Genomic DNA, 288,358 nt, shown 5'->3' on the forward strand with positions numbered 1-288,358 from the left:
GAAACCGAATAACCCAGAGGACACCCATGCAGAATAGAGGGAGAACATACAAACCCCACGCCGGAGGGCACCTGAGGCACTAGTGATGGCACTGTGCCACCCGGTCGCCAATATTATTTTGCTAATTCATTTTCTAGGTCTGCAAAATGGCAGCGTGTAATGCATTGAGTAATTCCATAAAGTTATATAATTTTAACAAAAAATTCGGAAACAAATGGGGAACTAAGCTAAATTATCTCTGTGGCGCACCGCCCATCTCCATTGGCAGCCTTGAGTTAGAATGTCCAAATATCCACGGTGCAGTACAGTCCATCATCATCATGAGAACACGCCGTACTCTATCCACTGCTGGATGAGGGCTACCCCAAGCCGCCACCACCACCAAATATTAATATCTTGCAATACAACAATCCACATGAGTTCCTACACACGAGCTGATTTCATTGCTTCATATCCACGGTGGAATTCCTCTTTGTCGATCATCAGCCCCTTCTCGTCACGTGCATTGCCAAAGCCTACGCACTACCATTTACAGTCGACATGATGACTCGAACCTGCGTACTTATTCTTCAAACGCTCTCTGATAAATATAACGTTTTGCATGACAAAGCAACGCATCTGTAAGTGATACGCGTTGGGACCATTCCGTGAAGAGTCTGTTGCGTAGCTACATTATTCTGCTTTAATTCACTTAACTGAGCATTTGTGTTGTTGTCTGTGACTCCGCAGAGAGGCAGATACGCACTTTAATGAGCGAATTGCCCTTTGAACCCGGCACCCTGAATTCTGATCCCGACGACGGCTCACATCAGTGGTGACTTGTTAGTGATAGCTGAAGCAGTCCTCGGCCCCGCGCACTTCACTAACGCGCACTGACAAATGCGATGAAAGATGGTAAACCAACCCCAATGGCCAAACAAGGCACGTGGAGATCTATAATGACAAAAGGCTGAAATATATTGACTTAGTTATGTCAGTCTAAAGTTCACAACCATACATATTGTGCCGTGGAGATGTCACGATGCACCGATTCATTCATGAATATCCATTCTTAAGCTTATAACATATGCACCAATTGACTTCAGAAATGATCAAGTTGCATTTCAGGTTTCTAAAGATCAGAATGTACACGTCCTGTTTGCTTCTCAGTTAGGGAGTTAGTGGGTGTTGTTTCACGTACAAGCCAAAGTCAAGTCCCCTTCCTCAAACGCGCTCGCTCAGCTTTATTATTGCACCCTTAGCTAATGGTTAACATTCCACATTCCTAAGGGCAGAGGCCAATACCCCTGAAAAAGTTGTGTTTATTTTATGAACTCAACTCCCAACTTGAATTTGAGCACTGCCAACAAGTACACTCTCTTCGCAGAGTATTTCGATGTATATATCGGCGTTGACCAATGCACCTCATCTCGTCACTTATTGGAAAACATTCAGGGTTGATCCGAGATAGTGTTTGGATGGGTGACCACCATGCAGTATTTGTGTGTTTGGGTGATTTGTTTACCTTTCTTGTACTTTTCACAACTATCGTGTGTTTGTACTGTTTGTTGTTGTAACGTTCCAGCCGGCCCTTACTCGGCATCTGTGAAAAAGAGCTTCATAGCTCATCGGATTCCTCCAGTATAAACACATATTCTGATAATCTGATTCTGTTATAAGCTGCGGGCTTTCATGGAGGGCAGCCGAGGGCAATTCAGTAACAACTGCTAAGGTCTCTCCGGTCTATGGTTCCCGCCTTCACCCAACACGCGCTGACAAGCACGGTGAAGGATAATCAAACAACCCCCATCCAGCAGTGGATTGGTTAAAGGATTGTATACAGTGCAGTACATGTACATATCTGCAGGTGTGGGCTCACTGAGAAGTCAAGGACAAACTTGAAATGAAATCTTTAGAGGATAAGAAAATCCCATGAAAGTAGTTTTTGTGTGCGTGTTGTTTGAAAACGTTCAATGCACTTGCCCATAATTCAGAGCACAGTGTGGATTATTAGCTACCTTGTGGGAGCGGCGTTCACGTGGTGAGGCAGACGTAAGTGTGGATGTGCACGCATCTCCCCCTGCTGGCGTGTCGCGAGAGAGAACTCGGTATTAACCGCCGTGCATTCGTTTCACGGCACATCTGACCTGACTGCCCCCAATGCCATCGTCTCTAACGAACCCGATTCTGGCGTGACCAATATATAAAACAATTCAAAACTAGACATTCCCCCCAAATTTTTTTTATAAATAATTTTGACTTTTATTGACTTAAAATGTCACTCGAGTTGCCCAACACAGGTTTCAAAGGGGGGATGATGTTTTATTTGAACACAACAAAGACTTTGATTTCGTTTTGTATTCTGTTAAAATCGAACTTGAAGCCCAAATATCAGACCAAGAATTACATCTTAAATCATCAGCGGCTTTCTTGATTTACAATATTCTTTTCAACCAAACTGAAGGGTTTTGTGGGAATGCCGATAGGTGGCGTGCCGGTCTAAATCATTGCTGACACCACTGATAATGTTTTTTTTTCTTCTCATCGCAGCAATGTTGACCTGCTGACAGGCATCGGTGAAACTGGAAGCGGCTTTAAAAGCCACCGACTTAAAATCCCGAGTCAGTGCCTTGTCCTTGCATTGCAATCGACATGTAATTCATAAACAACGCTGAGTCTAAACGTTATAATTTCACACCTATGCTTCATGGGACTGTGGAATAAATATGTAATATTGCCAATGCTGTACCCAGCCAATGCTGGACTTGCAATCCAGAGTTCGCTGGTTCGACTTCCCAACCACCCAGCAACATGAATGGGTACACGACGGTTGATCGGCAGGTCGCGTGTGCCGGGGTGAATTGTGGGTATTCTAACCTCTTCTAAGCCGTCTGGCCAGAGTGGAAGACTAGGCCAGATTCACACGAGGGCTTCTCCGAAGCTTCCTCACGTGGAGTCCCTTCCATCAGCAGTAGCGTGAACAAGACATTGCAGGCCGCCCTTTTACTATTAATACGCAGCCAGGCAGTTTTATACACAGCGAGCCAATGTGTATTTATATTATAAAGTGATCTGTTATGACAAACTGCCAACACTTTGCCATTTTTCACACTCTCGAGTTAAAAAGTTTTCAGCATCGATTACAGGTTTCTTCACTTGCCAATTAGCTCGGCCGCGAGTGCTAGAAATGTCTCATTCAGAATTATTCCTCTCCATCGACACACACACACACACGGCCCTTTCATCTTTTAGTTAAGCCTTTTGATTTTCGGATCCAATCTCTGTTGAAAGATCAACTTCAAACCATCTGGCTATCAGACACCTTTAAAAGTGAATCAAAGTGCGGCTCTTTGCCCTCCCCTTTGAGCATGGGTTGTGAATGGATATTTATATAAAACATTTCGATTTGTATAATTAGAAAGCACGGTAGACTATATTGGCTTGCTAATGATATGCATTTGCTTTTACATTTTACTTGGGATATCACATCCCTCTTCTACCTGCCTAAATATTTAAATGTTTATTTTGTAATCTATTTTCTTTTTGGTGTACACTCACAGGTCGACACAAATAGCTCCAATCAGTCTGCTATAATAATGTCTCCGACTGGGTAGCGCTGTGTTTAGAGTGCTTGGGCCACATTTTGACGGTAGGCACACGTCAAATCCGAGTCAAGGATCGACTTGGCACTTTGATCACTCCAAGGTAGATAAAACGAGTATCACCTTGCAGGAACTCAACGGAGAGTATTCAATGGAAAATATCCCTGCCATGGCAATGTGGAATTTACACTACCGGCTCAGGGATGAGCACTGCCATATCGCTGACCTGCGTCGGACTACTGAATGATTAAACTCGTGGTGAATAGAGCAACTGTGGAGGAAGAAATGTGCCCAGATGCTTCCCATGACCTCTGCTGTAAGTACAATAACGACAATAGGTAAAGGCGCAGCCCGGCAATTGCTTGCTCGCGCCACTGCTGGTGGAAGGGCCTCCACTTAAATGATCTCTTCTAGAGCCCTTCTACTCGTCATGTTGGCCTACTCGTCCACGTTGACCAAAGAGCTTGGGAGAGGAGTGGGGAGTGCCTGCACTGGACCCCAGCACACGCGAGCTGTGGTGCGCCCATTGACGCTGCTGGGTGGGTGGGCAGCCGTGGGGGGTTAAGAAACATGCAACAATGTTCCGACTGTTGTACCGGGGGAATCGAACCAGTGACCTCTAGATTATGCGGAACCGCATTACCATCTCAATCCCATTGGCTCGCCATTGAACAAAGACGGTCACCGCATCGTGCGCTTTCAGATGCGCTTCTGTGGCCGTCTGGAACGCTCTTCCTTCCGATATTAGGAAGCCACTGGAGCTATGCACGTTTAAATCTAGAACTGCTTTTTGTGTTTAGATTGTTGTCCTTCCCCCGCGCCTCCGACTAGCGCGGTTGGCTGCATACGGTGGAAAAGACGTTCAACATACATATATAAATGAGACCTTACAAACTTCGATTTTTTTCTTCCATTTATAATGTATGTGTTGTATAAAGCAATGCCTTCTCAACTCTGTTCACGTGCTGACATTGTGGTTATGAAGCTCTTTTCTTTGTTGTTCCAACATGCGCCGTTTTTATTCCCTGCGCGTAGAAAACATTACGCTTCCAGAGCAGAAAAAACCGTGGAATAATACCCCTGCTAGCAGCGTAAATTCCCCGAACAAGTCTTGATGGGGCTGTATAGAGTTGGCCTCATGCCCAGGTATTGAATTATCGCTGAATCAGGCTTTAAATTGTGAGCGTGTGGCACATTTAACTGCAGCAAGGTAGTAAAGAATGTTTTGAATGCACACTGAGCACGCGTTCTCTTATCCAGTGTGCGAATGCCGTTTAATTGTGCTGTTATGTTTACTGCCCATATGGAACTCAGATCAAATGTCCATCAAGATGCGTTCTGCGTCGTGGGAGACCTTTTGGCACGACTAGCAAATGCTCCCGTGCTCTCTCTGCGCTCAGCAGCAGCAGCTTTAAGCGGTCTGCTATTTTGACTTAGTGGCAGCGACCGCTTGCAGTTTTACTTTGGAAGATAATTTTTAGATATCCTTGGTCAAACAAATCTCTTAGCTTGTCTCCTCGACCGGTTTGTATTGTGAGTCTGTTTGTGACCTCAGTGTGAGCCGTTCCATCATTTTAAGCGGTTTTGATATCGCCTGTTTATTTTTCATTGAGGCCATGGTTTGCGCGAGCTTGGATGACTGAAGGTTACTTGCGACCAGGTGGAAAGCCCGTTGGGAAAACGAAAGCCTCCCGAGCAAGAAGGAGATCTGGGATCCAAGCAAAGAAAGTACGGTACGAAATCCTCAGCGCAGAAAAGCAAACAACACAATAAGGAAGAAACGTAATGGGTATACATGGTCTATGGAGTGCTCGTCAACATACATACTTCCTTGGAAGTATTTAATTCGTGATCTTAACAAGCTCACCTCTAATTAGGTCATCAAGAGCAGAGATCGACGGAAGAAAGCGACCTCACGTTTTCGAGTCCAGTGGGCTGGCCATTACATCATGGCAGGGGTTGTATCTGTAACAGCGATTTAATTTTAGCTCCTCACGTGTAAGAGCGATCCGATTTTAGTTCCTAAGGAATAGCGGCATGAATTGCGTGTGAGTGCGCGTGTGTGACTTAAATATGGGGAGCGGTGGTGTAGCGGTTACAAAGTGCACGGTTTGCGCGTGTACAGGTATGTGCCCAGGTGTGTGTGTTCATCAGTGGATGGTGAGGGCGAGAGCTCAGCCTCACGGTTAAGCGCTGTCTTCTTAGGTTTTTTTTCGGTAAAGTCACGTAGAAAGTAAAATTTTACTTTCTACGTGACTTTACCGAAAGAACCTAAGAAGATGATTCCTTGCAGTCACGAAAGCTTCAAATCTAGGGTTAAGCGCTGGTTGTTAATTTGTCTGCCACCAGAACGCACTCCGGGGCGATGTTGGTTTAATTGAAACCTTTACTCATGACCTCCTTCTGCCTTTCACTTGAAATTCAAAAAAACCGCACATGAGCCGCAGTACTTTTTTGCACGTGACGAACATAGCTGCACAAAGAATTTACTTTGGCACGCACAGAAATCGTACTCGGTCTTATGTTCTTTGAAGTCGAGTTTTATCCTTCGATTCTCTTGGCTTCGTTACAAGCGGATTGTCTCGCACGGCATGTCTGGGCTTCGTTCGCGGGCAGCTGAGGGCAGTGCAGAAACATCCATTCTTGTACACACGTGGTCCCACATCTATGCTCCCTACGTTCAGCAAGCCGCACTGCCCAGCGTGGTGAAGTATGGTCGAATAACAACCCGCGACCTGCGCGGAGAGGGGAGGCCCTCGTGTGACGGTGGCTTGACAAGCGAAGGCATCCAGGTGAGGGCCCACGAGGAAATAAAGTCAACACGTGACATCACTGTTCCGTGTAAACATTGCACTGCAGATGCTTCGTAGGTCAAATGAACCCATGACCTGCACAACATGAAATTTGTACAGCATTTAAGCGACTCTTTTGCTTGGCAATGCACAGTGATGTGCTTTATAATTGTGTTTTGTTGTATTATGTTTTTTGTGCAGATGAAAATAGCAAGATCCGACATGAAATTAAATATGAATTATGACTCATCTGGCATTTTCACATTATTATCGCTAAACTTAAATTTTTGCTACTTCAATTTGCTTCCAAATTCGTTTTTACATAACAAAAAAAAATAGCGTTCGAATACCGTACCAATGTTCTTTGAAATATTGTTCCCTTAGCTAATTAATGATTCTCATCAATATAAAATGTAACTTGACATTTAATTTTTTGAGTAAAAACACGTGAGCAATTCGATGCATTTAAGTGCTGGTATAAACACATGGATACATCATTTCTCTCTTGAGAGGACACTCATAATAATAGTATCCATTAAAACTGAATAGAGGAGACATTGGAATAATTTGATTCATTATTTTGGTGCACGCACCTAACATGGATTTGTGTAAGGAGCGTTCGTATCTCATAGATAATTAAAACAGTGTGAATAGGGCACAGTAGATCTGTGCACTAAATTATATATGTAAAAATACACACATTAAAGATAGAGAAATGTCATGTACAGTCGCTATAAAATAAACATAATTTATTTTAGCTTAACAGTTAAGGTCCACTAAGCTATATAACTCTTTTTCAAATGTGGCTTGTCATGTGGAAATTTGTAGCAGCCAAATACGCTAACCACATGATTCTTAATGTGGAGGGAATAACCAGAGGACCCGGAGAAAAATCCACACAACTTCAGTAAAACACGTAAACTCCAAATATACAGGCGTCAGGGTCGGGATCTAACCCACGACCTCCTGTATTCCAGGCGAGATAGTTAAGATCTCGCCACCGCGGCGCCGATGTCGTCAGCTATGTATATTGTCAGGGCTAGTTAAGTTAGAGAGCACCTATTAAGGTGGGCATGGGACCTCAGGGGGTGATGTGGAAAAACACCACGCGTGCCCAGTTCACCTTTGTCCCTCCAGTGCTGCTTTGAGATATTGTTAATCACAAGGGGTAATCATTTTAGTCCGAGTCAACCTTGGGGGGGGGGGGACGGAGGTAGGTCAACAAATCCAAAGCACTTCGCACCTCCAATTAGCGCGGGTGGCTACGTACGGTGCAAAAGAAGTTCAATATACATACGTACAATGAATGCTCATCTCCAAGAAACCAGTGCATTAATTGGCAATGCTGAGCTAGTGGTAGAAATTCTACATCCCTGTGTGACAGGAGTCAGTCTCTCCTTCGTAGTATGACGTGCATACAGTATTCGTTAATGGTCAAGCATCAGCAGCAGCATTAACCAGGGCCGCCACTGGATTCCAGCCGCGAACCGCCTCTGCAACAATCGACAAACGCACCACCGCTGGGGGCCGTGTCCCCGCTATGTGTACGTGCAGACAAAGACAAAGATACCCCCTATAGCCTTCATATACCGATGGGGCAAGTGCGTTTAGCGAGCACCTATGAAGGCCGGCACGGCACACGAGGGAGTGGGTGGCCCGGCCGCCTTTGTCTCCCAGTGGCGATATTTACACATCCGCACCAGGTACGTATTCGTTTGAGGCTGAGTCGACCTAGGGGAGGAGGCTTAGGATCGCTTCGGATGATCGTCACCGGTTGTTGGTGGCCGTGAGCGGGAATCGAACTCTTGTCCGCCAGGTTCGTAGAACGCAGCGCGTTGCGCAGAGAGCGGGGGGACATCTGCTCCGAATGGGAGGCGCGGTAGCGCGCGCGGTTCAATGCTGCCCTGGCTGGCAAGGGCTCCGAGCCCTTGGCAAGGCGAACCGAGACGGAGAGGGAGGGGGGAGGGGGGGCTCGCTTTCAAACTCTGACCTCATACGACCCCCAAGCCCCATTCTCCCCCCCCCCCATTCCTGCCCGGGTTCTATTCCACTTTCAAATGCGAGTCGCTTTGTGCAGCGGTGTCACTGCCCTTGAGATTGTCTCACTCACTCCTCACTCTCCCTGGCCAGGGAAGCTGGGGGAGGGGTGGGGGGGAGGTGCAAATGCGAATTTCTGGCATTTGACCACGAAAACGGGCGGAAAAGAAAAATGCAAAGGCAAAATTCGCCCGCACGCCCCGTGCGAGGGAATTTCATTCGCCCCGTGTTGCAGCAACCTAGCAACCCACAATGGATGCTCAGACAAGGCCATTACACTTTTGTCTCTTTACTTTTTTGTTTGTTGCAGTTGATTCCTTTTTTGTGTTGCGCCAGCGAGGTCCATTCATAGTTATTTTTTATTTTCGCTTAAACGCGCAGCTTCCAGCAACTTGAACTTTTTTGGGATCTCCCATTGGCGTGGCGAATACGAGAGCGTTTTTTTAATTATTTCTCCGGGAGGGGAGGGGGGGTGCGGGGGGGTTACACTCCGGCAGAAAAAGACCAAGATCGTTGTTGCGTCTTGCCTGCACGAGCAGATCGCACACGCGGTCTCAGCTGGTGCTTTCGGATGCGCTGCTTCTACGGCCGTCTGGAATGCTCTTCCTCCCGACGTTATGAAGCCACTGGGAACTAGGCACTTTTAAATCATATCGATGGAAAACGAATTTCTTTAGAACAGTTTTTTCGTGTGTGTTTAGTTTGTTGTCCTTCCCCCGCACCTCCAATTAGCACGGTTGGCTACGTACGGTGCGAGCGAAGTTCAACACACATACATCATCTTGTTTGCGTGTGTGTCGTTTGTGCATTCAGCTCAGGCTTTCGGGACGATTGCGAGCCACGTGCAAGCTCCTGCTGGCAAATGACGCGACTCTGCGCTCACAGAGAAAAACTTTCTACCACGATAGCTGTTACATCGTGAAGACATACACCGTATGAAGTTGCCCTTTTCCACTGCCATACATTCTGTGAACCCAAAACAACATCTTGCAGACTGCATCGCGGACAGTAGTGGCCAATTACCGAGTTCATAACTTCACATTACTGTAAGTACATGGATGGATGAGTAAATAATAACACAAACAGATGTTTTTTCCCCTCTCTCCATAATAGCATGACTGTTTGTTAATGTTCGTTGGCAAAATTCACACATTTCATTTTGCTTGCGTGAGTCTCGTCGTCGCCATCGTCATCATCCGCTGTTGCCTCTCTCCACTGCTGGATGAAGGCCTGCCCCCAAGCCGTCGCCATCTCTCACTGCCTCGGGCTGCCACTCTCTTAGCGAGGAGGTAGCAGGTAGGGAGGACTGAGTAGGAAGCGAGGATGTGTGCAGCCATCCGCATCGTTTTGCGGGTGGTCGTTGCGCGCTCGGCAGGATTCGCAAATTCAAATGGATCTGACAGCGGCTGCGACGTGTATGCTTCCCACGTCCCCACCTGCCCACGCCGTTCCCCCGAGAGAAAGGTGTCAGTGGTTGAGGTTTGAGCGCTCCCAGACGTCGAACGCCTTCGCTGACGCGCACATCTTCGAGCGGGGAGCAAGCGACGTCTGTATGCACGCACGTTGAACTTCTTCTGCACCGTACGTAGCCAACCGTGCTCATCGGAGGTGCGGTGGGATGGGATGGTGGAGCGTACTGATGAGTCCTAACGCGGTCGAGACCGGTCCACATTCGTGTCTTTGTCTCACCGCTGCTCGTTGGGATGGTGGATTGTACCGATGAGTCCTAATGAGGATGAAACTGGTACATTTGTTTGCTTTTCCTTTGGAGACGTGATTAACGATGCAATCAAACCAGAGCGCCGTCCAGAATTGCACAAAGGTGTGAACAAGCAACGCATTTCTTCAGGGGCAGGGAGAGGGAGGGGAAAAAACTCGTCTCACATTAAATTGAAATTATATTTATATACAGCAAAAAAAAACGGGAGCTCGCATGCGGCAGCCTGCGATTTCCTCCGTCGCCCCAGCAACGGCGTTGCAAGCGCCATGAACGTGTGCGGAATTTCAATCAGCCGCTGTCGCCTCTACCCAGAGATTAAAGCCCCGGCGCCGGGCGAATTGAAGAAGGGAGACGTCGTGGGCTCGTCTCCCAACCCACTCTCCCGTGGGTCTCCGGCCATTTGTGATCTCCTTGCCCGGTGTCCGTCACCATTTATTCGACCATCCTTGGGTCCTGTTGCTCAGGTGTCGGTGTGACTGTGTGCATGCGTGTGTGGTGTACCCAGTGTGTACCCAGTGCGTGTGCGCGTGTTGGAATGGGCGAACGGCAGTGGAGCGGTCAGCGCCACGCTGCGCTACGAACCTGGCGACCTATGAACGCTCCGACGCGGTGGCCGCAGCAAACGGGAGGGTTACCGACGCCAAATGCGACGGAAAACGATGCTGCTGTTGCCACTGAATTTTGACGCTGAACAAACAACACTGCAGTCGATAATGGCCGTTGGTCATGCTCTTTGCTTGACACACTGGCATGAGTGCACCTTGCACACACACACACACACTTTTGACTTATTGCAACACAATTCAGAGCAGAATTTTAGGAGTACCGTTTTTTTTTTTTGCACGAGCCGATTTAGGAATGCTCAGGCACACATTGAGGCTGTAATTACGGAGAGCTCCTTTTTAGTACATTCAGGATGCTAAGGACTTGTCGTGTATGGGATGAATGGGGCATTGGCACAAAGGCAGAACCGAGGCTGATTTTTATGAAAGGAGGTAATAAAAACGAGACGCATTCATTCAGCGTCCCTGATGGATGTAGCAGCAGCTGCACGTTTCGTATTATACCCCAAGTAGACTTGAAGTATCCCTGCCTCACTTTAAACAACAATGAATACCCAATCATACCATCGTATACTGCACTTCACCCCCTTGCTAGATGGTACTCCTCGGCGGTTGGATAATTGGGTCCTTGAGAGCAGGGATGTTACCCGAAGTTAAATATGAACTCACATGAGTGGGACATAATTTGTATTTACTGGCAGGGTTATATTTAATTATGTATTGTCTATGGAAGGCAGCGGAGTAAGTGGGTTCTTGACCCATCTGTATGGACTCATGAGGGGTTGCCCCCTTCTCATATGTGTGGGTGGGATTTCTGTACCCCCGCAAAATGAAGAGGGCTTGCGCAGGACCAGGGCGCATCGTGAGAAGGAATGATGGCCGGCGAGAGAGACGAAACAACGTACTTGTAGCCAAGGGAGGGAACTTGCCCAAGAGTACAACCACTGCCTAAGTGGAGTCATAGGATCAGCCTGACATGGTAGATGTTTTTTTTGTATAAATAGTTTTTAGCTCAAACGCAGGGGCTAGGTGCGTTGGGAGATGGCGACGTCTTGGGGAAGTATTCATCTAGCAGTGGATAGATCATGGCTAATGATCAAGTTCAAGTTCATTTAGTAGGTATAGCCCTGTGAGCCATTCGGCTCTTGAATCGGGTGCAACAAACAAAAAACAAAAACATGAACAAGAAAACATCTTAAAGTGACTATGTGCAAACAGAAAATCCAAGAAAAGACAGCAAAATACTGCAGAAAAAGCACCGTACATCAACGCTGTTATGATGGTGACTCACACACACACAAACAAAAAAACGAAGCCCGCAATGAAATTGATTGGCCAAACATGCTGAGCAGGACCATACTTAAACGTAAAATTGAGAATCAGATGTACACCTACCTTTATAGAGAAAATAAACACTAATTCTATTAAATTTCGATTTAAAGCTTTCGTGACTGCAGGGATTCATCTTCTTGGTTCTTTCGGTAAAGTCATGCAGAAGGGAAATAATAAAATAATACAAATAAAACATAATAAAATAATTCTCACGACGTTTCGGCCACAACGCAAGCAGCCGTCCTCAGGTGAAGAACAGGTCTGTCGGAAAGACAGACACAGAATTATTTTATTATGTTTTATTTTTATTATTTTATTATTTCCCTTCTACGTGACTTTACCGAATGAACCAAGAAGACTAAATGTATTGTCAAGATTAACGTATGCAATTATAGTATTTTTAAGCAATGAACATTCTTATTGGCCAGCGCAAAAATAAATGTTGGTAGGTGTGTGCGTCGCAGGCAGAGGAGGCATCTAAAAGTGGGGTCACGGGAACGGATGTTTCATGTGCACTGTAAATGAGCTCTCGGAGGCTTTTGACCTTTAACTTTACCGCTGAGAAAAATCCCCCGCAACCAAAAGGGGGTCAAGGCACACAACGCACTCGGTGGCGATTTATGAAATAATGCGATGGCAAAGGATAACGAGTTACGTGTTGCGTGCCTTGTTTACCTTCGAGCAGACGAGAGTTTGCTTTATTACAAGCTCTATAAATACTGCTTTGCTCTGTTTGAAGAAAACCATTCATGCCTCGTTAATTTCGAGTACACTACAGTGCCCGCGCACACACACATATACAACATCGCAATAAAACCGCATATCAGGACGATTTACGGAATAGAACGACGTGGGCCTCCTGGAGAGCGAAGGTTTCAACACGCAGTCGGCTTTCACGAACAATATTATCCATAATAAAGGATTATTTGTGCTAGGTCGCCTAAATATAATGTGTCGTTAAACCCCCCACCACCCCGCTCAGCCAATTGGTACGGGTTGTCACGTAAACAAAACGTGTCAATTAGTTACTCGTACAGCACACCGGTTGTGTGTCGGAGAGTAAACCCACAACAATTACCATCCGAGTAGCGTGACGTTTCGCCGGTGATTACAACCAGTTTCACCAGGCGATTATAGCAGACGATGTCTAATAAACTGTAGACCAGTGTTATTAGAGAGGCGGTTTAATGACTTAGTTGTTTTACACAGAGAAAGAGACGATAATGGGAAGAGGATAAAATGACATCACTAAGCCTGGACTTGAACGGAGGCTGGGATCTGACTTTACCGAAAGAACTAAGAGTATGAATCCTTGCAGTCACGTAAGCTTCAAATCTAGAATGGGTGAAAGGAGTTCTTGCTTATGAGACCAACAGAGAAGAATGAGCAGGGGATTTCACAGAAAGACTTTACTGATGGAGCGACAAGGTTTGTGGAAGGAAGTAGAGTGATATGAGAAGGGAGAGGTCGGAGAGAGCAGAGGAGGGAGGTGAGTGATATGAGAAGGGAGATGTAGGTGGAGGTGAGTGCATGAAGGATCTTGAAGACAGTGAATGTGATCTTGACAGCGGGCTGTGATTGGATTGGGAGCCATTTGGGGAGAAAGGAATATCGGGGCCATGTCATCCGTTTATATCTGAAGGGTGAGAAAACTGGCTGCGGGACACAAACTTAGTTCACCGTGCTCAAAATGCAATACGTTAACCTCTCCACCACTGCTGCTCACAACGTCTATATATATTAGGAGTTAGTGACATGCACTTTCACCTCGTATAAATTAGGGACAATGCTACTCAGCAACGATGCATTGACTTTGGCACTGACCCAGCAGGATTCTACGTAACGTTTTAAATTATTCAGAATTTGCATTCGCGTTGGCCAAATGTCCTTCTAGGCAGCATTTTACAATTCTAGACTGATGATTCAGCTATAAGAACGTAAATTTTAAATTGGGACACTGCTCCGCAAGATTTACCAATGAACTATTCGGAAACAAATTTACCAAATAAACTAGCAGTTAGTGCGCTGATCATCCTCGAATGTGTGTTCAGGTGACTTTCTGTGTCAAGGGGAAAACAACTCAAAAGCCGCTTTTTCAGGAAGCATGCGAAATGAAACTAGCAGGCAAAAGCACGATTAACACGGTTGCTTGGCTACATACGGTGCGAAAGAAGTTCAGCATACATACAAGTTCAAGTTCAAACGAAAAATTCATGCACGTGCGAGGAAACCCTAATCCACACGCATGCGTCAGCGGCCTATTTGCGCTACTGCCACCTACAAGGCACTTCATAGCGGGTGCTTGCGTGTCTCACTTGCATAATGATGTATGTCTCATCATCATTTATCATCATCGATGATTTAGTCAAGTTCAAGTTCATTTATTTGGCGTAGCCCTGTGAGCCATTCGGCTCTTGAATCGGGTGCAACCGCAACAAGCAAAAAACTAAAACATGAACAAAAAACATCTTAAAGTGAATATGTAACTGAGTGCAAACAGAAAATCCAAGAAAAGACAGCAAAACATTGCAGAGAAAGCACCGTACACCAACGCTGTGTGCAAAAATCCCAGTGGGATGCAAGTCAAACAACCAACAACAACCACAAGACAACTTAGATTAAGGCCATCAGTCTAACTCTGTACTACAACAAACAAACATGGCTAAACCAATACACTTTTCGAAATCACCAAAATAAAGCCATGAAAGCAATGAAACAGTGATCATAGGAACTGTGACGGAATGTTCACAATAAATGACATAAACAACGTGTACTACCAAAACCCTGCAGCCACAGCTGGCTGCATGAGTCACTCCACAGTGACTGCTGGATGAAGGCCTCTAGCAAGCCGTCAGCATTTGTCGTGCTCCTCCAATGTAACAGTCCCTCGAGTTCGTGCACACGCGCTCATCTCGTCACCGCATCTTCATGATGGGGGTCCTCTAGGGCGTTGTGACCTCGACACGATCCATCAAACCCAAGTTGGGAGTTGGCGTGCGCGAGAGAAACGCGCCGAACGCACAATGAGGGTGGACTTTGGTGAACAGCAAAAAGAAATACGGTAATGGTATTTACAAATACTCTTAGGTCTATTCTGTAAAGTGACGTAGGTAAAAAATAAATAATAAAAATAATATAAGATATAATAGAAATAAAATAATAAATCACGACGTTTCGGAAGCAACACAAGCTTCCGTCTTCAGGTGGAACAGTCACAGCACAATTGCTGTATCAAGTAAAGAGAAATCCCAAGAGACCCACCTTATATATACTGGTTGAGGGGGGGGAGGAGCTAAGAGTATGAATCCTTGCAGTCACGAAAGCTTCAAATCTAGAAGTATTTACAAATGTTTACTAAATTAAATGCATTAAAAACGAACGATGAAACCGCATGGTAGGGTTTGACATATTGTCGGACTCTTCCTGTCTTACACAAAGCCACGCTCATCGCCGATTGATTGCTGCGTGTGGGCAGCTACAATCTTAATTAACATCGCTTCCACGAGCAGTTACATTTGCGTGCGTTGCTCGCCAATGAGCAGCAAAACGTGCACTCGCTGCAGCTGAACTGGTCTTTGCGTGCACAAACGCCGGTGGGATGGCGCCGCATTAATCTGCACCGATACCAAACGGCGATGTCCCACGCGTTGTGGGTGGTGGGGAGGCAGGTGCGTGCTTGCAAGTGGCGAGAGACTCATACACAACTATGGTGAGCCTTGCACGATCACACTTCTCACTTTAATTTCAAAACACACGCGACCATATACTCTTTGGTGTTGCCATCGAAACGTCGTGATTTGTTTTATTATATTTCTAACTACGTGACTTTACCGGACGAACCAAAGAGAATGGATTCCTGCAGTCACGAAAGCTTCAAGTCAAGATTGAACACGCGACCATATTTCGCCAAAGGCAAGAAAGGGGGCTGTTGCTTGATGACCCCCACCCCCCCGGTATGTCACCCCTTGACGAGTGCAGGTTAAAACAGACGCCCCTGACATTGTGCTAGGCATACTGTAAACACTTTATACACGTGTGCGCACATGCGCATGCACAGGAGCAACTATGTGTGTGTGTATTTGGACGCCCGTATTTGTATTTTGTAAAATCAAGCTGTGTCGTGTGTTAATAGAGTATGGCTAAATGCAACTTAAAGAATGTACCATAATTCAAAGGCAAATTCCTTCACGGCAAAGAGTTTGTGTGTGTGTATATATGTCTTTTATATTAAACAAGGCCCCATGGTTGACATAAGGTGCCCTTTCCAATACGATTCGGTGATCCCGCAGTGTGTCTAGCGCGAGGTGATGCACTGCTCTGGGACAGTTTCAAATTGACACTTTGTCTTGTGACACGATGCCAATACCGCAATTGGAATAAACAGATCCACAGGTACAACACTTCAGTAGCATTGCAGCTAAAGTACGACCTTATTCCTAATGCCATGAAGCAAATATGTCCCTTGACGATGCATTTTTCAGAGTTTGCAACCTTGAAGCAAACGTGGAGCCCGTTTTATGACAACACAGAGCAAACCTGCCAATTCCCATTGTCTTCTTACATGACACCGTGAATGCAAAGGTCAAAGTGGTTTCCTGCTCATTTGAGAACTGAAGCGATCCTCGTCACTTCTTTACGGGCTTGGACCAGTGGTGGAAATTCCACATTTTGCTGACAGTAATGAGGAATAGCACTTGTCACTTCCCCATAAAGTGGTCATTCTTTCATGAACCCTGGAGTTGGTGATGGCCTGAGTCAACCCATCACCAGGATGTGAACTCACAGACTTACGATCGCGAGCCGCTCACTCCCTCTACCGCTGAGACACCCGGTCGGATATTGCACATTTTTGTTTTTATTTTGCTACACTACTATCGGCATTATTTGTTCCATTGGGCCGTTCGACAAAGATTATGTGACAAAAAAAACTGCTTCTTTGCCTTTGCATATTTGTTTGCTGATTCTTTTTTTGCCAGTTTGAATTGGATCCAAAGACTGTCTTCAACACCGTCAGGCACCTGCACCGACTTAGTGATCGTTCTGAAGAAACAAAGAAAGGGTTTTATTAGCACCACCCCACACATCTCGATGCAAACCATAGTGTCGTCCCATACACGACTGTAATCATCATTCAAATATGGCATTGGCTGTGCAGTGCAAATTGAAGATGGCTACAATAAATATTAGATTTAATATATTTCAGCGGTAACGGAGGATACATATAAAGAGATAAGAAAAATCACGTAATAAAAAGAGAAACACACTTTAAAATTAAAACTGTATCTCATTTAAGGCCACATTCACAAAAGATATTAACGTCCATGACTTTTAACCACTCACTTTAATGGGTAAGATCTTTTTATTTAAAAATTTAAAATGTATCCATTATACCCCACAACTTCCTTCTTGGCATTTAATAACAAAAACAAATATTAACACAACTTTGTATATTTCATGCATTTCACAATTTCATTTTTTATTCGTTTAAATAGTATATTTATTTATATTCGCAAAGAAGAAAATTGTATATTACTTTATTTACGGCACTTGTTGATTTAATATATGTAATGCGAAGCTGATGGATTTTTGCCACCCTCTTGGAAATGAAATGTGAATTTCAAGGTCATTCTCTCGTTAAATAAATAATGCACTAGTCTAGCCTTCACTAATATATCACTAGTGTAATTGCCCGTCATTTGACGGGTTCATAAAAATTACATTTAATGAAAAAGACTAAAATTTCAAGATTGTATTGAATTTATTTAATAGAAAATCTCTCAGTGTAAGTCACCTTTACCGTAGAGTTGTAAGAGCCGTTTGAGTTATACCGTTCCAGCAGGCAGAAAGTTACTGAAATGTTTCAATCAAAAATTGGTTTTCTAAACTTTATATTTTCCTTACCTGTGAGAGTGAATAAAACAATATAAACACTTGATTCTCGACTAATCTTTGTTGCAAATGTGCAATTGTAGTAACAACACTAATTTTGATTAATTTTCATTATGAACTATTTGATTATTTAAATTTACTAAGGTCACCTTTTATTTCTTCCATGAAGGAGCATTTTGCTTCTCCATGGGAGAATGGAGAAGCATACATTTATTAGTTTTTTAAAATTCTTGTTATTAAACATTTTTCTTTTAATGATTCTACCAGGGCTTTTCATTCTGTGGAATGAATATGTGATTGTTATAATTGTATTCTCCACTTTGCTTCGTTCTACTACAAAGTTTCAAGTATTTTTATAGTAATAATTACTTTTAATATTTTATAATTATAAGAGAATTTCAATATAATATTCTGAACATCTGCAGTTTTAGTTAGATGTTGAATATTTTCAAGTGAATTTTATGCTAAATTTCAGTTTTACAACGCCTCCTTTTTAATACGTGTTTTCTCCTACAACATCAGAGTGCAGCGCCACATTAAATACGCACTACAATGGCAATAGTTTAAAGTGATTTGAAGCATGTTTTATTTTCAAAATGGAAATATGGTTTTGGGGGGGGGGGGGGGGCAGAGCTTTGTGACGTCATATTTGAGGAGGGTCTGACTTTTTGTGACGCCGTGTGACGAGGGAGAGAGGGGGGGGTCAAAATCGGCCAAAATCGCGTGACGTCATTTATGGACGGCCCCTTATACACATATCACGGATATATTACAGGCAAGCATATGCGTGTATGTCGTGCGTACGCATTCACAATTTGCCTGTGCCGACACTTACCACCCCTTAATCCGACGCCGTTGCGTGCCCGGTGCACGTGGTGTCGCTGCAAGTGGCGGGGGGCATCGTCGTCGTCACAATGCTGCTGCTGCTGCTGCCCAGTGGATAATGCCGCGCGCGCGCGCGCGTCCATCACGCGTCCCTGGGCTGCACGAATGGGCTCGGGACGCCGGAGGGAGCTGCAGACAAAGTGTCCCCTTGGGGGTGCGGAGTGTAGGGGTGGGTGGGTGGTGGCGTGGGGGGTGCGGAGTGTAGGGGTGGGGGGTGCAGGGGTGGGTGGGTGGTGGCGTGGGGGGTGGGGGGTGCAGGGGTGGGTGGGTGGTGGCGTGGGGGGTGCGGAGTGTAGGGGTGGGTGGTGGCTGGGGGGGGTGTAGGGGTGGGTGGTGGCGTGGGGGGTGCGGAGTGTAGGGGTGGGTGGGTGGTGGCTGGCGTGGGGGGGGCGAGGGGGAGGCTAAGGGGACGGAAGGACAGCAGCGGGATAGGAAGACAGCGGAGGGAGGGATGAGGAGGGTAGGAGATGGGAGGAGAAGGAGGTGTGGCTGAAGGAGGTGTCTCTGGCTGCCTTTGTTGTGCTGTGAATGGGTGGGTGGTAGGCTGGCTGGCTGGGGTAAGAGAGAGAGAGCGAGGGAGGGGGTGGTGATGGTGTGGACAGGCGTGGGGCTGGCTGTTGGCTGCTGCTGTTGAGGTGGTGGTGGTGGGTAAATCGAGCAGGGAGGGCTGACCAAGTTTAAAAACGCCCCGCTCATCCACGCGGCCTCTCAGGCAGCCAGACAACCGCGGCTGGGCAGGCCCGTCACGCAGTAGGGACCCCGTAGGCGCTCGCTGCTGCTGCTGCGTGTGTCTCGTGCAGCGCACGCGTGCTGGTGTATCGGTGCGCGCGCGTGTCAGCCACCTCTGTAAGAGGGAGGAGGAGTGGGGGGGGGTACATGCAATAGGAAGCGCGTTATACACCACCGCAGCACGGCAATACTGAAGTCCTTGTCCACTGCGGTGTTGAGCGGGGCGCCTTGCGCGTCCGTTCTGCGCGCGTTTGCTGGAGGCGGAGGAGCGAGCAGGCGCGTGTAGGAGGTGTTCGCTCCGTGTCGCCGTTCAATTATTCACAAGGCTTCGCGTCTCTCTTCTTTTTTAATTTCCACACTGAAACATATCGACGAGAGGGCGCGTGGGTACGCCGATTGTAATAGCGGCGTGCAGGCTCGGTTGGAGGAGCAGGAATAACAGCAGCACAGCGTGTCTTTGGCTCAACAAATAGGGCAACATCCCTGACACTTCTTATCATTAGCAAATCACACGTAACAACATCAGGCGCAGAGCATTTAGACTCGTCTGCCGAAGAATGATTCGTTAAGAACCCGACAGAGGCTAAAGCCGGACAGCCCAGCCACGTTGCAGCAGCAGCAGCAGCAGCTCGGTCTTGTTTATTGTTTACGTCGGTTTAGACACAATTTTGTGTTGTTGCTAGCGTATTGTGTAGCTATCGCTTTGTGTAGCTGCATAAGGCAACAACGATTGTGTTCCGATGGCTGTGCGGCTCGCATTCATCGTCGTCGCCATCGCCAGCACGTCGCTGAAGATGCCAGGTAAATTGCACACACGCGCGCAGGCAGAGACAAACGAGCCCGCTGCGTTATCGATGTAATGCATGACACGGGGTGTGTAATGTTGAGTCAACAATCGAACGCCCGGACAATGTCACAGGTTGTGTGACTGTGACGAACGAGATACCTGCCCGTGCATGCTCAGGTGTCGCTCGGCACGATAGCGCGCCGTGCAGTGAACTACGTGCGCGTCTTGCGAGTTGAAGATGCGCGCTGTTGTCCAGAGCTCTTCGTGTCTCGGCTATACACGTGAGTGCTCTGTGGTGCGATCCGTTTGTACTTTACGCGCGGCCGCCAGGCCATGCGACGCGGTGACGTGAAGTCATCACGATGATTCTCATGCTCTACGGTCCACTCGCGCTACGTAGCGGTGTACACGCGTGTGTTGACATTGTGCCAACATCTTGTGAATGGGAACGGCATTGCAGTTGTCCGTACTGTCGTGTGACGCTCTCGCAATGAAAGCTAACGTGGGTTATGCTTCTTCATGCCGTATGTATTCCACGGCACGTTTTATATATGTGTACAATACATTGTGTGTGTGTATGGTCAGCAAGTGTGAGATGTTACGTTATTGTTAAAATGGTGTTACTCTCGGTGTGTGTATGTCATGTTCACCATATTCGATGCGTCTGAGTCTAACGTTCATGCTGTATATAGACAGCATAGAATACCGTGCTGTTGTGTAACTCGGTGTTGGCCCATAGGTAGTACACGCATTACCTTGTGTGAATTGAGCATCGTATTTGTATTAAAGTCGGGACTTCATTTCTCATGGAGTATTTTCCGGAGCTCAGCCCCCGACAGTTGTATGAAGCCATGCATGACGCGTGTACACGTGGAGCTCATTCAGAATGTAGCCATTGGGAGTTTTACATAGCACGGGCCAGAGGTGTGGACTCGAGTCATGAATTTGATGACTTGCGACTCGACTTGGACTTGCATAACAATGACTTTGTCCCACCTCTGGCACGGGCACAATATAATGTAGATTATAATGGCTTATAGAACACGTGTAAGTTTACTTACATGATCTGAGTTACAGACTATAACAGTATTTGTTATATTGCTTACACACATTACATAATCCATATAATTGCCTAAATGGGTATAGTAGACTGTGTATAGAATCATTGATTAAATTATGTATGTATTTTTGTGGGAATGTGCCGTGAAAATATAATCCCATGTGCGCGCATCTTGTGAATTGCGCGGCAGTCTATTTGATGTTTGTACCCACCAACTGCATGCAGCCCTCCAGGTAAGGGGTTTTGTGTCCGAGTGAATTCACCCTCAATTATTGTTGCCCACTTTGTGAGTAAAACGTAACTGCAGTACCAGAGGGTAGCGTTCGACATCGAGTCGTGCCTGAAGGAAAAGGCGCAGCCGTGCAATTGCTTGGCTCGTGACACCGCTGTTGGAAGAACCCTTCACGAGGAGGAGCTCCAGAGAGCCTCTCTAGAATGCACTTCACTTACTCGTTATCAGGCATTGCCTCTGCTGGGGTAATGTTAGGTCTACACTGCTTCTTTATCTAATACCGCGTCTCGCACTGCATTTTGTCGAACCGGACTTGATTGGGCTGCAACATATATCCAATACAGTGTATAAGTAATCATAATGACAATCCTTTGTCTATACTGAATCGTGTACTTAACAAGCTACCGTCAAGCACGTATTTGTATTTATTTACAGGGGTGGTCCAGAATATGACGGACGCATTGGCTGAGTCAGCTTAGTTTTAGAGAATGTGTTTGGTACTTGCTCTGCTGTCATGTCTGTGACTCATGACGAATTATCCTGACACAGGAAATGAGAAATCACAAATTGTAAGTTGCTTGAGCGAGCATTACGAGGCTCTTAGTCAAGTTCATCGAGTTGACATCACAACCGGGGGGATCCGTGGATTGCCGCCGCAGTACTTTAGGGGCCGCTTAAACGCCTCTCCATGTTATATTTGTCACGGTGGTGGAGGGTAGGGGGGGGTGGTGTTTGACCATACTTCACCCCACTGGTCAGTGTGGGATAGTGAATGGAGCGGCCCAAGATCGTTTCGGATATTACTCGCCACTGATATTATCCATGACCCAGATGCAACGCATGAATATTCGATATTATCCATGCCCGGGATGCAACACATTCATAATCAAATAACAAAGGGTTTCGTCTGACTGTTGTGCTTGATACAGTGAATGCACGCTGGACACTACGGCGTGGCGTGGCGTGGCAGGCGTGTTTCCAGAGGGCCCCATCAATTCCCACAGACAGCATCACAGTCAACCCCTGGGGATTCGCGGCAACATCCAATTATATCGCTGATTGACTCTCGCTCTGTGGCTAAACGGCCACGAGAGAAGCAACCTGGGATGCTCGTTTCACAAAACGCCCGGACCACTCATCACGATGCATGCTCGTGCAATGAACGCCTTCTGTCCATACACCGATGATCCATTCAGCATGTTGTCCACGCGAACTCATCGATTAAACTCTGATTATCTTGGTGCTGGCTGTGCGTGCGATCCGAGACTCTGCACGGATTAGAAGAGTGACCCAGGACGCGGTGGGAACAAGATCCTAGAATGATCTGAGGCGTTGTGCCGATATGAGGCACCCAGGAGTGTTATTGCATGAGTACCAAGTCCCTGTCTTCTGAGATGTTGTATGGATAAGGGGACGAGCCACAAGTGGTGGCAGTTTCTTATTATCCGCGTTAATGCCAGACATACTGCGTGTAGACAAATCAGTAAATCGTGCACAGGTGCATAGTAGGAGGAGGGGTCGCCCCTACTGCCAGCACATCAAAACGAGTAAAGATACGTTTGTACAGGGTGATCCAGGTGTTGTGTGAACCTCAGTTAATCCTCCAAAACGTCATATTTTTTTCAAGCAAGATTTATTTAAAACAGAAATGAATATATGCAATACATCTGGACCACTCTAGTACATTCAGCAAACTCGTCTCCCTATGCATCAACTGGTACATCTCTCTGCATCGCCTTGTAGGCAGCCAGATGGCCTTGTGACAGACTCACAACCGGCAGGTTGCGAGTTCACATCCCAATGTCTGGTCGACTCGGGCCATCATTCCTTTCTGGTGGATCAAACAAAAACAGTACTCCTTTGTGCGAAGTCAGCATTTGTTGCCATATGGAGACATTTGTCCGCACTACAAACAACGTGACATTTTCACGACTTAGCTCAGAGTCTTCCAAGGAAATGGGAATCATCCATTTGAGCACGAAGACAATTTGGTTCATAATTTCCAGTCATTCTCAATGCACTATTGGATGAGGGCCTCTCCACGCCATGAGCGTTGTTTTGACCATACCTCACCTTGCTGGTCAATGCGGCTTGGTGACAGTGGAGAGGGGTTGGTTTAGACATCGCTCGCCACTGATGCAGCCAGAAATCAATTTCAGGTCGCTGAGTTCACAGTGCAGCACACTAACCATTGCATCACCGCTCTACCTCCTTTGCCTAATGTGATGTGGTTTTTTGCAGTACCTTCATGTTCATGCATCTGCGCTCTCGTCTCTTAATATTTCGTTTTTCACGGAAGGACCCTTGCACGTATATTCCGTAACAAAGTTTATGGTTTATTGACACGAGCGTGATAAACTTACAGCGCCATTACGTGTGCCCACTGATGACTTGTGCACAGATGCACCGCCTTGAACATGAATTCCATTTTATGGCACGGTGACATGAGCATGAGAATCGAATGCCAATGGCTGCAGCAGCAGCAGCGGCGGTGGCGGCTGTCGTGGTGTTTGTTCGCGGAGGCTTTGAGAAGTGACGACAGAATTCATGTCCAGTCGGTCCATGGAGCTCCCACAGTCGCGCCGAGTTGAGCGAAGTCTCCCCACACTTTTTTAGAGACGTTAAAACTAAATCCCTGCCAGGTTTGTAACGGAGCGCCCGGGACAATTCGGCACACGATTGCCGCACCAACGCAACGATGCGTTCGCACAGCGTGCCATTTACACAGCACGCTCACTGTGAACGCGTGCACTTTTGTGTCCGCGTAAACAAACATTTACATTCGCATTATCCGTCGAAGGTTTCATAATCTGTGAAGAAAATATTTTGCACGCAAAAAAAACCATTCACATTCGCAAACGTCTTTTGACAAACCATCCATTACCATCACAGATCCACAAGGCTCCCTTCCACACGACTGAATCAATCTCTGCGGGCTCTCGCCTGGCTAATTAAAGAACATTAGCACCTGTGCGTGTGACATTAGCTTATCTCCCAAAAGGTGTTCGTATTATACAAGCTGCTAAATGAAAATACAAATTAGGAGCGCGGGGGGAGGGGGCAGATGTCTGAGAGCTGGACGAGGTGTCCTAAAGAGGTGGCTTTACAGAACACCTCTAAACTCATCTTCTTGGTTCTTTCGGTAAAGTCACGTAGAAGGGAAGTAATAAAATAATAAAATAAACATAATAAAATAATTCTCACGACGTTTCGGCCACAACGCAAGCAGCCGTCCTCAGGTGAAGAACAGGTCTGTCGAGAAGACGGAGTTTCAGACTTTGTCTTCTCGACAGTCCTGTTCTTCACCTGAGGACGGCTGCTTGCGTTGTGGCCGAAACGTCGTGAGAATTATTTTATTATGTTTTTTTTTGTATTACTTCCCTTCTACGTGACTTTACCGAAAGAACCAAGTAGATGAATCCCTGCAGTCACGAAAGCTTTAAATCGAAATTTAGCCTCAAAACTCCTCTAGTCGACGGCTGGCTGGTGATGAACACTGTCATCGGTAACATTGACAACACAGTGTCTCGTGGTGTGTCCCACGGTGTCCCGTATCGTGTTGCTGCGTGCCGTGTGGTGGCGTTTAAACTCACAGTGGGCAGTGTCTGGAGATTAAAACATTCATGGATGGGAGGGGACAGACACCTGCCCGGGCTAAAGTGTTTACGCTCTGTCAACTCTGCTCATGATCGCCGATCTACAACAATCTTAACCTCCCCCCTGTCCTGCACTTCACACGGTGCTTGCTCGAGTGTCAGCGCATTCACGTTGCTTGTACGTTTGACCAAGCGTCTGTTTACTTAGTCACACGTTGATTTCGCCGATGTGTTGAACGTTGGCATCTCCGAAGCTCACCGGCTAGAACGGGTGTCTCCTGGCATGGGTATTCACCCAACGAGTCACGCTGCTTTATCACATTATTTACATCACTCGCTCGCAATGTATGGTTAACGTCCACTTGGGGAAGTCTTCATCCAGCAGTGGATAGATCACGCCTGATTAGTATCATTTGGTAATATAAGCAACGTGCTTGTATTGGTGTTGTTTTAATGATATACTGAAAATGTATTGAGAGTACTGTACGTGTGCGTATTGTTGGTTAGTGTTTATACGTTTCTTGTTGAACTTACACATTACAGATGAAATGCATGAATACCTTTTTTTAAACGGTTGTGCTGGATGGTCAATATTTATCCAAATTGTGTTCTGGAGAACTTGTGAATTCATGCAACTTTGCCGCTTGAGTTGCTCTCAGAGCTAAACCATCTGCCCGGACCTCACAACAATTACCCCCGCGTGCTGTGACAAGCTTTGCAAGTGTACATCATAAATGTAGAAGCATTCAATTTTTCACGAAGAAAAATAAATAAATCACAATTTCTAATAGGGTAACTGGTGAATACGCTATTACGTGCGTTGATGAAAATAGGAATACAAATATAACATTTGCAAAAGTATCTAAAATAATTCTAGATTTAAAGCTTTCGTGACTGCAATGATTCATATTCTCAGGTTTTTTTTACCGAAAAAACCTGAGAATATGTATCTAAAATAAGTAGTTCCCAGCATTTACGCGAATTACAATAATACGTGGCACTGAAAAGCGAGGCTCAGTTGGCATGAAAGGCTTGCTTTAGAAACTAGTGTGGTAGAATTCTATAAGCTTCTGTTAGCCGTTGCTAGGCACACAGCATAACTGTGCCCTCTTAATAATTGGCAGTACAGCTTTCAATTCAGCTCCACCAACTACAGCAGCTGGACAGCGCCTCTCCTCCCATCCCATGAGACTCGAAATACTTCAAAGTCTGCGGAGTCTCATTTGCATCTCATTGCATTTTGGAGCATTCCTCGCCAAGCCCATTTCCCTTGCAGGAGTGTGTGGAGCCGCAGCAGCAGGAGAGCTCACGCACGCGCGAGCCGCTCAGACCACCACAGACGCACCAGGGACAAAGTTGGTTTCCACGCCATCCCATGAATGGGCCAGATGGCTCGAGGGTGCATTGTATTTTGTGCCGAAACGTCGTCACGCTTCGCTGGCGCTCCAGCAGCAGCAGCAGCAACAGAAAAAAAGAGACAACTTTAAAAGCTAAAAACGGAGTCGGGTTTACTCGGTCAAATTGAAAGCCTGACTGACAGGCCTCCCTTTTCGATTCCATGTCCAGGAGATAAAGGGGCCAATGCGGAGTTCTGCTGGCCACGAGAGGGCTTTAGGAGAGAGTTTGTTGCAGCTTTGCGATTTCTACGTTGAAGGAGCGTAGACTGCAGAGGTTTACTGCACTTTGAAATCTCGATTGAAAACTCAATACTTTAGAACTTATTTTTCTGTTTAGTTTGTTGTCCTTACCATATAGGGTCATAGTTTGGGATGCATGGCCACAATCGCACTGTGGCTTGTCTTTAATTTGCAGGCCTTCCATGAAGGTATTAGACTCTGCAACATGCTAGACATGAACACATTTTGCAAAATATTTAATTTGCGTTTGAATGCAAGTATGTATACACACGCTCGTGCGTGTTAATAGAGGTGGTCGTTGAAAGCTGAGTGCTGCTTCCCATTGTCAGAGGCGGTGTTGAGTTATGTTGCATTGCAGTATTCCACGTGCCCCCTTCTTAACAAATACGCACACTCGTTATTACTTTGAACATTGGCCTATTCTCATTAACAAAAACATGCAAGACTATATAGGTGAGTGGAAAATAAATAATTGTAAATAAATGATGTACACTCATAGTAAGTGCATCGAGTAAAGACTACCCACAAGCAAATGCTGTTGTCAGCTGTTCATTTGATTTGACAAAAATTCTGACCTACAGAATGTTAATCGACTTCAGTTGTGTACCTGTATACAGTGTCGTATATGTAAAAAAGAGCACACATCCAGTGCGCGTGCATTGGTGAACACACGCAGGTTAATTACATGGTCAGGCAGGACGCGATGCTCGAAGGGATGACGACAGTGGTGAAGAATGATAATCGAGTGGCAGCCAAGGAATGGAACAGGATGGCGAGATGTTAACTCCCTCGTCTGGTATTCAGGATGTTCCGTGGTTTCGATCCCGACCCTGAATCTCTGTGTAAAGACGACTCCCACGCACTTGTCTTGAGATGGTTTCTTTATTAAGGAGCCACGTGCTCACACTCGGACAGGCGGAGACCCCCACTGCAACAGCCCCGAGTCTCCCGCGCGTCTCCCTTATATACAGTCCGAGGCCACGCCCCCATTCCCGAACCTTCTCGCTGGTTCTAGACCGCTCGCTCCACCGGCAGACGCTACCGTCTTTTTACGTCACCTGGCTACGCTCCTATTCTCGATCATTACCGCAGCCACCAATCCACTCTTACTGCAGGCTGACTCCCCTATCATTACCTCCCATGGCCACTAGTCCATTCACACTGCAGGCTGACTCCCCTGTTATCACCTCCCGTGGCCACTAGTCCTTTCGCAATGCAGGCTGACTCCCCTGTCATTCCCTCCCGTGGTCACTAGTCCACTCACACTGCAGGCTGACTCCCCTGTCATTCCCTCCCGTGGCCACTAGTCCATTCACACCGTAGTTTGACTCTACTGTCATTAGATCTGTATATTTGGAGTTTGCGCGTCTCTCTTCCTGTGGTCGCGTGGATTTTTCTCCGGGTCCTCCGGTTTTTTTTCTCCATTTAGAAACATGCGTTTAGAAATATGGTTGCGATAATTTCCACACGATAAGCCGTTGTGCTATCATGTGTGGCCAGGTCGCTTCTGAAAAAGAGCTGTATAGCTCAGTGGGGCCTTACCTGGTAAAATCTAATAAAAAAATGTGTAATAGTTTACTTTAGAATGCATCGCAGAGAACGTCCAGCGAAGGAGATGGAGCAGTGAGATGAGTTGGTGTGCAGGTGCTGGGATGGATTTTTGCATCGCGGTATCATGAGAAATGGTGGCAGCTTAGCGAGTTGCATTCAAATCTGTGATAGATGTACAACCATTCATTTAATCTTAAAATCTGTGTAAGATGTACAACCATTCATTTAATCTTAAAATCTGTGTAAGATGTACAACCATTCATTTAATCTTAAAATCTGTGTAAGATGTACAACCATTCATTTAATCTAATTAATTATGAAATGCCCGACGCCTAATCTAAAGGCAGCGTGTTTCGATCCCAGCGTATCATCACTTAGGGGCTGGTAAAATAAGTACTACTTTGTTAGGAAGTCAAAAAGTGTTTGTGCTATCAAGAGATTTGTCCCTGTCAAGAGAATGTGGAATTAATGCCATTGGCTCAGGCCTGCCGGTGGTGGCGAGCACCACGGAATGCTCATTCGGGCACGAGCACGTGTTGATTGACTTTTTTTGTTAAAGACAAACAAATCAACTGGGATCCCACCTCGTGAAATATAAGTAATATTAAAAAATACTTTTTTTAAAGCAAGCTTTAATGAAATGTACCCTAATAGTAATGGAATAACTCCACGACTCCAGGAAGTGGCCCCGAAGCTTGCCATAACGTAAGGAGCCGTGGCCAATTACAGCCAACGTCAGTTGAGCGTGGACAATTAGACCCAAGCCGAAACATAACATGTAAAAAATAATGTTTAAAAATATAGATTTTTTTTATGATCGAATATAGTATTGTCATCAGTATGACATACGTATACCAAGTTTGCAGTCGATACCACATTGGGAAGTGGGTTAAAATTGAGTTACAAGATTTGACGATACGACAATAACAGACAGAGTGAGTTAATAGAAAGTGTGTAATAAAAAGACGCTCAATTGTCAAATGGCAAGATGGCGACTTACATGTGGAATTGCGTTGTGTATCAAATTGAATCGATCACCATTGTCTGACCTGTGAAGGTGTGGCCCAGAATGTTGCGTTCGGGGGGGAGGCGTCCCTTGCGGCTACTCTTTTACAAAACTAAGTCCCTAAAGTGCCACAATGTAGTTGTACTTTCAGCGCATTTGTGGTCAGAACTGTCCATGGAACGCGTTCTATTTCCCTGAGCCCGACTCACAGAACCCGCTCGCAGCTCGTCTTATTATAACCGCTTGAGCGACAGCTTTAATTCCTGCGCAATTTCTTAATTACCGTTGTTGTTGTTGTCTAACCCCTCATAAATGCGTAATGATACATTAAAGAATAAGCCCGAAAAAGGGCGGCTTTGAACCGACCAGCGGTGTGCGCGCGCACAGCGTGTGGCATTGACTCGTGCCGATAGCCCAGCAGCTTCTCTGAATTATAGATGCGCAAAGGGGGGGGGGGGGGGTGGGGGGCTGGAGCCGGGTGGGTGGTGGTGGGGGTGTAATGGGGACCTTTCACGCTAAAGCGTGCAAATTTCGGAAGCCAGGAGTTGAACGTTGAGAGGAGGTCGTCTCTGCTGTGTTTACGGTGGCCCACCGGCGTGCGGGCGAGCCTACGAATATTCGGAGGAGTTTGCGTTTAAGGTCGAAAGAGAATCGTGCGACAGGGGTCACACCTCGCCCCAGTGTCAACAGTGCGCCACCCAATTTGCTGCAACGTAAAAACTATAGTGTAAGCAGGTGGGCTGACGCTAATCCAGCCTTGGCAATGAATTAAAGGCACAATCTGTGAATTACCTTATGCAATACATGAGCCACTACAAGGACAAATATCCATCCCTCCCCCCCCTGTATAGCCTTGACAGACTTTGTGGGGTAAGTGTGTGTGTGTATGTGTGTGCGTATGTGTGTGTGTATGTGTGTGCGTATGTACGGAGCGGTAGTGTAGTGGTTAGCGTGCTGCGCTATGAACCTGGCGACCCGGGTTCGATTCCCGCTCACGGCCCACGGCCAACACCAGTGACGATTATCTGAACCGGTCCTGGGCCTCCCCTAGGTCGACTCAGCTTTAAACGAGTACCTGGTGCGGTGTGTAAACATCGCCACTGGGGAGACAAAGGCGGTTGGGCGTGGTGCTGGCCACCCACCCCCTCGTGTACCGTTCCGGCCTTCATAGGTGCTCGCTAACAGCACTTGCCCCTACAGTCTGTTAAGGCTATACGGGGGATCTTTGTCTTTTGTATGTACGTTGAACTTCTTTCGCACGGCACGTAGCCCACCGTGCTAATCCGAGGTGCGGCGGGGTCGGGGGTGGTGACACCACACTAAACACAAAATGCAGTTGCAAAGAAACGAGTTTTCAATCGAGAGAATGTGGACACGCTGTGCGACGCGCCAGCGGTCATGAGAAATGTCCTCACAGGCGCTCATCAAAAGCGGCTGTAAAGGTGATGTTCTGATGGCAATAGTCCGCCCCCTCCGCCAAACCGTTCATTATCGCCAAATGTCACGCCATCCGTTAATTTGTGTGTGTAATGTACATCACGCCGTCACGCTCAGCTGAAGAGCGATTTTGATTAATATTTGCTCTTTAAAGCTTTCCAATTAATACTCTCTGGTTCTTTCGGTAAAGTCACGTGGATAGAAAAATAATAAAATAAAACACGACGTTTCGGTCGCAACACAAGCGGCCGTCTTCAGGTGAAAAAAAAAATCTTGAAAATGTTTGTACTTGAGCCCTTTCCTTCTGTCTGGTTGTCCGTGTGACTGGTTGTCCATCTGTAACGGGTGGGGGGACCAGTTTGTTACTCTCACACAGCTGATCCAACACGAACCAGACTGTAGCGTAGAGTTGTGTTGCTATGCGGAAATTATCCCATTGAGAACCGGCCAAACGGATCAAAGGGTTTCTCCCAAATCCACGAGATAGCAAAAAGTACTAATTTCAGATACGCAAAAATAATTTTGCCCTGATGGTTACTGGTTCATACTGTTCGTGACATATTTCTAAAGAAAAGAAAAACATGTTGGAAAGTGTTAAACAATCCACGTGTGTGCATGATTTGACCAAAATTGTTGCAATGACTGTCGCTTTTTCTTTAACATGTATGTTTCCAATTACATCCCAGTTGGGCTATCAGCATTACATCGCGAGATGAAGAAATGTCCATTTGCACCAGCATGTGACAGGGAACGGACCCCGGAGATGGTCACGTGACAGAACACTCTAGACCTCTTCATACACACAATGGCCCACCCCTTTTAATTCCATGCAAAGATTATCAAATGTCAATAAAACTGATCTCAGAGTTAGAATAAGCCAAATTGACCGTATATCATAATTTAACGTGATGTTTTTTACAATGTTTGTATTTATTTTGCACAGTCATTGGTGGCCGTGCTGAGAACATCAACTCACTACTCTTTGCAACTCAGCTTAATCAAGAGGCGGGCTGCCTGGATTCAAACCCAGGCTTTTAGCGGTGCCAGCTCAGCGTTCTCTCCCCTGAGGCGCAACGGCAAGGCCACGTGACCGGGCAAAGGGTAAACTTGACATCAAAAACAGGACCCTGCGGGGTGGGCTGGTAGGAATAATACTAATACCGGTACAGGGATATCGACCGCACGCACACGCGCACACACGCGCATAAACGTACACACGCACACACACACGCACACACACCGCACGCACACACACATACATGCACGCACGCACACGCACACGTAATGAAGTTGTGTTGCTACGCTTCCAGTTCGCCGTGAATAACGATCCGAAGCCCAATAGCGCCCATTCATCACGCCGCTCGAGTGGGCCGGACACGCACACACGCACGCACACACACGCACACAGTCACACATATACACACACGCACGCACACACAGACACGCACACACACGCGCATACACACGCACACGCACGCACGCAAACACACACGCACACACACACGCACACACACGCACGCAAACACACACGCACACACACGCGCAGGGGGAGCGGGCGGCCATCTTGTCGGACGGACGGACGGACAAACGGACGCGGACGGACGGACGGACAAACGGTCGGACGATATAATCTATTGGTGGTCTGGTCCACTTCGTTCCTACCAGTATTAACCCTGTCCCTCCACATGGCTGTCTAGCAACATTTTGTACCTCCACAAACGCGGGTGTCAGCGCCTGCTTACGCATTTGTCGAAGTCAAGGAACTGGAAGGCTTTAGAACCTCTGCTATGGCCTGTGAAGCGAGCGCTTAGTCAGTCAGCATGCGTTGAAGGCGCAGAATCTTGGGTGATTAATGTTGACCATGAATATTTATGCTTTGTGAGCAAGAGATGGACGGGTGGATCAGGTGGCTTATGTGTGTGTGTGTCAGGGTGCCTATGTCAGTGTGGCAATGGTATACCTGAGTCAGCATCTTAGACAGTGCCGGATTATCGTATTAGCAAAAGTTGCATATGCTACGGGCCCCGCACTTTCAAGGGCCCCGCGCTAAATGCTTTAAAGCTATCAATTCCCGTTCAGTGATTCTGCACGTGCTCTATTACTCTAGTACTATACTGCCTTCAACTTTTATGAACGACTGGGTGTTTAAGGTTAGCGATTTGTCGTATTATCTGGCTGTATAGCAAGTGAAAAAATACAATTACTCTACTATCCAAGTTAAAACTTTGTGTTTTAATATTTATGTGTTTTTTTATATTTAGGGCCCCTTAATAACATATGCTACAGGCCCCAAACTAGCTTAATCCGGCACTGATCTTAGAGGGACAGAGATCACACCAAAGACTTATATTCATGGCCGTTGCACAATCAAATTAACACGTTCCTTCGGAGTGGGCAGGTAGGAACTTAGTTGGACAGCGCATTCGTGTACGACAGACAAATATGCACGACAGACAGACAAATAATCCCTGGTGGGCAGTGTGGAACCTGTTGTTCCTACTTGTATACAAGATAACTTGACTTGAGGTAGCCAGGCAGCCAGCCAGGTAGCCAGCCCCCTTAACTATCGGCCCCTCCCCCTTGCTTAGGCACCTCCCCTTTCCCCCCTCCCTCAGGCCCCTCCGCTGACCCCCCCTCCCTTAAGCCCCTCCCCTGACCACCCCCCCCCACATATCCTTAGGCTCCTCCCTTGACCCCCCTTCCCTTAGGCCCCTCCCCTCTCCGTACCCGGCAGTAGGTCTCCACCAATCAAAGAGCTGTTTATATTATTTATATATTTATGCACGACAGACAGACAAAAAATCCCTGGCGGGCAGTGTGGAACATTGTTCCTACCTGTAAAATGTTGTTAGTTGAGGTGGCCAAGTGGCCAGAGTACTGAATTGGCGCTGCTGAGATGCTGAGTTTGAGGTATGGGCAGGCGGCTGCCCGTGGTTAAACTGGGATCTCAGGTGTAACGCGTTAATAGTCTCAGTCGGGTCACCAACGACTGCACAAAATGCATCGCTTTAAATGTAACTTTACAATTAATATGAGCATTTAAATATTATTTGACTGTCATTGGATGAATGTAACTCGGTGGAAGGGCGGGTGGGGATGTGTTACCCCCCCCCCCCCCCGTGTGGATAAGAGGCCATTTGAGGAAATCTCAGGAGTAGTTCTTTTAGATCTACTCCTGCGAGCCACTCTGGAGCAGGCAGGTTGATGCAACTGCGGTGCGACAATTTGTAGTGGATGCTTCGTCTCGTGATGTGACGCTGAGAGCATAATTGGAACAATACTCGGAGAGCGACAGACTTTTAATAATAATAAATAAATCTTTGTTTGGGGTATCCAGCTTTGAGGGTCCAAAAATGATATTTTACAGTGAAGCATCCTGGGATAACCAGGGCAGCTGGCACCCCCCCCCCCTCACTCTAAGACTGGCAATAGAGCTCTTATGACGCGGACCTCAGAATACTTCCTCCGAATCCCAGGCCAATCGGTGTCAAGCAAAAGTAAAACGTTTGCGTGGTGAGAAACCCAGCAAGGGCGGTGACAATGAATCTGGTCAGGACACAAGCACGCATTTTGTTTACGCCAACCGGTGTGTCAGCTGCTTGCCCAATGGCTCGCTGTTGCCAGATCGACAGATAGCAGGACTTAATATTTATCACGGCGGCGAAGCCTCCGCTTTGAATCGTCCCACGTAAAGCGCCGCGTATTACGACGATGTGTCCTTGAACTGTAACGATCACCAGTGCCGACCTAAAGTCTGCGGCAACTGTTTTATGGTGACGTTGGCTTACAACGCAGGTCGATGTATACCGCCATCGAGCTAACGGTTGCATGAGGTGTTGCGAACGCCGCAAGCTTTGAGGTCAGCAGCGCCAATGAATATTGATGAAGTGGGACCAGTTGTGAAAATGCTAACTACATTCTAACATTGACACATCATGAGTACACAATTTTTTTAATGATCATATAATCGCACAAGTCTGTTGAGTTCGTTGAGCACGGAGATATCTCTGACGATCGGAGGCTTCTCCACTGGCAGCGAAGAGATTGGCTCACGGCCAGGTTCCTGGAGAGTTATTATCACACCGCAGGTTCGTCAGAGCTGCCAGTGGCTGGGTGAGGATTTCATCCAGCAGTGGATTGACCATGAGCGATGGTGAAGAGGTTTATTTCTCCCCGTTCAGTCTTCCCTGAGCTCTCACACTCGGTCACGAGGGTTGATGTTTTGGGGAATTAGAATTTTGGAACGTCGTGAGAATTTTAATTGTTTAATATTTATATTATTTTATTATTTCCCTTCTATGTGACTTTACCGAAAGAACCAAGAATATTAATTTGTCCATTGTTTTAAAAAAAAAATTCGTGTGAAATCTAAATGTCCAGAGAGAACACATGCAAGCGAGAGAACAACGTGAGAGATAAGTCAGTCAGTGTGGCAGTGTAGGAAGGTCACGATAGCCACGCATTATAAAGTTATCTAGGGTTCATCATTAGCATTATTTATCAAAAAACATCCCTCACCTTACAACAAACGTGTTTATTTCACTGCACGAAACAGACTCGCAAATGAGTTTCATAACGCGTGGACAAGAAACAAAGACGCAGGAAAGCAGGCGGGATTCCCTCATCGAAGCAGTTTAACATTTGTACATATCTGAACATCACACAAGTACTGCATATCGATATTCAGCAGCATGCCTGTTTTACAACAATGAAACGGTCCCTGAAAAGGAACACTCGGACGCGAAACAAGAGAGGGGTGCCAGGTGGGTGCCATGGTCCGTGTTGCATGAATCGCTACTTATCTGCTGTGGCCGCAGGCCATGCGTGGATATGAATGTTTTCTAGTAACAACAGCAACAACAACAACAACAGCAACAACAACAACAACATGCCTTTGCCAAGACAGCCTCCAGTCTAGATTTCACCTTTGCACACACATCTCAGTATACAATTATATGTATCTACAGTAACGTCATCAAAAATCGTTTCGTAATGAATCATCCAGTTCTAATACAACGTTTACCAACAAGGCCACGACCCATCCAGTTGCGCGGCTGTGTAGTGTGCAGGCGGTGCAACTGCACCGAGGCCTCATGGGGCAGAGTGTCCCAGGCGCTGGGATAAGAAGACGGGGGTGGGGGGAGGGGATTGGACAGAGCCCCCCCAACAGAATCCTTGCTGCAGGGCCCCATGCCAACCTCGCTGTGCCACTGCCCTTACCTGTGTACACCTGTAACCAGCATTACCCTCAACGTGCCCTATGTTGACAGCTATCGCAAACTAAGCGGAGTTGAGCCTGGTGACTGCTTGGACGGGAGACCGCCAGTGAATATACCCGGTATTGTTGAGGTGTGTAGGACAATGGCAGTACGACAATTCATTCTTAAATCTGTCTGTGCGGAGATTGGAGTGTTTATCCCTGGATGTGCGTCGGGTTTTTCCCACCCCAAGTAGCCAGGTCTCCACCCACATGCAGTCAAACACTCGGGCATGGCATTGACAAAACATCCCAAACAGAACCATCCTGATCTTGATTTGAAGCTTTCGTGACTGCAGGAATCCATACACTCTTTGGTTCTTTCGGTAAAGTCACGTAGGTAGAAAAAATAACAATAAATCACAACGTTTCGATCGCAACAACAAGCGGCCGTCCTCAGGCAGAAAAACAAATCCAGCAGTGGAACTTTTCTACCTACGTGACTTTACCCAAAGAACCAAAGAGTTAAGAACCATCCTGACTTTTGTGTTTTTTTAAAGGTGCATTAAGGCTTTCCCGAATAAATATCTGGCCTCATAATCATGACTGCAACCTATTTGCTGTGCTGCTCTCTACGGCCGTCGTGTGGCCCCTCGTCCCGTAAGACGGGAGCGTGGCGAGGTCAATCTGGATTGCGCTCTCACATGCTCTGGGCGGCTGTCGGGCGTAATGTTCGCTTTGGAATATATCTCGCGTTCGGCGATGAAACGATTACGCACTTTCCCCACCCTGCCAGAGGCTTTGTGGGCTGGCATTGGGTAATTGCTGTGAACGACACACATTCGGGGCTCTGGAATGTAAGTTAAGTTATTGCGTGCAGCGGTGCTGCAACGAGTCACACGCCGCACTATAAACACGCAGGTGTTGAATTTCGATTTAAAGCTTTCGTGACTGCAGGAATTAATCTTCTTGGTTCTTTCGGTAAAGTCACGTAGAATGGAAAAAATAAAATAACAAAAATACAAAAAATTTATTTTCTTATTTTTATTTTCTTATTTTTATTATTTTATTATTTCCATTCTACTTGACTTTACCGAAAGAACCAAGAAGACGCAGGCGTTGAGTTTGATTCCTGGCCGCGGCTGGCGCCCGTGGCGAGTGACATTCGAATGTTTCCTGGGCCCTCTCCCCGCTTCAACAGGCCGCGCTGAGAAGCGTGGTCAAGTTTGGTGAAAACCCTCCACGGCTCACAATGTATGGGGGACGCGTTCATTGCGAAGGGCTGTGAATGCGTTGTTGTTCCTGGATTGTGCAGTTGAAGACAACTCTCTAACAAGTACTTGCATTTTGCCAGTGTCGGAATTTGCGCCGTTGGCTACGTACGATGCGAAATAAGTGCAACATACATTAATACAGTTCAACATACATTGGTGGAACATTCTCGTTCAGCAGTCAGTGATTAATGGCTCGGCGGCTTGGCGCAATCATTACTTATGTAAGTGTGTGTGGAGTGTCGTGTGTGGAGTGTCGTGTGTGGGGCGCGGTAGTGTAGCGGTTAGCGCGCTGCGCTATGAACCTGGCGACCCAGGTTTGATTCCCGCTCACGCCCAACACCAGTGACGATTATCTGAACCGGTCCTGGGCATCCCCTAGGTCGACACAGCCTTAAATGAGTACCTGGTGCAATGTGTAAACATCGCCAATAGGGAGACAAAGGCGGTCGGGCGTGGTGTTGACCACCCACCCCCTCGTGTGCCGTGCCGGCCTTTATATAGGTGCTCGCTAACAGCACTTGCCCCTACAGTCTGTTGAGGCTATACAGGGGATCTTTATCTTTTTTGTGTAGTGGTTAGTACACTGCGCTATGAACTCTGCGAACCGAGTTCGATTCGCACCGACGGCCAACATCGGTGACGATTATCTGAACTGGTCCTGGGTCTCCCCTAGTTTGACTCAGCCTTAAACGAGTACCTGGTTCAATGTACAAACATCACCACCAAGGAGACCAAGGCGTCTTGGTGCGGTGCTGGCAACACCCCCCCAAGCGAACAGCACTTGCCCCAAAAGTCTGTCAAGGCGCTATGGGGGATCTTTGTCCTTGTACTGGCTCATGTATTGCATCGGGAATTCAGAGATCCTGCCTTGAATCCAAGGTGGTTCAGCGTATGTCCACCTCCATGCAACATGGTTTACATTGCAGCAACGTAGGTGGCATAACATTGATATTTGGATAAAGTGTGGCTACTGGCGTCATCAGGCTTTAACACGATTCATATGGCCACTGCAAAAAAAAAACAATTAGAAATATGTTTTTCTGTTGTTGATGGTGCAGGGGGCACTGGCATCTTGGTGTAACCCTTGAATACATCTCCTGCACAGTGAATGGAATGCTTTGCAGTTCATTGCTAACACGTGCTGCTGCATTGATGCCACTGCAGTTGGCAGCGCACGGGTGGAAACAATTATTGTAAATCGAGGTATAGCATCTTTGATGTCGGGTTTGGTGAACACGTGACGCCCTTAACGTGTAAATAACTCTCTGGCCAAATGAAGACGAGAGCTATCGCTTCAGTCCCGTGTCAATGGTGGGAATTCACCATTGCTGTTGTGGGGACTATTCTCTCCTTATGGGCAGTTTCATGAACTATTCCGTAAGTATTAGATCATTTAAACACGTGGGTAATCATTAGTATAATCACGAAGTAGCTTTCTAATTGATCATAGTATAAGTCAATCAATTAGAACTGTGATTCAGATAGAAATCGTTTGACCAATTTACTTGATCAGAGAGAAATGCTCAAAATGCCACGGTGGTGTCGGACATACTCGGACAAACTGATATTATGTTTTGCATCCACACCGCGATGGCGAGAGTGCATTCAGTGTTTGTGAATGTCTCAACCTGTTCACATCTTCTCAAAATAAGCCATAGTTTCTAAACCTATATATAATTGTGTTCAAAATAACTCGTCATATCTATTAATGTGATAATACGTTGAGGTTTCATCATTTGTGGATCTAACCCAGTGATAACCTCTGTGAACTTCCCACCACAAAGGGATGATGATTCTCAGCTGAGCCCTCTAACCATAGCTTCTGTATCATCCCGCACCTCCGATTAGCACGTTTGGCTACGCACGCTGCGAAAGAATGTCAACGTGCATACATAGCGGATGGTGATTTAAATAATGGAAGCCGTTCCATTCGGCATGTCATCGACATTATCCATGTTGTATGTAATGAAAGCCTCGCCATGGCCGACATTACCATTGTGTATAGCCAGCCTCGTGCTGCTGCGATTCATCCCGTGTTGTCATTCCACCAACACAGATCGTGCCGCTCCAGTGCGCGTCTTTGACGGCGGTCGACGCCAATGGTGCATGCTCCTTACATTCCCCCACCGCCTTCTGTGCGCCCAGCAGCATAAATGCAAACCTGTCAACCCCTTATCAGTGCCGACATTATTACAGACCAATGCAGACCATTATTGGTCACCCCGTGCCCCTTATACATCTCAACGTTTATCCTACAAAGTCCCATCACCACAAGGGAGAAACACAAACAAATAAGACACATTTTTTGTTGCCCGTATTGAAACGGCTGTATGTCGTACGGACCTGAAAACTGCATACGAATACGTGTAAACCGTGTGGGCTGACAGGTATGTAAATGGTTTAGTCCATTGGCAGGTCGCTAGCGGTGCGGTAGAACGCGGTGTTCTCTCAGCCCTTCCAAGACATACTGGCAAGCGTGGAAGAGTAGGCCAACATATCCTCTTAGACGGGGGCCTCTTTGAGAGTTCCCTCTTCTGCCAGCAGTGGCATGAGCAAGTCGTTCATGGCAGAGCTTCCTGCACCTTTAGACATGTTGTTGAGTGTTCATTTGAGCAGGGAGACAACTCTGACTTGCCCACGATATGCTGCGGGCTTGGTATTTGCTCATTCGGATTGCGATCTGCTGTTGAGCATTTCGCGTGTAAACGGGGGGGGGGGTAGGGATGGGGCGTGCTGCGCTTGCATGTTCGTCTCTGACGCCGTGCCCCACAAGGCACTCCTCTGGCAGTGCACGTGATGAATGTGAAATGTGGAGCTCAATTCCCTTGGCTGCAATTTTTTTCCTGTGCACCTGCTACGATGAATATTCATACTATGCAGAGGGTGGCCCTTGCAATGTATGCAACACATTTTTTTTGTAACACAATACGGATATCGTATCGCTTGCGCAACAATGAAGGCCGCACCAAGCGTCGTGGCGAGAAGATTAAACAATTACAACGAAATCGAAACAACAACAACAGTGATACTGGCAAAAAGGTCGCATTTTTAACAAAAATGCAATTCAATCATGAATGCCTACATTGATCGTTATCAATAAGATATACTTGACTGCATCTTACACAGAATGGTTATGCAAAGTGTCGTGCGGGCATACGGGGTGTTTAGTTTGTTTTACCTTCCCTCACACCTCCGATTAGCACGGCTTGGCTACGTACGGTGTGAATTAAGTTCAACACGCGTACGTACACGAACCCTTACAAACGGAGTTCAATTCCCGAATGCGGCGAACATCATTGGCGAGTGAGATCTGAACCAGTCCTGGGCTTCCTCTAGATCGACTTCAACATCTGCACTGGGGAGACACAGCTGGCTAGGCCTGGCGCTGGGTCGCACCAACGCCTCGTTCGCATTCCCAGCCTCAATAGGTGCTCGCTAACAGCACCTGCCCCAACAGAATCTTGAGAGGCGGCTCGGGCATCGGAACAGCGGCGCGATGTTTCTGCATTGATCCTCCGCGGACCAGGTTCCATTCTCGAGCCACGACGCAAAACACCGGTGTAGCAGAACGTGGTTCCTGAGCTCATCCTGGCGTTCCCCAGGTTGCGTCAGCTCAGCCCTTTGACAACTAAAACACGATGTTTTATGTCACCAGGTAAGGCACAATGAGATGTGCAGCTATTTTTCAGAAGCGGCCTGGCTCACAAATGATACGTCAACGAAGTGGCTTGCCTTTGCGGCAATTTATAGCAGCCAAATATACTCAAAACGCACGTTTCTAAATGTGGAGGGAAAAACCGGAGGACCCGGAGAAAAATCCACTCGACCACGGGGAGAAACATGCAAACTCCAAGTATACAGGAATCTTCAGGGTCGGGATCGAAACCACGATCTCCTGCATACCAGGCGAGGGAGATAAGATCTCGCCACCGTGGCGCCCCTAATTGATTACGTGGCGCATGGCATGAACCCCAGTGATGGAGAGGCACAGGTGACAACAGGTGTAGTGCTGGCTACACTAACCCACCCCACCCCTGTGTTTGTGTGATGAGCCAGGTGCTCGTTAACAACACCCGTTCCTGTATTGCTCTGTGTGCGTGTGCTGGGGCGGGCATTCTGGAGCCCACACGCTACGCGTGTGAGCTCGCGGTACAGATGATACCCAGACCTGTTTGCGGGGGCTCGCTACCATGTGAATAATTCAGTAAAATTCATCATCGGGCATACGAGCGCCATAGTCGAACAGTGTCTTGTGGCTTTTGCGTCATGTTCTTAATTCGTTGCGACGTGAATACACAGCGCATGGAACTAGTTGAGTGCTCATGAAGAAGGTGGGACATCATTACCCGGAAAAGTTTCACTGAGACCAAATGATTTCCCAGGAGGCTTCCTCTATATTTGACCAATGATGTGTTTTAGTGTCTATGCACGCGAGACAGAGTGCCTGGGACAAACCGATGCATGTGATGGGATAATGCCTACTGCACAGACAGGTCACAACCAGGGTGTTGGTGCCACCGCCCCAAATGGCGCACACGATGTTTGGGGATGTTGATACGATAATGATTAGGTACATACCATAAAACATTATTTGGTTATGCTGCGTTGGAACATAAGGAAGTACCGTAAAATCCTCAGTTTAACACGTAAGGCGTTTGCGACCAATATCCATAACAGTGGGGTTTTTTTTCGGTTAGATCGCGTATATATTCATCAGTAACTTACAAAAAATATATAAGCGGTGACATCTCAGGAAATGGCCCCTCTTCATAGAAAATAGATAAAAAGTTATTTCAAAAATATAAATTTTAAAAAAAATCTACAAGAAAAGTAATGATTCCTATTAATATTCGCTTGTTTTGTCAGCTTGTAAGCAGTTTAATAGTAGCACTAACTTAAGACATGTACACCTCAAATTTACCTCGTGACTCTTAAGACGTTGTTGGTAAACCTATGACCAAAGTGTCAGATGGGGAGACCAATATTTTTAAAAAATCACACCGTGCCCTTATCCAGTATGATCGTTTTTTGGACCCATAGCCTTTGGACAAGAGTCCTACATGGGCCCCAGAGTAAGATCGTGACGTGGTTTGTTTGGGCCCTCTTGCAAAGACTGAAATACCCTTCACCCCACCGCCGTCCAATTGTGGCATCATGGGTCCAGGAGGGACGGCGGCAGCGTGGGGAGGCTATCACCCTGCAGTGTTTCGAATATAGCCGATATATTTATGAATGAGGCAGAATTGATGAATGACTGGACTTTAAAGCCGCCCGCATGCTTTGGCCACTCGCTGCCGCCTCAATAATAGGTGTCGATTGCGCCAGTCCCCGAGGCGCATCCACACGAGACGGCTCTTCCCTGATAATGAGATGTCTAAGGAGGTGAGTTTTCATATCGGGGGGGGGGGGTGGAACCGGTGAGGCTTCGTCACAGAGGTGAGCACAGAAATCCGACACAGCGACCAGATGTCAGGGGAACTTTCCCCCACCCCTGCTGCTAACATGTCAGCTTCTGGCCGTTGCCAGGGCACTGTAAGATAATTGTCTTGAAGAGAACTCGTCTTGCCTGTTCCTCGGCACGCTCAATGTTTTGAATTTCATGTTTTTTCCTCTTTGTCTTCTTCCCCCGGATGGTTTCTCTCTCTTTCTCTAACCGACTGACAGCCACTTCAGGATTGAAAGAGCAAATTATTTTCCTGGCCCCGAGCTCGTGTTACACATCCTTCATGCCCTTGGGCCACACCGCTCTCCACACTCTCTGAACGCGGATGGGGTAAGAGATCGCTCTGGGAGAGCGACGAACTCGGCGGATAGAAACTTTTTCAAGGAGGTGACTGAATGTGGGAGCGCGCGCGCACCTTAAGTGATGTCTGTAGGAATGCAGAGCAATTGACATTTGCAGCGCTGCTGGAGAGAGAGAGAGGGATTCCAAAAAATGGCTATCGCTTACTAGACGCGCAGATCGTGTCTCGCGTGAAGACGTTCAGATTGCACGTAACTTATACCGTGGGGTCTATTTAAATGTAAAATCAAGTGCCTACATTACAGTGCTGGGTATTCAGCATTATACGGTTGAAGGTAACGCGTCCAGATTCCTCTGGTACACCCCTGCGGCAGTAAGACGCAAACACAATGCGGAAAGGATCTTCTTTCACCTTACAGGATACTAGGGGATTAGGAAGAGCATCCATTAGGACCATCTATTAAGGCCAACACGGACACTATAACGATTGCTTAAGTTGTTATAAAACACTGGACTCAAGTCAGTGGTATTTTATGACACTGTCAAATATATTTTCTTTTGCGGTGGATGAGTGGCGCAGTGAGTAGCGATCTGCATTAGAAACTCAGCTGCCCGAATTCGATTCTTAGCCACGGTTAACATCGGTGGAGCGATATCGGAAGCGGTGTTGGTGTTTCCACTTCACCAACATGCGCTGACTGGTGTTGATGAAGAATGGTAAAACAACTCCCATGACCAACGTGGTTTTGGGAGGCCTTCATCCAGCAATTGGTTGACAAAGAGCTGTCATTTTTTTCATATATATATCATGTAAAGTAATTTAGCTGGATGGCTCTGTGGTTACAAACGCATGACTCAAAATAAATCTCTGCCCATAAATCCCTCTGGCGGATGACCATTTCTAGGCAGGCGGCGACGGTTGAGCGACAGAGAGACTGGTTCCTCCACAGGGATGTTCATCTCGTGACTCTGCCTCTGGGCCACCAACTGGGATGAGCACCACCCGGGCGGTTTACTTTTATTCGTGATGTGATCGAGTGAAAACGAGATACATTTTACACTGGGCGTGTGATGCTGCCACCCGTCTCAAGGAGTGGGAAGTATCCTAGGCCCTTGTTGGCAATCGCAGGGAGCCATCGTGTTCTCGAAGAACTTGGAACCAGTCATAGCCAAGTGAGTGTGGCATGGGTGACACACCCAGAGTTTTTGACAAAATTCATAATAATAAAACGTGGATTTTGACATAATTTTTAAAATATATATTTAGTTCATCTGATATCATTATTGACTGTTATGAGACAGCTTATGTTTCAACAAACCTCCATCCACTAGCATTGTTATTCATGTATTTTTACCCATAATTCTCTCCGATAGTACACAATCAGGTGTTATTCAATATTGCTTTTATTGCACTGACTGGTCCCCACGGGTTGCTTGGAGTGCTCTTGCCAATAACAATGCCAACTCAGCAGATGGAGATTTGTTTTTTAACATGCCTGACTTCATTGATGAGAGCCAAAATGTTGAATCAATGTGGAGCTTGATTATAACATTTATAACATTTGTGCGAATGGCCCATAAGCCCATGGACTCGAAAAAAATATTTGTTTTATACTGAGAGGGGGAGAGTTTGTTTGATGATATATTTAGTTTCATTACAAATACATCTTCTATGACAGCACATAGTTAGATATTAAACATTTCCTACAGTTGCTTCCAAGCCCTGCAAGCCATTGCTACACATGTGCCGACCTTGCTTGCAAAGCCACACCTTGTCTGTCGCAGAGCGTTGTTCGTGCAGCTTTAACACACAACGTTGAATGAGACGCAGAGCAGCCCTGCCGATGCAAAGTCGTTTGTTTTTGTTGTTTGCAGAATGGACGATATGAAATCTGTGTGCGAGATATCGCGTTGCCCGTGTCTGCCGCGGGGTGCGCTTCACAGCCAGGCCGAGGGGTCCTCCGTTGATAGAATGGTAATCGTTACTAAAGGAGCGAAAGACTCTCCGCTTGAAAGTGTGCACGCCACATGCTGTACACGTGTCCCGTGTTACAACGAGCCTTCGCAATTCTCCCATATGATCCCATGAAACGTGGAGAATATGGAAGTGATTTATACTTTCTATTAATTTCTGTACTGTTATTCCCTTTTGACCGTAATTCATGCTTTTCTTGTTTTACTCATCGGTCTGCATTCACTGAGGTCAAGTTGTCCCGCGCGCTTAAGATTAACAATTACAGAGAAGGGCAGTTTTTGTGTTTGGAGGAGGAGAGCTTTTTGTATTCACATCGAGGTTTGTGATTTTGTTCATCACGCAGTGTCGGGGACCTTACTACTTGAACAACGCCCGACATGCCCGTGCCCTTGCGCTCAAACGGACGTTCGTTCGCTTCTTCATCTTACCTGGCGGTGTCACGCCCCCCCCCCCCCCCCCGGTGGCAACTGCACAACGCGGTCGCGGCTGCCGCTACTTGCGAGGGACCCAACTGCGGTTGTCCTCCCCGTGCCAATTTGGCCGAAACCTTCGCCACTCCAAGCGCGCCACGACGATTCTCCCCCTCCCTGAGCGATTCGATTCGTGCTGGCGATGCACGCTCAGCCATTGACTTCAACAATCATTTCTTCTATTTTGATTTGTATTGTTTTATATTTTTATTCTTTTATTATTTTCCTTCTACGTGACTTTACCGAAAGAACCAAGAAGATGAGTTTAGAGAATCCTTGCAGTCACGAAAGCTTCAAATCTAGAACACCGCAGCAAGTGGGTTGCTGACCGAGCGGGATGGACTCCGCGAGTGTGAACCACTCGTGTGCGTGTTTGCCGGGTTTTTTTTTGCACCTTCGATTCTTTATCACTGTCCAACAAACAAATCCGCAAAAGAACTTGGCCAACAATTCCAAGAACACCTTCATAGCATGGAGCCGTGGCACTCAGTGAGGCTTTTCCTAATTAATTCATCATCGTCGTCATCATCATCTGCCATTGTCTATCCACCGATGGATGAAGGCCTCCTCGCCATGCCAATCGCCACCTCTCACGCTCGTGTGAAGCCACACGACCAACTTCCACGCTGCACCTCGACTCGTCGTCGTCGCACCGACACTCTGTGGCTGTCCTCTTGACTGTACTCGTTCCTTCATCAGCCTCGGACATCAGTCACCATCACCACGACAATGTCTCTGATTTACATTTGTTCCCTGGTACGTGTGTTTTTTTTTAAATCACTGTCTCTCGGCGTAATGTATTCTCTTATAGCAGAAGACAGGCCATTACTCGCAACATAGCCGATTACATTTTTTTTACTTTCCAGGGCAGTTTTTTGATTGGAGCAATATGAGTGTGTGTGTGTTAAATGTGCTTCGTGCACCACCTCCAAGACGAAACCAAATAGCGTTCACGTTCTTTTGACGACGTCTCCAAGATGACAACTCACGAGGACACTCTTCACATCGCCTTCGTACCTTTCCAAAAGTGAAACACACAAGGCAGTAGTAGTACCATTGCGTGCGTGTGCACCATGTGTGTTTCAAAACAGACGAAATCTGACGACTCTGAGATCACGACCCCACCCGCATCAATAACGCCGCTTTCATTTTTCAGATTTTTTTTTCTCTCGTCCGAATGTTGCGTAACGACGCCTCCAATGCACCTTCGCCGGATGAAAGTAGAGGCGTGAGATGAATTGTGCCGTCTCCAGCGAATCGCGTGTCAGAGCTGTGGCACGTGCTGCTGCTGCTGCTGCTGCTAAACTTGTGACATTCGCATGACAAGGCTCGACATTTACCATCCGCATACTAACCCCCGCCCCCCACCACGGCACACCTCCGATTAGCACTACTGGACATCTGTGAAAATAGCTTCATAGCTCATCGGATTCCTCCAGTATGAATACATTTTCTGATTATGATATTCTGATTCTGAGCATCTCAGATTAGCACTTTTTGGCTACGTACGTTGCGAAAGAAGTTCAACATACATACAGGATGGGACCTCCTTGTGAAATGTATTGAAGGTACGGGGCATAACTGTTTTCAAAAGGTGTGCTGTTGAATGCATACGCGCACATAAATATACTACTGCAAAAGCGCAAATGTGTCCTGTTGTGTGTAGATGCATAAATTGCACCAGGCAATACGCAACAAACCATGTTGTTGCTATATAGTCTTGGTTCCTTCGGTAAAGTCACGTAGAAGGGAAATAATAAAATTATAAAAATACAATTCTCACGACGTTTCGATTGCAACACAAGCAATCATCATCAGGTGTGATGATTGTTTGTGTTGAGAATTTAAGAATTATATTATTATTTTATTATTTCCCTTCTACGTGAATTTACCGAAAGAACCAAGAATATGATCCCTGCAGTCACGAAAGCTTGAAATTTAATTTTTTTGTCGTTGCTGTAAAGGAAATAGACATCAACGCTGCCCGCATATGGTATTAAAGTCTTTCTTGTAAATTGTCTATTTTAAGAAATATGTAGAGGGGGCGGGCGGAGGAGGGAAGGATAGGAAGGAGGGAGGGTGGAGGAGACCGGGTGGCTTAGAGGAGTCGGAGTTCTGAAACCGGTTGCCCTTGAAAGTCTGGGTTCGCACCCGGGCAGCCGTCCACGGTTACAAAGGCCTTCGTCTGGCTACAAATTGCCTGCGCAAAGCAAAAAAGACACAGAGTGTTACATTCGTTTTTTTCTTCATTTAATTTGCTTAAATTGCAGATTTAGTTTGATTTGTATGCAGCAAACCCATCTATGCAGGGTATATAAATGGTGTGTCCCTAGTGTGGATAGAGAGTCCTATTCAAGTGACTTCAGTGTCTAAACTTCCAGTGTAAAGTCATCTTTCACTTTATGACACAAAGTGATGCACTGCTAGCTGCAGAATTCTGAACATGAATCTCTTCGTCGTGTTTGAGGCGATGTAATGGCAAAATGGAGTGTTTTTATTATTTAAAGTATGGATACTCTTAAAAGTGTATGCATGCCAACAAATTCACACATTCGCAGACGGCTATAATGCAGCCTATTATCTTTACTTGAAAGGCACTGACAGCAAATTAAGCTTCGCAGTTCTGTTTCACGGCAATTTGTGATTCCTCCGCTACCTTCAGCACGAATGCTCAAGACTTCATAACAAGCGCGGCAACGGAACTTTCGACAGAGCGAGATATCAAATCGTCGTTCGGTGGCAATTAGCGCTGGCGAACGTTGTAATGTTCTTACACGCAGTGATTGGGTTGCATGTATGTCGTGTTCAGTTTCATGGCGTTCGTATGGGTGGTTATCTTAAAGCAATTGCAAAAAGCGAGTCCAAGATGAAAACTGCTCCGCTGCCATTTGGGCGATTGTTGTGTGCGCTCACAATGTGGACTGTGAACGCGGTGTACATATTAGCTCGTGTTCGGCAATAGCATTCACGGCAGATTATATGACATGCCACTTGCGCTATTGTTAAAGGAACTCGTGAACTTGAGATCTAGCGCTCTTAAGAAAGGCGACGCGCCCGTATTTATGTGGCATCGTTGTACATTCCTCATCATCATCACCACCACCACCACCACGGTGAAGACCCCACAAAGCACGGTCTCTTCAGCCCTATCTCTTCAGCGCCATCTCTTCAACGCTCTCCTCTGCTGCCCCGTGGTCCATCGCTTCATCTGTTGTTGTTATTCCTTCCGATGGCGACTCCGATGGTGACCAAAGCCATTCGTGTTCCGTAGTTCAAATAAAGGGAACGTACGGCTCTGTATCGATCCGCAGGAGCTGCACGCTGCGCTGGGAACCTGGCGACCCGAGTTCGATTCCCAGCCACAGCCAACAACAGTGGCGAGTGATCACTGGGTCGATCCTGGGGTACCCACAGCCGCCTCCTTCACCAACCCAGTCAAAGGAACCCCCCACGACCGACATGGCATGGGGAGGACTTTATCCAGCAGCGGCTTGACAAAGCACTGAGCGTGATTATAACCGTGAAAATGTTTGAGTTAACTAAGTAATGACTTCAACAAGACCAGAAGCTCTGTTCATTAAGCCGTCGTCACTCGAGTGGGGCGACACCATGTGAAAGCTGGTCATAGTCCACACGACCAACGGTTTTTTAAAACGTACAAGATCAAAACACTGATAACTTCTTCATAGTCAATTGCAGATCAGGCCTTATCTATTTGTATAATTTGGATAGTCACTGCTGCGTGAAGCGGTGGAACGTCTGAATGATGAATTAATGGTAGCCTGTTAGCGGTTCTTCATATTGTATTCAGTGCTGAGACTTGCCGTGTTAAATGAGAATCTAAACTCGGGTTCAAAGTTCATCGGGCCAACATTAAGCAACCTGATTTATTTTTACTCGGCAACGTTTCATCGCGGCATTCGATTCACAACGCACATGGCCACGATGCCCTGCAGCCTACCCATGAAGAACGTAACATTCCTGCCAAGAATTCAACCAAAGGTGCATCTGCCGTGTTGCCGATCCAGTTCTGATTATCTCTCTGGCGCGTCTGCCTCACTGCGTCTGTCTCTTCCCATCGTTGCCACTCGCGAACGGCACTTGCTCCAACAGCCCGTTGAGCTTACACGGGGCATCTTTGTCTCTTGTCTCCACCCCATGGCCTCTTTCAGCGCTCTTCTTAGGCCTCGCATTACGAACGCGATGAGGATTTACATCGCGATTTAAAGCTTTCGTGACTGCAGGGATTCATCTTCTTGGTTCTTTCGGTAAAGTCACGTAGAAGGGAAATAATAAAGCAATACAAATAAAACATAATCAAATTATTTTATTATGTTTTATTTTTATTATTTTATTATTATTTCCCTTCTACGTGACTTTACCGAAAGAATCAAGAAGATTTACATCGCGTCTAAATCTCATTCCGTCGCCGTAGAGGCTGTCAAGAAAAAAATTAAATTTTTTCAAATAATCTCGATCGAAAACTCATTTCTTCACAACTGCTCCTTGTTGTGTCCAGTTCGCTGTCCTCTCCCCGCACCTCCGATCAGCGCGGTTCGCTACGTGCGGTGCGAAGGAAGTTCAACGTGCCGTCCATACAGACTAGAAAGTCGGAATAATGAGAAGGTCTTGATCCTGGACTTGAACAGGAGCAGAGAAGTCGACAGCACGGACGGGAATGAGTTCAACGCATCAGGCTGCCCTGCCACCCTGCGACTCCTTACCTGCCTTGCTGCTACTAAGCACTTTGGGGCCGTTCATAAATGACGTCACGCACCTGGGGGGGGGGTCAGACATTTGCGACGATGTGTGACGATCGGGGGGGGGGGTGAGAAACGTGACGCCACATAAAAATGCGCAACTTTAAATGAATATAGACAACACGTTCTACTTAATTAAGTAGACTTTTTAATAAATGTTTTCTCCTACAACAGTGTAGCGCTACATTAAATACGCACTACAATGACAATAGTTTAAAGCGATTTGAAGCAAGTTCTATGTTTTGGGGGGGGCAGAGCTTTGTGACGTCATATTTGAGGGGGGGTCTGACTTTTTGTGACGCAGTGTGACGAAGGGGGGGGGGTCAAAAATCATCCAAAATCCCGTGACGTCGCCCTCTGAACAGGCCGCAGCGCTAAGCGCCGTAACTCGTTAACCCACAGCGACTGTCAATCGCTCACCGCTCTGGAATCGGAGTTGCTGCATGGCTGTATCAGTACGTTACGTACGTTGAACTTCTTTCGCGCCGTACGTAGCCAACCGTGCTAATCGGAGGTGCGATTGGCACGGTGCAACAATATCCGCTCGACCTCTTCCTCGGGGGCGGGGGGGTGTGAGGAGCAAAAAACAAATGCGTCCGCATGGGTTGAGGTAATCCTCTCCAGCGCGTGTTTTACCCTTGGAGGTGTTTCAAGATCGATGGCGCGATGGGCGACTGGTCAGGGAGAATCGCATTTGCAAATATCTCGCTCTGGTTCATGTCTCCAAGCATGGGGCAAAAGAGCCATTTTGCTCAATTTGGCCGGTTTTCAGCGAGATAAATCCTGAACGACAATTCAACCTGAAATGCTGCAGGTTCGTTCATGTAATGATTATTCTACATCCTTTGTGGTTGTCTTTATTCGCATTTCCGAGGTGTGGTACATTCGGACGGTGAGCACGCGACCTCCACTGCAGGTCGTGCACTGCTCCTTACTTGCCGAGCTTGCTGGTGGGATTGTTTTGTGTGGGATGAGTTTTGTTTTTCAAAGAACCATGCGGTGGGGGGAGCGGGTGGGCGGGGGCGTTATTATTGCCGACTGTGACCTACTGTGATCACCCAGGAATGTCTGTCCTTAACGCTCGTGACGTCACGTCGACCAGCCCCCCTCAATAATATAGATGTGCTGGTGACGTCCTCCAAATGGACACCCCCCCCCACCCCTCATTAATAATCATGAGCGGGTGACGTCACTCCACATCGAACAGCCCCGTCATTAATAATCATAACCAGGTGACATCCTTCAAATGGACACGCCCCTCTCCGTTCAGAATAATTAGCGGGTGACGTCACTCCACATGGGGGGGCGAGGCGCCTTCTCCCCCCTCCTCAGCGTCAACTTACAACCCTCACTACAAAGGCAGAACCCTCATGTCACGCGATCTCCGTAACGCTGTTGAGACATCAAAGTAAAAAGGACGTCTTGATGAACCTTTACTAATTGCACACGAAGTGATGCAATGAATATCACGTCGCGGGCTGCTCTTCGCTTGCAAGTTTCACATTTACTGCAATACACCCGTCCTTGGACGGGCACAAGGCGAGTATTTAATATTCTTCTTTACGAGATTTATAGTGGCACCCCCTCTCCCCTCTCTCCCCTTGCCAGTCAAAGTCTTCCTCCTCCTTGGACCACCTCATTCACGTTGCTCTTTAAGGAGGGGGTGTGGGGCTTCATTGGGGGACGATTAGCGGTGCTTCATCGTGAAGTAGCAAGGGTTATAACTTGATGGTAGATTTACTCAAATTGGAAACTTATTTCTTCCAAATTGAAAACTCATTTCTTGAGAACTGCTTTTTGTGTTTAGTTTGTTGTCCTTCCCCCGCAACTCCGATTAGCACGGTTGGCTACGTACGGTGCGAAAGAAGTTCAACACACATACGTACACACGACACTGATGGACGGACAGAGAGAATGCATACATGCCTTTGACCATCTTTTTGGTTCTTTCGGTAAAGTCACGTAGAATGGAAATAATAAAATAATAATACAAATAAAACATAATAAAATAATTCTCACGACGTTTCGGCCACAACGCAAGCAGCCGTCCTCAGGTGAAGAACAGGTCTGTCGATAAGACAGCTTCTGAATGACACGTCCTGGGCTTAGAGCGTCTATTTAAGCTGGGAGGAAGGAGGAAGAGCGCCTTGACAGCTTAAATAGACGCTCCAAGCCCAGGACGTGTCATTCAGACGCTGTCTTATCGTCAGACCTGTTCTTCACCTGATGACGGCTGCTTGCGTTGTGGCCGAAACGTCGTGAGAATTATTTTATTATGTTTTATTTGTATTATTATTTTATTATTTCCATTCTACGTGATTTTACCGAAAGAACCAAGAAGATGAATCCCTGCAGTCACGAAAGCTTTAAATCGAAAAATATGTCTTTGACCATTTAAAAAAGCTTCACACAGCACGCAATGCATTACTAAGGTTTCAGCCCGTTAATTCGAGTGGATGTATTCTTTTGTAGAGCGGCGCAGATATGTAAACATAATACGACTGATGTCTTGGGGGGTGTTACGGAACACCGCACAAGGCCAATTTCCCTTCAGAGATCTGTTTGTCGTTTGGTCACGCACAGCCACTCCCTCGACGCGACACCGGGCTGACCTGCTCCCTGCTAGGCCTGGTCCTCCACTGTGGCTCCCAGCTATGGTGCAGGACTTTTGTCGGATTCTCAAAAGCTCGTACTAGTTAGTATCCGAGTACTGTACTTCCATTTTTAGAGTGTAACGAGATCGCGGTTAAATTTTTTAAAAGTTTTTTTTTTTTAAATACCCCGTAGCATTAATTTTTCTTAAAAGGTTGATAACGAAAGATTGGCTTGGGTGGCTCAGAGGTCATAGGTCGGATAAGGAGATGGCACCACTGAGGTCCAACTTTTAAATCCAGGCAGCCACCTGGTGTGTGGCTCAGCGGTCACTTGAAGGGATCTCAGAAGTAGTTCTGTCATATCCCCTTCAGCAGCCTGTTTTGGAACTCGCGGGATACAGTTCCCCATGACAGTTCCAAGTGGGGTCTTCGTTTCATGGCATGATACCAGTAGCACAATTGGGATGACATTCGAGAAAATAAAAATATTTTTTTAGGAAAAAAACATGTCGAAGGTGAAAAGTGGTAAATGATATTCTGATATGCTTGGTTCTTTCGGCATAGTCACGTAGATAGAAAAACAAAAAAAACAAAAATAAATTATTTTTTTAAATAAAAAATAATAAAATACAATTTTCAATGCTTTTTTTTTTTAATTAATTTTAGTTGTTTTTGTTCTGTTTTATATCTACGTGAATTTACCGAAAGAACCAAGAATATGAATTCCTGCAGTCACGAAAGTTTTTAGTCGAAATTATAATCTCATCACATTGGATTTAATACAAGGACAGCAGCTGCCAATGCATTTAACAATCATGGTAATAATACTGTCCTTGATCCAGTGAAGCCTCACTGAGTATCACGACTCTTTTACAGGAGGGTCCTGCATTGAGATGTTTGGGCAATTCCATTCATGAGGGGTTGCTATTCACTAAAGGTCACTTAAACAAGCCGCGAAGGTTTCAGCCATGTCATAATAACAACTGTCAATTGTGCCGTTTAATCAACATCGTGCATATTAACATCAGCAGAGTAGTCATGAAAAGATCAGGTCATCACTTTTTTAATTATCTAGCCACTAAGTAATTCGCAATCGGAGACTGATTCCCTTTAAGAGAAACCATCGCGAGAGTGGTGCTTTGCATGCAGCTCAGAATAATCTTAGCGCAGCGATTTCCGCTTTAAATAATAATAATGATAAAGGCAACTCCAGCGGCGATGTAAACCCCACTGAGCGTGGGCCTTTCGACACAAACAAATGATCGCTTGAATATTTCATGGCGAGCTTCGGTGAAACCCACTGGCAGCGGATTTTGAGCAGCGTGAATTAACGGCGCCTGTGCCCACCAACTTCACACCTTCCACTCCTGCCGCCCTCGCCTCTCCCGCCATGCCGTGGGTGGCACCATCTCTCCGTCGTTTGCACCTCCAATTTGCACGGTTGGCTACGTACGGTGCGAAATAAGTTGAACATACATACATGTTCTGAGCGGTAAAGTCTTTACCGAAAGAACCAAGAAGATTAATCCCTGCCGTCACGAAAGCTTTAAATCGAAATGTTCTGAGCGGTAAAGTCTTTTTTTATATATACATATAAATGCCCTCATGCTTGTGGGTAGTTTTTTTTTTAACCAAAACTTGTGTAGGGTTGACGATGGTGCCCCTTGAGTCGCGTCAAATTATCATAAAACATGGCTTTTTTTGCATCTGCGCGTGTGTCTTTTATTGTTGATCGCAAAGTGTATCGGCTTGGACTTTCTGCATCGTGAAGCGAATTTGTATCGTTTCGTATTTTTTCAGTCGTCGCTATGTCAGGGACACGAGGGGAGCTGTGGGCAGGTGTTTTGGAAGCTCGTAATTAACGTGCCGTTATTCAGCTCACGGCCGTGTCGTAGCGATTGATTGAGCGAAAGGTTTCTATTTTTGGGTTAGATCGCGTAAATACAAATGTGTCGTTCACCCGCCACCACTCGTCACAGCCAATTCGTAAGGCTAGTCGCGGGTTCACGACACATTTGTGTTTACGCGGTTTAACCCAAACAGAGAGGAAGACCTAAGAGATCATGGCTTTGCGACGACATCACAAGAGGTTGGTGCCAGAAAGATGTTGCGCTGCTTGAGCACATTGGCACGAGATGGAGGAAAGTGTAAACAAGGTGGACACCTGTGGGCCATCTGAGCGTGGATGGTGATGATGATGAACCCACATAAAACCTTTAGGATGGATAATATTGGTCGCGAAAGCCTACGTGTTCAACTGTTAAGTGATCTGCGTGTGCGAGCCAAACCTTTACAACTTTAAAGCCCTTTTTGCCTTTAAGCGCGACTGTGTGAGTCGTGATTTCTTGACAGGTAAGCCCCCTCGTGTGCTTGACGTGATGGATGATTTAATGCACACTCAGTATACCCAGAGAGCGTGCATAAAAGTACGTGTGCGCACAACACTTTTATGCACCCCCTTGTCTATAAACGCGCTGCTGTAGCTCAACCACCGCCTCCACCTACCCACCCCTCCCTGGTAGGGTGCCACTTAAACCATCATCCCTCTAACAATAATAAAAATAAGTACCAATTTATGGGGAGAGAACAGTCCACGCTCTGCTATGGAAATGTGGAATTTCTGTTCGCTGGTTTAGGGCCGTCAACTGAGATGAGTGCTTCTGCAATGCTCATTCCAACAAGGAGATGCACACAGCAGGGGGACACATTTCGACAAAGTGGCGCATGCCACCAACAACACGAGCCGTGGGTTCGAAAAATTACGCACGGTACCGCCGCTTGTGTACAAGGACGATCGTGCCACGAAGCGAGCACGGGGAACGGTTCGTGGCGTGCTGGAGACTTAACGGTGGTTGTGCGCCGCCCGTGCGTCTGTGTGTGTTTGCAGGGCAAGCGGGCGGCAGCTTCTCGCGCTGGGAGCACGCTCGCGAGCGCTACAAGGTGCGGCAGCATCGCGCCTCCGCCGACTGGACCTACGCAGGTAGAGTTCAAGTTCAAGTTAATTTATTAGGTGTAGCCCTGTGAGCCATTCGGCTCTCGAATCGGGTGCAACCGCAACAAACAAAAAACAAAAACATGAACAAAAAACATCTTAAAGAGCGCCAGGCCCGCAGCACGCCGACCCCGAGCTGTGATCGGAACGCCTTCACGTCAGCGTTTTGCTCGTCACCGGTGCAAACCTATTATTTTGTATCCGATGGCATTTACGAACGGCCGCTCACAACTTCTACATGTATGCGTTGGCATTCTAGCCTTGCTGAACTCGTTCTGCACAGGTGCGATGTCATTCAGTAGCGCGACCTCCGCCGCCGTTGGAGGTCTTCACGACATCCCAAACTGCGGACGTGGCACGACACAAACAGCGTCACGCATTGTTGACGACTGTCTGCTAAGTTCGGCGGAGGGCTTGGAGAAATGCACGTGGCCACCGAGGTTGCTTTCGCGTGGCTCGACAATTACGCACGCGCTGAATGAAAATAGCGCCCCTGTGGCAGGCCACGCATTGCTGATGATGCTTGTTCGATTCGAAGCCTCTCCTAGACTATTTTGCCCCGACGAGTATTCCTGGGAGATACGAGATCAGGCAGGCGTATGTGCCAGTGAATTAAAAGTGATTCCTTTTGCAGGGATTTCACAAATATCCCTGACCTACTTATATTACGGTAACAGACCGAAACAACGCATATTCTAATTCGGAGCAAAAAAAAAACTCCTTTTGTTGATTGTGTTGCAATATCAGCCGCGTTGGCTTCCGGCTGCGGCTTGCAGGAATGTGTTTGCTCGGCTGCGATCATCGTAGATGTTCCGTCCCCCGCGTCTCTTTTGCCTCGCGAGGCCGAGCAGCGCGACAGCGCGGCTCGACGCGTCAACGGAGACACAACAACAACCACAACAACAATCACAACAACAATCACAACAACGCCGAGCAGCGGCAATGCTCCAGAGGACCTGCACGCAAATTGACGAGCGCGCGCGCTGCAGGTTTACCCCCTCGTGATTGAATGCCTTGTGGCAATTCCGGGGGGGGGTGGGGGGCTCACGATTTTAACCTGGAATCGACTTTCTGTTTATTTTAGTAAACATCGCTGTAGATGGCAGTGGTTCGCGTGGCTGCAGAGGTGGATGTAAGCCCGTTTACACGTGTATGGGTTCATGTAAGGACACCGCAGGGTAATTCATTAATACATTGTGGCTCGGGGGAAGAGTTGCTGGAGTGGGGGTGAGGAGGTGGATTACGGTTAGGGGCGGTTTAGGAAGAGAGAAGGTGATTGGTGGAGGAGAAGAGGAGGAGGAGGGGCAGTGAGAGAGAGAGAGAGAACCTTCCAGAAGGTTAGAGTAGGAATGGGTTGGGGTAGGACGGGGGGGGGAGTATAAAAGGAGGGTGCGGTGAGACCATGGCTTCGTTGGGGCGGTGAATCCTCGTCCTGCGAGTGTGGCTGCTGTGGTGTGGCCAGAATGAAGTGACTTGCGCAAGAGACGATTCGTGCAGAATAATCCCCTTTCACATACGAGAAATAGAACACTGGAAAGGCTCGTATGTATTGCAGGTTTAAGATTAGATATTTATCCATTCACCAAGTGTTGAGACGATGGGGAAAGTTTGTCATCCACCCAGCCCTAGTAATTTATGACAATCGGGACGACTATTTCCCCCCCAAATGCACATGCCTATTGTGTTGTGAATTTCTGCATGGGTGTCTACGGGGCAGTGCAGTGTCTACAATAAGGTGACCTGCGTGCCCTCGCTGTGCAAGATTATGTGGGGCTATATTTAGGTCCACCTCCCGCTGGGGGAGAGTGAAAAATACAATCGCATCTCAAATAGACCCAGAATTGTATGTCTCCTTGAAATCACTCTCGGTGGAAAAAAAAAACAGCTTCAATTCATCAACGTGAAACTTGATCAATGCTTGGGGTTTGCAAGGGACGAACAATGCGATACAGCACCTCGGGAAAGTTTCATTGTGAAACATGGCAGTGTCAACCTGTCAAACTCGTGCTTATTTGCATTGCCAGCCCTGTGTTCGTGGTGGCAATTCCACATGACTATGACAAGAGCCAATCGTCGCATAGGTCAGCAGCTCGAAACACAGTTGGATTCTTCTTGTGGAACCTGAAAGGGTCATGTGCTGAGTCATGAATTGCACTTAAAATATTTTCAATTATGTTCAGGCATGCATTGTACCTGGTCAGTACTTCCTAGGTTTCTGTTGAAATTTATGAAAAAAATAATGCAGATTATTTTGTAATGAAAACCTCGCAGAGTCTAAAGCCCTTTATTGGGTAGGGTCTTGCATCGGAATGTTTGGCCAGTATCATGAACGAACATTTGGCATGTGAGATCAAACAGGAGTAGCCGGAAGAAAAAAAAACAACCTTACTCATATGACACAGAGCAACACACAGATTCGATGCACAGAGCCACGCTAGCGGGTGGACCAAATATCTCGGCAGACTGCACCCATTGCCATGGTGCCGTCACCTCGCACCTCACAGCCCTCGCAGCCACAAACGTAACCAGCCTCTCCATCCACACACCAAGCAGGCCTCGCCCGGCTTCACAACCCAGATCCCACGAGATGTCGCCGATTCCGGATGATTTGCTGATGCAGTTGATATGCAGCGTCTCGACGGGCCGCTGTATATTTGGGGGTGCCGAGATGTTAACTACCTCGTGCGGTATACAAGAAGTCGTGGGTTCGATCCCGAACCTGATGCCTGTTGTATTTTTGGAGTTTGCACGTTCTCCCCGTGGTTGCGTGGATTTATCTGAATCGTCCGGTGTTTTCCTCCACATATAGAAACGTTCGCTGAGAAAATTTGGCTGCTATAAATGTCCACGTGATGAGCCACTTCGTTGAGCTATCATTTGTGGCTAGGTGGCTTCTGAAAAAGAAGCAATACAGCTCGTGGGCCTTACCTGGTGAATGAAAACATAGTAAAATATGTTTATTAATATATATAAAAAATCAGAGGTTGTGATGATAATGATGATGGCAGCGACTATGATGGTGACAATGAGTAATGAGAATGAACAACAACAACACGCCTATGGCTGTGTCTGCAGCAAGCACGAGGTGTACGTTTGTGAATTCTATCAAGTGAAGGGAAGCAATTGCTCTTTAAACCCAGGTGGGGTTGTCCGGACAGTGAATGCCTTGGCGCCACCGCACTGGAGTCTTGGGCTATTTGCCGCAGGAAATGTCACCCGTCACAGTGTTGTGTGGTCAATTTGCATCGCGCAAAAATGTGTAAACCAAAGGACAAGGTTATTTTTGTTCAATGGTCAGAGGGCACGCTGTCTGTTTTGTCTTTTAGGTAAACAACATAGCCGTGAATATTGTAGATTTTGAAGAAAAAAGTGTACTGGCGTTAGTGATTTTAGTGGACCCTTGATACGACAGTAAACGTTTTCTGATGAATCCTGACTAGTCTAAACATTTTAGTCCATAAATTAAAAAGCAACCAAACAAACACAGAATAGTGTGTGTCTTGCCAAGTAAACATTAAATAGTTAATTCTAGTCTATAAGCCTGGATACTTTTGTTTTCTAGCAGCATTCGTCCCAAAATCTCCCGGCCGGCTTTGACCCATCAGCAGAATCAAGCCCCTGTGAAAGCAATGGGGCTGGGTTTGTAGAGGTTTTTGGTGACAGCGCTCTGTGAAAACCATGGGACACACGCTCTTTCATCTGTTCAGCAACTATCTCAAACGTTTGAGGTGCGATGCACAGAGAGACACTGACATAGTTTACACAGGAAATGGCAGCCTGCCCACCAGTTAAAAGTAACAAATGTTGCCTATCGTTCTACCGCGTCCGTCAAATCAATCCTTTCCCATTCCGACGACGTACGTGTACATACGTGTACGTCGTCGGTTTTTCTTTTAAAACGACGGCGCCGTGCCTCTCTGGATCAGGTGCATGGGGGAACCACCCTTTCAGCTTGCAGACGTCTCTGGATGGGAAGGGGTGAAGTGCCATTTCCCTTCAGTGCCGCATCTTTCCTCTTAACTACTTCGCGCTATCGATAAATCCTCCTCCCGAGTGCCTGCTTTCCCCTCGGCCCACCATTCTCTCTTATTGTCTTCCAGCAGGCCGCTGTCTCTCCCAATGACGCGCCCCATCCAATCCCATCACCACAATACCGCTGTCTTTCATCGTGCATTGCTCTTCGTCCACCCACTTTAGAACCCCGTCTCTCTCTCTCGTTGTCCAGCTCCACCGCGTCGCGGGTTGTGGTGCGTGCCAGCAATGTAGGGCTTTGCAGGTAGGGTTGGTGGCTCACAAAGAGATCCCATCCTGTATGTTGTGAACTTCTTTCGCGCCGTACGTAGCCAACCGTGCTAATCGGAGGTGCTAATCCTGTAGCACGACGAGGGAGTCAAACAAGTCGGTCACTGACCTATCTGTTAAGGATTTTTTGAAGGTATAAACTACAGTGTTTGTGGTTTGTATGGGTCATTCATTTACCTTCCATAAGCATAATAATCCATTGGCAATATAATAAACTGGCCTATGACCAAAATACCTGGACTGTGCACAATCTTATCAGACCTTGGAAGCTAAGCTGGGATGAGCCTGGATAGTAATTGGATGGATGACCAGGCATAAAATTGTCTCTCGTGGTGCTATGTTGGTAGCAGACAGTAGTGCAGCAAAATCAATTGTACTGCCCTGCGTTCCAAGATATACACTCCCCGTCTTTACCAGCCAGTACTGACCGGCGTGGTGAAGTATGGTCAAATAACGCCCACGACCCGCACAGCATGGGGAAGCCCTCATCCAGCAGTGGATTGACAACGTACAGTCGGCAAAACAACGCGAGCAGCGCCCTCCTGATGAAGATATTTAAAAAAAAAAGTTTTATCTTAAATCTTGTAACGTTCTTCACCGTCGCTGATATTCCACGGCAGGTCGTTGTGCAGCCATCCCTTCAGCAAAGAGCACGGCCAACGATCGTATTTTGTGGCAGCCCAGTGCCCGCGTTGAATTGTCATGAGATCTGCTCGTGCTGTCTCGGTCACTGCAGTTGTTTTTCATCGGCCAGAAGCTGCTCATGAGAGGTGAAATAGAATTAGGGTCGTGCCAAAGTAATAGCACATTACTTTATGATAAAAAAAATATGAAATTTATAACTTCACTGCTGTGAACATCCATGATGGGTTTTGTTGTTGTTGCAAACTGTCACTGCACATGGCTGGCTCTTAATTTTACCTTCAAACATTCATCTTGCACTTTCTAGGTAGGCATGTAGACTCATTATCTCTGAGCCAGTCTATGCTCGAGTTTTATCCGAAACAGATACTCAAATTCTACATGAGCCTGAGGCTCCTGTGGGCTCGAGCTAAACCTACAGCTAATATTGCTACAATAACGCACGTTACTCTTCCCTTGGCCTGCTGGAAAAACACAACCTCACGCTGCCTTCGTGCCATTGCCCTATGCAAGCCCTCTCGCTGACTAACCTGTCCTGTCCTGTCGTGTCAAGCGTCACCACACTACGGCCTCCCGCTACATTGCTTGCTTATCTACACAGTGGCCGTACTCTCCGACAATCGCTGACCGAGACGTTTACCTCAATATCTTACGGCATATTTCTTAGCAAAATGACAAAGTGTAATATTGTTTTAATGTCCTTCTGTTGCGCATGACATCGGAGCTATAGTAATATTCTTTCATTATCGTCATACGTTTTTTTCTTTAAGATACCTGCGTGGAAAGTCTTGAGGCGCTCCAAAGGTTTTGACTTTTGAAATCCCATGCGCACACACACGGGTTAAAGAAATCCAGAAACAAATTACGGTAAGCATCATCAACAAAGATTACATAGCGTAACGACGTTCTACTCAACATAGAGTGCTGCAGATTGAGCGCTCGATGGGAAGTCTAACATTACCGGCTTTCAGACGATGTATTAATTAAGAATAAGTTTTACTATTTCTGGCACTACAACAGGAGGTGTTAAGATTTCGATTTAAAGCTTTCGTGACTGCAGGGATTCATATGCTTGGTTCTTTCGGTAAAGTCACGTAGAAGGGAAATAATAAAATAATAAAAATATTAAACAATCAAATTCTCACGACGTTTCGACTGCAACACAAGCAATCATCATCAGAAAGAACTAAGAATATGTGTTAAGCTGTTCAAACACCAAATAGAAACCTTTTGCAAGGAATCGAGTCTGCATTAAGCACACGTACTTGTCATAAACATGCGAACAAACATGGCTCTATAATATCTGGCATTGCCTTGAAACTGATTGGCCTACACCAGAGACAGCAGGCTTCTTTAGGGCCTAGTCTCACCAGTGTCAGACCAGAGAAGGCCAAGAGACCATTCGCCTATTGGCGTTGTTTGCTTGGCTAGTTTATATTATAATCAGAGCATGTTTTTGTTTGCATGTTCACCACAAGTACGTGTGGTTAATGCAGACAGGATTCCTCCCAAAAGGTTTCTATTTGGTGTTTGAACATCTTAACTCCTGTTTTAGTGACAGAAAGGGTAACACTTATTCTTATTATTTCATCCTTTGATATTGGCAACAAAGGTTCCATTTTGATGTATTAATTGTGACACCGTCAAGGTAGACACCACATGCTCTGGGGCAACGAGTTTTATAATTGAGGAGCAAAAACCGTGAAAGTTTAATCTAAAGCTTGAACGTGACAGCTGCTAGGTGAGCCGTCTTGATGAGTTTAGTGACAATATTTACATCCAGCCCGGTGGGCACTGTGACACGGGACGTCCCCAATGCACCGTCTGAGTTAAAATCTCTGTCAGCGAATGACTCCCTGCAGGGTCAATGAAACGAAGCACCACTTTAAAGGAAGTCAACAGTGATTGTGCTGTGGAGAAACTGGCTCCAGCTTATCAGAAACTGCACCCTCAACGACTGTCTCATAGGCAGCCAACAACAGATGAACAACAAGCCCCAATGGTTGTTTAAACGTGGAGATGATATTGACTTTTTTTTATAAATTAATACGTCTTGCTTTTTTTTGTTCGAGCACATCTCTGGGCCCTTCGCAGAATCTTGTAAATCCGTTTGCTGGCCACACAAGGATTGGTGATGGCGGTGGTGGAAACCTTGACTGAGATTTGAACTCATGTTCTACCGATCTAACAAGCGAGCAATGTTTTCAGTTGTCTCCTCTGGCACGGCCATAGGGTGGGTTTTTGTCAGTGAGTGGGAAGATTTAAAACAAAACATGTTTTGCCTGTAGCAGTAACATCACTCATGCAGATTGAGGGTTGTGTTCATTCTCACGATTACTGTACTCTACATCTATCAAGCTCAGTGACAAATTGGAAATGGCACGTGCGGTGCAGGTGGGTGTTTGCACAGCTGCAGTACACAATTATAGACACACAGAGGTCTGCCACCTGAAAATATGAAGAAAAAAGTCTTCGCAGCTAACGGAGCTCACTATGTCTTGTTGTGGAAAATATTGGGCAATGGAATTAATGGGCAACGTTTGCTGGTCGCACAAGGATGATAATGATGATGGTGGTGGTGGAAACCTTGACTGAGATTTGAAGTCATGTTCTTATGGTTTAGGGCTCTTTTGCTGGATATCATCTGGGCGAATGCCTGACTGTAAAGCTATCATGCTCTCCTCTATTTATCCAACTGTCTCTAGCCAGTTGCAGAAACTACCTTCAGTGAATGTCTACTAAATTCTCCTAATTCGGATAGGAATCTAAGACAATGTATCACTTCGGTTGTTACAAGGAACTGACCACTCGCTGGAACTCAAATATCCTCGTTCCGACATTTCGCTCACCCCAAAGACCGTCCACGTTTGAAACGCAAAGCCTTGCCACGATCTTCGCCAAGCTTCATTTCAGTGTACACAGTTCATCGATGCTTGCCCCAAAGAATCGTCTAAAATTATCTCACGCGTATTTTTTAATGCGAATAACAAATTAAAACGTACAATTGCATTTATTTGAAAAATTCTAATCGGCCCATGTTTTCTAGCCCTGTTCCTGTTCACTCTTTGTGTCTTCGCCGCCCGGTTAATATTTGAGCAGAGGCCTCGAATTACAAAGAGTCAACACGCGGGGCACGCAAGCCCCGGCGAGCCGGTAATTGCGGGCGAAATTGCGGATCGGAGGGGCGCCCCTGTGATGTGGCCGCGATAAAACTCCCCTCGCGGAGCCACGGAAGGAAATGAGGTCTCTGGCGAGAGAAAATGAGGTTGCGGGAGGTCAGCCCTGAGCCTGACCGTGAAAAGAGATAATACACCGGGGCCCACTCCAGGCAAGAGGGCACGGGTTCACATCGTCCGGTCCGGGTTTACGAAATCTGAACCCTTACGGGACATGCAAACTTGCGGCAGTTGCACGCGCTCCTCGCGTGTCAATGCAGCAGACGGCGTGTGGCAGTCCCTTGACTCGTGGCCGGATTGGCTGCAGCCTCCGATGAGCACGGTTCGTTATGCACGGTGCGAAAAAAGTTCAACGTGCACACGTGCGTACGACCTGTCGCAGGGAGTTTAAGCACCGGTGCTGCTGCCTCCAGGAGAGAGTCCGAATCTCGGCGGGTGGCGCAGTGTGGTTGACACGGGCCCTGTCTAATGTCACCGCTTGTGCATCGCCTGGCGTCTGGGTTCCCTGTGGGCCGAGCTGCCTGGTGCAGCTGCACCGCCTGCACACTCCGTAGCTACGCGACTCATTCCCATTGCAGTGGCAAACCAGCATCTGCGAAGTCGAGAGCTTGCCTCGCGAGTGTCAACGACTGCAGGCTCTAGCAGAAGGAAGGAAGTGATGGCGATGTGTGGTGGTATCGTTGGCATGGGCCATGATGACCTTGACCTTGCTGGACAACTCCGTGTACGCCGACATTCGAAGATCCGTCAGCAATCGTATGAGTAGTTCACTCGGAATGCGCCCAACATGGTCAGCCTGCACAAGCTAAGCGGGGGCCTGGATGGGTGACCGCTTGCGGGCAACAGATGGCAGTGCAGCCAAATGTATATATAGTTGTACTGTACTATGCTCCCCGCCTTCACAAAAACCCACGTTGACCAGCGTGAAGTGCGGCCAAGTAACCTCCGTGACCCGCAATGCGTGGAGTGGCCCTCATCCAGCAGTGGATTGCACAAGATCGCTGCACAAAGTACACATTCCGACCGTTATTTCCTGCTTTCCATAACAAGGCGCGTTGGTATCTACGGACATAAAGGCGCCTTACAAATGTAAAGTGTCGTCGATACATCGAATTGCTGCGCCACCTTTCGTGCCATCAGAAACCACCCAAGCCTCGGCAAATGAACCTCGTGCATCGAGCAGAGCAAATGTTGGCCCGCGCCAAACAACGCGAGCACACGGCGGCAGCACAATAATTGAATTTGCTTGAGCAAAGCGTTGCTCTGACTGCGAGTGGCACTAAAACAGCTGGTGGGCGATGCTAAATCAGTTGGCTTGTGCGGAGTCCGTGGGACTGTTTGATCGCAAAGCGTCATCGCTCTGCGAGAGCGGCGAAGCTGCTCCTCTTGATGGGGAGCGGGGGGCCCAATGGTTTCCATTCTGCACCGAGTGAACGCTTCCAATTCTTTTCATCACCCCCCCCCCCCCCCCAAAGCCTCCGCCAGTGATTGCTGGCGGCGGATTGCGCAGCGCTGCGGGACGGCTGTGCGGGGTTTCGTGCACCGCACTGTGAACCCAACCACCGGAGGTTCGATTCATCCCCCCCCAACCCTCGCCAGGGCTAACGTCGTTGACAAGTGACATCCATGTGAACCTGTCATGGCCGCTTCCCCCCCCACACCCCTCCAGCCACCACGACCATCATGGTGAAGGGGAGTCAAAGAGAGACTCCGTCACCGACGCACAATTGGGGAGGCCTTCATCCAGCAGTGGATTACCGGGCATCTGTGACAAAGAGCTTCATGGCACTTCGGATTTCTCCAGGATAAAATAAAGATTCTGATTCTCAAAGGCCTGTGGAGTATGAGCAATTTCAGCACCACGTTGTTCAGTCGGGGTCTCGTGACTCGTTACACCGAGTCATTCGATTGCCGCGATCTGAGGATCACGATTTGATTCTAGCATCGATTCTGTTGTTCACTTTGCGGTGAATGTCGCGGCCCCTAGTGGCCGGAAGGGATCATGGGAACCGATGACACGCGGCATACGAATTGACGGAGTGACGAAATCGGTTCGTGCGCAGATAATAAGCGGATTTTGACAGCTCAGGATCGTGGAGTGGATTTCCCATGGCTGATGACGACGACGATTATATATGAATTGAGAAACATTGATTCTTGCACACACAATTCGATGCACGTATCGTGACCTGAAGAATCAATCATCGTGGGTGAGTCGATACATCCCTTTTGCTCCATCCGTGACGTTGTTTGCACGTGCCACCGAGCGATGGAGTGTCAGAGTGTTTCACTCGCAATTGGAAGGTTTAGATTTCAAATCCTGCTTGACATTAACACCGTACATCGTCGGTTTAACACGTAGCAGGCTTTCGCGACCAACATCATCCATAATAGAGGTTGTTTTGGGGGGTTAGATCGCATAAATATAAATGTGCCGTTAAACCCGCCACCACCTGAAACAGCCAACTAGTAAGGGTTGTCACGTAAACAGAACGTGCCAATTCGTGACTAGTACAGCACGCCGATGTGTTGGAGAGCAAATCCACAACATTTACTATTTGAATGCTGTGAAGTTTCGCTGGTAATTGCGTCCGGCATCATCGGGCGATTTTGCCCGAAAAAAAACCCTTTATCGTGAGTCATATTGGTTACGAAAGCCTATGTGTCAAGTTGACAGGCCTCTAAACATTACCTGCAGTAAAGTTATAAACAACCTGGGAGTTTCGTCCATTCAGGGAAATTGGCAGGTGAAACAATAGATATATTTTTTTCTAGGACGTAATGAATCGTCTGTCGGGTTCACTTAAAAATGATGACCTTCCTTTCATGACTAGTACCACCCACGTGCTTTTCATAAATCATGCAGTGAATGTCAACGGGTTCTCACTTGGTTGATTAAACGGCAGCAGTCAATCATTCAATCAATGCGGTCTCAGCTGGCTAAACAAACGCCGCTTTGAAACCGCACCATTATTGACATAATTATAATCATGCCACTTTTTGCCGACCCAATCTAACAGGAAACGTGATGGATGCAGGAAAACCACCGCACGCTATTCTTTGCCAATTGCCACTTGCAATTGTCTACGTGCATATAACTGCGCGTGCATTTCGTGTAGCGGAAAACCACATTTTGTTGGAAATTGAAATCTCCATAGAATAGAAATACACAATATTGTGGGATGTTGCCGCAGTGTATAATCGTAGCGGACTGGACTTGCGATCCAGAGGTCGCCGGTTCGATCTGCGGGCGCGACAGTTGAGACGGTGGTGCAGGTTTATTAACCCCCGCCACCGCCTCTGTTGTCCACCCAGCAGAATAAAAGGGTTCAACGTCACAGTGAGTCAATCGGCAGTTAACGCGTGGTCGGGTACAGTGTGTGTACTCACACCTCCTTCCACGACATCTGTCAATCCTGCAAGAGCACTCTACGGGACGTCTGGTAAATGCATTATTACCAAGCCGCAGCGTGTACGAAATTATTTGGCATGTGTCGGTACCGCAAGATTCGACCGTGTCCATCTGGTGCTCGGCGAGTTGCATTGGCTTCCAGTTGCCGAACGAATACATGATGAGGTCACGCTTGTTACATACGAAGTGCTTTCCACAAATGAACCACAATACCTTGCTGATCTCGCCAAGGAGAATAAACCATCACGCGAACTCCGGTGGTCATCCTCGCACTGGCTTGTGGCTGGCCATCGAACTAAGATGGTCACCGCATCGCGTTATTTCAGATGCGCTTCTGCGGCCGTCTGGAACGCTCTTCCTGCTGATATTAGGAAGCCACTGGAGTTATGCACATTAAAATCTAGATTTAAAAAATATTTTTTTTTAAACGGCTTTTTGTATTTCGTTTGTTGTCCTTCCCCCACACCTCCGATTAGCATGGTTGGCTACGTACGATGCGAAAGAAGTTCATCGTACATACATACGTGGAAGAGTAGGCCAAATGCACTCGAGTGGGGCGCTCTGGAGCTCCCTCTCGTGTCGGCCCTTCTGCCACTCGTGGTGTGAGAAATGAATTTCTGGGCTACGCCTTTCCCTGCCCATGATGTGCACAAAGCTATTACGCGTGAGCTTTGGCAGAATTATGAAACCGTGAATCATAATCGACTACTTATTTTTGTGTAGTTATTTAAGAGTAAAAAAAAACTTTCTTTACGTCAATTTTCAGTCCGGAATTTACCCTTTGCTTAAATGACTGCTCCTTCCATCATCAGCCACTCCCTGGCGATAGATTGCGATTTTCAATGTGTCTGCACATTTTTGTAGGTTTATCTACTCCGTATAAAATGGCACGGGCATTAAGGCAATGAGACAGATTCTAGCGCAGAATTAGCCTGGAGTCTAGGGGTGTGGTTAGTCGTGCCTGTGTTGGAGCATTGATCAGCACAGAACCACATTAATCTCGGTTCAAACGTGGGATTCGGCCACGTGCGATGCATCCAGATTCCCAAATGTGGCAACTTTAAATGTCCTCGTGCATTCGCGAACAATTGTGAAAATAATATGCAGAGTGCGTTTGAGAGGAGCCGTCTCTGGAGGACCCGTCTCTGGAGAGCTTTTAAGGGGCGCCGTGTAGGATCGGAAAAGGGGGATCCATTTAAGTGACTCCACAAGTAGATCAAGAGTGAAATCTCCCGGAGCTTTTCCCAAACGCAATGGAAGGCTTTTTGTGGCCGTCGTAGTTAAGTTCTGAAAGGGATTGTTTCATCTCGTGAAAACGTCACTCAAGTCCACAATAAAGTTTTTTTTGGGGGGGTTACATTGCGTACAGCCAACTAGTAAGGATTGTCACGTAAACAAAACGTGGCACGCGAAAGCAGAGCGACTCTACGCTGGCCATTCTCTGAACCAGCAGAAAATGCAACCATAAATCAAAATCGACTTCCTACTTTTAGGCAAGTAGTTATTTAAGAGTAATTCTTTTTTCTATGTCTGAACCCCGCGTGCAGGCACAGTCTTGCAACATTTCCTCCCAACCCCGACGTGTTTTTTGAAGGAATGAAAGTACCGCCTCTCAACGAAAACACCCGCGGGCTGAAACCAGCCATCCTCCCTCCCTCCATCACGAGTTTCTCGGTGGCATTTCAGTTTCTCTCGGACCAAAGAAACCTCGCCCAACCACTGCGTTCGCATCGGCGTTCGTACACCGTAGTCATCGTCAGCCACGATCGATCCACCGCTGGATGAAGGTGCTATTCGAGTCGTTGCCATATCTCGTGGCTGCTGCTGCTGCTGCTGCGATGTAATGCTCTTGGCCACCTGCACCCGGGCTGATTTCATTGCTCCGGCTTTCGCAGTTGACCTCCTCTTGGGCGAGTTCCCTCCCTTGGCTGCTACTTCGTCATTAATCTCGACCACAGGCCCGAGCCAGCGTGTACCCTTGTTTCTATAAGTCAATAAAGATGCATCTCACGTCCGTCCGTTCTGTATGTCGATGTTTTCGACTTTGCACCTCTCAGTGTGATTGCAATCGTGCATCTGTCCACGCTTCTTTGTCCACGCTTCTCTGTTCACGCTTCATCTGTCCATGCTTCTTCGCCTGTTTAACACGGAGGCTTTCGCGACCAATATTATTCATAATAAACGTTTTTGGGGTAGATCGCGTTATTTATAAATGTGTCGTAACCCTCCACCACCCGACATGGCCCATCAGTAGAAAAGTGTCACGTTGACAAAAGACAAATAGTTCACTACTTTAGCCCACCGGTGTGTTGAAGAGTGAATCCACAGCATTTAGTAGTGAACTATTTGTCTTTTGTCAACGTGACACTTTTCTACTGATGGGCCATGTCGGGTGGTGGAGGGTTACACACACATTTTTAAGTAACGCGATCTAACCCAAAAACGCTTCTTCACCTGTCCACGCTTCTTTGTGCGCTCTTCAGATTATTCCGTTTCTTTCCCCCATGCAATCGAAAACCCCAGCGGGATACGGATCCCTGTGTCAGTTAATGAAGGCAGAGCGAGATCAACATGAGCAGGCTTGAAGTCGAACTTGATCGGTTAAGCAACCCACTACTTTGCTTTAAGTAGACAGTAGAATACAACTCAGTGTTTACACGTACATTTTATACTATGTATATGTTCAACTTCTATCGCACCGTACGTGTGGTAGTAGAGCAGGTAGCATTAAGACTCGGGAAAGCTTTCCTGGCTAAAAAAAGAAAAGTATTGCTATTACCATTAGCCAGATGGTCAAATAATTGATCTTGTTATGTTGTTACTACGCTGTATATAAAAAAAATCCCACGATGATGAACGTGGTGGTGCTGCGAGCGGTCTGCACATGGGGCTCAGCGGGGATATTCTATTTGAAATGACAGTGACCCACATTTTGAAAAGAGATCCATTTTTTTTTAAAGGCAACAGAAAATATTCTCCTGGCTTTCCAACTTTCTCAAACTTCCTCATCGCGATTGCAGTCACCACTTTGAATGGCCCCAGGCACTGTCACGATTTCAATTAGCAAGTGAAACAAAGCGTCATGTGAGCACTGCAGCCTGTGAGTCTCGCCTTCTCGACTCCACGCTTCTGGGAAGCAAGGAAGGAGGGAGGCTACCTCGAGCGTGTTTAAGTGCGGACGATTTGCCGTGCTGGGCAAGTCCACGCATGGATTGGCTCGCGTCGCTCCCATCGCCAATGCGCGCTGGGGTAGCGCCATTTGGATGCAAATTTCCGATTCTGTACAGAAAAAAAGGGACAAAAATGGTCTCGCGCGCACGCACACCACACACACCACACACACACAAAGACAAAGATCCCCCGTGTAGCCTGAACAGACTTTAGGGGCAAGTGCTCCACACACACCACACACACACAATGCCGTCCACTGTTGAAGGACCTTTGCCGATTTGTGTAAATCCCGCACGCAGACGCGCCTGCCTTTTTGTTGCGATCGCAGCTCGCGGAGCGACTTGCAAGGGGAGCCACCTTAGAGAGAGAATTATGGAAATGCGATCGTGCGTGTGTATGTGTGCGTGTGTGTGGTGTGTGTGCACGTGTGTGGGAGGAGCGGTCTCTTAAGACTATATGGGGGATCTTTGTCTTTGTGAGGAGTGGTGGTGTAGCGGTGAGCGCTACGAACCTGGCCACCCGAGTTCGATTCCCACTCACGGCCAACACCCAGCGACGATTATCTGAACCGGTCCTGGCCTCCCCTAGGGTCGACTCGGCCTCATAAGTACCGAGTACCTGGTGCGGTGTGCAAACATCGCCACTGGAAAGACAAAGGCGGCCGAGCGTGGTGCTGGCCACTCACCCCCTCGTGTGCCATGCCGGCCTTGATAGGTGCTCGCTACGAGCACTTGCCCCAACAGCCTGTTAGAGGCTACACGGGGGATCCTTTGTCTTTGTGCGTGCGAACAACAGACAGGCATACTCTTTGGCTCTTTCGGTAAAGTCACGTAGGTAGAAAAAATAATAACACGTGATCTATTATTTTTTCTACCTACGTGACTTTACCGAAAGAACCAAAGAGTATGGATTCCTGCAGTCACGAAAGCTTCGAATCAAGATTGAACAGGCAGGCAGGCGGACGGTGAAGACGTGCGGACGGGAACTTGAAGCCGTGCCCAGTGGCCCTTTTGATTTGACTCTGCTGAATGAAGCGGGTCTCCTGAATCTGGCTCAGTCAACAGGCTTTGCGGTCTGCGGTTGACAGCGTGAAATGAGAACGGCTGCCCCGTGGAGGGCGATGACGCTCGCCGGGCCACTGACGCCACCGTGAGCCACGGGGCTCTGGGCTCGGACGAGCCGGGCGCTCGTGCGTGCTCGCAAGCGCGCTTCCATTTGTCAACGTGAGAAGCTGTGCGTTGCGCTTTCGCGATCGCGCGCAGAACGGCACCCGGCTCAACCCGAGAATGCGCATCGGACGGCTGTGCTGCACAACCGGCAAAACAAAACAAAAAACACCTGCGCCGTCGCATCGATAGAGACGATTAAAAGTGTGGCCTTGTTCAAACATGAGCATTGGGCCGGCGATGCTCAAATCTGCCGGCTGCCCTCAACGCCATGAGTTAGACGTTCCACATTCTTATGGCAGGGCCCCTCGCTCCATTGTTGACTCTCTATTCGGCGAAAACTAATGTTTATCCAACCCACAGGGATGATGGGCTGAGTGGGGCGCCTTGATAGTGAGATGTTAACTCCCTCGCCTGGTATGCAGGAGGTCGTGGGTTCGATCTAGACCCTGACGCCTGCTGTATATTTGGAGTTTGCTAGTCTCTCCTCGTGGCGGTGTGGATTTTTCTTTCGGGTTTTCCCTCCACATTTAGAATCAACGTGCATTTAGAGTATTTGGCTGTTATAAATTTCCACACGATGATAAGCCACTTCGTAGAACTATCATTTGTGATAGCCAGTTGGCTTCTGAAAAATAGCTAAATAGGTCAGTGGGCCTTACCTGTTAAAATGTAAATTGTGCGAGTTAGTTATAGTTTGAGTAGAAACAAGACTGGGATTTGAACTCTGCATGCTTCTGATTGGCAGGCAAAGCTCATTTACCGGGATGACTCAGCCACGTCTTTTGCAGCACGGCCAAGGGAATCTGTGACTATTTGGGAACAGTCGTTGCCACATAGGCACACGTTACATGTCACATGTTACATGTCACATGTCACATGCGCAGCCCCTTTGGAAATCCACTGTTGGACGAGGGCCTCTGTAAGCCTCGCGGGTCATGGCGGTCACGTGACCATAGCTCACTGGTTACAACTAGCTCGTAAAAGTGGGGCAGCTCAAGACTTAGGAGCATAGAAGTAAAGTATAACAAAGGATTGTGCTGCACTGCCTTATGCTGCCCCATAACGTATCCCAGCAGTCTATAATGCCTGTCTGTTATGCATGGTTGTCTGTTATCTAAGCACTATTCAGGCTCAAACTCTGCTTAGCTTCGGAGATCTGACGAGGTCGGGTGCATTATGGGTGATGTGGTCACAAGCGGGAACGGTTGGCGATGTTGCGTCAAGTTGCATTGAGCCCGAACACCGCTACACAAAACGCTGGCTTCAATTAGTGATCATTTCTCCAGGTATTTAACGGTAACTTCCAAACAGACTGCGTGCGCCCCGTGTGTTTTGGTAATTGCCGGTGTAATTAATTACCAACGAAGTTGTAGGAATTACGGCACATATAAATAAAATTATATTTTATCTTCGTCAAGGTCATGGGTATTGTTTGCAATTTTTCTTCTCAATTTGTACGCGCACAGGGCAGGCAGAACATCGCAACGCACTAGATTTATTTCAGAGTCACCTGGCAGCCCTCCTTGTACAGATACGGATAACGGAAGGTTGGGCTGCCTGCCCGTGGGTATTTGTCTCCCAAGACAGAAAGATTAACACGTCTGGTCACCGTCATCATCAACTGCCGTCCTCCCGATCCCTCACAGTCCCGAGAGATAGACATCGGAACGCATTGATCAGGGGACCAAATGCAAATGGGTGACATCTCGTCGACCGTGCTACGATAAGTGGACTTGGTGGGCAGGACACGTCGCGAGGAGGCTTGATGGCCGACGGACGGGACTGGTGATGGGATGGCTCCTGAGAGCCTCATCGCTCCAACTCTCGACCGTGGAGTTGGAGCGATGATATCCGTTCGTGTGCACAAGTGGTGAGAATAGTCCCAGGGAAATAATAGACGGTCGAGTCTTCAGGCTCTTGCACAGGAGAGGGTCCTGTGCTTGGGATCTTTGGCTATTACAAGAGTGAGGGGTTAATTTTTGCACGTGCAAGCAAATCAGATTTCCGTGACACACAAAGTGCTTGCCACAAATGAACCACAATACCTCGCTGATCTCGTCACGGAGGATAAACCATCACGTGGACTCCGGTCGTCCTCACAGCAGCGGATTTTGACTGGCCATCGAACAAAAACAGTTAATGCATCGCGAAACATTTAAATGCGTTTCTGCAGCTGTCTGGAACACTCGTCCTTACGATATTAGGAACCCATTGCAGCTATGCTCTTTCAAATATAGATTGAAAATTAATTTCTGTAGAACTGCTTATCGTGTTTAGTTGATTGTCCTTCCCCGCACCTCCGATTAGTGCGGTTGGTTACGTACGGTGCGAACGCAGCTCAACATCTAGACACACCACGCATAGAGACGGTGGAGGCATTCTACTTGCTGTGCTGCCTTCTGCGGGACATCTTGTGGTTTGCATTCACCTTTGAGCAGAGGGGTAGCTCCGTAGATCCAAATGCAGCTCATTTGTCAGAAAGTTCAGCCCTCTGCACTGTTTGGGATTTAGTAGTTTTTGGGCTGTCTCCCACACTGAATTTCCTATGACACGGACACACACAATGGCTCACTTCATGCGCGCCCTCTACCTTGCCCTTTGCTTGGCTTGCGGAGAACATTATACTGTAAGTGGGCTGTGATTAAATCGACACTGACACGCACAAAGGGGTGCAGTTGGATCCGCTGAATTTGTAATGTCCTTCAGGACCAAAAGACATCTGACAAAAAACTCATCACGTTCGTCAATAACGCTGCTCCCAGAGAAGAGACGTTATATCGCGGGGCGACGTTTCAAGCAATGGCCCTTCCGCATGTTTCTCTCTGCTGTGAAGAAGGGCCATTGCCTGAAACGTCGCTTGTTATAAATGATCTTCCCCTTTAGGGCAGGCGGTGTTCCTGACGTGAGCAGTGGGGTTTCCGTGGTTTGTGCTCGTGCACCAACGCCAGTACAGGACCCACGCGTGTGGTCCGTTCGATTCGCCGTTCGGGGTAACGTGAATCCGACTTAGTTGTGCGCGCCTGCAAGTTCAGAGAGAATCTCGACGAACGATACTTCTCCCGACAAAATAGAACCGGAGTAATAACAGGCAGGCATTCAACGTTTTCCGACGGAGAGAGCGGGGACAATTTTTTCGCGGCTGACGTAAAGCAGACCGCGGCTGAATTCGCGCCTTCGACGCGGCAATGCAAATCACAGCGACGGAAATTGCATTGGGCAGAAACATCGCGGGACATGTATCGCGTTCCCTCTGTGGCGTGCATCTGAAATTCACCGCTCACTTCCCCTCCGTCATATATTGTCTCTCCTCTTCACATTGCCATGTGCGGCCCGTTTGTCAATCCGCTGCTGGATGGGTGGGGGGGGAGTCCTTTCCACGCCGTGCGGGTCGCCGCGGTATTATTCGACCATCCTTCACCACGCTGGTCCACTGCCACTTGGTGAAGAACGAGAGCGTCAGCGTGGTGAAGCGCGATACAGTACAACTCACGGATGTCGGTGTACCGCCAAATGTTTTGCCCGCAGCCGAGCAAAGTCCCGCCAGGCGCCTGTGACAAACCTGCCGTGCGTGGGTCATCCATCCAGAATCAGAATATTTATTTATACTGGAGGAATCCGATGAGCTGTACATCTCTTTTCCACAGATGTCCAGTCGTGCTGTCCAGGCTCAAAATCCCCCGCTTGTCTTTCGAACTCCGACGAGATCTGGTGCACTGCGGCTGATTTGGCCGCGGGATTGTTGCTTGTCGGCCGCGTTCCCTTGTTTGGTCACTGCCGCTGTTGCTCGTCTTGTCGATGCAGTGGAGAGAGGCCAGTAACCCCCCCCCCCCCCCACCCGCTGGCTCGTGCCAGATTTAATGCCAGGCTTTTTAATTGTTCGTGACATTTTAGGCACAGATGCCAAACAGCGCAGTGGGGAATCGCGACTCCGCTCTCCGTGGGTTTGCTTTTCTTTCGTTCTCCCACCCAAGAACGGACCTTGACTGAACGCCAGGGGAAAAGACAATAAAATCTGTGAAAAGTTTCCCAAAGTCGCTCTCACGTCTGCCAATGTAATTTACCGCCACAATGCGTTCAGTTATTGGGAGATTTTGACATCGCGTTGCGAGTAAGGTCAATCCTTTCTTGGGTGGCTTCAATAATCTTTCGATTTAAAGCTTTCGTGACTGCAGGAATTCATCTTCTTGGTTCTTTCGGTAAAGTGACGTGCTGGCTTCTAAGAGAGCAGTGGAAGCATTGTCGGGTGGAATTATAACGTGTAAAATTTGTTCAATGTGTGTGTACGTGCTTTTTTTTACAATTTACAGGGTTACAGCTCTGTTCGTCCGTCCGTCCGTGCATTTGTTCGTCTGTCCACAACTGACGGCTGTGTATCTCTCGTAAAGATGATCTGTTTGATGTCAGCAAAGTTTTCGTATCGAGTTGTGCTGCTATTGGGGACCAACCCAATTTAAAACAGGCCACATAGATCAAAGGCTTACCCGGAACCTGGGAGACAAAATGCAAAGACATTTTTTATGAGTTTTGCTCCGTTAGCTTCCATACTCCGAATTAAATGCCTTCAAAGACACATGCATGCTGGGTAGTGTCACAATGATCAATGCATCTGAATGATTTTTCCAAACTTGTTTATTTCTTTACCAGTTTTTATACCTGAATGGTGTAACATGTGCCCGGCTAACTTGGCCTACTTCTGGGTCCCCTGTGCTTTTATAATATGGAACGGCAAGAGAAGTGCTGCTGGAGTCTATGATTTGGATATTCATATTTAGATGTTTACCGTAATTCAGAAAGGTAATTCTTATAAATGCGCACGGAGCATTGTTGAAAGCACAAGCGATTAAGAAGCTGTAGTGGCCATACGGGTCAATTTAAGAGATCTTATTTTATATTTATAGGGCGCCTTCACTCAAGGGAATGGGCCAAGTGTAAGTGCCATCCCCCCTTTGCTAGTGGAGTTGGGCTCTCTTGTTATTTGAGGTTTGGAGATCAGGGATTTAGAGAGCGCATCGAGGAGAGAGCGTTAAATTGATCAATGTGGAACGTAATTGAGGCAGGGATAAAGGTTGTAACATGTGTCAAGGTCAAAGTGTTGACGGAATTGTACGAAGTGTTCAATCGGTGGTGAGAGAGCACCCAAACTTTCTGAAGAAGTTATCCGAGAAGAAACTGTGTTGTTATGGTTCAGAAAGCCGACTGATGATGCTGTGCTTATTGGGCGCTCAGCTTTTAAGTGGAAGACTCCGAGCTAATCTCATCATCCCTGCAAGGTCAATACATTTGTACCACATTGTCAGATGTCCCCAGTGATTGCCCTGTTCAGTGATTGGCCTCGTCCATAGAGAATGTGGAATTTACACCACCGGCTGAAGGTCATCCACCAAACGTGAGCTTCTCTCGACACGCTCATTTTCAGACGGCTGCCACTTTCACTTTGCTTGGCCTTCCCTAGCTGCTCGCCGACTGGTCTTCTCAAGTCGGCCTATGCCCGGGCGACTTTTCCTTTGACAGATCCTCGCACCTGGAAGCGCCACCTCTTCCCGTGCGCCTGGAAACAGCAGGGGGTGATCATCGCTGCAGAGGGGTTTAACTCTCCGGCTATGCTAATTGTCCATCGGGATTTTAAATGACAAGCCTGTCATGTTTTGAGGCGACGGGTGTGCACGGGATAAATGTCAACACTGCCAGCGGTGTGTGTGTTTTTGGTATTAATTGCTTCTGCCCAGTGTTGTTCTAATTGCGATGTGTGAAGTAACAGGGACGATTGTCTGTTGTGGCATCATTTAGGCTTTTCTTTTCTCTTGCAAAAATACCTGCAGTTGCAATTACATTATTGGCTGGTTAAACACATCCCTATTTTTCTCAGTCTAGAATCTCTGCGTTGTCTTGGCTTCGTCAATTGAATACAGTACTCATTTTGAGAGGTCAACAGCATGGATAAACTGTTTCTCAGCATAGTAATGTGGAATTGACACCACTTGCTCGGGTCAAGTTTGCTGTCGCGCGGCAAGAGTCAGCAGGCTGGACTTGCAATCCAGAGGTCGCCGGTTCGATCTCCTGGCACGGCAGTTGTATGTAACATTGCACTGTCTTCTTGGTTCTTTCGTTGAAGTCACGTAGAAGGGAAATAATAAAATAATAAAAATAAAAATTTATTATTTTTTCATTTCCCTTCTACGTGACTTTACCGAAAGAACCAAGAAGATGAATCCCTGCAGTCACGAAAGCTTTAAATCGAAACATTGCTCTGGTTTCTTAGCGCAGTCAGTCGCTCGGCAGGTCGGGTGTGGTGGGGTAACGTGTGGCGACTCCCCAGTACTTTCGAGAGAGTGAAGCCAGCGTTGAAAAGGTAGACACACACACAAAATAAATAATAATAAATAAACCCTTGCGATGGGCGCTCGAGAGCCCCCTCTCACGGAGGCCGTCCTGCCAACAGTGGAGTGAGCCAGAAATTGCAGGGCGGCGGTGCCCTTGAGCATCTCCCTCGGGACCGGACGACTGCTCAGTGTTCGTGCCGTGTTGCCTGTTCAGCACATCATCATTCTTGCAGGGTCGTAGAAATAAGTACCACTTTGTGGATGGGATGGTACAGTTCTGCCATGGGAATGTGGAATGTTCTGCCACTGGCTCAGGGCTTCAGGGTTGTGCATTGCTCGTTCAGAGCAGAGATTTCGAGATTGGTACTCGAGAACCTGGTTTAGTCACAGGCGGCTTGCCTGGATTCAAATCCAGGGTGTCGGCAGTACCGGCTCAGCACTCCAGCTGCCTCATTTCTGTTTTTGCCAGTGGCTTTTTTAGTTATATTGAATGTGCGAGGTCAACTGACTAAACCGAGATGAACTACACACACGTAATAGAGGAAACACTCATGCAGGTAATTATGATAGAAGAGCAATTTCCAAGAGATGAAGGTCATTGCACAAATCACGGTTTTATTTTATTATTCACGTCCAGGCATTTAGCCATTCCATAAATTGATGAATGCCTTTCTTTGCCAACACAATGGCAGCGATGATGTGCTATTAAGATTCCTCAATCGAGCATGTTAATGTCATTGTTGAATTGACAAGTATATTAATGCACTTTCAGCAAGGTTGTTTATTTATTTACTAATCCATAACCATATTCCAATAATGCGTATTGTGTCATATCACGAGGCATAGAAGATCCAATTTGAATACTGTCACTGTGAGCAGTGCACCACGTGGAGTCAGAGAGTGGCGACGGAAAATTACACCACAGACCTCCTTCCGTGGTCACCTCAACAAGCCTCCTGTCAACTTTCAAACTGGTGTCTGACTCAAATTAGTGTACCATGGAGCTTATCTTATGTTCAGCCCTGAACCCAGTCGTGTGAATCGCACATTCTTATGGCAAGGGTGAGTTTATTTACAACCACAGTTGACTTCTGACCGAGATAACTTATTACAAAGTTGTACCAGTTTTATCAGCCATGGAGGGGTGATTGGCTGCATTGTACCCCAACCAGGAACAATCTCATGTCAGATGCTACACCGTTCTAAGAGTATAATATAAGCGTATGGCCCTTGGTAGGTGCGCTTAGATGTATATGAAAGGACACATTTAGCGTGCGTCGCTTTTTTGTGTGAATGTGCTGAGACCATGGAGTCTGGTACGTGTGAAAACCTGCTTTAGTCATGGATGGCTGAAACCCAGATTCAAACCAAGGATTTGGGCTGTGTCGTCTCAGTGTTTGTGGGACACGGACGTTCGCTCCCCGAGCCAACCAGGCCACCTCGAGTGAATACAACGTTGAGCAGAGGTCGCCGGAGGAGTCCTGCGTGTGACGAATTAAAACTTCCACAAGTATTGCTAATTTGAATGCATCTGTGGCTTTCTCTAATTCCTCCTGCCGCCACCCTCGCCTTTCACCCATACCCATTGACCATCTTTGCACAAAGGTCCCCTTTCATTCCCTGCTGGGTTCACTCCCACTTTTTGGTTCAATCGAATTGAAAATGACGGAGCATTTGCAAAAGAACCCGGTGTCCTTAAGACCAGCCGTCGTGACAACGATGCCAGGAGCTTTCCTCTGCCAGAGCTGGGATTGAACAGATGTCACATGGTTTTTCTGTGCCTCCTTTATGATTGATTTGTGCCAAATGGACCCTTGCGAGAATTGGGCGCTTGCGTAATGCGGTCGCTCAGATGTGAAAAGGGCGTTTGTCGCCGTCGTCCTTTATTTGTCACATCGGCTGGTGTAGCCCGCTAATTGGAAAATCAGACGACAGTCGTTGAATCATCCACCGTCGGAATCAAATTTAATCTGACAGTTTCAATAGCTCCTTGGCAAATATAAACGTTCACCTTTCAGACGCTGGTGATGTGGGAACCTATTGCACCAAGTTCAATTACATTTTATTGAAAGTAATTGGGAATATCATTGCAGCTCTTCATGCAAAAGGCTGTGCGGAGATCACTTTCACATTTGCACAATTCTCTAAGAATGACGTATCTTAGTTCCACATATTTTTTCTTTGTTTCATGTTTATATTTTTTTATTCGCAGGACTGTACTATACCTTGATGAGCAAAATAGTCAATTAGTTGCCAAAGTAAATGCTACATTTATTCATGGCAATTGTATCCTGAGGTCAATATGTCTTTGCAATTCACACAATAGAGTTGTAATGTTTAATTTAGGATTACAGATCAGAAAAGGATTGACCAACTCTATATAACAGTCTGATACCGAATTTGTATTAATTAGTTTATTAAGTTTGTTGAGCCAGCTGGCCAGGATTGGGCAAAACCTAGCCCACGTTTCACTCAGTTAGTTTTAGATGAGTGTTTCTCATCTAAAACTAAGAATAGCATATTTAATAATCCCAGTTAAGAGACAGACAACATATATACAATTAAAAAAAGTAAAAATACTTAAAAGCTCAATAATAATGAATTTGCCAAACATCCCAAGTAGGATCCTCCTGAAAATAATTCTGAGGCCTTGTCAGGCTTTCCATGATGGCCGACGCTTGGTTGTAGCTGGGGACGGCCACGCACCACCAAATGTCACCGTGGGCGACGTCCACTCCGGTGCGTATCACTCCGATGGTGCCCCCCCCCACACAACCCTGCTGGAGCCAGGCCTCATTTCCATAATAAAAAAAGGATTCCTTTTACATAAGTTGACTGCAACAGCAGCAGCGGCTTCAGAATCAGAATATTTATTTTTACTGGAGGAATACAATGGGGTATAAAGCTCTTTTTCCACATATGTCCAGTAGCTTCATGTAATTTACACTTCAGTGTGCATCACTCTGTCTGACCAGTTAGAGTCCTCGACTCACAAGTGGAAGGTCGTGAGCTGAAAATGCGGCAGGAGATCAACTCAGGTCAACATCTCCCCCAGCGTCGATTAAATAGGAGCCACTTTTGTTGGTCAGCTAGCAGCATGTGTCCGGCAAAGAGGTTGACTACCATCACAGCAGTGTGGTATTTCCACCACTGGTTCGCGGTAGCTAATGGATATTAGTGCTATCCATCTTCTCATTGGAGCATGGAGACACGTGCCTTGCCTGGGGGATGAAAGTTAAACAGCTCGGGAATTATGTCTCTCCCGTGTGTAGCCAGGGACGGATTAAGGTTACGAGGGGCCTAAGGCTCATAGGGGGTAAGGGCCTAAGTATTACATAGTGATGAAACAATATATGAATTCATCAAACATATTTGTTTATCTATGTAAAATTACACATTTATTTGACTCAAGGTAAATTCATCAAAAAAATTACTCACTACTCATTCCTTTAAACGAATCTTTCCTCCCAGCTTGAGCTATAGAAAAGTCACAAATTACGTCATTCTCATTCAAAGACGAAAACATAATTTTGAAGGCCGTGTGCTACCGTCGCTCAGCTGTTATTTCAATATGGAATGGAGGGCCTACAACATTTGAGGGCCTTGTTAGCCCATGGGTTAACCCGGCCATGGTCGTGCTGCGTGTTATTCAGCAATGAGCTTCGGCGCTTTCTAAACGTGCTGGGATATTCTTCAGGAACTAAATAGCTCTCGTTCCCTCACCTTGTCAGCATTTTTTAGAGTAATGTACTTGCATCATACATGCGTCACATCTCCTCCTCCCTTCAATTATTCATGGTGCGTGTGAGTGGTTCTGTGTCGTTACATTGTGTTGCACACACGGAAACTAATGGGACGACTGCGCCCTTAACAATCCAGGCTTCGCGGTTGTGGAACATTGTTATCATATCAAGCTTTTGCAAAAAATATATAGAGGTCTCTTTAGGGTGCCACTGTTAAGTCGTTTAAGCCGTAGGTAAGCCCACTGAATGTTGAAAATTGTAACACGCGAAAATCCCTTGCCGGTCACAGGAGAACATTTCTGCTTTTGTGAATAACTTGGTTAAGGACCAGGATTTTATTGTAACGGGAGATGTGTCACAGTGATTCGTGCACTGCGCTAAGAACTCTGTTGAGATTTGAACTCGGGGTAACTTGAGTTTAATTCCTGGCAATAATGGCCTCATGTCATGGGCAAGTGATATCTGAACTGGGCGTGCGCCCACATGCCCCGCTTCACCAATCTGCAATGGCCATTTTGGTGAATTATGGTCAAACAATGCCCATGACTGACAATTTAATCTAGGGCTCCTTACACACATACCTAAGATGCTGCCACAGCAGTGTAACGGTTGGAACACTGAGCTCACAACCCAGAGGTCGCCCGGTTCGATCTCTCGGCGTGGCAGCTGAAACTATTGGTGAGTTTCTTAGATTCCCCTTTCCCCGGCTCATCGGTCCACCCAACAGCGCCATTGGGTACAGCACAGCACAGTCGATTGGCAGGTTACGTGTGGATTGGGTAAAGTGTGGGTAGACGTCTTGTCAGCGTGTAAGAGTTGGCCACTACCCTCCAGAAGGGTTCGCAAGAGCTCCCTCTTGTATGTGCGTTCATTGGACTTCTTTCGCATCGTGCACAGCCAAGCGTGCTCAACGGAGGGGCACGGGCGAAGGACAACAACACTTAACACAAAAAAATCAGTTCGAAAGAAATGAGTTTCAATCTCAATGACTTAAAAGTGCATCGTGAAGGTCCTTCTGGGAACAGTGGCTTGAGGAAGCAATTGGAGCGCCGCACCTGAACCTTGTAAAAAATCGCCTTCAGCTGAGCCTTAGACGGGCAGAGCAAAGTAAAGGGTGGGCCGATCTTTCGCCATCAGCTCTGTCTCTGCACACCGACACATCGCAGCTCTCGAGCGGACACGTCGGGCCGTTGTACCCACTAGGAACGCTCGCTGGAGCGGCGTTGTGAGAGGCAACGCTTCACTTTCACGGGCGGCCCTCACCAACAACCCAGGTCTTCATCCCCCCTGCCCCCCCCCCCCCGCGCTAATTACGACCGCGTTACGGAACTAACGACCATCTTCACTCAACGGGGTCTGGCGCGGTCGCCTCGTCCCGACGGCTGTGCTGAGGCAGCTGTTGCACAGTCACTTTCACGCGCCGTCAAGCCGACCTCGTTAAGCGCCGCCGTTGACGTAAACCGCTCTGCCATGCGTGGCCGTGAAGGGCGACCCGACACGTATCCGTTGGGTGCCTCGACCTATTGACCCCACCGACGACGAAAGGAGACGAGGGACTGGCGCGTTATCAGAGGAGCGGACTTGTAATGGATTTCGCTTTTTTTTCACCGGAGCTGGCGAGGGCCGCGGTGGTCGCCGAGAGGCTGCGGCGTGGTGCGGCGCTAGCATTCGGCAAGCTTCCGTTTGTGCGCTAAAACGGATCTCGAAATTGGGGTTGTTTGTAAAGTTAAATCTTCATCGGCCGTGATCGGTCGATTATTGCCTTCTCTCCCAGCGCTGTGATACATCAATCCCAATTGCATCTTCTGCAACGCGCGTTAACTCCACCGCACTCCACCTCTGCAGCGAACGCCCCTCCTTCTGACCGCCACTCTGAGTCTCGACCGCTGGCCATCGTCTTTTCAGGCGAGAGGTGTCCTGCCCGAGCCCCCTCGCCTTCCTTGACAGTGGCTGTGCCGCCATCGCACGTGCTGCTGCTGCTGCCGCTTGTTCCCTTGTGTTTGAGACCAAGAGGAATCGCCCCATGCCGAGAATTGCCCGTCTTAGGGGAATGCTGAGGCTTACAGAAACGGGGTCTCACCTTTCTCCCCAATAATTCATTGCGATCATCAGTCATGGTCTATCCGCCGCGTAATATCCTGACCCGCGAATAATAAAATAATAATAAATAAAAAAGATAAAAACGTCTTTGACCGAATTGCTCGGAATGCGCCTACAAGCTCGTGTGAGATCCTGGAGAGTGAAGCAGGGTTGAGCCTGGACAGTGCCTGGCTGGGTGACTACTGATTATAGTTCTGTGCACAAACAGGGTGCTGTTGGCTGCAGTGGTAAGTGGTGGGCAGCACTGCAGCAAAGGCCCTCGTTGTTGCCACAATTCTATGCTTGAAACATCTATGCCACCAGCCTTCACAGATCCCTACTGAGCAGAGTGGTGAAGTATGGTCAAATAACCCCCACGACGCGTATGACATGGGGGAGACCCTCATCCAATAGCGGATTGACAAAAAGGGCTGTCCTGTACTTTTGCAAAGAGACAAACGCAGAAAGGTGCGTCGTACTGCAGCCTAACAATGGTTACGTTTGATGCACACAGCAGTGATTATTATTAAAAGGAGACGTTGAATTAAATGGGCACATATATTCGAACCAATGTCCACGTTCCGTTTCAGTTAAACGCTTTACAACGCTCCAATTATTTTTTTAAAAATGTTCATCGCGGTACCAACGGTGCTCGTAGAGAAAGCAACGAATGTGACCGTTTATTTACTTAGTTCACGGAGCCACAATTGCAGAGGAGTTTATTAGAATATAAATGCATCCATCTGTATGCTTCAAAGGCATCGTCAGCCCTTTGTGACCGCACGGAGACGTGAGGCAGGCAGGGCCCACTGCTCGCATGCCGGGCCACCCCCAGGCCTCCTCCTTCCACCACAATGCTGCCCCCTAACCATGAGCAGCAGACGGCGTTGGTAAAAGGTGCAGCACTGCAATTTGTTTCTCATGCCGCTGCTGGCGGAAGGGTCTCCCACGCCCCCCCCCCCCCACAGGGAACATAGAATCAGAATCTTAATTTTAATTTATTTATTTACCAGAGAAAATAAATAGGGCTCTATTTCTTTAATCCTGGACATGTTGGAAGTGTCCCCCCCCCGCTCTTGGGACATTTCAACGTCTGTGTCTACGTCCTGGTGCAAGGGGCTGTGTAAAGTGATGGCGAGCAGCAGTGCTGACTGGCACAGAGGGAGGGAGGGAAGGTGGTGTGTGGCGTCCAGCAAGGCAAAGACCTCGCTGATCTCGTCAGCAAGGAGCGTAAAGCCACCACCACCACCGCCGCCGTCACGCAAACTCCGGTTGTCCTCGCGGCGGCAGCGGCGGCTGCTTGTGACGAACCATCGAACAAAGACGGTGGCCACCGCATTGTGGCGCGGCGCTTTCAGAGGCGCTGCTTCTGCGGCCGTCTGGAAAGTTCTACCCTTCCGATATTAGGAAGCCGCTGGAGCTACGCACTTTTAAATCATCCAGAGTGACAAACTCATTTTTTTAGAGCTGCTTTTTGTGTTGAGTTTGTACGCATGTTGAACTTCTTTCGCACCGTACGTAGCCAACCGTGCTAATCGGAGGTGCGGGGCCAGTTTGTTGTCCTTCCCCCGCACCTCCGATTAGCGCGGTTGGCTACGTACGGTGCGAAAGAGTTCAACGTACGGTGCGTACACACACATACAGAGGTGGAGGGGGGGTGACGTTGGAGGGCGACTAACAGCAGCGTCACACCGCCACCACAGCGGAGTGACTGTGAGCGCCATTCACGAGGGGGGGGCTGTGTGGGGGGGGGGGGTACCTCGCGATCACGGGGGGGGGGGGGTCACCGTTGCCATGGCTACGATTGTGACCGCTCGCGCTTTCTTCCTTTTCTCTGCCGTGCAGGCGCCGGGCCCAAGTTCAGGGCTGTGGGAACCTCGCGCGGCTCGCTGAATGACGCGGGGGGATGGTGGGGGGTTGGGGGTAGTGGGGGGGTGGTGGGGTGGTGGGGGTGGTGGGTGGGTTGGGGTTTGGGGGGGTTGGGGGTGGTGGTGGGGGTGGTGGGGGGGGTTGGGGGTAGTGGGGGGTGGTGGGGGTGGTGGGGGGGTGGTGGTGCGGGGGGGTGGTGGGGGGGTTGGGGTGGTGGGGGGGATTGCGACGATTGAGCCGCGTGCTCAGCCACACGTGACCCCGCATTGTCGTCCCCGCTGTGGGCACGTTGGCTCCTGCGGGGTAGGACATTCGTGGCGTGCGTGCTGAAACTCAACTCGGATTAAACTAAACTTAAATTCAAGCAGACTTCAACCGAACTAAACTATTTTTATTGTACCTTGTCAAGGCCCACTGAGCTATGTCGATATTTTTTTTCCCCGAAGCGACCTGGCGATCGCAAACGACGGCTCGACGCCGTGTGGCTTATCACGTGGAAATTTCGTAGCGGCAGCCCAAATGCTCAAAACGCGTGACGTTCATTCTCAAATTCGGTGGGGAAAACCGAGAGGACCCGGAGAAAAATCCACGCGTCTGTGGGGGGGGGGGGAGTAAGAGGAGGAGAGAGACGCGTGGTCACCAGCCGTGCTCATCGGTGGGTGCCGGGCGACTCGGGGTCACCGTGAACACTCGACGCTGCACATTTTGTGGGTGGCTCGTTCGGTGCGTTGGGGTGACGGTGATGCCATGAATTTCGATTTAAAGCTTTCGTGACTGCAGGGATTCATCTTCTTGGTTCTTTCGGTAAAGTCACGTTGAAGGGAAATAATAAAATAATAAAAGTACATTTTCTTATGTTTTATTTTTATTATTTTATTATTTTCCCTTCTACGTGACTTTACCGAAAGAACCAAGAAGGTGATGCCATACTTTCAATTGCGCCTTATTTTCACGAACACAATGAGGGACCGCTTCCTTCTCGAATGCAGTCGCATTTCAGTGACTCTGGATTACTTGATTCAGGTTCTCACTCAAGCGTCGTCTGTCCCATTCGAGTTACCAAGATTAATCTGCCAGGACTTTATCGTCACGAAAACGTTTGTGAGAGGGTGAGACATCAATTATTCGCTGTTTTTTTAAAAATTAGTTTCACTAATTAATTTAAACACCATTCTGAGAAATACCTACTGGTTTCAGTCTAATTTTATTGCCTCAACTTACAAATAAATCTTGACTCAAAGCTTTTGTGACTGCAGGAATTAATATTCTTTGGGTCTTTCGGTAAAGGCACGTAGATGGTTCAAAGAAAATAACAAAACACGACGACGTTTCGATCATAACACAAGCGATCGTCATCCTGATGACTTACTGCCAAGGAACAAAAAATATATAAATTTGTTACACAGTGTTATTAATGGAGTGGAGTGTTAACTTTGCTTTTGTGTCCTGATCACAAAAGCAAAGTTTGTGGGGATTAATAGTCATTTTCTGTACTTTTGAGGCATAAGCAATTGGAAAATAACACTTAGTACCCAGGAACAACGTTTTTTTTGTTACACAGTGATATAATCTGTTTTCCCATTTAAGGAATCAAAGCACAATCTGTTAGCATGTTAGAGCATGGTCGGCCTGTTATTTTACGTGTAAAACCTTTATAAACGAGTTCCTGCTCAGCGAAGCATTCACGGTTAGCTCACGGTATTTTAAAAGGCATGGGATGCGTATAAAATTTATCGTTAACCCTGCAGTTTAATAGACCCAATAGAGAGCCATTTTCATGAAATTGACCCTTTATTCTTCTTTGTCCAATCTAAGTGAAACGATCGAGTCGGATGGTACCGTTGCATCACGGTCCATGGCGCTCCGGGCTCGCGATGCGGTGGTCGCCGGTTCGACTTCCCGGCGCGGCAGTTAGAAGCACGCTTCTGATGTCCCCGCACCGCCTCTGTCTACCGAGCGGTGCATTCGCGTTCACCGGCGCGGTGTGGGTAAAGTGAGAGTACTCCACCCTCTTCCAAAACGTGGCCAAAATATCTTCGACGGGACTCAATTATCGTCTTGGTTCTTTCGGTAAAGTCACGTAGAATGGAAATAATGAAGTAATAAAAATAAAACATAATAAAATAATTCTCACGACGTTTCGACCACAACGCAAGCAGCCGTCCTCAGGTGAAGAACAGGTCTGTCGAGAGTCTGAATGAAACACCCCAGACTTGGAGCGTCTATTTAAGCTCAATTAAATATTTTTAAGCTCACTCAATTACAAGAGCAGTGGCATGCAGAGGAAATTGCAGGGCTGCACCTTTAACGTTGTAGTGTGCGCTCCTAGTGCACGACTGAAGTGGCATCAGAATCAATACCGAGACTTTATGATGCAGGGTGGTGATGCACACTGGATCGTAGCATAGTTAAATTATAACTGGGGGGAAACCCAACAACCAACATTTTTTTAGTATTGTAACTTACACAAAGCCAACTCAAGCTCTTATTGTAAATACCACACCCATACATATCGGTTTTTTTAATGCAATGCTTTTATTACTTTCACAATGCGCACACACACAATAGCTTTACATCAAATATTTCCTTTGATCTTACAATAACTGGCTGTGACATGGCTTTCCTCTGAAAACGTAAATCCCAGCTCTGCTTTTTTTTTACTTTTCCTGGCCTCCGCTTTCTCATGTTAATGTCAAATGCGGCAGGAATACAAATCGGGGGTGCAGGTTAAGGGGTGCAAAAAAATATAAAACGGCACAAATATTAAATAATAATATTAAACAATTGCACGGCCAAAGCCGGCGAAATAATCAGGCCGAGGCCGATGCATCGGACGCCTGACTCGTCGTGACGATCGCCTCCTGCTTGATTGAACGCAAAAACATTAAATCTTTCGTGGCAAAAAAAACGAGGGAGCGGGTTATAAATTAAATGTCTCGCGACAACGGAGGAGCTGCTTTTTTTGAAGGGCATTATTTGCCTCCAGTGATCCATCATGAGGCCGAGCAACTCTCAAAGGGTCCCCTTTCTTCCGCCCCCTCTGTTCGACTTCAGGCCTGGCCAGTGTCGCCACGCCACAACTTGGCACCGGTCACATGGAAGAGAATAACCCCCTGGCGAGCGCCGTCCTCCCTCCTCTCCTTTGTGTCTTCACTTTTTTGTTTCCCTTTTCAAGACTGCGGAGGCGGGGAGTTCTGTTTGAGTTTAAGATTTATCGATGGCTTTGTGATGCGTCAACTTTCACGATCGTCTTCCGCTATCCTTACTTTAAATTTACTTGGCGCACATAAACGCGTCCGTCATCAGACGCTCGTGTTTGAATGTCTGGGTGGTGGCGTTACGTGCTGAGCTACGAAGCACAGCGGCTCAGAATTCGATTCATGACCATGGCTAACGGCAGTGGCGAGTTAAATCCGAACCGGTTTCGGACGCACCCTTCGCCAACCCACGCTGACCAGCGTGGTGAAGTATATGGGTCAAAGCAACACCATTTGTCTGACATGGCATGAAGAGCCCTCGTCCTGCAGTGGATTGATAAAGGGCTGTGAATCATTATTATTAGTCGTACGACCTCTGTGTCGCACGAAGAGCTGAAGCTCTGTCGAGCCCCTCAACGGCGCCGCGTTGTGTAAGGTTCCCACGGTGAAGGGAATGAACGACGACACATCGAACCGTGACCGATCGGAACGGACGCAAGGCGTTCAGCGCGGTAATTCGGGGAGGGGGGGGGGACGACGCGAGGTCTGGGCGGTCATCTCAGCGGAGTGCCGTGTCGGACTTCCCCTCATGGTCACGTCAACCTCAACGCCACGGAGCGGGACACGTCACCGCAGGCTACGGCAGAGAGGAGACGATCCTATTGCTCGCATCACGAAAGTCAGGGTGCAGCCCTGCGAGTGCTTGCTCGTCACATCTGTTGGCGGAAGGGCCTTCTCTCGAGGGCGTTGTAGAGAGCCCCTTTAAGGTTATTTTGGGGTATTTGGCCTACTCTTCTACGCTGGCCCAGATGCCTTGGAAGAGGCGGGAGTAGCCCCCTCCCCCCCCCCCACACTTTCACTCACCACACGGGGGACCCGGCCCATCGACTCACTTTGGTTTGACCCACTTTGTACTGCCGGGTGGACAGAGGTGAAGGGATTCTAAGAAACTACCCCAAGCCATCACCATCTATGATGGCGCATCTAGATGCTGCACGCGAGCCAAATTCATCGCTCCGCCTACCTTTGGCTGCCATTCCGTCGCCCGCCTCGACCACCGGCCATCGTTCCTCGTATCGCGACTCGTCCTGCCCGAGCCAACTCAACGCTGGCAAATGCGTGACCTCGAGGTGACCCGGTGGGTACCTCTGTGGGCTAACTCCACGTTGGAACAGTGCAGTTCCACGATGTTGAACGCACGTTTTTAGACACTGTAAAGATGTGGATAATGATCAGTTATGAGCAGCTTTTGTTACTTTTGTTTCTTCCAGGGCATAGCTTGTTGTTCTTCCCCCGCACCTCCAATTAGCGCGTTTGGCTATGTACGGTGCGAAAGAAGTCCAGCATACAATGCGATGTGTCTGCGTACCTACTCTATTTTTGTTCTAATATACTCGTTTGGGTAATCATAAGGCAATTTTATCAATAACGTGAGTTATAACGCGCACGGTAATTCACGGACATATGTGACCATTACTCGTGCAAATGTAGGGTATACAAAACCATTATAGCCGCAATTATATGTTAAATCAATAACGGAATTTCTTAATTCCTGATGATGTAAATGAAAAGGTGTTTGCGAACTCAATAGTGCACGATTGGCTGCACGCCCAAATAAGTCAGGAAAGCGCAGTGCTTGACTCGAAGCCAACAGACGTTCAATGAATTCAGTCAGTCGATTGAGCGCTGATTAGCATAACGCAATTAAAGCAATCGAGCGCTTACAGCATACGACCTGGCCCCTGTCCAGTAAAGCAACAAATACACTGAAAATGAGAAGCCAGTACACGTAAGCATTGTCTTAGTGCGTTTTGTTTTTGGCATTCGTTAATTTGTGGGATATATTGAGTCATTTATTTGCATCGAAGAAGAGAGAGAACATCCGTACTTCTCAGAAAAAAAGTTTGGCAATGATTTGTTTCAGAATCGTAAACTTTGACGGCTGCGGTGAGAGCGATGAGCCCACCACGTGCGATTACTAAAGCGTCTTGAGGTAAAACTATCAAGCATTTTCTTATTTTTCGATTTAAAGCGTTCGTGACTGCAGGGATTCATATTCTTGGTTCTTTCGGTAAAGTCGCATGGTGAGTGGGGAAGTGTTGCCACTTGTTGTGTAGACCAGAGGTCCCTTGGATGGATTCGAGAAGTAGTTCTGCGATACCTGGTTCCGTGGTGCCATTCTCTTGACAGACAGGGTCGCGCTGCGAGAGACGCGAATAGATTATTCGTCGCATTACATCAGTCACACAAATGGGATACAATTGGAGAAAAATGCAAATAAATGTAAGTAAACATTAAAATATATTAATTTGCACGAGACTCACAGAGATCTATACTGCATATTATGCGAAGAGATCGTTTACGCCGTACATGTGTTCAGAATCCGCAATATTGTTCAGAGAAGCGTCATTCAAATCGATCGGGCGTGGTGCTGTCCACCCACCCCCTCGTGTGCCGTGCCGGCCTTCAAAGGTGGTGCTCGCTAACACCACTTGCCCCAACAGTCCGTTAGAGGCTTCATTGGGGGATCTTTGTCTGTGATGTTCCGGCCTGAATAAGTGCTCACTGAACGCACCTCGTGCCAAGGGGCTATCCAGGCTCACTAAGGCGTATTTCCGCTCGTTAACGTATCTATGTACGCGCATGTATTTGGGGGGGGGGGGAGCGGTGGTGTCGCAGTTAGCGCGCTGCGCTACGAACCTGGCGACCCGAGTTTGATTCCCGCTCATGGCCAACACCAGTGACGATTATCTGAAACAGTTCTGGGTCTCCCCTAGGTCGACTCAGCCTCAAATGAGTACCTGGTGCGGTGCGTAAAAACATCGCCACTGGGGAGACAAAGGTGGCTGGGCGTGGTGCTGGCCACCCACCCCCTCGTGTGCCGCTCCGGCCTTCATAGGTGCTCGCTAACAGCACTTGCCCCAACAGTCTGTTAAAGCTAGACGGGGGATCTTTGTCTTGATTTTTTTTTATGTCCCACTTAACCGGAATGCATTCCCTTAAAAGTATCATCATTAACCGTTTCGCATCGTGCACGACGTTGCCCTAAATCATGTAAAATATAAATGACTCCGACTCCACGGTGGCGGATCTCACGCTTTAACTGTGAGAGTCAAAAATTCGCACTAAACCCCCTTTGCTCATTTATTCCCGTAAACATATTTCAATTGCAGATACGAGAGCTCCGTTGTTATGTGTGGGTCTAAATCGTCAGATCACTACACCACACTAAACCTCTTAACGCGTTCTAGATTTGAAGCTTTCGTGACTGCAAGAATTCATATTCTTAGGTTTTTTCGGTAAAGTCACGTAGGTAAAAAAATTAAAATTAATAAAAGTAAAATAAAAATAAAATAAAAATCACGACGTTTCGGAGGCAACACAAGCTTCCGTCTTCAGGTGGAACCGTCACAGCACGATTGCTGTTTCAAGTGAGAGAAATTCCAAGAAAACAGTCCTTGCATATATACTGGTTGAGGGTGGGAGGAGCCAAGGTAGACCCTGGATATTATTTTTGTGAGGTTCGGTGCGGCTGAAGCACGCTGCTAGGAATGAGCCTTTGTTGTTTAAACTAACGCGTCTTCCGGAGTCATTTGTTCACACTGCCGACATTTTACGCTCGCATTTTTATCACAGTGCATTCCCCCCCCCGCCCCCCCACATTGAGAGGCTTTTTATTTATTTTATTTTTACTCCTTAGCTTCGTGCACTCATTTAATTTATTCCCCTGTGCGTGACAGTCTCCTCTCGCGAGCCTCCTCTCATTTTCCGCACCAATTCCATCGGCACTTCATCACGCGGCCTATCGCTAAACATTATTCCGCATCGCGCCGCGCATCCCTCCCCCGCCCCGTCGCAGTTACCGCCGCGTGCGATAGTTATTTATTTAGTTCATCTGAAATTCGTGCCCTCTAAACATTCGCCTGTGACCGCATCAGTCGAGCACACCTCCACCTCCTCCCGGGCCAAGTCAATCTCATCTGAACCGTTCCCCGTCAATTCCACCGAATGTGACCGGACTACGCATTCGTGCCTAGGCCGGTCACATTCGCATGCGTGCGTAGGTGGGTTTGCCCGTGTGCCCCTGCGTGCGTGCGTGTGCACATGTGGGTGAGCTGTCATGCAAGAGGTTTGATGCACTGTTCAAAATGTGTATATATATAAACCTCGGCGACCTGAGTTTGATGCCTGGCCCACAGCTGACCTTGTTGGCGAGTGATAGCCGTACCTGAACGATACTGCGGGTGGGTTGTTCGCCATTGCTGGTATTTTAATCAGAAGCAGAATATTTATTTATACTTGTAGAATCCGATGAGCTATAAAGCTCTTTGTTAATGGAACTCGGGTTACTGGGTTCATAGCACAGTGCACTCACAACGGTTCTCCGACTCCATCCCAATTTACAAATCACCATATTTCAATTCATATAATTTAATTACAATTTGCATATTTTTATATCATAGTCACATCGTGTCTCGTTTTAATTTACAACGGTCAGTGGTGGTGACATCATATCGGGAACAGTTTGCAAGGTTTTGTAAAGTCGATGCCTCGCAAAGCCAAAGCCGTGTCCACCATTGTTAATCGACGGTGATCCATTCAAGATGCAAGCGCCTTGATTCAGTCGAACTCATGTCGTTCGACGATGCTGCTACTGCTGCTGCCTTGAAAGTGGCGCGCGGGTAACCAACAAGCTCAGCACACTCGTCAGCAACTTTGCCACGAAATAACAAACATATTCTTGGTGACATTTCGGGCAATGCCGCTTTTTCATAGCACACGAGTCACTTTTTTCAGGAGGGTCTTGCCAAGTTTTAGCAGTGGGTGGGGGGGAGGGCGATGCTGCTGCTGCTGCTGCTGCTATTTGTGATCCTAATTGAGTGATTTGCCGGTAATGTTTCACCATTGGGATGTTTGGCCAATACCAGTTAGATTTTATGCTTTGTTTTATTGCTATGGGATGAGTACAGGAGGACCCAGCGAAAACCCCCATGCACAACAGGGGGAGAATGCGCAAACTCCATACAGAAAGGCACCCAAGTTGGGACAGAACCTGGAGCCTTCTGTCTGCTAGGCACGAGTGGTCACCACCGTGCCACTTCACTACGCACGGCGGCGCATACAGACACGAGCCACTTTAAGGATTAGCAACATATTATTCCGAGTCTGATAATGAAAATTCTGCAACCTATGCTTACTATGTATGGAATGCGTTATTAGTGCTACGGGATCAGTTTATTGCCTGTGCTGACATTTAAATGCAATTATGTTTACGATTAAATATGTGGCCGCATTACATTTGTATTAATTTATTTTTTGCCAAGAGCACTCTGACGCTTCAGAGGATTTTTTTTTTTTAGGATTTACGGGCGATGACATTTTCATGAGAAAAAAAGACAGCAGGATTCGGATTCGCGATTTAAATTTGTTTTAGTGCAATGTGATTATTGTACGGTACAGGTAAAGGCGCAAGCCTGCAATTGCTGTGCTGACGTCACTGCTGGTGGGAGGGCCTCCGCTGGAGGTGTCTCCAGAGGGTAATGTGGCCGTCTCTTCCACGAAGGCCGGAAGTCTGGGAAGAAGTGGAAGTACCCACACTTTACCCCACCACAGACTAACTGTGGTATACCCATCTATATTACCGAGTGAATAAAGGCGGGAGAGGCGGGAGGTTTAAATAATTTGCAGTTGTTTCAATTGCCGTGCCGGGAGATCAAACCGGCAACCTCTGGATAGCAAGCACACTTTTCTCAACAGTCCATAAGCTTCTTGGTTCTTTCGGTAAAGTCACGTAGAAGGGAAATAATAAAATAATAAAAATAAAACATTTTAAAATAATTCTCACGACGTTTCGGCCACAACGCAAGCAGCCGTCCTCAGGTGAAGAACAGGTCTTAGAGTCGCGGCCTGTTCTTCACCTGAGGACGGCTGCTTGCGTTGTGGCCGAAACGTCGTGAGAATTATTTTATTATGTTTCATTTTTATTATTTTATTATTTCCCTTCTACGTGACTTTACCGAAAGAACCAAGAAGATGAATCCCTGCAGTCACGAAAGCTTTAAATCGAAATTTAGTCCATAAGCTCTTTTATTTGCATATGTTCTCGAATCCATGTGTTCTTCTTCCTGTCTCTCAGTATCATTACAGGCACGCATATGTCATAAACGTGGGATTCCAACACGCTCTTCACGTGCCTCCCTATTTCCCCGCTTCCATCCCTCGCATGCCCTCCTGTCACGCGGTCACCTTTTCATCTCCGATTTCTCTCTTCTTCATCATTGGCTCCCGCTTTATTTCACTGCTTCGGTCACGTTTCATGACCCCAGCTCGCTCTGCGCGAACGACACTTTACCCTGCCCTCTTGCGTTCCACAACCGGTTCACGCCGACACAATCGACGGCACCTGTTGCATTCTACGGTGCGAGGGCGGCTGCTGCGACGCGCACGTGCAGAGCCATGCACCAGACGGCGAGGAGTGGAGTTGGGGGGGGGAGTTAATTCGCACGAGAGCTCGCGTGGTGCTCGTTACACCTGGGTGCAGCGCTTAACATCATTACCGCTTCCCTGCGCTTATTGGAATCTGCACAGAGCGAAAACTCGTGGTGGGGGGGGGGCTTGTCCTCAAGCGGCAGGCACACCAGCTGTTCACTGTGCGACAGCCCGTGAAAGAGATTCACAAATACCGTATCAATTTACATGGCAATCTGAACCCGGCCGCCCCCCCTGTTCAAAAGGCCTGGCACGTTACAATGAAAATAAGTCCAGCAGTGCTCTTTTAATGTCGGGCCAAATTGCCCAGATCGGAGACGCCTGACTCCGGTTTTATGAGCTCTGATGGAACTGATAAACATCAGCGGAGTCACCGCGTGGAGACACCCAGTTACTCGATATCAGCTCTACGTGGGCCTTGAGCCAGGACCATAAATTACCTCTCGTCTTGTGCCTCTAATGATACTGGCAGTCAGGGCTGTTGTGGTCACACAACAGTCCGCTCAGGTTGCACGGCAATCAATTCACTTCAGCTGTCTTTTTTTAATTCCAGGTGAGAGCCACTTGAGGCTGCAGGGCTTGGGGTCAGCGTAGGCTGCGTTTCCACAACCGGGTCCGTGCGTCGAAGTGTGGGCACATCAGTGAGCGTACTTACCTGGGGCCACGTGGCATGATTGGCTATATATGAAATGTAAAGTTGTAAAGCCCTTCATCAATCCACTTCTGCATTACCCCCCCACCTCCAAAGCCCCCATTATCTTTCACGGTCTTCCAAGGTCACATTACACCTATCACCTGCACATGAGCTGATCTGGTCGCTCCATCTCCGTGGAAGGTGTCCAGTCGGGTGCGTTCCCTCCTTTGGCTGACACTCCATCGTTCAGCTCAGCCGCTGGCCATCACCTCTTCTCGCGTTGTGTTTTTCCCAAGACTGCTTTTTGTTATCAGTCAAAATATTTTTGGTGCGATGAATGTTACGTAATCCTTATGCTCCTCTTTCTGTGTCCCAATATAATTCAAATCATGCTACTCTCAGTGCGTCTTTGCACCAATTGATATCCTTGGATAAAACTTGCAAATGGGATGTTCCACTTAAAGGGATTATCCAGGTGATTTAAAAAAAAATTCTTTTTATTATCAAATAAAACTTTTAAACAGCACTCCGAACCATTCTCATCCACCTCATTAATTCATAATTGTGACACCAGTTGGACTTAAATAATTGTCCTGGGTGCACGTATGTATGTATGTATGTTGGCCTTCTTTCGCACCGTACGTAGCCAACCGTGCTAATCGGAGCTGTGGGGGAAGGACAACAAACTAAACACAACAAGCAGTGCTCTGGTGTTTTCAAAGCTGTGTCCCTCGGAGAGACACCTACAATTGTTCAGCGAACCTCCTTGCGTGTGGCCTTTGCGTTTGCTCATTTTTATCCTGAGCCCAACTTCGCTGCCTTGTTCATTCGCTTCTTTCAACAAAGAATGTGACCAATTCCCACTGGACGTCGTACTGAGGCTGCAACGCCATTTGCCAGGCGCGTTTCACGGCGACCATCATGAGAAAAGATTTTCTGTAAACTGTAGTGTGGGAGGCGTGAGTGTGGACGTGGAGGTAAACGTTTACCGTCTCGGACATGATGACGACAATGCCGTTTATTACGTGCCAATGTAGTTGTAACATTTACAATTTCCGCCTGGCCCAATTGACTGAGCACACTTTCAAGAGCATGGAATTGAAACCGCACTGAATATCCATAAGAGGTTTTTGTTGGGTTACATCACGTAAATATGAATATGTCGTTAAGCCCGCCACCACCCAACACAGCCAAATTGTAAGGTTTGTCACGTAAACGGAATGTGCCAATTTGTCACGAGTACAGCACACCAGTGTGTTGGAGGACAAAGCCACAACATTTACAATCTGAGTACGACGTTTTGCCAGTAATTACAACTAGCTTCGTTAGTTTAACGACACATTTATATATTTAGGCGATCTAACCCAAACAACCTTTATTATGGATGATATTGGTCGCGAAAGCCTACGCACTGAATATGATTACAAGATCAATGCTTTGCACAATTATTTATTAAATGCGTGTTTTTTTGGGCCGAGTGATTAAAACAGGCCGTGCCACGACTCTGTCTCTCCACTTTGCGGTGTTTAATTTGGCAGCGCCCGGTGACTCACCACGTTCGCGCAGATATTAAAATCGGAATAAAAATAGTTGCGGCCTGGAAAATGAGAAGCAAAGACAAATGTATAGCGTATCGATATTACGTGTGTGTATATGCGCGTGTAATGCTGGTAAACATACTCTAAGTTCAAATTTAATAAGCACAGTGACCCATGAAGACGACGTTTTTTGTTTGGCCCAGTGACCACCCCCCCCCCCCTAAAAAGGTGACATTTTGAGAAACAACATTTTACCGCGCGATACGATAGAAGATCTTTGTTTATTCCTCAAAATAAAACTCCTCGTTTCATTGATATTGACACCAGTTAAGCAGGGCTGTTTCCGTGCCGTAATGATCAGCGCGCTGGACTTGCAATTCAGAGGCCGCTGGTCTGATTCCATCTCCTAGCGCAGCAGCAGCAGCAGCAGCAGAAACAACGGTGCAAGTTTCTCAAATCCCCTCCGCGGCCTCTGTCCGCCCAGCAGTGTGAATAGGTGCAGCGCGGCGAGTCGCAGACTGAAGCGGAGGTACACCCACCTCTTCCAAGATTTGTGGGCAGCGTGGAAGATGAAGCCAACTGTGGTTTAGAAGGGGTGACAGGAGCTCGTTGTTAGTGAGGCCCTTCTGTCAGCAGTGGTACGAGTAAACAATTGCAGGGCTGGACCTTCTCCTCTTCTCGAAGAGGAATGGGAAAGGAAACCAGGCGTGGTGCTGTCCCCATCACGTGTCGTGTCCAGCGTAATAATTTACCTTCACTAAGAGCCACTTATTTCGACAGCCTTACCAGGCTGATAGAGAGATCTCATTGGGTATGCGAGCACGTGGGGGTATGAGTGGCATGGCGTTACGATCTGAGATACCCGGGTAGGGTTCAATACAAGGTCATGCACGAGATCAACGGCGTCCTGGCTGGTTCCTTGCATGCGACATCGGTCAGTCCACTGCTTCTTGCGACTCGAAATGTTTATTACACGTGACGTCAGCAGCACGGCTCGGGTTCTGCAATGGGAAATCAACCTGGTGGCTCCCGACCCGCGCCGGGCTAGCTTGGCACGGCCTTGCCACAAGCTCAGCCTCGGCACTAATCGGTTGTGCAGTGGAAAAAGAGGGATTCGTGTTTGTGTGTACCGTGCGCAGGGAGCGGTAGTGCAATGGTTAGCGAGCTGTGCTACGAACCCGGCGACCCGAGTTCAATTCCCGCTCATGGCCAACACCAGTGAAGATTATCTGAACTGGTCATGGGCCTCCCTTAGGTCGACTCGGCCTCAAATGAGTACCTGGTCTGGTGTGTAAACATCGCCACTGGGGAGACAAAGGCGGCCGGGCGTGATGTTGGCCACCCACCCCCTCTTGCGCCATGCCATCCTTCATAGGTGCTCGCTAACAACACTTGCCCCAAAAGTCTGTCAAGGATATAAGGGGGATCTTTGTCTCGTTTTGTGCGTAGGTACCACGGGCCCAGGCCACTGGCCAGAGTTGTACGAGGGCTGCAGAGGTGAGCGGCAGTCTCCCATCGACATTGCGAGCGAGATGCAAGCGGAGGTCCTGTCTCCTGCCGACGGCCTGGAGTTCGAAGGCTGGGACGTCCCCTCGACAACCACCACCATCAAACACGACGGCAAGACGGGTGGGTGGTGACACTACATCGCTGGCTGGCACCGAGCGTGTTAATGAGGAGTGTGTCACGGAACAAATAAAACTTGATAACCCACCATTTATCGATGTTGCCAAGCTGATGTCGTTACAGTGATATAATATCTTCTTGGTTCTTTCGGTAAAGTCACGTAGAAGGGAAATAATACAATTATAAAAATAAAACTATATTTCATTATTGTGAGAATTGTATTTTATTATGTTTTCTTTGTATTATTTTATTATTTCCATTCTACGTGACTTTACCGAAAGAACCAAGAAGATGAATCCCTGCAGTCACGAAAGCTTTAAATCGAAAAAGTGACATAATAGTTTTATTGTATGATCTAGACGGGCAGTAATTCAGCTACAGGGGCAGTGGCTGATTGAGCTTTAGGGACAGTGGCTGATGTCGCTGAGCGGCAGTGGCTGATGTCGCTGAGCAGCAGTGGCTGATGGGTTGTTGTGCGCGTCGCAGTGATCGTGCACCTGTCGGGGGATTACCACCTGCGGGGAGGCGGCCTGCGGGGCCGCTACCGCATGGCGTGGCTCACCTTCCACTGGGGCCACTCCAACGGCACCGGGGGCTCCGAGCACCGCCTCTCGGGACGCTCCTTCCCCCTCGAAGTAAGGAGGGGGTGGGATGCGAGGGGGGGGGGGCGTGCGTGGCGGACACGGACGGCAGTGTAGCTGTCAAGTGTGCAGGCGGTGCAACTGCACCGAGGTCGACGGGCTGCCGGAGTTCACTTTCACGTGGTCCCAGGCAATGACCATATACGCAGCTATATTGCACTGATGGGGGGAACGGTGGTGCAGTGGTTGAGACAGTACCGAATGCGAACCGGGTGACTATATTGGTGAGTGGTATCTGAACCGGTGCTGGACTCCTGCACTGACCAGCTTGGTGAAGTCCTGGTCCAAACAAACAGATGCTCGACACGGCACGCTGTGCTTTAAATCATCTCTATATCCGTTGTACTGGTAGAAGTCATTTATGCAAAAATAATCCGATTTTGAAATAAATATATATTGTGACACCTTTGGAATTAATCTATTATTTAAGTTCCAGATGGTGCTTAATGACTTGATAAGAAAATAGATCCTTAAATTAATAGACAAGACCCCTACACGGAGAAACCCTGATGAATATAGAAGTGAAATTCGTATGGTGGAACACTCAATGTGCATGCATTGTACACGAGTCGGAATGTCACTGCGTACATTCTGCAATATGTTCATGAATTGTAGATGCACAACACTTGGCGATTGTACGCGAAATTTCAGGGCTCAAATGCCACGTTGGTGAATGATTCTCCTCCACCAAGCGAGACACCAATCACTGTATGGTACAATAATGGCCCTTTGCTTGTGTGCTTGCTGGATTAAGAATCTTCTGTTCCGATTCATACATTTTTTTTATTTTTATTATTAAGCTTGCTTACCCGAGGAAGCCTCACTCAGTCTCAATGCCCTGTTGCTATGTGTGCAGAGTCCAAATTCAGTCACTTGTGGGTGCAATCTTCGAATGTGCAACAATCCGGGCCCGTGACACCGGCACACACACACACACACGGTGGCCCACTCTTGCGAACGGTGTCACCCGTGATCTTTTAACGTCCTCCGTGAAGCAGATGATGCATAAGTATTTTTTCTGTTAACGTGCCGGCAGTAATAACCAGGGCGGCCGCTGGATTTGAACCACGAACCTCTGCGACGAGCAGCGGTCGCGAAGTCGCCGTTCCGCGTCGCCGCCCCTGAATGCACGAGCGAAACTTGATGGAGAGGGAGCAACTTTTAGAGTGAGCTCGTAAAAAATGTGGGAGTTGACAGTGGAGGGATTTCTAGAAAGAATAGCAAGGGCAAGGTTGAAATTGTACGGTATGGATGGAAAGAATTTACAACACGGGCAGTCCTTGGGTTATGAACCTAATTCGTTCCAGAGACCCGTTCTTAAGTTGAACTGGTTCGTAAGTCGGAACACAAAAATGCACTGCGTTTAAATGCCCGTACGGCCAGTGTTGTTGTACATTTTCACGTAACACTGTAAAACTTACTGTAAATAAAACGTAAAAGAAACATAAATATTAAAAAAAACTCTTTAACTTTCACACGCACACACACCCACTCGCAGCGCGAGGCCGACTCACTACATCTCGCAGAGGATCGCTCCTCTGAATAAAATAGTTCCGCGGTTTTAGTTTGCAAATCCGAGTTCGCGTTTTTAAGTCAATGTTAAAAAATTGTAAAAATATATTTCATGGAAGCCGGTTCGTTAAGTACGGGTGTTTGCAAGTCGAGGACTGCCTGTATCGTGCTGGAAAAAAGCATGTGTATTAAATGTAAGCACGAAGGGAATAGACCGTGGGACCCTCGAATAAAACCACGGAGTAAAATATTCAGGAAGGAGGTGAAAGGTAGTGGTGAGCACTCGGTGGGGAGTGCTGGAGGAAGCGGAGACGTGGCCGGGCGCAAGATTGCGGAGAAGGTTTGAACACTCGCCAACCCAGCGACACGGATGACGACGATGGCGCTAGCACGGAGCGTGGTGCGGCAGCGTGAAGAGAGGGGGGCAGTCGGATTGGATATGATGGGAGGGAGCCTAAAGCCATGGGCCTGCCCTTGGAGCACAGGACCTGAGAGAAAGAGAGAGAGAGAAAGTTGAACAGAAACAACACAAGCATGACTGCTGGGTGCACAAAGCACAACGAGTCCGCTTGTGCGTCCACAACTCGCGTGCTCCCATCGCCAGGAGCCCGTCCCCTCCACCGCCCAAGCCCGAGAGCGAACTCAATGTACGAGGAGAGGCACGGCGTGACGGGGGAAACATTCGTGCTGGCTGTCCTCTGCTGCCCACAAACGCAGCCCCCCCCCCCGCCAGCAGCCTGCGATGCCCGCGCTGTGCTTGGCGGTGGCCGCCCGTCCTGTGGCTCTCCCCCAGGCTTGCCGCCTGCCTTCGCTCCTGAGATCTGGCGACGGGCTCCATGGCGGGGGTGTTTGAGTCGTAGGTCGGACGCAATTCAAACGTTCTGCATCGGGGAATGGCCGGACATTTACAAACCGCTCGGAGGAATAGATCGACTGCCTCCGTTACGGTGGCTGCGAGAAGACGTCGTGTGGAGCGGTGTTTTATGTTCTCGAGGTGATTCCCCTGACCTCCGATTAGCACAGTTGGCTATGTACGGTGCGAAAAAAGTTCAACATACATACAGCACACGTACATTGTCTCTCAGTGAGAGCCTATTGATTTGAAGAAGGAGGCGATATTCTTCTGCCTCGGATTAACATATTGGTGAATGTTCCGTATATTGGAATGGCACACACTCATTTATCACTAAACAGTGTATATCACTTCAACAGCATTTCTAACTTAAACATTTGCAAATTATTTCATAGTTGCGATTACAGAGTCAAAGTCCATTTAAAGCATGCTCAAATAAGCATGAGCAGAAACTCTGCATTGCTGGCCATTTGCCGCTGGTGGAAATTCCACATTCCTATGGCAAAACGTAGCACATGGGGCACGGTGTGCAATAGCTGTGACCCAGGACGTTTTAGGCAAGAGTTGGTGGATGATGTCGAGGTTTGTGAAACTTCTCAAATCCGCTGGGCAGCCAGGTTGCAAAGACATGGCAGAGGCAGCAAGTGGGAAGTGAATCCATCCGTGTAGCCTTTTGAATGACCTTCATTAAGCACAACAATCCTTTGAAAAGTAATTAGCCGAGCAGTGTGGTCCTGGAAAAGCGAGGCATGACACTAAGTAACGCTTTCCTGATTAGAAGCATTGACTTTGTTATTATTACTATAATGAAAAACCTTTGAGACCTCTAAATATATGGAACGAAACACAAAGTCCGTTATAAATCATGCCCTTGTAAAGAACATAGAACATTAAATTTCGATTTAAAGCTTTCGTGACTGCAGGGATTCATCTTCTTGGTTCTTTCGGTAAAGTCACGTAGAAGGGAAGTGATAAAATAATAAAAATAAAACATAATAAAATAATTCTCACGACGTTTCGGCCACAACGCAAGCAGCCGTCCTCAGGTGGAGAGCAGGTCTGTCGAGGAGACAGCGTCTGAATGAGGAGACAGAGTCATTCAGACTCTGTCTCCTCGACAGACCTGGTTTTCTTTTTATTATTTTATTATTTCCCTTCTACGTGACTTTACCGAAAGAACCAAGAAGATGAACATAGAACATTGGCTGCAAGCTCAATGCAAGGGACCCGCGAGATGAGTGGAAATGCGGTACAAACACTGGGCATTGTAAGCGAATGATTTATTTCAATTGAGCAGTGACACATTGCTGGCGAAACGTCGTACTCGGATTGTAAATGTTGTGGATTTGCTCTCCAACACACCGGTGTTGCTGTACTAGTGACGAATTGGCATGTTCTGTTTACGTGACAAACCTTACTAATTGGCTGTTTCGGGTGGTGGCGGGTTTAAAGACACATTTATATATTTACGTGATCTAACCCAAAAACAAACTACATTATGAGTGACACACTTTGTTCACCGCAGTATTCCAGAATCTGATGACACGCCACTGCGCGGCCGAGTAGTGAACGTGGATCTGTCTGGTTGCATGCTGAAAGTTTTATCCATTTTCATCCCGGAGGTTGGTAACGATAACAAATAATAATAACAACAACAACAATACAAAACACATCCTCTGTTCCGCAATGACGTGGGAGACGAACTTCGCCGTTTCTATCCTCTCCGCGTGTGTTACTTCCAATTATACTCGAGAGGGGGGGCGGGGGGTTCAAACATGTGGATAACGGGATTAATTTCTGCTTTAATTCCTCGCGTATTCGAACAATTTTGCAGACAATAGAATTTCATCTCGCCAGTGCTTTAACGTTGTCACGAATAAATGTGGATAATGATGATTCTGCCCCTTAATTCCTCTTATCCACTAAATAATGTTTACAGGTAGTTGATCTGCAATGCATTATGGGGGGGGTTTAATAATTGTGGTTGCTCAGATGAATGGAGGGATATCCTATTGACCATTTTGGTGGCATTGATAATAAGAGTCCTGAGTAATACTTCAGCAGATAGGCGAGTTCTACTTTGATGCCGTTTAGTTACCCATACAAAAAACTCACCGAGTCTCAAGACTCCTATTAAGAAGGGCCTTGCATTGGGATGCTTGGCCACTCCTCTTTGTGAGTGATTAGCTTGTGGGAGGAAACCAAAGAACCTGGAGAGAACGCATGCATATGAAGGAGTAACGCTCAAAACTCCACACAAGTAGATTCAAGAATCTTTCTCTCCTGCCATCACCTGCTCACCCCACGGTCCTAGCCTACAATTCCTGGTCTTCCTAAGACAATTTCCCATCTGAGTCCTCTCCAGGTTCAGACCCTGCTTAGCTTTTAAGATCATTCACGATGATTTGGTCAGAGGTGTGTGTGTGCAGTGCCTGCTAAAGCTGGTTAACAGTTAATGTAATTATTTATCTTACGGATGGTAGAAGTCGCCAAATTAGTAAGTGAATTTAATAATATTGCAAGTGTAGATGATAGTGCTCTTTGTTTTCGAGAAAGAACAAAAAATTACATGTTCTTGGCTCTCCCATCTTTTGTTGATTAAGAGTTTTGGCCACCGGACCCTGGGGGTGGTGGATAACCGCCAAGTACATGGAAGCGTTTCATCATCATCGTCGTGGTTTCACAAAAGCGAAACATTCCAAAAGAAAATATATTAACAATTGTGAAACTGTGCCCACGCCAAGTCGTCTGCCACTCGACCTTCTCAGTGCACTCACTAAACCACCCGCGCGGCCACCACGGACGGCCCACGCGCAACTGGCTGGCCGCTCCATTCGCACCAACGCCCGATCTCGCTCCAGTCGCGTAGCTGCGGAGGGTGCAGGCGGTGCAACTGCCCCAGGGCCCACGGGATGGAAGGGCCCACGCGGGCCAGACTACGAAGAGGGCGTGGGGGGGAATTGTCTGATGGGCGTGGTGGTGGTGGGGCATTATTTAATTCATTGCACCAGGGCCCATGTCAACCACACTATGCCACTCGCCCACAGATGTATAGATAGAGATTCAGAGACTCACATTGAGACCCATTGGTATGAAGACCCTACAGACATACCTGCATCAGTGGTGTTGCTCTCGACATTGCAAGGCTGTGTAACTACACCACGACTCTTGGTCCCGAGAGGGCCCATGCTCCAGCCTACAAAATAGGGGAGGAAATTGCACCGGTATGGAGGGACTAATTTAATTCCATTGTATCAGGGCCCGTGCAAACCACCACTTCACGGCACTGTGGCCTCGTCCGGTGGGGCTGTTCGCGGATTAAGAGTTGGGCAGGAGGCTCGGTCTCCCCACGAGACGAGGAGAGCCCCTTCTCCGTGTCCTTCGCTTGCCACTTGCTGCTTGAGTAACACAGCGACGAGTCGCCCCCCCCCCACCCACCACCACTGGCATTGTTAGCGAGCGAGATCAATAATGCATGGCGAGGCTTTTGACGCGCGCACAATGACGGCGCTGTGCGCGTCCCTCTCGCCGGGTCTTTTGCTGCTGGCCTCATGATTTATTGAGGAGCGCGGAATAGGCGATAGACGTGCGGTTGTGGCGCACGCTTCACTGGGGAGAGGATCGTCTTAAGCGTCCACGCCTTGCGCAGAATGTTTCACTTTCACCCACGTGACGCCGCCTGCTGCTGCTGCTGCTGTAAATTTGGAGTTTGTGTCTCTCATACTCTTAGTTCTTTCGGTAAAGTCACGTAGGTAAAAAATGAAATTAAAATTAATAAAAATAAAACAATAATTTTTATAATTTTGATTTCATTTTTTAATTACGTGACTTTACCGAAAGAACTAAGAGTATGAATCCTTGCAGTTATGAAAGCTTCAAATCTAGAATTTGTGTCTCTCGCTCTCTCCCCGTGGTCGCGTGGATTTTTTTTCCTCCGGGTCCTCCGGTGTTTCTCTCATTTGGAATCGACGTGCGTTGTTGATTATTTTGCCGCAATACATTTCGACGTGATGCTAAGCCACTTCTTTGCGCTATCGTTTGTGGCCACGTCGCTTCTAAAACAAAAGTTAATAGCTCAGTGGGCTTTACCCGGTAAGATAAAAAAAATGGTTTAGTTTAAACATCTATTTGTTTACCTTGCTTATACTCTGCACTCCTACCGTGTGTTGTACTGTTTGTTGTTGTAACGTTCTGACCTGCCCCCAGTTGACGTCAGTGAAAAAGAGCTTTATAGCTCATCGGATTCCTCCTCCAGTATAAACAAATATTCTGATGCTGAACGTGGTGCCGGTGTGGACATTGCAAGATTAGAAGCAGCTCAAAGGCCTCCAAGGTTCTTTTTTTTATTTTCTTTAGGAGAGATGCCGTATGCCTGATTTGATCAGTGGCTCAAGCTAAAACAGCCGTGTGCGTTTGTACTGAGATCCCGGATGCAAGTCAAGGCAGTTGTCTGTCTTCCATACAGACCGGGAGTCGATTACAATTATAATTGGGTCACGTATATTGAATTGCAACCACAATGTAATTATAATTCCACCCAACAATGCTGCTGTGTTTGTAATTATAATTGACCCCAAGGTCTGGGTCCTCAGCCCGATTACCAATGACTGCACATAAACCATCACATTCAATTTAGGACTGCACTTCATTTGACGTTAATTCAACCGTGTTGATTACAATTATCGGTTTGAATGTCGTGCGACGAACATTACTTTCTGTTTAGTTGGATGGGTGGAAAAGTGCTTTCCCCTACTTTGAATACCAGAGGTCACTTGAAGTGATCTCAGAGGTAGCTTTGTGATATCCGCTTCCGTGGGCTATCCTTTAACATGGAGGGGGAGGTTGCATTGCTCTGTGTGAGAGAGATCCAAACAAATTCTTTGTCACGTGACACGACACCGGAAGCACGAATTTGGGTACATTTTTCAGGGGGGGGGGCGGCAAACAATATAAGAAATATATTATCTACATTTCACATAACTATAGATTTGAGCTTTGGAGAGCATATCATAAATGTGTATAAAATATATATTTACTAAAACACTGAGATAGTAGGGGGGCGTATGTAAATGCCCATGTGTGTTCTTGATTGACTCGTGTGGTTTTCATGGGGGGCTTTTTTCTCCTGAATATGACAGATTTACAAATCCACAACGCCTTGGGCAATACTGCAAAAAGGTTTACTTACAAAATGTTACTAGTCATATCATATCTCAAGACTTATTAAAAAAAATACTTGGCCTGATCATTTGTTTGGGTGAGGAACACGTTTGAATTTAATTTGGAGGATCTCTGATCTTGAGATGTATTGGTGGTCAACCATCTCTCTGGGGCACTCTGCAACAAAAGGGCATGTTGTTAATGTCCTGTCAAATTGAGGGCCTTTATACTCAGAGGGCATGAAACATTATATGGCATCTTCATAAGGAAGAGTACAGGATCGCTATGGTCTAAACAAGGTGATCTTTAAAATACATGTTTCAATTATATAGTATTTGAATTGACCTGATAACTCTCAGAGATTAAGCCATTGCTTGTTAAGCTCTCTGCTGTGCCATGTATACTTTAAAACGTGGAAACGAATTCACATGTTACCTTTGGTTGGAGACAATCGACTCTTTAAAAATTCAAATTAACACAATTTCCAAAATTGTATCTGTAACACTGCACACGAGGTGTGTGTGTATCACCTGCAATAAAATATGGATCAGAAACGTGGACATTGGCACAGAGAATGGAACAGGATCTAAAATGTGTTAAAATTAAAAAAACACGTCGAGGCGCACGCTCGCAATTACTTTGAGAGACGGGTGGAGGAACACGCGGAACGGAGCACCTCCACCGGTCAGAGACATCCTCAAGTGGCCTGAGACGGGACGCGTTCCCAACGAAGGGATCAAGGTCGATGGTCCAGGGCCGTGTTATCCAATAGGTAACAGTAGGCACTGTGCCTAGGGCCTACGAATTCTTAAGGGCCTTTAAAAATGTGGACAATTTTTTTGGAAATGATAAAAAATGTGAGCAAGATATCTTCTTTAAATGACTATAATAATATATAGTGCAAGGATAGGGACAAAGAGGCAGAGTCATATAAATGTTAATCGTTTTTTCTTCATAAGGTGGGTGAAATTAACACTGGAGAAGAACTTTTAAACATTTTTTTCCCATTGCAAAATTATCAATAACATCTTCAAATGGTGTTTTTACGCACAATCCCATTCTCAATCGAGAGTAGTGCGAGGGAAGACAGCGCGGCGTTTGTTGCGCTGCGCGTGAATCAGCAGCGCGCCGGTGGCGGTAGTGACATGGGGCGGCAGCCAGTAGCAACTGTGGCCAGCTTTCACTGAAGGCCGACGAAACAGAGGCGCCGAGGCCCTGCAAGAGGAAGAAGCTTGACCAGGCCCTGGCTGTGGTCGAGACTAACGCCCGGAGTGGCAGCCAAAGGTGGGAGGAGATTTGAGTCGACTCGCGTGCACGCCGAGCTGGATGGATTGCTGCCTCACGAGGCAATGCGCCATGGCGATGGCCTGGCGAGGAGGCCTTTATCCTGCAGTTGTGGACAGATCGCGGCTGACGATGATGAATGCGAGGGCGAGGAATTGGTGGGAGTGATAACCGAGAGCGCACGCGGTTTGCTTGGAAATGTGATTGCAGCTCGGTGTCTTTACAATGCCTTGCTTGTGATCTGACTGTGGGGTTGTAATTACTTATCCTGTGGTGGTCACGCTGCATCAGAAAATAAGCGTTTGTCATTGCCCTTTGCCCAGAATTAAATAATGCATGAGCCTATGATTTCGACTTTCATTGAAAGCTTTTGTTATAGGCTTATGGTATGTTAGAAGCCTTAAAAACCATCTTTTTAGGTGTAATTTTAAAGTTATTAGTTCTGTGTTGACATCATACACCCATCCATTCGATTATATTTCAGAGCTAAACTACCGTATATGTGCTTTATCTCCAGTTACACACCTGAGAGGTCGTGAAAGCGAGTGATGTTGATAAGAAATGAACCAGTGCATGTCAGTGTACAGATAATATCAATCATAGGTCAGACAGAGTTCCTTAATTATCAAATGAACATTCAACAGCTTCTTCATCGATAGCCCAGAGCCGACGGTGGGAATTCCAAATTCCTATGGCAATCGTCAGTCTACCCATAGGGGAATTGCATATATGGTTGCAGGATGATTTTAGCTCTGAAGTTGACGTTTTAGCGGTTAAACATCATCGAATGGATGTGCTTACGATGACGACACAGTGAAACGTATACTTTGTGAAAGTTGTGTTTCCTATTTATTTCTTCTGGGTTTCGAGACGCTCTGCTTCCATCCCCCCTCTTGCGCCGGCGATTGACCTTCGCGATGGCCTCCTCTGTGCTCCGCTGTCGCAGGTGCAGATTTACGGCTACAGCCAGGAACACCACAGCAGCTTCGCCGCCGCGATGAAGGCGGGCGGGAACATGGCAGCCCTGTCCATCCTCTTCGAGGTGCGACGGGGCCCAGGGGAAGCCTTCGCACACAAACACAAAGATCCCCCCGTGTAGCCTGTCAGCGAGCACCCATGACGACACACGAGGGGGTGGGTGGGCAACTTCCACGAGTGGCGATGCTCACACACCCCACTAGATACTCGTTTGAGGCCGAGTCGACCTTGGGGAAGCCCAGGACCGGTTCACATTGTCGTCACTCGTGTTGGCCGTGAGCGGGAATCGAACTCGGGTCGCCAGGTTCGTAGCGCAGCGTAGCGCTAACCGCTACACCACCGCTCCTCACGCGCGCACAAACACTGTGCCAGATGGAAATTCGTGAAGCCTGGCAACCCGAGCTTAGTGACTCTGGGCTTTGCCTGGGTCACCTGACCCACAATGAGTACGGAGCTCGTATGGTGAATATCGGCAATCTTCGATTAGCACAGTTGGCTACGTACGGTGGGAAAGAAGTTAAACGTACAGTACATTCACTGGACAACTGTGAAAAAGAGCTTCATAGCTCATCGGATTCCTCCAGTATATATATTCTCATTCTGGCATACAGCATTGGAGATACAAAGTTGGCCGGGTGTACTTGGCCCGCTGACAACTTCCTGGCAAAATATCGCGCTGAGCAGGTGCTCGTTAACAGCAATCTCCATCTTCTTGGTTCTTTCGGTAAAGTCACGTAGAAGGGAAGTAATAAAATAATAAAAATTAAACATAATAAAATAATTCTCACGACGTTTCGGCCACAACGCAAGCAGCCGTCCTCAGGTGAAGACCAGGTCTGTCGGGGAGACAGAGTCTTCACCTGAGGACGGCTGCTTGCATTGTGGCCGAAACGTCGTGAGAATTATTTTATTATGTTTTATTATTATTATTTTATTATTTCCCTTCTACGTGACTTTACCGAAAGAACCAAGAAGATGAATCCCTGCAGTCACGAAAGCTTTAAATCGAAAGCAATCTCCATGTCAGTATGAAGATCTAGACAGGGCTGCTTGGTCTCTGTTGTCATCAGCATAATTTTTTTAAATCAACTCTCGTTTTCACTCCCTTTCTGAGCATTTTGTGTTACCGTATGCATACATCATTCCCAAAATCACGAAGGAATGATAAATAAGTTTCTGATTCTTCAAATAAATCGCACACTTCTTATGTGGCAGTCGTTATTCGTAATAAATGTGAGAGGTCGCCACGTTCAATAAATATGAAACTAAAACCAATCGGAATTAATCGGGCAAAGAGACCGTAGACTTACCTATTGTTCACGCTCTTTGTTGCTTTGCTGTACTTTATGTGCCTCGGTCAGCGTTCTCGATGGAATTGGTTCAATCCAACGATAGCACTTCGAAAGAATCAACACTGTTTTTGGTTAAGATTCAAATGTAGCGTACTCGAGAAAAGCGTTTGACTTTGGAGGATGTAATTCGCAAATTTGTGTCATTCCAGTCGAACGCTGCATTTGGTGACGTAATTTTTTGTCTCTTCAATGTTTAGATCGCAAAAGGCAACAGCAGCAGCAGCAGCAGCAGCGCTTACACCCCCCTGCTCGAGGCCGTCAAGAGAGTCTGCCAGCCGGGTATCCTCGTGCACGCCACCCCGTTCTGCGCGTTCGCCGTTTAGCCGCGAGCATTGCCACGGCCTAACGGTCCGCGCTGGACTTGCCGTCCATCGGTCGTCGGATCAAATTCCCGGGCGCGGAAGTTGAAACAGCGGCGCGAGTTTTGTTAAATCTCCCCCCCTCCCCCTTCCACGCCGCCTTTATCCACCCGGCAGTATTCATGGGTATGCCACCGGCAGGTCGGTCACGTGTGGTGGGGTAAAGTGTGGGCGCTGCCACCTCCGACATCCGGCCTGCGTGGTAGAATAGTGGGACAAATACGCTGTGGATGGGGGCAGGAGGGGGGTGCTTTAAAACTCCATCCAGTGAAGGCCATTCTGCAAGCAGGATATGCAAGCAGTTGAGCGAGCAATTGCAGGGCTGCTCCTTTATCTTTCAACACAACACGCGAGCTCTTTTTATCAGGAGGTTCCTCCATTGGGGTGACGGAGCCAACTCATTTTCAGGGAGCGCACCTGAAAAAAGCCAACACACATACAGAGAGGGATAGTCACCCCAAAGGTTCGCACAGACGGGCATCACAAAGGCCTGCGCTGTGCTGCCATCTCGCGGCTGCCTCTCAGCCCTAGCAGGTTCACGACGCTGCGTGATGCACAAATCCCTTTGCCCAGTGATTTCGAGGCGCGTGCCTGACACGCGGCTACAACTGCTGCCTGACTCGTGGCAAAGCGTAGAGGGGCGACATCTGGCGTCGGGTAAAGGAGGCCAACAACAGACATTCTGTTTGCATCATCTTTTGGAGTTGTTCCATTGTGCTCTGTTGGCCGCAGGAGTTGAGGGACTGTTATATATTTTCCGATTCATATCATCATCGTAATAATAACAACGACATAATACATCCAATAATGTACCCATGAAAGCTGCACGGAGAGTGGAGACTCTTTTTGTTTTGCAGTAGGGTCCTGCATTGGGATGTTGGCTGCTGTCATTAACGAGGGTTATGCATGTTTGAGGACACTGGAGTGCCCAGAGAAAACCCATACATACGAGGGGTGGCGCTTGGTAAACTGCCCAAACTTAAAACACCTGGAAAGCTCTGGCGGTCACTCATCTAAGCACTGGCCAGGTTCAGCTCCGTTTGGCTTTGCAGATTGAACGAGATTGGACCCACTTACGGTGATTTCAGCGGTTTCATTATTATTATTTCGTTACGAGTTGGTCAGCGACATTTATATGTTCGCGCGGAGGTTGGTGGGTGAGCCAGTCGACGTCTCCCATTAACCGGCCCTAGCCAGTGGCGGAAAATCCACAGTCCTATGGCAGGGCTAAGTCTGTCCACAGAACAACCACCTTTTAATTTCCTCACAAAATGGTACTCGTTTTATCAACCGCGAAGGACGGATGGGCTGCGTCAACCTCCGAGCTAGATTTGAACCCGCGGCCTTCCGACCACGAGCCGCTCGCTCTACACGCAGAGCGCAACGCCGGCGGATCGGCCGGGCGCCCGTTTCCGTCGTGACCGATCGCTTATGCGTGTGGCGGTGCCCCCCACAACCCCGCCCCCCCCCCCCTCCGTGGCACAGACCTTCACGACAAGGTGAGCGCATTCCGTCCCGCGGATCTGCTTCCCGAGTCCACGGACGAATTCTTCCGCTACTCGGGCACGACGACCACGCCGCCATGCGCCCAGGGAGTGGAGTGGACCGTCTTCCCCCGGACGGTGCACATCTCCGCCCACCAGGTAAAGATCCAACGGGTCCCCCCCCCCCTCTCCACTGGGGCCTCGCACATTCTCGTAACTCCGGGAGCAACTGTGCTGTGGTGGAAAGTTCACACTCGTAATGTCTCCTTCGCATTTGCACACTCTTTTGTTTGGATGTCAACATTCTGATTCAAAAACCCTTTTTAAAAAAAAATAAGACCGATTGGTTCAATGGACAGTCGTCCCAGTCAAATAAACATGTGTATTTCTGTTCAGCTAAGGGATGCTGCCATAATTGCAAGGTTAGCTCTCTGGATTTTCGATCCAGAGGTCGCCGGTTCGATCCTCCGGCGTGGTAGTTGAAACATTTTCGTAGAATGTGACTCGACGGTTCTCAATAGTGGCGCTGCGACGTGTTGTTCTCTGCGATGTTCAGCGTAATCGCCGCCACGTACTCTAAGCTCACGGCAAGTGAAGCGAAACATTGGATGGTCATCTAAACCAAGGCGCCACAGTGGCGAGATCTATATTTGGAGCTTGCATGTTCTCCCCGTGGTCGCATTGATTTTTCTCCAGGTCCTCCGGTTTTTCCTTCCACATTTAGAAACGTGCATTTAGAGTATTAGCTGAGTTGAGTGTGTTCTTGTGCAACACGAGCACGAAACAACCCACGCCGTCGAAGTTCTCCGGCCGTGCCACGCGGTGACGATCCCGCGAGCCCCCACCGCGTCGCGATGGCTCGAGTCGAACAACGCCCCGCCGTAGACTGCGACCGAACGGCCCTGAACGTCAATTCCCCTGTCGCGCCTTGTGCCGCGCAGCTGGAGGCGCTGTACGGCGTGCTCATCATGGAGCGCGCCGGCTACGCCATGTTGCTCGAGTACCTGCAGGATAACTTCCGCCCGCCGCAGCCGCCACCGTCCGGCGCTGACCTCGTCCGCTACCGCGTGGGGCCTGCGACGCCTCCCACCACCGAGGCACCACCAGCGCAAGGTGCCGTGCACGGCTCCCGAGGAGCCAAGCGACGACGACGATGATGATGATGACGATGATGACGACGATGATGACAACGATGATGATGACGACGATGATGATGATGACGATGATGATGATAACGACGATGATGATGACGATGATGATGATGAAGACAATGATGATGGCGACGATGATGATGGCGACGATGATGATGGCGTCGCGTGTTGCTTGGGACACGCTCCCGAGTTTTACGAGTAAATATGCTCTGTCTTTCAGATGTGATGGGATATTTTGGACAATCAAAAAATATATTTTTGTTTTGGATTTGTTCCAAAAGGGGAGGTGACATCACCGATGCGGTGCATCTCCCAGATGTTTTACCGCCAAAATAGTGTTGTCAAGTGACGTCGCTTTTGTGAGCCCAAAGATACCGAAATATCCACTGTCATGTACATGACCCGTCATCTCACAAAAAATACGAATTTTTCTTAAAAATCAAAAATCCCAATAATGTTTCATCCCCACCACACGCATACACAATCTCTGCTCTCACCCCTCCCCTGTCCCTGACGCGTCCTCCTCTCATCCCCGTCTCGTGCCCGTGTCGCTTCATCTCCCGCCACCCCGCCGTGCGCAGTGTGCGCCAACGAGCCACGCAACGTCACGGCCCGCGCTCACAACGCGACGACGGGCATGGTGATGTGGGAGCGGCCCGCCGCCGTCTACGCTGCCACTATCGAGCGCTACGCCGTCACGTGCCGCAAAGAGGGTGGTGACTCCCCCGTGGAGCAGTTCCTCACCGAGGGGGAGCAGGACACGGTGAGAGGCTGCCCCCCCCCCCGCGACCCCCCCATTAAACCGATAAGCCATCCTCAACTATTCAGCGCGCATCAAAAAGAGTGAACTCAGACGGGATCCCCCCCAGAACGCGCAAGCCTGCACGAAATCCACGCACGAAATCCACGCGCGAAATCCACGCGTCCAGAAAGCCGCCCTTGATTTATCACCCGTCAAGCTTTCTTTTGACGACGTGGCTGTCTGCGCGGCGTCTGGTCAGGGCGCCATCCTCGGCGAGCTGCAGTGGGGCTCCGTGTACTGGGTGGAGGTGCAGGCCGTGTGTGCGGGGACCCACGCCGGACCCCCGAGCCCGCCCGTGCGCCTGGAGATGAAAGGTGAGGGGTGCGCCGCGCTTCCACACGAGGGGGCTTGCCGCTCCGAGTCGCCGTGGAGCCCGAATGCTGCTGCCCTGTCATTGATTCCTACATAGCTGGCCGTGCATGGTTCCTGCCAATACGCTTACCACTTAGCTGCCTGTATTTCGTGCGTGTGTCAACCTACGTACCTGCTGACAACCAACCTGCCTGCCTACGTAGCTACCTACCCATCCACCTACCTCCGTACATAACCCCCCACCCGCCTCCACAAGCCCCCATCCCCCTAACTACCGAATGTAATTTGGCGTAAATTGCAGCGCTGAGAATTTAAAACGTCGGTTTAAGAGACACGTCGGTGACACGCAACTGTGCTGCTGAGCACGTGGAAACGTGTGGCGACGGTGTCGATGCAAGGGACCTCGGAAGTAGTTCTGCGGTGCCACCTCCGCACAGAGTTTCTCTCACTCGGGGTGATTCACTGCTCTGCGAGAGCTCCGAGTGGATCGCTCCTCTCGCGACATGGCACTGACGGCACGGTTGTAATAATATTGGGTGGGCGGGGGAATGTGGAATAATGAAATGGTACACTGACGGTGCACATTGGGGCCGAGTGTGCGAAACTTGTCCGTGCATAAGACTAAGGTAAGGTCAAAGGTTATTTTTTCCGGCAACTTGCAACGTGCGCCGCTTTCCCGTGATTGGATCCTGCATTCCCTTCCCAGAATTCTGTTCTGTGCAAACGCCCGCTGTCATTGGATGACAGCGCTATTGGCAAGCACGGTGTGCAATGTGTTTTAAACAATTAATTTCAGCGGTTTGTAGATACATTTTAATCCGTGCTTCATACTGGCCTTCCTCAAAATCGGCGTTTCACACTTTTATCTGTCAAATGGTTTCAACTAAATTGAGCGTCATCAGCAATGTGCGGCCACATGAGCCAATGTTGCCGTGTGCTTTGTAGTTATAGGAGGAAGCAGCCTACTTTGAGCTATGTGGGGCCCAACATGCAGTGGGTTTCCTTCATCACAACAATTTTCTGATGGAGAGAAAAAAAAAGAGTAAACTTTTTTTTTTACCACAGCAACAGGTGTGTGGGCCCACATTGCCAAGCAATTCAATAATGAATTTAAGTCCACAATAACACACGTGAACAATTCAATTTAGGGTTATAATTTTCACGAGCAAATGAGAATTATACCACATTGCACACGTATGTTTTTTTTTTACGTAGGCTTCTTCATTTCTGTTATCATTGCATGTGACCCATTCTGCATGCATGACGCGTGTTTTCTCTCTTGACAATGCCAGTGTCAGGCCAAAACTAAATAACCCGCACACAACAGACATGGACAAGTCCAGCCCATCTGCGTACATCTCATCTTGCTCACTTGGCTGAAGACTCTTCCATCATTGTTGTTGTTGTTGTTGGACGGGGGTGTTTAACTTTGGGAACCACTGTGGTCTGTTGCTGCCATTGAATATGTCTTTCTCGAATACTTCAGCTCCTGTTGGCTAAGTGTCGCTAGCAAACCCGTGCTACCAAGGCGATGAAAACATTTCAAAGTGGGCACTTTCATTGCATGTACCTGTCTTCCTTGAACAAGGCCGTATGCTGGACTCACAGTCGGGAGGTGCGCCAATTAAAATCTGGGTTCGGGGGGGTCCACTCGGCCCATCTAACGCCGAGGGTCAATAAAATGTGTACCACTCGAGGAATACGAAATGAGTTGCAAACCTGTGAAGGATCTCTTTTATCGCTGTACCTTGGTAGCCAAAACCAGTTCATTGCTTTAACAGTGAGCAACAGCACCAATAAAGACAAATTAACATATTCAATCACAGCGGTTTCATCTCCATTTGTACGTGCGTGCGTGCGTGCGCGCGTGTGTGCGCGTGATGCCTTAACATCTCCATCCATTAACCCATGTGGCGTTTCTGTGTGTGCGCGCGAGTAGACGCGTGCGTGTGAGCGTGTACACACACACACCCCCGCATTCAATCCCTGACCAAGTGCAACAAAAATGTGCAAATTGGTTTCTATCTGAACCCTTAGGCCTCCGTTAGGTTGACCGAGTTTAAAAAGTAACAACCTGTGCGGTTTGCTCAGGGGCACCGGCAAATGGAGAAATAACTGAGGCTTTGCGTGCGTGTGGTGGCGACCACAACACCCGCTGGCACGTGCGCCATTCTGGCCTTAATAGGTGCTCGCCAAAAGCACTCGCTGTTCGCGAGCACCTCGAAGAAGAGATTGGGGAATCGTTGTGCTTGCGTGCGGGTACGTGTGTGTTTGTGTACACATTAATTTTACCCTAACTTCACCGTGGCACTGTGTGGATAGCGCGTGCGTGCGTGAGGAGCGAGCGAGCGAGCGGGCGAGGTGTGTGCATACTGGTCGGAGCTGTTCATCCTCCATTGCTCCCTCTTGAAGCCACCATTCTCCATCACCTCCTTGCCTCTGGATGGAACAATTATCGCTGGGTTGGGACCCGGAATGCAGGATTGCTTCACGTCTAGCCACAGACCACGTGTTAACTTGGTCACTTTTCGACCGCGCAGCAAATTCAAGGTAATAGTCTTTCAAGATTGGTACGTGCATCACCGTCGCTCCCGTCACAAATTGCATTTACCTGTTTTCTCTTTTACGGGAAAATTGGTCGATTCATTGAGCTAAGTGGGTTGATAGTTACTCTTCTAAAAGGGTTGTTTAAATATACATGTTTCCATTGTTTAAGAACGTTTCTGTGAGCCGATTTAAATTATATTTGACCTACAAGTCAGGAATGCTTTGAAATAGACTAATGTTTTATGATTTATGAAATATATTCATGTTTTTCAAACATTAACATTGGTCAAAATTCCAGTCGCAAAAAAATATTAGCCGCTGATGTAGAAAATAGCTCATGGAAGTAAATATTATAAATACACCATTTGTACAGGTTTAACAATTATTAAGTCATATAAAAAATGATCAGTGGAAACATGAATGTAAGAAGTTGCAATATATACCATCCATTACATGTCAATTATATCTATGGTTATAACCAGTACTGAACTGTGCATGAATCTAAGATCTAACGGCATGTGTGCTTCTGCATTGGTCTCACTGGCATTTCTCGTGGCGTCTATAGATATTCAAGAGAGCGGCGTGGAAGGGGTCATGGAGCTGCTGACCTACACCGAACGTGGCCACACCACGGAGAAGTTGTCGCAGAACACAGTGGGAGAGGTGCGGAAGCAGTACTCCGCCACGACCATCGCCATCATCATCATCATCACCACCGTCGTCATCATTAACGCACGGCGCAGCTAGAAAACTCATCGGAGAGCCGTGCGGCACAACCGCCCAATACCTATGCGGTAGAATCATCGTTAAGCACCCGCTCGCACACGTGGCCGGGCGTGCCGCACACGTTGTAAACCAACGCCGAAGTAGGTGGATAGCGCAGAGAGCATCGTCTTTGTGAGACGAGACACCAGCCGGGAGGGCTGTGAGGTAGGCCGTAGGAGACGGTCCAGGAATGTGTGGTTGGTGTTGAGTTATTCCTATTCTTAGGTTTTTATTCGGTAAAGTCACGTAGGTAAAAAAATTTAATTAATAAAAGTAAAAAAAATCACGACGTTTCGGAGGCTTCCGTCTTCAGGTGGAACAGTCACAGCACTATAGCTGTATCAAGATTTTACCTACGTGACTTTACCGAAAAACCTAAGAATATGAATCCTTGCAGTCACGAAAGCTTCAAATCTAGGATTAATGGTGTTGAGTTGTTCTTATTTCGTTTGCGGTGGGTTTTCTCCAGTTACTCTGGTTTTCCGCTCCATGCATCAAACACTCAATAGAGGGTGCCAGTTGGTGTGTTGTGAATATTAAAGTCGTTGAAGTGAATCTCAGACTAACGTGTTTATCCCTCCTGAAGTTGCAAAGTGAACCGACTAAATTGTTGCGCCACTAATTTACCAACGGTCATTCTAGTTTTGACGACAACGAATCAGATTACTTGCAGTAATTTTATGCATGCAGACAAGGTGATCACGTTGCCAAATTAAATATCGATGTTTTGTTTTATTTTGTTTTCTATCTGAAAGGTTATGGAAACGTCTGCAGAGGAAGACCTAGAAACCGTGACACCCGAAGTCCATTTTGTTGTCAAAACGACGTCCGTGAACCACAAGCTGAACCCCATCCCTGGCGCCGCCGCCGCCATCGCCACCTCCTCGCCAGCGCCGACGTCCGCCGTTCAAACCGAACGCGCCGCCTCATCCTTGCAAGGCCCAACAGACGACAGCGCAGCCCCAGTAGCATTCGCCACGACACCTTCTCCTCCTCCTTCTGCGCACGGCGCGACCAACCCAGGTAACACGACCGCGGCGCTCTTTGGATCCACGGTCCCCGGCGAGAATTCGAAAGTCGCTGTCGCGCAAGCAACGCCGTCGCCAGCCACCATCGCCGCAGAGCCGGCGCCCGTTACCCACGATGCACCACGGCAGACGAGTTTCGGCGACACGTCCGACGAGACGTCCACCCTCGCGGCGCTCCGTACGCACGCGCCTCTTCGTCCGGGAAATGAAGGCGACCGCGGCGGCACCATCTCGCCGCCTCCGAGCGTCCGTTCCGCGAGCACGAACGGTCCGCAGCCGAACCACGACGCCATTTCTCCGTCGTCGCGCACGGCCGGCGTCCTGGGGGGCGGCCCCCTCGACGCTCCCGCGCGAGCCGAGGGCACGACGAGCTCGCCCACCGTTTGGCGGGAGGATTTGTCGACAGCGTACGAGCCCGGCCGGCGGCGTGGTGCGGGCGCAGGCGGGGACGAACGCACCTTCGTCACGACGGCATCTCAAGGGCTGACGGGCTCAGAGCCCAGGCGAGAGAATCAAGTCTCCAATCCGTCCGGGAACGATCCACCAGATGCAACCCCTTCACAAACGCCCTCAGGAAAACCCGCTGTCGCAAACAACATCGATTCAACTTTTGGGAGCGATCACGGCAAAATGATTGGTGTGACAACAGGTACACATTCTTTACCACCTCCGCTTTCAGGAACCTTGGAAATCTTTCCCAAACGGGTGGTCTCTGTTTCGGAACATTACCCCATGTCCTTCATTCCGCAACATGCGGATAAAGTAAATGACCCATTCCAAACCTCTACACCCTTGAGCACTCCGCAATCTCAGAGCCTGAGCGGATTGTCCCGTCACTCAGAAGAATCAATTTTCGCCTCTAATGATATACACGCCACAGATTTGCAATCGGGTGACGGGTTATCTTATATTCATGAGCTCCATGGCTCTGCAGTGGCTTTCATCACGTACGGCAGAGCTTGGGATCCGTCTTCGGAGCTCGGAAGGAGTGCTACGACCACTGGGGGAAGTAGCACACTCGCGTCATCCAAACCCGGTGTCGATGTGCCGTCGTTGCAAAGCAGCAGTGCGTCGTACCACCCTGCGAGCTCGGAGAAGGTGGAGCTAAAGACGAGTTCCCTAAACCTGCAGCCGTCGCTTGCTTTTGATACTTCCCCGGGAACTTTCGCTGCTGAGTTTACGACAGCTCGGTCTGGTCCGTCCGTGTCTGTAGCACAATCATCATCACTATCGTCGTTATTGTCATCATTATCATCGTCATCGTCATCACCACCTTCATTGTGGTTGTCAACTTCATCACTGCAGCACGCTTCCCTGCCTGTAACCGGCTTCCCCGATGTGTCACAAGTCTCACGTGTGACCCCAGACCCTAGCTTCAGTGTGCAACCCGCTGCTTTCACTGCTACCGAACCTTCTGGCTTCCCACGGACACACGCTGTGCATACTCACCACCCTGTTGCCGCTTCGCACTCGCTCACGGGCTCCCCGAGCGCTGACCCAAATCCCTCCGGAAGCACGCTGCCCGCGACCGCTTCTAACGCTGCGACGAGTCCGGATCGCCCCGAGCTTTCTAGAGTAGAGGGCTCCACTACTCTTGCCGCCGCCGCCTCCGCCGTCGCTGCTGCTGCTGCTGTCGATCCGTCCGTGCGCACGTCCGGCTCTCCGGCGTTGACGGGCGCGTCGGAAACGGCCGCGCTTTATTGGGCGTCGCGCCGCGAGAGCGGCGGTGTGCTGAGTACGGTGGCCGCGTCTTTGCCTACAGAGCCGTCCTCGAACGTCACGCCGTTACCCTCGCGAGCGGCGGCCGTCGCGAAAGCTGTGTCCGGAGACGATGGAGCACAGTCGTCGACGCAAGAGATGGGAAGTTCTGACACAACTACCTCCGCTTCTTCCTCCGCTGGTTATGATGTCAAAAAGCTCAGCAATGCGGCCGGGTCAGCGCCGGAGCTAGCCGAAGATAACTTTCTGCCGAGCGAATCCAGCGCCGTGGAAGTCACGGCAGCCAAAGACGAAACCACGGCGGTGGCGCACGGCAGCAGCGGGCGAGGTGGCGACGCGACCGAGGACGACGCCGTCGAAGGCGACGGCGGCGGAGCAACAAAGACGACGGAGTCCGTGGGCGGGCAATCGAGCCGAGCCGACGCCGTGGCTCCGGATCCGGAGTCGTACGCCTCTGGGGAGGAGCGGGATGGCGAGACCGGCGCCGGCACGCTACCTCCCGCGCCCTCATCCCCCACGGGAGGGGATCCCTCGCTGACGGGAATCACTCAGGAGGAGGCCGGAAAGGCCGTCTTGGGCGACGATCGTCAGTGGACCGACGCGCCGGGGAAAGGAGAAGAGATTGTGCGGCAATCGGAGAACGTGCTGGAGTCACTCCCCGCGATTCCCACCGAGGTCATTGAGAGCGTGACCTCTAAGGAGCTCGACATAGGTGAGTGCCGTCGGCGGATTCGTCCACAGGACGTCAGCCTCCACCAGAACACGGCCCCTTGGGGCAGGGTCGGCCCCGTTATAAACGTTGCTCGATAAATTGTGGCTTGGGCAGGCGCCTGCACGTGCGGTCGTCCAATCGGACTCTGGGCGATGGCTACTGCTGGGTCTTGACACGTGTGTCTAGTTTGTACGGCCATGTTTGTTTTGTCAGTCAGCTGTGGGTCGTGGGGGTTATTTCAGCACAGACCACCTCGCTGGTCAGCGTGGGTTCGTGAAGGTGGAGAGCGGAGTCGTGAAGGGTAAGAGCGCAGTTGTGTTTAAAGAGCACAAAAACGTGGGTTGAGAGTCGCACCAAGAAGCGGCTTTTTGTTGTGACTCAGTGGTAGGAAATTTGTGTTTACCAATCATGAATCAGGAGGACTCGCTGCATCACCCTGGAAGCACTCCCAAGGGGCGTGCGTTGCCGTCACACACCACGTGCAATCACAGGCGGGTGTCAAACAATGCATTACAAATCTTGCCTTAAAGCTTTCGTGACTGCAGGAATTAATATTCTTTGGGTCTGTCGATAAAGCCACGTAGATAGAAAAATAATAATAATACATAATAAAATATCACGACGTTTCGATCACAACACAAGCAATCGTCATCAGGTGAAAAAAGAGGGGGAAAGCTGCTGAGGCTGTTTATAAAGGTTTAGCGATGGGCGGGGCAGCTAACGTTAATGTAGGAGAGGTCTCCGTAACCGGCAGAAGGTCTACACCAGGGGTCGGCAACCTACGGCTCCGGAGCCGCATGCGGCTCTTTACGGGCTGCTTCTTGACGATATGTACGTATGTACAGTATGTACTCAGATGCATTGCGGCTCTTGAAATACTGAATTTTGTACCGAGTTGGAAAGAAATGGCTCTTCTTGTTATTTTGGTTGCCGACCCCTGGTCTACACCAATCAAAAAGCTGTTTACAAAGGTTTAGAGATGCTTGTAAATGTAAGCTCGGAGAGAGCTAGGAAAGAGCCATCAACACATGGAGGTGGAAAAGGATGGCAAGCCACTCGATATTTTCACCTGATGACGATTGCTTGTGTTGCGATCGAAAAGTCGTGATATTTTATTATTTGTTATTATAATTTTTCTATCTACCAAAGACCCAAGGAAAATGCATTACAACTTGTTGTAAGGATGCCTCAACTTGTCACTGGTAACCAAAAGTACATAATCATTGTACGGCGCAGCTTTGGCACTTTTCTACGATAAATCTTTTCGTATAAAATGCCCCTCACCGCAGTCAGCAGCGTGAACTTAATGTAGTGTATAGTGTAATAGTGCACTTGTACGCTCGTAAACTACCTTGCGATTCCGCGTAACTTGACCCATGCTGCTCAATTGCCTTAGTAAGTCGTGTTCACGTAGTCAGCATCTTCATTTATTTTGGCGACAGTCTTTAGTCGAATGGACGACACAGCCTGTCCAGTTGCAGTCGAGTCGTGGCCTGCGGGGTTCATTATTCTCTTAGTCTCGTCGACTAGAAGGGCCAAACATGAACTAAATTATCTCGTCATGGGACCTCCCTTGCCAGTATCAAAATATAATCAGTTTTACCCTGTCTGGCAATAAAACAGTTGTGTTAAGATGTTTAAACACCAAGGAATCATGTCTGCGTTCACCACACATATACTTGTGGTGAACATGCAAACAAAAAACATGCGCTGGTAGTGCGGGACATTATTCCTTGCAGAACGTTTCATTTTGGTGTTTTAGCATTTTAACACAACTGTTTTATTTGCCAGAAAGGGTAAAACCTATTCTTATAAATAATCTCGGTCTGCGTCTTCGTTCCGACGTGTTAATCTCATCTCGCCATCGTCAATTGGCACGCTCGATGATTTCCATTGACTAAAATAAATCAACCACTGCGGTTACGAATATTTGAATCACATTTTTTTTCTCGCGAAAATTAACACTCGCCTCGGGACCGAGGTCAGTCAAATAACGGATGCGGCCTGTGGGGTCAAATCGAAAAGAGCATTCAGATTTGCAACTCTTCGTGCAGCAATTGCGTTACAGCAGGATGATGGGCGATTCTCGTGCTGTACCAAGGCCCTACCACAAGGCGGCAGTGCAGGGGGGACTATTCCAGGCATTGCGGCGGTGATCCGCGATTGTTCAAGTGAAATCGATTCCAGTCGGATCTCGATTTACGTCTTCACCCTTTTTCGTCGTTTCTCATTTCCGCCGTCGCGTTAATCGCTTTGTTATTACCACCGCTACCCGAGTTGCGTCGCCTCAACCCCACACTCACGTCGCTGACCCATTGCTGTCAACCCCTTGTCAGTGCCCTGCCTCATTACAGACCAATTCTGACCTTATTGGTCACCCCGTGCCCTTTATAAATCTCAACGTTCATCCTGCAAAGTCCCATCACAAGGCAGAAACACAAAAACACTTGCAAAATTTTATTTTTTAACTCAATTTCCCTGTACAAGAATGCAGGTAAACCGCGTGGGTTGACAGCTGTGCTGACCGCATCGTGGTCCATTCTTTCTCGTTATCCATCGCTTCAGCCTCCACCACCGCCTACCCTGTTAATCGCTTCGATTTATGTTTTGATTATTATTATTTATAGGCGCACGATGCAATGCATGGAATCATCAGTGTCATACATAATTATTTATGAATTAGTTGGGTTGTAAACAAATGCATTTAATGAGAGGCCATGGCACTGTACAGCCTTGTGTGTGTGCGAGCACTCTACAGCCCTTTGGCAATCCACTGCTGGATGAGGGCCTCCGCACACTGTTGCAGGTTATGGGGGTTATTTGACCATACTTCACCACGCTGGTCAGTGCGGGTCGGTGAAGGCATCGAGCATAGACGTGTGTGCCATGTAAGTACATTACAATGTTGGCTCATTTGCTATTATTATATCACACCTAAACAAATATGTGAATGTTTACGTTACATTCATGCGTATCGTATACGCAAAACTGCAAATGAGACACAAAAATGGAGAACGATACTAAAAGGACCGTGCCAGCGGTTATTTAAGCAAATTGCGACCTGCATCGTGACAATTCCTCGAGAGAATAATTTAATTATCTAAACAACGCCCACGGTAGAGGCCACACGATGTATGGAATCATACGACAGCACATTGATGATAATGCACCTGGGCCTTGAGCTGCATTGACAATACAACTATTATATCAATATACACAGCGCAGTTAATTACATTTAACGTCTCTGTTAATTCACTTACATTATTAATGGAGAGGATGCGACTCATCACGTTACAACAGGATGCCTCGGTTAAGACGTACGATCTTTCCAATGCATTTCTGAGACAGTGCAATGTCAATATCACCGCATAGCTCCTCATGGGGTCTCTCCAATTGACCTCCGTCACCCAAGCATCCAGGCAGAGGGATTCTTAGCTCTTCGTCGTCATGATATATCCACTGCTGTGCGAAGGATTCCCCACATTGTTGCCATCCCTTGCGTATTCTGATACCATAATACATCCCTCACTCCTGCATAATAGTCCATCTCTCACTCCATCTCTCACTCCATCTCTCACTCCATCTCTCACTCCTGCACATGAGATTATCTCATCGTTCCGTCTCCGCGACGGACGTCCTCTCGGGGTGTATTCCTTCCTGAGGCCGCCGTTCCTTGCGGCTGTGTGCGCTGCCCAGTCCCTCGTGTGCTTTACTTGACAGGCAAAGTGACGTCTCCCATTTGCATTTGTTCTCCGATCCGTGTGTTCCTCCTCTTTCTGGCTCTCCGTGCAATTCCAAACGTGCACCCCTCCACGTGTCTTTGTGCATTCATCAACTTTGTGTGTTCCATGTTCTTTGTCAGTGTCCATACTTGGGATCCACATGTCAGTATTTGTCTCTCTATGCTCCACGTACTCAGCTATAGTGGATAATAAGGTTGCTTTCTCCTGAAAGTGACAAGTCGTCCTTCATAATCAGTTTAACACGTAGGCTTTCGCGACCAATATTGTTCATAATCAACGATTTTTGGGTTTAGATCGCGTTATTTATAAATGTGTCGTAACCCTCCACCACCCGACACGGCCAATCAGTAAAAAAAGTGTCACGTTGACAAAAGACAAATAGTTCACTGCTTTAGCCCACCGGTGTGTTGAAGCGTGAAACCACAACATTTACAATTTGAGTACGACGTTTCGCTGGTAATTGCATCCAGCATCATCGGGCAATTCGCCAGAATGGTGAGGCCCAGGTGCATTAAGTCGTCCTTCCATGAAAAATGCTTCGTATTCAGTTAAATTAATAAATAGACGATTAACACAGTTGACTATGTACGGTGCGAAATAAGTTCAACATACATTACATATTAATCCGACTCTTTAAGCAAGCAAACCCGAACAATGGTAAGCCATTGTAAATCGTGAGTATTTTGCAATTGTTTAGGTATCATATGAAGCGGGTGTGATGGATAATTAGGTGTGTATCAATGCGCCCCCTTGCAATTAGATGAACGGCCATGATTTGGGATTGCGATTTAACTGAAGAATCAATTTGTTCTTCTGATTTTGATAAATCTAGCAGCCTCTAGTGGTGGCAGGGATCACGTGAGTCCATTATGTAATTTGCACGAAAAGTAAATAATTGATTTTTGTTACACGCCCAAGTGTTGTCGTGGAGCGAGGGCATTGTATTCGGCGCTCTGCCCTATGAACCTCGAAGTCTGAGTTTGATTCTCGACCTCATTCATCACAAGTGGCGAGTGACATCTCAAACTGCCCTGGGCCCCGTACTATCAACCCACGCTTTACCACCAGCGTGGTAAAGTTTGGTCAACCAATCAATCCCCATGGCCGACTTGGTGTGGGGAGATCTCCATCTAGTAGTGGAATGACTAAAGGCCCGTTCATTATTATTGTAAGAATCGATTTAAATAAATGAATCGTTTCATCGCTACACCACCACTGATCGTGATAACAGCAAAATATTTCGAGAAAATAAAATAAATGTTCTCTACGGCTGCCATCGGAGAACCATGAGTCTCAGATGAATCTGCAGGTCACTGGACACCACTTTGGCCTGTCGCTGTCAAATTTTCCATCTAAGTAGTCCAGCATGACATCACAAATAAACAAGCATAGTTGGCATCTCTTACCAAAACAAAAAAAACTACATCTCGACGAATAAACCGGCCAGTTAGCGGGAACCCAAGCGGGTGTGCAGTTTTCATTTCGATTCAAGGGCAATGGGAACGATTCCCTGCCACGCGCAGAGTGGCTGCTGTTGACGTCTGCTGACTGCGAGGGGGCCGTGCCACAAGAACCTCCCGTGCCTCTCGCACACGCGGCGGGTTGTCAGGGCAGGCAGCGCGAGAGGGAACGCCGTGTCCATTCACCAGTGGGGTTGGTCGCCTGACGTCTCTCGCCACGGTGGCTAGGAGATGTCAACTACCTCGCCTGGTATGAAGGAGGTCGTGGGTTCGCTCCAGACCCCAACGCCTGCTGTATATTTGGAGTTTTGCGTTGTCTCTCTCCCCGTGGTCACGTGGACTTTTCTCCGGGTCCTCCAGATTTTTCCTCCAAATTGAGAATCAACAATCACGCGTTTAGAGTATTTGGCTGCTATACATTTCCAAGTGATGAGCCACTTGGTTGAGCTATCATTTGTGGCCAGGTCGCTTCTGAATGAGAGCTGTGCGGCTCAGTGGGCCTTACCAGGTAAAACAAAAACGAGTAAAATATTTTAGTGTTCGTCTTCTCGCTGCCACCGCTCTCGCTCCCAAGCTGCTCCCATCTCTCCACCGTCGCCCTCCCTCCCCGCGTCACCTCATCACACCGTGCGCGTCACCCCCCCACCCCGTCGTCTTCATCGTGATGACGCCACCGTGCGCTTGTGGTGTGTCGCCTTGCTGCCGAGGAGTTGTCGTCACCCTACGCACTGCCGTCACCCTAACCATCGTCGTGTCGTTTCTCACCCCATTCCCCGTCCCTCCATCGTGCCCCCCCCCCCACCACTTCCACTTCACCGTGTTCAATTACTCCGCACGCTGTTGAGCGCGTGCGGTGGTGAGCGCCATCCTTTGTGCGTGCGTTGTGTGTACCTTCATTGCTCAATAAACGTTGTTTGTTCCTCCCCCCGCTCCCTTGTAGTTTCATTCATTGGCGCGAGTCCGATCCCCGCTTCTGCATCACATCGCGTGCCCGTGTGTGCCTCCTCCCCTGACGTGTCCCCTCTGTGCGTGCGTTGTGACATCTGCCCCGCACGTGTCTCGGTACACTGCGCCAATTGTAACATTTGTTCTGCCGTGCGTGTCCATGCTAAGCGACTCATCTGCGATGCCGTACATTTCATTTAAATACGCGTTTAAGTGTTTCATTTGATTTCCACGTGTAAATTAGCCTATGTGAACGAATGCTGTCTTTTGCATTCATGTGTTCTCGATTGCATATTATTATTCAAGGATGTATTTGTATTTCCGAAATGAGGATATGCATTCTGTTGGAAATATGATATGCAGTTTAGCGAAGTCAAAGCTTCATTCAAAATACACTTTTTAAAATCCGGTGTAAAATACAACGAATTGTGATGTTAGAAATATTCTCAGGTTTTTTCGGTAAAGTCACGTAGGTAAAACATTAAAAGTAATGAAAGTAAAATAAAACAAAACAAAAATAAAAATAAAATTCACGACGTTTCGGAGGCAACACAAGTCTCCGTCATCAGGTGGGACCGTCACAGCCAGATTAGCTGCATCAAGTGAAGCAATGACCTGATGACGGAGACTTGTGTTGCCTCCGAAACGTCGTGAATTTTATTTTTATTTTTGTTTTGTTTTATTTTACTTTCATTACTTTTAATGTTTTACCTACGTGACTTTACCGAAAAAACCTGAGAATATGAATCATTGCAGTCACGAAAGCTTCAAATCTAGAATTAATGTTAGAAATAGTTTATTGATGCTCTCTCTCGAGAATAACTCTCAGACAATAATTGCAAGGGTCACTTGTCGAAATTAAGATTGCCTGAGTTTCATGTATTACAAGCATCACTCTGCCTTTACGTTTTAAGATATCCGTGCGTTTTAAATATTGTTTTGAATTTTACGGGTGCATGTTTCAAATGCTTATCCAAATGAATTTTTGGCAATTACAATAAGGTTAGTTTAACACGTAGGCTTTCTCGACTAATAGTATTCATAATACAGGTTTATTTGGGTTAGATCGCGAAAGTATAAATGTGTTGTAACCCTCCACCACCCGACACGGCCAGTAAGGATTGACACGTAAACAAAAACGCTCCAATTAGTTGACTACTTCAGCCCCACCGGTGTGATGGAGAGTAAATCCACAACATTTACAATCTGAGTAGTACGTACAGTAAGGTTGTTGCGCAACTTTTGGGATTAATGACAATGAACTGAACATTTTATATTCGTGTACATTATATACATACACATTTGTACAATTCATGTCACATATGTCATGTGACATGCATGTGGACACGACAGGAATTGTATCTTCCTGCTTGGTTGTGAGGAGTAGACCAGTGTGTGGTGTTCAACCTATTCCTTGCCCTTGTTTGGGGTTTCTCATCATCTACAGAGTGTTGCATTTTAATCATAACCACTGTCATCACTCATTACTAAGAAATCCAAACTAAATCATTAAACATCAGCCCCATAATTAACCAGATGCTACTCAAAGCGTTTCGCACAAGTGAAGAGATGTTGAGAAATGTTAAGTTTCATTGAGGCTTCAGCAATATATCCCAGCTTTTTGGGGGGGAAATCTTCCCAAACAAATGTAATTAAGCTGAAATTGCTCATCGCAAAACAGCTGTTTGTGTCCAAACAAATGTTTGCTGACGCATTTAATTTGACCCGCCCGTGCAGTGCTACCGGATGGTTGGAATTTGTCAGCAAGATAGAACAAACCGATGCAATCTGTTAATCGGTGTACGATCACTGCAGGGCTGGATGTAATTACTCCTTCGCGATCGCTGTGTAATTATGCCGCACGTTCGCGTGTGCCGATCATCGCTAAGAGAGAAGCCCTGCAGAGATACGAATGCGCCAGTCCAGCCCCTACCTGCGCATGTGAGGTTTCGTAGTGCGACCAGGACTCTTCTATCTTCGCGAGGGATGTTCACAATTATAAATTCCCCCCCGCCCCTCTGCTGCCACTGTTGCTTTGCCACTGGGTATATAATTCAGTTCCACCGTAATATTTGTTGGCCCGATTGTTGCTGGCAACACGTGTGTGTGTGTGGTGATACCACAGCGGGAGCGGTGGTGTAGCGGTTAGCGCTGCGCTACGAACCTGGCGACCCGATTTCGATTCCCGCTCACGGCCAACACCGGTGACAATTATCTTAACCGGGCCTCCCCTAGGTCGACTCAACCTCCAATGAGTACCTGGTTGGATGTGTAAGCATCGCTACTAGGCAGACAAAGGTGGCCGGGCGTGGTGTTGGCCACCCACCCCCTCGTGTGCCGTGCCGGCCTTTATAGGTGCTTGCTAACAGCACTTGCCCCTACAGTCTGTTACAGGCTATACGGGAGATCTTTGTCTTTGACCACAGCTATCAAGTTAACATCATGGACGATGTCTCGTGTCTCTACGGTGCTGTATATATTCTGGTTCGCCAAACGTGGCAGCGCTCCACTCTCGGTCGTCAGATCGTGAATTCAAATCCTGGTTTGGGGTGGGCACCTGTTTCTGGTTGTCCCACGGGGGACTGATACCTGCCGTAGATGTTGTCGATGTCATCCACTTCGATGAGCTATCGTGCGTGGCCAGGTCGCCTCTGAAAAAAAAACATCCCGCAGCTCAGTGGGCTTTACCTGGCCAAAGTGAAACAGTCGAGCGAGGTCAGACCTGGGTGCTCCAGCCCGCGGCGAGGGTTCAGGATTCCAACTCTCATCCAGACAAAGCGACGGGACGACCGCGATGGAGCCACTCGGTGTCGGTGAGCGTGAAGCGGGGTGACCTCGTTGTCTCTGTGCGGCCGCGTGCAGGGAACATCAGCCACCAGCGCGGAGTGGACGTGGGGGGCAACGTCTTCGTGCCGCTGCTCGTCGTCTCGTCGCTCACCTTCCTCTGCCTCGTGCTGCTCATCTCCGTGCTCATCTACTGGAGGTGCGCGACGGAAAGCATCGACGCTCGCCACTCGGCTATAACACTCGCCACTCAGCTATAACACTCGTCACTCAACCATAACACTCGTCACTCAGCTATAACACTCGTCACTCAACCATAACACTCGTCACTCAGCTATAACACTCGTCACTCAACCATAACACTCGCCACTCAGCTATAACACTCGTCACTCAGCTATAACACTCGTCACTCAGCTATAACACTCGCCACTCAACCATAACACTCACCACTCAGCTATAACACTCACCACTCAGCTATAACACTCGCCACTCAGCTATAACACTCACCACTCAGCTATAACACTCACCACTCAGCTATAACACTCGCCACTCAGCTATAACACTCGCCACTCAGCTATAACACTCGCCACTCAGCTATAACACTCACCACTCAACCATAACACTCACCACTCAGCTATAACACTCACCACTCAGCTATAACACTCACCACTCAGCTATAACACTCACCACTCAGCTATAACACTCGCCACTCAGCTATAACACTCGCCACTCAGCTATAACACTCACCACTCAACCATAACACTCACCACTCAGCTATAACACTCACCACTCAGCTATAACACTCACCACTCAGCTATAACACTCACCACTCAGCTATAACACTCGCCACTCAGCTATAACACTCGCCACTCAGCTATAACACTCGTCACTCAGCTATAACACTCACCACTCAGCTATAACACTCGTCACTCAACCATAACACTCACCACTCAGCTATAACACTCACCACTCAGCTATAACACTCGTCACTCAACCATAACACTCACCACTCAGCTATAACACTCGTCACTCAGCTATAACACTCACCACTCAGCTATAACACTCGTCACTCAACCATAACACTCACCACTCAGCTATAACACTCACCACTCAGCTATAACACTCGTCACTCAACCATAACACTCACCACTCAGCTATAACACTCGTCACTCAGCTATAACACTCACCACTCAGCTATAACACTCGTCACTCAGCTATAACACTCGCCACTCAACCATAACACTCACCACTCAGCAGAGGTGGGACAAAGTCATTGTTATGCAAGTCCAAGTCGAGTCGCAAGTCATCAAATTCATGACTCGAGTCTGACTCGAGTCCAAGTCACATGACTCGAGTCCACATCTCAGAGGTGGGACAAAGTCATTGTTATGCAAGTCCAAGTCGAGTCGCAAGTCATCAAATTCATGACTCGAGTCTGACTCGAGTCCAAGTCACATGACTCGAGTCCACATCTCAGAGGTGGGACAAAGTCATTGTTATGCAAGTCCAAGTCGAGTCGCAAGTCATCAAATTCATGACTCGAGTCTGACTCGAGTCCAAGTCACATGACTCGAGTCCACATCTCAGAGGTGGGACAAAGTCATTGTTATGCAAGTCCAAGTCGAGTCGCAAGTCATCAAATTCATGACTCGAGTCTGACTCGAGTCCAAGTCACATGACTCGAGTCCACATCTCATAGGTGGGACAAAGTCATTGTTATGCAAGTCCAAGTCGAGTCGCAAGTCATCAAATTCATGACTCGAGTCTGACTCGAATCCAAGTCACATGACTCGAGTCCACACCTCTGCCACTCAGCTATAACACTCACCACTCAGCTATAACACTCGCCACTCAGCTATAACACTCGTCACTCAGCTATAACACTCACCACTCAGCTATAACACTCGTCACTCAACCATAACACTCACCACTCAGCTATAACACTCACCACTCAGCTATAACACTCGTCACTCAACCATAACACTCACCACTCAGCTATAACACTCGTCACTCAGCTATAACACTCACCACTCAGCTATAACACTCGTCACTCAGCTATAACACTCGCCACTCAACCATAACACTCACCACTCAGCTATAACACTCACCACTCAGCTATAACACTCGCCACTCAACCATAACACTCACCACTCAGCTATAACACTCGTCACTCAGCTATAACACTCGTCACTCAGCTATAACACTCGCCACTCAACCATAACACTCACCACTCAGCTATAACACTCGCCACTCAGATATAACACTCGTCACTCAGCTATAACACTCGTCACTCAGCTATAACACTCACCACTCAGCTATAACAATCGCCACTCAACTATAACACTCGCCACACGTATGTAGGCGCATGTAACAACCACTTGACGTTATTGATACCACTGATATCTGAACCAGTATTGGGCCTCTCCCCTAGGTCGACTCAGTCTCAAATGAATACCTGTTTCGGTGTGTAAGCATTGGCATCTGGGGAGACAAAGGCGGCCGAGCGTGGCGTTGGCCACCCCTCTCCCTCGCGTGACGTACCGGCCTCAGTAGTTGATCGCGAACTGCACTCGCCACTGGAGTTTGTGAACTACTATGAGGGGGGGGGGGATCTTTGTCTGTGTGTCTGTGCGTGCGCTGTTCAATTTACCAGAAACAAACAGGCGACGGTGAATTCCAGCTGAGACAGAAACGGGAGAGCTGGGTTGAGGGGCATTTTTAACCTGGATGGCCTCAAGCATCCTTTAAAGTCGAATGTTTCCTTGGGGGGGGGAGAGGAGGGGCATGACAGCGAGCGTGTGCTTCCTAAATAATTGGCTGTTCCACCTTCGGGCAGCCCTGCCAGGGAGATTCCTCCCGCCTTTGTGTCGACGACAAATCCACTGCGTTGTCAGAAGAAGCATCATCGGCTGCTCCGGAGGAGTGATTGAGCAGGAACGCGTCGCGTAGATTATCGGGAAGGAAGCGTGTGTGTGTGTGTGAACGTGTGCGTGTGTGTGAACGTGTGTGTGAACGTGTGCGTGTGTGTGTGAACGTGTGCGCGTGTATGTGTGTGTGAACGTGTGTGTGTGAACGTGTGCACGTGTGTGTGCGCGTGTGTGTGTGAACGTGTGCACGTGTGTGTGCGTGTGTGAACGTGTGCGCGTGTGTGTGTGTGTGAACGTGTGCAAGGCTTGCTCTTGGTGGTGTGGTTAAGAATAATGTTATTCATTTTTGTTGTAAGCCGCAAGATTGCGGACTCGTTATAGGGTGGCACATTGAATTGTCGGCGTCAAAGAGTTCGGCGAAGTTGATTCGCAACAGATAAAATATATATCTATCTGTGGCGTCTTAATGTCCAGTACTGGTGATATGGCCTCAGTTTGACTGCGTCTTGCGTTGGCACAGCGTGAGTATAACTTACATGTGATGAAAGTGAGCGGGCTTGGGCAGAGAGCAGCTGTAAGAGATGGTGGCCGATGGATGAGACTGGTTACAGATTGGCAGCCAAAGGAGAGAATTCATCCTCAAGGATCACCGCCGTGGCAGCAGGACGATGCCACGTGGCATCCCACGACTGGTGGATGATGATGATAATAATGATTGATCAGCGAAGCCTTGTCGTAATTAATGACTTTAATAAAATAATTTTCACCATCATCATCATCCCTCCATCGATCGTCTGGGGTTGGCAAAATGAGCGTCACGTGGTGAGGCTGCACGATCCCTGGGAAGTCACTTAAGGGTCATATTAAAGTCTCGACGAGTCACTGCCATGGCAATGTGGATTTGACACCGTGTCTTATAAACAGGCACTGCAGGTTAGCGCTGTCGAGTGCTTCAGAGGGCACTTGGGACACTGCATGTTTTTAAACAGCGGTACAGTACAGAGATACAGCAGTACGTTTTGACTTCAGTTCAGTCCATGTATTAGGTGTAGCCCTGTGAGCCATTCGGCTCTTAAATCGGGTGCAACCGCAACTGACAGAAGTCTGCACGGCTGTGAATGAACTCTGGGCTGAATGCAGAAGGTGGGGGGGGGCTCGGTATAAAAATGTGTCACGTTTACAACCTCTTTACCAAATGTTCGCGTCTATAAAGTGCAATGCACGTTTCAAAATAAAAACAAGGCGGCATGCAATTCTGCACAAACCGAAAGCAGTGATGATTGGCGAGAAACCAACAGGCTCGTTTACTGTTTAAAGAGCAAAATCCATGCCGACGCATCCGTCGTTTTTTACCGATGGGCCAGACATCTCGAATCCCCGTACCGTGTCGTATCGAAGCACGGAAAGCGGGGATTGCCTAATGCGCGTATCTCGTCGAACATTCGTCTTGGCTGCCAGCCCACGCTTGCCGGTCAAGCGCTCAGGTGAGCTGCGAGGCACAGCGGCAGCAAAGTGTGCCGGGGGGTGACTCGCTCACCCACGTGTCATCACTGCTTGCGGTTTGTGCAGAATTGCATGCCGCCTTGTTTTTATTTTGAAGCGTGCATGCACTTTATAGACGCGATCATTTGGTCACGAGGTTGTAAACGTGACACATTTTTAAACCGAGCTCCCCCCACCCACCCACCTCCTACATTCAGCCCAGAGTCAATTCACAGCCGTGCAGACTTCTGCGAGACTTCTTCCTCTTCTTCTACTTCCAGGCGTCTGTCCCACTCGCGTTCGGGCTGCCCGGCTGCCCTTGCTAGCCCCTCTCCACGCTGCCCTGTCCTGCGCCACATCGCCCCCCCCCCCGCTACCGCCGTCGCCTCTTCTTCTGCCTTCTTCTGCTCTTGATCTCTCTCCTTCCACTCGCATCACTCGCCACCTTCTGACCCACATAATTTCCCTGTCGTCTCTCAACACGACCGAACCACACCAGAGCCCTCTCTCTCATCTTCTCCGCGATTTCTACCACCAGGGCGGGGGGGGGGGGTCTTCCTCTCGCTTCTTCAAGTCTCGCCCTGCCTTTCCTTGTTAAATCCCAACATCCACCGCAACTACTCGTTCATCCGCTACGAGCACATCCCATTGTGACGATGGGTTCACTTCGCCACGCGCTCACGCGTCACCTGTCACGTGCCTATCAATGAACACGTCCGTCCGTGAACGACGTCAATGCCGAATGAGTCTGCCGCGAGCGTGCCCGCGCAAAACATCTCCGTCGTCGCAATCGATGATCAATAACCCTCCACGTCCCAACACTGCTGTTGCTCAGCCCGTACGGAGCAGCATCAGCAACGTCAATCAAAGTGCCCCCCCCCCTCGCTCTGCGTGCCCGTTTCATCTTCGTGTCTCCCGTTCGCGCACGGCGCACAAGAAGGGTTTGTCTCCGGCTCCCTTGTTCGGCACCGGGTCGTTTTCAAAGTCGCCGCCTCCTCCGTCTCGACCTCGGCTCACTGTGACGACAACCCAAGCACGCCTCATCATTCTCATTCAACGCTGTGCAGCGGTGAGGTTGAAAAACAAACCAAAAAGTTCACGCGAGAAAAAAAGATATTCCGCCGTCGTCAGCTGTGTTCAAACAATATTCCACGAGCACATGGATTTCATATTCATTCCCCCGCTATGTTTTGACACTCGGGGTCGTTACATCGGCGTGCGTGTGACACGAAAGCCTCCCTCGCCCCGCCTCTCGTCAACGCGACGTTCCGCCGCCGTCCCTTCTCAAGGCGCGCATCTCGCTCTGTCTGCAGCGCGCCCGGCGCCCGAGGCAGCGGCAGCAGCAGCAGCAACAGCGGCATCCCTCGGGCCGCGAGGCTTCAAGACAATGGACTGCGCCTCGCCTCCCCACCCACCCAGCTCCACGATGACAGCACTAACCGGTGTTGAATAAAAAACAAATCTACAAACGCCAATCGAACACAAAGACGTCAGAGCGCAAACACGTGGCGCGCTAATCCTTCGCTGTTCACGCTGTGCATTATGCAAATCGGGTCCCCTCCCCTCCGAAGCCTCTCCTCCTCCTCCGACTCTCTCTGCGTCTCCGCGTCGTCTCTCCCCCTCTCCCCCACGAGTATTACCGCCGGTCCAGCCGCACCCTCCGCGTGCCCGGCGCGCTCCAGGCGGCATGCCCAGCGTGGGCGGCCTCGCTGCGGGCAGCCGCGTCCAGAGCCTGCTGAGCCTCGCGTCCTCTCGCGTCTCGTGGCTCCTCTCGCTGCTGTCCAGCGTGTGCACGGCGCTCTGTATCAAGTACAGGTAGGGGGTGGGGGGGGGCTCGCGTTGGGGGGGGGGGGGGCTTTGGAACGAGCGGTGGCGGTGCCTCGGCTGGGTCTCGGCCCCCGTGCGCTTCCAGGCTCTCGCTGCGATGATGACGACGACGCCGTCTTCCCTCTCCATTGAGCACGCGTTGTGTTGGCTTCGGTGGTCACTTGCACCCCTGCTGCTGCTGCTGATGCTGCTACTGCTGTAGTGACCGCAGCTTTCTCAGACATGTGGGGGGGGGGGGGCGTCTGGTAGGGGAGGAACTCTCTCCCTGCGACAGCTTCTGCTGAAAGAGCCGCGACGTCGCGTTCGTCTCGCCCCGTGGTGTCGTGGGAGCCAGCCCCGTGTGTGCCCTCGCCTGCGTGTAGTTGTGGATCGGACACTTTCATGAATTCTCTGTGATGCGGGGGGGGGGGGGCGTCTTAAGAGAGGAGTGGGGAGGTGTGTGGTGTAGGAGTGGTGGTGAGGTGTTGTGTAGGAGTGGTGGGATGAGTGGTGTAGGAGTGGTGGGTGTGTGGTGTAGGAGTGGTGGGATGAGTGGTGAGGTGTGTGGTGTAGGAGTGGTGGGTGTGTGGTAGGAGTGTTGGGGTGTGGTGGAGGAGTGGTGGGATGAGTGGTGGGGTGTGTGGTGTAGGAGTGGTGGGGTGTGTGGTGTAGGAGTGGTGGGATGAGTGGTGGGGTGGGTGGTGTAGGAGTGATGGGGTGTGTTGTGTCGGAGTGGTGGGATGAGTGGTAGGGTGTGTGGTGTAGAAGTGGTGGGGTGTGTTGTGTAGGAGTGGTGGGATGAGTGGTAGGGTGTGTGGTGTAGGAGTGGTGGGATGAGTGGGAGGGTGTGTGGTGTAGAAGTGATGGGGTGTGTTATGTAGGAGTGGTGGTGAGTTGTTGTGTAGGAGTGGTTGGATGAGTGGTGGGGTGTGTGGTGTAGGAGTGGTGGGATGAGTGGTGGGATGTATTGTGAAGGAGCCATACGTTCCAATTCCGGTCAACAAAATCCATCATCACTCTGGCATGATAAATTAGGTACCACGTTGTGGGAATTCACCAGCGGTCGACTTATGGGGGGGGGGAGTCTGACTCGCACGAGAGAAATTTGGAATTTCCACGACTTGTTCAGGCCCACAAACGGATGTGAGCATCCCACTACTGCACTGCTTCGAGCAGTTATACTGCAGAAGTAACTTTTCTTTTGTTGGAAATTCTACGTTAATGTCACATATGTGTTACATGTAACGTGCGTGCAGGTAATATTGTGTGTTTAAATTGTTTTTTAATGAGTGGGCTGGGCTACTTTGGTCTGGGTTTTTTTATTCATTTTCAGCGTGAAACTTTTTCAGAAAAAAAGAGGATAATAACCCAATCACACGTCACTATTCTTGTTCCCAAAAGTCTAAAGCAATAGTTTCTACCCTGCCGTGCACTGCAGCATCAACATCTCTTTACCTAACGTATATCAGCCCAATCTTAATTTGGAGCTTTCGTGACTGCAGGAATTACTATTTGGTTCTTTCGGTAAAGTCACGTATAAAGATAAAATAATAAATTTTAGCCCATTTCATGTCATTTTCAAGTCATCACTTCGTGAACAAAATGAGCGCGTGCGGTTACTTGGTTCGTCACTGCAACATTTTATTTAAAAAATATAGTTTAATTTAATTATATCGTGCCTAATATTAATACTAATCATTCACACCCCTTTATCAATCCACTGCTGGATGAAGGCCTCCCCATGCCACGTCAATCTTGGGAGTTGTTTGATCAAATGTAACCAGGCTGATCAGTGCCGGTTGATGGAGAAGGGCACGATGAGATCTCACTCGCCAGCGATGTTCGCCATGGCCAGGAATCGAACTCAGGTGGCTGCGCTGATTCGAGGCAGTGCGCTAACCGCTGAACATCGCCCTCCTGCCCAGTTTCACATCATTCACTTATGAGATTGTAAACATTCAAATGTGCGAAAATATCCATCTCAGGGCGCCAGATGCGGTTGTGAAACTTCCTAAACGACCCATGTAATATTGTTTTAAAACAAGCAATTCTTAAATTATAGCAACCGTGAGTTGTGTTTGTGCTTCACTTATCATTGTCCAATGGGCTGATAGATGCAGTCCCTTGCATAGACGTGAATCCGTCTGCACGAGTGAACCTATCTCGACTGGCTCTCCCATGAAGGGAAAGTAGTCATACAGCGGCCGCTATACGTGCACATTTTCAGTAAACTAACCAACTCGTTGGCCGCTTTAGCACGCTGAACAGTTTTGGCAGAGGTACACCAGCCGTGCGTACATTATGGGCAGTTAAGCCACTGCAGTGCTTTACGTCATCGGCTGAATGTACGACAAAATTGTGTACTTATGATAATGAAAACATTTGTCTGCAGCATACTTTATTATAAAGGAACACAATATTGAATTGTATGGCTTAAATGCATTTTAAAATTCATTTCGTTAAATTAATGCGACGTTTGTGCTGATAGTTGGTGATGTTTTGTACAATTTATTTATTTTGTACAAGTCCTTTGTACAATTTCTTTGGACAATAATGCGTGCAATTGTTAATCTGTTGCCAATATAGTTTGGCAAGACAAGGGGTGACAATCGCATATACACGACATTGGATATCCCACAATGCATCGGTCCACTCATGTAGCTCAGCTGGTAAGAGCAGCAAGCCCACTCGGTCTTGAAAACATAAGTTCAAATCCAGACAACGATGAACTCAGCCCCACCATCATTCCTCCAGTGACAGTGAATTGAGCTTCACCTTACAAGGCTGCACGACTCTGCGTGAAGTATTGGATAGACGGGACCTTGCCATGAGAGTGTGCAATTTCCACCACAAGCTCAATACGCAGAGTGTGACACTGGCTTTCGATGAGCCCCCACGTAGACGTCCTTGTCATCGCCATTGTTGTTGTCGCGAGGCTGTAACTTCTTACTGCCGGGAAAAGCCACCATCGATTTTATACCATCCCTTCCTTTCCTTCCTCCTTGTTCAGTAGTGACCTCTGAACCCTTTAACGTTGTCTGGCTGCTGCCATCTCGTACGCTGTCTCCCTCTGCTTCTTTTGCCTTGACTTGCTGTCCGCTCTGTGACTGGGGTCGGCCAATATGGCAATAATTTCTCCATGCCACTTATCAAGAACTGAATATGCACTTTGCTCGGCTTTGCCCGTTGCCCCGACGATCGTAGAAATGCAATGGAGTGGAGATGTGTACCCAACCAAATAAGTGAAAACATATTTTTTTTACCTTACATCTCCCATTGAGGTTTACCATTCCCTCCGCTCACTTTCGAGATGAGGGTCAATAAATGTGCAGTTATTATCAGTGCGATGTGGTACGACTAAATATTGCCAAATAACTTTATCTGCGTGCACCGAGCCCTAATCATGGGATGGGCTTCCTCGCTCAGGTGCGTCCCTCGACTCAAAATATTTAGCCCCCTGTCTCGTTTACGGTCTCGTCTCCACAGGAGCTTGGAAGCGTCGGGCTCTGGAGGTTTGTTTGCATGTTGAATATTGTCAATGGTGAGGCTTCTCTGTGTGCGTGCCACTTTATTGACACACTTGTCATTCCGCCCCCGGCTCCTCTTTTCCAGAAAATGCTTTCAAACGGCGCACTTTTACGTGGAGGACAACGACTCTCCCCGGGTGATCCCTGCCATCCCGCTCGCCGCGATGCCAGGTACGTGTCTCCCAACGGCACCCCCGCTGATGGCGACGACGATGATGATGATGGTGTTCAAAATTCACGTTTCTTTATTTGTCCACGACAAGCTCTGACTGAGCCTCGAGGTTCCTTTCGAGGACTGTCCTGTGTTGTTGGCGTCGTTGGCCAGGCCATGAATGTGCGGTTGGCTTGTGGATGGGGGGGGGGATGTCGTAGAAAACTCACAAACTTGAGCGGGGTGACGCTCAATGCTCCGCACGGTTGGATCCAAGAACACACAGCTGTACTTTCCGCAACTTTTTTAAGAAGTGGGAAAACCCACCCGCGGATGGGCTGACACTCACAGGTTCACAGGCCTCACTTGCTGGACTGCCGCCCGTTGGGCCATCTCACAGCTCAGCGGCTCGAGAGCCTCACGATGGAGTCTGTGATCCATCAACCCCTCATGGACAGCCCTGGAATATGGGCGTCTGGTGCCACCCACTCGAGTGAGTTCACCAGAGTGCACCCTGCCCCGCCCACGTTCCTGAATGTTAAGAACGAGACGGAGCTAATAGATGCTCGATTCGACTAGTGGCCTTGACTCACAAAAACTCATGGCCACGTGGTGGGGGGTGTGGGTTGGGGGGTGTTTGGTGAACTGGCACACCCTGAGGACAGTACTGCACGGCGTTGAACACGGGAGGCGGCGTGTGGACGCACATGAACCCTCAGCGTTGCGTTAACACACGCGGAGCGGGCAGCGAGCCTGCGTGTTGATGATTACGGGGCGGCTGAGCGTCGCCGTACTCCGGTACCCGGTACCACCGTGCCCGCTCCCGGTGATTGGCGGGCACCGGTTAATTTGTCGGCGCGTGCGCTTTGTGACGTCCGCTGTCCGCTCGACGAACCGCAGCGGCCGTGACGCTGCTGCTGCTGCTGCCCGATGCCTAACGATGGGGCAATGGGGATGTTTGCCGTGAAGATTGGAATCGTTTTATTGGCCCAAGATTCGGGGTAAATGCCAATTTTGGAAATGAAGGGAATGTCGCTGCGCCGGCCATAAAAGCGGAGCGATGCGCGCTTGTGTGGCAAGCACACACAGAGATTTGGGCACGCAGAGCGAAGTGTTCTTTGTGTGGTGGTTTATCTCTGAAGGGAGGGAGGGTCCTAATGTGATCCCTCTTGGCTCTGAGTAAAATACTTTGTATACAATTTAAGCATACTACGATCGCACTCTACATGATTTGTTTTGTAATAATGTGCAGTTTCATACGGCATCGTCCACGCAAATTGCATCTCACAATCGCCGTGGAACCACAGACAAGCTGGAAGGCAGTGAGCCAGTGCCAATAACTGCCAAAGCTCTGCTGACCTCTATCAACTGAAATGTTTTTTTCTCCAATGAATGTGTGTTAATACCTGTGAGAGGAAACCGAAGCACCCAGAGAGAACTGACGTATGAGAGGGTCCAACCCTCTATCCCATGCAGAAAGGAAACTCCAAATATACGGGCGTCAGGGTCGGGATCGAACCAACGACCTCCTGCATACAAGGCGAGGTAGTTAACATCTCGACACTGTGAAGGCGGTTGGAAGTTCCACATTGCTATGGCAGGGCACAGTCGCTAGACAGGGCAGTCGGTCCGATGAAATGTTTTTTCCGCGAGGGGGGTTTGTCGCACGCCGTTAGGAAGTCTTGCTCTCCGCTATGAATGTCCACACCTGGGGCTGAAAAAATGACGGTGTTACATTCACTGCTTAAATTTAGCACCCGACAACAGCGAAGTGCTAAAACGATGCGGTGACATCATCTCCGTCTTCTGTTGTGTCACGGGGATTGAAAATGGAATTAAAATATCCCCAGTGTTGTGAAATGATCAGACTAATTATACTAATGAAGATTTACTATAAAGTGGCTGTTAGCAGATACACGATAGTAATGACTATACCGGACATGAAAATCAGGCCATATAATACTCGTATGCAATATTACGATAATTGAGATGATGAAAAGTGTTGTGTTAGACCGTGGCAAGCCCTCTAGAAGCGTACAACCCATCTAATACACAAGGAGGGTGAGTTTCTACTCTACGCAGTGGGGGATTCATTTAACATTTTACGTTTGTGGCAATACCAGCTGAAGCTTTGGCATACCGTGCATTGTAGGCTTCGGGTTTGCTACGTGTCTAAGAGATTTCAGTATAGCGGTGGATTATTGAATCTATCTGTGCGAAGCTTTGCGCTTTTTATCTTGTGTAAACCGGTTTCCTTCCACGTGACAAACACGCGTCCATGGACCGGAGCAGAATGAGCACCACAGGCTGTGGTGAATATTTAGTGATACCAGCTTCTGTATTTGGATTCTGTGATAGCATACTTTATTAATCTAGGTCATTGAATTATTCGCTTTTACTGGCGGGTCAAACGTATTGTAACGACTCGGGTCGTATGAGCAAGTAAAATAGATGTTGTCTGGGCCGAGGTGATTCGGGGGTTTACTTTGTTTTATTTTGTTGAGAATCCTGTGAGTGTCACTTTGAGATCCACAAAAGATTGTCAATCAAAGCACCGTGCTAAAGACTGCCGATTGCAGTGCACGGCCATGAGAGATGGCGATGGCTTGGAGGGGGGGGGGGTAGATCCAGCAGCAGATAGATCATGGCTGATGATGGTGACAACGATGATGTTGATGATCATGATGATATTCATAAAGATACGTGACATTTTATAAAGTAACAACGCTTTTAAATAATCTGTGAGAGTGAATAAATTATTTAAATCCTTTAACGTCATTCCATCTGACATTGAAAGCTGTAAATGAAGACATTGCGTTCGTAATTATTTGTTGCATAGTAATTCTACCATTGAGAAAAACAATATGTTAAAATGAAATTCGCTCAATTGAATAATGAGCCATGCCTCCTGTTCATATAATAACACAGCCAATCGAATTCATAATTGATTAATCCTTGACTTTATATCACCGTGAATTCACGATCTAAGCCATCAACTTGATTTGCTGCCCCACTAAATAAATCTGTCTGTAAAAATATCGCGAACGATCGCACTCGATGTTGGAAGGAGCCCTCGCACAACCGCTAACGCTCACTCTGTGCACAACAATAAGCTGGGACGTGGACGCTGCACTCTGCAGCGCTTTGCAAATGAGTACGAGATTGAATACGGAGATATAGGCCGGCAGTAACTCAGCTATTCTGTTCCATTTCGCATTTGTATAGCGCCCTGCCAGGGCAGTAAGCTCATATCCTGGTCAATGTTGGTTCACTTTATTGTCCGCAAACATCCCAGGTAACCAGAGTAGGCCTGGAGAAAAATGCACGCGCAGAAAGTGACGGGTTTACACTCAAAGAGCCACACGGACACTTTAAAATCCTGGTTGTGAGCACAACAGAAGGTCATTTTCAGCAGCAAAACGTCTATTTCTCTCTGAACTGCATGAACATATAAATGTCGACCTTGTATACACCGCTGCTGTATGTGCTAGACACTCAGCAGAGCTCTTCTCGTGGAAGTCGTTGAGTCAATCGTGGGGAGAGACATTCATGCATGTCCAGACCCACACTTTAATATTCTATACAGTCTGTTACTCTTTGATATTTTATGGAATGTGACATACGGAGATAGATCCTGTTTAGGAAATGCAACGTGGTTATCATCTCGTCGCGCTTTAAAGTCACGGCATGTACGATTATAATATCCCCCACACACACACGCGAGCGTGGTGAAGTACGGTCAATCAACCTCTCACGGCCCACACTCCATGGAGAGTTATTCGTTCAGCAGCGGATTAACACACAATGGGCTCTACGCGTACACGCATCTGCTCGAGTGAATATTTAATTGTCTTGTCGATGTGTCGATGCATGCATGTGGAACTGAAGGCTGTGTTCCAAGAGAGCCCTCTGATTTATGCCGTGTTGGATTAAGTTGTTTATTGCCATTTAAAGCAGTTGTCATCGAGTTTAAACTAAATCCTTTGTGTGTTGTCTTATGTTGCGTCCAACATGATTAACACCTTTCATTAGCCTCTGATCACCCATGCCATTGCCAACACATGGGGCTCACGATCATCAATTTTATTTTCTGTTGCCAACTCCGTATTAAGAACTCGGCGTTTTAAAAATGCCCAACCACAGCAGCTTTCACTTTACGCAGATGTGCTAACAATTTGACGAACGAGACTAATGTAATACTAGCGCTAATGTTGACCACACTACAGTACTCAGACCATCTACTCAGTTTAGGCTGAGTCAACCTAAGAGTGGCCAGCACAACATACATCTGGCCGCCTTCGTGCTATTGTTGACCACAGTACTCGGACCGGCTACTTATTTTAGGCCGAGTCGAGCTACTGGAAGCCCAGTTTGTTGTCCCCATAATAATTGTCAGTGGAGCTGCGTGAGGCTGGCAGCTGAACCATCCTGACATCTTGGGGCTGTGCACAAAAGAGTGCAGCCATCTCTGTCGTCTGTCATGGATTGTGAACTTGGCAATCCAGACGGTCAGAGGTTTAAAGAGAGTCTAGTTGATCGTTTGTCTCACTTATTTTATATTTGGTTGTATTGCTCTCCGCCACGCCTGACTTGTAACACGAGTGCATTGTTTATGACACAAATCGATTGGCGTCCACTTATCTGACGTTCATTGTTTAAAAATGAACGAAAACACGACAATTTTTTTTTTGCATTGTGAACGAAGAATAGATGTTAACCTCATCGACGGTCGCAACACTCCTTGTTTTTAATACTCACAGCAAATTTGCAAAGCGCCTGCCTGGTAACATGAGCAGGGAAGAACGCTCATCCTCACTGGTGACTCTGAACAAGCAGTGGAAATTCCACATTACCATCGAAGAGACCAGTCTCTCCCTAAACTGGTGTTGACTCCCCACAATGTGGTACCGACTTGGTCAGCCTCTCCGATTTTAACTCGGAACCTTCCGGTTGCATTCAAAACGCTGCAATGCGCGTGGAATAGGCAGATGTTATTTTCGTTTAAAACGCACATTTGGTATCGTTTCATTTGACGTTACGCACGATGCTCGCGGGGTTCTTTGTCTTGGGCTGTCCACGCCGCTTCGGATGACCTGGGTTAGCGCCGTCAATTATTCACCGGGGCCCCGTGTGCAAAAAATCATCGCCCCATTCATTGCCGTTGCCCCCAGTGTTTCAATGACAGATTCCAATCAATAGTCGACATCTGCCACCCTGTCGGTCGGCAGCGAGAGCGTCACCGCTCGCTCGCTCGCGCCGAGATGCAAACACGCACACAAAGACGACGCCGGGGCCGTGCGTACGGGGAAATGAAATCAGAACGGGCAAATACGGACGCGGATTTGTGTCAACACGAGTCCACGCTCGCACGCACGCAGGGAAATTGGGCTGGTGCCGCTCACGAACACAGCCATTGCTCAGTCTAACACGTAGGGGGCTTTCGCGACCAATATTATCCATAATAGAGGTGTTATGATTAGATCGCGTGGATATATACATGTGTCGTTAAACCCGCCACCACCCGACGCAGCCGATTAGTAAGGTTTGCCACGTAAGGAAAGCATGCGAGTTCGTTACTAGTACAGCACGACGGTGTGTTGGAGAGCAAACCCACAACATTGACAATTCGAGTACGACATTTCGCCAGTAATTACAACTAGCACCATCAGCCATTGCTATGTTTGTAATGCAACGAGCTGCCAACATTGTACCATGCATGTAATCGCAACTCCCATCGACCAAAGACAGATTGCTCTCTTTAATGTACGTACGTTGAACTCCTTCCGCACCGCACGTAGCCAACCGGGGTAATCAGAGGTGCGGACAGGTTCTGTTCGCAAGCACCTGTTAAGGTTGGTAAGGAGCGTGACTGGATGGTGCGAGCAGCACCGTACCCCCGCCGCCCTCGTTTCCACATCGCTCTGCTTGGTGCCTTCATGTCTGTCCACAAGTGCCAAAGACAAAAGATCCCCCGTATAGCTTGAACAGGCTGTAGGGACAAGTGCTGTTCGCGAGCCCCTATGCAGGCTCACACGGCTCATACGGGGGTAGGTGGCCAGCACCGCACCCGACCGCTTTTGTCTCCCTTGTGGCGATGTGTGTGTGTGTGTGTTGCATGTGGGGAGCGGTAGTGCAGCGGTTAGCGCTACGAACCCGGCGACCCGAGTTCGATTCCCGCTCACGGCCAACACCGGTGACGATGATCAGATCCGGTCCTGAGGCTCCCCTAGGTCGACTCAGCCTTAAATGAGTACTTGCTGTGGTGTGTAAACATCGCCACTGGGGAGACAAAGGCGGTCGGGCGTGGTGCTGGCCACCCACCCCCTCGTGTACCATTCCGGCCTTCATAGGTGCTGCTCACTAACAGCACTTGCCCCTACAGTCTTTTAAGGCTTCACGGGGAATCTTTGTCTTTGTGCGTGAATGCACAGATCTACCCCCCGCCCCACCTCACACAGCACTTCTGGTATCGCCAATTAAATACTCTCCATCCCACGAAGCATTTCAATTGTTGCATTTGACGAGGCGCCCGTCCCGTTTTGCAATTGTGTTTTGCGCGCTTTGCGTGAAGCGTTCTGTGTATCCGCAGCAGTGAGGGGCCGATTCCGATGTCTGTTACCTCTCGTTATTTGCATAATGCCGTTCCTGGGAAGCGTAAAAAATTGGACTACGAGCTCGAAGCCCCGGGGGGGTCGGCGTGGGGAGAAAGTGCAGATTGTGCAGGTGACCCTTGCACGCCCGTTGCCATTTGGTGTCAAATTTGGCAGTGCGATTTTGCTGACTGCTGCCGAATTTCGCTCACCGCAGAGGCTCCGAGTTAAAGATTAAATAAATAAATAAATGCGAAATTGATGGAGGTTGACTCCCGTGCAGATTCTGGGATTAATGAGGCATACCTGACCACCCCGCGCACGTTTTACGGACACGTTAACGTTTAATAATTGCTCAATTTTATCCGTGGCCGGAGACTTAACCACATTCCGTGCCACTTAGCAATGGGCCGTGCATTTCAATCTGCACAGAGGATCATGTTGGAATACTGTTAATCATCCTGGGCTTCTTTTACTGCAGCGCTCGGTCCAATATGTGAATCCCACGGTTTCTTTATATATCAGCAGTTACTGTGTTTTTTTTTTAAATGAAGGATTTTGCTTGTGCATATTAACGATCGTGGCTCGCGTTATTCTTTTCGCGAATCACAGGAACTGAATGAGTGCCCTCTCGTCAGCGCAGTGAAATGAGGGGGAGTGTTTCGCTTGATTCTTAGCGGGGGTTATTACTACTCCCATATTACTTCTATTTGTTAGTCTCTCATCGCGGTCAACAGGGGCGGTGGGGGGGGTGGTGAGAGGCCGCACTGAGGAGGGGGGTTGACGGCTGCGATCGCTGACGACATCTCCACAAAGCCGTGTCGCCCGTGGTCGTTCAGGAATATTCTTTCTGGGGTCAAAGCATTTCCTTTCTTCGACGTGCGCGTGCGTGCGCGTTCCATTAACACGCCAGCGGCGGCGGCTCCCGCCACGATGCACTGTGCACAATGGGGGGGTGCGGGGGGGTCCAGGCCGTTCTTAGGAATCCGTCTCGTCGAGGCAGGGAGCGTTCGCACGTTTTTTTTTTTGCAGACGGACGGCATATCTAAGCGGGGAGGTCGGTTTTCACCGAGTCGGGGTTTACCGCCGCATTCGTGGGCAGATTGAATGGTCGCGCCTCCGTTTTTTCTCGGATGTTCTCGCCTGTTTAATCGCATCTCTCAGTGTGTTTTCGCATGGGCTCAGTTTTTCTATTTAGGCCTCTTACATTCCAGACACACAGCTGTAGCATGGTTCGTAACTTCTAATCAGACCTCTGTTCCACTCACGCACACAACTAAGATATATTTTCATAGCACTATTTATCCAGCTACGTTTGTTTAGTCAAGCCAACGCTCAATTGCTTGCGACCTTCTGGATGTCATCAGCAGAGTTCGAGGCTTGTTAAATTAAACCCTGCCGGGTTATTGGCGAGAATGCTCCGACCTAAACGACAGGGGTCCACCATTCAGCGCAAAAAATAGCAATTGCCGTACGCGAAATTCATTCAGCGTTGACGCGGAACAATCTCGGTCTATCGTGCACGCACGGTACGAGCGAACCCTGCTTCTCACGCGTGTCCATCCCACGTGAAATCTCCACTCGGGCAGTGAACGCCCAGTCGGCGCTCTGTCGCGTGCCGGAGTTTATTTTAAACGGCGCTTTGGCGACACCCGACGACGATTCGTCTTCACGCCGCTCGTTTGCGCCGAGAAACTCGCCAGTTGGTCCGCTCGGCGCCGTCTCGCGCCGAGCAGAGCCGTCGGCCCCGAAGAACGAGCCGCACAGTTTGCGAGTCTGCCACTGCAGCGCTCAACAACTACTTTCCCGTTTAATTCGATCGTGCTATTGCACGATGCAAGCGTTGCAGACTATCCAATTAACAGGAGCATGACGCAGATGCGATTATCTCCCTAACCGCATGACCCCAATCTTAGCTGAGGCAGCTGCTCGTGGTGCAGATGACGGATGACGGCAGTCAGTCAAGCGCGTAGACTGGACGTGCATTGATTCCTCGATTTAAAGTCGACGCTTACGGCAATATAACTGCATCGGGTTGTGAGTGTAAGAATCAGTTATTTACTTTATATGTAACCAATCAGAATATAAGATGTCAATGTTACATTAAAGCTTTTGTGGAGTAAGCAAAGCCATACAGACGAGACGGAACGAGATGGGGGGGGGGGGAACGGGACAGAAGAATTAATTCTTGAATCATGACCCCAAATTGTGACGAGTCGTCGAATCACTGGGAAGGCCGAATTGTCACGATCAGGGAGTGACGCAGGAGCCCAAAGCCCCAAAGCGTCAAGCGATCAGCAACGAAGAGCACTCATCAAAGATGTCATGGATACGAGTGTAACAAGTCTTTTGTATTGAGCTACGTCTTATTAAGGGCTTGGGGAAAAAGAAGATGGGAGAGATTTCCAAAATGGAGCAGAGCGAGGCAAGAGAAGTGTCGTGGCCTGCAGTGCGGTGCTGCACTCTGCCCCAACTGAAAAATGTGTTTTCTCGTGATTTGTTTACCTTTCCGAAACTTTGCATTCCTATCGTCTTTTTGTTTTGTTTGTTGTTGTCATTTTCTGACCCGCCCCGACTGGACATCTGTGAAAAAAAGCTTCATAGCTCATCGCTTTCCTCCAGTATTAATAAAGATTCTGATTCTGAAATCAGGTGTGGAGTGAAGGTTTAATCCTCCGGTCATCCTCTCCCTGTGTGTGCGTCTCTCTCTGTCTCTTCTCTGTCCCTCCGCAGAGGAGATGGAGGGCATTCCCGTGAAGCAGTTTCCCCGACACGTCGCCCGTCTCTACGCCGATGGCCAGCGCGGCTTCGCGCAGGAGTTCGAGGTACGGCCGCAGACGGCCCAAGCCAGGCGCCAGCGTCGCCAGGCCGTTGTGCCTTGTCCGCCTCTTCGTCGAGCGAGCGGTTCGCGACGGGTCAACGAACCCGGAGAGTTAATTGACGCGACGAGGCCTCCGCAGGCGGGCCCGGACACGACCTCTGCGGCTGCCGCCCGTGGCTCGTTGGCAGAGGCGACACAAAGCGCCGCGACGAGTTAGCGCGAGTAACGAGGCGGAGCAGCGGCGCCGTGGCTAACAAACAAAAAACCTGGCCCCACCTGCGTTTTATATCCGGGCCAGGGCTAACGGCGGCAGCGGCTAGCGATGTCTGACCGGCGGGGAGCTTCCGTTTCCGCGACGGGGTTCGAGCGAAGCGTCGGTCGACGCGATGCCGAGCGGCGCGCGGCGCGAACCGGGAACGCGTCGGCGGAGAGCCGCGCCGACCGAGCAGTCCTCCCCTCAATGGCGCCGCGTGCCGCCCCCCTCCGCAGGAGATCCAGAGGAGCACGATGGGGAACGGCGTGACGGCCGATCAGACCAACCACCCGGAGAACAAGAGCAAGAACCGCTACATCAACATTGTGGCGTGTGAGTGTCGGAGCCCGCCCGCCCGCCCCGCGTCGCTGACGCCATCGCGCCAAGCGCTTTGGCTTTTCTCACCTCCCCGAGAAGGTGGCGGGGCCGATGCGGATGTCGCGTTCTCGCCAATTAATAGGTGGCAGCATCGGGCTCGGGGAACCGGGCTCGGTTATTAAAAGGTGCCAGCGTGGAATTTCAGTTTTGGTCCACGGCAGAGAAACAAACTGGCAAGCCGGTCTATTAAGGGCGCCGCGGATCATTGTCGCAGGAGGAGGGAGAGGCTGGAAATGTTACGCGCGAAGACGTGTACACACGGACGCACGAGTTGGGCACGTGCCATTGCAAGCTGGCGCATGCATTGTTCACTCTTGTTGGGATAACCAGCAGAGCACTCGTACAGGGCCTACCCTTGTCAATGGGACCATCCCTGTCTCTCTTGACTTCTCGCCTTGGTTAAAGAATATAAAAATTGTCATTTTCATATTTACGTGTTTTTTTACATCATGGATATTATTATTATATTGGCATCGGTTGTGTCTGTCTGGTCCACAACTTCGTCTCTCCACAGACGACCACTCGAGGGTGAAGCTGAGAGTGCTTTCTGGGAAAGACTCCAAGCATAGCGATTACATCAACGCCAATTACATCGAAGTAAGTTGCACCTATGCACGTACGTATGTTGAACTTCTTTCGCACCGTACGTAGCCAACCGCGCTAATCACAGGTGCTTGATGAAGGACGACAAACTAGACAGACATAAAGCAGTTAGCAAGAAATTAGTCCTCAATCTATAAGTCACCGTTCTACTGGAGAAGGCTTAACTCATGCTAATCCCCTGCCCAACCGCCCGCGACGCCACACGGCCTGCCGCATGCCCCTCCCCCCCGAGCCCTTGGCTCCTCCCCCCCCTAGTACCCTATATAAACACGTGTCTCTAAATAGCTCTGGAGCAGTCACACCTGATGACGGATGCTTGTGTTCCTTCCGAAACGTCGCGATTTAATTGAGTTGTTTTATTTTAATTTGTTTTCACCTACGTGACTTTACCGAAAAAACCAAAGAGTATGGATGCTTGCAGTCACGAAAACTTAAAATCTAGAATTTGTGGTCGGTGTCAGTCAGAGTTTTTATTTTCCCGGTCGTTTTACTCTCTCTAGGATTTGACATTCTCAGAGCGGTTTGTCCTACACAGTCGTGCGACTTTAAAAATATGTTTTTTTTCGTGATTTGTTTAATTTTCCTCTACTTTGCACTGCTATCGTGTTTCTCTAATTATGATCCGCCCCCGACTGTACATCTGTGACAAAAGAGCTTTATAGCTCATCGGATTCCTCCAGGATAAGTTTATATTCTGATCCGATTGTGATTGTTGTTTTGCCTGTTTTTATTTCATGTCTCTACTTTTGTGTTTGTCTCTTTTGCTCCAATGTTGTTCCGTCTGTGTTCCCGCGTTGAGGCGTCCGCTAAGATATCCCGTGGAAGAGTGCGTCACTCCGTGTGAGAGAACGGCGCACAGAAGCGGATATCACAGAATTACTTCTGAGATCCCTTCAAGTGACCTTTTTATCCGTATGCCCCGCTACGGAAAAGTGGTTGCCGCATGGCGAAGTGATATTTTTTCATTCATCGAGCTGAGATTTTGCCAAATGAAGAGGAAAACCGCATTTGTTATGATGGGTTTTTCATGTTACCAGTGACGATTGGACTCAGACCGTCAACACAATACCCTTGAGAACCCGTTTTAATGAAGGATGGATGCTTGGGGTAAACCCACAATGTCTGAACTTGACCGTAGCTTCCTTTCGGTCAACGCAGCCTTAACTGAATACATAATGCAGCGAGTAAACATCAGCACTGGGGAGACAAAGGCGGCCAGGAATGGTAGTCGCCACTCACCCCCTCGTGTGATGCGCCGTCCTTCATAGGTGCTCACAAACAGCACTTGCCCCAAAAGTCTGTGAAGGCTACACGGGGGGGGGGGATCTTTGCCTTTGTCTCGTATGCGCGCGCGAGTGCATTTCATTTCATTTCCCAAGATTCCGTGCCCAATCTTCTCCCACTGACACGTTGGCAGGGCTACAACAAACCTCGAGCCTACATAGCCACCCAGGGGCCCCTCAAGGGCACGTTCGAGGACTTCTGGAGAATGGTGTGGGAGCAGAACGTGCGCGTGGTGGTGATGATCACCAACCTCGTGGAGAAAGGACGGGTAAGTGGACTGACGCGGGACTGCACGCGACTCCGTGGCCGTGCGTTGCTCGAATTTGCCGCCCGGGTTGCGAGCCTCCCGGCGTGCGCGGTGCGATTTTTCTACGCGGCCGTCGTGAACGTGCCAGCGACGCGAGAGCGGTCGTTAGCGGAGCGCCGATCAAATGAAGCGATGGATTAATTCTGCCCTATCCAATTTCTTAACAGGTTTTATTGATGGGTTTTTTTATCATGCGGCTGAAATTGTCCTTCCAAACACTGTGCTCACGCGAGCGGTACGTGGCAATAATGACTGTAATACTTTCCAAACATTTTACTTTTGAATGTGTAATGATAATGACAAAAAAGTGTTTTAATAGCAAGCAGCAATTGCAGTCGTTGATGTTCATTAAGGATGTTATAGGGCCGATGTTGTACAGTGTGTCATGAAATTGGCACCGTTATTAATCAGCTTGGAGGATAGTGTTAACAGCTGTGTCTAAACACATTTTATGTAAAGATATTACATGTTGCAAGGCACCCCTGCTTCGTATAAATGAAGTTGAAAATTGCACTTCATACTATCGCCATGCTCATTAATTGAAACGACAACTTACTTTCCGGTTCGTAGGGACATTTTAGTTCATGGCAAACATGTTGCAATATTTGGAGCTCGTATGTAATTTTGCATTCTCGGAAAAAAATTGGCAGACTCTTTTGTGTAATTACTCAATTTTATCCGGATTGCACTTTCGGTGTCGTGGCACGCAAATAATTCGGATGTCCCTCGCGCAGCAGTGTGACCCTTGCTCATGCTAGAGCACAGCCCACAGAAGCGGACAGCACAGAGCTACCGCTGAGATCCCTTCTGCGTGCGACCTCTTGTCCAGTCCACACAGTTAGTGATGTTCGTCGAAGGACGGTGACACCCGGTGTGGAATTTAGCCAAAATCAAGTGGAGAACCGACATGTAATGTGGTGGGTTATATTTCCACGCAGTCATTGGTGACTTGTGACTGGCCTGAAAGCACCAACTCACTGCAGCCGGGATCCCGGTCTGATGAGAGGCGAGCGTCTCTTTGCACGCCTGAGTCTCAGCCGTGCCAGCTTTGAACTCTGAGCCACTCGGCCATTTCTGACTTAAACTGAACTAATTTTTTTTCAGTTTTTACCAGGTAGGGCCCCACTGAGCCACTATGTAGCTCTGTTTCAGATGCGACCTGGCTATCACAAATTGTAGCTCAACGAAGTGGCTTATCGCGTGGCAATGTCCAGCAGCGGTTTTTTAGCAGCCAATTTTACTTTACAATTCGAATTTTAGTTTTTGTTCCACCACGCAATCCACACCCACCAGGGTGTAAAACTACACCGTACTTTACAATGCACGTAAGGTCGTAATTTTCCCACAATGCATTTCAGTACACCAGGTGGCTCAGCGGTAGAGCGATCCGCACGCAAATTCTACGTTTGTGGCTTTAAATCCAGCTCGAGGGGGTTTAACTCGGCCCATCATCCCTCTGGGGGTTGATAAAGTGAGTACCGCTCTGCGGGGAAGTCAACAGTGTTCATCCTATGGATAGACTCACCCCGCCCCCCCGTCCCTGCCATAGAAATGTGGAATTTCCACCGCTGGCTCAGGAGGGTTGTACGTGGGAGATGCGCATGGACTCGGTGTTCTTTTGAGCAGGAACTCACTCGGCTTTGTTTTTAGTCTCAGGTGCCTCGTGCCCAGAGAGTGTTTCAGATCAAGGTGCCTTGCGTGGCGGTGTTTGTTTGTTTGCGTGCGTTCTGTGACGTGCTCATCAATTCACATTCGGCTTGGCTTTTAGGTAACTGGAAACGAACACAATGTTTACCACATGAAGGGTTCCTACGTCGATTTGCAGGACAGTCTGGTAAATATGACAACGCTGCGGCTCAAGCTCCCTAACTGCATAATTCATGGTGTTTTTTTTTACGAATTAATATCCTTCCTAATTGCTACAATAAACACGAAACTTACCACTTCGTTTCCCTAACAGTCATGTAATAACAAAGCGCATCGTCTGCGAGTGGGGTTCTCTGTCTTCTCTCACTCTTGGGGAGCAATAATTCGGTTCTTCTCGGGCGGAGAAGCGTGTGTGGTGAAGAAGGTGCAAGTGGGACGGTAATATGAATCGTTCAAAAAAACCTCCCTGCATTTCAAGTCTATAGTACGCTCCACCGGCTGCAAATCCCTTTGGGAAATTATTTTGAATCGCGAGTGCACTGGCACAGCGTGGAGCGTTCCATCCTTACCCAGGGGGGTGTTTTGCTCGATGCGGTCACCGCCAACTCGCGGGTGCATCGCTTTGTCCGGTGAACGGTTCCGCTGTTCGGCGTTTGCTTTGAAATGAACGGACAGCATTAAAGGGACACTGCTTCACGAATGCACTTGCACACTTGCGGTCCTTAGAATAATTACTTGTCGATGAATAACTACGTGTATTTTTACCCAAATGAATCATACACCGTTAGTTATTATGTTTCATACGTACCTCGTGTTTTCCGGATTTTAAAGCCACATTGGCAACGTTGCGCCCGTATCAACCTTTGCCAGTAATTCCCACAAAGGTTGACCTGGCCACAAAATCATATCAACGGACTGTTCTTGAAGCAGCAATTTCACCGTAAACCTCCCGCGTGTAATGCATTCCAGTATCCCTTTAGGGAGGTGTTCCTATGGAGTGGGCGAGTGTGCGTCTCTCTGGTGTGTGTAGAGTCCTCTCTAACATCACCACCTTCACAACTGTCGCTTTACCGGTACTAATTTTTGACAACGCGAACCGTACGATTCATGCGGACGCCGTTGATGCCGAACACAACTGAAACCATGCGCTGTTGAGTGCTCTTTGAATTCAATGTTTGAAACGTGTGTCAATACTCATGACGATCTGCCTTGGGCAGAGCGACCTTCGCTCCAGCCGGTGTGAGATCGGCGTTGCCACACGTGACGTCATTTGTACGTAGGGCACCACATTTCAGATGCGATGTCAAAACTGCAAAGTGGTCTGTTTTGATTATTTAAATAGCTTGCGTGATTTCATGCCGTTGTCCCTAACACTTATTTGCCTGGACATATGACCCTAAGGTACACCAAATTCATGCCGTGCTATTGGTTCCAATCTTTCGTTAAATTCCAAGTCCGTCAATCAACCTTTAGTTATCTAAACAAATTATCTGGTGCTGCTGCTGCTGCTGCGTTGGCAGTGGTGCCAAAACACAATTAACACTTTGTGGCCTGACAGCGAAAAAAATATATAATTGGGGACATTTCGGTCCATTGCCATTTTTGATTATCATTTATATAGCGCAATTAACAGGAATAATCCTGACTCGGAGCGCTTTACGCAAAAAATAAAATAAACCCTAGGTGAGACATGTTGAGCAAGGTAAGGAGATCTTTTGTCACCGTGGCGTCTCAGGTGCCTCGCCCTCGCTGGGTGCACATAGCCCGAGACCCCCAGTGTGGATGGACAGGGGAGCAGAGTGAACAGGCTCTGAGACGACTTAGTCACAACACTGCTGGCGGAAGGATCTCCACTCGGGGGAGCTCTAGAGAGCCCCCCCCCCCCCCCCCCCGAGGGTATTTGGCTGAATTCTCCACACTGATCGGGCGTCGTTGATAGATGGAAGAAGGAACTCGTACCGCTTTGTACAGCTCCCATCTCCAATACGACCCAAAGGGCCAGCGCATTCCGGATTCCAGTTGGCAGAGTTGTCTGAGAATGATCAGGCTGACGACGACGTCTCCCGTGTGAGTTGAAAGGCTGCCGTGGCCCGGTCTGTGGTCATGAGTATTCGTGTTCATCGCCGCGCTACGAGTGTGTTCGGTATCAATGCGGCTTTATAACAAAATAACTCGTAACGAAACAGCTCCAAACCTTGCAATGTTATATTCTTACACAGTCTTTCAAAATGGAGGTAATTGGAATTTCGTTCTTCTTTCTAATTTTAAACGGTTTATTATATTCTAAACTCATATACCACGTCGTATTGGCATACTGACCTCTGCCATGGCAATGTGGAATTTCCATTACTGGCAAAGGGCTGCCGACAGAGATGAGCAGAGCCCCGTTCCTCGTTTGAGCAGAATTTTTTTGACATGTAGCGTGATCAACAAAGATGGTCATGCATGACCATTGTTACTGTCAAAATAGCCTGTCTGTTATTGATTCAACTCGGAGCTCGGGCGATGATGATTGGTGGCGCCTGACCACCTGACAGCTGCCTCCCAGCTCGAGGGTGGTTCCTCGGCGGTTGTGAGATGAAATTTGCGATGAACGACGCCGCTAATATACAACGGAACGTTGTTACTGTTAACGTACACACAATTGCTTTTCATATCTGTTTCGACGACAAACTGCGAAATTTCATATCAAAGAAAAACAATGGGGTCCGCAGTACAATGCTAAGAGGAAATGCTGCGTGGTATGTGCAAGATAGTTCCATTTGCCAAAGCAGAACTAAGTGCCACTCGAGGTGGCACATGTTTAGGTGTACCCGTTTTTTTTAATTGGCTCATAGAAGTGCATTATTACGTGATAACTTACTTATAAAGTAATGTTATTGCATCATTCACTTGTAATTGTTGTTAATAGAAGTTTGTGCAGCTCAAGTGCTGCCACCTCAGATGGTACCAACTTGTCAAATATTTGGCCTGGGCCCATCGACTAATGCTCTAACATATTGCCTCGGGTAACATAAAAACTGTTTTATGTTAGCGTTGTAATTGCCATGATTTTGAAAGACTGCTTGGAGAAATATATATTTTTAACATTCTTAATTGCTGGCAAAAAAAATACAGGCAACGTGCAAAGTATGACAAAAAACTAAAAATGGGGTAAAAATGTAATAATTCACATTCATCAAGCATCGTGATTTAATTTGATCGCTGACAATTTATTTATCTTTAAAATATATGTATTTCAACGATGCGTCTACGCATGCCGTGTGCTGTCATTTAAAGATGTGAGAATATCCCGTGACACGTTGTGAGTACATTACGATTTTCTCCCGATGGTTATTTTTGTCAAGGCTAATACGCGTGTTTAATTTGCAAAAGGCGAGAATGGAACGGCTATGCTTTGGCCGTGAGCCTAATAGCAATGTTGTTTTAAAAAAAATTAAACCCTCGTGAAATATTTCGCCCGATAGCGTGTACTAAAACCAAACCCTCTTTGTGTTTCTTTTGCAAGCAACTAAGAAATGTCAAACGCACGCATAAACCATACAGGCATATGATTTTGCGTGTGTTTGTCCCTTGTGTGTGTGTGTGCGCGTGTAAACATTTTTAAACATTCGTTTTTAAGCAAGAGTTTTGATGTTCAACTTTAAAGCAAAACAAATGTATTAATACTAGTCTCAAATACTAATATTAAGTTTTGTATGAAACATTGTAATGGTGTAGCAATGTCTTTCTGCCGACTTGTGGGATCCCACCGCTCTTCGATCTTAGCCGTGGCTTGCCGTGAGTTCCGGTCAGGGGTTCAGTGTCGTCCGTTCCGTGTATTCTTCAGCGCGAGCAGCAGCGTGATAATGGTTTATTTTGGGTTGGATCGTGTAAATACAAATGTGTCGTTAACCCACCGCCACCCGACACGGCCAATTAGCAAGGTTTGTCACGTGATCACAAAACGTGCCAATTGGCTACTACTTCAGCACGTCGGTGTGATGGCGAGTAAGCCCACAGCATTTACAGTCGAATACGACGTTTCCCCGGCGATTACAACCAACTTCATCAGGCAATTTACCCGAATTGCTCAACTCGCAAGTGAAGGAAACGTCGGGGTTCGCTTCTGAGCTCTCCGTTCGGCACGACGGCCCACGCCTGCAACCTCGCCATCGGGAGGCAGGAGCTGGCTGGGTCATGCTCGAATCACGTGGACGATCGCAGTGATCGTGCAGAAGCCAGCAAGGTCTCCTGTAGGGGGGCGGTAGTACGGCTACTGGGTTGCTGACAGATCTGCGGGGAATTTGATGGTTGCCCTGCTCCGGCGCTCTGGTTGTAGATCGCTTACATCCGCTGATGGGTGAGGAGACGTCCCCACGATTTTCAGTCGTGCGGTTTGTTTCACCGTACTGCAGCCCATGCCAGTCAGTGCCAAGTAGTGAAAGGGGAGGGGGGTTGCTGAGGAAAGCTTCAGACATGTGATGTTGGCCGTGGAATCTGATGTCGGGTCACCGGTTCCACAGCGCATCGTGCGGAGGAATCCGACGAGCTGCAAAGCTCTTGTTCACCGATGTCCAGCAGGGGCACGGGGTCAGAACGTAGATCGGCCAAGCGACCCCAAGCAGGGGGGCCCCTCTGCGATTAAGTCAAAGAGACTCCGCGGGGGTCTTCCTGCGCTTAAGGAAAACACATGAAAGCCACGGGTGCGTCTGTTTAAACGAGAATGCCCCGGGGGACCACACTGAACACCCAAACTCGATCGGAACGCACGCCGCCGTCAGTCGGCCAGGAGGTCGGGCGGCAGCGGTAGAAGCGGCGGCGGCGGTGAAGGTACCTTACCCGCTGGGGGTTCACCACCACCACCGCCACCGCCGCCGCCGCGGGAAGCAAACTCTGCCCGTCGTCACCGCGCCGCCCTCTCGTTGTAGCGGAAGTGCGACCAGTACTGGCCGTCGGACGGCAGCAGCGAGGAGTACGGCGGCGTGCTCGTCTCGCTCAAGAGCTCCAAGACGCTCGCCTTCTACACCGTGCGGCGCTTCGCGCTGCGCAACACCAAGCAGCGGCGGGTAACGCGGCGGCGGCGGCGGCGGCCATCTCGGTGCACGTGTCTTCTTTGTGCGTGTGTGCTTGTGTGTGCGTGTGTGTGCGTGTGCATGTGCGTGTGCTTGTGTGTGTGCTTGTGTGTGCGTGTGCATGTGCGTGTGTGCTTGTGTGTGCGTGTGCTTGTGTGTGCGCGTGCGTGTGCTTGTGTGTGCGTGTGCTTGTGTGTGCATGTGCGTGTGTGCTTGTGTGTGCATGTGCATGTGCGTGTGCTTGTGTGTGCTTGTGTGTGCGTGTGCATGTGTGTGTGTACTTGTGCGTGCGTGTGCATGTGTGTGTGCTTGTGCGTGTGTGCTTATGTGTGCGTGTGTATGTGTGTGCGTGTGCGCGTGGTGAGGGGCGGTGGTGTAGCGGTTAGCGCTACGCTGCGCTACGAACCTGGCCACCCGGGTTTGATTCCCGCTCACGGCCAACACCAGAGTGACGATTATCTGAACCGGTCCTGGGCCTCACCTAGGTCGACTCAGCCTCAAATGAGTACCTGGTGCGATGTGTAAACGTCGCCACTGGGGAGACAAAGGCGGCCGGGCGTGGTTGCTGACCACCCAGCCCCCTCGTGTGCCGTGCCGGCCTTCATAGCTGCTGCTCGCCAACAGCACTTGCCACCGGTCTGCTAAGGCTACACGGGTGATCTTTGTCTTTGTGCGTGCGTGAGCAGAGCGGTCAGCGTGGCGGTGGCGAGCGCGTGCTGCTGCAGTACCACTACACGCAGTGGCCCGACATGGGCACGCCCGAGTACGCCCTGCCCCTGCTCACCTTCGTCAAGAAGTCGTCGGCCGCCCGGCTGCCCGACTCGGGCCCCGTGCTCGTGCACTGCAGGTGCCCCCCCCCCCCCCACCCGCAGAGAGAGCGTGCGTGTGTGCGGGAACCAGCGCCCTGTGGCCTGTAATCTAGCGCTGTTGTGGAGGCAGCAGCGAGGGTTGGTGGATCGCACACAGATGGTGCGAACTCCCCTCCCGCGGCCGTCAAGGAGGAGCCGTAGCCCTGGCTCGCCAGGGGAGTGCGGCACACAAACAATGTGTATTCCGCCTGTTCCATCTCTCTGGGATAGAGTGTTTCCCCCTCACACACGCGGGTTTCCTCCAGTCACTCCGGTTGCCTCCAACACGTACACACTCACTAATTGACCGATGACACCTCCATATGGAGAGCGACGCAGAGCTTGGTCAGTCGTTGGCTCCGGCTCATCGTGTGATGCCTTGCCCGGTCATCTGTGGTTCCTTTTTTCCTCTGAGTCTCCCCTCCCCTATCTCTCTCTCTGAGAGTGAGGAGCGATCACTGTGTGAGTTGAAATTAATTTCCATCGCCACCACTGCCACCATTGCCACTGTTTCCACTGCCACCGCCACCATCTCCACTATTGCCACCATCGCCACTTTTGCCACCACCGCCACCATCGCCACGCGACTCATCTCTGCCGCCGTGCGGGTCTCGCGGTTGCAGTGCGGGCGTGGGGCGCACGGGGACCTACATCGTGCTCGACTCGATGCTGCAGCAGATCCGCGACAAGGGCTCCGTGAGCGTCATGGCCTTCCTGAAGCACATCCGCAACCAGCGCAACTACCTGGTGCAGACCGAGGTGGGCACGCGGGCGGCCACGCCGGGTGGCGTCGACGGTGCCCTCGTGCTAGCAGCTCGCTGTGCCGATCACTCGCTCTCTCGCTCCCTCCCTGGCTCCCTCCCTCGCTCTCTCGCTCCCTCCCTGGCTCCCTCCCTGGTTCCCTCCCTGGCTCCCTCCCTGGCTCCCTCGCTCGCTCCCTCCCTGGCTCCCTCCCTGGCTCCCTCCCTGGCTCCCTCCCTGGCTCCCTCCCTGGCTCCCTCGCTCGCTCCCTCCCTGGCTCCCTCCCTGGCTCCCTCCCTGGCTCCCTCGCTCTCTCGCTCCCTGGCTCCCTCCCTGGCTCCCTCCCTGGCTCCCTCCCTGGCTCCCTCCCTGGCTCCCTCCCTGGCTCCCTCCCTGGCTCCCTCCCTGGCTCCCTCGCTCGCTCCCTCCCTGGCTCCCTCCCTGGCTCCCTCCCTGGCTCCCTCCCTGGCTCCCTCCCTGGCTCCCTCCCTCGCTCCCTCGCTCTCTCGCTCCCTCCCTGGCTCCCTCCCTGGCTCCCTCCCTGGCTCCCGAATTACGAATTCCCACTCACAGCTCGTGCTGTGTGTTTTCCTCGTGCTGTGTCCCCAATAGTAAACAAAACTGGACTGTTGTCGTTGCTTCATCACCGCAATGTAAATGCAGGTTGTACGTATGTCTGATGGACTTGTAGCCAAGTTCATCAGACATACGTATGTAGCCAGCCGTGCAAACGTGATGTTTATTGTTGTTGTTGTTGTTTGTTGTGTGTGGCCGTGCAGGAGCAGTACGTGTTCATCCACGAGGCCCTGCTGGAGGCCATCCAGGGCCGCGAGACGGAGGTGGCCTCCTCGAGCCTGCACGCCTACGTCAACGGAATCCTCACGCCGGGGCCCTCGGGACTCACCCGCGTCGAGAAGCACTTCAAGGTCTGCCGCCCGCGGCGACAACTCTCGTCGTTGTGTTTGCGTTCTGCCGCGGGTTGCTTGGGCGCCGCGGTGGCTAGGAGATGTTAACTCCCTTTCTTGGTATACAGGAGGACGTGGGTTCGATCCCGACCCTGACGCCTGCTGCTGTATATTTTAAGTTTTCATATCTCTCTCTCTCTCTCCCCGTGGTTGCTTGGATTTTTCTCCGGGTCCTCCGGTTTTCCCTCCACATTAAGAATCAACATCGTGCGTTGAGAGTATTTCACTGATATACATTTCCACGTGATGATGAGCCAATTCGTTGAGCTATCATTTTTGGCCAGGTCACTTCTGGAAAAGAGCTGCATAGTTCAGTGTGCCTGACCTGCTAAAATTAACAAAAAGTTTAGTCTTCAAATAAAATTAGCTTTTAGAATAGTTTTGGAATTGTTAATGTCCGAGAATTTTGCACGCTGTGGGCTTTGTCACAAACCGAATTCAGTCCACTTATTCGGTACTCTGAATTCAGTCCCTTAAGAAGCTCCCAACGCGTATGACAGCAGCAGTGTGTTCAGGAGCCAGTGTGGGGGTTGGCTCCTGGACACACGTGGAGGCTTGCTGCTGGCCACGACGGGAGGGCTTCGAGAGAGAGAGGAGTTTCTGTTGTTTTTTTGCCGTTCCTCCTCCATTGAAGGAGCGCAGACTACAGTGATGTATTGTGCGGACCACCTATTGACGTCCTTACCAGTCTGTTATTTTTCCGCTAACAATTGCGGTTCTTTCGGCAGCTTGTACAAATAAAACCTCGCCAAGTTTGTAAAGAAGAAAAATCCTTCTAACAGAAAAAATGATACGATGAATTGCGTCGGTTTTTCATTTTGTTAGTTTTACGATGGTCATAATAACTTCAACTCGTGACACACACAGTTTTCGCTCGTTCTCGAAGAGCGGAAACTCAATCTTTTCGGGAGATGATGGCGATCGTTTATGGATGCCGAAGATGAGCGTTTCGTTTGACGCAAGGACGACGTTCACCTTCCGAATCGGTTCGTGTGTTTTTGGTTTGTCCGAGTGTGCGAACGGAGCTGGGGATGTCACTACGCTTGGCCGTGCCCGTTGTGTCGTTTGCAGCTAATCCTGCAGAGCGGCTTGCATTCAGACTTCACGATCGCCCAGAAGCCATTCAACCAAAACAAAAACCGCTCCACTGCCGTCTTGCCGGGTAATGCACTCAGCAATACGCACAATAACACACTCGCACACGCGCGCACACAGATGTGCGCGTGTGTGCTCACACACACATGTGTGGGCGTGTGTGCTCGCACTCACACTTGCGGACAAATATATACGCGTACGTGCAACAGACCAGGGATCCCCAGTTTAGCCTTATACAGACTGTTGGGGACAGTGCTGTTAGCGAGCACCTATTAAGGCTGGCACGGAGCACCCAGGGGCGTCGTGCGTGTGGCCAGTATCACATCCGTACCGACTTTGTCTCCCTAGTGCTGTGGTCACACACTATGCCAGCTACTCCTTTAAGGCCGAGTCAACCTATGGGAGGCCCAAGACTGGTTCAGATATCTACCAATGACGTGGGCCATTGATGGGAATTGAACTTTCTCGTCACGGAGTTTGTCGTGCAGCGCACGAAGCACTGCGCCACCACTCCCCACGCGCAGTACATACGCGGCAGGTTCACGCAACTTGTGCCGCCGATGTTACGCTTGGCCAGGAGGCAAACGCAGATCAGCAGGAGCGCAGGAGCGGGGATTTAGCCACGACCGATGTGGGCCGTGAGCGTAGCGCAGTGCGCTGACCACCTCACCACGACCGCTCCCCGCGATCGCTCCGAACGTACTCGTACGTTCACTGGTGCACATTCACACGCGCAGCCAAGAGAGGTTGCCACCTGCCCTGGTTTTCCCACGATTGTCCTTTTTTTGAGGTAGTGGCTGTCCTCAGAAATCTGTCCGTCTTCCTGGGACAGTAAATTAGTCCGGGTTTGTGCCAGCTTCGTGATTATTCACACCACTCGAGGCGACGCATTCCGTCTGTGGTCCTCTCCTCTGCTGACATTGTGAGATATTCTACTTCCCGTGACGCGTCATGTTTACGGCACCTCACAGGTGGCACAGTCACAACACCACGTGTGTGCGCACACCGTGTGCCGTGTAGATCACTGGATATTGTCATTATTCCTGCGCCTGTTTACCCGGAAAGCCTCGCTGAGTCTCAGGACTCCTCTGGGGAGAGTCCTGCCGAGTGTTCGTCGCGGGGGGGGGGGGAGGGCGACGTCGCCGCTACGTGCCACGAGCCTGCCGCCCCACTGGGAGACTGTGTGTGTCGTTGTGCTCTGTCTCTGTGTCTAACCGAGCGGCGCTACCCACAGTGGAGTCGTCGCGAGTGGAGCTCGCCTCCCTGGGGGACGTCGAGGGCTCGGACTACATCAACGCCTCCTACGTCATGGTGGGTCAGCGCCTGCCCCCGCCACCCCGGCCACCCGCCCCGCGCAGCTGCGCGTCCTCTCGCGCTCTCGAGAGTCTCTCGGAGCGGAGCCGAGCGGCCGAGCGAACGTAACGCGTGACGTCCTGTTAAGTGGTCAGCCGGCTGAGCGTTGAAGCCACACTACGATGCGTCGCTGCCCGCGGCCGGGCGGCCGGGCGGGCGGTCAGCTGGGGCTGCACTCGGGCTCAGCCCCCCCCTTCTCCGACCCACAATAATCGCCATTATAATTATACGTCATCGTCAGCCAGGTTCAGTCCACGGCTGGATGAACGCATCAACCTCTCATCATCAAAGCGGTGGAGCCCCACGTGGGTCACATGGCGCGTGCACACTGCGCCCCCCGGTGGGTTAACGCGTTAACGCATCCAGTGAGTTAACGCGTGAACACCCCCCGGTGGGTTAACGTGTTAACGCATCCAGTGGGTTAACGCGTGAACACCCCCCGGTGGGTTAATGCGTTAACGCTCCCAGTGGGTTTAATGCATCCAATAGGACAATGTTTCAATGCTTCCAGTGGTTGAACCTGTTAATGCCTTACGGCCCATTGGCCGCTCTTGCACTTGGGAAGCCAGCGATGAAGGGAGCGCTGCCACTGGCAATGACATCCCAGCAAGAGAAACGCGGAGACACTGGAGGGGTGGTGTGGCGGGGGTGAAAGCAGAAAGGAAATGAGAAAAATCCACAAGCGATGTCATCATTCCTTCTGGCTGTGTTTATTTATTGGTTGCCAGCATTTTTATGATACGATATCAAATTTCGCGATTATCGTGATATCCGTTTTTGTAACTTCACAATTGCATTCCACATTGGTACTGTGTGCTTTGGTCTACTTCCCGGTACAATTGAATAGCGCTTTACAAAAGGTTATCCAAATGCAGTTGTGATTAACATATTCCTGCCATGACTATTATATTTATTGCAACTTAACAATCTACAACGCTCACAGTGTTCTCAGTAACACCATGAACAATTAATTTAACGTACTATGAAAATTAAGACGTCATATAATTGCCATGCCCTAAATCACTCTCATATAGGTTTTGCAGAGCACTGATGGATAACAGATTTTTTTTTTACAACTTTAAGGATCGAGTTATTTCGTAATAGCTTGTTCAAGAAATAGAACATTTAATGTAAATCAAAAAACGAGCAAAACGACAATCGCGATGTAAGGACGCTCGTCAAAACGGGACGGCGCGATGATCGTGGATATTTAATTGTCACGTCGCATCCGTCAGCACGGCAGCAAATAAAGATTCTGCGTCTGCGCTGCCACGTTCCGGTTTGCAGGGCTATAGCAGCAGCACGGAGTACATCATGACTCAGCATCCGCTGCCAAACACCACCAAGGACTTCTGGAGAATGATCTGGGACTACAACGTACAGCTCATCATCATGCTCCCGGGACCTCACCAGGACAAGGTGACACTGACGAACACGTGACCTGGAGGGTAGCTGGGTGGGCGCTGCGCTACGAACCCGGCGACCCGGGTTCGATTCCCGCTCGCGGCCAACACCAGTGACGATTATTTGACTCAAATGAGTACCCGGTGCCACGTGTAAACATCGCCGCTGGGGAGACAAAGGCGGCCGGGCGTGGTGCTGGCCACGCACCCCCCTCGTGAGCCGTGCCGGCCTTCGCGGGTGCTACTCGCAAACAGCACTTGCCCCAACAGTATGTTAAAGGCTACACGGGGGACCTTTGTCTTTGTGTGTGCGTGCGTCTCCACCGCGCGCAGGACGGGGAGGAGTTTGCCTACTGGCCCCGGCGCGACCAAGCGATGCACTGCGAAGGCTTCGGCGTGTCGCTCATCAGCGAGGACCGGCTGTGTCTCTCCAGCGAGGAGCAAGTGGTTCTCCGGGAACTCATCCTCGAGGCAACGCAGGTGCTCCCACACGTTCCATGCTTCGCTCGCTCGTTCACCTTGAAGGCCGTAAAGCTGCCCGCCGGAGATTTTGCCCAAGAGAGAGGGATCCCATCCTGCGAATGCACGCCTCTCCCCGGCAAAGCAATCCGACAGCACGAATACAAATCATTGTTTGGTTGATGGCAGCGAAGGGCGCGGCGAACGACGCGGAAACTCGACGCGTTCGTCAGCGGCGCCGTGGCCCTGTGTAAGGTCAAAATATACAACGAGGCGACGTCACGGGGCAGAGCTTTCTGTGGCTGCGACGGTGGCGATATGGCAATGCAAATCAGGTGTCTCGGTGTTTAAACGCTGAAGCCATCCCCTCTGCAATTCTCCACCATTCCCTGCGTGCGCTGCTCGTGTGTGCGTGTGTGTAATGGGGAGCGGTAGTGTAGCGGGGTTAGCGCTACGCTGCGCTACGAACCCGGCGACATGAGTTCGATTCCCGTTCACGGCCAACACCAGTGACGATTATCTGAACCGGCCCTGGGCCTCCTCTAGGTCGACTCAGCCTCAAATGAGCACCTGGTGCGGTGTGTAAATATCGCCACTGGGGAGACAAAGGTGGCCAGGCGTGGTGTTGGCCACCCACCCCCTCGTGTGCCGTGCCGGCCTTGTAGATGCTTGCGAACAGCGCTTGCCCCTACAGTCTGTTAAGGCTATACGGGGGATATTTGTCTTTGTGCGTGTGTGCTCTCCATCTAGCGGGATTAACCAACAACAAAGTTGGATTTTTATTTCAACGCGATCTGAAAAAGTCAACAAACAACACCCAACTTACCCTTGCAGCGTTGAAATCCTCGGCAATTTGCGCGGCTCACGGCAGGTTTCGTGCCGCGGTGAACGCGCGTCACCGCGACGCGGCGAGCGTGTCCTTTTGTAACGCGACGCATCCGCTTGAGGAGGCCCAGGTGGTAATGCTCGTTCCACTTGCCCCTGGCAGTAATCGCAGTGGTGAGATGAAGCGGATTCAGGCTGCTGCTGCTGCTGCTCGCTGGGGCCAGGGAGAGCGCGCTTAAATTGGCAGGGAACCGCGGCGTAAAGGGACGCCGTAACGACCCCTAATCACCCATACGAGAGCAGGGCCGGCATGTAAATGTTACAAGCGGTGGGGGAGGATATTTTCGTACTAATTGAATGTGATTAACGTCTCCCAGGAAAGATATCCCAGAGCAAATGAATCACTCCGGGTCTGAGAGAGGCAACGGGCTGCGGGGGGAGCGTGGGGGAGAGAGACAGTTGTTTGTTTCCGTCGGTGATTCTCCGGCGCAGCTGCGTGCTGGTGCAGCGCTCGGCATTGTTCCGCGGTGAGCGCCACGAATTGTTGGCCGAGTCGCTGGGTGGTGGGGTGAGTGGCTAAAAACCTGACGTCACCTCAAGACGGACACTGCGGACCCGGCCAAAGTGATTCCGCAAGTGAAATTGCGGACAATTGCTAAGCGACCTATTGAAAAGGCATGCATGGAGTGTGCCAAACTCGGTCTGTACCGGTTGCGTTCAGCCTTCCGTGTATTCGTGTTTGATTATTAAAGGGCTTGGCAGGCCTCTCGTTCAACAATAAGGGACAGGGCAGTACATATGTGCACACACACATGCAGGTATTCATAATCAGGAGCCATCATCTATCCACTGCTGGATGAAAGCCTCCCCATGCAGTCACCATTCCCGTGGTCTCGCAATGCGACGATCCGTCTAGCTCCTGCACACGAGGCGAGGGGAGCCGCGCGGGCTAGGAGATGTTAACTACCTCGCCTGGTATGCAAGAGGTCGTGGGGTTCGATCCCGACCCTGACGCCTGCTGCTGTATATTCGAGTTTGAGTGTCTCTCTTTCTCTGGATTTTTCTCTGGGTCTTCCGGTTTTCCCCTCCACATTTAGAATCCACATCGCACGTTTGCAGTAAATGGCTCCTATAAATTTACAATCGATGATAAGCTGCTTCGATGAGCTATCATTCGCGATAGCCACGTCGCTTCTGAATAGCTCAGTTGGCCTTACCTGGTAAAATAAAAAATAGTTAATTTAGCTTGTATGTACGTACGTATGCTGAACTTATTTTGCACCGTACGTAGCCAACTGCGCAAATCGGCGGTGCGGGGGGTAGAGACCACAAACACCAAGCACTAGAAGTCGATCAAAGTTTCGTCTGTGAGCTCGAGTCCACCACCACGCAGTTGGAGTGCTGGTCGAGCGATGTTCACGGGAACGGTGGACCCACGCCAGCGGCCGCAGCGCGACGACGAGCGTGACGTCGCTGACCCGCGTGACGCCCTCCCCGCCACTCCGCCCCCCCTCTCGCCGTGTGTCGCCAGGACGACTACGTGCTCGAGGTGAAGCACTTCCAGTGCCCGCGGTGGCCCAACCCGGACGGCCCCATCAGCAGCGTCTTCGAGCTCGTCAACATCGTGGCGAAGGAGGCGCTGACGCGCGATGGCCCCACCGTCGTGCACGACCTGTGAGTGGAGAGGGCGCGGAACGACGCGCCACGCACGCCACGCACGCCACGCACGCACGCCACGCACGCACGCCACGCACGCACGCACGCCACACACGTCACGCACACCACGCACGCCACGTATGCGAGTTGACGGCGCGATGGGTACGGCCATCTGGCCGTGGTGCACACTGGCACGGCGTCGTTCCGATCAATAATGTACCGCGGCGAGCGCCAGGAATTGGTCGGCCTAGTCGCTGGGTAGGGCGAGTGGCTCAATATCTGGAAGTCACCGCAAGACAGACAATGCAGAGCCAGCCAAAGTGATTTCAAAAGTAAAAATTGCGGACAATTGCTAAGCGGCCCATTGCAATGTCATGCGAAATGTCGTTAGCAGCATCCAACATTTTTCAGTGTGCCAAAGTCTCTACATGTTAAGTTCAGCCTTCTGTGTATTCATGTTTGATTATTTATTTAAAGGGCTTTGCAAGCCTCCCATTTAACAGTAAGGGACAGGGCTGTACATATGTGCAACAACAACAACAACAACAACCGCCATTCGTCACTAAGTGGCGGTGACGTCACCACGACGCTTGTGCGCACACACAAACACAAACACTGACATGTATTCATCATGAAGAGGCACCATCTATCCACTGCCGGATGAAGGCCCCCTTCAAGCAGTCGCCATTTCTCGTGGTCTCGCAGTGCCACGATCCGTCCAGCTGCCGCACACGAGGCGAGGGCTGTCCTCTGAGCGTGCGTGCGGATATATCTGCAAGAGCGTGTTCCGGCAACCACCTGATGATGCTGGTTGTGACTACAAGAGCAACGTCGCAACCAAGTTGATGCACGTCGCGGGTCGCTCCCCAGCGCTGCTCAAGCGGAAATAAATTGGCGGCGTTTGTTAGCGGCAAAACTTTATTCATTGGCCGTGTCGGGTGGAGAGAGGTGTACGACTAAGCATCTTATCTGCGCGACCTGACCCAACAATGAACCTAAATATTGGTCATTAAAGCTTACACAGTGTTCAATGAGTATGTATGTAACTGTATTTGTACTTATGTGTGTGTGTGTGTAGAGCACTGGCCACATATTCTGTTCAAGGCTATATGTGGATTTGTCTGTGTCTACCCGTGTGTGCCCCTATCTGCCCGTGTGTCCTCCCATGTGTCCTCCCGTGTGTCCTCCTGTGTGTGCTCCCGTGTGTGCTCCTGTGCGTGCGTGCGCCCCGCAGGCTGGGCAGCTCAGTGGCCGGCACGTTCTGCGCCCTCGCCACGCTCTCGCGGCAGCTGGAGGAGGAGAACTCCGTGGACGTGTTCCAAGCGGCGCGCATGATCAACCTCATGCGGCCCGGCGTCTTCTCTGACGTCGTACGTGCACGCCAGTGGCGGCACACGGCACACGGCACACGGGACACGTGTGATCCGAATCGCAGCTGCCAGACCTCTCGCCCACGCCTGCCAACGTGGCCGCACCGCCCCACTGCTCGACCACCTCTGGTGGCTCCCAGCGCGCTCGCGGATCTCGTTTTGTGCCGTCACGTCGGCGACAATTCGTTTGAAACGACGTCAGACGTCGCGCGGAGAGACGTGCGATCGCTCGCCCGGCGGGCCAAACGCTATAACCGCGGCGGCATCCCGACTTTGAATAAATTGGTGTGGGGGGGGGGGGGAACCTCACCGTGAGCTTCCACTCCTCTCCTCTCTCGAGTTCTCACAGCTTCAACAAAATACACCCACGTAGCTGCGTATCGTTTGTACTACATACACTGAGTGCGCTTGCGTCTTGCCCCCGCAGGAGCAGTACCAGTACCTGTACAAGGCGCTGCTGAGCCTGGTGAGCGCTCGCGAGAACAGCGGCAACGGCGTGAAGCCGGAGGGCCGCAACGGCGCGTCGGCCCTGCTGGAGGACGTCACGCCGGAGGAGAGCCTCGAGTCGCTCGTGTGACGACGACGCCACCCTCCCTCCAACCCCCCCCCCCCATACCCCCCCCCAACCCCCCCCAACTCCCGCCCGTTGTATCCTTCGGCACCGGCGCGCGTGCGCTCAGCCGTGACGGTTTGGAGCACCGCGCGCCCGCACCACGCCGGTGCGTGGATGCGGGCGCGACTCGTTAATCTCTCTCTACGTTTGAAGTAGCCGGAAGACTAGGATAAGCACGTGAGCAGTCGTCGCGGCCGTAGCGAGAGTATACTAGATGCGGTGTGCCGGGTACAGACGTGACCCGGTGACGGTAGTTGGATGCATTGGGTGCGGCACTCGCGCAGCGTGGAGGTGGACAGGCTGCCGAGGTTGACACGTTCGCGTGGCTGGGTGTCGCCCGCAACAGTTGCGTGGTCTGGCAGAAGAGAAGAAGCGATGGGCGGCGCGGTCGTGTCGGCAGAGTTGGCCGCGGTAAACCTCTCGACCGTGAGCGCGCGCCCCGATCACACGGAGCGAGCGGGAGCTCATCATGGCCATCTCAATCATCGGCCGTGATTTATCCACTGCTGGATGAAGGCCTCCCCCAAATCCACCGCCATCCTTCACGGTCGCGGAGATTGCAACCGTCCGTCCGGCAACTGCGCGCCAGCCGATATACAGCGCGTCGTCGTCGTCATCGTTGTCGTCATCGTCGTTGTTGTCATCGTCATCGTCGTCATCATCGTCATTGTTGTCATAGTCGTCGTCATTGTCATTGTTGTCATCGTCGTCATCGTCGTCATCATCGTCATTGTTAAAGTCGTCATCGTCGTCGTCATTGTTGTCATCGTCGTCATCGTCGTCATTGTTGTCATCGTCGTCATTGTCATCGTCGTCATCGTCGTCGTCGTCATTGTCGTCATCGTTGTCTTCATCGTCGTCATCGTCATTATCGTCGTCATTGTTGTCATAGTCGTCATCGTCCTGGTCATTGTCATCATCGTCGTCATCGTCGTCGTCATCGTCATCATCGTCGTCATCGTCGTCGGCGCTCTGCAGGGATGAGATGGGCACCAGGGTGGTGAAACGTCAAAACGGTTGCCCCCCCGCAGAGAGATGGCAACAGAGAAGGATGGCCCCCCGAGGCTCGTTCGACCAGGCGCACTCCGCTTTGGTCCTTTCATTTTCAAGCGCAGCAGCGTCACGTTTACTCGACAGTCTTTAATATTAAACGATATTATTACGGCAATATTTTACGTTTAAAAAATATATATACAGTTTTGGCCGGGTTGACTTTGTCTTAAGGCCTTGTAAACTGGAGTCCATATGAAATCACCAAACTCCTTCTGGGGTCACATCAGTCGGCTTCTCGCCCAGCAGTAGACGGCGCTGTGCTGCCAACAGAATGTTGAACAGAATGTTCGCAGCACCTCGTTCGTCGTGCTCTCCCCTCCGTGCTCTCCCATGTGCCATCATCCTGACACGCCTCGCCGTTGCACCATTTCAACTCCCTGTCTGCCACACGCGCCGAGTGGCATCTGTCGTATTATCCTGCGGTCGTTCCGTAATTCAGGTCAGCGATGAGAGAGCGAGAGAGAGCGAGACATCCGCAGGACACCGCGTTCTCCTCCTCTGCGCTGATTAGATCATTGCAGCCAAGCGATCGTAACGAGCGACACAAATAACAAGTAACAATTACGTACGGTGCTTGCGATGGCTCGACTAACGACCCGCAGAGTTCTTAACGAGATGCTATCGACATTCTTTTAAAATGCCTCGCGCGGTACGAGCCCTCGTCGCCCTTGGAACTCGCCGGCGTGGCATCGATGCGGTCCATCGCACTGCCATCCCTGGTGGCCACTGTGTGATGCCATCGTGCACATACCATTTGGGTTCCGATCGCATCTTGAAGCAGAACGCTTTTCGGAAAATTCCACAGAGAGGAGTGGGGTGTGGGCATCCTGGGAAACGGAGGGCTAATTTTGTTCATGTTTTTAGTGAAAGAGATTAACTCGGAGGAGGGCATAGAAAATGTCTTTGAGCCTGGATGTCACCAGGGGCAGGGAGCCCACAGCACTGACGGCTGGGGAAGGAAGCTCCAGACTGAGGACAACAGAGGAGACAAACACCTGTTAAAAGGTTGGCTTCAGCCAGTAAATGTTAACAGACATTTAACGATGTATTCCTTGATGTAATGTAATCGGCATTTTGTTTATATCAAGCCAGAGGATTACTCGCTGTTGTCGGTTTTAACGTCAAACCCAGAGGCGTCGGTTATTCATAGCGCGTGGAGCGCACGCAGGAGAACGTTGTTACAGAGTAGATCGCTTCAATCGATTCCTGCTGCAAATGACGCAAATTATTTTAGCGATTGCCCGTCGCACTTTAATTTGGCCGTGATTACATTTTGCTTTACAGAAATTCCAGCAAGGGCTTTGTCAGCTATAACAGTGCCCCCCCCCTGCCCAACTCTGGATTACGATCAACGGAATGAAGCGACGGTCCGATTCTGGCTTAATTTGCCGACGGCCGGTACTGTGCTTGATAAATAATTGGTCATGGCCGAGGGGTTTCCTGGTGAGAAGATTCGTTGAGTCACAGCGCCGCGGCCTGCTCGTTTGTGCCGAGCCTCCTAACGAGGTCACCATTTTCTGGGGCGTTTTTTTCTTCTTTTTTCGAACGGAGCGTCGTTTTAATTGGTGCGAGAAGGCACCCGCAAAGAATCGTGCCCCGACGAAGGTTTACTCTACGCTTCTCCCGTCGCTTCCTTAACGACACATTTGGCAGCCTTTTGAGGAACACGCCGAAATGGCATTGGCCGACATCCAGGAGCCGGTCGTCTCTTTGTTTTTTTGAGAATCATTAAACATCAACCGACGCGCCCAGATACAAACGAAAAAAATATATCCATAATATAGTTTTTTTTGGGGGGTTAGATTGCGTAAATATAAAGGTTTGCCGTACTAGTAATGAATTGGCATGTTCTGTTTATGTGACAAATCTTACTAATTGGTGGTGGCGGCTTTAACGACACATTTATATTCACGCGATTTAACCCCCCCAAAAAACCTATATTATGGATGAAAGCCCCCGTGTGAAAAAAAAAACGCAATTATAATTTGCAAAGTTAACAAAACTGGACGTAAAGGCGGTTCGACTGCGGTCACGGCCCAGACCGCAGGGCACGATGCGGCGTCTTCGCTGTGTCCGCTACACCTTCGTATTGCTGAGTCGTCTCTCGTGGGGGGGGTCATCGCGGCACGTGAAGACTGCACGTGGTCGAGTAGCAACTCCCCACCCCCCCCGCCACCGGTCATAACATGAAACGTGGACACCGGCGAGCGTCTTGAGGGCCCACTTTCACGAGCTTTGCCAAAACACGCGCACAGGTCGGTCGTTTTCATGCCATGTACGTACCTTGAACTTCTTTCGCACCGTACGTAGCCGACCCTGCTGATCGGAGGTGCGGGAGAAGGACGACAAACTGGACACAAAAAAGCAGTTCGGGTGAAATTAGTTTTCAATCTGCCAAACGGAGCGGAGTGATGATGATGCTGCTGCTGCGTACAAGATTGCATATCGAGGTGGTGGGAGCAAAGGCCAGTGCACCCATTAAAAGTCCAACATCGGTAAAGTTGAGGTATGGTGGACAACAGCAAGCCTGATTCCTTAGCTTTTCGAACACACGCACACCGCAAGATATTTGTTAAATCGTTCGAGTCATCCTTAATGTGAACTTTTAACGCTTTTGTTTTTACTAACGATATAAATTCTCTCGTAGTCAGCCACCTCTTATATTGTGAGTAAACCTTTGCTTGCTGCAGTGTTCTACTAAAGATTAACGATGGTAAGTGAATCTCACGGTAAAGTAACCAATGCATGCCGTTAGAATGTGAAAAAGCTAAATATTGTATATAGTATACTGGCTTGGAATGGAGGAAAGAACACGTGTTGGAACCTCCTAATGGAAATGGTTGGAATGAACAGAATGCCGAAACGTTGTAACGTCCGTGCAACGATATCCGTTCAGATAGGGTATACGTTGTATGGAAGTTTTACAGTACAACCTTGGGGGACAATGATTCCACATTCACAGACAAGTGGGAGAGGTACAGCTTTGCTTCAGTTCAACGTCACGTATTTACTCGCAACTGTCGACACGGTTGTGTGCAAGTCGCTTTATTCAGAATCAGAAGAATGAGAATCGCGAGTTTATTTCCCGCTCAGGCCCGTTGAAGACGGCGAACTGAGTAACGCGAGCAAACTGGAGCAAGCGTGGAAGCAACTGGGAGTAGTATCGAACCCAAAGAGATTCTCGAGTAACATCACGGACAGAGGCAAAGGGAAGGCCACGATCGCCCACGTCTTTGAGAAAGCGCGTGGCTCACAGAGAGACAGAGAGAGACACACACACAGAGAGACAGGGAGAGAGACAGAGAGAGACACGGAGAGAGAGACACGGAGAGACACGGAGAGAGAGACACGGAGAGAGAGACACACACAGAGAGACAGGGAGAGAGACAGAGAGAGACACGGAGAGACACGGAGAGAGAGACAGAGAGAGACACGGAGAGAGAGAGACACGGAGAGAGAGACACGGAGAGAGAGACAGAGCCGTTGAGTCATGAGCTCTTCTTTTGAGGGCAGCTCGGCCAGCAGACAGCGGCGGCGTTATGGAGCTACGACAGCCGTGCCTGAGTGAGCGAGTGCCTGAGTAAGTGAGTGCGTCAGTGAGTGAGTGCGTGATTGAGTGCGTCAGTGAGTGAGTGGGTGAGTGCGTCAGTGAATGAGTGAGCGAGTGCCTGGGTAAGTGAGTGCGTCAGTGAGTGCGTCAGTGAGTGAGTGCATGAGTGAGCGAGTGCGTCAGTGAGTGAGTGCATGAGTGAGTGCGTCAGTGAGTGAGTGTGTCAGTGAGTGAGTGTGTCAGTGAGTGAGTGCGTGTGTCAGTGAGTGTGTCAGTGAGTGAGTGCGTGTGTCAGTGAGTGAGTGTGTCAGTGAGTGAGTGGGTGCGTGCGTTGTCATTCGTCTCCAAGACGGGGGCGTTCCACCGGCTTGCACAACCGGCGCTCCCCATCGGGCCTGTTGGCTAAGGGGTGTGAATTGAGGCCATCGGCATCGCAAATTTGCAATTGAACCGGTGGTCAACGGGTGAACGCGCGCGGCAAGAGAGAGAAGTCGTTCCCTGAATTGCGGCACGGCCTTCTCCATTGGATTGGAAACAATTCGCGTGTTCGCAAACGTCGGGAATGATTTGGCACGGGACCGTTTGCCTCGGGGCATCGGTCAGCTTTGTTGGACGGCAGCGTTGCTGGGGACAGCTCGGAGCTCTTTCACAGCGTTCGCAGAACTGCAACGCGATGACATGAAACACTTGGAGCGCCACGGGGAGAAGTCACATCGCTAGCCACCGTGTGCATATACACACACGTGATAATGCGACGTCTCTGTTGAATTAATTTTTCCTCATGTAAGTGCACAATTTTATCCGATTAGAATTTGCGGCTTGAGCAATCGAGCTGCGCGCGCGCCACGAATGCCCTCATCGGAAAATGAACCCCGCCGCATTTCTCCTCCTGAGTGAGCCTCGTGGATTTTATTTTCCATCTCCCCGGCTCCATTCCAAAAACGGCGCACGGAAACCCGCGCGGATTGTCCCCGATGAGGCGGCGTGAAGGGAGTTCAGTTTCATTTCGTGCCCGAAGAAAACACACAAAAAACGAGTTTAGCCGTCCCGCCGAATTGACGCCATCGATACTGCCATCCGCTGGGGACTCGAAGGAAATTCATGAGAGCGCATGTACCTTACGTTCATTTGTTTTGTTAAATAGAAAGCCAATTGTGAAAATTCGCACCCAAAACATCAGCCGCCGCTAGGCAGGGCCGAGGCACTGCACCTCGAGAGTGCCAATGTTACGTAGGCAAATAAATAAGTGGTCGTGAACGAGTTGATCTTGATTAAAAGTGTAAAGACGAAACAATTGTCCGCACACCGGTCTGCCGTGTCTTCGAGTTGTGTCGCGGACCTAAAGAGATGCAACTCCGATTGGCACTGTCGGCTACGTACGGTGTGAAAAAAGTTCAACATCCATACAACGTCCGAAAGCCATCGGGGAGGGCCGTACCCTGCGCTCCGTGACGAGTCCATGGTGACGGAATAGATTGAGCTGAAGCAAAGCTTTTAGTCGGCCGCGGGTTAACAGGAGAGACGCGGGCAGGTCAATAGACCGAGGCAAAGTGTCGCTTTTTCTGCTGCGCCTGTGGACGTCGATTCCGCCGTCTTCTGACGAGTATCCGACTCGCGAAACACGACTGTGGGAGCGGAGAAGTTGTGGGCTCGACAGAATGTAGAGTCGTGAATGTCAATACTCGCTTTGCCGAGTTGCGAACCGAGCCCAGTATTTTGAGAGCGTTGAAGGTGGATTTGATGCGAAAGGTCAAAGGCACTTTTTCTACGTCGATTCTAAAATGCCCCCCTAAAAATACTCCCCCAAACGGAAGAGTCACGTGGTCGTGGGTGACAGGCATTGGAAACTGCATTTGCGGAATTAAATATTTTAAAATACGAAAATAGCAACGTGTTCCAAAACTGTCATTTTAATTTCAGTATTTTATATAACAAAAAAATAAGAGTCTATATGAGATGATTGCTTTAAGTATGTTTAACAGACTAGCATTTTGTCACTGGCAAGCTGTAAATATGTACCATGGGTAGACAGTCGATAAAAATAGACATTTTGTATTTATAGTCATAGAATATCGTATTTTGCTATTTAAAAAGGAGAAAAAAAATGTTTTGTGATGATTAAACAACACATTTATACGTTGCGTTTTTCTATTCGTGAAGTTAACATTTGCGACTTATTAAGCCGGTGGCGTCTGTACGGTGATGCGATTGTTTACCACATTTTTACAATTACTTGACTGCACACATGCCTAACTGTTTTTAACCCGTTTGAAATGCCATTTTTACTACTATATTTATTAGACTACAGTGATGTTTTCGGAAAGAAAAAAACCCCTACTTGGCTGTGTTTGTCTTGAAGTAAAGTATTTCCCACTGGGATTACATTCTGGATACATCATTATCCGTGTAGTACAAGCTCAAAAATAAACACAATAAAATGAAAATAACAACATTTCTTTGGGTCTACTCATGCTTCTTTGTTCATCGTCACCGGGCCCCACTTGAGCCTCCTGAGAGGCTCGGCGAGCGATGTTCTGAATTGCAACCATCAGAGCTCCTCATGGTACCAAAGGTAACTGCCCTGAGAGGCAATCTAAAATAAAAACACGGAACTCTTTTTATACTGGTAGGAACCTCCTGGTTACACCAGCCCACAGGGGATTATTGTGTCCGTCCGTCGTGCAGGGAGGGGCTGAGTGGGGAGGGGCTGGGTAGGGAGAGGAGGGTGGGGAGGGGCTGGGTGGGGTTGGGAGGGGTGGGGCTGGGTGGGGAGGAGCTGGTCACCCCGTGGTGCCCTTATAAAACTCAACGTTTAACCTATTCACGCCGGCTTGTGCCCGCCCTCAGTCGGGCATATTTGCGGAATACACCACGCCGCCGTTGACCCTGCAGGCCATTGACCGAGCAACCCATCGTTCCTACCAGCTCCCTCCGCAGGAATGTGTTTTGCCAGTTCACTTGGCCACACATGGGAGCTCATCGAAGTGGCTTATATCGTCACGTGTGGGAATTTATAGTCGTGGCCGAATCATCTAAACACATATTTCTAAATGTGGAGGGGGCAGAACCGGAGAAAGAACCCCGAGACAAATCCACGCTACCATCACTGGGAGACAGATCGAGGAAGGACATTGTCCTATTATGGCCGAGCCAGTCCACCCAGCCAGTCGTACTGAAGCATAGACGCTTGTTGTCGATCATTACTGTTACTCTATATACATGACAACTGAATCATCATCCAGAATAGAGGGTTTTTTTGGGTTAGATCGCGTAAATATATAAATGTGTCGTTAAACCCGCCACCATCCGACACAGCCAACTAGTAAAGGGGTGTGTCACGTAAACAGAACGTGGCCAATTCGTCACTAGTACAGCACTATCCGGTGTGTTGGAGAGCCAAGCCACAACATTTACAATCTGAGTGCTGTACTAGTGACGAATTAGCACGTTCTGTTTACGTGACAACCATTACTAGTTGGCTGTGTCGGGTGGTGGCGGGTTTAACGACACATTTATATATTTAAGCGACTTAACCCAAAAAACCTATTATGGATGATATTGGTCGCGAAAGCCTACTAAGTGTTAAACTGAATCATCATTATCATCGGCCACGATCAATCGTCTGGTGGATGAAGGCCTCCCCCCCCTGCAGCCACCTCTGACGAGCGTGCTAGCGTCATTACCCACCCAGTCATTGCACTTACCGCCGTAGGAGGTGATTATGTAATCACGTATCGCAGGGGTGGAGTGGTGGTGCAGCGGTTAGCACACTGCACTGTGAACCTGGTGATCAGAGTGTGTTTCTTGGCTACCATCAGTGACGAGTGATATCTGAACCGGCGTGGTGAAGTATGGCTAAACAACTGACATGACCGACACGGCATGGGGGGGGGGGGGGCATCCACCGCTAGTTTGACAAAGAACTATACAGTACATTCGTCCTGATCATTGGTTTTATACCCTTTTATCTGGCAACAAAACTGACACCTTTTTTTTACAAGGAGTCATGTTTGCATTGACCACAATACCTGCGGTCGGAATGCAAACAAAACACACAACTCTGATAATGTATATGCACTGTCCTTGAAATTGATTGGTCCACACCCCAGACAATTACAAGGACAGTACATACATTATCAGAGTTGTGTTTTTTGTTTGCATTCCGACCGCAGGTATTGTGGTCAATGCAAACATGACTCCTTGTAAAAAAAAGGTGTCAGTTTTGTTTCCAGATAAAAGGGTAAAAAACAATTATCATATTTTGCTACTGGCAAAGGAGGTTCCAATGGTGCATTCGTCCTGTTCGTGTTTACAAACTCTCTATGTGTTGATGAGCGTAATGATAAATTCAATAACAACGAAACACTATGTTAATCGCACCACATTGACGAGAGTACATCAGCCTGGGGGCTTTCCAGACGCATCAACTCGCAGTGTTTGCTAAAACAAAGCAAACTCTGGACTGATTTCAACCATTTACCGTCTCGTCAGCAGCCAGGCTTGTTAAATACAAAACATAAACTGCGGCGGGCTTGTCGGATGGTATTAGCAGGAGCACTACGTCTTCAAGATGGGGCTCTCGGCAAACGGTTACGTAGAAGGTTAAGAGTAAGGGCAGAGAGATTAACTGCGCGAATATTCTCCCATCATCGGGAGATGTTAATGCGGGACGAGGCCAAGTTCTTTGTTCTGGCGCACCACTGACCCTGCTCGCTGCCGATGTCGATCCCCAAGTCTGTGATGCGCGCCTACTGATGGAGCTTCTTTGCCACGCAAGGTCGGGGCAAGGTCGGAGCGAGCGAGCGGATGGCTCACGCCCGTATCAGGCCACGAGGCAGACAATGCCCTCGGCTCGTTTGGCCGTGATGGTATTAACGCCACCGAATCATTGCTCCTCATCTGTGGAAGCTCGCCTGCGTGTTTAATGTGGTGACAGGAGAACGCTGCGACCACTGCGTGGTGTTGAGCACCGCGGCGTTCAGAGTTGTTATTCGAGAAACGATGGGGACGTCATTAGCGCAACACCACCAAGCTGAATGCTCTTGAAGATTTTTTCTGGGTTTTTTTTAAGTTCCTCAGTGAGTTTTATTTATCCACGGAGAGCTTTACAATTGACCGCTATATGGAGTAATGGCTTTCCTTTGCTCAAAAGACCTCCCAACATCTGCTATAAATCCTCCTTCACCTGACAGGGAATAAAATATTAGACGGTGCTGATTCAACAAGTCCCTTCAACACGGCCTCGTGAAATGTAGATATTTACTCTCCCTCCCTCGCACACACTTTTGCCCATTATCCAAATGACTGTAAATGCTGAAGAGATGCACGGGGTTATTAACTCGAGAATGTGGCCCGCCAGTCGGGTCTGCGTGGGCAATCACTGATGACCGATGAGATGGGAGCAGAGCATCGATGCTCATATCTTTGGTTGATGACCCATATAACTCGCCTATCCCAAGCCGGCCTCTAACAATCGACCATCGCTGTGTTTGTGGAGAGGAAGGCGGAGGCGGATTGCTGCTGCTCGTGGTTTCGCTCGGCGTTTAACCTACGAGTGATCGTTGCGCGGCGCTGCAAGCCACCACAACGAGGCTGAATTTAGTGCCGCGGTTGAGCCGAGAATTTCACGGCGCATCTCACGAGGACGCAATGGCTTTTCGCAAGCTTGGATGGATGGTTTGCAGTCACTGCCGTGGCAATAATACAGCCGAACGGTCATTCCTCAGGAAGCCCTTTGGAGTGCGAAGGGAGACTGATTGATGTTCGCACCGCGAAACGCATCACGCTGTGACTTCTGCTCCCGGGAAACGCGCGCGTTAGGAGCCACGGACGCGTTGAGTAAACAACCTTGAGTCTCTTTTAGAACAAAAAATATCAACACGCGCCTCAAGTCGGTGGCAAGGCCGGATAATTTAAAATTGTGCTCAAGTAGAGCGGCTGCTCCGCAGGAGAGAGAATAACATCCCATCGTAAGCACTCGAGACGTGTCGAGTGAACGGTGGTTGTGGGTTGGCCGGGTGGTTCAGAGGTCAAAGCGCTAAGCTGGCTCCGCTAAAATCCTGGGTTCAACTCCTGTCTCATCATCACGGTGGCTAGGAGATGTTAACTTCCTCGCCTGGTCTACAGGAGGCCGTGGGTTCGATCCCGACCCCTGACGCCTGCTGCTGTGTATTTGGAGTTTGCGTGTCTCTCTCTCATCATCATCACGGTGGCTAGGAGATGTTGACTTCCTTGCCTGGTCTGCAAAGAGGTCGTGGGTTCGATCTCGACCCCCGACGCCTGCTGCTACTGTCTATTTGGAGTTTGCGTGTCTCTCTCTCTCCGTGGCGGCGTGGATTTTTCTCCGTTGCCCCTCTACATTCAAAATCGACGTCACGCGTTCAGAGTGTCTGGCTGTTCTACATTTCCACGTGATGATGATGAGCCACTTCGTTGAGCCATCATTTGTGGTGGCCAGGTCGCTCCTGAATGAAGAGCTACACTGCTCAGTGGGCCTCGCCTGGTCAAATAAAAACTAGTTCAGATGATGATGTTCATAGCGACATTAATATTAAGCAACCCTCTTCTATTGCGTTGTCTCATCTCCTAAAGCTCACTTAATACAAGTTAGGGAATGCCATGGGAAGCGGAGCGATGGTGCCGCGTCACAAACTCCACGACCGCAGTTCGACTCCCGGTCACGGCGTTCACGTCCAGTGCAGAGTGATATCAGCACCCGTTGGTTGCTGGGCTTTCACCAAGCACGCACTGCCAAGAGTGGTGAAGTATGGCCAAACACAGACCCCACCACCCACCCAACCACGACCGACGCTGCCATGGGTAGATCGGCCTTCATCCAGCAGTCGATTGAGCCTGCACAGCGAACTGAGCAAAGCGCTGGGACTGCGATTGCTTTCGGGTGAATGCCGCGATATTTCCACGAGATGGCGCCCAGCGTTAGGAAGTCCGACAACACCAACACCGCCAAACACCAACACCACCAACACCAACACCGTCAACACCAACACCACCACCGTCAACACCAACACCACCAACACCCTCAACACCAACACCGTCAACACCAACACCACCAAGACCCCCAACACCAACACCGTCAACACCAACACCACCAACACCGTCAACACCAACACCGTCAACACCGCCAACACCAACACCGCCAACACCGTCAACACCAACACCGCCAAACACCAACACCCCCAACACCAACACCGCCAACACCAACACCACCAACACCCCCAACACCAACACCGTCAAAACCAACACCGTCAACACCGCCAACACCAACACCGCCAAACAAACACCGCCAACACCAACACCGCCAAACAAACACCGCCAAACAAACACCGCCAACACCAACAGCGCCAAACACCAACAGCGCCAAACACCAACACCGCCAAACACCAACACCGCCAACACCAACACCGCCAACACCAACACCGCCAACACCAACACCGCCAAACACCAACAGCGCCAAACACCAACACCGCCAAACACCAACACCGCCAACACCAACACCGCCAACACCAACACCGCCAAACAAACACCGCCAACACCAACACCGCCAAACACCAACACCGCCAACACCAACACCGCCAACACCAACACCGCCAACACCAACACCGCCAAACAAACACCGCCAACACCAACACCGCCAAACACCAACACCGCCAACACCGCCAACACCAACACCGCCAACACCAACACCGCCAAACAAACACCAACAACGCCAACACCGCCAACACCAACACCGCCAACACCAACACCGCCAACACCAACACCGCGATATTCGCCACGAAGTGACGGCGACGTCACCACGGCGCCTGTGGCAGGCCAGGTGCACTTTGAGGCCATCACGAGAAGTTGTCCAAGTCTCGCTGCTGACAGGAGGAGGTCTCGGGACAGACCCAGCAGGTGCCATGGGTTGGCTGACTGAGATGACCGGTAGATGCGCCCAGCTTTACCCTCTAATGTACAAACTTGCTTCATTTTAGCCGCCTGGCGGCGCTCCGCTCGTTGTTGTGAGCGTCGCTCCTCTGCTCTCCGTTGTTGCTGGAGGGCGACTGCCTCCAATTACCCAGTAGCAGCGTCCTTCACGAGCTTCCTCCACAGAGGCCGATCTTGACACCGCTGGTACCAGTCATCGGCAAGTCCACTCAGCTCACATCCTCCCGTACCTCATTAGCTCCATCTCTTCTCCAGCCCATGTGGTGCCCGTTTAGCTCCCTCTATGCGGCCAAACAGAAGCTGCTTGGACATGCGGTGGCTGGGCATGCGGGCTACGTGACCCAGCCAACGCAGCCTTGCCTGCCGGAGGAGCTCACCGATGGGACTGTGCCCAGATCTTTCAAGGATTTGTGAGCTCCTCAAGCAATCCAGCGTGCAGGTTAAACCCGGGATGGATTGTAGGCATGCCAGCCTGAATGTTTCTAACCGGCGCAGGTGTTCCATTAGAGGGGTCCACGTTTCACAAGCGTAGAGAAGGGAGGGCATGACTGACAACATACCAGAGGCAACATTCCACATCTCAACATCTGTTGGAAAATGGGACCTCTCGTTTGGAACGATGTCCAGGATTCCAGATTGTTCAGAGACAACAATGGGCATTCCAATTGATATGACCGTGATCACAGTAACAACGATCGGCAGCCATGTCCACAGTGATAATCATGATCACTACGAATGTACACACGCGGTATTGTCATCACAATTATCATTATTTTACTGTGGTTGATGGCTTCGTGGTTATTGGTTTTTACCCTTCTATCTGGCAACAAAACTGACACCTTTTTATAAGGAGTCATGTTTTCATAGACCGCAATACCTGCAGTCATAATACAAACTAAAGACATAACTCTGATAATGTGCACTGTCCTTGGGTGGGACCAAATGACGCCTTTTGGTGTCATCTGGTCCAACCCATGTGAGACTAGGCTCTAAGGAAAGCTGTCTCGGGTGTGGACCAATCAACTTTAAGGACAGTGCACATTATCAGAGTTATGTCTTTTGTTTGTATTATGACTGCAGGTGTTGCGGTCTATGCAAACATGACTCCTCGTAAAAAGGTGTCAGTTTTGTTGCCAGATAGAAGGGTAAAAAACCAATTTTCATATGTTTACTGGCAAATGAGGTTCCCAAGGAGCTTCGTGGTTAATATTGTTCTTGCCACAATGTAATTTTAAACATTAATAGACGTCTGCAAGTGACGTCTGCAAGTGACGTCTCGTCCGGCCTGGTGGGCAATGAGCGAGTAGCTCCCAAGCGGAAAGTCACGAGTTCACATCCTGCCTGTGGAGGGCTTGGCTCGGCCCATCATCACCCCGCGGAGATGCATAAAATGAGCACCACTTTTTTTGGGGGGAAGTCAACAGTGATCGTCTTATGGACGTACTCGCCCCGGCAATAGAAACGTGGAATTTACACCCAACTGGCACGGGGCAGTAAACGGGAGATGAGCGCCAAAAAAAAATCGCTGGCCCAGCGGTTCAAACCAGAAACGAAAGTTTGCCCAACGTTGACATTTGTACTGGCTGCTCATGACCAAGAGATCAGCTTGACTTGAATTTGTAATCGTCTCCACGGATCATGTTATCGCCATGTGTTATCATCATCGTTAACCGTGGGGGTTTTAATAGCGTACGTTTTAAGCAATCACTATATTTCACGTTTCGCTTTTAAGCAAAGGATATCAATGGTGCACTCGTGCAAGCCCCTGCACTTGGTTTTACGTGCAATATGAATCCACAAATTGTATCGTATTGTTATTGTAGACTTGCTTATGTATTTACAATCAATAAACATGAAATTATTTTTCATTGATACAGATTGATTTATACCGAGCTGTTTGAATAAAATAAGGTTGAGCTGGAATATCGCAGAATACTCCAGAAGCTGAATATTCTGGCATTTTTTAATACGGTATAATTATGTCATTAAATGTCTTCCAATGAATCTTCACATGGCTGACAGTTGTACATACATATATGCCAACCGTCTAGCACGACTTACATGCAGCCTAATAAACAACCCACTCCCATTGGCAGAACAGGATGAAAGGGATGATCTGAATGTTAAATCATCCATTGCAGCCAAACAAACATGTTCTTTCATTTCTTGCTGTTAAATCAATCTAAGTAGTGGCTTAGGAGCAGAAAGTTTATTTTTTTATAAACACTTTACTTCAAATGCTGCGGAGTGGAGCTGTGGCACATCAGTTGCCGCACTGATCTACAAACCCAGCGACCCGAGTTCGACTCCCGGCGTGGTGAAGTATGGTCAAACAGCCCGCATTACTGACATGTCCATGGGGAAGTCTTCATCCAGCGGTAGATTGAGAATGGGCAGTACATTAAGGGTGGAAGGATTGACCTCAACGACCCCCATCCACCCCCCGACCCAACAATTCAGGGTTACGATTCAACTCAAGATTCATTAATTTAATTATTGTGATTAATGTAGCGGCCACTCGTGACTGCAGGGGAAGCAGGCATCTATCTCTCAACATACCGCATTACGTAAGGGGGGGGGCATATCCGTGTAACCATCACAGGGCCGTGAGAGGTGGTGGAGGCCATAATCCAGCAGTGGATTGACCATGGCTGCTGCTGATTTTTCTTCTGCTTCTTCTTCTACCAATCAATTCATGAGCCTAATCCCACAAGCCCACTCACCGTGCCCTCTGCCAGCTATAAGGAGACATTTACTCTCATGATGTTTATGTGAAATGTATGCCAAGTGTTTTGTCTTTGCTACACCGGCCACACTGTTGTCAGTACTTTGAAGTTGTTGTTGTTGTTGCCAACGCCTTAGCACTTCTGTACGTACTGTATGTTGAATTTCTTTCCCACCGTACGTCACCAACCGTGCTAATCGTAGCCAACCGTGTTCTCACCGTGCACCGTATTGACAATCATGCCATCATTCGCCGACACGGCTCAATGTGGGATAGTATCATCACCCACAATTCTACATTTGAAAACTTACGGGGGAAAAAAAACCTGCAGACCGTACGCCAAACCCAACTGCTAGATGAGGCCCTTCCAACACTGTGCCAGTCATAGGGAGTTGCACTACCCGTTGCGCCACCGCTCCTGAACCATTTGAAAACTACCCTTGACACTGCAGTCTATATTTTTTGTTGTAAGTGTCATTATAAAGTTCCTGCGATAATTCGATTCAGCAATGCATTACGCTAGCCATAATATAACACATATATAGTGTGAAACTTCACACGTCTCCCTTGCAAAAGTGATGATGAATTCACATAGACTGGCACCTGGTTAAATAAAGGTCTACATCTCGTGCACTATGTTGCGTAGCATACGTTACTGAAACGTTGCTCGCTGTGGCTCATACCAAAGGGCAAAAGTTATTTTATGCAGCTGAACTTTGATTTCACCCATGAGCAAACTTAACTCCACCACCACCACACTCCTTACCTCTGTGACAAAATAAACCACCTAAAACTGGAAACAATAATGAGTCCTAATTAGGGTGCTACCATAATTACAATAATCACATAAAAGCAACGCGGTTTAGCTCAACAGTGTTTGCCCAAGACTTCATATCCTGACACGGGAGGCAATTAATGCAGTTATTTTCTCGTGCTATAAATGAGGCCTCGTTGTCAGTGGCAAACAAAAGGCAAACAGATGGTTACCTACAGACTCTGACACATGAAGCATCATATTGAAATAGATTGCTTCATTAAATGTTGACTTTATGAAAATGTCAAGGTTGCTCAACAAATAAAGAATAAAATGAGTGGGATAAAATAGTGACCGAAAACTGAAAATTAAACGATCCCCTGGTGTTGATTAAATATTCGTCTGTACAGCCACCCTGCTGCGACAACGACGGGTGGAGCGGTGGCGCCGCAGTTAGCACGCTGCATCACGTAGCAACCTCGGTTTCATCAGCCGTGAGTGCGCGGGCCCCCATCGCCAAGCCCAAGTCTACCAGTCCACACTGCCCAGCGCGAGCAGCCGGTGTACGGCCAAACAGTGGATTGACAAAGGGACATTTTTACTTTGATAAAGCCAGACATTGCCTAACTTCAAGAAACCCTTTTACAGTCACGTGTGCTTTATTATGATTCCTGCACCGGAATGCATTTATTTTGTTCCGATTGAACTGCAACTGAATTGGAATCTTTATTTTGGACTGGAGGAATCCGACGAGCTACGAAGCTTTTTTATATTCTTGGTTCTTTCGGTAAAGTCACGTAGAAGGGAAATAATAAAATAATATAAAAAATAAACATTCTCACGACGTTTCGACTGCAACACAAGCAATCATCATCAGGTGATCATCAGGTGATGATTGCTTGACGTGACTTTACCGAAAGAATCAAGACTATGAATCCCTGCAGTCACGAAAGCTTTAAATAAAAAATTTACGAAGCTTTTCTTCACTGATGCCCAGATGATAACACATCTGTTTGACCAACTATCAGGTGCGTGCGGCGCGTAGCGACGTCTCAATCGCAAACGAATGGAAAGGGTCGGTAATGAGGGAAAGCGGCGACTTTCAGAGTCGCGAGGACAGGAGTTCGAGCTATGAACCCGGTGATTTGGGTTCGATTCCAGGCCACGGTAAACGTCAGTGGCAAGTGGTATCTGAACCGCCCCCTCCACTCCTTCACAAAACTGCACAGTCTAGTGAAGTATGGTCAAACCCCCCACAATTGACACAGGAGGCATTTGACATTGGGAGGCCTTTGACCAGCAGCTAATTGACGAATGGCTGCGGATTATTATTTGTATTAGTTGTAAGTGTGTGAATGTGCATAACGTTTGTTTTGTGACCAAAAAGCCATGCATTTACCCATAGTCATTCTAATGGTGCACGCACGTACATTGAACTTCTTTCGCACCGTACGTAGCCAACCGTGCTCATCAGAGGTGTGGGGGAAGGACAAATTCGACACATTAAGTGTGAAATTGAACATTGTATCACGCTTGCTGGCTATTCCAACAACTTACGCAGATATGACGTATCGAGGCCTGCAGTGAAGTACTCACCGTGTCGAGACTCAACAAACGCTTTGCATTCGAGCGGCTTATTCGAGCGGCTTATTCAAGCATGTGGCATGCAATTAAGGGAAGTGTGTATTTGGAAAATGTGTAAGTTTTGGCCGTGTAAAACGTATCAATTATGATCGCACTAAAAACACAATGTTCTTGAAGGGAAATACACGCGGGCACTTTTAATTGGTATCTAATGCCACCTGATCCATCCCGGCCTCGACTCGCGCCAGAGCGCAACTTGAGAAGTGTCGAGATTGAAGGATTTTAGCGACGAAGTAAGCGCAGCGGACTCGTAAAAACTGCAATCTCCGCTGAAACGGATGCCGTTCTAAGCCGATAATTACATTTCCCCCCACGTAATGTGGGTGTTTTATCTTACACGGGGAAATTTTAAGTTTTGCATTTTATTCCTTAATTATAAATTCATTTTATAGACAGTGTACACACACACACACACGGCTGGGTTGGCGCAGCGATCGTCAGCTGCTTGCGGGTTTCCAATCCTCGTTAGGAGCCGACTCAGCGCCTCGTCCTCACGGCACTCGATACATTAACTTCCACTTTGTAGAGAAGCAAACAACAGTGGGTGCTCGATGGAATTACTCACCACCATAGGAACGTGGAATTTCCACCAACGGAACATGAACGCCGCCTCTCATTCGATTGAGCGGGAGCAAAACTTTGACTCTTTGTAATGAAAAAAAAATGACTCGTTATCTCGATCCTTGATTACCTGTGGGGGTTTTTGTTGTTGTTAAAGCACCGCGGACAGACATCACTCGATAACACCCTGGGCGTCTTTGCGCGCAGGGTTTCGCGGTTGTGCCACGCGGCTCTCCTGACGCGCTTTCGGTTCGCGCCGCGCGGTCGTTCGGGAGCGACGTCCCAACGTCTCGCTCGACGCGCCGGGAGCTTCTTCACGGTGTCGAGCGTGCAGGAACTGCAGGGAAACGTCGGACACAATGCCGGCCGACACGCGGCACGGCCCGTGAAACAAACCCGGCGAGCCGTACCGGGTTCAGTTCGTCCCAACGCACGCTGCTCGCAGGGCCCCTTCCATCATTCCAAGAGAGGTCGGCGTGAGACCAGCGCTGCGCCAAATGCTCGGTGGTTATACACGAGCGATAACAAATTGATGGCGGTCAACCCAGATGTCAATGATGACAGACAACCCCGACAATAAGAAGTGAGTTTAATTTATCATAAGTTGGGTGTGTGTTTTTTTAAAAAAAGATCGTTACGTCTCAATAGACCGAATGATTCAATGTCAAAACCTTCCTCGCCATACACTTTGCATACCGTTGGGATGAATGTGGATCATATTTGTCTCCATCCATCCATTCAGCTCATCTTCATCTCCTGTCCAATGCTCAGTCAGTCCTGAGCCAATGGTGGGAATTCCACGATTCCTACGAGACATCATCCCATTGGGGGGGACATGTGCACAGTACACGGAATGACTACTTCGCTCCACTTTGTGGCAAAGTGGATGTTACAGACCCGATCTCATAATGCACAAGACCTATTGAGTGGGACTGACATTTTCTAATTTGGAGCATTTCCTGAAATACAATAATAATGAAACACAAAAGATGTTCTTAGAAAATAAGATATTGCCTTTTGATGAGCACGTGCCTGGCTAAAGCAAAACTGAAATGAATAGTTAACGCGACAATTTGAATCGTTCATATGCCGTTTCACGGCTCAACACTGTACTCCTCTACATTTCGAGATTAAATATTTTTAATCTTCCAATGTTACGTTCTTAAATGTACATTTCAAAATTTTGAAACATTCAAGCATATAAATTAGTTAAACTTTCCCAAGTGTTTTAGCAATTAACTTGCGAAAATTGAAATAGTCTCAGTTTCTGTTCCCCATAATGTCTTGATTGCTGCTTGCAAAATATTAATATTTTCAATTTCATTTCGGCTGCCATAGCGTAGAACATTGTGTAATTGTATTCTAACGTGACAGGCCATTACAGTCTCACAGACATACACTTACATTGGCAGTGCTGAAAATGGATTTTAATTTAAGATTCCATTGTAAACTAACTGCTCAGCCCAGTTCGGAGGATAGTTGTAAATCTTACCAAACAGCCACTTAAAAAACCGATGTACAATGCATGAAATGTCCCTCACTGAAACTCACCCCAACACGTTATCAACTTTAATCTATCCGCTGCTGGATGAAGGCCTCCCCGAGTCGTCGCCATCCCACGCCGTCCCGTGATGCAACGGCGCGCACGAGGCGATCGCATCGCTCTGTCTCTCCGACGTGGTCGCCCCTTGGGCACGCTCCCTCCTTTGGCTTTCACTCCGTCGTCACTCTCCACCGCCATGGGCCACGATCCCTTCCCACTCAACCGTGACATCCACGTCTCTGGCGGCTGAGTTTTGTTTTCTCACCCGTGCACTTGGGCTCTCCGCCTCTCGGGGTCACGTCGAGCGTGCACCTCTTCCACGCTTCTCTGCACACGTTTGCGTTGTGTTACAATCTCTACATCCAGCGTCCGTGTCTCCAATCCACTGTGTCCATAGCTGGTAATTCACCGTACGCTGATTAATAGCATTCTTCTTTGGATATGTTGTTTTGTGAATTTGTTTCTGGCTCCCGACTAGAATCCTCTTTTTGTTATGATTACATTTTTGTGGAATCCTGTATTGCTTAGTCGCTTATTTTTTATCTTGCGTGAATTTCACTAGTCTGTAGATATTTTGTAGGCCGCTGTTTATATATATTTTACTGTACGTATGTTGAACTTCTTTCGCACCGTATGTAGCCAACCGTGCTTATCGGAGGTGTAACCTTACTAATTGTTGCGCCTCACTCTCGGATCGGTGTAACGTTGTACATCGCTGTGCGGTGGTAAGTATCACGATAAGGCGCCACTGTAAATTAAGTTTAAGTGGAATTGTTTTCGTGATGAAGGTCGGTTTTAAAGCACCCAAACCCGCTCTCTCCCTCACCTCTATTTCACTGTTTCAATCGAGGTTCACTTTGGGCCGCGTCCTCGTGAGATTACCTGTTGTGTTCCTCCAACAAATATCTTCATACTTTGTTTCGCGAACGTGCAGCGCCTGACCTTTGTTGTGATCACTAATTATATTCAGCCCCACATTTGTAACCCTTCATTATTACATTCGCCAATAATTTTCTGTACTTTACATCGGTTGTTGCAATGGCTTCATCGTCAGCGAATCTGTAATTGTTCAAATGTTGTCCATTTACATTCATGGCTGTATTCCTGCATTCCATTTTTTGGAAAAACCACATCGTTTATAAAATATACAGGACACCATCGTCATCATCATCATCAGAATCGTGAAGTCGACAGGACCCGTGGCGTCCAACCAGACGGTCACCGTGTGGGCCACGTCAAGTTCCAAACTGGTGTCTTCTTTGCATCCGCACCTCCGATTAGCACGGTTGCCTATGTACGGTGCGACTGAAGTTCACCGTACATACGTACGTACCGGACACAGTAAATGTTCCCGCCGTGGTCGCGACCAAAGCGAGCCGCGCGTTTCAAGCCCAGTTGTGCTGACGACTACCCCGCAGCACGATCCCCCGGCGTAGAGCTGACACACCGCAGTATTAACCAGGCCGGCCCGCTAGATTCGAGCTGCGAACCTTCCGCCGCAGGGCCGCGCGACCGTACGGATCGCGCTACGCGGCGACAAAGAACGCAGCGGGGGCTCTCGCGCCACGGCCTGGCTGGGCAGCAGACGAGAAATCTGGAATCTCGACGGAGTCAGTCGCCCCGGTTTGTAAGACGGGCGCCCAAGCGAGAGCTGTGAGCGGCGCGGACTGCGCGGAAGAGGAGAGACCTCGCCCGTCAAAGGGGGATGCACAGCACCGTGAAAGGAGTGACACGCAGGGCAGATGGCTGTACGCGGGGGGCGGGGGCAGGGGGGGATGTTATTGTTCACCGCAACACCTGTGGTCACGCGGGACAGGTGTGGAATATTAAATAGGCAGCCGAGCCCTCAGCGTGGAAAGGCCTCGCAGTGTTAAGGGTGTGGTGGGTGGCTGTTTGTTTTTTTGACACTGCAAGCCTGCGGAGTGCTTCGTGATTGTGCGATGCAGCTGTCCGCTGTGGTTGTAGCACCGCGTGCTGTTTGGCAGCTCCCAGGCACGTGGAGCGAAACGTCGGACGGCGTGCCAACCAGCACCGCGGTACTACGAACCGTGCACACGTCGGAAAGCGTTTTGCAAAAAATCGCTGTTGTGATGCACTGGCCAGAGGAGGTAGGGTTGGTGGATCGTTCGGCGATGGAGTCCTTTGAAGTGACATCTGCCTGCAGGGCAATGACAGTTCCCGTAGGAGGGAGTACAGCAAGTGGGCCTCCGAGTGTGCAGAGGCTGATTGGCTTCCTCTCGCATTGTCAAGTTTGTTTCTCCCCCATTGAGGCCCTCCAGATTAGGTCACCACGGAAAAATACTCCGAAGGCATTCGGCCGAATATTACCAAAACACAAGGCTCCCGAAATATTCTAGATTTGAAGCTTTCGTGACTGCAAGGATCCATACTCTTTGGTTCTTTCGGTAAAGTCACGTAGGTGAATAAAAATAAGAATATAAAAATAGAAATAACTAAATTAAATCACGACGTTTCGGAAGTAACACAAGCGTCCGTCATCAGGTGGGACAACCACAGCAAGTAATTTAATTTAGTTATTTCAATTTTTTTTCACCTACGTGACTTTACCGAAAGAACCAACGAGTATGCTCCCGAAATAACCCGGGGAAGCTTTCCCCGCTGGTATCAGCAATCTATATTTAACCGGGAGATGAAAGATGGGCAACGTTAGTTCTGAAAAAGGCATTTTCTGAATTATTTAATGAGAACGAGGAAGATAAATTTGACCGCTGAATGCACCTCGTTAATTTGCCATCGTTAACGGTGCACAAAGTACACCGGGGGATCGTGCTGCAAAGGTAATCGCGGTGGCGAGATGTTAACTACCGCGCCTGGTATACAGGAAGTCGTCGGTTCAACCCCGACCCTGCTGTAAATTTGGAGTTTGCGTGTCTCTCTCCCCGTGGTCACATGGATTTTTCTCTGGGTCCTCCGGCTTTTCCCTCCACATTTAGAATCAACGTGCATTTAGAACATTTTACCTTCCTGGGCAATCAAGCGCAATCGTAATTAATAATGATTCCTTGATCGACTAATCGTCCCGTGTCTAACTGTGAACGAGTGCAAATTCGAGTTGAATGCCGGAGAACACACTTGGCCGTGTGCGTTGCATTGCGTTGCCGTGGGAGCGTTTCTGCAGGTGGTATATAGAGATATATATATCTGTGATAGAAATGGGAAGTGATTACAGAGGGAAGCGGTGTGGCACAGGCAAGGACACCCGGGTAGCGGACGCCACGGCGTGAAGCCCTGCATCCTCCAATGGGCCCGCCCGTTAATGCAGGGATCACGCGTTGACGCTGTGACTGATGGAATCCGACTCAGCAAGCTGCGGCGTTCATCTGTAACGACCAATCGTACATCAGCGCTCAGTGCACGAGTTTCACGATTGCTTGTGAGGTCCAACGAGCGCTTCCTGTGGATGGCCTTGCCCTCGGCCGAGGAATGTGGAATTTCGACCGTTGGCCCAAAAGGTCGCCAACGAAAATGAGACCCGCCTCGAAGAAAGAACACGTCTACATATTTTTCTCGATGTATTTATAACGTGGGGCCGAATTAAAATATTACCAGCGCCGTATTATGTTGTTATTTTTTTTTTATACTTGTTAACTCAGGAAGGCCTCGCTCTCAAGACTGTGCAAGAGAGCCATGCTTACGATATTTTAAATATTTTTTCTGCGATGTATTTGTGAGTGGAAGGATATCAGAGTGGAAAGGGTCAAAGGGCAACCCTCCCAGCAATGTCTCTCTCTCTACTACTGGAGGCAGGGCCTGCCCTGCAAGCCCTCTGGGAGGTACTTCGGCCTAGTCTTTCACGTTCGTCTGATAGTCTTGGAAATAGCGGTGAGTACCCACACTTTACTCCACCACTCCACTACGCGCGACCTACCGGTCGACTCACTTTTATGAACTAATTTATACTGCTGGGCGGACAGAAGCGGCGGGGGGGGGGGATTTAAGAAATGCTCCCGAACTCGGGATTGCAAGTCCACTGTGATTATCATTACCCCAGGGCAGCTCCCCAAACCCAGAGCACCCCAGAAACATTCTGTAAAATTGATGATGATGAGGAGTACATCTTTATCGTACTGCGCATTGCAACAACAACATGCAGTAATTATTTGTTTCCTTATCTCCCACTGCTACAACTCAGTTGCTCTCTCCGTTCAATGTTGAGTGGTTCCAAACTTTATTTTCCGCAGTTTTATTTAAGGAGCAATGTGATGGGAGCGCTGCATTCCATCGCAGGTGGCATCTAAGTGTTAAACCAAACGACTTTCTGTTTATACCCCAGGGAGATTGCTTCTGTCAAAAAATATATACGAACAACTTCCAAACGTAATGCAGGCCAGCTCTTATTGCACTGCTAATATCTAAGCCGAGTGAATTATTGCCTCTAATCGATTCGCTGAGACAGATTTAGCATTGAACCTGTTATTACTCTTTCTGCTAAATATCTTTATTTCATTATCGGCTACACATTTTTTAAAGCATTATATGCATTCCCAAAAAAAATGTGGGACGCTGCCACAGTGAGATGGTTAGAACTCGGAGGTTGCTGCTGAGATGAAATCTCCCGGCGTGGCAGCTGTAAACATTGGGGCACGTTTCTTAAATCACCTCCCCTCCGTGCACCCAGCGGCATAAACGGGTTCACCACAGTGAGTCGATCGGCAGGGCGCGTGCGTGCGGTGCGGTAAATTGGTGGTCCTCACACCTATGCCGAGACATCTGGCCATCGTGCAACAAATGCAGAATCGGAATATTTATTCATGCCGGAGGAATTCGCTGACCTACGAAGCCCTTTTTCACAGATGTCTTGGGGGAATTTGAAACCCGTGAGCAAACAGTCACCAACATTGTCTTATCCGTGTAAGATGGCCACGATTGTCATATTAAAATTGTCAAAACATTAAAGTTGGTTTCAAATACCAAATGAAAAAAACTCCATTAATCGATAAAACAACCTAAAACAGAACCCTCATTAAAATGTCTAAGAGGCTCGCTCAACAGTGGCGTAGCTACGGAGTGCACAGGCGGTGCAGCCGCACCGGGGCCCAGGTGCCGCGCCACGAATAGGGTGGAGTGGTGGGTGGGCGGACATTGGACAGGAGGAGACATTTCATCCCTGATTCCTCGCACCGCAGAATATGCCAACCACGCTACGCCATGGCTATTCAAGCTTCCATGGGGGAACTAAAATAAAATATATGCGTCGTGAACTGTAAAGCCCAAAATTGCGATCGTAATAACTAAGCTGCCTCGGGAACCCTGTTATAAAAACAAGGCCTGGCCATAACAACCGCTTTGCTATATTTCACACAAGCGGCGTACAATTACGGCCACGGCATCGAAAGTCTCTCCCGCGATCGTGTGGGTGTTTTTTCACGTTGCCCTTCGGGAATCGATGTCCGACGTTCCACTTAGACGTCGTTCGGTCAAACGGCAAGGCTGCACGGTGCGAAACAACGTCGGACGACCCCACGCGGTACCACCACCGTCACCGCAAAACAAAAAACAGAAAAAAAAACTCGACGCAGTGCCAACAAAACAAATCCGATAATTTATTCTGATGCGAACAAAATGAAACGTGTCGCGTGACAGTGGCGCACGGCTAGACCCGCCCACCTCCCACATCTCTTAGCCGGACTCACTCTCTCGTTTACGTGCAGGTCATGCACACTCTGGCCATTACCATGCAGGTGTGTCTGGCAAAGTGTCAGATCAACTAATCCAACCCTTCCAGTGAGAGAGGGCCCCGGTAAGGGCAGGCGCTCACCCGCTCACGGGCTCCGGTAGCCATGAAAGCACTGCGCAACGCGTGTGTGTATATCTGAGCTGTCATTAATGGCCCACTTTACGATGCCGTATGTTATTAAAAGAGCACCTATTTCTGTTATAGAGTGCCTCCTTATAGAAGTAAAGTGTTCAATAGAGGGACAGCCCTTACCCTATTTCGGTATTTACAGCCAGACAGCCAGACAGTAAAAAGTAGCTAATAAGGAGCTTGGTTTGTTGAGTTGGCGAGTGAAAATAACACTTAATCCGTCGGCATATTGGCCTTGCAGATTAGAAATGTTTCCCGGAATGGTTTTGTTTAAACGGGGCGACTTGTGAGCCGGATTTGAGAAGGTTTCGTCCTTGAAGAACGATGCCGCTTGCTTCGAGGAAAGAAATTTTGATTAATTTTCAGTTGATTTGTTTTGTCCCATATCTACCGTCTAATGCGTTTCGCTACGATCGCAGTTTTTGTGTTCGCTCAATTTTCGCCGATATGCAAACATTCGCATACAATTTGCATGAATCAATTATTTCACAGTGCATGATTCAGCATGTCCTTTGTGACCCTGATCATGGATTTTAATGAATGAATCATCGCATCGATACGTGCCAACCGGGTGAGTGACGTGTTGTGATGACCAGGAGCCATTCTCGAGCAATGAGGCGCCAAAGTTGCACCGACGTGTCACCAAGTGTCCATCGATGTTGACAAGTCTCCGCTGTACCTGTCAGCAGCTAATTAAGCAGACGTGGCGGTGCGCATCTGTGCCCCGGCGACTTGGGTCGCACCGAGATTCCGTCTTCGCGCAAGGCACACGTCCATCCTGCAGGGCAGAGACGCGCCTGCTACGATGAGTAGCGCAGCAAGAGCGGGTCCCGCGGTAGCCTCTCTGCTGGACGTGTTGAGCGTCGTCTGAATAGTCCACGTCGGTTTTCCTCCAGGCACTGCGATGACCTCCCACGCCGCCCCACCGTAAAAAAACCAAAACTCAAAGAATTGGCCAAACGTTATGACGCCAGCAGTCCCCTTGCATACGATTCTTGAGTCTCGCTGAATACGTAAAGAGGTTTAAAATAAAAAAAAACATGCAATGTTGCGGTCACCAGTAAACAAGTGACTTAAGCATCTGTGTTTAAGGAGGGAATAGCGGTGGAGTTCCCTTTGCGATAGCGTGCGGAGAGATGTAGTATGGAGAGATGCTGCTGTACGATGCGTATTGTCACTTGAAGTTGGCGTTCATTGTCCATGGACTGTGGAGCGATACCCTCTCATCGAATGATTTGCTCGGATGCCTGCTTCGTGATGACTTTTAACAGTAGCTCTCTCTCAAATGCGGGCTGGCGCGGTGGGTGCTGACGCTTGCGCCTCACAGCAGCATGCGTGTGGGTTCGATTCCCGCCCGGGGTGCTGTTATTCTATCATCTCCTTTTCCGCATGGCTTTTCCTACAGCGTCCTCTGGTTTCCTTCCACAGTTAAAAAGACAAATGATGTTATACTGCATCACTTCGTTCGTGTTGGCCAAATTTGAGCAATGGAATTACACAGGAAACATTGTCCCCAGCTGCAGGATCCTGACAGGACCCTTCTAAACAAGTCTCGAGACTTTCCTAAGTAAACAAACGGAATAGTAAACAAGTGGAATAGTAAACAATAATAGTGTTTTATCTTATATTTATATATAGCGCTTTTATCCAAGGCGCTTTGCGAGGGTTATGAGCGGTAGAATGAGGTTAGCTCAGAGTGATGCGGCGAATCGGGATGGGGGGTATGGGGAGGGAGGGGAGTGGGCATGAGAAGTTCGGTGTGAACCTCGGCATGGAGGGAAGGGGATGGTCCAGGGAGGCGAGGGTCTTGAGGGAGGAGCGGAAAGTGGACAGGGAGGAGGAGGGTGCTGCTGCTGCTTCCCGCTGCTTCATGTCGAGGTGGGAGCTTGTTACGGTGCAAGGGGGGCACGTGGGGAAAAGGAGCGGGAGCGGTGGATTGTGCACAAGGAGAGGAGGGAAGGGCGAGGAATAAGCGTGATCGTAGTCAAGTATAATGGATGATGATTGCTTGTGTTGCAGTCGAAACGTCGTGAGAATTTTTTTGGTTTTATATTTAGATTATTTTATTCTTTCCCTTCTACGTGACTTTGCCGAAATAACCAAGAATATGAATCCCTGCAGTCACGAAAGCTTTAAATCAAGATTTATAATGGAGTAACTGAGGACAATGAGCAAGTGAAATGAGGAAAAGCAACGAAGTAAAACATTTTTTTTTCTATCCACCCAAAGTATTTTTCTTTATTCCATGCTCTATAACTGATAATTTGGATGCCTTTGTCTTTGTTATAAAGTAATATTAATCCCTCTCTCGTGTTTGTGGCTGATTACGTTTGAAATATATATTTATATAAAGTGCATGTAAAGAGGTATCACGATGCATAGAGTCATATTAACGTCTCTTTTTAAGCATCGAACTGTGTAATCAATGTGTGTTTTTATTATTGTATTTGTCGAATGTTAAAGGGATTATGGAGACCCATACAACCACGAATGGCCACTATATTCTCCACGATCTGATAAATCGAATCCCAACCCTCGATTGTGACAATTCATCAAAACTCTGGCAGGTGAATCGACTATTATATATTGTAAATAATCTATTTACATGCACAATTTGATTGTGTACTGTGAGCAGAAAAATGTACTATACTCATTGATTCATTTCATGCCAATTCTGTTCCGTAGTTCCCTGACTGGGCCATGAATAGGTTTGCAATAATGTTCCACATATGATGTTATTTTTTACTAGCGCAATTGGGATAACATTTGTTTGGAAAGAACAACAATGTTAAGAATTTTCCATCATATTCCAATGTATTGATATTTTTTCACTGAATTTGGAAACTCGACCCATTCTGGTTTCACAAGCTCACGTGACCACTTTAACTGTCTTGATTTGAATCTCTCTAAGTGCTCCCACTCTCATTATCTAATCAAATTTTTAATCATTTTCTAAATAAAGGCAATTTTAAAAAAGCGTAACTTTTCGCTAGAGCAACCCATGCGGAGCATTTACCCTCGATAATAACAATTCGTTTTACTTGGCCTAGGCTTGCTGAATTGTTTACTCTGTATTTCAGCACCAGCTTTACCACGTCAAATTAATTCAACTTACACAAGTGACGAATGATTCTGCATCCTTGCAAGCTGCACTTAGATCGTAAGAATACTTCACTCACATTTTGCAAAAGGCTAAATGGACATGTGGTGGGATAGGGGATAACAGCACTAAACAAATGGCATCTGACTCACACGTAAGTCTTCGAACAAGATAAACATTACGCAAACTTTGGTAACCTTAAGTTTGATCAAACATCCATGGCTATGGTTGTAATCGCAATCTTGCGCTAACCGTAATTCTGTTATATAATGTATAATACGAGGCGGATTGAACAGTCAAACGCTCGGTCCACTTCTCTGTCTGCCAATCCACTCATTGTCGCAGTTCACACTGCAATGTCATTTGCAATTAGCACCGAGACGTGGCCTACTTTGAAGATCGGCTAAGTTTGTGAAAAGAACAATAAAGAGTCAAACATTAAAATTGTCTCCCCTCACCAATGAGTGCAAGGGGGCAGACGTCTCTATCGCGAGCTCTGAGCTCGTTATGCGGATTTTAAATTGGCATGGCAGTAGCCTGCCATTGTGTCATGGTGAGCACACTGGACATGCAAATCCAGAGGTCGCCGGTTCATTTCCATTTTCCGGCACGAAAGTTGAAACAATGGGGGAAGTTTCTCAAATCCCTCCCCCCCACCGCGTGCCCTGGGATCAAGTGTGGGTTCCGCCCACCTCTTCCAACACATCTGGTCAACGTGGAAGAGTAGACCAAATAACCTCTTTAATTGGCTCTCACGAAAGGCCCTTCTGCCAGCAGGGCTGCACTGATTTATGGCAGAGGCCTGTAATTTATTTACAATGCATCTTATTATGACTGCATCATCAGCAAATCTGAGATTGCTAATACTTTATCCATTTGAATGTAAAATACATTTAGAAATTACAATGAGTCATGGACAAAAGGTGTGATAACACTTGAAGATATATTTCCGTACAAAACTGGATATTTCAACAAAAGACATGTTCGATATTGCGAAGTAAATACTGTACTTCAACACTCAAACGAATGCATAATCAATGAGAGAACTTGCTAAACATTTTGAACTTTGAAGCTTCATCAGTATTCTGACACCATAAGAATTGTGTTTTTTTTATCACCTTTATATATTGGAAAGGATATGAACTAAATCACGGACAATGTTACCCACTCAGCATGTTTCACTTTCTCCTGCAGTGGAAAAGGAGTGAATAATTTCTCAATATTTCAGGTGCGATATAAAAACATGCATTGAGATCATTTAGATTATTTTGGTTTGATAAATGTCCAAATGATGAACTACTTTATTGAACTATCATTTGTGGCCAGGTCGCTTCTGAAAAATAAGTTCTACACCACGGTGGGCTTTGCCTGGTTGGATGGGGATGGTTAAGTTGTATTTCTAGATTTGAAGCTTTCGTGACTGCAAGGAATCATATTCTTAGGTTTTTTCGGTAAAGTCACGTAGGTAAAACATCAAAATTAATGAAAATAAAATAAAATAATTTTTTAGTTTTTTATTTTATTTTCATTAATTTTGATGTTTTACCTACGTGACTTTACCGAAAAAACCTAAGAATATAAGTTGTATTTGTATGTTTGGGTGATTTGTTTACATTTATTGTACTTTGCACGACTATCGTGTTTTTGTTATTGTAACGTTCTTACCCGCCCCTACTGGAATCTGTGAAAAATTGCTTTTTTGCTCATCGGATTCCTCCAGTATAAATATTGATTCTGATTCTGAAACGCATCCAGTGCTCCAAACGTATGGCTGTATCCTCTTTTGTGACCGTTGTCGACGCTAAAGGGCTTGCACTTTGTTCGGGCTAGCACATATCCGGTGGGACACAAAGGGAATCCAGGATGAGTTGTAAAATGCATTAATTGTGCACTTAAAAGCAGCTGCATCTCAACACGCTTTACACGACTCACAGGAATAATTACAATATCAGTTTGGTTAGGGGGTTGGTGGGGGGGGAAGACAGATGCATGACAAAAGATTGACGGGAGGTGGTGGAAAATTTTGAAGGGACACATTGCAGCCGCCCTGAACAACCACTAGGAGCGCTAAAAGCCATCGGAGTCCAAAATCACCACGGGAGTCCGACACAAAAAATCCCAGTGCACAAAGGGGATAGATATGCAACCCCAATCTGCCATCGCAGAGTGCCGGTGGGACCACAGTGGAATTCCAGGATTAGTACTTCAATGTGGGACTTCAATGGGGTTTCGCCTGCTGTTTTGAGTTATTTGAGTTCACTACAGTGATCTCAATTGTTTAATTAAAAATAAAACTATTGACTGATTAAGATTACATTATCGCATGGAAAGACTTATTAGAAAATAACTGACCAGACATCCTAAAGCAAGGCAATCCTAAAACAAAATTCTAAAGACCGATTGAGGTTTTGTTGGACAATATAATATTTTTGTGCGAGACTACGATGCCATTTTTGGTGTCTCGTTATCAAAATGTTAACACTGCCCTCGGTAATTTACTCTTAGTCTCCTTTGAATGGGAATAAAAGTGCAAAGTATATCCGCATTGCTGTTATATTTATGGGCTCCTACACATCATTATAAACTGTAAACCTATGGCGATGAAATTCGGGCAGGAAACGTATGGTCAGACGCACTGCAATACCAAGGAATTGGATGTTGACAAATTCATACATTAAACCAGTGGGATATACCAGCATGAGATAAATCTATACAGAGTGAAAGCATTTTCGCTATTTAATGGTCCGTGAAATGTTTGGAAAAACTAAGAAAGCTGGTTCATGGGCACAGCCAAAGCCATTTTTTTGATGTAATCTGGTTACAGCATTGACATGTTATGTTGTTCTCTCTCTTTGGCATGGTTCACTGTTAAATTTGTCCTTAAGAAATATCATATATGGTAATGCTGGAACATATAACTCAACTTGTTTTTTACACATCAACCAGAATACTTGAATATGAATAATATAGCAATAACTATTAATACTAGTCAGGGCTTAATTTCTAATGGAATATGTTCCAAGCTCCCAACACCCAACTCCACCCTCCCTGAGCGTTGTTGGGGGCTGGGGGGGGGGTTGGGGGCTGCTGGGAGGTTATTTCATTTTCTAGAGCTCAGCCCCAAACAGATTCAATTAAGCCGTAATACTGCAGACCAAAGATATACACATGGCTGTATTACCAAGTGCTCAGATCAATGCGTGTCATTTAAGCACAGAAGCATGGAGAGGCAGAACCCCCATTAGCAGAGGGACAATCTGCCACGTCCATAATTTGGGTAGTTGCACAAATGTGTCCACAACAGCATCGGTTAGGGCTTGTGCAGCGTGGTGGTATGGACTTTCTATGACGCACTTGTGAATAAGTAGACTGTGAATATTCGCAGTGTCTACTAAAAGTCACGGGTGTGTGAGAGGATATCAGTCTTACCGCACACAAGCCTGGACGCTCACACACCCGACTTTCTGCACCGATTCCTGCAGGGGCCACGTTTACCTGCGAGTGTAGTTACACGTGTCTCAAGCCTCCATCGTTACGTGATCCAGCAACCCCAGCTCCCAAGAGCACAACAACCCTACCAGGACCCCCCCCCCCCATTACCATCAATGTTTTGCCAAATCGCTTGACTGGAGCGGATGCATTGCGCCAACGCTGATAATGATGGACCGTGCTAAAGTGGCGACGTGACGGAGGCATTTGGCAGTGGAGACCCGGGGCTCAATGTTGTTACCTGGACAACATTCTCTCTCTCTCTCTTCCCTCGCCATGCACTGTCCCCGGTTAACAACTCCTCCGCAAACAGTCGCACAATCATCACACGGAGGGCAGCCACAATGATAATACGACGCTGGACGAAGGGCATTGCGCGATCAACGTAACGTTGATAGTCACGCAGAACTAAGAGCGTGGGCAACGTGGTGTTGGGGTGACAGTAGTGGCCCCAGGCAGACTTGATTGTGTGCTTATACTGGCAGGAATGAAGTGGACCAGACCACCAATAGATTATATCGTCCGTCCGTGTATCACCATCGACCCCTACTGCAAACACTTGGCAGGACCCTACAAAAACCTTTTGACTCAGTGGGGCTTTCCTGGCTTAACAAGTGTAATAATACATTATGTTTATATTCTTTGGTTATTCGTTCCTACCAGCCCACCCCGCAGGGTCCTGTTTTCGTACAGGGATATGTGTCTCTTTTAACTGAATGTCGTGTTTCTCTCCAACACGGCAGGACACGCAGCGGGTCACACACAATGCACTGGATGTGCAAGTCGAAGTTGACACAGCCAGGATGGACCGTTGTCATGTCTGCAGTACAACACACACACACACATCTGTGGGGTTTAATTGTTATAACACATTAATTCACACTGCACACACACATCTGCGGGTTTAATTGTTATAACACAGTAATTCACACTGCACACACACAATCTGCGGCTTTAATTGTTATAACAACAGTAATTCACACTGTACACACACACGCATCTGTGGGGTTTAATTGTTATAACACAGTAATTCACACTGCACACACATCTGCGGGTTTAATTGTTATAACACAGTAATTCACACTGCACACACACAATCTGCGGGTTTAATTGTTATAACAACAGTAATTCACACTGTACACACACACATCTGTGGGGTTTAATTGTTATAACACAGTAATTCACACTGCACACACATCTGCGGGTTTAATTGTTATAACACAGTAATTCACACTGCACACACACAATCTGCGGGTTTAATTGTTATAACAGTAATTCACACTGTACACACACACACATCTGTGGGGTTTAATTGTTATAACACAGTAATTCACACTGCACACACACATCTGCGGGTTTAATTGTTATAACACAGTCATTCACACTGCACACACACAATCTGCGGGTTTAATTGTTATAACACAGTGATTCACACTGCACACACATACACATCTGCGGGTTTAATTGTTATAACAACACAGTGATTCACACTGCACACAGAAAACCACGAGTCGACATTTTTAATTGGAATACAAATTTTGTTTTTATTTTCGAGCAGAGTCCGTGACTCGGGGTTGTCACGGTTCGATGCGGGAATAAACAACGGGCTGCCTGCATCGTTCAACAACAACAACAAGACAAAGGCCCCCCGTGTAGCCTGTGACGGACTGTTGGGGCAAGTGCTGTTGGCGAGCAGCAGCTTTGAAGGCCGGCACGGCGCACACGAGAGGGCTGGGTGGTCAGCAACCACGCCCGGCCGCCTTTGTCTCCCCAGTGGCGACGTTATTACGCAGCGCGCACCGGGTACTCGTTTAGAGGCCGAGTGGACCTAGGGGGGGAGGCCCAGGAACGGTTCAGAGAATCGTCGCTGGGTGGCCATAGCGCGGCGCTCCCCCTCCCCCCCCACACTCGCCCCCCCACACTCCCCCCCCCCCACACTCCCCCCCCACACTCGCCCCCCCCCACACTCGCCCCCCACCCCCCACACTCGCCCCCCCCTAACTCGCCCCCCACCCACACTCGCCCCCCCCCCACACTCGCCCCCCCCCCACACTCGCCCCCCACCAGCCCCCCCTGCCGCGTGTGCTGTGGGTGACGGGCTGAGTGTGACAGGGCGCGCCGTGGTGACATCGCAGGCTGCGCTGAAGCTGCCACCACCACACAGTGCGGCGACTACGCCGACTTTCATGATAATCATCATCACCATCACCACCATCATCTTCACCATCATCACCACCATCTTCACCATCATCATCATCTTCTCAGGGTCCATGGACAAGCACCCCGCGGGACGTGTCGCCCGAGGCTCAGGGGGGCCACAAGGACGAGATATAGTATAGTAACAGGGTGGTCCAGATGTCTTGTGACCCCCCCCCCCATTCATTCACCCCTCAACAGTTACTTTATTTGCATATGAATTTGTTATTTTTTTAATTGGGTGGGGGGGGTAACAAGACATGTGGATCATCCTGGATAGTAATATACACACTGTACAGTACCCCCATGTACATTACAGATGAAATACCATGGGCATACATACGATGTATAATCTCTATACATAGCATAATGTTGAGTAGATAACATTACAGGACATGAATGTACACTGCACTGCTATACCAATTACATATACACTGTAAGTTACATGATAAACTACTTTAGGGATAGCACATAACACGTATGATGCACACACTGTAATATACACACCGTATGTTGTATACAGAAATATAACACGAGATACCATACTGTACTTATTGTAAACACGCAATACACACCACCACCCCATGCAGTATATGCAACACGTTGTACTGAACATACAACACACATGCAACATACATACAACACACATGTAACACACAACACACATGCAACATACATACAACACACATGCAACATACATACAACACGCATGCAACATACATGACACTACCCCATGCCTCACACTCGTCACCCATGACACAGCACACTGTCGTCTCGCCACAGCCTACACACACGTGTTGTATACACACAGCACACGACAGGCAACATACACAATGAACGGTACACAACACTTACCCCATGCACCACACACACAATACTCTCGATAACATATACAGCACAATACACACACACTCACGACCCCCATGCACACATTGTATATTAAAATACACACACAGCACACACAATAGATACGTACTGATAACATAACATACCAAGATAATAGTCAACATTACCCCATGCCCCACACACAACATACACTCTACATATGGATAACGTATACAATTCCCAAATGCACACTGCATACCCCCTATAAACAGTCTATACACCACGCTGTATTTAGTTAATGCCATGCAGGTACAATACAAGAACCCCCCCCCCCCCATGCACCACAATATATATAAACCATACATATGGATAACACGCGATCCAAAAACACAATACTCCACACAGCACTCGCACAGTCCATATGCATCGTGCAGTATATCTTGCTGACAACGTGAAGGCACAATACGTGTACATGTGCACTCCACACCCCCATTCAGCACACACACAAAAGACACAAGGCTAACATTCAATACCCAAACACAATGGACCGCACTCCCACTTTGCAGTAGTATATATGGTAGGTGACTTTGTGCAATACACACGCCACAATGTACCACACTCACAGTCCATACACCACGCAGTACACACACAGTGCAGTACACACGTGTACACACTGCGCACACAGCCCATACTCCACGCAGTACACACAATGCATGTACACACAGTGCAGTACACACGTGTACACACTGCGCACACAGCCCATACTCCACGCAGTACACACAATGCGTGTACACACAGTGCAGTCTACACAGTGCAGGTACAACACACGTGTACACACTTGTACACACAGTGCAGTACACACAGTACATGTACACACACGTGTACATACAGTGCAGTACACACAGTGCATGTACACAGTGCAGTACACACAGTGCATGTACACACAGTGCAGTACACACAGTACATGTACACACACGTGTACATACAGTGCAGTACACACAGTGCATGTACACAGTGCAGTACACACAGTGCATGTACACACAGTGCATGTACACACAGTGTAGTACACAGTGTAGTACACAGTGTAGTACACAGTGTAGTACACAGTGTAGTACACAGTGTAGTACACAGTGTAGTACACACAGTACATGTACACACACGTGTACACACAGCCCATACACAGTGCATGTACACACACGTGTACACAGTACATGTACACACACGTGTACACACAGTACATGTACACACAGTGTAGTACACACAGTAGATGTACACACACGCGTACACAGTAGATGTACACACACGTGTACCCACCGCACACCACGCAGCCAACGACTCTGACCGACCGCAGTGAGCGCGTTCGTGCGGTCAGCGGCGACCCGTTTGCGGTCTTCCTCGGGGTGGCAAATTCGAGGGCATTGAAATATCAAAAAAGGAAATAAATAAAATAAAGCTCCCCCACCACCACACCACACACAGTGGGAGAGAGATAGGGTGGGGAGAGGTTGGGGAGAGAGAGAGAGGGCTGTGGGAGGAGGGTCTTAGGGGTGGAGAGAGAGGAGGCAGCAGCAGCAGCAACAGCAGCTCGGAGTGAGACGATATAACGGGGAGCGCACACGCTGCTGCTGATGCTGCTGCTGCTGCACACTCGCCACGACAGACGACACCTGCTGCTGCTGGAGCTGCTGCTGCTGATTGGTGATTGCTGCTGTTGGTGGAGCTGTCTCCACTGCCTGGCTGTTGCTGCTGTTGGTGCAGCTGTCTCCACTAGCTGCTGCTGCTGCTGCTCGTCTCTTCTCATCCCGCTGCCGGGGTGTGTGTGAGAGTGTGCATCTCTCACGATGCCTGTCAGCATTGTCCGTGTGCTGTAGTTAGTACCCCCTGCTTGCACGTGTCGCTGTTGCTGTTGTTGTTGGAGCTGTCTCCACTCCCTGGCTGCTGCTGTTGCTGCTGTTGTTAGAGCTGTCTCCACTGCCTGCTGCTGCTGCTGCTCGTCTCTTCTCCTGCTGCCGGGGTGTGTGAGTGTGTGTATCTCTCCCGATGCCTGTCAGCATTGTCCGTGTGCTGTAGTTAGTACCCGCTGCTTGCACGTGTCGCTGTTGCTGCTGCTGTTGTTTGGTGTTGTTGGAGCTGCTGCTCGTCTCTTCTCATCCTGCTGCCGGGGTGTGTGTGAGTGTGTGCATCTCTCACGATGCCTGTCAGCAGTGTGCTGTAGTTAGTACCCGCTGCTTGCACGTGTCGCTGTTGGCGTGGTGGCTGTCGCTCTGCTGTGCCCATGTGCTGCTGTTGTTGTGTACGAGGTTGTGCTTGACAACCTCGGATGCTGTCCGTGTCCGTGCAGACGGTGCCCTGCTGTTGTATTATTCCGCCCAATCAGCTGTTGTTGGGGTCTTCTCATCCAGCTGCTGTTGGTGGTGTGCGATGTCCTCTCTCGTCTGTGTCGACTCGCTGCTGCTGCTGTTGTTGCTGTTGCTGTTGTTGCTGCTGTAGTTGCTGCTGTTGTTGCTGTTGCTGCTGCTGTTGTTGCTGCTGTAGTTGCTGCTGCTGTTGTTGCTGTTGTAGTTGCTGCTGCTGTTGTTGCTGCTGTAGCTGCTGTAGCTGTTGTTGTTGCTGCTGCTGTTGTAGTTGTTGCTGTTGTTGTAGCTGCTGCTGTAGTAGCTGCTGCTGTAGCTGCTGTAGCTGCTGTTGCTGCCGTTGCTGTAGCTGCTGCTGTAGTTGCTGCTGTTGTTGCTGCTGTTGCTGTAGTTGCTGCTGTTCTAGTTGTTGCTGCTGCTGTAGTAGCTGCTGCTGTAGCTGCTGATGCTGTAGTTGCTGCTGTTGCTGTAGTTGCTGCTGCTGCCGTTGCTGCTGCTGTAGCTGCTGCTGTAGTTGCTGCTGCTGTAGTAGCTGCTGCTGTAGTAGCTGCTGCTGTAGCTGCTGCTGTTGCTGTAGTTGCTGCTGCTGTAGCTGCTGCTGTAGTTGCTGCTGTTGCTGTAGTTGCTGTTGCTGTAGTTGCTGCTGCTGTAGCTGCTGCTGCCGTTGCTGCTGCTGTAGCTGCTGCTGTAGTTGCTGCTGCTGCTGTAGTAGCTGCTGCTGTAGCTGCTGCTGTAGTTGCTGCTGTTGCTGTAGTTGCTGCTGCTGTAGTTGCTGCTGTTGCTGTAGTTGCTGCTGTAGTTGTTGTTGCTGTGGGAGTGTTTGAATTCCATGCGTCGCTATCTGAGCACTCACGATGCCTGTGCCTGCTGTTCGTAGTCGCCATGCTTGTTCCATCATTTCCACTGCTGCTGTTGGACATTCTCACTCCGCTGCTAAGCGGTGCTTGTGCTGCTGTTGACCACGTTTAAGCTGTTGAACAATGACAATTTGTTGTTGTTAATCAGCATCTGCTGATAAAGTACCAAAGTCGACTGAGCACGGCACTTTTGTTGACTTTTCCACAGGGCGCAACAGCGGCAAGGGCGACTGCTCACAGCTACAGCAGATGCAGTGTTGCACTGACACACACACACAGGCATGCTATGAGCACTATTGATTCATAGCTGTGCACACACACATCGCATTGACATACATTACATAGACATTGCATGTTTACATTACACTGCGTACACGTGCGTACACGTAACAGCACATGGCATGTACATGCATGTGCATGACAACACGTCATATAATACACAGACAAGACACACGCAGGCCACATACATTCACATTTAACGGGCAAGATAAACATTACACATGCTGGCTAGACACACACAGTGCTAAGCCACGTAGACACATGTAAGTGTTGCACATAGAAGAACATCCACAAACAACACAGCAGCAGCACATTGCCAGCACACACGTATCAGCACCACGTGCAAGGCGACGTCTTAACAGTGAAGGGAACAGGAGGAGCACACTCGGCAAAGTGACACACAGCCTGCAACAAGCAGCGATAGAGAGAGTGTGAGTGGATCAATGAGTGACACGGCTACATAGGGAGAAGCAGCACAGGAAGCCAGCCCAGTGAGTGACAGAGACACACACGGAGGAGGAGGAGGGGTACGAGACCCGGGGGAAGACGACGAGCAGTGACACACACACGTGGACTCCCTGGCAGGGGGAGAAGACGCACAACAGAGACACCGGGGAGACAGAGACACACGTGTACAGGGTGAGCAGGTAGGGTGTAGGAGACACACCGAGACCACAGCCCACCATGCTGGACCCCTCGTCCAGCGAGGAGGAGTCCGAGGACGTGCACGACCGACCCCGGGGGGGGGACGCGGCGACCTCCTCTGCCCGGGTCCCCTCGGCCGGCCGAGCCGCCTCGTCCCGTGCCAGCGATGCCGCCGCCTCCGCCGTCGTCCCCTCCGCCTCGGGGGCCGGGGGTCCATCCGCTTCAGCCTCCTCCTCCTCCTCGTCATCATCGGCGGCGTCTTCTGCCGCCACCGCCGCCGCTGTTGGAGTCACCGGGAAGGCGGCGGCGACGACGGTGGCAGCCGCCGCGGGCCACGTGGCCGTGAGTTTGACCTCCGGGCAGGTCACGGGGTCAGCTCCCGGGGCCGCCGCGGCCGTGGCGGTCGTGGCGGGTCCCGGGGTCGTGGCGGGCAGCCCGAGCCCGCCGCCCTCGTCGCAGGCGTCGGGGGGAGACCGCGAGAAGGAGGAGCTGGAGCGGCTGCAGAGGGAGGACGAGGAGAAGAGGCGGCGGCTGCAGCTGTACGTGTTCGTGCTGCGGTGCATAGCGCACCCCTTCAACGCCAAGCAGCCCACCGACATGGCGCGGCGGCAGCAGAAGGTGCGCGGGGCGTGTGGGGTGTGTACTGTGCTGTGTGCTGTGTGTGAGGTGTGTACTGTGTGTGTGGTGTGCTGTGTGTGCTGTGTGTGTGGTGTACTGTGTGTGAGCCGTACTGTGTGTGCTGTGTGTGAGGTGTGTGCTGTGTGTGTGGTGTGCTGTGTGTGTGGTGTGTGGTGTGCTGTGTGTGGTGTGTGTGTGGTGTACTGTGTGTGAGCCGTACTGTGTGTGCTGTGTGTGAGGTGTGTACTGTGTGTGGTGTACTGTGTGTGTGGTGTGCTGTGTGTGGTGTGCTGTGTGTACTGTGTGTGCTGTGTGTGGTGTGTGTGTGCTGTGTGTGTGGTGTGTGTGAGGTGTGCTGTGTGTGTAGTGTGCTGTGTGTGTGGTGTGCTGTGTGTGCTGTGTGTGGTGTGCTGTGTGTACTGTGTGTGCTGTGTGTGTGAGGTGTGCTGTGTGCTGTGTGTACTGTGTGTGCTGTGTGTGTGGTGTGCTGTGTGTGCTGTGTGCTGAGTGTGTAAATGAGCACTTACTATGTGTACTCCTTTTGAGGTGTAATGTGTATTGTAAATTCACCGTGTGTACATGATTTTTCAAAATGCAGTGTAAATCACGTGTAGAATATGAGTGTGTGTGTAGTGTACTTGTGTGTTGTATTTGCGTAACAATTGTGTGCAGTGTGCGCACAGTCTGCGTGTGCAATTCCCAGTGTGTCATCATCATCACGCTCTTGTTTAGAGCACTCGAGTGCACGCATAAACCCACGTGCTTATAAACGTACAGTGTTGCCTTTGGGAAATTAATATACTCAAGAATGGCTGTATTTACACTTGCACACACCACCACCACCACTAGCAACAACAACGACAGGAGCGGTCGAGTAGGGTACGTATCCCCACATTTAAATACACTCATCCCTGACGGCTGTCTTCAATGCATCACGGGCAATGCATTAACAACAGCCTCCATTCGCCACTAATTGTTGACGGTCGACATCGCCAGAGCACCTGCGTCAGGCTAGGTGCACTTTGAGGCCAAGTGAAGTGTGGAAGAAGCTTTTGCCGGTCCACTGACCGAGGTGCCTGGCAGATGCCCTCTTCCTGTGCTGCCCCAATGTGCTGTCACATACACATGCAACACACGCACACGTGACATCGCAGTGCCATGCAGCTTGCATTGGTCTCACTGCCTTAATAAGGTGACTGATTTTTTTTTTCCCTTCTCAAGAGGTCTTTTGCTTTTCCCTGCTGCTTTAGGAACACCGATCAATGCACACAAGTCATTACAGCTTCTGTACTGCACCATCAGTTATCCTGATTAACATGATCAGAACAATTGGGTTTATTTTTGGGTCTGTTTGGTGGTGGTGGTAGTGGTGGGTTGAACGGCTGCTGCTATTGAGATTGTCGTAATTGGGGAGAGCGCATGATCTGAAATGATTTTGTCACTGCTCTTCCTCAAATTATGTAAAGTCATAAAATATGCATCGCTCTTAATTGGGCTACACGCACGCATGCACCGAGATGATGTGCAGCTAAGGGACCTGCCTTGTCAATATGCATGCAGTTTGCCCAACGAATTCACTAATTCTCATTGCTTACGTCTTTTATGTGATGGAGCAAAGATTGTATTTTTTGCTGAGTCAAAACCAAAGAGTCGATATTTTCTCCAGATTGCCACATCCATTGACATGGATCCCTTTGGCAGAATTTTTACATATTTATTCACCCCATGTGTTGAGTATTTTTATTATGCACTATTTACATGTGTGTGCAGTCACTACGTTAGTGGGCGATATAACCACGAGTTTACACTATAATTGTGCGAAACATTGCACACGCAATAGAGTAGGGCAACAAACGTTTTAATATACTTACGGGGAAGGCAGTGAGTGCAGTTTAAACAATGGCAGAGTTTAGTAAGTGACACGTGTTTAATAATATGACACATTACCGCAACGCATCTAATGTGTACAATTTAATGTTCTTTGAACTGTCAGTTTTGTTGTGGTCGATTCGGCCGCAGTGTCGTAAAGGTTCCATCAGTTGAAGTTGTTTCATTTTTTCCTTGCTCTCAAATTGACGGCTTGCAGTGTCACTCTGGAGAGAACATTGGGCTCACATGGGGTACTTTTCAGTTTTGTATTTGCCTTTTCAAACTTCTTTCAGGTGCAAAGTGTGTAAAGACCTGTTTACTTTCCTCCCGCGTTTTAAAATAAGTTTCTTTGCCACGACGTAAGCACATACTGGAGAGTTGTTGTTTTTTTAAACCAGATTATTGTACTTATGGCATATGGAGAGTATTGCATGTATACTCTTAGGTTTTTTCGAAAAAAATCTAAGAGTATGAATCCTTGCAGTCACGAAAGCTTCAAATCTAGAAGTATTGCATGTAGACATACAATGTAGCCAAGTAGAGTCCCCCAGGCTGAAGATGGTTTTGAATGAATGAAGACAAGTTACCATACGATTACAATGTAAGATATGTATGAAACGCCTATGTTTTTACACCTAATACTGATCTGTGCAATTAGTGATCTTGTAAGCACAATATATTTTGTCTTTAGATCGTGAACATATCTTCATATACGGTATTCTGCATTAAGTTTGTATATGTTTTTGTATACACAGTTTTAGTTTACATGCTGTCCACAGTATATATGTACAGTATATTGAAATTACAGTCGTGAATTAAATGCATAATTTCCCTGCCATTTACACGTTACATTTAATTGTGCTTCATTGTATTCATAACGTACCTTGGCACTGCTAGTTAAGTGCCCTGCGTGACATACAACAATTGTGACAATGCAATGCACCATTTTTTTTGCATTATACCTTGGATACTGAGTGTATACTGCACTATACTGCTTACAGTGTATTGCTGGACACGATGAAGAATTATGACATCAAGATGTACTGTTTCCTCTCTGGCAGTGACAATCAACCAGTCAGTGGTTGCCAGGTTAGAGAAACACAAAGTTGGGTGTGAGGATCTTTCCTGTTATTGACAGCTCAATCAAATTGTACTATGGCAAGACGAGACATGGTGTTTTGATGATGAACTGGGATGATATATGTATTTGAGTATGTGTTTAGTGCACGTGTCAGAGAGAGGCCTTCAAGAATATCGGTTTTGGCACGCCATCACGCACATAGGTTTTCCCAGTGCCACTCTTTTGACACTAAAGGGATTCGTAGGTATTTCTTCTGGAAACGGTGCCATAATTCAGTCGATATATTGCCGTCCTGTGACATATAGTGACTGTCCACAAATGCAGTATTTACCTGGCAGTATACACTGTGCTGCAGTCTGTGTCGTGTCCTGGCTGTCATATCAAAGCAAATGCAAGGAGGGCCTTCTACAAGACAACATTAAAGGACTATAATGGTGAACAGACACGTGTAAGACATATTCATTACTCGTTAATGACCGAATCTGGCAATTGTTTGATAAGAGCCTTATAATAATCGTTTTGTTGTAAAAAAAGTGATTTGTAGATGTGACCTCAACTGTATGAAATCATAGTCCTGTATGACTTAATTTTACACAATTATTACCGTATGACATTCAATATCATTTTTGGGACCATGTGATTTTAATTCACGGAGTTTGACGGGTTAAGCGGTGGCGCAGTGGTTTTAGTGGACTGCACTGTGAACCTGGCCACCTGAGTTCTATTCCCAGCCGTGGTTAGCGAATGATATCTAAACCTGTCCTGGGTACCCCCCCCCACCCTTGAGAAACCCCCACCAGTGGATAGTGTGGTGGAATACGATCAAGCAGCCACTGTGGCTTACACAGCATGGTGGGGTGGGGAGGAAGCCCTCATACAAAAGGCTGCCTGTTTTGTTTGATTTGACATTCCACTCCAATATTTTGAGTCAACTTTTGACAACTGTGTTGTGGATTGGTGATAATAACGTGGATTCGCTCTTAGCATGATTTCTTTTTTACATTGCAGACTTTCGGTGTTCGACAAAACTACGGTATGCACGTTTTAAATTGCGGTAAAGTGAGAGTGACGGATGATTTATGGCGTGGCCCTCCATCGGTGTATTCGTCTGTGTGTTGCTATCATGAACAGCTCCCTCTTGAGTTCTCCCATGTGAAAATGTATTTATATTTTATTTGAAGTGTCTGACTTGTAATTTTCACTGTTGTCTAACAATATAATAGTTTGGCTGTGTGTAGCATGTATCATTTTCTGTTGAATAGCATGGCAACATCCTTTGATGATGACTTTTACTGCGGTGCATTTGTCAGTCCTTTAAACCATAGTAAAGGATAAGGAGCTTAGCCTTGTGCCACCATTTCACCAAACAGCCATGACAGCCTAAATCAGTGTGTGTGTGGTGCTCAACTGACTGAGAATTATATTTTTAGAGGTTACAACTCTTGATAAACCCAGCCATTCAGCTCGCCTCATAAAAATTAGGGAGAGCCTTCGTCAGTAATTGCGCCTTCCGCAGAAAGGGCGTTGAAATGTAGGTGCCTTGCGGAGTAGGCCATCCCAAGCTGATGTCAGGGCCACATTTTACTCTGAAGAACGTGCCTGCTGCCCTTAGTGCAATTAAGCTAAGTGAAGCGTAAAGGGCTTGGCCTTAAGCCACGGTTTATCAGAAGTCTTATAAAGCAATTGTTCACTGTAATTGTTTTCAGCTGAAGTAAAACTCACTGCTGTAAATAAACAAGCAGTTACTGTTCAGGACTGTTCCTGGAGTTACTGCAACAGGGCCCCGCTATACCCAACACTCTCGGTGGCTCACAGTCACGCACTGTTAAGTAAGTTTAATGTCAATTGCTCAAATTATCTTTTGTACACTCGTTGGTGATCAAGCTGAGATCATAGAATGCATTTACATTTAGGAACTTGTTTTAATCATATGTTAGTTGCCAGGATTCAAGCCCTGCTGGGTGCCCCCTCCCCCCAAACATGGACGTTAATAACCGGAGTCCTCACAGAACAAGCTCAAAAAGTATTATTTTAACGAATGGCTCAAGTTGCTTCCATGAACTCTGTGGCATGACATTTTCCCCGGTCCTGGCAGACGTTGTTATTTTTTGAAGCTCGGACTGTCTCAAGTGTGGAAAGAACTTGAAAGCCACCGCCTCTGTATTACCAGTTCTGCTAAATCCAGAGCGAAACAAGTGATTTTGCAGAAACGCGTTTCTTGCCGTTGCTGCAAAACTGTCGGCCCTTCCGTCAGCGAAAGCTGTTCATCCCTGGCCTTGTCGCGCTGGAGATTGAAGCCGGGATCAGGGAGAGTGTTGCTTCTGTGAGCATCACGACCACTTTGCTCAAAACGGCCGATGTTTGGTGCTGGGAAAAACAAAAGCGGAGTAAAACTTGGGATTGTCTACAAAATTGAACAGCTGTCACGATGTTATTCTACAAACAAAAAGACAAAGGCGGTTGGTGCAGTCACGTTACCCTGGTGCTGTAAGTGGGAAGCGAGCGACCTGTGTTGCCGTGGCAATGCGGTCCAGTCGAAGCGAACTCAGCGTTGGCTATAAAAGTGGTGTATCCACGTTTTACTGAGTACTCGCGCTATATCACGTGACGGTTCACACCCCCGACTCCCTTGTAAACAAAATGTTCCATCTTAAGGGATTTGGCCAGGTTAAATATTTTAATAAAATAAATGTAATTTTTTTTTAGTTGAGCAGGTCTATCGCAGAATATCATCTTAGAAGAACTTTCGCAAAAAATACTTTCGAATAAAAGACCAGGACCAGGGCGCCAACTAAATATAATGTTTATTGTTGAATTTAATGTAAAATGTAATCTTCCTGTCATCTATAAATAAATGTTTAATTGACACGTTTGGTGGTGTATTTCTGCTCGGCCCAATTTTTTTTTACTTCAGGGCACTGAAGGCGGCCCATGAAGCGAAATTGGCATGGAGATTTCAGGCTCACGCCCGAGACGACTGCCGCTCGTACTGAACAAAACACGGAGACACGGTGACGGGACGGAGGCACCTCCAGTGCATACGCGAGTTCTGTGGCTCGTGGGAAAATACAGATGTATCAAGCTATGTGGCCCCCGTGTAGCTGGGCTGAACCTGAAGCCAGTTGTGATGTCATGGGGTTAATACGCAAATGAGACGCGTGCGTTGTAACATCACTTGCTGGGTTCAGCTTCCTCGCTGTGTGTTAACAAAAAAAGCCGCACACATTAGCAAAATGCTGAACGTTCAATTTATATTTCTCAACAACAAATTAGAGACGTACATATATAGACTGGAGGAGACTCAGCAGGTTCATAATGGCTGCGTGGGTGACACAAAACGGCACGACTGATACCGTGGGTTTTTACCAATGGATTTAGGTGCCCCAACTATCTCCCTCAAGCGGGATGTTGATCAAATATAATCCCTTCGTTGGGCTTACACAGCTTGACAGCAGCAGGCTGTGTGCCATACACGGCTTGGCATCCCTTAAATGTTGTGTCTCCAGAATGCCAGCGGGTGTTCTTTTTTTTAACGAAAGCACTTCACACGGACAAGTTTAAATGCTATTTCCCATTTAACTACTTTTGCTCATAAATCCATTTACGTGAAGGAGTTGCTGAAAATACGTAACGGTATTAGCTTTTGTTTGGTGCCACGGTTAGAGTGAATTTCCTTGCAGTTTAGGACCGTTCTGAGATGCACATGCTATGTCTGTGTCCGCTCTTTATCCCCACATATTGCCAAGCGACTCTACGGAGCACTTGTCTTCCTGCGTACGAAGCAAACGACGCGTGTATATTTAGCACGCACCGTGTAAACTAAAGAAAATTAACGCATTTGTGAGTTAGCCAATTTATTGTTGGAAATGTAACAACAGAATTTGGATACTGCGTTGGCAGGACGGCACAGGCTCCGCCAATAACGAAAAACTCACCCCTTCATTCGCGCCACTTTGCCATGTTGGCGAGATGTTAAATTCCTTGCCTGGTATACAGGAGGTCGTGGGTTCGATCGCGACCCTGACATCTGTATAATTGGAGTCTGCATGTTCTCCCTGCGGTCGCGTGGATTATTCTCTGGGTTTTACGTTTTTTCCCTCCACATTTAGGAACATGCGTTTAGAGTAGTTGGCTGCTATACATTTCCACGTGATAATCCACTTCATTCAGCTATCACTTGTGATAGCCAGGTCGCTTCTGAAAAAGAGTGATCTAGATCTTTGGGCCTAATCTGATCAAATAAAAAATAGTTATAGCAACAATAAATAGGAGGCCGATGTTTTTCAGGAAATCGCCCTTTTTCAGAACAAAAAGCACAGAGAGATGTGTTGATGCTACATTTGAAGATTGAAATTTCCACTGGGGGGTGTCTGAGGAAGGTGGTTGAACACTGAACACTCTAGATGTTCACTTGTACTCAAACTGTACAGGGGTCGATGAAACCTGTTGTTTCACACAGACGCCAAACACACCGTTCAAGTGGACATTTTAGACGATTTATTGCCGCTCATTTCAACAGATTCGATTGTGTAATTACACACAAGCTTGCTGCTGTGCTTATTTACGATAGTTGTAAATTCCATGCAATGTTTCATGAAAGTTAGCTCTTTATAATAATACAAATACATTATCATCAGCCATAATCTGTCCACAATTGAGGTGCGATATTGTTTTCCTGTCAGCGTGAAGTAAAATACGTCTACACATTTCTGTACCATAAACTGGTCCCCAATCTAGAGTGACGATATCCACAGTGGTGCTACCTGGTCCAAGAGTTGTCATTTCCATGAATGCGAAGAGCAGTGCGTTTTTGAAGTGTGATGTCTGCAACTTTAATTGTCTTCCTTTGAAAAACGTCTGATTCCTGGCACATATGACATACGTAATGCCTTGCAGTTCTCCATAAATTCCTCCACTGCAGTAATTTCAAGGTTCTTTCTCCTCTGTCACGTGTTATGGTTCCACCTTTATTGACAGTGAATTGCCAATTATTAACCTCATTGTTGCTGCTCTCATGATGTGTGTCCCCCCCCCCCCATTGCTTACTCGATAACATATTCCATCACTTGTGTATTGTATTCTCTGATGTATTTTCCGAATCGTTTTACGGAGTTCTGGACATTCAATATTTTGCTTTGCATCTCCCGGACGTGTCTTTCGTGGTTTGACACGTTTCTTTCTCGTTAGCGCCGTTAATTTATCCTCCTCCTCCTCCCCCTGACTTTCCATGCAACTGTCCATTCGGGTTTTCGGCCAGCAAGGACACATCAAAATAATGAACACGCTTTTTTCAATCAAAATGGAATCTAGGAAATTGACATGAATGAACCAGAATAGAAACGAGATTGACGTCTTTATAACGACCCCGCACCACATTGCACAGATATCCCAGTCCCCAACAAATTCAATGCAGGATGGTCCAATGCATGTTCTGCTTAAGCATTGATAAAGATAGTGCAATGGTAATTGCAGTTAAAAGCAAAATAGCGAATGCCAAAATACTACGTCAGAAGGTAGCCTCGATACTAATAAATAAATAAACCACAGTCATCATACGCATACTGTGTCCATTTGTCGATCCACTGCTGGATGAATGCCTCCCCCACACCACGTCGGTCATAGAATTGCGTTCCCAGCCCTCGCCAGGACTGGTCGTTGCGAGTTGATGAAGGGGAAGGCCCCGGGGCCAGATTTCACTCGGCATGGATGTTAGCGCCGGCTAAGGTTCGTAGAGCAGTGGGCTAACCACGACACCGCCACTCCCCCCAGACGTGTATAGTGTATGTCGGCGTAATTGCTTGTGTTTGTGTTATATTTTGGTGTTTATTTGACCCCTCTAAATGGCATTGTGCAATTAATTTCGACCAAATTTAATGAGTACTGTTGCTCTCTGGGCTCGGTTAAATATGCACGCAATTACCGTCAGTTTTGTTTAATTATTTCTCCCCCCCCCCCACTTACAGTTGCAATAAGTGTGTTAACTGATTCATGTTGAGAAAGCATAAACAACTGCTGCATTGGACGATTATCATTAACAGCTTATTACATCTACCAGGGTGAACCCAGTAAGTTAAACGAAGTGGAAGGTAATACAAATGTATGTAATTAAGCTTCTTAAAATAATTTAATTGCCATGTGGTTATTGGTTTGTTTCAGTGCATGTTTTTCATTAATTGCATCAGCTTGAAATATTCTACCCACCTGTACGAAATGGGGTCTTGGACCAAATCACCCAGAATGCACCCAAACTCGTGTGACCTCACGAGTTAAGCAGGCTTTAGTGTGCATAGTACCTGAATGTGTGATCACCAAGGACAATCGGGTTTGCTGTAGGAGCTGTGGGGCAATGTGGAGGGCAGAAGAGGGCAGTTAAGCAAAATCCTCCGTTGTACTCTTACCGTACTTCCATGCTCCCACATCTGCGCTACCCTCCTTCACCGTGCCGCACTGGCGAGCGAATTTTGATCTCCCCACGATTCGCACGCCAGGGGGGGGGGGGGGGGGGCATGATCCAGCGGTGGACTGACAAAGCGGTTGAGCGTGTGCATCAAGTGGTATACCCCCCCCCCCCCAGATGGACGATGAGTAACATTGCCAGTTTTGACAGGGACATGCGAGGGTGGTGCAGCGCCTTGTTTATAATCTGCATCTTACCAGGATCATGCGCTTAGGGCAGTAAATCCAGCATAATTACCCGTCCACGCCCCGGCAGTGTGAAGGGCAAGCTGTGTAACTCTCGGAGCCACAAATCATGAAAATAGGAGTCCGTCGGCAAACACTCGCATCTGGCCACTTATATTCTGTAATCATCGTCTAATTTGACACTGATGTTGTGAGTGTAAACTTTGACCCTGTGGGTCAAAGATGTGGGCGAGGAAGAAAATTGCCGTTTGCTATTAAAAAGGTGGAAATATGAAACGTGCAACGGAATTAAAAATGAGATTGTGAATGGTTTTGGCAAGGAGAGAGAATACAAATTGGATGCTTTGTCAAAGGAATTTTGATGCATACAACTCTTACAATAAAATGCCAGGGTTATGTATCAAACAGAAAAGCTACATTGCCCATTCCAGAAAGAAGTCACGTACAGCTGTTATTCAAGAGTGACTTTGTTGTGTTTATCGGTGTGCCATTTGCACAGAAGGTATAGCCAAGGTCGATTTAAGCAGCGGAACAAAAAAAACACAAAGCAGAGTAAACAAAAATCACTTTGTCCTGAGACTGGCCTAAAAATGAATTTCACGAACCAGACAAAGTGGCCTCGGCCTGGATTCCTATGGCAGGCAGCCTTGCCGAACAAAGCCAGCAGTCGTGGAGCACCGTGGCTCCGTCGTGTTGGGCCTTGTGAATGCCTCTCCTCCTCTGGGAGCCTTTCAACCCGGCCGTGATGTCATAGGGTCCTTGTGGAAAAGGCGTACGGGGGGGGGCTGAATGGCGTCTCATACTTGACGTCTACTTGAAGGGCTGCGGTTTTTTGTTAAGTGTCAAAAAAAAACCCAGGGTGGATATTGTAAAAATTGTCATATTTTAGTTTGGCATTGGGAAATGTAAGCCAAGCACATGTGAAAACCCCTTGTTTAAACACATTACGGTCACTTGCCCCTTATCAGCGGGAGGAAGGGAGCGGAAGGGGGGCGGGAGTGTGACAGCGGGAAGGGGATTGAGCTCAGGCCTGCGCAGCTCTTGAAGGTTTGGGATTATAAATAAACTGTGCCGGGACATCCTTGAGAACAGCACGGCACAGCTTTGGTTCCGCTTCCCAACGGTTGTGGAAACAGGGCATTAAAGCTCTCCGCGTTCGAAAGCAATTGATACGTGAGATACAAGTAGCTACCTAATGCACTCACGCATCTAATGCCTTAGAGAACGGCGTGTGTCCCTTTGCCGGTGCCGTATTCGGGCTCTGGGTGTTTCCACGGCGTTAGAGATGTACCCCGTTTGACTTTAAGCATCCCGTGGCCAGATCCAGCGTGGACGCCAGCGAGCGTGTGGCGCAAGTTGCCACGTTTGGCCCTGGAAACGGTTGTGGAGTCGCGTTCTTGAACTGCAGTTACACTCACGCCATTGGCATCATCAGCAGCCACATTCTGTCCGCTGCTAGATGAAGCCCCCCCCCTGCCATGGTCCAGCAATGCAGCGATCCATCAAGCATCTGCACAGGGGGTGATTTTTAATCGCTCCATCCCGTGTGGTTTACCTCGATGTTGTTATATACATCCACATTGTGTTGTAATGAGGAGAGTAATGCGTGCGACCTAACTCGATGTCTAAACTGCTCAGCAACTAAAGAATTTGTAAACACACTTTAAGATCGTTTTTTTTTATGTTGTAAGTCTATATAATGCAAATCTAGCTTGTTTTGACGTTGCACTTTTTAAGCTTCTTAAAGTATTGCTTTTGCCTACATACTTTACTTCTCAACTAGCTGCCCTCCGACTGGTGGCATCACCATCCCCAGGTTGGGCGTGCTGGGAGCGGTGGAGCACACCAGCGGTGTGGCGATTGAGAGGTGCAGGAGGACACAGAAGGGATGATCTCGTCATCGAGGAGCATAGACCATTGCCACACAAACTCCGGTCATCCTCGCAGCAGCAGTGGCGGCGTTTGACTCGCCATCGAACAAAGGCGGTCACCGCATCGCACGCTTTCGGATGCGCTGCTGCGGCCGTCTGGAATGCTCTTCCTTCCGATATTATGAAGCCGCTTGAGCTACGCACTTTTAACTCCAGATTGAAAACTCATTTCTTGAGAACTGCTTTTTGTGATTCGTTTGTTGTCCTCCCCCCCCCGCACCTCCGATTAGCACGGTTGGTTACGTACGGTGCGAAAGAAGTTCAACGCACATATGTACAACACGGCCAGACACTGCCACTCGCTTTCTCGCTGCCTCGTTTAATCACGAGGGCGGACGCCCAGATTCTGGCCCGAGGTTTTGGTGGACGCTGGCTCCGTCTGTTTTGATGTGAACGTCACGAGCTTCTCATGAGCCCAACAGCCACCCCACCAGGGTTCAATTTACACTTCACGCTATGGAAAAATAATGCATCGCCCCTGCACATTGCAGCACCGACGTACACAATGACGACGGGTCCTGTGTACAGTTAATTGAATGATTGATAATTCCGCGCGACGCTCGCGTTAAATCTTATGAGCCGTGCTCGCGATGCGCACACTCCGTAAACCACGGCCGACTCCCGCACGTTGGAATTCAAATACATTTCTCGGAATTGTCCATGTCCAAGGGAACAGGTGGCGTGACATTGACGAAAGCGCCGGTGCAAAATGCGCAAGAGAGTGCGTGCTGCTCTCCGCGGAGAAGAATGTCCGTGAGGATTCACGCCGTCCTCTGGCTGTGGCAGGCAGGCAGCTTGCTCGTGCGTGCGTGCGCCTGACAAGCTACAAGCCGCCTCCAGGGCACGTTGCATCACATTGTGTTGGTGGCCGCATATACACGCTATCCGACGTGACCTGATACATTGTCCTCTCTTGTTCCGCGGAACCGATTCGAACCCTAGCTAATTAAATGCATCGTTCCCCGCCTTGTGTTGATGTACGACCATCATGCAGCAGAAAATATTGTATCGGCTGGACATCACAGGCCCCCATTGAGTGGGAATTGTTACTGAGCTTACGCAATATTCATGATTTACTGTTGGCACGGGTTGTGTATTTAGCTTAATGGTGCTGTGATAGATTACTTGACTTGGCATGGAGGAGTCACCACTTCAGTTCCAGGACTGGGGGAGTGAACGGTGTTTGTTCTATGAAGATACTCATCCTTGCCATAGGGATGTGGAATGTTCTCTGTGGCTCAGGGCTGCCAGTGGATGTGTACATGTCAATCCCCTGCTGGATGGGGGCCTGCCCATGCCACGTGTTGGATGCGAGTATGATTTGACCATACTTCACGATGCTGGTCAGTGAGGGTTGGTGAAGATGGGCAACATAGACATTGGAGCATGGTACAGTATAGCAATTAATTTTAATGAAGTTGAATATGCATACAGTACAAGCTAATGCTTGCTTGAGTATTGAAGACATAATTTTTTTTAAACACACTTGCACATTTTCATTAAGTTGCAAAGGTTTGTTGAATGCTTTGCGTGGTTTGGCTGTGGTGTTCAGGAATCCACGGGGGCATGAGTTGGCATTGCTGAATGATCGTGCGCTCCGAAGCAATCTGAGCTCGCCTGCTGGAATGTTCAGGAGCGTATTCTCACTTGTGTAGCTGCGCTCAGGATGAAATGAATATATTTCAGGACACGTGCTTCGCCTTCTTGCCACCTTATTGAATGGTCAGGTGTGTTAATTGATGAGCGAGTGCATGTGTTAGACCTTAACATCAGACTCAATTATCCAACAAGAGAACAATGGTATGCGTTGGGATCATCTGTGGCACGATCGCTCTTCTCTCCGACCGCTTTGTAGGAAAATTTAAATACTTATTGAAAAAAAACCAGAATTTGCATTCCAACCTTTGCATTATCCACAGTGTTTTACTACATTTTAAATACACCTTCGCCTGTGCCCAGACTCTTTAACGGAACGTGAAATCGTGCCTTGGCAACAATTAGAATCATTAGATGGGGCTTTGTGCCGCGATTTGTGGCGGCAGTTATTAAGGTTCGCTGTCGAGCGGCTTCCCGTTAATACGGGAATTCGTACAAAAAGGTTGGTTTCCGGCGATATTTGTAAATGCCAGCATTTTTTACGCGTGGAAGTGGGACAGAATTAGCAAAGCGCGAGGCTCATTACGGCGTCCACGTCGCACCCCGGGTCCTGTGCATTCCGTGCGCTTGTAGGCAATCGGTGGTTGACGTTGGTGAAGAAGCGCTACAAAGACGGCCTGGCAGTGCGGTGCTCGAGTGGTCGTGCAAACTCGTCGGCTCGTCTCCGCGCTGCTGTGTTGTGCTGAATTAAGTGGGGAAAACATGGGTTCAAATGAATGTTTATGTTCTATGCAGTTATTGGAGATTAGGGCTCGCTGAGCTCGTCATCAGGTCGTCGTTTTCTTGGTTCTTTCGGTAAAGTCACGTAGAAGGGAAATAATAAAATAAAAACTATGTTTAATTAAATTTGTATTATTTCCCTTCTACGTGACTTTACCGAGATGAATCCCTGCAGTTACGAAAGCTTTAAATCGAAAAAAATAATTCAGGTCGTCGTTTTTGAGAAGCTGCCTCTTGGCAGTGCTCACTTATTTCCTCTTGACGTGAGCTTCAGCCTCCCCCCCCCCCTCGTGAGCCACCCGGCCACTTAACAATAAACTTTCTCAAGTGGCATCACAAGGAGGAATTATTTAACCAAGCGTGAGTTGTCACTTTGCATCTGAATCGTGCGTATGTTGAACTTGCTTCAGACCAACGTACGTAGCCAACATCACTAATCGGAGGCGTGGGGGAAGGACAACAAACCAAACACAAAATGCAGTTCTCAAGAAATGAGTTTGGGTCAATAACTATGCCTTTCGTTAACTTGGCGTTGCTTTGATTTCCTACCCCCTACGTATGCTTGCAGATGGAAACACGTCACAATCTCTCGTCGGGTACGTTGCACGGGTGCCCGTGCCTCTTCACGGGGCACTTGCGCCCGTGATGCTTCTGCGTTGACGCCTGCCGCAGGTGATGGGCGCGAGGAGTCATTAGCGAGACGGCGGTGCATCCTCTTCTGAAGGCACAAACTTTACGGAGGGCGCATGAGTTCCCGCGTTGTGAAGAGGAGGACAGCGCTACAATCAATGGGCAGTTCCCAATGGGACGCTCCGTTTGTTGTTGTTGCTGCTGCTGCTGCGTTGAGTGGACTCGAGTGCGCGTGATTAATTCATAGGAGGAGGTTGGCTTCAATCAGTTGTGCTCGGCCACGTCTTGATCAATGTTTGCGTAGTTCTACGCAACGGTGTCAGATGTAATACTTCCCGGTTTAAGTTTGAAGGGGGCCCACACGGTGTGGTGAGTTGCCCCGGGCCCCGCGCCCCCCCCCCCCATGGACGGCCCTGTCCCCACCCCACCCCCCTCGTATTTGAACGTGATAGTTGGAAGTGTCTATACTGTAATTCGGTAGCTATGTATTTGTGTGTGTCACAGAGAAAGACCAGATTACTAAAAACACGTTATCAACGCAAGGTTTTGGGGGATGGGTGCGTCTTTAGGTTTCCAAAGCGTCTTGTAATGCAGTAAGCAAAGGAAAAATAAATGTTAGGGGCCGATTAATTTGGGGGTCCCAAGACATCTGGACCATCCCTGGTGCTTGTTTAGGGGGTCGATTAATTTGGCGGTCACAAGACATTTGGACCACGCCTGGTCGTGGTGGAGTGCGTGCGCCGTGCAGCTGTGAAACCCGAGGTGGCCAGGAGGTGGCAGCCCACCGGATGGGTTGCTGACATTTGCACGGACTTCTCAGTGTTATGTCCAGGGACTCCTCTGCTTACGAACGAGTTAGGTTCCAGAGGTCTGTTCGTAAATCGATTTATTCGTAAGTCCAACTTTATTCCTGTCGATTCCAAACGTGTTGTACACTAAATATGCCAAGAGTGTAACAGTGCAGTGTGCAGTGGCCAAATCGTTTTCTTGCCCGTGGAAATAATAAAAGCGCACATTGCCATCGCTAGGAAATGAGGTCTGGGTGTACGGTCTCCGCCAAAGGAGTCGTCGTTATCACGACCTCGCAAATAGCCGGTTTGCCGCGACGGGTTTGCTCTCTACACCGCCACGTGCATCGTGCAGAGCGATAACGTGATAATACGGCGAACGGGATTCGTGCAGGCCGCAAAGATGTCGTGACGTGTGCATTTGCAAAAATCCCAAGTCTGGGCACGCGTTGCAAATGTCCCCCACCCGTGCAACATCTTCTTCTCCGCAGCGTTAGCGCCGAGGCAGGAAATTGTCGTCTCTCTGCGTTTTTGCGCAATAATTGCATTAAACGAACGCTCGTGTGGCGTTGTGTTAATAAAACGAGTGCTCTTTACCCAGCGGTGACCCGGAGAGTTATAAAATATTCAGGGGACGTTTGCTGTTTTCACATTTCTGCGGCACAAATCTCCTTTCGAGATAAAACTGCGGGTGGACTGGGCTGGCCACACCTGCCAAGAGTGATGTTTGTGAATTTCTCTGAATATAAATTGTTTCCCTCCCCGTGCTGCATAAATGGGCCACAATTTAAATCTTTAAAGTGTAAAATTGGCCCATGGCAAACAGTTATTGTGTGTCCGGTGTGTAGTACTACAGCAATTTAACACTTGTAATGCATTCGTTACTTTAGCAGTCGTAATATAATCAGATGTTAAAGATTAGTCCATTCGTGAATTATTGCACAATTTGGTAGAGAAAACATAATGTAACTCAGCGGTCGGTTAATATATGAATATTTAACTTTGTTGTTGGCATGGGTTGGTTATGACAGATGACGAAAATGTTTTTTAAAATATATTTAATGAGACACTCACGGAAATGGCATTGACCTAAAGAAGCGTTTATTTTAATGTTTCACATTCATTGACCTACATATGGTACTATATATAGATACGGGGGGGAGAGATGGTGTCGTGGTATCAGCACACTCACCGTGTTGCAAGTCTTTGCTATCCCCCGTTTGGTTCCTGGCCACAGCTCGCATCGGTGGCAAAGTGATGCTTGAACCGGTACTGGGCTGATTCTTCCACTTCCGTCAACAAGAGCACCACACTGACCAATGCGGTGCAGTATGGTCAAACAACTGACACTGTTTAAAGCTATCATCCACAATTGGATTGTCAAAGGGCTGTCAATGTGAAAGCAACAGTAGTCATAATATAATTAATTAAATGCCGTATGATACACTTTAGATGTTCATTTGGTAAGGATTGAGATTTTATGCTGGAATATATCAACTTGAACACTTTATTGAAATCATGAGAGAGGAAACAGTCGGGTTTCTGTGGACATTCTAATGTATCATCCATAGCCATGATCTATCTACGTTTGGATGAAAACATTCCCAAGCCATCAGCACACCAGCCGATCTCATCGCTTCCTCTAGCTCCTGCACACCAGCTGATCTGATTGCTCCACGTTCACGGTGGACGTACTCTCAGGCGTGCTTCACTCCTGTGGCTGCCACACGTCCTGCCCAATCCAGCTGACTTTCCTCCATGCCTCTAACTTGCGTGCGTTCTCTAATCCATGCGATCCTTCGCCTGCCTCTCATCCTAATTCCACGCAAGCACCTCTCCACGCTTCGTCGGTCACCGCGTGCGGCTGGACCATAATCAATGTGTGGAAGTGACTTGTGGTGTTGTATGGATTGGTATTGATGATGAGAAGGGGTTTTTTTTGGCCTCCCTTCTCAATAAAAGGAAAGTTTCTCCTGTCGATGCGTCTCTGGAGAGCCACCCAAAGGATGTCTGAGGGTCAGCCATGCCGAGACTCGGTGCGGGGTCGAAGTATGAAAGTGCATTTGCGCCGAGTGTAACACTATGAGACCGCGTCTTGATGCGTGCCAACACTTTTGCCTTTTAGATACCACGTTTGTAAAACACGCGTGACACTTTTAGTGCACTCACATGGTTGAGAACATCGCATAGCACGACACTTTTCATTATTCATCCTAATGGTTGCAGTTATTTCTCTAGCTAAAAAAAATAATCAAATATTCGGTCAACTCAAGAGGTGTTTCATGATTATTGACAGCCATGTTCTTTCCACTGCTTGATGAAGGTCTCTCCCGGCCACTTGCCATCACTCCCGCGGTGTCACAATCTTATCCTCTGCACAGGAGGCGATTCCATTGCGCCCTCGTCACGCTGGCCGCCATCCTGCCAGCCGTGCGCCGCCCTTTGGCTGCCGCTCGGCCATTCGTCTTAAACCCACGGCCATCGTCTCTTGCGAGTGGATTGCGTCGCGTGCCTTTCACGTGCGCATGTTCCCTGATCCGCGAGCTCCTCTTCACGTCTCTGAATGTAATTCCAAGCACGTATCTCTCCTCTCTCATGTTAGTTTGAAAACATTGTTTGTCACGCCAGGCAATACGGCCTTAAAATAGAGTTGAATGCAAATTATTGCCAAAGTGGCACTCTGGTTTGGACATATAGCTCGAAAGCCAAAGGTCGCAAGGTCATTTACTTCTTATCCAAGTCAGGAATGATCTCAGACTGTCATCTGTCTGAGGTCGATAAATCGACGAGCACTTTCTGGGAAACCGTCAGCAGTCATCATATGTTCAGACTGGCGCCTACCATGGGAAAGAGGAATTTCCACCATTGCCTCAAACCCACTGGCAAAGATGAGTGCTACCCAATTGCACATTTGAGCAGAAACAACCAGTGCCAGATTATCCTAGTAGCAAAAGTAGCTACATATGCTACGGGCCCCGCACTTTCAAGGGCCCCGCGCTAAATTATTTCAAGCTATCAATTCCGGTTCAGTTACTCTGCACTTGCTCTATTACTATAGTACTATACTGCCTTCAACTTTTGTGGACGACTGGGTGTTTGAGGTTAGCAATTTGTCGTATTATCTGGCTGTATAGCAAATGAAAAAATACAATTACTTTACTATGCAAGTAAAACAACGCATACTTTATCTTCAATTCAATGCATATTTCTGCACCGTGACTGTGAGCATCCGTACAAATATCAACAAAATTCGAACACATTCGTCAATAACACTGTGGCCTTAGAAAGAAAAAGGTATCACAGGAGGTGCCCGTTCAAGCCAGCGCATAGAGAGGCCAGACAGAGTGAATATGAAATACTTTTTCTTTATTTTAGTTCGCGTGGTTGGTTTTTATTGATGGTTGTTTTGTGCACCGATTCCAATGCAGCAGCATCACCGAATAATTGTATTGGTGCCTGTGAGTTGTGGTTTGCTATCCATTTGTTCATCCTAGCTTCACACACATGCTCTGCCTGGTGCAGTCGTGCATGCCTGCAATCTAGCAATTTGTAGGTGACATTGGTGGTCCATCTAGAGACGCAGAATCCAAGACGCACCCAACCCACAGTGGCTGCAAGAGGTAATAGAGCAAGGAGGTTTGTGAAGTCCTGTATCTGTGTGGCGTTTTTAAGTGTTATCCATTCACTTTGTGTGGGTTTTAACTGGGCATTCTGTTTACCTCTTCACATGCAGCAATACCACGCTTACATAACTGGCCAAACATCCCGAGGGCGTTGTATTTTCTGTCTCACTTTCATGGCTTAGAAAATTGTTATTCATGCCCACTCTACACAAACGCTATGGAACAATCAACATAAATCTCGAAGCCTTGCATTCCAATCAGCAAACTATTTTTATTTGATGAATTAAAAAATATAAGCGTGCCTTGACAATATGAGTCACGGTTCTGCATTATATTAATATTGCACCTTTGGGTGTGTTTTTGCTGTTATTTAATCAAGACCATAGGATGATTCAGCACAATGTGGATTTCTGAAAGAAATAATCACCTGCGATATATTTCACCATCCTTTGAAACTGGCAGCAGTAATTTAATACTACTACAGCAATAATTTTCAATCGTTTATAATCATTTGGAAATTGTAACTTCTTGCAGATGCTAAATAGTTGTTTGGGAATTAACAAAATTGTTAAGCAAGTAAGCATATCAGGAATTCGTTTGGGTCATTATTTATCATCTAAATAATGATACATCGTTTATATTGAAGGAAAAATATTAATCGCCTATAATTAATGACAACAATTAAAGACAAGCCGCGTTAGTGCAGACAGTGACCATGCAAGCCCAGCAATGGACCGTGTAGCAAACAACTGCAGACTGCTCGGATTCACCAGAGGTGGAAATTAAAAACGGCACCGACTCTTCACTTACTACAGCAACTTTGGCTGTAACGGTGCCGCCTGCAGACGGAAGCTTGTGTTGCCTCCGAAACGTCGTGATTTAATTTAGTTGTTTTCATTTATTTAATTCAATTTTTTACCGACGTGACTTTACCGAAAAAAACAAAGAGTATGATTCCTTGCAGTCACGAAAGCTTCAAATCTAGAGTTGACTCTCTCACCTGCAGCCCTCTCCACATTGGCGTCTCGCTCATGAACATATTTACATACGTACGAAGAAGAATGACAGCATAGTTTGTTTTAAAGCTTAAGTTATAACTTTCTAAAATGGCTAGAATCCAATGTGGTGCGACAAAAATTATAGCATTTCTGAAACTAAATTATGAAAGTTAAAACCGCTTATATTGGTGATTAATTGTTTTCAGTGATGGGGTTCTAACGCTGTATGCAAACGCCTATGGAGCATGTTGAGAACGAGATGTTGATAGTTTCGTGTGAATTAGACACAGACTCACATTGTGTTTCGTGCTGCTACTCCCCTAGGTCGACTCGGCCTTAAATGACGACTTGATGTGGCGTGTAAACATTTACATTGGTGGGGGGCGGGGGGGGAAGCGTGGACTATTCTGCAGCTCGACACAGCGACCCTGTGCGTTCGCCGTGCCGGCCTCACCAATAGGTGCTCGCTAACAGCGCTTGCCACAACGGTCTGCCAAAGAATATATGTGGTGGTGGTGATGGAGGCTGGGGGAGCGGTAGTGTAGCGGTCAGCGTGGTGTGCTACGAACCCGGCGACCTGAGTACGATTTCCGCTCACGGCCAACACCAGTGACCATTATCTGAACCGGTTCTGGGTCTCCCCTAGGTCGACTCAACCTCAAATTAGTACCTGGTGCGGTGTGTAAAAACGTCGCCACTAGGGAGACAAATGCGGCCGGCCGTGGTGCTGACCACCCACCCCCTCGTGTGCCATTCCAGCCTTCATAGGTGCTCGCTAACAGCACTTGCCCCAACAGTCTGTTAAGCCTAGACGAAGGATCTTTGGCTTTGGAGGCGGGGGAGATATCTGCGTGCGTCTTTGTTGTGGACGTGTACGACAAGTGGCATCGATGCGCCGAAAATGTCGCCACGCATTTCTCACGCCCGCAAGTCGGGGAGGTGCGGTGCGCGTTTCGTGTGGACGCGCGTCGCCTCGCCCAACAAAAGCGCAGCGTCTCGGCATATTGGAAAGCGTTCGGTTGATGCGCCGGCAGGCGATGGGGACATTACAGCACAAGGTTTCCCGTGGCGGATGATGTACGGTCCGTGATGATGTCGCGTGATTCAGGGCACACCCGGCGCGCGGAGGAGGGGCGCTGGTTCGCGAGGTGTTCCACGGCAGCGCATGCCTGGAGCCCAGCTCTCTCTCTCTCTGCCTGCCAGTCCACTGCTGGATTGTAACTTGCGAACGTACGTATGTTGAACTTCTTTCGCATTGTACGTAGCCAACCATGCCAATCCGAGGTGCAGGGGAAGGACAACAACACTAAACACACTAAGTGGATTGAGGGCCTCCTCGCGCCGTGCGGGACTTTAGAGGAGTTGATCAATGCGGGTGAGCATAGACGTTGGAACATACTACAGTACAACAATGGATTATGCCACATTACCCTCTGTTACCCACAACATAGTCCCCACAACCGACCGTGTCCATCCGCTGCTTGCCGAGCTGCATTGGCTTCAGGTTGCCGAACGAATTCCTTATTAGGTTGCCCTCATTACACTCAAAAGTGCTTGCCACAATAAACCACAATACCTTGCTGATCTGGTCAAGCAAACGCCGGTCATCCTCGTAGCGGCTTTTGGCTTACCATCGAACAAAAATAGTCACCGCATGGCGTGCTTTCGGATGTGCTTTTGCGGCCGTCTGGAACGCTCTTCCTTTCAATATTAGGAAGCTGCTGAAGCTATGCACTTTTAAATTTAGATTTAAAACTCTTTTTTTTTTTAAACCGTTTTTTGTGTTTAGTGTTGTTGTCCTTCCACCACAACTCCAATTAGCACGGTTGGCTACATACGGTGCGAAATAAGTTGAACATGTATACATACAGCAGCCTGTAACGCCTGTTTAATGCATAACAGTTGCCCATCCAAGCACCATCCGGCCTTAAATCCTGAGATGCATTCTGGGTGATGTGGTCACAGTGTTATTTGTAGTCGAACTTTATTTGATGTCACTGAGGTGCGAGCACTCGACTCGCAAGGTTGCCGGTTAAAATCCTGGTCAGAGCGAAGCATTGCCAGCGGGATTGTTTCAAGACAAGCAAACTTTGGATCGGTCTCGGCATGCAGTGTCTCATCAGCAGTCAGCCACGCTTGAATCAATGCTGATGAACTGCCGCTCTTACAGGCAAGGGCCTTCTGCCCTTGTGATGTGAGGGTCCTAGTTTGACGCGACATTATATACGACACTTCACTCAAAACAACAATCGGCAGCGTCGTTGTGGGAATAATAAAACAGATGTGCAGGCAATGTGGTCCAGCGCTTGCTTCTCTTCTCATCAAGGGATATATTTTACGGCCGTAAACTTTTCACGCGTAAGATAACTCTGCGAATACAAAGTTGTCATTGTTGTTGAGAGATAAGCTGTTAGCATCACGAAGACAAATATTGTGCCACCTTTGTTCATGACTTGTTTAGAGTTGAGCCAAGATGTATTTGCTCCCTGATGACAACAGAACTCGGAGTTTCCAGGCAGAGCATTCATTTCGTTGTCTCTTATCCACTAGTATTGCATTGTCCGATGTTTAATTTAGATTGTTGAAGATTAATAGTTGAAGGAAGAAAAGCTATTTCCTTTTTGTGACACGTAATTACACCCCTTGTGACATAATTGTATCAATTAAAAACTGTATTTAGACCATAAAGGAAAGAAATGTCACACTGCATTGTGGAAAGATTGATTAGTATATTTAAATATTTTCGATATTTTGCATAATTTGTTAAGCGCTAATTCTATCTCTTAAAAACTTGGAATGTATGTTATTAAGTATTTGTTTGGATCGTGTTCTCAATTACGATACGACTGAGGTGTTGCCGTTAGGTTAATAATGCTAGTTTGACTAAGAGTATGAATATTGCATCCTTCTAGAAATCTCTCCCGTTCCACAGAGGCTCGCGCAATGCCACAGAACGGCCACGGAACGCGGCACCACGCTAACTACTGTGTTTCTGGGCCTACTCCAATAGGCCTTCTTCCAAATGACATCGCGCCGTGGTTGCGAAATGTTATCGCCCTCACCTGGTACACAAGAGGTCGTGGGTTCGATCTCTACCCTGACGATGCTTTGTATATTTGAAGTTTGCGTGTCTCTCTCCCCGTAGTCGTGTGGATTTTTCTCCGGGTCCTCCGGCTTTGCCCCCCCCCTCGCCCCCGTCCCCTCACTTCAAGTTAAGAAACTTGCACCGTTGTTCCAACTGCCGGGCCGGATAATGTAATAATGTTGGTGACCTCGGTATTGCATGTCCAGTGAGCCGACCTTGACACCGGGGAAACGTCCGTGGCCATGTCCACTCCTTGGAATGTGACGTTTTCCACCCATTCGTAATGGATCGCATCTGTTTGCCGTGGGAGTAATGTTCACCGTGGAAAGCGCCACGCCGGTTTTGAAGGCGGTTGCGCTCTCTTCTGAATGTGAATCGTAGCGGTCGATATGAACTCGAATTTGAATGTAAAATCTCCAGGTATTTAAATTATTTCAGTGCTTTAATGTTTAAAAGAGGTGAATCACAAAATATATATTTTTAAACAATACTGACAAATAGTTCAGGCCCTATTTTAACCGTGATGTCATGGAAACTGATATTTTCTAAAATGAGGCCACTTTTATCTGGCGGTCGGAAATTGCCTATGCCAATTACAACAGCGCATACTTAAAAACAAGACACCGTTTCCATAGGGATCGAGTACATTAATGAGCACGTTCCCGTTTGAAATGTAGTCTATGGGTTTACTTTGCTCCAGAAAATCAAAGATTTTTTTTTTTACGTTATTCATTTTCGTGAAGGCTAGTGCTGAATAATTAATAACAGAATAAGAAATTGTATTTACCCTGGAATGTCTCATTGAGTCTCAAGCCTCCTTTTACAGGTAGGTTCCTGGTTTGGCAGTTTGGCCAATACGGTGATTCACTCAGTATTTTTTGCACGTGGCAGGAGACCAGGGTACCTGGAGACAGCACACACAAGCTCACGAGAGGCTAGCGCTCAAACATTTTGTGCAGATGTGTCGTTCACTTACTTTCTGTACTGCCTGGTGCCAACTCCACGATGCGCCTGTAGGTGTGGGGGGAGGTCTGACTCACTTGTGATGCACAAATGGAAAATGTTCAACTTTGCAGTGTGCGACTTTGGTCATCCGGAACAGACCGTACAACAATGGCTACAGCGATACGCTACTCTGCTGCTCTTGACGCTGTGGTTATCTGGCTTGACCACCTCAATGTGAAATTGTAGTTGTTGCTCGCCATCTACATCAACCGTACGAAAGAAGAAGACTCACACGCTGATCTCTGCGTGATTTCTACCAACCCAACCTTGGATCACAGACTTCGCCAATCGATTAGCACGGTTGGCAATGTACGGTGCGAAAGAAGTCCATTATACATGCGTACATTTGGCACGGGCTCGATAAAAAGCGGCGAGCGTTGGGAAGGGAGCTGTAGGATACTCGCTGTCCGACTGAGTTCGCAAGCAGGCGAGAAGTTGCCCCAATTTGTCGATGAGAATTCACGTAGCTTCTGAATGCGAGGTGCATCTGAAGACGCTGCAGTAACGGTCGGCACAATTTGTAGCTCGAGGCAATAAGTCATAGGCAGCAAAGGGCTTCGACAGATACGGGAGAGTGCATGGAGGGGAGTAGAGTGAGATGAGAGGGGAGAGGTAGGAGAGTGCGTGGAGGGGAGTAGAGTGAGATGAGAGGGGAGAGGTAGGAGAGTGTGCAGAGGGGAGTAGAGTGAGATGAGAGGGGAGATGCAGGAGAGTGCGTGGAGGGGAGTAGAGTGAGATGAGAGGGGAGAGGTAGGAGAGTGTGCAGAGGTGAGTAGAGTGAGATGAGAGGGGAGAGGCAGGAGAGTGCGTGGAGGGGAGTAGAGTGAGATGAGAGGGGAGAGGCAGGAGAGCGCGTGGAGGGGAGTCGAGCGAGATGAGAGGGGAGAGGTAGGAGAGTGCATGGAGGGGAGTCGAGTGAGATGAGAGGGGAGAGGCAGGAGAGCGCGTGGAGGGGAGTAGAGTGAGATGAGAGGGGAGAGGCAGGAGAATGCGTGGAGGGGAGTAAAGTGAGATGAGAGGGGAGAGGCAGGAGAATGCGTGGAGGGGAGTAGAGTGAGATGAGAGGGGAGAGGCAGGAGAATGCGTGGAGGGGAGTAGAGTGAGATGAGAGGGGAGAGGCAGGAGAGTGCGTGGAGGAGAGTAAAGTGAGATGCGAGGGGAGAGGCAGGAGAGCGCGTGGAGGGGAGTAGAGTGAGATGAGAGGGGAGAGGCAGGGGAGCGCGTGGAGGGGAGTAGAGTGAGATGAGAGGGGAGAGGCAGGAGAGCGCGTGGAGGGGAGTAGAGTGAGATGAGAGGGGAGAGGCAGGAGAGCGCGTGGAGGGGAGTCGAGTGAGATGCGAGGGGAGAGGCAGGAGAATGCGTGGAGGAGAGTAAAGTGAGATGAGAGGGGAGAGGTAGGAGAGTGCGTGGAGGGGAGTAGAGTGAGATGAGAGGGGAGAGGCAGGAGAGCGCGTGGAGGGGAGTAGAGTGAGATGAGAGGGGAGAGGCAGGAGAATGCGTGGAGGGGAGTAAAGTGAGATGAGAGGGGAGAGGCAGGAGAATGCGTGGAGGGGAGTAGAGTGAGATGAGAGGGGAGAGGCAGGAGAATGCGTGGAGGGGAGTAGAGTGAGATGAGAGGGGAGAGGCAGGAGAGTGCGTGGAGGAGAGTAAAGTGAGATGCGAGGGGAGAGGCAGGAGAGCGCGTGGAGGGGAGTAGAGTGAGATGAGAGGGGAGAGGCAGGGGAGCGCGTGGAGGGGAGTAGAGTGAGATGAGAGGGGAGAGGCAGGAGAGCGCGTGGAGGGGAGTAGATTGAGATGAGAGGGGAGAGGCAGGAGAGCGCGTGGAGGGGAGTCGAGTGAGATGCGAGGGGAGAGGCAGGAGAATGCGTGGAGGAGAGTAAAGTGAGATGAGAGGGGAGAGGCAGGAGAGTGCGTGGAGGGGAGTAGAGTGAGATGAGAGGGGAGAGGCAGGAGAGCGCGTGGAGGGGAGTAGAGTGAGATGAGAGGGGAGAGGCAGGAGAATGCGTGGAGGGGAGTAGAGTGAGATGAGAGGGGAGAGGTAGGAGAGTGCGTGGAGGAGAGTAGAGTGAGATGAGAGGGGAGAGGCAGGAGAATGCGTGGAGGGGAGTAGAGTGAGATGAGAGGGGAGAGGCAGGAGAGTGCATGGAGGGGAGTCGAGTGAGATGCGAGGGGAGAGGCAGGAGAGCGCGTGGAGGGGAGTAGAGTGAGATGAGAGGGGAGAGGCAGGAGAGTGCATGGAGGGGAGTAGAGTGAGATGAGAGGGGGAGGCAGGAGAGTGCATGGATGGGAGTAGAGTGAGATGAGAGGGGAGAGGCAGGAGAGCGCGTGGAGGGGAGTAGAGTGAGATGAGAGGGGAGAGGCAGGAGAGTGCGTGGAGGTGAGTAGAGTGAGATGAGAGGGGAGAGGCAGACAGGGCCAAATCCATGGGGGGGGGGATCTTCAAGATGGTGACTGGATCTTGAAAAAGTCCTAGGAGGTGTCGGCACGGTTTTGTTGCGGCACCGTGAGAGAGTCGTCGTTGCCGTGTGCGGTTCTTACGGGACCCCGTCCGTGACTGTCAAACGGGGTGGGAGGCGGGTGCCCAGGGCCACTCTCACACCGTGTGCGCCTCGCCGAGGGGAGCCTTTTTCATGAGCACAAAGCAATCGATCGGCGTTATTGCCAAGCTGCTCGATCAATCTGCCATGCTGGGGGTGAGTCTTAAACGGGCGGGTAGGTGGGGGGGTTGCTCTGTTGCTCTCAGGTTCTGCGCTCGCCGTTCAGCTCCTGTGCCGGCTGCTCGGTCCTAGACGCGTCGCTGTGCCCCCTGATGCGGCTTGAGTGTAATGAATGAGACTGTTCCAGTCGTAACTGCTCCAATGAGTACACGTGGTGGCATTCGTGGAACACGAGCGGAACGACGATTCGTTCTCTTGTCCCTGGGTGCGTTGCAAGCGCTACAAACCTGTCGACTGGATGTGTGCGATGCATGCGTAGCCACCGAGTCTGTGTATATTTGTGAGCGTGTGCATGTGTGCATATCTGTGTGTGCAGAATAGGGTGCCTCCCCTAGGTCGACTCGGCCTCAAATGAGTACCTGGTGCAATATGTAAACATTAGCACTCGGGGAGACAAAGGCGGCCGGGGCGTGGAGCTGGCCACACAACCCCGTTGTGTATCGTGCCAGCCTTCACAAGTGCTGTTAGTGAGCACTGGCCCCAACAGTGTATTCAGCCTCTTTGGGGGATCTTCATTTTGTTTGTTTTGCAGAGTAGGGTGGAGCATTGGCAGCGTGGTGAGCACACTGATACAAACCCAGTCGCCTGGGTTCCATTCCTGGTCATGGCTAATCTCAGTGGCGAGTGATTTGAGAACCGGACCTGGAAAACCCACTGAAGGCTCCCTCCCCTAAGCCTTCAGTGAGTACCTGGTGTGGCGTGTCAACATTTGCTCTGCGGGAAAACAAAGACGGTGTGGTGAGCCCACACCGTGTTCCCCGGGCAACTTAATAGGTGCTCGCTAACAGTATGGGCCCAAACAGCGTGGAAGGCCATACTCTTGTCATCAGCGTTGGGGACACACAAAGGCAGCCGAGTGCGGTGCTGCCTACACCCAATGTCTCTCGCATGCCTTGCCAGCTATTATAGGTTTCCACCGTGGTCTTTACGGCTCTGAGGGGAATCTTTATCAACGTGCCTGATGGGGAGCTCAACCGGGCACGCGTCGCTTTTGCCTTCGGAGGCACGAACGCGTTCGGCAAGCTCCGAATGGTGAGGTGCTGTGTCACGTGGGGTCGATTGGTGTGCATCCGGTGATAATGACAGATGCACGAATGCTCCTCGGAAGAACACTTTGAGGTAAAGAGTCGCCGGTCCACAACCCTCTGGTGTCCCTCGGTGGTGGAGTCACTCAATCCTCAAGAGGACGGCAGAACACGACGCAGAGTATTCACCAGTGCAGCGTTGAGTCGATGGTGCATCGCTGAGTCTACGGTGCAGTGTTGAGGAGTCTATGGGCAGTGTTGAGTCTAGAGTGCACCATCACCTCCGAACTATTCTATCATTGTTGTCTTTATTTACCGGTCTGTCCCCTCGTTACGATCACGGGAGGAGAGGGATCGGGCAAGCCGGTCACATTCATAGATGACGGCGCATCGCGAAAAACGCAGGCCAGCCTTGACGCTTCGCTGGAACTGTCACGGTGCCGCCAAATGCACTTCATGCGGAGAGAGTGCGGATGTTGTTGATGCTAAATAACAAGGGTACTTGTGATATGAGTTTATACTGTGGTAGACTGAACCTAACTAAGTACTGTACTCTATTGAGCGTGTAGAAAGCGTGGAATTTGTATGTAATGTTGCCATGCCGTTGTCAAATATTGAGTTGGAAATTTTTTAAAACGACAGCGGACAATGCCGTGGCATTCGCTTCTTGGTTGTTCACTGAATCCAACACACATTTCAACATGTCAGAGTACACAGCGTGTCCTTGTGTCACGTAAACAATGCACTTGGAACTAAGTGCAAACCTACTGCTCTAATGCGTGTCTGTGCCTGATGCAGTGGGCCATGTTTGCTTGAAACTAAATTACGCAAACGATAAATAAACCTCTCTGCCATATTTATCTCTCGACGTGTAAGATAATCCTTTCGTTTTTGTTTGTACAATTCCATCGGCCGTTTGGCGTTTTTCGGAAATGCATTTATTTGGCAGCATCGGTTGAATACAAGCAAACTCTGGACCTGTTTTGACATTCAATGTCTCATCGGCAAGCTGACTTACATCCAATGCTGGTTAATTGCTAGATGTTTGGAGACAAGGACCCCTCTCTTTGTTAGATATGGGTCCGAGTTCGACGCAATACTATGTAAATACGCAACACGAAATAACGATTATCGCCGTTGTTGAAAATATAAATGATGGAATAAAAAAGTTTTTAAAAATATGCCTCCTTCCCATATGTACATATGTACGTATGTATGTTGAACTTCTTTGCCATGGTACGTAGCCAATTGTGCTAATCGGAGGTGCAGGGGAAGGACAACAAACTAAACACAAAAAGCAGTTTTAAGGAAATGAGTGTTCAATCTAGAATATTCGTCTATCCACATGCATACTGATGCTCATGGCTAAATGGATCAATAACAAGGTAAAAGCTAAATAATTTTAATGTCAATATGAGGCTTTGGGATGTGATCGGTTGTCCAAATGTGGGATTAACTATATCAGAGAAATTTGATTTACGAAGACACGTGCTACTGAACGAATACAAAAGCACGTGTCACACAGAATGTGCAGACGATAAGCGTTAAGCAATATTAATGCACCGATTAAAATCGATTGGCATGAGCATATGTTACATTTCGGCTGATGGAACAAAAAGAAACCGATTAGACAAAAAACCCCACAAATAATACAAACGAGAGGGCGAAAATAAGACTGAAAATAATCTATTATTTTACAGAACAGTGACCCCCCCGAATTGTGACTATTTCAGCGATGTGCCACGGCAGGCAATGAGCTGCACCTTGGGTTTTCTAATCGCATGTCACATGAGCAGGCGATAAATCAATTGGTGTACAACACGGGGAAGTGGAGGCAATGCTAAATATGCCCGTAGGTGCTTCTGGGCATTCGTTAGAACGGATTCCTCCTGCGAGCCTGCATGGATTACATGGCTGGAAAACCTGCGACGGAGCCCACCGCCTGCCTGACCTGGAGCCACTCTATAATAAAGTACAACATAAAAGTGTAGAAGGCAATACTGGACCCTGGTCTCCTTGAAATATTGATGGATTTTTTTGGATGGATGGGAAACCTGGGGCGGAGCCCACTGCCTTTACGACCCGGAGCCACTCAATCTGTCTGGCCAATTCATTGAATCACTTTGACGGGATGAATCATAGCTTCTCTAATAAGGGTGTAAATAATGTACCGTAGACACATTTGAGAGACTGCATGTAAGTAGCATAAGCATCGTCAAATAAGCTAAGGGGTCTCCATGCTCAACGAGCAATGGCGAGTACTGATCTCAGCTGGTGTCCCTGTAGACAGTGGAAATTCCACATTTCTATGGAGGGGACAAGTCTCGATAATACAACTTTCAATAAGCAGTGGTGGAACAGTGCATCGATTAATATCGATTAATATCGATTATTAAGCTCACTATGCATGTTGTCGGATTGTGTGCTTGTGGATTCGATGTTTTTTCAGTTTGTAAATGTTGTACGTAATGGGTTCACGATCCCACCCCTGCAGACACTAGAGATGATTCCGTTCACCGCAATATTCAAATAATCTATCGTTACCCTGAATCGTTACAATTCATTGAATTGCCGGGGTGGATGAATAATGAATTTCCTTATTCTTTCTATGATATCTCTTATGCTGGTTCGGCAGCACAAACAACAACTTTGTTTTTAATCTTAACACTGTCATGCATCAACACTTGATGTATTATATAGAATTTAATGGATAATTAATCAAAAGGGAATTTGTATTGTTATCAGAGACTCACCCATGAAAAAAAACATGGGTAGAAATTGCAGGACACAGGAAGTATATCCGTTAGCAACGTTGTTTTTCACTCGAGACATGACTGGATATTTTCAATTAATCTGCCGTATAATAACCAGCGGCAACAGCAAGCGGTTACTGGCAGGGGGCACCGACCATAGCTCACTCCTGCCGGCCGGCGCGTCCTCTCCGTGTCCCCGCGTTTTGCCTTTTTTAATTGCTCTTTTCACCAAAAGCAACTGATGTTGACACGACCCTTGGTCACGCGCTCCATGTGGGAGATGTAAGTCACCCTGGCCATACCTGGCAAAAAGCTTACAAACAAAACAAATGGCCATTGTCGTACCGCGTTTGGCCACACAAACGTGTGGGGATGCTCCTGCTGCTGCTGCTGCTGTTGTAGTGTTTGTGAGCACACTGGACTTGCCTATCCAAAATAAATAAGCAGACTTGTATCTCCTGCACACATCCGTCCCTCCACGTAACAAATCCAAGTAGTTCTTACAGAACCCATCAGCCGCACTGCCTTCTGGGAGTTGCGTATGTATGTATGTTGAACTTCTTTCGCACCGTACATAGCCAACCATGTGAATAAGACTTGCTGGGGAAGGACAACAAACTAAATACAAAAAGCAGTTCTAGTCCATAGCTCCAGTGGCTTCCTAACATCGAAAGGAAGGGCGTTCCAGACGGCCGCAGAAGGGCATCTGAAAGCGGCGATGCGGTGTTGAGGCCGCCGCTTCAATCGACCGTGCGCAGCGGTGGAGGTGACAGGGCACGTTGCTTGGCAGGCCCCCACTTGGCTGGGTAAAGAGTGGGGGACACATTATATGCTCCTCCGACTCGTCCGGCCAGCGTGTAAGAGGCACTTCCAGGACAGCCCCTCTGGGGGACGCCCTCTTGGCGCTCCCTCGAGTGGGCGCCCTTCCACCAGCAGTGACTGTGAGCACAGAAATTACAGAGCTGCGCCTTTGCACTTAGCAGCAGACCATTTCATGGCTTTTGCACAAAATTTGAAAAGCCCAGTTTACTCTTATTCGGAATCGGCTTATGAAAGGGGGATTAAATTAATCAAAGGCCATGAATACTAGTCTTGTAGTCATAGTTTATATACCGTGGATTGCCTCACTGAATCTCAAGACTGTCACATTTTTATGGCCAATTCCTTAATGAGTATGTGTGCATGTTTCCCTGGAGCTAGTCCATGCGATATCTTGTGAGTGAACCAAATTCATTACGGTGAAACACTAGGAGCCAAAGAAATCTGGCTGGAAGTTTGAAAGTTTGTGAGTTCAAATCCCAGTCTCGAGTTAAAATCGGCCTTTCTTCATTCATCTGGGATTGATAATAAATTAATAATGGTCGCTTATGAAAAAGAGCCATATAGCTCAGTGGGCCTTACCTGGTAAAATAATGTATTCTTTATAGTTTAGTGTAACGTCAATAGTGGTTGCCTGTGGAGAGGCCTGCTTTTGCCAAATGAATGTACAATAAAATAAAATGTGGCTTTTTGTTGTGTCTAAATATAACTACATCCCAAGATGTTGTACAGAATCAGAGGGCATGTTTATTTTATAGAGGCCGAGGGACATTGACTTGAACAGAGAAAGAGACTTGGCAGCATGGATGGCTGGGTGGTAGGGAATTCCAGACTTTTGGGGCAGCAGATGAGTAGGAGTTACCGAATCAGCACAATTTTAATGGGGCTTCGACAGAACGCCTTGGTTGCTGGAGCAGAGAGTGTGCGGATGGGAATTGAGTGAGATGAGAGGGGAGAGGCAGGAGAGTGCGTGGAGGGGAGTAGAGCGAGATGAGAGGGGGAGGCAGGAGAATGCGTGGATGGGAGTAGAGGGTAAGACTATGGTGAATCTTGAAAACTAAGTGCGATCTTAATATTGATCCAGAGTTTTGGGGTCATATGGTCTTAACCAGGAGATAAGAGTGCTTGGGATACCTACATGGTCTGAGAGATCCTCAATGATGATGAAATGGTCTGATGTGTCAAAAGCAGCAGAAGGGTCCAGGCAAACTATTTCTACCTCTGGCTCAGAGCCATGTATGTATGTGAATATAAATGCTAACCCATTGCTCATTTGAACGGGGAGATAATTGACTCCACATTATTTGAACTATACACAAGCTACTATATAATCCGCGGCTTTTAACACGCCCTTTAATGTGCTCCGTTAAATAAAAGTGCTAATATTAATGTTGAAGCGAAACCAACGAGCAAAACAAATTTGCAAAACCTGGCCAAGCACTCCCTAAGAGGCCAAACAAGAACATTAAGAAGTGACCACTTGGCATTGCCAATTGGATAACAAATATCGGGTGCTATCCGTTACCACTCCTTGACAACGCAGGGCAGCCCAAGAGAAACCGGGCGAGTTCAGCATCCTGCAGGTGCTCGGCTCTGGACTTTAAAAGCCAAACAAAACAAAAACACTCGGCGCGTTGCTCTCAGCAGGGCAGTCGTTTTTTGTCGCCCACGCAGGAGAGGGAGCGGCGCTCCACTGTTGACGCCGCTTTATGATGAAGTGGCCCGTACAGAAAGTGGGACTGTGGATGTCCGCGGGAAGGAGCGAGCACCCAGCCAGAGCAATGTGACATTGCCATAACTTGCGTTGGGCTGCTGACAGCGATCAACGCCTCTTAGTGATCGTTCCAGCAAAGGGAGACATCTTGACGTTGGGCTTTGACTTTTGAGCCTCGTGAAATGGCCCGGTAACTCCGTGAGGCTAATTGCTCTTATCGGAATACCGAGCCAGCCAGTACCACCTCTGATACTGTACTGAATAGCCTTTACACACTCAGTGGGAGGTTAAAATGTGAATTGTTTGGTCTTAATTCCAGGGAACAGCGAATTCACAAAGAAGAAAGTGTACGCACGAAATTCGTTTTCCATCTATTTGGGCCAAAAGCCTGGCTGTACGTGCTACCTCTATTGAGTATATTCCAATGTTTTAAGGGATCAAACCACGAATTTGTATACACAGCTGACACTTGAGTGTATAAGCATGACCTTCAGTCACGAGAAAATCTGGAAAGTTGATTTTGGGTTGATCCGTGGTTAAAGCCGCACGCCTCTGCTGCCTATAGAGGGAGGGCCCCAAAAAATTGACGTGCGACATTTGTCCTTATTTTTAAAAGCTGCTGATTGTGCAGTCGGAGATATAATTGGCGAGAATGAATGAAGAGCGGTGCTTGCTTGGATGAGCGTAAGGCCCAGTAAACAGGCACTCCAGGGGGCGGCCCGATGATGTTGATCGAAGCGGAGCGCCACGGTCTGCCTGCGTGAACCACGGCGGACGTGTGAAAGGATCAAGGCCTGCCACTTAAGGCACAACTAGCTCCAGGGGTTGTGTGCTCTCTATGACACTTTTGACTAATCTCTCTCTCGCTTTTCTCTCACTCCTTCTCTCTCTGGCCTCTCTCTCTCGTTTCCGTCACGCTTCACAGAATGGTTTTTAGCAGTGGTGGTGCAGTGGCCGTCGTGCCAGGCTATTAACCTCACGGTCTGAATTGTATTTCTCGCCTCCCCTACCATCAATGCTGAGTGATATCTGAACTGGTTCTGTGCCGCCTCCTTCACCAACTTGCGCTGACACAGCGTGGTGAAGTACGCGCAGTCAAACCATCCCCCCCGTGACCAACGTGGCATGGGAACGCCTTCATCCAGCAGTGGATTGACGGCACTTGGCTTGAGTGATGATGCTAATGGAGCACTGACAGATGTAATATCTTACGTTGTACAAGACATAATTTCCAGCTATCCCAACTGGAGTCAGCAGATACTTTCAAAATTGAAGAAGAATGATTAGGCAGAATGGGCAAATGCAAACTGAAATCACTTCACTGTTGTCATCCTTAACACAGCTTTGCAATATTAATATTCATGGTATGGGAAATAGTATTGCCTGTGTGACTATAACCGGACTTAACAAAGGAACTAGGAAATAAGAGTCTGGCTTTTGAATACAGTTGCATGAAAAGGATGTTAGGAATGTGTTTAAGTAGATTTATAAAAGCGCTACTCTCACCATCCAGTTCAGGGGTCAGCAACCAAAACAACAAGAAGAGACATTTTTTATTCCAATTTGGTCAAAAAAACTCAATGTTTCAAGAGCCGCTCCGGAGCCGCGACTCCTGGCCTAGGAGATCCCGATGGCGAATGTCACAGGAACTTTGAAGCTCGGAACGTGAATGTAGCAGGTGAGGATGGAGACGTCACTGGGAAGAGGAGGTTGCGATGGGACACGTGTGCAGGCAGAGTAGAAGAAGTCGTCTTAAAGAAGAAACAGTCGTTGGATTGACAGGGCAAGGCCTGAAGCCCGGGCAGTTGGGATATTGCAAAGGCAGACTTGGAGGTCTGTGCTCGGTTGCATCAAGCAGCTCTCTCCATTTGTACAATGGGAGCTGCTGGTCGGGGTGGACCCTATCGTGGCGTTTCTAAAATAGTTTTGTGTCGTGTGGAGAGGGAGCCATGGCAATATCATCTGAATTCCAGGGCGATAGAGTCACGAATAAAGCAATTGCTCCGCTCACGACACTGCCAGTGGGTGGCCTCCACCAAAGGAGATTCTACAGGGTGATCCAGATGTCTCGCGACCTCCATTTAATTCTCTATAGCTTCATATTGTTGCATGGCGATGGGTGTGCCATGTAATGTAAGCAATATTAAATATCATGGTTCTTGTTAAATCTTTCACAACAATCCTTTCGAACATCTTTCATAGTTTTTTCTGGTTTGTGATCTTTCACGAGCCCCCATATGGTCACTGAAATCCTATTTTTCAACAGTTGCATGGACTCGTATCAGCCGTCTACATAAGTAAAAAAAAAGTTTATTTAGAAACAGAAATGAATAAGCTAAGGAAACACATTTTTAGCTGTTCAATTATTTGGGGGTCACCAAGACAATCTGGTCCACCCTGTCGAAAGCTCCTCTCTCGAGGGTACTCCTAGCTACCCTCCCATCCTGGCCAGACCCCTTGGAAGGGGAGGCAGTAGCCACATTCTGTCCCACCACTCGCACCTTGCCCATCGACTAACTGTCGTGCAGCTGTCGCGCTGGGAGATCGATGCGGCAAGTTTGTTGTGCCGATCATTGCATCTCGGCGGCGTATAGTTCCATGCGCTGAGGGCTTGAATATGCATGAAGAAACAAAAATCACTTAAAATGCTTTTGACGTGAACATCACAAGTCATTTCAATATCAATGGAAAATTAAAGGGTTTGGCCGTTTCACTCATAATTATTCACAAGACCTCAGAGAGACTTGCCAATGGCTGTTACGTCTCTTTGTGTGTGATTCATGTCGAAGACACACTTTAATCAACTGTAATTAATGGCATGTTTATGGGCACAGAGCGTGTACTTTCCAGTCTCACACTTTGTTATCAAGGGAAATAAAAAATGTCTATTGTCCCCAAAACTTCCTGTATTTACAGCCCTTCGTCAGTTCACTGATGGGATGAAGGCCTCCCCCCACCCCACGCCAGTCGTGAGGGTTTGTTTGGCTGCACTTCTCCATGCAGGACACTGCAGGTTTGCTTCTCTTCTTCGAATGGCTGATCTTCTTCTAATGGCTGATCTTCTTCTAATGGCTGATCTTCTTCTAATGGCTGATCTTGATGTGGCGCGACAGCTAAAATGTCAACATTGAGGCGGTCGTTGAGCCCGACTGACGATGCCTTCTCCTCGTTGGTGAATCCGGCATCGAGTCGTTCGACGTTCCGCGGCTCTGTTGCGGATTGGTGACCACAGTCGCCGCACACTGCCGGGGAGTTCTTCATCATCCAGCCGTGCATCAAATATCCGCGTCTGCCGTGATCTGTGCGGGTCGGTGAGGTGGGAGGCGGGGGGTGACTGGTTTAGATATCACTCATGACTGATGTTAGCCGTGGCCGGGGATTACATTTGTTCATAGTGCAGTGCTGTTACCCTCACCTCCCCCATTTTTTGTAAAATAATAAAAAAAAATAGATATAAATTAACTTTTAAAATATTGATAATATTCGATTGATGTAATATAACATCTTGAATGCGCTGCGCAGAAGGGCCATTGCCCAAAATGCCACCTATGTGTTTTTATTTTTGAATGCCACAATATTATTGACGAACGTCTGGCAAGCTTCTTTGCTGATAGAACATCGCCCGAAATTATACGCCAATCTAAATAACAGATCAAACGTGTGCTGGCCCGCTGACTCGCACGCTTTGTTCACTCTTGAAGCCCTGCCTCGGGTTTTTCTCGAAGCTGTGCGAGATTGGCAGGCGCGCACTGTGTGGCATCATCGGGGAGAAAGATCTGTACATTTTTTTTGCGTACTTCAGTTTTGTCACGGCACCGAGCAACAATAGCTTACCCTCGCAGAGCGGCGGCGTTGGCGTTGGGGGATCTCCGTTCAACGCGTGCGCGCGAGTGGGGCTCACGTCCCCGGCGAGTGCTTTGGGTGCGTAATGTGTCCTCGATTCCAAAGCGGCTGTCCCTCGGTCCGAAGCTTTACAAAAAAATTACATTTGTAGCAATGAATTTAATGCGTCACCACTAAAAGGATTAATTCCAATTATTTTGCACGCTTTGCCGATTCGCCGCGGCTTAGCGAGATTTCAGGGCGGCGTGCCTGGCCAGGCGCACCGTGCCGTCTGTTGTGCCGTCCGCAACCTCTCAAAGCACCAGCCTCTGCTACCCGCGTCAACCCGAGCCTCCCACATTCACAGTTCACGAAGAATGCCCCCCTCCAGAAGGTACTCGAAACTCCGCTTCCATGCCACATGGGTCCGGTAGGTCGCAGTTGGCAAGGTTTCGAGTTGGCAGGGGGGTTGACTCAGCCCACCTCCGATTAGCAGCTCGGTTGGCTACGTACGGTGCGAAAGGAGTTCAACATACTGTACATACAAACATCTATTCAGGGTCGTAGAAAATGAAATATCACTTTCTGGGGTGGGGAAGCCAACAGCGGTTGTCCTGTTGTTAGACTCATCCTCGCCATAGGAATGTGGAATGATCACTACCGGCTGAGGGCTGTAAACAGAAGTTGAGCACCGCCGCACTGCTCACTTGAACAGGAAATCAGAATATGTATTTATACTGGAGGAATCCGATGAGCTATAAAGCTCTTTTTCACAGATGTTCAGTAGGGGCAGGTCATAACGGTACAACAACAAACAGTTCAAAAACACGACAGGAGAGGAAACGTAAACAAATCACTAAAAAATATATACAACTGAACAGTTTTTTTTATCTTGCCAGGCAAAGTCCACTGAGCCATGAGCTTCTTTCACAGACGGGGCCTGGCCACAAATGAAAGCTCAACGACTTTGACTTGGACGTCCTCGCTGGTCAGGGTAGAGAGTTCCTGTCTCGATTGCACTTCTGCCTACTCTTCCTCACTGGCCGCACCTCGTGGAAGCGGAGGCAGTACCCACACTCTGTCCCAGCGCACTTGACCCACCGATCGACTGACTGCGGTGTGGCCATTCGTACTGCTGGATGGGCAGAGGGATTTCAAGTCCCTTCCATTATTGTTTCTGCTGATTCGAACCGACCATCTCTCGATTGCATGCCCAGTGTTACAACCATTGCATCGCGCAGCAGCAAACGCATGGACGGCATGTAATGCATTGAAAAAGCTAAAGTATGTTCACTTACGAGTGTTGATGTGAAACTCTAGACCACATTAGCGCTTCTAAATGGGTTTGACATTTGCCAAAAATGTTCCCACTTTACCCTGCCTCCCATTACATTTCATTTCACAGATTGCATCTTTCGTTTTTCCAAGAAGCCATGAAGGGATGCAACTACAGCAGTTACACAAAGTAAATACCAAAACTAAATCGGTGTGGTTTACAAACTTTAGTTACATTTTATTTGCATAATCTGTGCATTCCCACCCCAATGAAGCCCATTGCGTATTTTTTTTTAAGTAAATGTATTAGAGCGTTTACGTAATGTGGCTCAGTGGCTTTCACTTGGTTCCCAATGAAAACCGACCTACCCTATGGTTACTTGCCTACCTACTTATACCTACCTACCAGTGCTTACAGACCTGCCCACCTATGTACTTACAGGCCTGTCTCCCTGGTTACCTACTTGCCCATGTACCTACTTACCTTCCTACCTACCTGTTTACCTACCTATCTACCCACATGCTCACCTTCCTACCTGCCCACCGACCTACCTAATTGTCTGAACTCCTGCCTCTCCGTCTAACTGCGTGCGTGCCCTGTCCGCCTACCTCCCCATGAATGGTTTACCTGTGGCCGCAGGTGTAATCGTTTGCTGTTGTGCTGTTCTACACAAAATCAAACGGTTAAATAGCCAACTGTATAGAGCAAAGACAAGCTTCAGCAAACACACAGGTGACCCGCTGCCCTCCATTCGGATCAATGGTGTACAGAGCCCCCCCCCCCCCATCGAGCCCCCTTCACCACCCAGCCAACGTATGGAGAGGCCCCAATCGAGGTTCTCCACAGCGGCATTGCGTGTACACGTACAGCCCCTTTGTAAATCCACTGCTGGATAAGAATCTCCCCATGCCGTGCGGGTTTTGGCAAGGGGAGTTAATTCACCGCACTTCACCCTGGCGGTTAACGCTTGAAGGTAAAGTCAGGGAGCACAGAAGTACAGTACAACACAAATATTTGTTTCAATTGCTCTCTGCTGTCCGCTAGGTAGTTCTGCAGCCTGCAGCTCCTGTTTGCACGTGGCGTGCTCGCCAATCTAAGTACCTATCCAGGCTCAAAGCCGGCTGAGCTTTCGAGATGTCACAAGATCGGGGGCACTCTTGACGCAGCACAAGAGTTGTCGGTCATTTTCCACTTGGTTGAGCTGAACAATAAGAACTGTTCTAGTCGGCATATGAAATATACACAGCCTCGTAATGTAGCGTGTTATTGTATTCGGTGATTTATACATGTATAAAATAAGTTTGGTTGCGTCTGCTATGTTCTAAGTATATATCTTCACGTTCGTGGTATTTGTTTCGAGAGCACGGTTTCTTTGATGAAAATGTTAATAAAAAGAAATATTCGGCATTTCTTTTTAAGCGTACGCACGCTTAAGAAGATGAACCAGCTCGAGTGCACAGGTGCGACGGATTTCGGGAAGCCTTCAGCCAGCAGTGGATTGACCATGGCTGATGGTCGTGGTGATGATGATGAGAGCGTAGGGCTTATAAGGCCATTTGGGCCACCATGCTATTTCGTTGTTCAATCTTGATGTTAAGCTTTCGTGACTGCAGGAATCCATACTCTTTACCGAAAGAACCAAAGAGTATTTCGTTGTTATACGTGTTTTTTTCACGTTACTATACTGTCAGCTCAGGGCAAATCAAAAGAGTTTTGAACATTAGTTGCACTGACCTTGCTGGCTTCACGTGAGGCACACTTTAAAGGCGCTTTTGCGTGCAGTTGCGAATCAAAGCAAGTGCCGTGGCGCCGATGGTGAACGGTCGGAACACGTTTGCGTTTCTTCTCATGACGATGATTAATAATCAGTGGGATCCCTTGTGCTGCTCTTCGTGTGCCGCTCACGATTCGTTGGCGCTGCCCCCTGTGCGAGCGTGCGCGCAACGATGTCCGTGTAGGCTGACGGTGGGGTTCCATTGGCGTCGCTACTCTATTCGCCTTCGTCTCTGTGAAAACAGAGTTATCTCGTTGCTGCAGTCTGTGGTAAAACAGCAGCGCCTTTCCTGTGTTTTACTTTCCCGAGACCCCAAACATCATTAGCTTTTGTGATGGTTTCACGAGCGGGCATTTTTTGTTTTGAACCATTTGCTTGATAATGTGGGCGCTTTGGTCGGCTGTTTGAATTTTCAGTAACAATAAAAAACAAACATTCAATTGATCACATCAAATAAAAAGTCGAGTCGGTGTGTGCCTGTGCTCATGCAAAACATTGGCGGGGGTGGGCGGGGGGCAGTGCTCAATCTTCTTAAGTGGCGGTGGAAATTCCACATTTCCACGGGGTTCAGCATTTTCCACGTTATGACCGCTGATATCTCCCCACCGAACACCACGGGCTGAGTTAACACCAGAGGTCGCAAACGGGTTTTGATTCCTTACCCGTACCCATACCCGGCCGTACGGGTATCGGGTACCTGATTGCGACCTCTGGGATGAAGTCATTTTGCAGGTGCGGGCGAGTTGATTCTAGGAACTTGAATTGTGAGAAGAGACAAGACGTTGGGAAATGAGTGACAAACGGTGACTCACCAGTGACTCATGGCCTACCCGTACCCGTACCCGGCCGCACCAGGGTCGCAAACGGGTACCCGGCCGGGTACGGGTAGCCGGGTATCGGGTACCCGGTTGCGACCTCTGGTTAACACCCAAAACACCACGGGCTGAGTGAACGCTCCCGACTGGGTGGGACGTGACCTCGCAACCTCACACCGTCGTGAGCCGGAGCGTGCGGCACCCTTCCCGAGGACTGCTGATCCACCGCCACGTGGCTCTTACTGAACACCGTCAGAGCAGTGGGGGGGAGGGAGAGGAGATCTCCGCGTTGTTTCGAGCGCACACGCGCTGGCTGGCTGGCTGGCGGCAGGAGCGACGTGGGCCGCCGCCGCTGCGATCGATAGGGGCGGAGATGCTTGGTGGACGTGTTGTGTTGGTGGGGGGGCCTCTTCCAAAGGGCAGGGAGCTGAATATAGCCGCGTGACCGCCCCTCTGGCGTGCTCACCGTCTCCTAGGCGACTCCCCAGATCTCTCTCTCATCTCGCCGGCCGACGAATCGACTTGCGGCGATTACGCGCGGGGAAGCCGGCGCGTCGCTCTCGTCGGCTCATTCTCGCGCTTTGATTCGAGCTCAGCTCTCAGGAGCCTGTACAGAGAGTACTTTGCACGAGAGCGTTTGATTACATAAAAAACTTTCTCGTTGTAAAAATTCTAAATTTGACAGCCAGCAGCTTGCGGTTAAGCTTCAATCTGTGCGGAGTCGTTTCTCTTGGGATTGAGTGTGACCCCTCCCCCGTGGCTAGGATTATCGTGAAGAATGTTGGACGTTCCATCACGGTGGGGTTTATCCACGAGTGTTCAACTTGGGATTAATTGCTACTGAATTTCCTCTTGCGATTGCTTGTTGAGAGAGCCCCAGATACAAAAAAATCCGAATGACATCGTCATTCGGTGCAGAAAAAACACGAATCATTGCAGGGCCCCTAATTTGTTTTTGTTTTTGTTTCTAACAAAGCCTTGCATTCTTACGTGGCAGCAGCAGCATACCGTGGCGTGCTGTCGTGGTGTCATGGTGTTGCACGCTCGATTTGTGGTCCAGGGGTTGGCGGTCCTACCTCCCGACGCGGCACTTGAAACAATGGTGCACGTTTCTTTCAACACTATATATATGCACATAGGTGCACCTGTGAGTGTGTCGGCAGATCACGCGAGGTGGGATAAAATGTGGGTACTCTCACCCTTTCCAAGATGTCTGGCGAGCACGGAAGAGTAGGCCAAATACCCCAGAAGGACTCTGTTGGGGTGGCCGTCACGGAGTCCTCTCCTCCAGCCACAGCGCCGCACCTTTTGCCTCATGGTGCCGTTCCTATTAATAGCTCTTCATTTAGCCGGGAAAGACTTCACTGAGCCTCGAGATCCTGTTGTTGTTTGGCCATTACCTCAACGGGCGCCACGGTGGTGAGGTGTTAGCTACCTCACCTGGTATACAGGAGGTCGTGGGTTCGATCCCTGCCCCGATGCCTGCTGTATATTTGGAGTTTGCAGTGTTTCTCTCCCCGTGGTCGTGTGGATTTTTCTCCGGGCACTCCGGTTTTCCCCTCCAAATTTAGAATCAGCTTCATGCGTTTAGAGTATTGAAAAGGGCTACACAGCTCAGTGGGCCTTACCTGGTAAAAAAAAAAAAGATAGTTTCAGTTTAGAGAACTTTTTGCATGTGGGCTGACATTAGCATGCCCGGGGGAAATCTCACACATGCATACGAGGTACGCGTATGCTCACACTCCGCACACACACGGGGCAGCAACCCACAGGCTCCTCATCCTAGCGTGACCGTGGGTTGCCTCGCGCGTGCGATGATCTCCGCGTGCCCCAACAAGCGGACTTCTTCCACAGTGCTGAGTTACAGCCTTGTGCCACCACATCCGGCCAAGTCATATTTCACATTTTATTTTAATGAAATGATTCACGGTGTTGAAGTGTAGCAGCCTCTAATGCGGTTTCTCATGCTATGAGGCTACATTTGTTCCGATTTTAATATTTATGAAGGATATGTTATTCTGTAATCGCCCCATACCATGCATATTTTTCCTGCTCCAATTTGTACACTTTTACCATCGTCGTCATCATCAACCACCTCCGGCCATGATCTCTCCACTGCTGCATGAAGGCGGCCTCCCCCAATCCGCCGCCATCCCTCACGGTGTTGCGATACCACAGTCTCTCTAGCCCTTGCACAGGAGCTGATTTCATCGCTCCATCTCCGCGGTAGACGAACTCTTGGGTGCGTTCTCTCTTTTGGCTGTCACCAAGGACAGAGATCCCCCCCCTGCCATGGCCTGAACAGACTGTCGGGGCAAGTGCTGTTAGCACCGATGAAGGCCGGCACTGCACACAAGGGGGTGGGTGGCCAGCACCACGCCCCGGTCGCCTTTGTCTCCCTCGTGGTTATGTTTAAACACCGCACCAGGTACTCATTTGAGGCTGAGTCGACCTCGGGGAGGCCCAGGACGAGTTCAGGTCATCGTTACCGGTGTTGTTCGTGAGCGGGAACCGAACTCGGGGTCGCATGGTTCGTAGCGTAGCGTAGCGCTACCCGCTGTCACCCCCTGGAGAGTTGCACCCATCTCTTCTCACGCCATGTCCTTCCCAATCCTACCCAATCCGACGTTTCTGAGCAGTCGCTGTGTCGTCTATATATAGACATCGTACAATGTACGTGCGCTTGTGTGCTTAGCGAGTGTGGCAGAGGGCTCATGCATTATACATTTACGATTTATCGGGAGTCTGTTCAATGTGGGTTAAAGTCGTTCACCCCGGCTTTTTCATTTGCAATGCACGCCAGGTTTGCTCAATAATTAATTGCAAGTTCTGCCCTGTTTTCAGTGTATAAGACACAGTCATTCGTTTGCCTGGGACTTGTGTTTTGTAATGCATATAAAGTCCGTCTTGAACTCTCTTGACCCTGTGTAAAACAGCTTGCCTTCATATATTTGTAGTGCTGATGTTCACCACTCGTTAATTTCGTGCGTCACTTAGTGCAGCTACTCTGTCAAGCCACTGTTGGGTGAAGGCCTCCCGACACCGTGTCAGTTGTAGGGGTTTTTTGACCATACTTCACCATGCTAGTCAATGAGGGTTGGTCATTTGTTAGGAACGTGGATCAGGGATCGTAGTACCGTTCAACAATGGATTTTGCAACACTGCCCTCTGTTGACCACAATGTAGCCCCACAGAAGCCTCTAACAACCTGTGTAATGCACCGGGGTCACCCATCCAAGCACTCGCCAGGTTCATATCTGCTTAGCTTCCGAGGTCTGATGAGATCCGATGCGATCTGGCACATTGTGGGTCATTTTGTCGGAGACCGATGAACTACAGAATTGCGATTCGCAGAGTTTTATATTTGTGTCCGAAGCGTGCGGTGTTTTTGGTTTTGCTTCTCATAACCTCTTGACCCCATCTCGCTCACATTGAGGTGGTGAGTGTACAACTACGACCTCGGTAACCAGGGTTTGAGCATTACTTTTGCTCTGCGTGATGCTGGACCCTGTACGCCAACAGTAAACATTTTATATCGGAACTTGGCCTGGACCTCCTCTAGGTCAACCCGGCCTAAAGCGACTCTGGCACACTGTCGGGCAAGAAGAAGCACTTGCAGAGGACAAAGGTGGCTGAGAGAGCACCGCGCTTACCAAAACTACCCTCCGGCATTCCCAGCCCACCTTAATAGGTGCTCGCTAACATGTTTCCAGACACGATGGATTGACAAAGGGCTGTACAATGCACGCACGCGGTATATTAGATGTGCTTTTAAAATATGGCGCGCGCGTCTGTCCACCGGCGACAGTGTCGGCGTGACTACTGTCGGTGCGTGCCATTCCATATCACTGCATCAGAGACGCAGACGACGCTGTTTCCCCTCCCATTGCAATGGCCGTGATGCCTTCACGATGCGAAGCGTACGTCGTCGTTGTTTTATTCTGCCCAACGCAGCAGCCCAAAGACAAAACGGGCAGCGGCCCTGAGTTGCGCACGGCGTGCCGGGGCCGTGCGTTGGCAAGTCCTCCGTCGCGGCCGTGGATCTCAGGCCCGGGTTGATTGAGGCACGGGGGACTTGCCTTGCCAAATGTCGGCTCCTTCACCGCTTCCCCCCCCGCCCGCCCTGCTGTTGCCCCAGTTGCCCGGCTTGCCTCCTGAAACCTCCCTTCGCTGATTTAACCAAAGATTTTTGCTCCCCTTAATGAGCTCGCCCATTACCGCCGGTGCCAGGTGTACCCCCCCCTCCCCCCCCCCGTGTCGTTTCTTCCGCGGTGGGAATGACACCGGCGTGGCCGTGACAGATTTGATCGTTGCAGGATTTTTATCCGCCGCGTGCTGAGCATCGTCTGTAGTCGTCATGCCCCAAGTCGGTGCGCATGAAGAAATTAGAGTAGAACCGCTCTTGACGATCACCCCTGTTAACGACCAATCGCTTTACGACACGCCTCCGTAGAGCCCAATGTGTAGTGTATGGTGTAGTGTATAGTAGTCTAGTAGTGTAGTGTAGTGTGTAGTAGAATAGTGTAGTGTATAGTGTAGTGTATAGTAGTGTAGTGTATCGTAGTGTAGTGTGTAGTGTATCGTAGTGTAGTGTATAGTAGTGTAGTGTATAATAGTGTAGTGTATAGTAGTGTAGTGTATAGTGTATTGTATAGTGTAGTGTATCGTAGTGTAGTGTATAGTGTAGTGTATCGTAGTGTAGTGTATAGCAGTGTAGAGTAGAGCTTCTCTTGACGACCACCCCTATTAACGACTAATCGCTTTACGACGGACCTCCGTACAGCCCAATGTGTTCACTTCCCGACCGTTTCCCTGTTAACGACGGGCTGTCGTAGGTACAGTAAATATCTATTAATGCATTGATTAATCATGCTTTTAATTCAATGTGGTTTTTTACGTGAAAAAGGGTAACTTTCGATGCTATCGGAACGAATAATTCCTTGAACATGTATTTCCTATACTCGCTTAACGACCAAATCACTTAACGACCGGTTTCATGGAACCAATGACCGTCGTTAAGAGGGGTTCTACTGGACGAATAAATTCCCACGTTGTAGGCGGCCATTGTGTTTTTTTGTAGTCGTAGGAGGAGGTTAAGTTTGTTAACTTTGATGTGTTCTCATACAAACGTTGTACCTCTTGGTGGCCCGAGGTCAACCAGCCGACGATGTCATCGTTACTGCAACAATGCCGTGCTCATTATATGACTCCAATGGTGGCCCACATTGAGCGGTGTTCAGTCGCGTACGCGTGCTGGAATCGCGTACACAGATACTATATGAAGCTATACACACATTAGCTGCTGTTACCCACGGATCGGAAACGTGGACTCTGACAGAGAACACGGAACAAAGCCTGTAAAGTGCCAAAACAAGCGTGTAGACGTGCCAGCCGGGAATTATACTGGCAGTCAGTAAGCGGAACACGTGGAGCGGAGAACAAGCGAAGTTTAAAGACGTCAAATCTTGACTTAAAGACGTCACAACTGACTCTTAAGTAACGCCAGTGAGCATGGGGCAGGGGACACATCGCGAGAAGCGACGATCGTTGATAGGCGACTCAGGTTGTGGAATGGCAGCCTACGGAAGAGGAGGGGCACTGCGGAGTTGGAGCGATGAAATCGGCTCCCGCATCGGTGCAAGATTCGATTGTTGCATCGCGAGGGGTGGTGCCGATGACGTGGGGAGGCCTTCGCGGAGCAGTGGATAGATCACGGCAGATGTGAACGATACACGCCGATGGGTTTTTTCTTTCAATCAGATGATAAATGGGTAGAATTTTCTGTTTACATTGAATATGAATACCTGCATCAATTATTCAACTGCTGGTCATGTTGGCCATTATATATATTAGAAGGAACATTACTCTCAATGCAGCATCTTCTTTAATTCTCACTGTCATGGGAAGTGTAATTCCTGTTGTGATGTTTACATTGCCATTTTTTTTTGCTGTGTTTAGTTTCTAGTCTTTTCACCGTACCCTCCGATTAGCGCGGTTGGCTACATACGGCGCGAAAGAAGATCAGCGTACACATGTGCATACGCACATTGCCCATGGCACTGGCCAACACAGCTTTGCGCATTTCTCCCACAGGGGCGCACGCGCTGTCCGGTGTGCGATGGGTAAGATAGCACGCGGTGACATCAGCGTCATAAACATCCTGATGTCATTTGTGCCAATAGCGCTAACCGGCGTGGTACCCGCAAGGCACACGGCTCCGTGTGAGTGACTCTTGTGGTGAGTGGTGTCGCGATGGGAGCGCTCAAATCGGAATCGTTAGAGTGCGAGTTAAGACCACGATTGTTGCTCGACGATCGGGTATCATCTGGGGTTGATCAAATCAGAACTGCTGCTTGGGAAGTCGAGGGTGGTTGTCCTTTCCAGGGACTGGTCTCCGCTAAAGGAATGTGGAATTTCCACTCCTGGCTCGAGGTTGGACACAGAGGCTAGTGCTGCACCGCCGTTTGCGTGGCGAAAACATTTTGTCCTGACGCCGCTTATTAAATAACAAAATCCCTGTATCTAACAAGCGGTGATTTGGTTGGAAGCTGTTGACGATTGCCTGGATGATGACTCCTAATTGACGAACTGCAGTAAAAAAAAGGACATTTTACCTGCCAACTTGCAGCTCCTACCCTTCAGCTGACAGGCGTCTCAGAGATAGATGCATTAAGGCAGTCGTCTTCAGCTTCGGAGACACGGACGTATTTCACTCTCGCGTGGGCTCCACAGAGACCCATGTCCATCAATGATCTATTCACTGTTGGATGAAGGTCTCCTTAATCCTTGGCTGAAGCACTGAGTTGTATTTATAAGCAATAAAAGCCTGCCTTTTAATTTCTACTCGCAAACCTGCTGCAATTTTTACTTTTCTTTGGGGTTAGATCACACAAATGTGGGCCCTATAACATCTGTGGTGACTTTAGCATGCAGTGGAAGCTATATGTGAGCACGTCCGTTGGGAGTAAGGCCACCTGTGCTTATATCTGCAGTGTGCTTGTATCAGACTTTGCCCTTTGCTTTCCGCCCGCACCGGCGTACCGTGAGGGTGTGTTGCTTATACGTAACAGAGTGTGCTGACACACAATATGTTCTCCAAATCAAGCTTCCCCGACGACGTATACATTTGCATGTCCCCATTCCATCAATGCAGCCTCGGTGCTTGGCTTTGCTTGACGGATGCGCGGCGGCCGCGTGAGCCCCAGAGGTCGGCGCAGCAGCAGCACAGCAGCAGCAGTGGCACAGCAGCAGCAGCACAGCAGCAGCAGCAGCACAGCAGCAGCAGTAGCACAGCAGCAGCAGTGGCACAGCAGCAGCAGCACAGCAGCAGCAGCACAGCAGAGCAGCAGCAGTAGCACAGCAGCAGCAGTGGCACAGCAGCAGCAGCACAGCAGCAACAGCAGCACAGCAGAGCAGCAGCAGTAGCACAGCAGCAGCAGTGGCACAGCAGCAGCAGCACAGCAGCAGCAGCAGCACAGCAGAGCAGCAGCAGTAGCACAGCAGCAGCAGTGGCACAGCAGCAGCAGCACAGCAGCAGCAGCAGCAGCACAGCAGAGCAGCAGCAGTAGCACAGCAGCAGCAGCAGCACAGCACAGCAGCAGCAGTAGCACAGCAGCAGCAGTAGCACAGCAGCAGCAGCACAGCAGCAGCAGCAGTAGCACAGCAGCAGCAGCACAGCAGCACAGCAGCAGCAGCACAGCAGCAGTAGCACAGCAGCAGTAGCACAGCAGCAGCAGTAGCACAGCAGCAGCAGTAGCACAGCAGCAGTAGCACAGCAGCAGCAGTAGCACAGCAGCAGTAGCACTGCGCCGCGCTTGACTTTTCGCTGCGTGTGTGAGAGAGAGAGGGGACTCAGCCTCAAATGAGTACCTGGTTGTGTGTATAAACATCACCACTGGGGAGACAAAGGCGGCCGGGCCTGGTGTTGGCCGGCCACCCCCTCGTGGGTCATGCATGCCTTCATAGGTACTCGCTAACAGCACTTGCCCCAACAGTTTGTTCAGGATATACGGGGGATCTTTGTCTTTGTAGGGGTCTTTCCAGGCCACGCAGCGGCGTGCCCTACAGGCCCACGACCTTCAGCCACTCTTCCGTGTGATGATGCTGAGCCAGAGGTCACCTCCTGGGGTGGCTGTGGGTTGTGCTCTTCCTGCCCTCTCTCCAGATCCTTGGCCCATCTTGGAGCTCAGCAGGTGGAGTGAATGTCTGGGGGGTGGGGGTCGGGTGAGCCGCCTCAATGTCAATAAATAATGAAATAAATTGGCAACAAATACATTTCGCTGTGAGCTTGTGCAGTTTCAACTGAAATACATGATTGTTGGAATAAACGAGTCCCTAAAGGCAATTTTTACCAGGCAAATATTTTCAATAAATAGAATAATTAACCTGATATGATTTTTTACAATTTTTATCCACAATCAGACATGAACAACTACTCAATTTTTCCGCAAAAAAACATAAAAATTGTTGACTTATAAATACATACCCATCGGAAACCGCTCAATTTGAAGATTCCTTTTTTTTATTAGAAATAACAAAAGATTATGAACTTAAGACTCTTTAAGGGGAAACTCCTATCATTTACCGTTTTCGAATCATTCAGATTTGAACATAAAATGCGATTTTTTTTTGGTCAGACCCACTTGAATCTTAAATCTCTCAAAAAACAATAAAAGATAGAACTATGGTTCTTGCTTTCATTGTATTTGCTCTATCAGACGAAAAGAAACGCAATCTCATTGTTTACGGTTTCTGAATGACGCGCACAGGCATGTTTATGGGGCACTTAAAATCGAGATTTGGGGGTCTTAAAATAAAAAATCTCGAATTATCAGATGTTCCTCTTGTTTGTATTCTAAAGCTACATATGTACCAAATGTCAGCTTTCTACCTTGTCGGGAAGTACCCTCGAGGTTTGTAGACGTTTAAGGTCGAGGTGATGTGGAGGAGGCTCGGGACAGGTTCAGATGTAACTCTCCGCTGATGCTAATCGCAGCCTCGTGCAGGTCGCCCGGTTCGTTAATGCAGTGCATGGACCCCTGCGCCACAACACGCACACACGCCTCAAGCAAGCAAAGACAAAGAACCCCCGTCCAGCCTTTAACAGACTGCTGGGACAAGTGCTGTTAGTGAATACAGTGCCTATGAAGGGTGGCACGGCACACTGCGTGGTGTGTTTTCCAACACAATACCCGCCTGCCTTTGTCTCCCCAGTGCTGATGTTTACACACCGCATCGGGCACCAGGTTTTCAAGGTTCAGTCGACCACGCGGAGATTCTGGACCGGTTCAAATATTCGCTGCTGTTATTGGTCGTGAAGAGCTGGAATTGGAACGCGGGCCACCGGGTTCGTAGCGCAGTACCCGAACCACTGTGCCACGGCCAAAAACCCGTGCGGTAATAACTCGTACAGACAAAGATCCCCCGCATAGCCTAAACAGACTGTTGGGGCAAGTGCTGTTAGCGAGCACCTACGAAGGTCGGCACGGCACAGTGGCGATGTTGACACACTGCACCAGGTACTCAGAGGCTGAGTCGACCTAGGGGAGGGACAGGACCGGTTCAGATAATCGTCACCGGTGTTGGCCGTGAGTTGGGAATCGAACTCGTGTCCCCGGGTTCGAAGGTCAACTTGCTAACCGCTAACACTACCGCTCCCCATAAATAACAAATACTAAGATAAGTGATTCGCACACACACGCGCACACACACGCACACACACACGCGCACACACACACGCACACACACACGCGCACACACACACGCACACACACACGCGCACACACACACACGCACACACGCGCACACACACGCGCACACACACACGCGCACACTGGCTTGTATGCACGCAGACTCTCTCTGTCCCGCACGTTTAAGTGCAGTGGTGTTGCTTGTTTAAAAAAAGAGGAGTGTTTTACATTCACAGAGTTACTGCTTTGGTCGTACCTTAGCAAGCCAGACATTCCCTTCGGGCCACCTTGGAGTAAGCAATCAGGGCCGGTGACTTTGAAGGCAAATCACTTGTTAATGCTGCTGCACCTTGGGGTACCTCCACCCATATTGAAACGTTCAGGTCCTTTTTCAATTGTACGTTTGTTAAAGTGCTGCATTGTGGAACTCAGTGCTAATATTCGCAGTAAATAATAAATAATAAGTACATTTTCGAGCCTCCGTTCATCCGCCGGTGGGTGAAGGCCTTCCCACCCCGTGTAGGTCGTGGTGGGTTGTTTGACCATACTTCACCGTGCTGGTGACGGAACCTAGAGGAGGATGAAGTCCTCCCCGAGCCGTCGCCGTCTCTCACGGTCGCGCAATGCCACAGCTGAATTCAGCTTCAGCACCACGATTGACCACCAGCTGATTTCATCATTTCATCTCTCCGCAGGGATCGTCCCTCCCGTGCGTGTTTCCTCCTTTGGCTGCTATCCCGGTGTTCTAGCAACACACCTCAGCCAAGTCCCTTTACTTTTAAAGCTCTCCTTCCCCCGCACCTCCCGATTATCACGGTTGGCTACGTACGGTGCGAAAGAAGTTCAACATATATACATACGTGATGCATATGACTGTGGTGTGTTCTCTCATCCACGTGTCCCACCTCCTGCCTCTGTAATTCCAAGCACGCAAGATATACAAATAAAAAACACAGGAAGTGATTCTTGCACGCACGATTCCACGCGTCTGTCGTCAGCAGAACAATGCATTTCATCTATAAAGCAAATTCATCGCTGCACCGACACGCACAATTGAGAGTCTCATTTGCAAACTTTTCTCACGGCTTTGCTCGCAGTGTCCCTACATCAGGCTCGCATCAAAGACCATTATTTTACTCCGCTCCAAATCGTGAATGCTGTCACACACAGGGCGGTTTCGTCTCGGCCCTCATCATCCATCCCTCGCGGCCTTGTGATGTAACAGTCCGTCTGGCTCCCGTACGTGGGCCGATCTGATCACCGCCTCCCCGGGGTGATCATACCCCTCGTGTGAGTTTCCTCCTCTGGCTGTTTACAGCCCTAGGCCAAGCTTTAAAAAGTCAGTGTTGTGGGCGCCATGGTGGCTAGGAGATGTTAACTATCTCGCCTGGTGGGTTCTATCCCGACCTTGACGCCTGCTGCTGTATATTTGGAGTTTGCGTGTCTCTCCCCCCGTGGTCGTGTGGATTTGTCTCCAGGTCCTTCGATTTTGCCCCCTCCACCCCCACACCAAGTTAAGAAACTTGCAGCGTTGTTCCAACTGCCGGGCCGGATAATGTAATAAAGTTGGTGACCCCAGTATTGGGTGTCCATTTGGAATAAACGTGCGTTTCGAGTACTGTATTTGGCTGCTATAAATTTCCACATAATAGCCACTTTGTCGAGTTATCATTCGTGATAGCCCAGGTCGCTTCTGAAAAAGAACTACACAGCTCAGTGGGGCCTTAACCTGGTAAAATAAAAATGTGTTTTTTGTGAAGTTCTCACTGGACAATGGCATTAAAATATCACTTTCTCTTCCTCGCTCATGCCAAACCGGATCCGTACTTCCTTCCCCAACGGTGCCCGACTTCCCCCCTTGGTCTGCATCCTCCATTAGTATCTTCATACTTTATTAAGTACATATGCATATCATTGTTCTCTCTCAGCGTGCAGCACGAAGCGCCGCTTTAACCTTCTCGATCCGTTTGTGACGGAAGTTGAGCGCTGGCCCCATTGGTGATGTCCTTCAGAGACGCGCCGCGCGCGTCTGGACATAAAAACAGCAACAACAACAAAAAAATATCCAGCCTCATCCCCAAAGGGCCCACGGCCAAATGGATGTAATTCCCCGTAATTAGCATGTAGGGTAACATTTAACAATTATGTATGCAAATCATCGCGCCACCTGCTACAGGTCTTCGTTAATTCCCCTTTTTGTAATCGCAATAATAGCTGCGAACTGACGGGCAGCGTAGGGCAGTTGCAGCAAATTGCGATACAGCAAATTGCACGATTGTACTGTACTTCTATGCTATCTGCCTTCACGAAACCGAAGGGACCTTGCGTGGCGAAGTATGGCTAATAAACGGCCCGCATGGTGTGGGGAGGCCCTCATCCAGTAGTAGCTTGACAACGTCTGTACACGCAGCCAGGGAACGCGCGGATGGAGCGCTTCACCCATAATCCTATCAGGTGGCACATTCGAATTCTGACGACTGTGAGAGATGATTCGGCCCATCATTCCTACGCGGTGGGTAAAATTAAGGCCCGCTTTGTGAAAAGTCAGCGTTGGTCATGCTATAGAGGGCCTGATGCCTGTGCCATGGCAATGTTGCACGCTGGAGCAAGAAGTGTCATGACCCATCCTGCCAACCTACTGTTTTGCGTGGCGGTGACCCATCCCAGCGTTATCCAGGCTTAATCCAGCTTAGCTTCTTAGATCTGATGAGATCTGGGACATGTTACGTAATTTTTTCGTCGAAAATGTTTAACGTTATCGTTATTACAGTGTGCTATTTTATATTAGTGTCTTATGGGTGGGATGTTGTTGGTCTTGCCTCTCTTAACATAAGGACCCCAAATCATTTGTATTGAGGTGGCGTGATATACCTGCAATCTCAGTTACCTTTGTTTGATCATTGCTGTTGGTGGTGTGTGTGTGTGTGTGATGCAGGACCACGCACACCAACAGTGACAATTTAATATCTGCACCTGGTCTGGACCTCCCCTAGGTTACTCAGCCTAAAATGACTACCTGGTACCCTGTGGGCAATAGGGGCACATTCTTTGCGATTTGTCCATTTTGATAATCTATGGCACCAGAAGGCTTTAAATATACCCCTGAGAACTGAGGACATTGGTGCTCAGGCTCAGCTCAACGTGATCTCTTTGGCGAAGGCCTGGCGTGTGGATTGTTCAAAGCCGTCATCACAGATGGACCCGCCGTGTCCCCACGTGACGCCTCGTTCACCCCAACTGTCCCAGCTCGAGATCTGCGATGACCACCCCCGAGTTTGGAATATTTAGTACGGCGCTTAGCACCTGACACTGAGCGATGCAAGAGCTCTGGGTACTTAGTCCAGCAGGGCCAGCCTGTGCCCTGGCAGATTACGCGAGGCTCTCACCTCGCCCACCCTCCGTGTCTTATATCACCGTGGGGCGGCGGTTTGGGTGCCGTAACTGCCGACATTATTGCCGCAGCTTTTGCCCACTTGGGTGCAACTGGCACGCGATTGCGCATGAATGATGATTATCATTGCCGGTCTGTTATTACGCGTCGTACAGTCTTTCGTTTGCGAGCCAGTGAAGGATGGAAGTTGCAGCCCTTTTTATCAACCGGCTGTCAGGTTGAGGGCCATTCCCAATGACGTGCAGGTCGCGGGGGTTACTTTGATATGACAACGCGCTGATCAGTGCGGGTTTGTTGAAGACTGGGAGCATAGTACGATACAACAATGGATTGCGCTGCACTGCTCTTTGGCGCTCCCAACGAAGCCGCCCAGCAGCCCACGATGCCCGTTCTGTGTGCAGCAGTCGCGTCACTTTGTGAAGCAAAAGCACTGTCCGGATTCAGCTCTTCAACACACCGGTGGGCTAAAGTAGTGAACTATTTGTCTTTTGTCAACGTGACACTTTTTTTTTTACTGATTGGCCGTGTCGGGTGGTGGAGGGTTACGACACATAAATAACGCGATCTAACCCAAAAACGTTTATTATGAATATTGGTCGCGAAAGCCTGCTGCGTGTTAAACCCCCCGAGATTTGACGACACTGGCTGCATTCTAGTTGATTTGGTCAGAGGCAAAAGCCAACGCAGAGTCTGAGCTCTTGTCAAAGGCGGTCGTTGATGAGGTTACTGAGTTGGCTCACAGCTCACAGTTCATGTCTAAGCATCAGGGGTGGATGGATGGAATACTCGATTCATTCTGATGATTAAACTCACGATACAAGCATCGCATCGTATGTGTAAGAATCGTACGTTTTTCGATTCGTGTACAGTAGGTTTATTGAAGTGGGTTCATGTATCCACCGCGATGTAAGAAAAAGGAATTTAATTATTGAATCACGTGGCAACCCTGAATTGTGACAATTTAACCCTTCAGCCCTAAGCACGGATCTCTGATCGCTGACATCCTGGGTTTGAACCTCAGTGTACGACCAACGTTAAACTTGGTTCTCGCTTGCAGAGAGTTGATGGTTTCAGCCCGGTCACCGCGGGATGCTCAAAAAAATAAAAATAAAACATCCATACACACTTCGTTTTTTCCCCCCACAAAACATCAGCTTAGCCCAGAGGTGAGAGATAAAATGGGTGAACACGTGGCACTAAGTGCATGTGGTCAATGACCCAGTGAATAGATCGAAGTTCTGCAAATCCTGCGAGTCGTAACTAAAAACGGCAGTTTCATTTTTATTTCCTCGTGACGGCACAGGTGTGTTGTTCACCTCCCACTCGTTGTGAAATGCCGATGCTCTCCAAACCGTGTCCGACATATTTCTAAAACTGCTTTGTTTTATTTATAGGTCTCCCTTCAAAAGTAGGGAGGTCTTCATCCCCGTGAAATTTGATAGGGTTTAAAATGAAGGACCGTCTGTCTGTCCGTCCTGTTGTCTGCATACCTGCCATTGTCCGTCTGCACCGGTGGTCTCTTCGAGGTATTTCCTGCGAGTCCCTGAAACTTTTATTTGAAAGTCTTTTGTCAGTCCCAGGGGGTCCATAATAATCTTTTTTGTCTTTTACGTCTTTCGATCTGCCTTCCTTCCTTCCTTGAGAGAGGTCACCTGTTGCAGGGCTACGCTCGAACGAGCATCGCTCGCAGCCACGCACATCGACGGACAGGTAGACAGAGGCAGAATTGGACAAAACAAGTCTGGTAGGCAGGTTTATCAAGTTGTGATACGAAAAAAATAAAGTTGGCAATTCGAACAATCATTCAGTCAGTCAGACAATGCAAATACAGGCAGGCATGTAAAACTACACGCAGATACGTTGAGTTATTAGGCATTAATTGTATTTTAAATATATTTATAATAAAAAGTATTAAGCAACTACTCGTGACTATAATCAATGATTTCTTCCCACATTCGTCTCTTAATATGAAAAATATAAGTGTTCTCTACAACCCATCACCCACACGGCCTTCTTGGAGTGCATCTGACCAGCATCATTGGCTCAATGCAAACAAAACCTTGCACCGGTTTCGACATTTAGTGTCTCATCAGCAGAGTCAGGCTTGCTTAAACCAATGCTGGTGAACGGCATGCTGTTCATAAGCAAGGACTCTTGCCTGTAAGGCCCTAATTCGACGCAAATCATATAATCCGACACACACTATGATCACCAAGTGTCACTGTGGACAGTGTCAATCGCACATGCGTAAGACCTGCACCAATTGGTGCCATTGAAGCTGTGACACAAGAGCCGCCGGCGTTGCGTAATCCCGATCCGCGCGATATCTACCTACGGATTAGCGACGTTGAAGAACGCGCCGTGCCCTCCATCAATCTGCCTGCCCGCCCGCGAGAAGGCCCCTCGCCGCGGACGTTTTCGCTTCGTTACGATGGGCGGGGGGGGGGGCGAATGGCGCTCGCAAATCAACACGAGGAAAGGAGGGGGGGGCAGCACATTACGGGCTATTTCCCAAAGGGTTTCCACTTTAAGTAAAGGGTCTCCCCTCCCCGGGACGTATCGAGCAAGCACACCCGACCTTGTCGTATTGCTTAGCCCCCTCGTACTCCTCCGCGTCGCGTCCCGCGCCCCGAACCGCGCCGGGAGCGACGAGGCCCGGAGGACCGAGCCCCACGCGCAGCTTTAACGCCAGCAACAGAAAAGACGTCGACACTTTCGTCAACAGAACAGATCGGCGTTTTGGCTTCTTTTCCTACTTTTTGCTCGTACGGCAAGAAATGGGCGGCGTCCACGGAGGACGGCCGCCTGGAGGAGAGATGGAGCCGTGAAATCGTTTCGTGTGCAGGCGCTGGCTGGGGTGTGACATCGCAGGATCGCAAGAGGTGGCGGGGGAGGCTTGGCTGGGGGCCATGACCATGACCATGGCTGATGATGATGATGCATGCATGGAAGGGTTTGTCTGTGACTAAATATCTGCTCATGTTCATCGAGAAATATTCTTCAAATTTTAATCTTATCAGGGTCCCGTGGTGCATAGTACCGTACAAATTTCTAAACGATTATTCACTCAGACTCTGCGGCCTTTCCACCTGTCTGCGTGACGCGCTGCGCGTGCCGTCCTCTTCGGGGCGGCGACGCCGGCGTCGTTTTTGTTCCGTGCGGCCGTGCACCCTGCCCGTGACGCGGCGTCACGTTTCGTTTTTTTGAGCCGTGGGAAAATGACGCTCGGCGGCCCGTCCGGCGCAACAGCTGCGCGTTGACGCACCACGGTGACACCCGCGGTGCGTGCCCACGAGTCCCGGTGTGGAGAGGCGACGTGGATTGGCCACCAGCTCTCCGGTCTCGCCGTCGACTGAATCGCCGTATTAATTTTTCCCGCTCCGAGACGTCTGTGGGAGGCAGGGTGGGTGTCTCGTTCGCCGCCGAATCTCGGAACGCGCAAACGGTTCGGCGTTCGTCTTATTCAGAGAGGCGTGGCGCCGTTGTTTTCAAGGACGTTATACTCGCTGCAGAGAATCCCTTGCGACACGACCTCACTCTGACAGCTTGTGCCAAACTGTGCCACATACCCTCCTGCAATGCCTTGTGGGAGCCTTGGTTACATCTTCCGACTTGAAGACGTACCGATAAAGTTATTTTAATCTAGAAAAACTGATGACGTACCTGTACGTCATCAGAATGGGAAAGGGTTAATAGAGACAGCAATGTTCACGGAGACTTTGTAAACGTACAACTCGTGCAACGTTCTTCCCGGTGCCAAATCAAGGAGACGAGAGCGATGGTAAAGATCGCACGGATGGACGGAAATGTTGGACAATTCTTGGGGTCAAACATTAGCTCCTGCTGTGTTTTTTATGGATGAAAAAGTGAATATCCTTTTCCAGTTACAACACAACTTAGTTCTTTACTTTCCATCAGTCACATCTTTGCATTTAATCAGTCTTATCATTATCAGCCAGGAGCAATCCGCTGCTGGATGAAGTGCTTCCCTAAGACGTCGCCGTCTGTCACGTTTCTGCGATGTTTGCACTCCAATTGGCCCCTGGCGCACGAGCTGATCCCATTGCTCCATCTCCGCATTGGTAGTGCCCCTGGGCGCGCTATCAGAGCCGCACATGCTTGTCAGCAAAGTTGATTTATTAGCGCATTCATTCCGTCAGCGCTTGGCCGATATGCATCGAGTGTCTCTCGTCTGTAGCCGAGATGCCAATCTTGGTTTTTGTCTGTGAAGAAGGCTTCAGAGTAAATGGATCTCTGTTTGCAGGGAACTTTTGATGATCACACAAATTGTGCACACATTCCCTCGCAGGGTTTCTGGGCAACAGCATTGGTGTTTATCAATCATTAATCAAACTTCATTATCATCATTATCAAAATCATCAAATGATTATTTAAAGCAGATGAAAGCCTAGTTTCATTTGATCATCATTGAAATAACAACATTGTAAATGTTAAGCCACTGTCAATATGCTTTTAAGGTTTTACATTGAAAGCATTGTTCACTTACGATGTGCTTGTTAAAATTGATGGCCTGGAATTTATTGTTATGTCCACTACAAGAGTCTATTTTATGTGTGGTGCAAAAGTGTCCTCTTTGCCGCACACATTGCAGTTTCCACTGCACACCACACCACACGTGCCACCACACTTCACACCACACCACACATGCCACACACTACACATGCCACCACACCGCACATGCCACATACCACACATGACACCACACCGCACATGCCACCACACCGCACATGCCACCGCACATGCCACCACACCGCACATGCCACCACACCACACATTCCACCACACCAAACATGACACCGCACATGCCACCACACCGCACATGCCACCACACCGCACATGCCACATACCACACATGCCACGTTTTGTTCACGTTACTCACCTCACCAACTGGCTGTGTTCGGGTGTGGGTGGGTTTACGAAACATTGACATCTACGCGATCTAACCCAAAAAAACGTTGTCATGAATAATATTGGTCGCGCAAGCTCTACGTGGTTAAATCCAATTGAATGTGACGACTTTTTTCACATTTATTGGTAACCAAACTAAGACCGTCAGCTCACGACACTGGAGAATCTGGGTTAATCCACGGCTGGCTGTAATCTGGACTCGAGCCCAGGGTTTCAGCAGTGCGGGCTAAGTGCCCTCACGTGAACGAACCAGCCAACTCGAATGGTTGCGTCGTCGTTCACGAAGTGTGTGTCACACTTTGATTTAAAGCTTTCGTGACTGCAGGTATTCATATTCTTGGTTCTTTCGGTAAAGTCACGTAGAAGGGAAATAATAAAATATTATAAATATAAAACAATAACATTTCTCACGACGTTTCGACTGCAACACAAGCAATCATCATCAGGTGTGAAATCCACAGCAGTCGAAACGTCGTGAGAATTTTTATAGTTTTTATTTTTATTATTTTATTATTTCCCTTCTACGTGACTTTACCGAAAGCACCAAGAATATGTGTGTCACACGTCAAAGTCGATGCGTCTTGACGCTCAAACGAGCAAGGGGGTGGCACTGATTTCCATTTAGCAGCCCTGAGCCCACATTGAGAAGCTCATATGACCATGGGCCAACACGGTGATTATAATCATCCACAATAAACAGCAAAACATGCTGAAACTCATTGCCCAACAATTGCTGGCACGCACACATTTCTCAATCCATCTTGGTTCTATAACATTAAACTACAAAATTGTATGTTGTAGAATCGAGATTAATGTTAGTGCTCGTGCGTAGTCTTTCGCATGAGCGCCGCGTAGCGCTCCGCTGTGTTGTCGTTGGGCACGATGTCCTACGAGCTGGGAGCTTCTTCAGTAACCGAACAAGCTGACGGGGAATCATCGTTCGAAAGTGTGAAGAGTAAATTTCATTCGGAGCGCTGCAGAAAAACTCACGAGCACTGTTTCTCTTTGAGTCAATCAATACGCCTTGAGAGGCCGTCATTTGAGATGACCATTCTTCACCTTCCGGTAACAATCCCCGCAATTTATGTATCGCGCTTCATCGATTCGTCGTCGCACCTGGACAACAAAGCCCGCCGAGATGCTTTTTGTTGTAGAAACCAGTCGAGAGAGAGAGAACCGGGCCGAATGGGCGTGGAGCAGGCGACACATTTGAGAGGGAATAATTATCGGGAGGGGAATGGAGTGACACATTCCTGCCCCGGGCCTCGCATCAATCAAGAGCCAGCAGCAGCCCGACGTTTACTGCCGCCCGACCGCCCGCCCGCCTGACCGCCTTCAATCCACGCGGCGTAAATCATCCGCACGATGGCTGCGGCGGTGGCCGAACCCCCACGCTGTGGTTGAGGCCTCCATCGCGAGGGACCGCGACAGGAACCCGCCGTGGATTTGCGCAACGGTGGACGGATGTCTCCCGGCTGCCTCCAACCGTTCCCGATGAGCGGTTGACTTCAGTGATTAGCGCATCCAGCGAGACAAAGAAGCCCCTTCTAGATCCTGAGAAAGCTGCACGGCACACAAGGTGGCGGTAGGCAATATCACACCTGGCCGCCTTTGTCTCCCCAGTGCTGATGTTTACACACTGCACCAGATACCGAGTTGACCTATGTGAGGCCTCAGGACTGGTTCAGACAATCGTCACTGGTATGGTGGAAGCAAACTCGGATCGCGCGGCCCGTAACGCAGCAGGCTGACCGCTACGCGACCGCTCTTTGTCTCGAGTGAATAGCGCACACGCGCGCACGCACTTACTCGCATCCAGAGGGCTGCCACGTGTGTGTTTGTTTTGGCTGTTTAGCGGTGCCCGTGTGTGTCGGTGTGAACGGCAATGTCACAACTCTACGGGGGGTTTTGACATTTGTCTTTTTTTCTTCAGTTTTTTTACTTCCTACTTACTTACACAAAGTCTAGCTAGGTGATGTTGCTTGCAGGACTTGTCTCGTAATGAAAAAGCCGTGAGTCAAAATCCAGGGCAAGGATCATCATCATCCCCAGGGGGCTGTTAAAGTCAGTTCCACTGTGTAGAAAGTAACCGCGAGTGTCCGATAGGGAAGCTGGCTTCCACCGTAGGAATGTGAGAGTTCCACCTAATGTCATCTTTTTGATGGTTTGTGGATAGATTTTAGTGACAAACAGCAACGTTAAACAATCAATGCAGAGCAGCGTTTAACGTCAATTGCAATTTCGCCGGTATTCATAACATTTACATTGGGCACGGCGCTTATGGGGTTTTCCAATTTGAATAAATGTACCACAGCTTCAGGAACACGTGATCTCCCTTACCGAATGTTCTCCTTTGTAAAACATCCAAGTCGATTGACTTTGAGGTTCCCAGCACCAACAGCGCAATGAAGAATATCGCAAAGAAGAATTGTGGCCACTGCAATAAGGTGAGTTGTAGATTTTCTTCCTGAAGAGGAAAGACTGTGACCCTTGCCGTCAGACTGTGGAATTGCTCTGTCTTTGGCTCTCAGCCACCAACAGAGATGAGCACCACCCATTGGCGACTTGCGCAGAGATAGGCGTTGACCGTGTTGCTCGATTGCAAGCGGTAAGCATTGTAATCCATCATCAACGCCTGCATACGATTGGCAGTATGAATTGATGCCGCACTCCGTTCGCACCGTACGTAGCCCACCGTGCTAATCGGAGGTGCGGGGTAAGGACAACAAACTCGACACAGAGATGCCGTTCTTTGCTGGCCCCTTCGCGTGGAACTCTAAACTCAACTATCTAAACTATCTTTATTTTACCAGGTAAGGCCCACTGAGCTACGGAGCTCTTTTTCAGAAGACACCTGGCCACAAATGATAACGAAGTGGCTCATCACTTGGAAATGTAGAACAGCCAAATACTCTAAACGCGTGATGTTCATTCTAAATGTGGGGGGGGGGGAAACCCGGAGGACGTGACCACGGGGAGAGAGAGACACGCAGACTCCAACGATACAGCATGCGTCAGGGTCAGAATCGAACCCACGCCCTCCAGCATACAAGGCGAGGGAGTTAACATCTCGCCACCGCCCTCTCCCCCAGCCGTCCGTGCTGTCGGCTCCCCCCGACCACCGTTGAATTCCGTGCTCAAGACCGTCCGCCACCTACGATTGACCGCCCCCTCTCTCTCTGTGAAATAAACACATCCGCGGTTGAACACGTTTACACGCTGTATACATCGCGATTGCTTCGTGGTGGTGTTGTGAGACCGTGCGCGCGAATGAACGCAGGGTGCCGGGGAGAGCTATGGACGGGGGGCTCTGGGATGCTCATTTCCGCAAGTCTCCCTCTGGTTATGTCAGCGGAAGAGTGGTGTGAAGGGTAATCAATGATCCCCTTCTCGAGGTGTAGACACTTCATCTGCCACGCTGTAAAGTGCGTGCAGTTTAAAAAAGGGTGGCGGATGTATTGAGCGGCGCGTCGTGGTGGTGAAGTCCACGTTGCGCAGGCTGAAAGTCACGCTGTCGTATTCACTGCCTACGCAGTCATAACGTGCGTGCGTGTGTTCGTGTGTGGGGCGGACGTTGTGTGGGGAGAGGTAGTGTATAGGTTAGCACGCCGTGCTATGAGCCAATTGACCCCAGTTCAATTCCTGCTCACGGCCACTAACACCAGTGCCTCCCCTAGGTCGACTCGGCCTCAAATGAGTACCTGGTGCGAGGCAGCCAGACGTGGTGCTGGTCACCCACACTCCCGTGCGCCGTGTCGGCCTTGGTAGGTGCTCATGAACAGCTACCAAACGTCCTGTTTTGGTAGGGACAGTCCTGGCTTCAGAAAGGCTGTCCTGGTGTCCCCCACCACTTAAAATCTGTCAGGCTCAACTGGCAGAGAGAATGGGGCTCCCCGAGCAGTGGGCGGGGCTGATAGGGGAGTGGGTGGGGCACACGAGCAGTAGGTGGGGCAAGGGTCAGGAGGAACGAATCGACTCTCTGTGTTCGCGGGGCTAGTGACCGAGTGGTCGTGGCTCTGTGAGAGTGGGCTGGGCTTGTGGAGGGAGGGGTTGCCACCTCACCACGTGTCCCGGTCGATCCTCCCAGATATATCCGGACGCTTTATTTATACTCTCTCCTGTGTCTGGATACCCGTGGGACGCTACCGAGCACACAGTGTTCCATTTATCCCGACATTCACACGACGCCAGTGTGCACTTGTTTGCCTTCACACCTGTGGCTTGTTTTTTTCTTTCTGCCGGTGCTGTGTGACATGAATTGATACCAATTAGTATGATGGGCACAGCCAGGTTTCACAAGAACAAGGATGGCCTTGCAAATGTACGAACATTGTCAGAGTTAAAGCTGCCGTTTGCACACTTTCATTATAATTGGTCTACCCGAGGATGAACACGATACAACGACGCTCCGTAGGTCCTGCACACAAGCTGATCTCATCACCCCGTCCCTTCTGTGGACATCCTCTCGGCTTTTAATAGCCAATCCATTGTTGGTCTCGACCACCAGCCAACATCTCTTCTAGTGATGCTTGCCACGCAAGCTCACTTTTACTCACAGTCAGAAAATAATTACAGTTTACTTTGCAGGCAAACCCTGGACTGGTTTTGACCTTGAGTTGCGTTTGCAGTGTGTTGACAAACCAATCCTGAGTTGGACCCAGTCTAGTGTCAAAAGCAGGGGTCGACAAGCGAAATCACAAGAAGAGCCATTCTTTACGAATTCGGTTAAACAACTCAATTTATCAAGAGCCGCAACGCACCGTGGCCGCGAATACGAGACGGCGGTCCTTCATAAACAACGTCACAAAGCGGTCCTTAAAGAGCCGCACGCGGCTCCGGAGTCACGGCTTGTTGACCCCTTCAGAGTCATGGCTTGTTGACCCCTGGTCTAAATAAATGCTGCTGGAAAATATTTAGATGGATCTAAATATAAATTTTACGTTATTTTTGCTCGTGCAACAAAGCCCTTGTCTGTTTATTTGTAATTTATGACCCATAATTTTCCACCAATGGAACTCACGATGTTTATTCGAGAGCTTTTTCCTTTAATGCCAGGTAGCCCAGCGGCATTTGTTTAATGGAGCGTGCCCTTGCCGATGAGACTCTGAAAGTGGAAACGGGCATGGGGGTTTGCGTCCTCCCTGATGGCCTTTTAACGGCTGCAAGATAATTTCGTTTTACTTCATTTTTCGTGACGGAGCAGACCCGTGTCATCTAATTTTGACGCCTTCATGACTTCTTAATTAAGATTCAGTGTAATCACTTAGCCAATCTAGGGCAAGGTATGAGCTTTGTAAGAGTGGCGGGGGAAAGGTTGCTAATGTGTCTGCACAACTGCCTTACAATGCACCTACCATTAGCACGGTTGGCTACGTACGGTGTGAAAGAAGTTCAACACACACATACATGGTGTGCGTTTTTAACCTGGATTTCTAACAGTGGCAGCCCGAAGTCATCATCGAGCCATTCTCAGCAGACTTATGAGTGGAACTCGCGAAAGTCCAAATCTACGATCGACAGTTTTATTATTTTTATGGAATAACGACCCTCCACCACCCGACACGGCCAATCAGCAAGAAAGTGTCACGTTGACAAAAGACAAATAGTGCACTGCTTTAGCCCACCGGTGTGTTGAAGAGTGAATCCACAACATTTACAATTTTTTTTAGTACGACGTTTCGCTGGTAATTACATCCAGCATCATCGGGCAATTCGCCAGAATGGTGAGGCTCCCCTCTAGCTCCCGGTCTTAAATAGAGCAGCAGCAGGGTGACGTCATCATTGAACTCATCAGGTGCAATGATTTGAGGCGGAGGGGGGTAGTGTAATTATATAATAGATTGGTAATCAGTCAATTGTTACGATTAACGACCGCCTGCCCTGAAACAATAAAAAACAACAGGAACTATTTCTACACCGGGAGTAACGGCCGTGGTCGCTTTCAGTTGTCTCCTGCGTCGTCGCTTCAACCTCCCAATCAGTCGGCGCGGTGACATGGCAGTGTTGCGGCATTCAAGGGCCTGAACAACATTCACCGCACTTGCAATCAAATGGCCGAAACACCACGTGAAGGTCAGCGCTTCGCACGAAGCTCGTACAACTTCAGACAGAGGTTCCTACTTTTTCCCCAATAGACGTCACCCTACTCTTTGACTTTGGCCCACGGCGATGACCTGTTCTCTCTCTCACCCCACAAAGACACAATCAATTCCTCTGTAACGAACTCGCTGCCACGTGCCCATTTACCTTGTCGAGTCTGCAAATCTCCCATCGGTAATGTCCCTCCTGGTTGCCCACGGTGGAGTTGTGAATTATTTATAAAATCAATAGTGAAGTAAACTGAATTGTCGCACCGTGTTTTATTGAACATTTAGAGCCCTGAATGGGATGCGTGCCCCATAGTACCAGGACACCCCCAACCTCCTGCACTTTTCGTGATATTTTTTCCGCTATAAATATGTATTATTTAAGCATCCAATAAGGCAGTGTGGCAGCCCCTTTGAAATTCAGTTTGCGAATCGTTAAAACATTTATGCTTACCCGTGTGCATTTAGACAGGCACGTACATCCTGCCATAAAATGTGCGGTTTAGCGGTTGACGGCGTTACTTTAAGGAGGACGTAGCCTGCGGGACGCCGACTTTAATGAAAAGCCGTTAGCGAGCGTACGGCCCGTGTGGCTAATGGCCCTCGGGGTCACCCACCCAGAGGGCAGCGGCTCGCTGCGATCTTCCACCCCGTGAAGAGCGGCGTGGCAATGCGCGGTGTGGCACGATGCAGGGAGAGTTGGCACCTCGTAAGCAAGTTGTGAAAAATCCACATCACGAAGAGTGATACCACAATCCATAATAGAGGTTTTTTGTGTTAGATCGCGTAAATATACAAATGTGTCGTTAAACCCGCCACCACCCGACACAGCCAATTAGTAAGGTTTGTCACTTAAACAGAACGTGCCAATTTATGACTAGTTCGGCACACCCATTACTAGTACAGCACACCGGGTGTGCGGTGGGTTTAACGACACATTCATATTCACGCGATCTAACACAAAAACCTCTTATGGAAAATGTTGACAACCCGCTGTGGTTTTAACACGTAGGCTTTGGCGACCAACATCACTCATAATGAAGTTATTTTGGATTATATGAACGTAAATGTTAATCACCTGATGATGCTGGTTGTTGTAATCGCCAGGGAAACGTCGTTAACTCAAAATAGAAATGTTGTGGGTTTGCTCTCCCAACACACAGCCGGTGTGCTGAAGTGGTAACTAATTGGGACATTTTGTTCACCACGTGACAAACCTTTACTGATTGGCTGTGTCGGGTGGAGGCAGGTTTAAGAAGCATTTACGTTTATGCGATTGAACCCAAAAAACCCGATTACGAATCACCGTTGACTTTTGACAAAGTGTTCCCAATTTGATTACCTGAACAGGGATGATGGGCCGAGTTGATCATTAGTGATCGCGATTTGAGCTCAAAGACACAGAGCCAGCCTCTGTGACCAAATTGTGACCCAACAACGCACTTTCTTTTGATTAATTAGCCAACCAGATTGAAATCTTTCACACACTCTCAACCGTTTTTTTTCCCCAACTGATCCTGGATTAAAAGGCTAAAAATGAACTCATTAGGGTTTCATAAGAATCATCCTGGGTAATCCCTCATGCAAGGTCAGCGCAGAGTTCAAACACTCTTTAATGTAAGTTGATCTCTCAAGCCTGAACAAAGTTACGTGGAAAAATATCATCTTACACTGCCAGTTGGCGTAAGATATAAAGAAAACATTTAAGACATCAATTAGCAAGTGTTTAAAAAAACATGAATGGCTTTAGTTAGCTGGAGTATTTGACAAGGTTGGAGTGAGGATCAGATACATGAATGAATAGAACATGTAAATTAGGTGGTCTAAAAACGTTTTAAGACTTATATTCATTTACGTACAGATTCTTCAGTAAGCGGTAATGCCATCCACGCGGTGTGGTGCATAATTAGTACAGTACTCTACTTGAAGACGCGGCTACAAAACGAATGGCTATCGTGAAGCCTTTACCATTGTCTCGTCGAATCCTCCGCCGTCTAGCCAAGGTCCAGAGGGCAATGCTACCACTGTCGTGGTGAACTCTGTAAGTTGTGGCTCTTACAGCAGATCATTACTATCTGGCTGTTTGGTACCGCTCGGATAATCATCATCATCATCATCATAAGTTCATGAGCTGGGTTGGAATAGCCTGAGTCAGTGTTATTTTTTTTAAACTCTTCGCAATGTTCTTTCTCAAATACATTGACGATCGTGTTGTTCCATTTCGCTCTCTCTTCCATGTTATGTCTCAAGAACATATTTCTGGCCGTGACCTCCTTGGAAAATACGGCGGTTAAACTGAAACTTGAGCCGAGCTTACTTTTCCATTTTCTGCCATTTACTGTTATTACTGTTATCACCAATTGTGGGCTGAAGCAGCTACCACGTTGTTGCTTTGGGGCCGTCCATAAATGACGTCACGCGATTTTGGACGATTTTTTACCCCCCCCCTGCTCGTCACACGGCGTCACAAAAAGTCAGACCCCCCCTCAAATATGACGTCAGAAAGCTCTGCCCCCCCCCCCCCGCCAAAAAAAAATCAAACATGCTTCAAATCGCTTTAAACTATTGTCATTGTAGTGCGTATTTAATGTGCCGCTGCACTCTGATGTTGTAGGAGAAAACATTTATTACAAAGTATATTTAATTAAGTAGAACGTGTTGTCTATATTTATTTAATGTTGCGCATTTTGATGTGACGTCACATTTCTCAAACCACCCCCCCCCTCGTCACACATCGTCACAAATGTCTGACCCCCCCCCCCAAGTGCGTGACGTCATCTATGGACGGCCCCTTTGAAGTTGAGATGAATTAAGTAAAGCCACGTGGCTTCATTAGCCATGAGAAATATCCCCTGGGGATATTGTGTGCATGTTAAACAGAGAAAAGTTATGATCCCCGCCGTATAGCTGGCAGCTTTAATGCTCCATATTCAACCATGTGGGGTTTTTAAAATGTCAGATTATAGTATAATGAGCAGAATCACACTTAACAATGAATATGAATTAGAGTTCAGATTAATGTCACGCTCACTTGCACGCTTTCCATAAGGCAACACGGTAATTCCTTGTTGAACGCACGGAAGATGCATTCCTGAAAAGTGCAGCCTGCAGCCATTCCGTGGTGGGACAAAAAAACTGAGTTGATGGTACGCCACCTCCACGTGGCCTTTACCCAGAATCCCCGTACCGCTCAGCCGCGTAGCTCAACAAAGTATACTCTTTGGTTCTTTCGGTAAAGTCATGTAGGTGAAAATAATAATAAAATAAAATAATAAAATAAAATAAAGTGAAAACTAAATTAAATCACGACGTTTCGGGCGCAACACAAGCGTCCTTCATCAGGTGGGGACCACCACAGCGAAAACAGTTGCTGAGGTATGCCGAAGAGATGGCTTTGACAAGTGTTTATATAGCTGATATAGCTCAACAAAGTAGTTCGTCGATGACCGCTCAGAAACCTGCGTTCTAACCTTCCGCGTTGTGCGAAAGTCTTCACTCACGGAAGAACCGCGTTATAGCGCAAACGCGTTGTAGTGTGAACACGCGTTCAGCGAGGACTTGCCGTACCTCGTCAAGCCTTAAATACTCTTGATTTGTTTTAAAATTAACATTTTCTTACATACGCGTGCAAAATAAAAAATTCCGCTGTTAAAAATATGAAGGATAAAGATGGATTCCTCACGTTGATTTCACCTGTGTACAGCGGTGACTTGTGTTGCCTCCGAAACGTCGTGATTTTTTGTTTTTATTTTATTTTACTTTCTACGTGACTTTACCGAAAAAACCTAAGAAGATAACTTTTTTTTATCACAAGCTGCCAGGAGGGCACTCCTATTTGAACACTCGTTGTGTAAATGTTGCTTATTTAATAGCTCGCTTTGCAATCGCCCGGCCTTTTAAGGGAATTTAGCACAAGAATCTCCCAAAGCTAACAATGTACACTTTCTTTTGTGCTGTGACGCAAATGATGCGTGGTCGCCCATTAAGTACTATATATATAAGTACTATATATGACTGTAACAATTAAGTGCTGAATTGGCCGTGTATCCGTGGCGTTTACCTCTAATCGCTGCTCTCTGTGTAGCCGCACTTTCAACGCCTTCATAAATCGGATGTTACACGCGGAAAAATCTGCACCCGACCTTCGTGGCTTGATTTTATAGTCGGCTGCTATTACGGAAACACTTAGGCGTGCGCGCGCCCGTGCGTCCGTGATTTGATTTTCGCATGATCCACCCTGGGTTTATCCAGATTGGATGGTGCGATGACCTCAATGATGCTCCAGCTATCCGAACAAATTCTCGTCGGTGGGCTCGTCTGGTAGATGAGCCTGCCTCGGCCTGGTAACTCTCACACACAGCCACCCCTTGTTTGTCCACATCACGCTAAAAAGTCACAGCATGGCCTATAGAAGAGCTGGCCGGTTGTGATGCAGTGGGACCTGAAGTCGAATGGACTTACTGCCTGTGGTGTCAGGATGTATGTATGTTGAAATTATTTCGCACCGTACGTGGCCAACCGTGCTAATTGTTGACAAAGCTTTGGAATTGCATCTCTGGGCAGCTTTTGCCAATGACTAAGAATCGAGCCCAGGCGACCAGGTTCATAGCGCAGCACGCGAACCAGCACAGCACCAGTTGCCATATCGTGACCAAGACAAAGACCCCCGCCACCCCAATACAGGCTAAGCTGTCTGTGGGGACAATTGTTCTTTGCAAGAACCCGTGAAGTGCAGCGTGGCTGCACGAGAGGGCGATGTGGTCAGCACCAAGCCCGGCCCCCTTTGACTCCCCCGTGCTGATGTTTACACACAGCACCAGGCTGCTTTAACCTAGCAAAGGCCCAGGACTTGTCCAGATATCACTCGATGCCGATGTTAGCCGTGGCTGGGATTCGAACCCAGGTGGCCAGGTTCGGAGCGCAGCGCGCTTACCACCTATGCCACCACGTCAATTGATTCGCAGCCGCAGTCCTAATCAACGCTATTCATCACTCGGCGGCAGTGACGTTACCACACAGTCTGTCCCAGGGCTTGCAAGGTGCACGGCAAGGTCGTGTGGTGTAGTTCGAGCTTACGGACAGCCTGTAACCGAAGGGATAGATATATTAAGTAAGGGTTGGCGCAGTGGAGTAATAATGGTCACACGCGCGTGGCAATTGGCCTCCCCTAAGTTCACTCAGCCTATAACGAGGACTTTTGCGATGTGTCAGCACCAACACTGCGGACACAAAGAGAGCCGGGGGCGTGGTGCTCGCTTCAACAAACCCTTCAGTTAACGAGTGCTCGCGAACTGCGCTGCTGTTCCCCAACAGTCTGACCGTTCTGCAAAGGGCATCTGTTGTCGTGCGTCCGGCGTGGATCTTACAACTCTGCTCGTGATGCCGCAGAGTCAAACCTGTACAATTCTTGCAGGCCGAAACTAAACGGTGCTCGAAAACATTGGCCCATAAGACCCACAACCTAATAGACCGAATTGCAATTTTATTTTTTGCAAGGTGAACCAGAGACCTTCGCCAGGTTGTTTATTTTCTCATTGTATGATCTACAACCCGCCGAGGCGGCGGCGGCTCGTAGTGCGTTTCGTACCACGTTGCAACTTATATCCTGAGTTCATTCGCTCCTCCGTAAGTGTGAAAATAATGGCAAAAAAAACTTTCCGCGTCAATTAGATTGAGGATTGAGATACGCACGACCTCATTAGCATTTAATAACGGGATCAATCCATTTTAGGGCTTATTAGATTTGGTAACACGCACATTAGTTCTGATGTTTGTGTATACGTGCCCTGACTGGGAATGTCTCGGTACGGAATTCTACAACACGGCTCGGTGGCGTTATTATACAACAGGAGGAAGGTGCAACCGCACCCGAGCGATCAGTCGCGTGCAACTTGGTGGGATGCACCTTGGTTGCGTGCAACCGAATCGCTTACACAAATTATCGCTGATTCTTATCTTATATAGATTTATACAGCGTCTTGTTCCAGCGCGCTATGCAACAATTATTAAATTGTACGTAAGGTGATCGTGGTTCAAATAACGAGTGGAAAGCGCCAGCGTCTTAGCGTTAATTTTATTTAGAGAGGCGTAGCGCCGCTGTTTTTTTAAAGGCATTATACTCACCGCATCGAACTGTAGCGACACGACCGCACTCTACGATAGCCGGCGCCAAACTGTGCCACACACCCTCCCGTACGGCCTTGTGTTTTACTTCCGATGCCGTTCCGACGACGATGAGGTACGTGCAGAAAAAGCACCGATGACGTGCGTGCAACGTACGTCATCGGAATGGGACACGGTTAATGTGCTTTATTTGGAGAGACCAACAAATAAGGGAGATGATACATCGTCTGCTCATCTGTTTTTGAGTCTTACATTCTCCACGAAGATTCCAACTGGTTATTTATTAGGTCGCGCAAGTGATCTCCCCCCCCCCCCCCCCGTGTGTGGGTCCGAGTTGAATGCTTTTGGTGGCTGAGGGACAACCGCGTTGATCGCACGGCAACCAGCGGGCTCCGTTATTGGACCGGTGTCCCCGGCTTGTTGGAGCCATTTCTCGCACGCTCAGCGGCGACCGAGTGGGTAACAATGGAACGTATCGCCAAAGTACAAACGGGTGGAATGAAAACATCGTTTTCTCGTACTCCGTGTTGCGACGTTTTATCTGGTTAAGTGTGATCTAGTTAGCAAGACATGACCTCGAAAAAATAAGCGTTAACTGCTAACTGCAATGCTCGTACTCTGTTGCGTCTGGTCTCTCTACGTGTGGCTGCCTTTGAAGGTGTTTCATCTCCACGACTAATTAAAAGCGAAGCTCGCAGCCATGCAGAGAGCCGCGTGCACGCGGCGCGTTAACCGTCGCTGCGCCCACGAACACCTCCCGTTACATCTCGTAGAATTGCAATGGGGGGGGGGGGAAGTTATTGCAGACCCGATCGTGGCGATCCAGGCTTATCGGTTCACTCCATGGCATTAATGCATTTGCTGCTCGTGGCGTAACTGCATCCGTGTGGTTTGGTATCATATCCCGAAAGTGATATGGCTTGTGTGTGGCTGTATGGAACACGCACGACGATTCTCTGAATCTACACTTTTTACCAGATCTTTCTTAGAGACTTGGCTCTTGAAAGACTTTCCCCTGGTCCAATAAAGTTAATTATCCATCCAAATGACAATGATTAGTAGTTATTTATAATTAATGTTGCTGGTAAAAGGTCGACTTAATTAGGCCATCCAAGAGTTAACATCGCAGTGACAAAAAGATGTCCACCGGTTTTTTTTTACCCTCGCGGTAATAATAATTAGTGTAATGTTCGTCGTGCGCCATTCTTTTAATTAGTTTCCAAATTTGGCCGCCGCCGCCGCGCGCGTGCTGAGGGAGCACGTCACGTGACACTCGGGAAGGCTGACCCCTGGTGACCCCTGCTGCCACGGCGCTGCGTCCCTGAGCCAAACCGCTCGGGGCGAAACTCGGAGCGCCATGTGGCGGTCCGCGACGCGGGACTACAACACAATAGCGAGAGGTCAAGATGTCATCATGGCCAGAGAAGCCCCTGATGCCACCACCACCACCGCATTTCAAACGCTTCCTACCCTCCGCCAAATCCCGCAGCAGCAGCAGTCGCAGCACAGACGCGACCTTCAAGAGCTGTCCACACAGTCTCCCACCACGTGGCCTTTAGGTATTCTCTTCCCCCTCAGTTGCTGGACTCGTCGAGGTCACTCCAATGGCCGGTGTCGGCGGGTGGCTCTCCTCCATGCTGTGAGCACGTTCCACCCCGCGCCGTCTTCCTCTGCCTTTCTTTGATTGGTTAAAAAGGTCGCAATTCAGAATCCGAATCGTTAGTTATTCTGGAGAAATCCAATGAGCTCTGACGCTCTTTTTCACTGATGTCCAGTCGGGGACAGGGTCAGAAAGTTACAGAGTCAAAAGGCAAAACGTGAAACGTGTGTCTCCTTGTTTCCCGAAAGAGATAAACATCCAGAGGAAACTTTACATCTGAAACCATGATTACTAAGGGTGTAAGTTGGGTTCAATTATTGGGTTCTTGTTGTTATAGATTGTGTTTGTTGTAAACAAGGCAATGCTTAGCGTGTAATCGAGGGTGCTTTGCTACAAGTGGTTACGTTCCGTATGCCCTGAGTGTGTTCCTCGAGTGTTTGGGTGTGCGCGTGTGGGGAACGATTAGCACGCCGCGCTACGAACCCGGCGACCCGAGTTCAATTCCCGCTCAGGGCCACCAACACCCCTGATGATTATCTGAACCGGTCCTGAGCCACCCCTACCTAGGTCGACTGAATGTGTCATTTCAAACACACGCACGCAGAACGCGATGCTCGGTGTTCGAACTGAATCCCTCTTCCACCATTGCGACGTTCGCAGCTTTTGCTCATGTCATATTTATTTGCTGTCGGGAAAGAAGACTGCAATGACTATGTTTCGCTTAACACGTACATCCTAAAGCTGCGCGGCGCCGCAATTAACACATTTGGGCGGTGCGCCGCACGAACTCGCTGTGATCCGAGAGTTAACTAAAAATACGCGTGCCTCTGAGATTTGAAGTGTCCGTGTGGCCTTGAATTACAATTCACGTTCGAACTTTATTTGCACCACGTGGCTTCGTCACGCGGCGTCGCGCACGCGGTCGCCCTCCAATCGCCCGGTCTGCCGATAGATGGCCAACAGCGAATCAGGAGTGGGAACGTGGCAACAATGATGGCAGACGTCACCAGTGGGTGGAGCCGTGACGCTCGCGGCGCTGATTGCAACTCTGTGCCAACCTGCTCAATGTATGGTCGACTAAGCATGTGGCAATAGCAAAGACAAAGATCCACTGTATAGCCTTAACTGACTGATGGGGCAAGTGCTGTTTATGAGCACTTGTGAAGGCCGGCACGGCACACGAGGGCGGGGGGGGGGGCAACACCACGCCCGGTCGCCTTTGTCTCCCTCGTGGCGATGTTTACACACCGCACTCATTTGAGGCTGAGTCGACATAGGGGAGGCCCAGCGCACTGACCACACTACCGCAGCACGCAACACCAGCAACAGCAAAATGTACAGCAGCAAACTCTTCAAGAGCAGCAGCAGCAGCCTGGTTTGTAACGCCTTACATTTAACGTTGAAATAATCGTGAGCCACGCTTATGAAATACAGCGATACTCATTTCCTCTGCCGACCACATGGTCTGGAGCTACTGGTTGTCCCCCAGCCGTCCATGCTGTTAACTTCTCTGTCCCTGTTCAAGTCCACGGTCAAGACCTTCCCTATCCTCTCCTTTTGACCGACTGCCTCTCTCCGAAATAAAACACATTCCTGCGGAGGGAGCTGGTAGGAACGTTGGGTTGCTCGGTCAATGGCCAGGGTCAACGGCGGCGTGGTGTATTCCGCAAATATGCTCGACTGTGAGGGCGGGCACAAGCCGGCGTGAGTAGGTTAAACGTTGAGTTTTATAAGGGCACCACGGGGTGACCAGTCCCTCCCACCCCCCACCCAGCTCCTCCCCACCCTCCCCTCTCCACCCAGCCCCACCTCTCCCATTTTTGGATGCACGACGGACGGACACAATAATCCCCTGTGGGCTGGTGTAACCAGGAGATTCCTACCAGTATATTCCCGCGGTGTATGTATCGCATATTGAGATGTCCTCTCATCATTTAGATGCCATCTGCATCCAAATTGTATCACTTTGACTATCCCTGCTGATTAGGAGGGTTGCCATGGCAGAACATTTATTCTCATCCATAGGAAGAATCGTGGAAAGACACGGATAATCGTCTCAATGTTCTGCCACCTCCAAGCTGTTCCTCTTATCTGCACGTGAATTCTTGACGACGGATAAAAGGGCGAATGGCGTAAATCCAGGATCCCGTATCCAGATCAATTCGAGTCGAACGTCTTTGGCATCGTACGTAGCCAGACGCGCTCAACACGGGACGATCGGCAGAATGGACGTAGGGATACAAGGAAAGTCTGGAGATCGATCGGAGGGTATGAACAGTGAGAGGGCAACATTCTAAAATGATGCTGTCGGTCGACTTTGAGTTTTATTCTTCTTTAATTTTTCGATTTAAAGCTTTCGTGACTGCAGGGATTCATCTTCTTGGTTCTTTCGGTAATTGTTCCAGAACTTTTGGGGGGGGGGACGACGACTCTCGGTCTCACGGAAAGAGTCGCGTCTCGTCTGTCTCCGTCTTCGTCTCCGACTGGCTCCGTCGCCGTAATCGCATTTCACTTCGTGGTGAGAAACCGCCGTGCGGAAATCACGAACGCGTAATTGTTTTTAGTTGTTTTAGTTGGAATTGTTTTTAGTTGTAATTGTTATAATTTTTTTGTAATTGTTTTAGTTGTCATTGTTTTAGTTGTAATTGTTTTAGTTTTAATTGTTTTTGTTGTAATTGTTTTCACTGTTATTAGCGCCGACGGCAGGAACGGCGTCCGCTTCCTCCATATTCCATTTTTACCGCGCCACTCTCTGTTCTCTCCGCCAAGCCCCGTGCAACCGCCTTCTCGTGGATCATGTGCAGTGTGAGCACCTCCACACACGCATGTGCCGCTCTGAGACAGACAAATAAATAAACAGCTGCTCCATACAAACACAAACACAACCCCCGCGCCACCCCACGTTGACCGCTCCGCCCGCGAGCCCGGAGCGGTGGCCCGGGGGGAGTCGCCCCCCCCCTCCTCGGTCCGTGACCACTGCCGCCCCCAGCTGGGGGGCACAGCTGGGGGCGTAGCCCCCCTCGTCCCCCAACACCCCCTTGCCCCCCCCACCCACCCCTCGCCCCCTCCCACCCCCCTTGCCTCCCCCACCCCCACGCCCCTCCCTCAACCCCCCACCCCCTTCGACCCCCCTGCCCCCCCCACCCCCTCGCCCCCAACACCCCCTTGCCCCCCCCACCCACCCCTCGCCCCCTCCCACCCCCCTTGCCTCCCCCACCCCCACGCCCCTCCCTCAACCCCCCACCCCCTTCGACCCCCCTGCCCCCCCCACCCCCTCGCCCCCAACACCCCCTTGCCCCCCCCACCCACCCCTCGCTCCCTCTCACCCCCCTTGCCTCCCCCACCCCCACGCCCCTCCCTCAACCCCCCACCCCCTTCGACCCCCCTGCCCCCCCCCACCCCCTCGCCCCCACCCCCTCGCCCCCACCCCCTCGCCCCCACCCCACGCCCCTCCCCCCACCCCCTCGCCCCCACCGCACGCGTAGCCATGGCGACGCTCCGTCTTGCGGTGCCCCGGGGCTCCCGCGCTGTGCGAATTCGAGAGCCGCCCGTGCCGCGTTCTCTGCGCAGGGCTTTCTGTTGTTGCTGCTGCTGTTGTTGTTGCTGCTGCTGTTGTTGCTGCTGCTGTTGTTGCTGTTGTTGTTGACAAAAGCGGCTTTGAAGCGAAGCGGTGCGGACGCCGCGCGATTCTTTTCGGTCGCGGCTCCCATGATTGTCACGGTGCTTGCCCCCCCCACCTCGTTGTTTCCATGGCGACGTTTGTGTGAACAGATAGCGATGTGAGTGGGGGGCTTTGGTTGTTTTCTCGACGCAGTTTGACGAGCGCAAGGCCTGAGAAGGCCCCCCGAGTGCTGTGTGCGAGTCCTTTGCCCGGCTAATTGAACCTTGTGGCGGTACCCCGGGGTGCCATAGTAGCCCACGATGCACCACCACCGTGGTGTACACGATGCACCACCACCACCACGTGGTGTACACGATGCACCACCACCGTGGTGTACACGATGCACCACGACCACCGTGGTATACACGATGCACCACCACCACCACCGTGGTGTACACGATGCACCACCACCACCACGTGGTGTACACGATGCACCACCACTGTGGTGTACACGATGCACCACCACCACCGTGGTGTACACGATGCACCACCACCACCTCTCAGCGCAGTCGTCGTCCTCGCTGCGTGTCGACATTGCGGAGTGGCACCGATGTCGGACTGATTGGTGCCCCAGTCGTGGAGCGAAGTTACCCCCTGGACAAATTATTGTCCCAGAAATAAAGTATTTAATTGCCTCGGTCATTTAGCATTATGTGGTACCCCGGGGTAACGCCATGAGCATCAATTTTGCAAGGCGGATCCGTGGCGTGCAAGCACAGCAGCGTCAGCAATTTCAAGGATAAAAACATCAACATTGCAGCCAACGAGCACAGCAGGGTCACGGAGGAATATGCGAGAGACAAATGTGTTGGTATCAAAGTGTCAGAGCACCTCGGTGAGCGCACTGGCAGTCTATAATGTAGACTGTACCCTGGTTCTTAACCTCGGTGAGTGTATACTGGCAGTCTACATTGTAGACTGCCAGTACACACTCACCAGTATACTCACCCAATGTACTGGCAGTCTAATATAATGCCAGTACACTCACTGAGGTTAAAAACCAGGCTACAGTCTACATTATAGACTGCTAGTACACTCACCAAGCTTAAAAACCAGGCTACAGTCTACGTTATAGACTGCCAGTACACTCACCCAGCTTAATAACCAGGCTACAGTCTACATTATAGACTGCCAGTACACTCACCAAGCTTAAAAACCAGGCTACAGTCTACGTTATAGACTGCCAGTACACTCACCCAGCTTAATAACCAGGCTACAGTCTACATTATAGACTGCCAGTACACTCACCAAGCTTAAAAACCAGGCTACAGTCTACG

At 48.7% G+C, this 288,358-nt stretch overlaps 2 protein-coding genes across 19 annotated transcripts in view; both read left to right on the forward strand.

The window, feature by feature from the left end:
* The first annotated feature begins 19,384 nt into the window (after nucleotides 1-19,384).
* Nucleotides 19,385-175,409, forward strand: LOC144943768 (receptor-type tyrosine-protein phosphatase gamma-like). Of its 3 annotated transcripts, none has more exons than XM_078871578.1 (31): nucleotides 19,385-20,329; nucleotides 55,735-55,827; nucleotides 99,030-99,209; nucleotides 99,693-99,841; nucleotides 109,603-109,698; nucleotides 111,184-111,265; nucleotides 112,831-112,988; nucleotides 113,771-113,942; nucleotides 114,562-114,743; nucleotides 114,982-115,096; nucleotides 118,207-118,304; nucleotides 119,162-120,083; nucleotides 121,197-121,865; nucleotides 130,876-130,996; nucleotides 140,565-140,650; nucleotides 149,954-150,045; nucleotides 150,531-150,627; nucleotides 151,187-151,269; nucleotides 152,693-152,827; nucleotides 154,635-154,700; nucleotides 159,424-159,561; nucleotides 160,254-160,414; nucleotides 161,039-161,174; nucleotides 161,936-162,082; nucleotides 163,193-163,283; nucleotides 164,451-164,527; nucleotides 165,857-165,988; nucleotides 166,306-166,452; nucleotides 168,788-168,930; nucleotides 170,147-170,282; nucleotides 170,710-175,409. In XM_078871578.1, exons 1-31 carry the CDS (start codon nucleotides 20,269-20,271, stop codon nucleotides 170,857-170,859), a joined length of 5,115 nt encoding a protein of 1,704 aa, XP_078727704.1. In that variant the 5' UTR covers nucleotides 19,385-20,268; the 3' UTR covers nucleotides 170,860-175,409. The 3 variants fall into 3 exon arrangements, with proteins under 3 accessions (XP_078727704.1, XP_078727703.1, XP_078727705.1); XM_078871577.1 differs by lacking the exon at nucleotides 19,385-20,329 and adding an exon at nucleotides 20,791-20,839; XM_078871579.1 differs by lacking the exons at nucleotides 19,385-20,329; nucleotides 154,635-154,700 and adding an exon at nucleotides 20,791-20,839.
* A 29,906-nt stretch (nucleotides 175,410-205,315) lies between these two features.
* The window catches only part of LOC144943769 (calcium-dependent secretion activator 1-like), a 366,726-nt gene continuing 283,683 nt past the window's right edge, over nucleotides 205,316-288,358 (forward strand). For 2 of the 16 annotated variants that reach the window (XM_078871580.1, XM_078871591.1), the window contains exons 1-2: nucleotides 207,336-207,919; nucleotides 209,526-210,859. In XM_078871580.1, coding sequence (XP_078727706.1) covers nucleotides 210,281-210,859 — 579 coding nt within the window. In that variant the 5' untranslated portion in view covers nucleotides 207,336-207,919; nucleotides 209,526-210,280. Of the gene's footprint in view, nucleotides 205,561-207,334; nucleotides 207,926-208,031; nucleotides 208,276-209,525; nucleotides 210,860-288,358 lie in introns of those variants that run through there. The other 14 variants (XM_078871586.1, XM_078871589.1, XM_078871596.1 and 11 more) reach the window with 11 other exon arrangements.

The sequence above is a fragment of the Lampetra fluviatilis genome, chromosome 32 (genome assembly GCF_964198595.1).
Source record: "Lampetra fluviatilis chromosome 32, kcLamFluv1.1, whole genome shotgun sequence".
Classification (NCBI taxonomy): Eukaryota; Metazoa; Chordata; class Hyperoartia; order Petromyzontiformes; family Petromyzontidae; genus Lampetra; species Lampetra fluviatilis.

Bases quoted from the DNA above. Each gene is read 5' to 3' on its own strand.
- LOC144943768 (XM_078871578.1), top strand. From the start codon at position 20,269: ATGGCTGTGCGGCTCGCATTCATCGTCGTCGCCATCGCCAGCACGTCG. The intron at 150,046-150,530 runs GTACGGCCGCAG...CCCCCTCCGCAG, and splicing joins GCTTCGCGCAGGAGTTCGAG to GAGATCCAGAGGAGCACGAT. The intron at 159,562-160,253 runs GTAACGCGGCGG...GTGCGTGAGCAG, and splicing joins GCAACACCAAGCAGCGGCGG to AGCGGTCAGCGTGGCGGTGG.